Genomic DNA, 264,338 nt, shown 5'->3' with positions numbered 1-264,338 from the left:
CCCTTTGCTACCCAAATTAGAGTACTTCAGCAGCTCAGATGGGAATGGAGGCGACTACTTTCCTTATTCTCACAGGAGACCCAGGCCCTATTAGCCAAGTTATGAACCTTTTTCTTTTTTTTTTTCTTTAAAAAAATTTTTTTAACGTTTTATTTATTTTTTTTCACATTTTAACTTTATTTTTTATGTTTTAAAATCTACATCCAAATTAGTTAGTATATAGTGAAGCACTGATTTCAGTAGATTCCTTAATGCCCCTTCGCCATTTAGCCCATCCCCCCTCCCACAAACCCTCCAGCAACCCTCAGTTTGTTCTCCATATTTATGAATCTCTTTTGTTTTGTCCCCCTCCCTGTTTTTATATTATTTTTGTTTCTCTTCCCTTATGTTCATCTGTTTTGTCTCTTAAAGCCCTCATATGAATGAAGTCATATGATTTTTGTCTTTCTCTGACTAATTTCACTTAGCATAGTACCCTCCAGTTCCATCCACGTAGTTGCAAATGGCAAGATTTCATTCTTTTTGATTGCTGAGTAATACTCCATTGTGTATATATATATATATATATATATATATATATATATACCACATCTGCTTTATCCATTCATCCATCGATGGACATTTGGGCTCTTTCCATACTTTGGCTATTGTTGATAGTACTGCTATAAACATGGGGGTGCATGTGTCCCTTCGAGACAGCACACCTGTATCCCGTGGATGAATGCCTAGTAGTGCAATTGCTGGGTCATAGGGTAGTTCTATTTTTAGTTTTTTGAGGAACCTCCATACTGTTTTCCAGAGTAGCTGCACCAGCTTGCATTCCCACCAACAATGCAAAAGAGGTCCTCTTTCTCCACATCCTCGCCAACATCTGTTGTTGCCTGAGTTCTTAATGTTAGCCATTCTGACAGGTGAAAGGTGGTATCTTATTGTGGTTTTGATTTGTATTTCCCTGATGATGAGTGATGTTGAGCATTTTTTCATGTGTCGTTTGGCCATCTGGATGTCTTCTTTGGAGAAGTGTTTATTCATGTCTTTTGCCCATTTCTTCACTGGATTGTTTTTCAGGTGTTGAGTTTGATAAGTTCTTTGTAGATTTTGGATACTAACCCTTTATCTGATATGTCATTTGCAAATATCTTCTCCCATTCTGTTGGTTGCCTTTTAGTCTTGCTGATTGTTTCCTTTGCTGTGCAGAAGCTTTTTATTTTGATGAGGTCCCAGTAGTTCGTTTTTGCTTTTGTTTCCCTTGCCTCCAGAGACGTGTTGAGTAAGAAATTGCTGCAGGCAAGATCAAAGAGATTTTTGCCTGCTTTCTCCTAGAGGATTTTGATGGCTTCCTGTCTTACACTGAGGTCTTTCATCCACTTTGAGTTTGTTTTTGTGTATAGTGTAAGAAAGTGGTCCAGGTTCATTTATCTGCATGTCACTGTCCAGTTTTCCCAGCAGCACTTGTTGAAGAGACTTTGTTCCGTTGGATATTCTTTCCTGCTTTGTCAAAGATTAGTTGCCCATACATTTGTGGGTCAATTTCTGGGTTCTCTATTCTATTCCCTTGATCTGAGTGTCTGTTCTTCTGCCAGTACTATACTGTCTTGATGATTACAGCTTTGTAGTATAGCTTGAAGTCTGGGATTGTGATACCTCCTGCTTGGGTTTTCTTTTTCAAGATTGCTTTGGCTATTCGGGGTCTTTTCTGGTTCCATACAAATTTTAGGATTATTTGTTCTAGCTCTGTGAAGAATGCTGGTGTTACTTTGATAGGGATCGCGTTGAATATGTAGATTGCTTTGGATAGTATCGACATTTTAACAATATTTGTTCTTCCTATCCAGGAGCATGGAATCTTTTACCATTTCTTTGTGTCTTCTTCAATTTCTTTCATCAGCTTTCTATAGTTTTCAGTGTATAGATTTTTCACCTCTTTGGTTAGATTTATTCCTAGGTATTTTATGGTTTTTGGTGCAACTGTAAATGGGATCGATTCCTTGATTTCTCTTTCTGTCACTTCATTGTTGGTGTATAGGAATGCAACCGATTTCTGTGCATTGATTTTATATCCTGAAATTTTGTTGAATTCATGAATCAGTTCTAGCAGTTTTTTGGTGGAATCTTTTGGGTTTTCCATATAGAGTATCATGTCATCTGCAAAGAGTGAAAGTTTGACCTCCTCCTGGCCGATTTGGATGCCTTTTATTTCTTTGTGTTATCTGATTGCAGAGGCTAAGAATGAAGCTTTTTCTTATTCAATTTGTCAATAGACATCAAGCCCCTGTTGTGTTCCAGGCATTGTGTTAAGCGGGAATTCAAAATAAGTAAGAGTTGGTAGGGGTCCAACAGGTCTTTGTAGCTAAGTATAGGAGGGTGTGCCATGGGGGCAGATAACTTTACAAATAACAGCAAAGAGTTACAGAAGATATGACAGAAGTGTGGCCGGTGTACATAAAGGAGAGAGTGCCATGGGAGTGTGTCAGGAAGGCTTTTTAAAAGAAGATGACTTTCGATATCTTTCAGGGATTATCAATTCGCTGAGATGCAACCCTTCCTCCCCCCACCTATCCACCCCCAATTTCCAGGGCCCGTTACTCTCTCTCAAAGAATCAAGTGAGAAAAGACATCAGCCAACCATCGGTAGACATAACTTGGCTGAGGATAAAGTCTCTAGATGTGTCCAAAGCCAAAGTGGCTACGGTGGTAATAACTACCATCATGTAAAAGGGAACTATGAGGAACTCTGTTGCTCATATTTATAACCATCCTTAGGGAGCATATGCAAACAGAGGGAAGTGGAAAGCAAGAAGATTAGGAAGCAAAGGAGCAAATAATAGGCAAGATTTTTTTCAGTGTTTATTTATAAGGAATAAGTAGGGGGCCCAGAGCCAAGTCTACCAGTGAGGGATCCCCAGAGTCCTTCAACTGCCACCAGAACTGAAGACCTAATCTGGAAGCATCTGATTCATAGAAAAGGTCACTGTCATAGGTTTACGGGTACTTCATCAAGCTACTCCATAACCTTTCGACTCACTTATGCCCTTTTCTCTGGTTTTCTGCTCACAAACAAATTTTTTTATTTCAAATGTGGCCTCTCAGATATCTTGAACAAGCATAAGAGTGCCTTTAACAGTAGGTATAAATAGTCACTGGTATGAAATAGAATACATTTTCTAAGTTAAAGTTACAGTTGTAAATTAACATATTGGTGCCCTTACAGATTCACTGATGTCCCCTGAGTTTAATTAGTGTGTGTGATGAATAAATCAAAACCAGATCCTGGACTTGCAAAAGCCATGGTGATCTGCCACTTCCCAAGGACTCTTCATACTGGGAAGCCACATGAGGGCAGTCACATCCCTCTATCTCAGACCCTGCATTAACTGCAGCGTAACCTAGCACAAATATGTTTTTTATTTGTATGATGCTTGACCAGCGTAGGCCGTCATTAAGATCAGGAACCATGTCTTTTTTACCTCTGTATCTCCAGAACCAAATGATGCCTAGGAAATGTTCAAAATGTATTTGGTATGGGAGTGTTTGAATTAGAACTCTCATAGTCCAAGACCACACAGAACTGCAGCTAGAGCTATGATTCCCTCTTGAGTTCCTTCTTCCCTGTGCTACCAAGGTGATCTGAAAATGGAGATCAGATCATGTTACACACACACACACACACACACACACGCGCGCGCGCACACAACAGACTCTTTGATGATTTCCCATTGCTCTTAAAGACTTAAATCCTTATAATGGCAAGTTAGTTGGAGTTCTTAGTTCAAACAATAGAATTCATTCAACCAGTATAAGCAGTAAAAAAAAAAAAAAAAAAAAAAAAAAAAAAAAAAAAGATTAAAGCTGCTCTGTCCAATAGAACTCTCTGTGGTGATACAAATTTTCTGTATCTGAGTTGTCCAATAAGGTAGCCACTAGTTTGGGGCACCTGGATGGCTCAGGTGGTGAAGCATCCAACTCTTGATTTCGGCTCAGGTCCTGATCTCATACTTCGTGAGATTGAGCCCTGCGCTGGGCTCTGTGCTCACAGTATGGAGCCTGCTTGTGATTCTCTCTCTCTCTCTCTCTCTCTCTCTCTCTGTCTACTCTCTGTCTATACCCCTTTCCCGCTTGCATGCATTATGTGCTCTCTTGCTCTCTCTCTCAAAATAAATAAATAAAAATTTTTTAAAAGGTAGCCAGTAGTTTCATGTGGCTCTTGAGCACTTGAAATGCAGTTTGTACAACTAAAGAACTGAATTTTAGATTTTCTTTCATTTTATTTAATGTAAATTTAAATAGCCACGTGTGGCTAATTTTTACTCTATTGTAGAGTACAGAATTAAAGGATATTAAGTAGTGCACAGAAAATCAAGATGGACCACAGTGTGAGGCATGGGGTCTATACAGCAAGGAACAGTGTCTAAACTTCACTGAGGGACTGCTCACGGAATACCCAAATGCCTTTCAACATAGACACTGCAGCGGTCATTGCTGACGAGCACTGGACACAATAATCCCCTGCTGTTAGCCCTCCAAAGCAGATGTTTCCAGGGGCTCCTGGGTGGCTCAGTCAGTTAAGTGTCTCACTTCAGCTCAGGTCATGACCTTGTGGTTCATGGGTTCAAGCCCCATGTCAGGCTCTGTGCTGATAGCTCAGAACCTGGAACCTGCTTCGGATTCTGTGTCCACCTCTCTCCCTGCTCCTTCCCTATTCTCTATCTCTCTCAAAAATAAACATGGAAAAAATTTTTAAAGAAACAAATCAGATGTTTCCAATGCTATCTTGTCACACATGGGTTCTACACTGTGCCTGCTTCCTCTGCTGTGTGCCTCTGAGCCAAAGGCTCCGCCTGATCAGTGGAGCCCAGGTGATGAATGCCCAAGCTGCAAGGGAATTGGGAAGGCCAGTTTCTGGCTTCCACCTCTTGGAGGCTGTACTTTTTTTTTTTTTTTTAATTTTATTTAAATCTTAGTTAAACATACCATGCAATATTGGTTTCAGGAGTAGAGTTCAGTGATTCATCATTTACATACCATACCCTGTGCTCATCACAAGTGCCCTCCTTAGTACCCATCCTCCATCTAGCCCATCTCCCACCTACCGCCCTCTATCGACCCATAGTTTATTCTCTATCATTAAGAGTCTGTTGTGGTTTGTTTCCCTCTCATCTCTCCCCCCACCCCTTCCCATATGTTCTTCTGTTTCTTAAATTCCACATGTAAGTGAAATCATATGGTATTTGTCTTTTCTCTGATTGACTTACTTAGCTTAGTATAATACATTCTAGCACCAACCACATCATTGGAGATAGTACTTATGATGTGGGAAATTCCTCACATAAAAGAAGAGTGTTAAGAAGATGCTGGATATCCAAAGAATATGACAAATGTCTACTCTTCATGGTCTATACCAGTGCTTCTCAAACGTTAATATGCAGAAAAATCATCTGAGAGTCTTGTTAAAATACAGATTTTTGGGGTGCCTGGGTGGCTCAGTCAGTGGTTAAGCATCCAACTCTTCATTTTGGCTCAGGTCATGATCTCACAGTTCGTGAATTTTGAGACCCACATCAGGCTTTGCGCTGACAATGTGGAGCCTGCTTGGGATTCTCTCTGTATCTCTGCCCCTCCCCTGCTTGCACTCTCTTTCTCTCTCTCTCTCTAAAAATAAAAAATAATAATTTAAAAAATTTTAGGGGCATCTGGGTGGCTCAGTCAGTTATGCGTCCAACTCTTGATTTCAGCTCAGGTCATGATCTCATAGTAATGGGATCAAGTCCCACGTCAGGCTCTGTGCTGGGTATGGAACCTGCTTACGATTCTTTTTCTCCCTCTCCCTCTGCCACCCTCCTTAAAAAAAAATACAGGTTCTCAGGGCCCCTGGGTGGCTCAGTTGGTTAAGTGACCCACTTCGGCTCAGGTCATGATCTTGCAGTCTGTGACTTCAAGCCCTGCATCAGATTCTGTGCTGACAGCTCAGAGCCTGGAGCCTGCTTCCAACTCTCTCTCTGCCCCTCCCGCTACCCCCCACTCTCAAAAATAAATAAACATTAAAAATATACAGATTCTCATTCAGTAGGTGGGGGGGGAGAAGGAACAAGATTCTGCAGTTCCAACAAGTTGCCAGGTGTTTCCATGTTGCTCATCCAGACACCACATTTTGAGAAGCAAGGCTTTATACAATCCCACAAGGACTTCCTCTCTATAACATTCTAGTATCTCATTCCTTTTCTGTGCTTCAGACACATTCTGAAAAAGTCTTTTAAAAAAAACTACTTTATTGAAATATAGTTCACATTCCATACTATTCACCCTTATGTCGTGTGGCTGGTTTTCAGAGGACTTGTGTTCTCTTGATTTGGCTGTTTCTGAGCCTGTTCTCCAGCGCTCTTATGTACTCTATGAAGTACTAATATCCTTTCACTAATTCCCTCTCTGATGAAGTTAACCAGAGTTGGTTTCATATCTTGCATTTAAGAACTCTGACAAAGGCATCTACTGATCCACTTGCCGTTTCAATCTCAGGACAGGAGCATATGGAAGGCAAATGGGAGCTCTTTAATTCTACTGTTAGGGGGAAGGATAGATGTGAAGACATTGCTTCTGGAGTGTGTGTGTGTGTGTGTGTGTGTACGCCCATGTGCGTTTAAATACATACATAACAGCTTTATTGAGTAATAAGTCACATACTATAACATGCTTTGAAGTATACAGCACGGCGCTTCTCAGGAGAGTAAGAGTTTAGCAATCCTCATTCTCATTTGAGTAAAGCTCCTTTCGTTTTTCCAGATCCAAGGGACTTTGAGCATATCTACGTGAATCTACACTTCTGGTAAGTCATTCTCACTGCCTCTCAATTCAATTCACTCCCTTAGTCTCACCCACTGACTCTCAACTCACATTTCCACTCCTTCAACTCTCTCCCTCTCTCACGCCTTCTCTTCTCAGTCCCCGCCTCGGCACTTGGGCCTCGCTGATTGGCTGATGCCCGGTGACGTCCTCAGACCGCGACGCAGAACGTGGAGGCCGCGGGTCATGTGGCTGAGAGGCCGGCCGTGGCTGCCAGTTCTCGTACAAGGGTGCTTCAACGTCCGGCGTCTCATTGCTGCCAGTACTTGGGGTGGTTGTAGGGGTCCAATGGCGGAAACATCCTCAACTGGGGCCGAGGCAGCGGCCGGGCTGAAGACTCCGGCTCAACAAAACGGAGACGTTAGTGGCGACGCGAGTGGTGAGCTGCTCTCCGGGAGCCCGGAGCCTGTGGGCCCGGGAGTGGAGCCGGCCCGGGAGGACGGGAAGCCGACCCAAGCGAGTGAGGAGCAGGCCCCAGTTGCAGCTTCAGGCTCAGGCAAGCGTAAGAAGCGACGGGACGCCACCAGAGAGCGCGTCGTGCCACCCCCGAAGAAGCGGCGGGCAGGGGTGAGCTTCGGCGATGAGCACTTTGCAGAGACCAGCTACTACTTCGAGGGCGGCCTGCGCAAAGTGCGGCCGTATTACTTTGACTTCCGGACCTACTGCAAAGGCCGCTGGGTGGGCCACAGCTTGTTGCACGTCTTCAGCACCGAATTCCGAGCTCAGCCCTTGGCCTACTACGAGGCCGCAGTCCGGGCGGGGCGCCTGCACCTCAACGAGGAGCCGGTACAGGACCTCAACATCGTGCTCAAGGTGGAGTCCTGATGGGGCCGGCTGGAAGCAGGCGAGGAAAGGGGGCAGGGGTCTTTTCAGAGTAAATAGGGCTTAGTTACTGGATTAAAATCGAGGTAATTCTGAAGCATCTTCACTTTCACCTGGAACACTCTTTTAAGAGGCCTCTTCTCTCATCCCATCTCCGCAGAAGTAGCCTCTGTGCTTCAAAACTCAGCCCATTTATCCTTTCCATCCAGGCGGCTACCTTGTTTCCAAGGGACAGAAGTTGGAATTTTCAAAGCTCCCTTTGTGCACTGCCTTGTAGCACTGGCACTGATATCTATCTTGCATTATAGATCTCTGTACAAATAGTAATAACAGAGCCTCTCTTTTATGTGTTCTTACTGTGTGCTGGCACAAAGGTAAGCATTTTATGTACTTAACATTAAATTCTAATGACAGCCTTGTGGGATAGGTATTGCCACCTCATTTTACCTGTGAGGAAACAGAACTAAAGTGAACTTCAAAGAGGTAAGACAACAGTGTCACCTCCAAACCCTGTGTTCTTATAACTACTACTTAAATTATTTATCGTAGAAGGGCGCCTGGCTGGCTCAGTGGTTAAGGCTCTGACTCTTTTTTTTTTTTTTAATGTTTTTTTTTTTAACGTTTATTTATTGTTGAGAGACAGTGTGATCAGAGGAGATGGAGAGAGAGAGGGAGACCCAGAATCTGAAGCAGGCTCCAGGCTCTGAGCTGTCAGCACAGAGCCTGATGCTTGGGCTTGAACCCATGAACTGCAATATCGTGACCTGAGCCGAAGTCAGATGCTTAACCAACTGAGCCACCCAGGCATCCCAAGCCTCTGGCTATTGATTTTGGCTCAGGTCATGATCTCACAGTTCCTGAGTTGGAGCCCCAGTCAGGCTTTGCGCGACAGCGTGGAGCCTGTCTGGGATTCTCTCTCTCTCACTCTTCCTCTACCTCTCCCCGCACTTCAAAATAAATAAACTTAAAAAAAAATTTTTTTAATACTTATCATAGAGCCTGATAACGGTACAGTTGTGAAATGTCAGGGATAGAGTCTAGAATTGTCTACCCCAGTGCTTTGACCATTTAAAAGTCCATCACAGCTAAGAGCTACCAGACACCCCTGTCAGTAACACTGACTCACCAGGTTGTAAGGGGAGACAAGACAATGTAAGCATTTGGAGATCGAGTGGTTTGAATCCGCTCTCCTATTCCTATTTGGAGAAGTACAGGTCTGGCCTAACCCTCACATTTTACAGATCACGAAACTGAGGCCCAGAGAAGTTAAATGACATGCAGTGGGCCTGTGGCAGTTCAAGTCTAAAGGCCAGATGTCTGGACTTAGATCTTGGTGTTGTTTGTTCACGGTCACAGTAAGTGATGATTTTATGGAGGTTTTTCCCCTCCATTTTAGAAAACTTTATCTTTTTTTAAAACTTTATTTTTTAAATATAACTTTATTGTAGAGAAAATACAAATGAGCAAAACCAAAAAAAAAAATCCATAATACCAGAAATACCAAAACATTTTTGTGTATATCTTTCTAGTACTTCTTCAGTGCCTACTATCTGCCTGCGTGTCTATCTGTACTTTTGCAAAATAAGAATACACAATGCACACTGCATTTTCTGGTTAAGGATGTGCTGTGTCCATTGTGTGTCAGTAAGGAACAGGAAGCGGTGTGTGAAGTTGATTACAGGTTGCTGGCCTCTGGGCTGATGAGTTGCCTTTGTCATTGGCAGGACAATGACTTCTTGCGGAACAGAGTGCACAGGCATGAGCCACCGGTCACAGCGGAACCTGTCCGCCTGCTGGCTGAGAATGAGGATGTGGTGGTTGTAGACAAGCCTTCTTCCATTCCTGTCCACCCTTGTGGCCGCTTCCGACACAACACTGTCATCTTCATCCTGGGCAAGGAGCACCAACTCAAGGAGCTACATCCACTGCATCGGTTGGACCGCCTTACCTCAGGTGTCCTCATGTTTGCCAAGACGGCGGCTGTCTCAGAGAGAATTCATGAGCAGGTTCGGGATCGGCAGGTGAGCTGGTTTCTGTCTCCTGCATGCCACTTCCTGGGCTCATGAATGCTTTGTATCAGAATTGTGTCACTGAGTTCTGTTGAAGTGGCCCTTCATGTTATCTGGCCAATCTTCCTATCTTCAGGAAGGTCAACACTGAAAATGTCAAAGACAGGTTATTATCTCTTATGTTTCAAAAGATCTTTTGAGATGGCGCATATACTGCCTTTCTTAGTAGCTTGCCATTTTGAAGTTTTAAAGTGCTGACAGGCTGACCAAGGTGTTTTCCGGTTTTGTTTGTTTTTTGATGATTAAGATTTTTAAGGTTGTGGGGAGAGTCTACTTGGTAGAAAAATTCTGGATGAAGTTGGAAGAAACTTAAGAAGAGTTCAATGTTAGTGACTATAGTCTTGAGGCTTGTACTTTTGGATCTGATTGCAATACATTTATTGAGTGTTTACTGTGTACCAGGCTCAGTACCAAGTACATTAGAGTCTAACTCACTGAATCCTTGTTAACAGTCCTGTGAGATAAATGCTTTTTTTTAAAATAACTTATTTTAAGTATATTTATTTATTTTGAGAGAGAGAAAGAGAGAGAAAGAGAGGAGGGGGAAGGGGGAGAGAGAGAGAGAGAGAGAGAGAGAATCCCAAGCGGGCCCCCTGTCATCATCACGGAGCCTGACACAGGGTTCAAACTCATACCTTGAAATCATGACCTGAGACAATACCAAGAGGCAGACACTTAATTGACTGAGCCACCTAGGCACCCCAATAATCGTAGGTTTTCTAGACAAGTCAATTGGATTTAAAGAGGTTAAGTAATGTGCCTAGAATCCTGCAGCTGGCAAATGGTGGAGCTGGGGTTTGAATCCTCTTCTGTCTGACACTGATGCATTTCTTGTCACTGTATTGGGTCTGAACTTCATGAATTTGGGCTTTGTGCTGACTTTCTTCTTCTTCCTTCCAATGTAGCTGGAGAAGGAGTACGTGTGCCGGGTGGAGGGGGAGTTCCCCACTGAGGAAGTGACCTGCAAGGAACCCATCTTGGTGGTATCTTACAAGGTAGGGGTGTGCCGTGTAGATACTCGGGGCAAGCCCTGTGAGACAGTATTCCAGAGACTGAGCTACAATGGTCACTCCAGTGTGGTGCGGTGCCGGCCACTCACAGGCCGCACTCACCAGATCCGAGTCCACCTCCAGTTCCTGGGACACCCCATTCTCAATGACCCCATCTACAACTCAGTTGCCTGGGGTCCATCCCGCGGCCGGGGCGGCCACATTCCCAAAACGGATGAGGAACTGCTTCGGGATCTTGTGGCAGAGCACCAGGCCAAACAGAGCCTGGATGTGCTAGATCTCTGTGAGGGCGACCTGTCCCCAGGACTAATAGACTCTACAGCTCCCTCCTCAGAGTTGGGTAAGGACCACCTAGAAGAGTTGGCTGCATCTGCCCAGAAGATGGATGGAGTGGTTGATGCAGCCCCTCAGGATCTGGACACAGTGGCCTTGGCACCAGGGAAGGCAGCCGAAACTGATTTTGTGAATCAAGAGATAGACCCTCTGTGTGCAGAGTGCCGGCTGGTGCGACAGGACCCCTTGCCCCAGGACCTTGTGATGTTCCTGCACGCTCTCCGTTATAAAGGGCCTGGGTTTGAGTACTTTTCACCCATGCCTGCCTGGGCACAGGATGACTGGCAAGAAGACTGAAGGCTGTGGTCGAGGGACTGCTTCTTGAACTAGAAGACAAATGGGCCATGGAGTAGGAGCTGATCTCATGGGCTGGTACTCAGGGTTTCTACACGAGTGAGGTTGGGTTCATAAAGGATCTGCTTATACTTGCTACCTCCTTTCCTCTCCCTCTAGCTGGAGTTTGGGAGCTTGTTGGTTTGTAAATATATCCCTTTTTCTAAAACCTTGTGTGTCTTGGTTTTCTTACTTTTTTTGTGTGTAAAAATAACATATTGTACAATTAACTATCTTAAGATAGGCAGTTCAGTGACATTTGGTACATTCACAAGGTTGTGCAACCATCACCTCTCACTTAGTTTCCAAACATTTCCCCTACCCAAAAGGAAACCCATGACTATTAAACAGTCACTCCCCATTTCCCATTCCTCCCACAGCTCTGGTAACCATTAATCTCCTTTCTGTCTGTCTGGATTCGCCAATTCTGGACTTTTCATAGAAATTGAATCATACAATATGTGACCTTTTAGGTCTGTGTTCTTTTGCTTAGCATAGTGTTTTTAAGATTTGTCCAATTTATAGCATGTATCAGTACATCATTCCTTTTTTATGGCCAAATAATATTTTTCTCTTATATGGTTATACCACACTTGTGTATCCATTCATCAGTTGATGGACATTTGGGTTGTGTCCACCTTTTGGCTATTGTGAATAGTGCTGTTATGAACGTTCATATTTATTTAAGTAATCACTACACCCAACGTGGGGCTTGAACTCAGAGCCCTGAGATCCAGCCAGGCGCCCTTCTATGTTTAACTTTTTGAGGAATCACCAACTTTTTACCCCAACAGCTGAGCCATCTTACGTTCCCACTGGCAGTGCACAAAGGTTTCAGTTTCTCCCCATCTTCACCAATATTTGTTGCTTTCTGTTGTTTTGATTGTGGTCTGTTAGTGGGAGTGAAGTGTTCATGCATTGTGGTTTTGATTTTCATTTCCCTATTGAGCATCTCCAAGCATCTTTCCATGTGCTTCCTGGCCATTTATGTATCTTTGGAGAAATGTCTATTCAAGTCTTCTGCCATTTTTGAATTGGGTTGTTTGTCTTTTGTTGTTGAGTTATAAGAGTTATTCATATATTCTGGATACAAGACCCTTATCAGATAAATGATTTGCAAATATTTTCTCCCATTCTGTAGGTTGTCTATACTTAGGCACAATTTATTAAGTCATTGGCCATTGGGTTTGATTTTTTTAATGTTTATTTATTTAGAGAGGGAGTGCATGCACATGAACAAGGGAGGGGCAGAGAGGGGGAGAGACAATCCCAAGCAGGCTCTGTGTTGCCAGTGCAGAGCCCAACTCGGGGCTCAATCTCACGAACTGCGAGATCAGGACCTGAGTCGAAGTCAGCCTCTCAGATGATTGAGCCACCCAGATGCCCTTTGTAATAAGTTTTGAAATCAGGAACAGTGAGTCTTCCAACTTTTTCAAGACTGTTTTGGCTCTTCAAGTCTCTTGATTTCTTACGAATTTTAAGATAAACTTTTCCATTCCTGCAAAAAGGCTAGTGGGATTTTAAAAATCAAATTTTGGGGGGCGCCTGGGTCGCTCAGTCTGTTAAGTGTCCAATTTTGGCTCAGGTCATGATCTCATGGTTCATGAGTTCGAGCCCCACATCCAGCTCTGTGCTGTCAGCACGGAGCCTGATTAGGATCCTCTGTCTTCCTTCACTCTCTGCCCCTCCCACACTGATGTCTCTGTCTTTCTCTCTCTCTCAAAAATAAATATTTGAAAAAATTAAATCTTTATTTTGGTAAAAATTACATGACATAAAATTTACCATCCTAGCTATTTTTTAAGTGTACAGTTCAATAATGTTAATTATATTTACATTGTTGTGAAACAGATCTCCAGGACTTTTTCATCTTGCATGACTGAAACTCTATACCCTTTAAACTACAACTCCCCTCTCTTCCCTTCCTTCCAGGCTCTGGCAACCACCATTCTACTTTCTGTTTCTATGAACTTGACCATTTTACATACCTCATATAAATGGAATCATGCAGTATTTGTCTTTTTGTGATTGGCTCATTTCATTAGCTTAATGTCCTCAAGGTTCATCCATGTCGTAGCTTGTGACGGGATCTCTTCCTTTTTAAGACTGTACGTATGTACCACATTTTGTTTATCCATTCATCTGCTGATGGACGCTTGGGCTGCTTCCACCTGTTAGCCTTCATAAATAATGCTGCTGTGAACAAATATCTCTTTAAGACTCTGCTTCTGGGCGCCTGAGTGTCTCAGTTAAATGTCCGACATTTGATTTCAGCTCAGGTCATGATTTCGTGGGTTTTGGGGATCAAGCCCTGCATCAGGTTCTGGGCTGATAGTACAGAGGCTTCTTGGGATTCTCTTTCTCCCTCTCTCTGCCCCTCTCCCCCAAAAGAAGTGAATAAACTTTTAAAAAAGAAGACCCTGCATTCAATTCTTTTGAGTATATATCAAGAAATAGGATTGTTAGATTGTATGGTATTTCTATTTTTAATTTCTTGAGGAGCCACTATACTGTTTTCCATACTAGTTTCACCTTTTTTACAATGCTGTTAACAATGTACAAGTGTTCTAATTTCTCCACATCCTTGTCAACACTTGTTATTTTTTGTTGTTTGGGTTTTCTTTATGTGGGTGTGAGGTATCATTTAATTGTAGTTTTGGTTTGCATTTCCCTGATGATTAGTGACATTGAACATCGTTTCATTTTCTTGTTGGCCTTTTGTACCTCATTTAGAAAAATGTCTGTTCAAATCCTTTGTGCATTTTTCAATCAGGTTGTTTGATTTTTTTTTTGTCCCTAAATTGTAGGAGTTTTACGTATTCTGGATATTAACCCCTTATCAGATACATGGCTTATGAATATTTTCTCCCATTCCATAGGCTGCCTTTTATTTTATTGATTATGTCCTTTGATCCACAAAAGTTTCTTAAGTTTGATGTAGTACCTTTTGTCTGCTTTTTCTTTTGGGACTGTGAGGCTGATAGGAATTTGATAGGGATTGAATTGAATCTACTAATTATTTTTAATATTTTTATTTGTTTTTGAGAGAGACAGAGCACGAGCAGGGGAGGGACAGAGAGAGACACACAGAATCTGAAGCAGACTCCAGGCTCCAAGCTATCAGCACGGTGCCTGACATGGGGCTTGAACTCCTGAACTGTGAGATCATGACCTGAGCCAAAGTCAGATGCTTAACTGACTGAGCCACCCAGGTAATATTTTAGGTAATATTACCATCTTAACATTATTAAGTCTTCCAATCCATGAAAATGGAATATCTTTCCAATTTTTTGATCTTTAATTTCTTCTGGCAATGTTTTGTCATTTCTAGTGTACAAGTCTTATACCTCCTTGGTTAAATTTATTCTCAAGCATCTTATTCTTTTTTTTAAGTTTTATTTATTTAAGTAATCTCTACACTCCATGCGGGACTCGAACTCATGACCCCAAGGTCAAGAGTCACATGCTCCTCTGGGGCGCCTGGGTGGCGCAGTCGGTTAAGCATCCGACTTCAGCCAGGTCACGATCTCCCGGTCCGTGAGTTCGAGCCCCGCGTCAGGCTCTGGGCTGATGGCTCGGAGCCTGGAGTCTGTTTCCGATTCTGTGTCTCCCTCTCTCTCTGCCCCTCCCCTGTTCATGCTCTGTCTCTCTCTGTCCCAAAAATAAATAAACGTTGAAAAAAAAAATTTTTTTTTAAATAAAAAAAAAAAAAAAAAAAAAAAGAGTCACATGCTCCTCTGACTGAACCAGCCAGGCACCTGCACTCTTTTTGATACTATTTAAAATGAACTAAAAATAATAAAATGAATAATTTTCTTAATTTTGTATTTGGATAGTTCATTGCAAGAGTATAGAATTACAACTGACTTTTGTGTTGGTTTTTTATCCTGCAACTTTGCTGAATTTATTAGCTTAATAGTTTTGTGTGTGTGGATTCTTTTTTTTTTTTTTAATTTTTGATGTTTATTTATTTGACAGAGGGAGAGACGGAGACAGAGTGTGAGAGGGGGAGGGCATAGAGAGAGGGAGACACAGGATCTGAAACAGGCTCCAGGCTCTGAGCTGTCAGCACAGAGCCCAACGCAGGGCTTGAACCCACGAACCATGAGATCATGACCAGAGTCAAAGTCAGAGCTTAACTGACTGAGCCACCCAGGTGCCCAGCCCACCCCCCGCTTTTTTTTAATGTTTATTTATTTTTGAGAAATAGTACGAGCAGGGGAGGGGCAGAGAGAGAAGGAGATGGAATCTGAAGCAGGCTCCAGGCTCTGAGCTGTCAGCACAGAGCCCAACACAGGGCTTGAATTTAGGGACCACGAGATCATGACCTGAGCCGAAGTCGGACATTTAACCAACAGAGCCACCCAGGTGCTCCTGTGTGTGGATTCTTAATGTGGGGGGGGGGGGTGGTGTGTGTGTATTTTTTTCATGTCATCTGGGACTAGAGATAATTTTACTTCTTCCTTTTCCAATTGGATGCCTTTTATTTCTTTTTATGTCTAATTGCTCTGGATATCTCATTGTGATTCCAGTACAATGTTGAATAGAAGTAGCAGAGCGAAAGTGGGCATTTTTGTCTTCTCCGTGGCTTAGGGGGAAAGTTTTCAGTCTTTCACCATTGTATGATGTTAGCTCTGGGCTTTTCTTAAAGTCCCTTTACCATATTCAGGATGTTCTTACTGCTTATTTCTTGCCCTGCATTTCTACCTGGTCAGCCTTTTGACTTCTCTTCTGTTCAGGTGCATGTTTTCTGCTTTCTGTTCCTTTTATTATTTCTCTGTCGTGTATTTCCTATTTCTTTGGAGTACCCCTGAATTTTTGTTTTCAGGCTTCTTCAGTGTGAATGAGACAGACTCATTAACTAATCTGTAGACTTTGATCAGCACACACTAAGCAGTCACGGCGTGATGGGGAAAAACAAATGAGTTTATATTCTTTTTGTGATCCATACTGGTTGGCCACCTGTGATATGCCAAACATTATTTAATGCTGGGATACAAAATGAATAACTAGCCCTGCCCTGGCAGAGCACACATGATGAGATGTGCAAAATACAAAGGGAACCAGTGGAGATGTGGTATAATTCTGCCTGGAAGTGCCGGCACAGGTTTCTCAGAGAGAGAAAGCATCAAATAATGAGTCAGAATTTGCCCAGTAGAGACATAAGAGAAAGATTGCAGGAGGAGGGGCAATCTGAGAGAAGGCAGGCGAATTCCAGAGGGAGAGAAATAGAGGAGACATCCAAGGAGAAGGGCTTTGGGGACTTTTGGCTCTCTGGCCCCAGTGTATGTGTGGTTCACTGTCACTATTGAAGTCTTTCCATGGCTTGTATATCAACAACTCCAAACGATCAGGCACAGGGACAGCCTGGGTGAGACAAGATTTTCATGGATCTGAGTATCTGCTCAATTTTGTGAAAACCCTGTATCTCTCATGAGCCAGCCAATTCGTTTTATCACTAAGACCCTCCTTAACTCAGGAGCTCTGGTTTCCTAGGACTGGCAAGAATCAGATGCCTGGGAAAACTCATTCATTCAGCAGATATTTGAGTGCTAACTGTATGCTAGGTTTATACTGGGCTTTCTGTATATAATGATGAGTAAGATAGATGTTGTCCCTGCTCTTAGGGAGTATATAGTCTACAGTGTACGGTCCACTGTGGGGAAGACAAACAAACAGTTAACAAACAGTGAGGCAAATGTTCTTTGTGGTGGGAGGAGGAAAGAGGCAGAAACTATCTTCATATCTTGTCTTTTGCCTTCTGGGGTTCTGAATGGTAGCATTTTCCATCTCAGCTCTTTAGTTCTGTACTCTTTCCCTCTCTAGTCCTGTTTATCTTATTCTCATTCTTCTGGTCAGCCTCAAAGGTATTTGATGACAGGACACATGGATGGTCTTGAGAGGGTCCCTGAATCTCTTGAAATACTATGCAAAATTTTGTGTATGTGTATATTTTCCTGTTTATTTCAGCCGATCCTTCAAGTCTTCATTGTCTACTCCTAGGCATATGTGCTATTTAATTTAAATTAATTAAAATGAAATAAAATTTAATATGCAGTTATTCCATTGCACTAGCCACATACTGGGCTTTAAAGCCATTTGGTCTAGTGGCTACCATATCAGACAGCACAGATACAGAACATTTCCATCATTACACAAGTTTCTATTGAATATCATTGCTTCAAAGGCCTTTATTGCAAACAAGAGTTCCTGACGACAACAGTTCCACTGCAGATGCTTTAAAAACAGAGGTTGGGGTGCCTGGGTGGCTCAGTCGGTTTGAGGGTCCGACTTCGGCTCAGGTCATGATCTCGCAGTTTGTGAGTTCGAGCCCCGCATTGGGCTCTGTGCTGACAGCTCAGAGCCTGGAGCCTGCTTCAGATTCTGTGTCTCCCTCTCTCTCTGACCCTCCCCCATTCATGCTCTGTCTCTCTCTGTCTCAAAAATAAATAAAACATTAAAAAAAAAGATTTTTAAAAACAGAGGTGTCCATGCACACGCATGTGTTCTGCCATCTTGCACATAGTACTAATTGGTCTCTTTGTCAAGTCAAATGCTGGGCTAAGTGCTAGAATATATAGAACCTGTGAAAAAGGTATTGCCCTAAGGAAGCTCAGGTTGAATCCAGTTGATCTTTCCTATAGTATTTCCCCTTGTAAAACGATATCCTTTTAGGTGCAGCTCTTCCTGACCATGGCTCCTGTCCCCGTGCTTTAATAAAATCACCTTTTTGCATCAAAAAATATATATCCTTTTAATTTTTTTTAACATTTTTTAAAGTTTATTTATTTTTGAGAGAGAGAGAGCTGCAGAGGGGCAGAGACACTGGAAGATAGAAGATCCAAAGCAGGCTCTGCCCTGACAGCAGAGAGCCCCATGCAGGGCTCAAACTCATGAACCGTGAGATCATGACATAAGCCAAAGTCGGATGCTTAACCGACTGAGCTACCCAGGTGCCTCCTTTTAATTTTTTAAATTTTTTCATTTATGTTTTTTACTTTAGAGAGAGAGTGTGTGAACTGGGGAGAGGGGCAGAGGGAGAGAGAGGGAATCTGAAGCAGGCTCCATTATCAGTGCAGAGCCCAGTGCAGGGCTCCATCCCACGACCCTGGGATCATGACCTGAACTGAAATCAGGAGTCCACAGTTCAACTGAATAAGCCACGCAGGCACCCCATAATACCCTTTTTAGAAATTTAACTCTTAGTATAGCCTCCCTCTCTTCACCCCTACTCTCGAGGTTACCACTCTTAATAATTAAGTGGTCTCTTCCTGTTTTCTATTTATAGATGCATAAATGTTTATGTATTTTTTTAATAAAAATAGGATCATGCCATACAAATTGTTCTGCAACATGCTTTTCTGGAACATCTTTTTTAATAGCTTCATTGCATCACATTGTGTGACTACACTATAATTTCAACCATCCCCTATTGGTGGAATTTTAGGTGTTTGAAATTTTTCATTATTATAAACTGTAGTGAACATCCTTACATCTGTTTGTAGTTGTACCAGTGTTTCTGTAGAATACATTTTTAGTGTAATATGAGGTTGATAGCTTTAAATATTCATTGATAGGTAATATCAAACTGCCTCCAAAAAAGATTATACCAGTTTGCATTCCTTCCAGTAAGCAGTGTGAGAGGCAGAAACAGGTGAATGCAGTGACTAAAACAGCTGGTCTGGCAGCTGCATTTTCAAGGTTGGCTTTAGTTCCAACTGTGGATTGGAACCAAGGGTTTCCTGGAATGTCTGAATCTCTCAATGAATGACCTAGATTTTCTTGGGTCAGCCTTTTCTCCCAAAGAGAAAATGGGCTCATTTTATAGCCTCTTTGGCGTTTGGATCACTGGTACCCAAGACTGAGGATTTTGTAGAACATAGAATTATTGAAAACCAAAAGCAGAGCAGCCTAAGGAATATGACCAGGTTTTAAATGGATAAGTTTACAGTCAGAGATATCATCACCAAAGCACTCATTCTGCTTAGAACACTTGCTTTGTGGGACACCTGGGTGGCTCAGTTTGTTGAGGGTCTGACTTTGGCTCAGGTCATGATCTCCCAGTTTGTGAATTTGAGCCCCACATTGGGTTCATTGCTGTCAGTGCAGAGCCCGCTTCAGAGCCTCTTCTGCCCCTCCCCCACTTGTGCGTGCTCTCTCACTCTCTCTCCCAAAAATAAACATTAAAAAAAGAACACTTACACTGAAAAATATAGAAAGCTTATGAAAGAAATTGAAGAAGATACAAAAAAATAGAAAAATATTCCATGCTCATGGATTGAAAGAACAAATATTGTTAAAATGTTGATACTACCCAAAGCAATCTACGTATTCAATGCCATCCCTATCAAAATAACACCAGCATTCTTCACAGAGCTAGAACAAACAATCCTAAAATTTGTATGGAACCAGAAAAGACCCTGAATAGCCAAAGCAATCCTGAAAAAGAAAATCAAAGCTGGAGGCATCACAATTCCAGACTTCAAGATGTATTGCAAAGCTGTAATCATCAAGACACAAAAACAGTGGCACAAAAACAGACTAGTTTTTTGGAACAATGGAACAGAATAGAGAACCCAGAAATGGACCCACAAACATATGGCCAACTAATCTTTGACAGAGCAGGAAAGAATATCCAATGGAATAAAGACAGTCTCTTCAGGAAGTGGTGTTGGGAAAACTGGATGGCAACATATGGAAGATTGAACCTGGACCACTTTTTTACACCATACACAAAAATAAACTCAAAATGGATGAAAGACCTAAATGTAAGACAGGAAGTCCTCAAAATCCTAGAGGAGAAAGCAGGCAAAAACCTCTTTGACCTTGCCTGCAGTAACTTCTTACTCAACACGTCTCCAGAGGCAAAGGAAACAAAAGCAAAAATGAACACATCAAGAGAAAAAGCTTCTGCATGGCTAAGGAAACAATCAGCAAAACTAAAAGGCAACCAACAGAATGGGAGAAGATATTTGCAAATGACATTATCAGATAAAGGGTTAGTATCCAAAATCTATAAAGAACTTATCAAACTCAACACCCAAGAAAACAAATAATCCAGTGAAGAAATGGGCAAAACACAAATAGACACTTTTCCAAAGAAGACATCCAGATGGCTAACAGACACATGAAAAATTCTCACCATCACTCATCATCAAGGAAATACAAATGATACCACAATGATACCACCTCACACCAGTCAGAATGGCTAAAATTAACAACTCAGGTGAGAATGTGAAGAAAGAGGAACCCTTTTGCACTTCTGGTGGGAATGCAAACTGGTGCAGCCAATCTGGAAAACAGTATGGAGGTTCCTCAAAATATTAAAAATAGAACTACCCTACGACCCAGCAATTGCACTACTAGGTATTTATCCAAGGGATACAGGTGTGCTGTTTCAAAGGGGCACATGCACTATTGACAATAGTTTATAGTAGCACTATCGACAATAGCCGAAGTATGGAAAGAGCCCAAATACCCATTAACAGATGAATGGGTAAAGAAGATGTGGTATAAATATTCAATGGAGTGTTATTCAGCAATCAAAGAGAGTGAAATCTTGCCTTTTGCAACTGTGTGGATGGAACTAGAGGGTATTACACTAAGTGAAATTAGTCAGAGAAAGACAAATATCGTATGACTTCACTCGTGGAATTTAAGGTACAAAACAGATGAACATAAGGGAAGGGAAGCAAAAATAAGATAAAACAAGGAGGAGAACAAAACATAAGAGACTCTTAAATACAGAGAACAAACTGAGGGTTGCTGGAGGGATTGTGGGAGCGGGGATGGGCTAAATGGGTTAGCGGCATTAAGGAAGACCCATGTTGGGATGAGCCCTCGGTGTTACATGTAGGGGATGAATCACCGGATTCTACTCCTGAAATCATTATTGCACTGTATGCTAACTAACTTGGATGTTTAAAAATTAAAAATTAAAAAGAACGCTTGCTTTGTACATAGTAAACAATATTCTCTATGCTTATGATTATTGTTTTCTTCCCCTCCCAATCCTCTGGGTACTCTCTTCCTTTCATTTGAAGCTTGTCCAAATTTACAAAACTGCAACATTTTTATCAGCTATTAACCACACCAAACTGTTAAGAATTGCCTAGTAAAGTTGAACATGCACATAATTAATGATTCCACTTCTAGTTATGTAACCAGAGAAACATTTGCACATGTACCACAGGAGACATGTGTGGGAATATTCACAGCAGCATTCTTGTAATAGCAAAAAACTGGAGACAACCAAAATACCTATCCATAAGAGAATGGATATCTAATTGTATATTCAGACAATTGTATATTTAGGAACAGTGAAAGTGAATGAACTATATGGATAAAATAATGTTGAATGGAAGAAGTCACAGATAAATGAATATAATATTCCATTTATATAAAATTCAAAAACAAGTAAGACAAATTTTTAGGGATATATACATGTATATTTGCTTAAGAAAAGCAAGAGCATGATTAACACCAAATTTAGTAGTTATCTCTGGTGGGAGGATTCCAGCAGGGAGGGGCACACAGGAAGCTTCAAAGGCACTGTTAATGTTCTGTTTCTTAAGCTGGGTCATGTTAACATGGCATTGGTTTTATTATTGTTCCTTTAAATTGAATACACAGTATATTACGTATATATGTATTGCGTCACTGTATAATATCTTTCAAAATAAAAAATATAAAAAATGTTAGTAAAATACTTCTTTTTGTCTCTTTGTTTAACCTTTGGTTATCCCTGAAATAGTGACCCTCCTCTTTTAGTCCCCCACCACTTAACTCCTAAGGTCTATTTGACCTCTGTGTAGCTGGTGGTACCACTCCCACATGCCTAGGCCATCGGGCACTTTCACCAGGGGTAGAAAGCGAACTCTATATGTCTGGTATTTGAGAGAATATGAGAAGGAATACATAATAATTTGTGAAAGTGACCACTTTAATATGCCTTAGCAGATTCAAACACTGCTCTTTATCATAAAAGAACAGGGATCTAAAAGCAGTTTATGGCTTTTGTGTTCTAGATCTGGCATACTTTTAGACATAAAGAGAGCTCTGTGCTGCATTTCCTAACACTTCATATCATGGTATCTTAGACACAGATTCTTGAAAATACTTCACTAATTCAAGAAAATAATAAATGATACAATTTTTCTGGTTCTTTTTTCCTATAAACTTCTAACATTCTAAATGTTGAAGTTAAGGTAGGTTGAGAATTTAAAGAGAATAGCTTTGTATCTGATCCTAAGTGCTAAGTTTTCCAGAATCAAAATCAAGGCAAAATTGTAAGGATTAAGAATTTTACAAGCCAAGGAATGCCAAGAATTGCCAGCAAACCACCAGAAGCTAGGAAAATATTGTGGAACAGATTCACCCTCACAGCCCTGTTGGCACCTTGATTTCAGACTTCTAGTCTCCAGAACTACAAGACAATTCTGTTTAGCCCATGATGCTGAAATAACGGCTGCCTCTGTTACTTGTTAGGTTACACGAAAAATGACTGCTGACAGTCATTGAAGGGAGACTTTATTGGCAATGATCCTTTCAGTAAGTACACAGAAACCATTGTCAAGGATCCATTTCAACTTTTTAAAAAAGATTTTCTCATTCATTCATTCATTCATTCATTCATATTGAGAGAGACAGGGCACAAGTGTGTGAAGGGCAGACAGAGAGAGAGAGAGAGAGAGAGAGACAGAGAGAGAGAGAGAGAGAGAGACAGAGAGAGAGAGAGAGAGAAGCAGGGCTCACCTGAAGCAGGGCTCATGCTCACCCAATGCAGGGTTCAAACTCACCAACAGTGAGATCATAACCTGAGCCGAAGTCAGATGCTTAACCAACTGAGCCACCCAGGTGCCAAGATTTTATTTTTAGTCTCTACATACATTGTGGGGCTCAAAAACTCACAGCCCTGAGATCAAGAGTCTCATGCTCCACCAACTGAGCCAGCCAGGGACCCCTCAACTTTTTAAAAGTTAGAAAAAAAGTTCTTTTTTTTTTTTAAACTTTATTTATTTTTGAGACAAAGAGAGACAGAACATGAACGGGGGAGGGTCAAAGAGAGGGAAACACAGAATCTGAAACAGGCTCCAGGCTCTGAGCTGTCAGCACAGAGCCCAATGCGGGGCTCAAACTCATGGACCGGGAGATCATGACCTGAGCCAAAGTTGGTTGCTTAACTGATTGAGCCACCCAGGTGTCCCAAAAAACTTCTTTTTTCACATTCATATGTAGTTTCTCTGCCATTCAAGAATTTAAAAATCAGAATTCTAAATCCATAGCTATATTAGTTATCAACAGAAAGTTGATAATTGAGATGACTTTGTCTCTCTTAATAGTCCATTTTAATCACTCAGTATGCTGTCATAATTCAGAACAAGTGCAGCCTTCATTTGTCCATCAGTAACACTTATAAATATTTACTAAAGGAACTGATAAAGATAAATCAAAACATTTAGATAAGAATTTCAAGAAAATCAGGGCGCCTGGGTGTCTTAGTTGGTTGATAGTCTGACTGTTGGTTTCAGCTCAGGTCTTAATCTCAGAGTCGTGAGTTCAAGCCCCACATCAGGCTCTGCGCTGGGCCTGAAGCCTACTGAAAAAAAACAAAAAAACAAAAAAAGAATTCAAGAAAATCAGAATCTTTGGGGCGCCTGGGTGGCTCAGTCGGTTAAGCGTCCAACTTTGGCTCAGGTCCGATCTCACTGTTTGTGAGTTTGAGCCCCACATCCGGCTCTGTGCTGATAGCTCAGAGCCTGGAGCCTGCTTCATTCAGATTCTGTGTCTCCCTCTCTCTCTCTGTGACCCTCTCTTGCTCACACTCTGTCTCTTTCTCTCTCTCTCTCTCTCTCTCTCAATAAATAAATAAATTAATTAAAAAATTAAAATAAAAAAAAGAAAAGAAAATCAGAATCTTTGAAAAAGCCCAAGGGAAAAAAATGCTCAAAATCAGTGACCCAAAGAGAAACAAAAAACTTAATGCCCCGGGGGCATGTGCCTGGGTGATTAAGTTGGTTAAGCATCTGACTCTTGATTTTGGCTCAGATCATGATCTCTGCACTGACAGTGTGGAGCCTGCTTGGGATTCTCCCTCTTTTTCTCTCTCTCTCAAAATAAATAAACTTTTAAAAACCTTAACAAAAAAAAAAAAACAAAAAGTAACTTACTGCCCTATAGTATCACAATTAAAAAAACAATGATTGCTCCTGTTGCTAACTCCATGGAGTCATTGGTCACATTCCCAGGTCTTGCTTTCATCCACTAACTTGCACTTTTAGAGTTGGATTTGATCCAGTTTTACTACTTTCTGGAAGATTTCGTATGGAAATTTAGAAATTTAGAAATCTGGAGGTGCCTGGGTAGCCCAGTCAATTAGGCTTCCACCTTTGGCTCAGGTCATGATCTCATGGTTCCTGAGTTTGAGATCTCATGGTTCCTGAGGTCGAGCCCCAGGTTGGGCTCTCTGTTGTCAGCACAGAACCCACTTTGGATCCTCTGTCCTCCCTCTGCATCCCCCTCCCGATTCCTCCCCGGCTCACACATGCACACTCTCCCTCTCTCCCTTTCTCTCTCAAAAATAAATAAACATTAAGAAATTTTTTAGAAATCTGGGGCATTGTTCCTCCTCAATGTGATGGGAAGGAAAGGTGTAACTGGTTGTTGTTTGCTAATTATCCCTAGCTACCTCAGCAGAAGACACAAAGCAAGGGGATCTAGCAAGTGTTGTTCCCCAGTCTATTGGCATTTATTCATGTTGTCCTTCCTAAGCAAGGTTACTATAAACTGAGTTTTATCATAAGGTTACTAAAAACTTTCAGTTTTGGCTCTATTAATCTTCAATATGAAAACATTATTTAGTTTTCAACTCAGGAGGCATTCGCAGAAGCTGTTACAGCAAGAGGGATGCTTTCACATAATAGCATGCAGCTCAGGGAATTATTTGAGCAAAGAAAAATGTTTCTGGTTGGTGTTGCAGGCACAGAGAACACCTAGATTCACTCTCGAACTTCTTCAGGCCTTGTCATGACTGTTTTCCTATAACTGGTTCTCCAGTGAGACCATACTTCCTAATGGTGAGGAACAGACTAAACTCACTTCTGTCATTGCCTGGCTCTCCAAACCAATCTTTGTGAGCCCTGCAGCTCAAGGTCTGGGTTTTCCTTGCAAGAGTTAATAAAGTGGAGGCACACCAAAAAAAAAAATTTTTTTTTCATTTGGTTTCAGTTCTTCCTTCAAAGCTCTGTCCTGTCACCAACTAAACACCGGACAGTTCTTGCCAGAGCACCTCATTCTTGAAGAGAGTGGGTTTTCCTGAAACTGGATTTGGAGAATGAAGACCCACTCCCTGGCACTGAAAAGTAAAAGAGCTGAAATATCTTGGTAGTGCTTTTGACTATGCAATGATTTTTTCTCTTGTGTTCTTCCAGCGGTTGAGGAGTCCTGCAATAGTTCAGGATAGGCCTTGTGAAGAAGAACCCCGGTGTTGATAGAGAATGGTCTCCCTGACCTGTGGTGTATTGACAAATTTCTGGGAGTGATGGGGGGATCTTTCCAAAGGTAGGAGGCATTGCTGTAGAAGTCCCTTGTCCAAGTCTTGCAGTTGCAGTTGCGCCAGTAGATGGCGCCTCTAACTCTTTTACTGATGTACTACAAATTTATTTTTCCGTTGCTAACCCAAGGTCCACCCGCCCCCCTCCCCGCCCTTCTCAGCGCCCATCGTGGCCCTTTAAATAATCTGGGACGTTTTTGATTCTTTTGATTCTCTTAGAAAAAGTTAAAATAGGCACAGTTCTTACAGGTCAAGAGATTATAGAAAATGCAAAAACTGGGATTGTCATGGCGAGTATCACTGCAATTTCATATGAAAGAAACCACAATGAACTAAGCATGAAAACAGGTAAAGAACTGAAGACTGGAAAAGTGAGCCTCCACTCACATTTTTTTTTTCTCCAGACACTTTCAGTGCCTTGTATTATCAGGATTTCTACAGCTGAAGATTTTCCTTTGGGAAAGCAATCCACTTGCTTTTTATTTGTACAGACTGGACTCATGAATAGACTATCAGTTTTCCATAGGCACTGGTCACTTCCAGAAGCAGGCAGAACTCAGAGAAATGATGCAGGCTTGCCAATCTTTAGAGAGGTTGCAGTCCTAATGGGCAATTTAAAAACTGTCTGGCAAGTCCTGGGGGAAACCCAGGGAGTTACAGTAGCAACTAGTAGGAGTGCAAAGGCCCGACAGCAAGAAAGAGAGCACAGGGTCCAGTTGCAGGGAATCCAAGAAGGAGCTGCAGGTTGCAGGGCAAGGGGGAGGCTGGTTGATGTGGATGATGTCTAAGCTGAGATCTGAAGGAGGAGCAGGAGCCAGCCAGGCAGGGGTGAATTGGAAGGAGGTACAGGGGAGTAGGAACATGTTCCAGGGAGAGGAGTGGGAACAGCATCTGTGTAGAGAGAGAAAGGCCTAGTTCAGGTTAAGGTCAGTATCTTCACGGTGCTTTAGAAAAGTCTCAGAGATTCTTACCCGTTTTTGTGACATAGACCCCTTTGGCAGTCTGCTGAAGTCGTTGGGTCCCTTCTCAGAATATTGTTTTTAAATGCATAAAATTAAGTTTGTTGGAATTCAAAGGCAACAGTTCTGTTGGAATACAATTATCAAAATATTTTTAAAATCTGTGTTACAATAATATAATAATGTATGTACCTTCAGGAATGTGTAACATTACAAGATGTATTGGCAAGTGTAATAACTATTATTTTGAAATAGTTATGAGCACGTAAGGGGATATAAAAATGTATTAAAATATCTGTGATTTCTCTTGGTAACAAAATCACAGGCAACGTTAATATTACTGTAGTTTGTTGCTTACCTTTACTGAAGGCAGTGCTTTCAATGATAGATTAGTGAAAATAAAGATGCATTTTTTCCTCCAACCAAATAACCAATTGAATTCTATCCATAGACACTTTATGAGTGTGTGGAAATCAGACCGAAAACCTTTCTTAACAGCAGGGTGGTGAATGGATTGAAAGAGCAAGACTGAAGACAGTTGCTGGGGTGAGCCAAAGCCCTCAACTCAGGGAGGCATCAACATTCCCAAGGGATTTGGATTTAAGGAGGGAGGAACCAGTGGTGCCAGCAGAGCAGGGGCTTCTGCCTTCCACTCTCAGTGCTGCAAACCTTGCAGAAGCACCAGCCAGGTGCCAGGTTCTGTCGCATTATGCAGCGTGCTCAGCCTTGTGAGAGAGAGAACATGTAAATCATTTCTGCAAGGGATTAATGAGCACTAAATACTAACCTCTGTCATGGTATTGGATGCTGATTAAGACCCACCGGAGTTCGACAGACTTGGGTTATACTGCCCTTTCTTACACAGTTACAGAAGCTGTATAGCCTCCGACAAACTTATCTTTCAGTGTACTCATCTGTAAAAAGGAGTAATAAAAATGTCTATCATGATCATAGGGTTATGATGAGTTAAAGTGATGTAATTCATTGTGGCGCCTGTAGATAATAGAGGATAAACAAAGGCTCAATATGAGTTGAATAAATCTGCCTGATGACCTTTGAAGAGGAGAACCCGTCTCTATTCTTTTTCTCTCCCCTGTGCCTCCCTCTCAGGTTAAATCTGAGAGAGAGTTTAACACTTTCTTCTCTGGGAAGGTAGCCGTGTTTCAGGTCTTCACTCTCTGGCTTCTAGATACTGCCAAGGTTCCATATGTTGTCAACATCTTTTTAATGTTTCCCAGTGTATACTTTTCTTGAGCACATGCAGCCTGCTGGGAGCTGGAAGAGAATCTTCAACACTGTGCCTCCAAGTGGCTTTTGCAGTGAAACCTGGTATTTCATAGCAAGGACAGGTATTAAAAACCTTGGGGTAAGAGTTTATAGCAATTAAACTCCCTCACTCAGAAGCTAGGTTAATTAAGACGGAGCAGACCAGCATTGGAATATATAGGGATGGCAATAACGGTAGAATTCTATGCACTGTTGCTTGTTTCATATAAAAAGAAACTAAATCAAGCACACATGTGTTCTGGAATGTTTCTTTCCCTGTCTTCTTTATCTGTGAGGTTAGAGTGCTCCAAAAGACAGCTTTTGGCCAAACCTGACATTGGTGACGCCAGAATAAATTGACTAGTAAATCCGTAACTGGAATTATCAACTATTTTCACTTGCATAAATTTACGTCAGTCCGAGGCAAAAAAAAAGAAGTGCGTTCGACGAGGATGGGATTCGAACCCACGCGTGCAGAGCACAATGGATTAGCAGTCCATCGCCTTAACCACTCGGCCACCTCGTCCCAGAAGCCTAGTGCTTCCTGGTAGCTATAGGGAGTAATACTAGGGGGATATGACGCAATGTTATGGAAGCCGCCATTTTGTACGGAAACAAAGATCCGATATTGTTATAGCAAGTAATCAAAAGAAGATGGCTGCTCCCGTAATGTGAGGGATCTACAATGGGGAGGGACCAAGGAAAATTCGGTTGAAAACGAGATAACCTTGAAAGAAGTAAAACTGATACACAGGCTGGGAAAGAAGTTTGCTTAAAGGAGTCGGGTACTGGGTTGTTCCGGAGCCTAAGGGGCGGAGCCGACGCGGAGAGCAGCTTTGCGCATGTGCAATAGCTAGGCGGTTAGATTTGAATACTTCACCGAGGCAGTCGGGTCGTTGTGAGGTGAAGTTGGTGGGTGGCTGCGGGCTCTTTCTGAGGAGCGCGCGGACCCCAAAAAAGTCTGAGGAGCATTTGTCAAGCAGTTGGACTGCGGTGGGTAAAGAGAATGATTCTTTCGTTACGGGGTTCCGTGGCGGAGGCTTTAGTTTTTTTCTGGGCGCTCTGAAGGCCCGGCGGTCGGAGGTGGGGACGCTCCCTCCCTCTTCCTTCGCGGCCTCCGAAAGCGCTGGGCCGGGAGTAGAAGTTTCTGCCTGCTTGGGGGTCCTTTGCTCACCCGGGCTTGCACTTTGTGCGCCTTTCTCCTCCCTAGCACTTCTCCCTCCACACCTGGGCCCGTCGGGCCTGCTTGGATTGCGGGTCCGCGGCGCCCCGCCTTGCCATCTCTTCTGTCAGCGCTCCCGGACTCTTCCTCGCTCCCTGCGACTCCCGGCGGTTTGTATTTCCCACTCTGTGTTTTCGTAGCTATAAATGAAGTGACAGCGATGAGTGGTTTTAAGTGCTCGACTGGTCGTAGTTTATTTGTAGTGTCTGATCCGTGTGCTAGCAGCACTGAGCAGACATTCGGTTTCATGCGGTAACAAGAACATTAACAAATAAAGCCAGTATCAGTACGCCGCAGACGAGTTTTGGCAAATCTCCCTGTGTCATTTGTAGCTCGGAGTTAAACCCCCGTTTTCTTGCTGCTTATCTCAGTAATAGAGTTTAAGAAAAAATTTTCTCAAAACAGTATTGCCAATTGGATTTTTAGAGATAAAGTTGTAGAGATACGACAGAGAAAACCAGAGCAGAGCTTTTCACTTCAGTTGAATTGGATCACTCGAATTCCTCAGATATTTACTGGGTTCCTTGTCTTGTGCTAGGGCCGGGAGCGAATGATGCAGAGTCCCTAATCTGGAGGAGTTTACACACAGTCCAGAAAGGGAAATGATTAATATACACAAATATTTAGAATACAAGACAATGTAAAGGATGATAGGAAATTGTAAGGTGGTATGGGAGCACGGAAAGGGGAAAGCTTATTGGATGTTTTAGGCACTGGAGACTAAAGGAGGCTTTGTGGAGAAAGGGGCATATGAGGTGGAACTTATAGAGAAGGATGCTTTGCAGAGTTGAGTCAGCCTAAAATTTTGCTAATTAAAGGGTGGGTTCAAAGCAGTATAATTCTTTTTAACTGCGTGAATGAATGGCTGGAAATGTATACAAGATGACACAGATACAATGTTTGGAATGGTAGTATCAATGACGTGTTTGATGCTAAATAAGAGCATAGAACATGCTCTAGATATTGATAATGCTGTCCAATAAAGCTTTCAGTGATAATGGTAAGGTTTTAGATTTGTGCTGCCCAACATGGTTACCATTAGTCACAAATGACAACTGAATGCCTGAAATGTGGCCACTGTGAGTGAAGAACCGAATTTTCTATTTTATAGAAATTTAAATAGCTATTGTATTGGACAGCACAAGTCTAGAGCCTATATTAGTGGACACCATGGAATACCTTAACTCTAGATATTGGTAGTGTAAATGCAGGAGTAGGCAAAGAGCCAGATAGAAAATATTTCACGTTTTGCAGTCTACGTGGTCACCTGGTCACCAGCATGGTCTCTGTTGCATGTTCTTTGTTTTTTGTTTTGTGTTCTTTTTCTTTTGTCTTCTACAACCCATTGAAAATGTAAGAAAAAACACTCATATAAGGGCTCCTTTGGCCCAGTAGCTGTAGTTTGCACACCTCTGGATTATTTAGACTAGTAATTACCAAACTTTTTTGGCTCAAGGTGCCCGAAGGTCAAAAAACAACAAACACACACAAAAACCAAAAAACACATAATAGTTCCATTTATTAAGTCATTAGGTCCAAACAACTTAAAAAATTAAGTTGTAATAAATTTATGTCCTAACTGCTTAGTAGCCATTTAAAAAAATATGCATAAATTGAAGGAAAAGATAATATATTTTCTTCTTAAGTAATCTCAATTATTTACTAATTGGATATGTTTGCTTGTTGAACACTACACAACTTCTCAAATCTTGGAATCATACTGGACACTGCCACCCCCGTCTCCTGTACCACGTTGATAAAAAATATGTGCTTCATATCATAGTAACTGCCAAAAATCCAACTTGGCAATAATATGTTATCAAAACTAATGTAATACAAACGGGTACTGTTTTGAACAAGTAGTATTCATGGTGCCTGACAGATGTCAAGAATTGCTGTTTCTCTCAAAAATTTAAAATCCTAGGACACTTCTGTGAGTATGCTGTAGCACCCTTGGGTGCCAGGTGCACACTTTTACAACCAATCAATAATTAGTTAATGTGAGAGCAATAAAGAGTTCAACCATAACAGCATTTTATAAATGAAGCTTAACATGATCTAGGGTACCTATTTCTGTTGAAAGTGGAACTTACAGTTATATAACAATTTTTTTTTTAAAGGAGGACCTAAATAAGCTTTGAATCTCATTTAATTAAGTGCTGCAGACCAGTAGGTCTGCAGGTTAGATAGGACTATTTCAAACAGTGAAGATGTTTAGGTGATCTTGATTTTATAGTATTTAATATTTTTATCTGTGAATTTTGGTTTTTTTATTTAAACATTTTAAAAAATGTTTATATTTATTCTTGCTAGAGAGATAGAGTGTGAGTTGGGGAGGGGTAGAGAGAGAGGGAGACACAGAATCTGAAACAGGCTCCAGCCTCTGAGCTGTCAGCACAGAGCCCCATGTGGGACTTGAATTCATGAACCCATAAGATGATGACCAGAGCCAAAGGCCAACACTTAACCGACTGAGTCACCCAGGCACCCCTCTGTGAATTTTGAATGTGTCACTGAATTTAAAAATATTCTCAAAAGGAGAAAAACTATGGAAGTCAGTGATGGTAGAGGTAACTTAAAAGAATTGTTTCTTAATTACTCATTCAAATATTTATTGAGCTCCTATTATGTACAAAGCATGTGCTAGTTTCTCAGAATATAATAGTGAGGGTAAGAGACACCAGCCTTATTCTCATAGGGTTTATTAATGGGTCATAGGTAGTTTGGGGAAGTAACAGGAATAATTACTTTATGTAACAGACTTTTAAATTGTAGTGGTAATGCTACAAAAGAGACATACACAATGCTACAAAGGGTGCTTTTCGTGGCTTTTTTTTGCCAAAAGAGAATAACAAATATAAATTCAGTGGCTCGGGAAAGAGCTTTGTGTGTGCAGGAATGGAAATGCCAATGTGGCTAGCATAGTGAGGAAGACAGTAGCATCAGGTGAAGTGTGAAGTCTGAGAGGAAGGTGGAGACCAGATCTTGTAGAGCTTTGTAAATCCTGGTGAAGAGTTTATTCTCAGTACTATGGGAAGCCATTGAAGGGTTTTAAGTAGGTGAGTCTCTTAGATGTAACTTATGTTTAAGAAGATAACTGTCAGGGTACTTGGGTGGTTCAGTTGGTTAAGCCACTATCTCTTGGTTTCGGCTCAGGTCATGATCTCACGGTTCATGGGAACAAGCCCTAGGTTGGGCTGTGCACTGCTGCACTGACAACATGGAGCCTGCTTGGGATATTCTCTCTCTCTCTCTCTCTCTCCCCCCCCTCCACTTCCTCTCCCCTCCCCCCTTCACACAGCCTCTGTCTCTCTCAAGATAAATAAAGCTTAAAAAAAAAAAAGATAACTGTCTATGTAAATAAGGGACTATGGGGGATCAGAATGAAAGTAGGGAGACCATTAGGTGCATTTTGCAATAGTTTACACAGAGGTAATTGTAGCTTGAACTATGTTGGGGGCACCAAAGATAGAAGTGAATGCATTTGGATATATATAATGCATGTGGGATATATATTGGAAATAGAACTACTAAGATTTTGTGAATAACAGAATTGGAAATAGGTGTCCTACTTGTTTAATCCCAGAGGGAAATGTTCAGTTTCACCATTAAGTTGATGTATGCTGTTGGTTTTTTAAATAGATATGGCTTGTTAGATTAAGGAATTTATCCTCTCTTCCTAGTTTGTTAGGCTCTTCTTTTTTTAAACATGAAAGGATGTTAAAGTCAAACTTTTTTCATCTGAGATGATCTTATGATTTTTCCATTTGATCTGTTGGTATGGCAAATTGTAAAGTTGATTTTCTAATGTTGAGCAAGTTTTGCATTACTGGAATAAAACCAATATGACTAAGATGTATTATTTTCTTTACAAATTGTTGGCTTCTTTGTGCTATCTATTTAGGATTTTTATATTTATGGTGCTGAAATTAGCATGTGATATTTCCTTTCTGGTACTGTATTTATTTGGTGTGGGGGTGGGTGTGTATGTGAGATGGAGATGTTTGCAAGTAAGAGCTTTCATTAAATACAAAATAATTACCCTAAAATGGTAAAAGTGGTTGCTTTTAAGGAGAATAGTGAAGTGCAGGGGACTGCTATTTTTAAAAAATTATCTTGAGAAATCAACTTCTAAAAATATTGTAAGTAGGTATGGGTATTATATGTGAGCAGGAGTAAGTGAAACCAGAAGAATGGATAAACAAACTGAAAAAGTTATGGAGGATGAAAGGAGAGGGTCTGAAATCAAATTCTAATAGATGCCCATCATCTTGCTATATTGACAGCTAATTGAATAAATTGATATTAAAAAAGAAGCAGATTTTTGTTTCAGTTTGAAGTTCAGATTCATTATGAACTATTGTCCCTTAACTTGGCTTTTGTTATATATGATGAAAGCATGTAAAATATCTTTTAAGTATCTGGGTTTTTTTGGCGTTTTCTTTTGTTTTACTTCTAAAATAAGAACTTTGGTGGAATAGTTTATGTATATGGTATTAATGATGTGGTAGAAATGCTAATACTGTTGGGTAAAATATGTAGCTATTCTGTTCTCTGAAGTCTGCAGTAGAATTTTTTCTTACACAGAGGTGAAGTTCTAAAGTTAATTCATAGGGTGCCTGACTGGCTCTGTTGGTTGAGCGTCCTACTCATGATTTCGGCAGAGGTCATGATCCTGGCTCAGGTCATGATCCTGGGGTCATGGGATACAGCCCCTTGTTGGTCTCCGTGCTGAATGTGGAGCGTGGTTAGGATTCTCTCTCCCTCTCCCTCTCCCTCTCCCTCTCCCTCTCCCTCTCCCTCTCCCTCTCCCCCTCCCTCCCTCCCTCCCTCCCTCCCTCTGCCCCTCTCCTGTGCATGCACACACACTCTCTGTAAAATAAATAATAATAATAATAATAATAAAATAAAATAAAGTTAATGCATTTAGTATAGTTATGTGTAGCTAGGAACTAAGACCAGTTGAGGAAACTTTAGCTTATGTCTCTTATTTCACATTTGGAAAGAGAAATATTCATTGAGTGGAATTATAAGCATAATCAGCTACACTTTTTATTTTATTTTATTTTATTTTTTGCTATTTATATTTTAGAGAGAGAATGTGCAAATGGGGGAGGGGGCAGAGAGAGAAGGGGACAGAGGATCTGAAGCGGGCTCTGCACTGACAGCAGTGGCCCCCATGCAGGGCTCAAACTCATGAACCATTAGATCATGGCCTTAGCCGAAGTCATTGCTCAACCAACTGAGCCACCCAGGCTCCCCTCAGCTACACTTTTTAAATGTTATTTTCATGTCTTAAAGATTTTTTGCTAAGTACTCACAGTTGAATTTTCTTTTTTTTTTTTTTATTTTTTTTTGAACGTTTTTTATTTATTTTTGGGACAGACAGAGACAGAGCATGAACGGGGGAGGGGCAGAGAGAGAGGGAGACACAGAATCGGAAACAGGCTCCAGGCTCTGAGCCATCAGCCCAGAGCCCGACGCGGGGCTTGAACCCACGGACTGCGAGATCGTGACCTGGCTGAAGTCGGAGGCTTAACCGACTGCGCCACCCAGGCGCCCCTCACAGTTGAATTTTCATAACATAAATATGTATATTATGTATTTTGAAACCTAATTGATTTCATTTGGGGATTGAATTATTATATAATCCACAAATTCTTATAACTAAGGTGAATTTTTATTTGAAATATTAATACCCATCTCATCCCAATCAAAGTTAGTCCCTGATTTATCTTGAATATAAGAATTATCCAGGAGTATTAATTATAAAGGGGTAGTTTATTTTTTTTTTTAATTTTTTTTTCAACGTTTTTATTTATTTTTGGGACAGAGAGAGACAGAGCATGAACGGGGGAGGGGCAGAGAGAGAGGGAGACACAGAATCGGAAACAGGCTCCAGGCTCTGAGCCATCAGCCCAGAGCCCGACGCGGGGCTCGAACTCACAGACCGCGAGATCGTGACCTGGCTGAAGTCGGACGCTTAACCGACTGCGCCACCCAGGCGCCCCATAAAGGGGTAGTTTAAACTCAAAATTTCTCTTGTTTTATAGCCTCATTGTATAGCTTTTGCTTCCCTTTTTTTGGTCTTCCCCCAGAGAGTAATTCTGAAGTCACAACTTTGCTATTAATCTCGTCATAGTTTTTAATTTCTTTTCTTTCTTTCTCACCTTTTCTAATGTTGTATATTTGTTTCAGAAAAAGATTTTCTTCAAAAAATGGATGGGATGTCTTCAGAAGCTAATGAAGAAAAGTAAGTTCATGCAGTGTAACTAAAAATGTTAAATTCTGTCAGAGAAAGATACTTTTCCTATTAGTAAGAACAACTGATAACTTCTGAAATCTTTTTCCATTTTGCTCCAAGGAAAAGAAATAAATGTTACAAAGTCATAGCTCTCTTTGCCTTATCTTTGTGTTTACATATCTAGGGTCAAAATTAAGAGGGACTTTAGAGACCACCTCCCATCCCTTCAGTTTAAGGATGGGAAGATTAAGGCCCAAGGAAATGAAGTGATTGGTCTAAAATTGGCATCACAAATTGGTGGCGTGTTTATAGCCTACACACTTCTTTTTTTTTTCCCTTAAACAATGTTTTTACATTTTTGGATTAGTTGCTAAAATTTTCTCTTGAAAAATTGAGCGTAGCAACACTGGGCTTATATTCTTGTGGCAACCACTAACCTGATCAGAGTCATGACTGTGACCATTAGACTAAGCAGGAGCTCTCCTTTATCATCTCAACACTGCCTGTTTTTCTTGCATTTACTAAATTATCTGTTTGACCTCCATAGGCATTTTAATTTTCAAAACCGCTCTAAAAATCACATAGTAGTAAAACCAGAGCTAGAGTCTCTTGGTTTATGACCCATTTATCTTATAATTGTACCTCTGGGGGGCACCTGGGTGGCTCAGTCGGTTAAGCGTCTGAATTCAGCTCAGGTCGTGATCTCACGGTTCATGGGTTTGAGCCCCACATTGGGCTCTATGCTAACAACTCAGAGCTTCGAGCCTGCTTCGGATTGTGTCTTCCCTCACTGCCCCTCCCCTGTCTGTGCTCTCTCTGTCTCTCGAAAATAAACATTAAAAAAAATTTTAATTGTACCTCTGTACATATGGTACGTTATGTTGTACTCATGGTTATTTCAAGAGATATTCTTGTAGTACACATAAGTATTTTAAAACACTGACTTTCTAAATACTGAATTTAACGTCATATAAATTTTGCTAAGTGAAAGTGATGCCATGTGTTAATTGAAAGTGATGGCCGATTTAAGGATGCTGTGATGATGGCTTTTGAAAATTCAGTCTTTCATCAGTGTGTCTGTAAATTTTTTTTTCCTTTTTCAGTGACAATATGGAAAGACCTCTTAGAAGAAGACATTCCTCAGTAAGAAACATTTAATAATTGTTACCTTTTTTTTGAATGATGACTATATGCCACAGTAATTTTGACTATAGCATCACCATCTGGCTCCACTTTGCTCTCTGGATAAAAGACTGAAATATTTAATTGGTTACACAATTCTGTAAATATACTAAAGTTTGTATTTTATTAATTTCTTAGTAATTTTATCAATCGTATGCTATGTAAATTATACTGCACTAAAGTTAAAAAATGTATTTAAACAGTGTAGTAAGGCACAAAAAATCCAACTCAAACTGATTTTAGCACAAAATTTATCCAAACAGAAGGATGACTTTTAGCACAACTTAACAGGGGTTCCAATAATATCACCAATACTAGGATTTTTTCTCACTTTTCTACTGATTGCTTCCTCTGTATAATCTCCAATGTCAGACAGGCTCTCTCCCAATGATTACTACATATAGCTCTCCCAACTTCCAGTTTCAGGTCCTAAATGAAAAAGTGTCTGTTTCCTCAAGATAAAACAAAAACAAAACTCAGGATCGAATCATATTGGCTCAATTATCTTGTTATAGGTCAAGTCCTCATTCCTGAACTGCTCACTAATGATGAGAGAATATCATGTGCACATTGTTATAGACCAAGGCTACATGTTGTACCCTAGGGTTGGGGTGGGGCTTACCCAGACCACATGAGATGAAGGTAGGCAAAATAATTGAGGTGGGTGGGCAGGGAAAAGGGAGTAGATACCGAGTGTTTAAACCAGCCACAGAGTATAGCTCTGCACAGTATGAATTTGAGGAGTTTTAGAGGCTTTCACAGAAATTTTAACATCTCTACCTTTCTCCTTATGATATAACTTGAACTGATTATTAATGGATATGCCAGATTTTATTGAATAATTCTAATTCTTCTAGATTTTGAAACCCCCAAGGAGTCCTCTTCAGGATCTCAGAGGTGGGAATGAAACAGTTCCGGTAAGTCTCTAGTGCAAATGCTTTATATAGATGACTATTTTCAGTGATAATTTTAACAGTCAGGAATTTATTAGCTATATGAAGACAGACATCATAAATGATTTTTAGTTGAATGTGTACAAATAAGCATCCCATGACCCTCAGGTTAAAAATCCAAACTCTTGAGTAAGCTGGCACTCTTGATTTTTAACCCCCATTTACTTTTCCAACCTTCTTACTTGCCACTCTCACACATGTATCTCACCATTCAGGATTGCTTACTATTCTGCAAACATGACACAGACTGTCAAGCCTGTAAGAATTTACATGTGATATTTCCTTCATTTAGGTGGTTAGTCCTTCATTCTTCTTTGTCTTCCCAACATTCTATTAAAAACTTTTTTCAAACATTTTGAGAAGTAGCAGGAATTTTAGAGTGAATGCTCATATAGTCATCCCTTAGATTCTACAATTAATATTTTATCAAACTTTATCGTAAATCTGTAGCCCTCTTTATTTGGTAATTCCTGTTTACCCGTTAAGACTCAATTTTAGTATCACTTTTCTCAAAAAATCATCCCTCAATATCTTCTAATTGTCTGCTAATGTCTATTCTAAATGGAGAACTCTTTAAGGGTGGGTACTTTATCATGTGTTTTTTCAATTTATTTTGCCTGGTATAGGTGACTTTCAGTACATTTTGTTGACTGATGAAATGCATATAGTTTTGAAGACCATATAATTTTGAATGTTCACTCTACTTCGGCCTCTCTAATCTTTCTCAAATACATAAAGCTTTTTCCTGCCTCAGGGCCTCTGCATACATTCTACCTACAAGGCTTTCTCTCTACCCAGTGCTTTATCTGACTAATTTTAACTGATCCTTCAGGTTTCAAATATACTTCCTCAAAGTAATCTTTCCTGATTCTTAGGCTAGATTAGTTTTTTTTTTTAATACAATTTTCCTTCATAACACTCATCACACTTTGAATTTTATATTTGTGTAGATTTTTTGTTTCAGTATCTTTGTCACCATAATTCCCAGTATAGAGTAGGGGCTATATTTGTTTCCTTTACCATTATTTTTTCATCACTCAGTACAGGAGCTGGTGTGTGTGTGTGTGTGAAAAACTTAGTGAACATTGAATAAGTAAATAACAGATTCATAGACTCCTAAAGCTTTAAAACCAGTAGGACCTCACCAGTAATCTTAAATCCAATTGCTTATTTTTAAAAAAATGTTTATTTTTTATAGATGAGAAATATAAGGTCCAAAGAGGTTAAATTTTTGTCCAAGTCCACGTAGTTAGTGGCAGACTTCAAATTTGAGATCTAATCTACTAATTTCTAACTCAGTGCTCTTTCCAGTATACCACACAAATTTCAGTTTTTCTTTTTCCTTTTATTATTTTTTAAAAGCTTATTTATTTTGAGAGAGAAAGAGTGAGACAGCATGGGCTGGGGAGGGGCAGAGAGAGAGGCAGAGAAAGAGAATCCCAAGTAGGTTCCATGCTGCCAGCGCAGAGCCTGACACAGGTTTTGATCTCATGAACTGTGAGATCATGAACTAAGCCGAAATCAAGATTTGGAGGTTTAGGGGCGCCTGGGTGGCGCAGTCGGTTAAGCGTCCGACTTCAGCCAGGTCACGATCTCGCGGTCCGTGAGTTTGAGCCCCGCGTCAGGCTCTGGGCTGATGGCTCAGAGCCTGGAGCCTGTTTCGGATTCTGTGTCTCCCTCTCTCTCTGCCCCTCCCCCTTTCATGCTCTGTCTCTCTCTGTCCCAAAAATAAATAAACGTTGAAAAAAAAAAATTAAAAATAAATAAATAAATAAATAAATAAATAAATAAATAAATAAAAGAGTTGGAGGTTTAATGGACTGAGCCACTCAGGTACCCCTTCTTTTTTTTTTTTTTTTTAAAGTAAGAAGTATAGTGGCATCTGTTAGTTTCAGTATTTACTATATCATTATCATTGTCCTGGTAAGCTCAAGGCCAGTTGTAGTGTCTCAAATATTAAGAATTAACATAATAAAAGTCTCTGTGGATTTTGTTTGTTTATGTCTTTTGCTTTTTGTGTTTGGTATCTATGTGAGTAAAAATGTTTGCTCTTGTTAAGGAAAATGAGAGAAAAAAATAGCGTTTTATAATGAAAAAATGCTCAGCATCACTAATAGAGAAGTGCAAATCAAAACCACAGTGAGATATCAGCTCATATCCATTACTATGGCTACTGTAAAAAACAACAGAAGGGGTACCTGGCTGGCTCAGTTGGTAGAGCTTGTGACTTGATCTTGGAGTTGTGAGTTCAACTCCTATGTTGGGTGTAGAGATTACTTAAAATAAAATCTTTGGGATGCCTGGATGGCTAAGTCCGTTCAACTCTTGATTTGATTTGATTTGATTTGATTTCTCATGATCTTATGATCATGAGACTGAGCCTCACATCAGACTCCATGCTGGATGTGGAGCCTGCTTAAGATTAACTTTGCCTGAGGTGCCTGGGTGGCTCAGTTGGTTAAGCATCCGACTTTGGCTCAAGTCATGATCTTGCGGTCTGTTAATTTGAGCCCTGCTTCTGGCTCTGTGCTGAGCCTGGAACCTCCTTCAGATTCTGTGTCCCCCTCTTTCTCTGACCTTCCCCCACTCATACTCTGTCTCAAAAATAAATAAACATTAAAAAAATTTTCAAAAATTTAAAAAGATTAACTTTGCCTGTCTCCCCTAATCGCTCTCTCAATCTTTCTCAAAAAAAAAAAAAAAAAGAAAGAAAAAAAAGATGGAGTGCCTGAGTAGGGTAATTGGTTAAGCGTGGAACTCTTGATCTCGGCTCAGGTCATGATCTGACAGTTAGTGAGTTCAAGCCCCTGCACTGTAAGTGCAGAGCCTGCTTGGGATTCTCTCTCTCTGCCCCTCCCCCACTTGTGCTCTCTCTGTCTCAAAATAAATAAATAAACTTAAAAAAAATTTAAAAAATAAAGAAAACAACAGGTGCTGGCTAGGATGTGGAATAATTGGAAACCTTGTATACTGTTGATGGAAATGTAAAATGTTGTAGCCACTATGGAAAACAGTATGGTGGTTCCTCAAAAAATCAAAATAGAATTACCATATGATAGTAATTCCACTTCTGGGTATATACCCAAAAGAAATGAAAGCAGGGTCTTGAAGTGAGATATACCTCTGTCATAGCAGCATTATTCACAGTAGCCAAAAGTTAGAAGCAACTGACACTGTCCACTGACAGATGAATGGATAAACAAATGTGATATCAGTGGAATATTAGCCTTTAAAAAGAAGGAAGTTCTTCCGACTTCAGCCAGGTCACGATCTCGCGGTCCGTGAGTTCGAGCCCCGCGTCGGGCTCTGTGCCGACGGCTCAGAGCCTGGAGCCTGTTTCCGATTCTGTGTCTCCCTCTCTCTCTGCCCCTCCCCCGTTCATGCTCTGTCTCTCTCTGTCCCAGAAATAAATAAACGTTGAAAAAAAAAAATTAAAAAAAAAATAAAAAAAATGGTTAAGATGTAGTTCACAGGTTCGAGCCCTGCATCAGGCTCTGTGCTGACAGCTCAGAGCCTGGAGCCTGCTTTAGATTCTGTGTCTCCCTCTCCCTCTCTCTGCCTCTCCTCTGCTCATTCTCTCTCTCTCTCTGTCTCCCCCTCTCAAAAACAAATAAAAACATTTTTAAAAAATTGGTTAAGATGTATTACGCTAAGTGAAATTAACTAGTCCCTTGACAAATACTGTGTGATTCCACTTATATAAGGTATCTAAAATAGTCAAACTCATAGCAGCAGAAAGCAGAACAGTGGTTGTCAAGACCACAGAGGAGGGTAAAATGGAGAGTTGCTGACTACAGGTATGAAGTTTCAGTAAAACAAGGCAAGTTCTAGAAATCTGCTGTACAATGTTGTGCCTATAGTTAACAATATTGTATTATACACTTAAAAATTTATTGAGGGGCGCCTGGGTGGCTCAGTCGGTTGAGCGGCCGACTTCGGCTCAGGTCATGATCTCGCGGTCCGTGAGTTCGAGCCCCGCGTCGGGCTCTGTGCTGACAGCTCGGAGCCTGGAGCCTGTTTCAGATTCTATGTCTCCCTCTCTCTGACCCTCCCCCGTTCATGCTTTGTCTCTCTCTGTCTCAACAATAAATAAAAACGTTAAAAAAAAATTTATTGAGAGGGTAGATCTAAAGCTAAGGGTTCTTACCACTTTTAAAATTAAAAAATTTTTTTAATTAAAAAAAAATTTTTTTTAATGTTTATTTATTTCTGAGACAGAGATGGAGCATGAGTGGGGGAGGGGCAGAGAGAGAGGGAGACACAGAATCAGAAACAGGCTCCAGGTTCTGAGCTGTCAGCACAGAGCCCAATGTGGGGCTTGAACTCACAAACCATGAGATCATGACCCGAGCTGAAGTCGGTCACTCAACCGAATGAGCCACCCAGGCGCCCCTAAAATTAAATTTTTAAATGAAGTTAAGATGGTAAATTTTATTATGTGTATTTTACCACAGTTAAAATTTTTTCTTAAATCCTAAAAATAGGATAGTAAGGTTACTATAACAGACCACATATCACTTGCTTTGTCCCCAAGTCTTTCTTCTTCTAAATGGCAAAATAATCATTCATTTAAAAGGAGAGAGAAAAAGGAAAGAGAGCATAATCACCTTCCTTAAATATGTTGTTTGTGTCGGTATGCTTATTACCACTCACATGGAAAATCATGCTCCTGTTTAAGTGCATTAAGATATTTCAGAGAAGTAAATAATTACCACAATTGATAATATCACATTAACTCAGAATAAGACTTAGTCTCTGTCTATAGTACTGTGGAGACCTAATTCACAGTAGTTTCATTATGAATTATACCATATATTCTCTGCCCTTAGGACTCTAATGCTTTGAGAAATAAGAAAAGCTCCCGTCGAGTCAGCTTTGCAGATACTATAAAGTAAGTTGGAAAGAGAAATAATTAAAATGTTACAGGTAATAATTTTTTGTCATCAAATCAAATATGTTGGTACTAAATGACTTGATAGTCTGGGTTTTAATTACATAAGCATGTTTTTGTTACTGTTGTTATTCAGCATTATGCTTGAGAAACATTGAAAGGATCACCTCTAGAGTCGGAAACAAAACAACTATTTCTTACCACTGTTAATTTAACATTGTATTGAAGGTGCTAACCAAATATAGAGAAAGTGCAGTTATAAAAATTGGAAAGATGCGGGTAAATCTATTACCTTTTGCAGATTAAATGCTTGTATATTAGGAAAATCTAAGAATATCAATTGAAATACCTCCACAAACAATAAGCAGGATACAAAATTAATATATGAAAATTAATATATTTCTTATATATAAAAGATAACTAGATAGAAGATAAATGTCTTTTTTCCCATTGTATTATATTTTGTGGCTATGTGTTTAATAATAAAAGCATATAAAGGATAAACCGTTGTTGAAGGATACTAAAGAATTGTGCAAATGAAAATATAACAAGTTCCTGAATAAAAAGATTCAACATCATAAAGATGTTACTTCTCCCCAAAATAATTTATTAATTTAATGTAATGCTTAGATGTAATGTTTTCATGATTATTTTCATGATGTTCAGTAGTATATTTGTATTTCTTCATTGATTCAAAAGTTAATAGAGAATTTAAAAATAGCCAGGTGGTAAGAGCATTTTGTCATTACTTTTTAGTTATATTGCAAAAATGTTGATCTGTATTATTTTGATTTTTATTGAAAAATTTCTGTGACTTTATATATGATTAATTTTTATAGATGAAACGTAAGTACTTAAAAAGAAGATAGATGTATTTTGTACTTTAGAGTGTAGAGTTTAATATATATCAACCATATCCACCTTCTACCTTATGTTATTTGGAACTTGTATAATCCTGTTTTAATCACTTTAATCTGTCATGAATTATAAGAGAGAGGTAAATTAGTCTCTTGTTGATAGTGTGTCTTACTCTAGCTCTCTTTATATTTCTAATAGTTTTCCATTATGAATGTTGATTCTATATGTTCTTTGATACATAGTCATCATTGTTATATCTTCATTCAGAATTGTACTTTCCAGCATTAATGAAATCATCTTTGCTTTGTTTATTATTTTTTGACCCAAATTCTACCTGGACTGATTAATAAGATTTTTGACTCTGCTATATTTTATTTTCATTTACCTGGTTTACTTTTGTGTATAGTTTCATCATGTATGAGCAATGAATGGTATCCTGTATGTGACATCTTTTGGTTGCTGGGTAGTTCCAAATAGATACTGTCTTTTTTGTTGTTGATTGATAGTAATTTTAATTGTTTCATAACTTTTTTCTATTACTCTATTATCCATTTATCAGTTAACATCTTCCTGGATATACATGAGTTGTCAGTATTTCATATGTGTTGACTTTTGCAAAAAAGAAAAAATATAGTAAGATTTGGTATAATCAGAGAAGACTAACTGTTGGCTGGCAGTAGACTTCCCTGAGAAGTATATTCCTTGGTGAAGTTGCCACTGTCTTCCTGGATCTTGCCCATGGCTTTGCAGATTCCATGTTGTTTTTGTCTCTACCAAAAAATAGGTTGATCTCTTAGAGATGGGCTTACTAAACAGATTCACTAGAAATTTGTGTTTAAATAGAATGCTGCTACTAAAAACAATCATGAGAAACAGATGAATCAGAACAATCCTTGAGTAGTAAGTATTTTCCTTATAGCCATTCTACCTAAAAAAATAAATTGTAATGTAAATATGGCTTGCTGATTATGGAATTTGAGGTATTAGTTATTTAAATGATTCTGAATGTTTAACGGCCCCAGGCTCTGAAATGTAATTAATCCATCTCCACAGTAGACACATTGCAAATCCATTGCAATGGATCCATTGCACACATCCATTGCAAAGTGTTGGATGCTTCTGTCTGTATACTCCTTGAATAGATATGGCCAAGGTTTTCTCCCATTTATTTCACACTGACTTTGCTTTTACATGTTTTCTTTAGGTGTTTTCTTATTAATGTAAAAATAAACAGGTTCAACTTTCTGCTGGACGTTTGATTGTTCCTTGTGCTTGTTAAATTATTTTGTGTAAATTACCTTTTTGCTTTTGAATTTCTTCCCTGGGATTATATTTCCCGCAGTAGAATTGCTGGCCTTAAAGTAAGAAGCAGTTGTGTAGCCTTTATTACATTTTTGTTATTGGTTTTAATACTGCCAGGAAGTACATTTTTTTCATAATACATTGTAAACATTAGATTTTAGCACTTATTTCCAGCTGACTTGATTGGTTATAATGTTATCTCCTAGTTATTTTAATTTGTAGTTTGTTTGCTATTATTTTTTCTATATTGTCTTCATTTTTTTCTCATTTTGAAATGTTTCTTTTTTTCCCTTGTCTACTTAGGCAATATTGAAGAAAATATTTTTTTTTAAGAAAATATTTTAAAGTTTTTGTGTGATTGAACACTTTAAATTTTGTGTTTACTGAAGTTTGTGTCTTTCCTACTTCATAAGTAATTTTTTCAACCTATCTTCAGAAGCTTTCCTTATAGATATTACATAGGTTAAAAAGAGAAGGATCAAGGAACAACCATAATTAAGAAAAATTTACAGAAAAATGGAAGAAGAAAGAATTATTTTGCTATTTCATATCACATTTTGCCATTTTGCCACTTGCATATCTCCATATGTTTACTAAATATGCTTTATTAAGTATATTTCGTTGGTTTACAACTTACACTTTGTCTACCTAATATGTGACAGTCTAACATTTGGATTTCAAGATGTCTAAATATATTTTTGCATTTTCTTCTTTGTATTTCTTTGATTTTTTGCTTCTGGTATTTTTTTTCCTTTACGTGTACTTTGGATTATTCGTTGTTAGTTTTTATTATTAATTTTCCTTTTATTATATGATAGTAACCTTATTTAGTACTAATACTTTTTTGCTGTGAAACTTAATGTAATGGATAACTTCAAATTTTTCTTCTTTTCCTTTTATTTGTCCATAGATAATTTCCTAAATTGGATATTTTCCAATTTATATCTTTAGGTTGTAGATTGAATTAAAGAAAAAAAACCTTTTTTTAAGTAGGCTCCATGCCCAACATGGAGCCCATTGTGGGACTTGAGCTCATGATTCTGAGATGAAGATGCTGAGATCAAGGGTGTCTGGGTGGCTTAGTCGGTTAAGCGTCCAACTCTTGATTTTGGCTCATATCAAGGGTTGGACACTTAACCATCTGAGCCACCCAGAACCCCCAAAATCATTGGTTTTTTAAAAATATATACATTTAAAGTTATACATGATATTCGCATAATTGTTTAAAAATAGTCTCTGTATCTATAAGCTACTTTCTTATTCCAAATGTTTTTCATCATTTGCTATCTAGTTTTCTGCTGGTTCTTCAGCTAATTTTGTTCATTTTTTTTTAATCAAAAAATTTTTTTAATTTTTTTTTTTCAAAGTTTATTTGTGAGGGGGAGAGAGGCAGGGAGAGAGGAAGACAGAGGATCTGAAGCAGGCTCTGCACTGACAGAGAGCTTGATGCGGGGCTCAAACTCACCAACCATGAGATCCTGACCTGAGCCATAGTCAGACACTTAACTGACTGAGTCACTCAGGAGTGCCAATTTTGTTCATTTTTATTTTCCTAGACAATCACTGAGTTTTTTTCAAATGTGTAGGTTTAAAGTTATACATGGTATTCTCATAATTTTTAAAGTAGTCTCTGCATATACTACTTTCTTATTCCTAATGTTTATTTCCATCCTCATCTCTAAAGCATTGAATAAAGCCTTTTATTCCATAATTAGAAACAATAATTAAAATATGCAGAGACCTTTGAGAGATAGTACAAATGTCTGGGTTACATAGACATGTATAAAGGAAGTGGAGGTATAAAAAATAAGTCATTGGGAAGTTAAAAAAAAAAAGCTTCCAAGTTTTTTCCTTTTTTTCCTCCATTTTAATGATTGAAAATTTATAGCATACACAAAAGTAGAAAAAATGGTATGAAAACATAGATGTCCATTTAGCAGTTACAACAGTTGTCCACTATGGCCACTTTTCTTTCACTATACCCATACTTTCGCTTTCCCCTCCCACTGAATTATTCTCATGTGAATCCTAGATAGTTCATTAGTTATATAACTTTAAAAGGTACAGAATATTTTAAAAATATATTTGTAATACTATTATGAATAGTTAATACTATTATCACATCTTTTATTTTTATTTATTTATAATTTTTTAAAAATGTTTATTTATTTTTGAGAGAGAAACAGAGTGCAAGCAGGGAAGGATCAGAGAGAGACGGAGACACAGAATCCGAAGCAGGCTCCAGACTCTGAGCTGTCAGCACAGAGCCCTATGCGGGGCTCAAACTCATAAACCATGAGATCATGACCTGAGCTGAAGTCAGATGCTTATCCAATGGAGCCACCCAGGCACCCAAACATCTTTTTTTTTTTTTCCCCTGATGCTTATTTATTTACTTTAGAGAGTGTGAGCAAGCAGGAAAGGGGCAGAGAGAGAATCCCAAGCAGGCTCCGTGTTTTCAGTGGTGGAGTCCAATGAGGGGCTCAGTCTCACAACTGAGACCATGACCTGAGCCAGTATCAAGAGGCAGATGCTTAACTGACTGAGCCACCCAGGCACCCCTATTATCACATCTTTTAAAAGCTGTGATATCACAGCTATGATATCAGCAAACATCTGGCCAGTGTTCACACTTCTTTGTCTCAGTTTTCTTCTCCTTAGATAATGGGCATGATTCATTATCCGTACACACTTAACATATTTCATTTGGTTGATATCTGTCTTAAATCTTGTCGTCTGTAGGTTCCCTCTTCCTTTTTTTCCTTATAATTTATTTAAAACATTTTTTTAGGGGCGCCTGGGTGGCACAGTCAGTTAAGCGTCCGACTTCAGCCAGGTCATGATCTCGCGGTCCGGGAGTTCGAGCCCCGCGTCGGGCTCTGGGCTGATGGCTCAGAGCCTGGAGCCTGTTTCGGATTCTGTGTCTCCCTCTCTCTCTGCCCCTCCCCCGTTCATGCTCTGTCTCTCTCGGTCCCAAAAATAAATAAACGTTGAAAAAAAAATTAAAAAAAAAAAACAAACTTTTTTTAATGTTTATTTTTGACAGAGAGAGATTCAGAGTGCGAGTGGGGGAGGGACAGAGAGAGAGAGGGAGTCAGAGAATCCAAGGCAGGCTGTAGACTCTGAGCTGTCAGCACAGAGCCCGATGGGCGGCGGGGGAGGGGGAGCCTCGAACCCATGAACTGTGAGATCATGACCTAAGCCCATGTCGGATGCTTAACTGACTGAGCCACCCAGGCACCTCTCTTATAATTTATTTTTTAAATAGTGTGTCCCATTTGGGGCGCCTGGGTGGCCCAGTCTGACTCTTGATTTTGGCTCAGGTTGTAATGTCACTGTTGGTGAGTTCGAGCCTCATGTAGAGCTCCATGCTGGAGCCAGCTTGGGATTCTCTTTCCCTCTGTCCCTCTGCTCTACTCTCTCTCTCTCTCAAAAATGAAGGAAGGAACGAACGAACAAAGTATCCTACATTCTGGATTTTGCTGATTATATCTACATGGGATAATATTGTATAATACATTTCTCCAGAATTCTTACCAATTGGTTACTCTATCTAGAAAGTTTTAACTTAAATTTGATGTTTTGGACAAGAATTCTTGTGCTTGCATCAGACAGCACTTAATATTCAGTTATCTCTTTTTTATGATGTTAACATTTGTTGATGATCATTACCTAGATCCATTATTTCCTTAAAGTTTAACTGATAATATTCTCATTCTGTCTCTCAGTTATGGTTCGTATAGGAAAGGCAGATTAAATTCTTGGAGCAGGGGTCTATTTACTAGTTTCAGTATAATGAGTTGGTTTCCTAGTATCCTTCAAAGTTTATAATAAGAATTTTTTCCCTGATATCTTTACTTAAATAAGTTATCTAAATCATGAACTTAAAAGCATATTTAAAAATATGCTTTAAAAAAAAGCTTCTTGGGGCGCCTGGGTGGCGCAGTCGGTTAAGCGTCCGACTTCAGCCAGGTCACGATCTCGCGGTCCGGGAGTTCTAGCCCCGCGTCGGGCTCTGGGCTGATGGCTCAGAGCCTGGAGCCTGTTTCCGATTCTGTGTCTCCCTCTCTCTCTGCCCCTCCCCCGTTCATGCTCTGTCTCTCTCTGTCTCAAAAAAAAAAAAAAAAAAAAAAAAAAATACAAAAAAAAAAATAAAAAAAAAAAGCTTCTTTGCTTTATAATATACCAAGCTGTTGATGTTCATTTCATGTATTACCTGACTTAGACCTGGAATCAGCCATTTCTTCAAGGAGTGAGCCCAACTGCTTTTGGTAGGAATAGCATTTGAAGAACACAATCTGGATGCTATAAGTTCTCCTCACTATTGAATTGGTCATTGTTTCTAGGCCATTCTATTACCAAACAATCTATCACAGTTGCTAACTGAGGAAACAAATGAATGAGCCCTGGTGCACTGGTCTCCATCCCAGGTGATCCCAAGGGGACTAGACAGGTTGAAAGCATAGCTCCTGGCTAAGTTTGCCAATGGTGTTGCCCAACAAACTTGGATAAACTCATCACAACAGAAGCCAGTAACTCAAGAGACAAGGGTTTGGAAAAGAGAAAGGGAGAAATTTATTTCAAGTGCTGACAGTCAGGGAAAGTGGCAAGCTCCAGCCTTAACAACTGACCTCTCCACCCACAGGATAGACACCTAGAGTTTTACAGGGAGGGATTCAGCAGTACATGAAAGAAGACAAACAGCACGTAATCATGGATGGGGATTGGTGTGTGTTTTCAGCCTATGATCATGGGCAGAAAAGGGGACACTGGGGTGTCGTCTTCTAGGCATTCCCTTGCTATCAGGGCTTTTTTTGTTTGGTATCTTGGAAAGTTCCAGGTCATTGCAAAGCACCTTCGTCAATGTCTTAAAAAAGTGCAATAATAAATAAGCACAATGGGTTTTAGTTAGAGCCTGAGTTAAGCAGTCTTGTCTATTTCTGTTGTTTTTTTTCAAGTTTATTTTGAGGGAGAGAGAGTGCACGCGCGCATGAGCAGAGGAGGGGCAGAGAGAGGGAGAGAGAGAATCCTAAGCAGGCTGCACACTCAGATGCAGGACTCAGTCCCATGAACCATGAGGTCATGATCTGAGCCGAAATCAAGAGTTTGTCACCCATCCAACTGAGCCTCAGTATTACTCATTGAATCCTAACAATCATCTCATTTTATGAATAAGGAAACTGAGGCTTAGCTTGAGTAACTTGCTCAAGTTTCCATACCTATTATGAGGTAGGGCTCATACTCTGGAACACACTGTGGAGGTTTCTCAAAAAGTTAAAAATAGAACTACCCTATGATCCAGCAGTTGCAGGTTATTTACCCAAGGATACAAAAATACAGATTTGAAGGGCTACATGCACCTTGATGTTTATAGCAGCATTATCAACAATAGCCAAACTATGGAAAGAGCCCAAGTGTCCTTTGACTGATGAATGGATAAAGAAGATGTGGCACATATGTACAATGGAATATTAATTAGCCATCAAAAAGAATGAAATCTTGCCATTTGCAATGATCTGGATGGAGCTAGAGTGTATTATGCTAAGTAAAATAAGTCCATGAAAGACAAATACCATATATGTGGAATTTAGGAAACAAAACATGAACATATGGGAAGGGAAAAACTGGGGCAGGGAGCAGACCTTAACTGACTCTTAACAGTAGAGAACAAACTAAGGGTTGATGGAGGGAGTTGGGTTGGGGATGGGCTAAACAGGTAGTGGGTATTAAGGAGGGTACTTGTTACAATGAGTACTGGGTGTTAATATGTAAGTGATGAATCACTAAATTCTACTGAAACTGATAGTACACTATAGGTTAACTAGAATTCAAGTCAAAATTTGAAAAAAAAATGTATATATATAATAGAAAAGATATATGGAAGCATCCCAAGTGTATATCAATAGATGAATGGATAAAGAAAGTACACACATACATACACACACATACAAAGAGGTAGGGCTCAGACTCTTGACTATTTTTCATCAGACCGTTCTTAATCATATTATTATGTCTTCTTACATTTTTCACATTGCTGGTATTTTCTTTTTCCTCTAGTTACCCTTATTATTTGTGGGATTAGACTATATTTTTTAGGTCTATCTGATTGTTATAATGGTTCTCTTCCTGTTTTCCTTGTTTTTTAGATTTGTTGCTTATTCTGTTTATTTTATTCGTTTTATAGTGAGTTTGGCTAATAAAAAACATGTTCCTAGAATTAACAGGGAACTTTGGAAACAGGGGTAACTGAGATAGGATTCTTTTACTATCTGTCCAGGAGAAAATAACAGCATTTTTTACTTAAATATGTGTTAAGGATGATAGAATGTTAAAGTTAGAAGTAATCTGGAGCTCTTGACTGGCTTAGTTGGTAGGGTATGCGACTCTTAATCTTGGGGTTGTGAATTCAAACCCCACACTGGGGGGAAAGTTTACTTTAAAAAAAAAAAAGTGAAATTAGAAGTAATGTTAGAGAGACAGTAATAGTCCAAACTCTTCACGTTTTAGTGAGAAGATTGAAGCCAGAGAAGTGATATAACTTTCCTAAGGTAACATAGGTAGTGACAGAGCCAACAGCTATAATATAGGTCTCCTGATTCCTAGTCTCCTGCTTTTTCCACTGCTTCTGATTACCTTTCCCTGTTACTGTTAAACCTAGCCCACCCTTTCCTTTCCTTGGTTATAATCTACTCATTATACTTACTTTCCTGCAATGGCTCTGGTATGTTAAAAGGAATTTGAGGTTCTAAACCAAAAAACCTGGAACAAGTTCTTGCTTATTAGTACATAGTCCCTAGCAAGTCTCTTAAAGAACATCAGTTTCCTACTTTTTTAGGATGGAAATAATAGTCCTCACATATCTGTTAGTGTTATTGCATGGCCAAAATAAGGTAATGTATGTTAGCGCAGTGTCAATTTAAATACTATTAAACAATGTATAAATAGTGTTTCAAGAAAGTATTCTTTGTTAAAAGATTAATTGAAAAAGAATTACAAGATTTTAGATGTAGAAACAAGCATAGTAAAAACTCTCTTAATAACTCCCACCTCACTAAATTATTAGAATAACCTATATTCTCCATCCCCCTTGTAAAATATACTGATATCTACAGTATAGATATCACTGACCTTTCCTGTCCATAAACTTCAGTTCCTGAGACTTGATTGGTAGGCTTTCCAAGAAGTATTTGTCTTGTTCATCTGCTTGAAGTTGTTGTAATTGTATAACTTAATTTAATATTAGATAAACTGATGAAAATGAATTCAAAGACAAAGATCATTATTTCTGTGAAAGTTGTAATGAACAGCTAGGGAAAACGTTGATAAAGGTGAATTTATTTTTAAAAGTACTTTCAAATTTGGTATGGCTGAGACAACCATAGGGAAATCTTTCATGAAAATTTAGGAGGATTCTGTGTTCATATTACTTGAAAGTTTCTTTGTTTATTCCTCTTGATAAAAACACTAAAATTGAACCTATAGATCCACTCAAAGTAAAGTCCTCAGATTGACATTCGGAGATTTGCAAATTAAAATCCACTTATGTTTAAAATTTTTTAATGTGTAAGGTGTGTATGGATCAGTTATGATTCCTTATTTTTAAAGGCTTTTTTTTTTTTTTTTTTAAATTTTTTTTTTTTCAACGTTTATTTATTTTTGGGACAGAGAGAGACAGAGCATGAATGGGCGAGGGGCAGAGAGAGAGGGAGACACAGAATCGGAAACAGGCTCCAGGCTCTGAGCCATCAGCCCAGAGCCCGACGCGGGGCTCGAACTCACAGACCGCGAGATCGTGACCTGGCTGAAGTCGGACGCTTAACCGACTGCGCCACCCAGGCGCCCCAAGGCTTTTTTTTTTTTTTTAATTAATTGGCCAACTACTGATCCTGGTCATATTGAATAAAAAGGCTTCTATTTCTATTGTAAATCATTTGAAGAAAAATTGTTTCTAGGATAGCTTGGTAATTATAAGCTCAGGTTTTGAAGTCAGATTTGGGTTTGCATTTTGGCTCTGCCACTTACTAGCTCTATGACTTTGGGGGTTACTTAACTTTTATGACCTTTAGTATCTACATCTATAAAACAACATGGTAATTGTTATAATCATTAAAATGCATATAAACAACACAGCAGAGGGCTTGTCACACTGTATGCATGCAGATGTTCACTGCTTTTTGTAATTTAAACTTTTGAAATTTTAAAGAAGAGGTTCTTGGGGTACACACGCTGTCTCTCCAACAACAACAAAAAGAGCTTATCAGTAATGAATGATACTTCATATTAAAATAAAAATGAACTAGCCAGATTATTCAAGGCAGATATCAATGCTGCTTCTTCAGAAGCTTAATCCTCCCAATGAAAAGAGGTCCCTTCCTCTGGAGTCCATGCTATCTTATCGGAACTGTTAATAAAAAAAGTTTAGTAGGGGCACCTGGGTGGCTCAGTCAGTTAAGCGTCTGACTTCGGCTCAGGTCATGATCTCGCAGTTTGTGAGTTGGAGCCATGCGTCAGGCTCTGTGCTGACAGCTCGGAGCCTGGAGTCTGCTTCGGATACTGTCTCCTCCTCTCTCTGCCCCTCCCCCACTTGTGCTCTGTCTCTCTCTGTCTATCAAAAATAAATAAATGTAAAAAATATAAAATAAAATAAAAAGTTCAGTAATGTTGATAATCACTGTTCCAGCTCTCTACTTACAGTGAAAACTCCTTGAGGTCAAGGATCATCTATCAGACTCTAGTATATAGCATCAAGTATATAGTGAGTGCATAATAAATGCTCTGTTGAATAAAATGAATATTTTAGGTTATTAAAGGAATAAAATAATGATTTTTGTCAGAGTTCATTAAAAAACCATAACAGATTTTAATGTAAGTGAATTTTGACATTTGAAAAATTAATAGTATATAATATAGCAAAGAGGAAGCTGAAATCAGTTATCTTTACCTATGTCAAGACTATAAGTTAGCACCATAGGGTTCTAATCAAAAATTACAGATTTTCACTAATCTTTATTTTCTTTTCTAGAGTATTCCAGACAGAGTCTCATATGAAAATAGTAAAGTCAGAAATTACAGGTAAATATGTTATTGCAATCTCTGCTAAATCTGTTTTCTATAAAAATTTCCTGTGGCTGGGGCACGTGGGTGGCTCAGTTTTTTGAGTGTCCAACTCTTGGTTTCAGTTCAGGTCATGATCTCACAGTCATGGTATCGAGCCCCAAGTTGGGCTCTGTGCTGAACATGGAGCCTGCTTAGGATTCTCTTTCTCCCTCTCTCTGCCTCTCTCCTGCTTGTGTGCACCTGTGCATGTACGTGCTCTCTCTCAAAATAAATGAACTTTAAAATTTCACTGTTGCCATTTAACCAGGTAATTGATAAAACTTAATAAACTTACTGTCTATTTCACTGCTTAAAAGGTATAACTTGCTGGGCACCTGGGTGGCTCAGTCGGTTAAGCATCCGACTTCAGCTCAGGTCATGAACTCACAGTGAGTTTGAGCCCCGCATCGGGCTCTGTGCTGACAGCTCAGAGCCTGGAACTTGCTTTGGATTCTGTGTCTCCCTCTCTCACTGTTCCTCCCCTGCTCGTGTTCTGTCTCTCTCTCAAAAATAAATAAAAAAATAGGGGCGCCTGGGTGGCGCAGTCGGTTAAGCGTCCGACTTCAGCCAGGTCACGATCTCGCGGTCCGTGAGTTCGAGCCCCGCGTCAGGCTCTGGGCTGATGGCTCAGAGCCTGGAGCCTGTTTCCGATTCTGTGTCTCCCTCTCTCTCTGCCCCTCCCCCGTTCATGCTCTGTCTCTGTCTGTCCCAAAAATAAATAAAAAACGTTGAAAAAAAAAATTTTTTTTTAAAAATAAATAAAAAAATATTTTTTTAAATTTATTTTAAAATAAGTGCAACTTGAGCCATGAGAGGCAGAAAGTAAGGTGGGTATTTAGTAATTTCTTTTTTTTAATTGCTATTAATTTTTCTAATGTTTTATCAGTGTATCCTTGAACAAATTTAATTTTTATTTTATTTTTAGAAACAGATGCAGGAGAAAATGTTCTATTTATACAGTAAGTAAAGAAAATGTGATTCACATTATATTTTAAAAGCTCTTTATCCGTGTTAAATGCAGTGTTTTTTAAATTAAATTTTTTTTGTTTTTATTTTTGTGTCCCTTTTGTGGAATACTTAGGGTTAATTCAGAAAACAGATTCTTTGCAGAATTTAATATACTGCTTTCTCTCATAAGTGTGTGCATTGTCCAGCTTATCTTTTTAACAGAGTGATGAAACACTCTGCTTTCACATATAAATTCTTAAATACAACAGCTAATACAAGACAATACCAAGTTTTCAGATTTTTTCATTAAATTAGTCCTTCTTATCATAATATAGAGAAAAATAAATACCAATAGCTCTTGCACAAATGAAAAGATGTTTATTTTCATTCATCATAAGAGAAATACAAAGACTGTTAATGAGATACAATTTTTCATCTAATCGTCTGAGAATATAGGTAAAAAGTCACTCATTGTTAGTGGATGTAAATTGAAGAAGGCAGCTGGCAGTATCATTCAAAATTTTAAATATACATGTCCTTTGACTCAGCAATTTCATGCCTGGGAATTTATTTCATCAAGATATTTGTAAATGTTTGAAATGATAAACATGTAAGATTATTCACTGCAGCATTTATGTAATAGCAAAAGACGTGAAAGATCCTCAAGATCCATCAGTAAGGGACTGGTTAAATAAATCACAAATTTTCCGTGTAATTGACTACTGTTGAGCTGGAAAAAAAGATTCTTCTTATATACTGATGCAGAAAATACTCTAAGCTTAGGCTTTTCACAGTTAACCACTGTTGATAATTTTGGATGTCCTTGCAGAAATTTAAATGTATTTCCAAGTGATGTTTATCTTTAGTTTTTTTTTTTAAGACAAAAATGAGAACATTTAATAGTATGTCTTGTAACACTTTCCATGTTGTTATATATAGATATACCTCAATCTTTTATAATTTGTTGTATGTCTGCATCAGCATTTAGTCAGCTGCCTATTGATGGACATTTGGGTTGTTTTACCTTTTTTTTGTTTGGTTTTCAGGATTAATTTCTAGAAAATGAGTCGCTTTATAGGTTGTTTTTTTGAAAAAAACAGTGGCATATATTAAGCATATTTTTATAGTATCCTTGAAATTAACAAGGCCTTAAGACCAATCTGAAAAGGGTCCTTTAATTGCCTTGTAATTTTTTCTGTCAGAGGAGTCTTTTTAAAGGCTGTCTTTGTATTTTTCTGCCAGTCACCCTGTGAAATCCTTAGACCTTCCCTACCCTTTCTAACTGTTGTGATACTTGGTAATTGTTTGGGGTATAGATTTTGAAAATACTTTTTAATTTTTAGGAACAAGAATCCAGAAGATAACTACTGTGAGATTACTGGTGAGTATGACCACAATACTTTTCTTACCACATACCTTTCTCTTTATCCAAATTTCTGACAAAATAATGTGTAAAAGAACTGTGGGAAAAAATGTAAAGAGAACTCTGTTCTTTACACAAAATCTTCACTTTGATATTTTGCAAACTTCTGTTATTTCTGCCAGACTTGCTGTTCCTCTTGTTTTCTCTATTTTTGGATTCACACTCAGTCATTCACTCCAGTCAGGAGTTGAGTCATTTTTGAACTTTTCCTCATTCCCCATATCCACTTGGTTTCACTCTATTCTTTATCCTAAATGTCCTGCAAATCTGTTACCTGCAAATCATTATTCTTTTGTGGGGTACTATTGTACTTAGTTTCTTATCCTTATGAACCATTTTATATATTTCTAAATCTGATATTACCCACTGACTTAAAATTGTTCAATGACACTTTTTTTGCTTATAGGATAAAACCCACCTCTTTGGCATAGGCTTAGCCCTTTCTAATTTGGCTTGTCTTTTCCAATTTTTTTTTTTTTAAGTTTTTTTTTTTTTTTTTTTTTTTTTTTTTTAATTCTTGAGAGAGAGAGAGAGAAAGAGAGAAAGTGTGAGTTGGGAGGGGCAGAGAGAGAGAAGGAAAGAGAATTCCAAGCAGGTTCCACACTGTCAGCGTGGAGCCTGACGTGGGGCTCGACATGAGGCTCAAACTCATAAACCATGAGATTATGGCATGAGCTGACGTCAGACACTTAACCAACTGAGCCACCCAGGTGCCCCAACTTCTCCAGTCTTATCTCCTGCCCTTTATAGACATACTTTGTTCTAGCCCATGAAAAAGTATTTATAGTTCTCCATGTTGACTTTTTTTCTGCCTGTATCCATTTATAAATGCTGTTTCTTTTATCTGAAGTGACCTTCCTATTCCAAATTGCCTATCGGTCTTCTCATTTTTCACTTAACTTAGTTTTTCACTTAGCTTAATTTCAGTCCTATTCAAAATAGCCAGTCCAGTGTGCCTGGCTGGGTCAGTCAGTGGAGTATGCAACTCTTGATCTCAGGATTGTGAGTTTGATCCCCACAGTGGGTTTAGGGATTACTTAAAAATAAAATCTTAAAAAAAAAAAAAAAATAGCCAGTCCACAAAGTGTTATAGTCCATGACAGAAAAGGAACTTGCACTATAATGTAAATCAACTCTGGCAGTAAGCTACTGTTGAGTTAGGTGACATTTTTTTTCTTAGTAAAACTTTCTTGATGAAGGAAATATCACATGATTTACATTGGTTGCAAGCTCCTTATTTCATCATGAATTGGTAACAGGCAGTTCACAGATTGGCACCACACACTAAGTAGTACTGGGTTAAATGGAGCCTTCTCTGACAAAACCAAGGAATCACTCTGTCTTGTACTATCATACCATACCTTTTATGTCTCAGTCTTTTGTAGAATTTACACATTGTATTTCAGGTATTTACTTCTGGCTGTCTTATTAAACTAGGAACTCTGAGTCCAGAAATTTTGTTTATTCTTTGTGCCTTGGTAGGTAGTTGAGTTTTGAGGCATATAATGGGTTCTGAGTAAATATTTGTTGGATAAATGAATGAAAGCTTGATATATAAGTAAGACTTTGAACAAAAAACCTATAATGGGGCACCTGGGTGGCTCAGTCAGTTGAGCATTCAACTTCAGCTCAGGTCATGAACTCGCAGTCTGTGAGTTTGAGCCCCACGTCGGGCTCTGTGTGATAGCTCAGTCTGGAGCCTGCTTCAGATTCTGTGTCTGTCTCTCTCTGTGCCCCGACCCCAATCACACTCTGTCTTTCAAAAATGAATAAAATGTTAAAAAAAATTTTTTAAATAAAAAAGCCTATAATTACTTCATCATATTCAATCAGGGTTGCCATAAACTCTTTAAAACTTTTTTTAATGTTTATTTATTTTTGAGAGACAGAGAATGAACAGGGGAAGGGCAGAGAGAGAGGGAGACAAAGAATCTGAAGCAGGCTCCAGGCTCTGAGGTGTTATGTTATTACAGAGCCCGATGTGGGGCTCGAACTCACAAACTGTGAAATCATGACCTGAGTTGAAGTTGGATGCTTAATGTCTGATAGAGCCATCCAGGTGCCCTGCTATAAACACTTTAAAATGTTCTAAAGATTTTTGTGATGTGTACCAGTGTTGTACGGAAGTGTTGAATCACTATATTGTACACCCGAAACTAATATTACACTGTATGTTAACCACCTTGCTAACTGGAATTTAAATAAAAACTTAAAAAAATGGTCTAAAGATTTGCCTTTAAGTATTATAAAATGTATTTCCTGTTTGATATAGCGTCTTCAATCCCTTCCTATTTCGAAAGTCCATTTGTGACCTAAATCTTTATATTTCAATTCAAAAAGTCTTGAGTCTAATCTCTTATTTTCATTCTCATTTTCTCTTACCCAAACATAAATTTTCATCCTCTTTATATCTGCAATATTGTAGCAGCTCCTCATTGGTTCATCTTCTCTTAAATCTACTTTCTTCTTCTCTGGAGTTATTTTTTATAAAACGCACATCTCATCATGGAAGCATCTAGATCCTTTAACATAGAGGCACCTGGGTGGCTCAGTTGGTTAAGTGTCCGACTTCAGCTCAGGTCATGATCTCGGGGTTTGTGAGTTCGAGCCCTACGTTGGGCTGTGCTGACAGCTCAGAGCCTAGAGCCTGCTTTGGATTCTGTGTTTCTCTCTGTGCCTCTCCCCTGATCATGCTCCGTCTCTCAAAAATAAATAAACATTAAAAAAAAATTTTTAGATTCTTTAACATAAAATAAAAGATGCTTCAAAATCTTTATCTAACATTTCATTTATTTTATTTTATTTTTTTATGAGAGAGAATGCGCGTGAATCAGGGAGAGGGACAGAGAGAGAGAGAGAATCTCAGGCAGGCTCCCTGCAGTGCTTGATATGGGGCTGAATCCCATGACCCTGGGACCGTGACCTGAGCTGAAACCAAGAGTCTGACATTCAACCAACTGAGCCACCCAGTTACTCCTTACTCTAACATATCTATCTCATCAGCTGGGTATTCTTTCCCATGTAACCTCTACTTTCCAGACAATAAAAATAAAATGGAGGGAAAAAAAAAGTATTCCAAACTTTCCAACTTTACAGTTCCCCCTTTAAAATCACTACATCTGTGGGGCGCTTGGGTGGCTTAGTCGGTTGGGTGTCTGACTTCAGCTCAGGTCATGATCTCCTGGTTTGTGGGTTCGAGCCCCACGTCTGGCTCTGTGCTGACAGCTCAGAGCCTGCAGTCTGCTTCAGATTCTGTCTCTGGCTCTCTCTGCCCCTCCCCTGCTTGTGCTCTGTCTCTCTGTCTCTAAAATAAATAAACATTAAAAAAAAAATTTTTTTTTTTAAATCACTACATCCTAGGAGTGCCTGAGTGGCTCAGTTGGTTAAGTGTCTAACTCTTTTTTTTTTTTTTTAATGTTTATTTATTTCTGAGACAGAGACCGAGCATGAGTGGGGGAGGGGCAGAGAGAGAGGGAGACACAGAATCAAGCAGGCTCCAGGCTCCGAGCTGTCAGCACAGAGCCCCACACGGGGCTCGAACTCACAAACCATGAGATCATGACCTGAGCCAAAGTCGGTCACTCAACCGACTGAGCCACCCTGGCACCCCAAAGCATCTAACTCTTGATATTGGCTCAGGTCATAATCTCACAGCTGTGAGATTGGGCCCCGCATTGGGCTCCATGCTGAGTGTGGAGCCTGCTTGGGATTCTCTCCCTCTCTCTGCCTCTCCTTCACTTGCTCTCTGTCTCTCAAAATAAATAAATAAACTTTGATAAAACAAATTTACCACATTCTAAAAATATTTCAGTCACATAGAGAATATAATAATCGCTGATCTCTCTGTCCCTAAAATGGGACAATTGGAAGTCAATGAAATTTAATACCTAAGTTCTTATGAAGGGCTTAGTAACTGATAATACTAAGTAAATATTCATAAATGATAAAGAACCTAAGGAAAGAAAAATCAGGCTCTTGATAATATATTTTTTTCTTATTGACTATAGTTTTTTCTTCTTTTTCAATAGGAATGAACACATTGCTTTGTGCTCCCATTCAGTCTCAGATGCAACAGAGAGAGGTATGAGTTCATGCATGTGCCTTTATATTTTAGTCTCCCTTGATAGTTAACACACAAAAACATTAATGGTAATGGCATGATTTAGTGGTTAATTACCAAAGTGGACCAGCATAGACTGGAAAACTTCTTACCTTTTCAGTTAACTAAGGGCAGTTCAGTCACAACCAGTATTAATTATATCAGGACTTCTCAAACTGTAATGAGCATATGAACTCAAGATTTTGTTGAAATATAGATACTTTTCCAGTACATCTGGCACAGGCCCTGTGATTCTTTACTTCTAATCTCCTGATGATACTAGTGCACGGACCGTACTTTGAGTAGCAAGAAGTTAGGCTGTATCCTTACAAATAAAACCACTGCTTTAAGATTCAAAAAGAACCCAACTTCTAAGAGTAGAGCATACTATAAATTAGCTGTCATGCACTTATCCCTTTCTCAGTCTTTTTTATTTAGCATGAGAATGACCTATCTAATTAGTAATTAGAATTTTTATTATAATTGACATCGTCAGTCTTTTTCATGTTTTAGTCGTTCTAGTAGGTGTATAATTAACCTTGAACTTTCAACTTGTGCAAAAATATGCTACATACCATGTCACTGATTCAGACAAACAGTATATCATGAAACCATCGTTGAGGATTGTTTATATAGTACTCTGTATATAGTACATGTTATAAAATACCTTTCTAAAAGTTTGCATTTGATCTAATCTCCTACATTTTGCTTTCATTATAGATTTCAGTTGCAGAACACAGCCATGAAAAGAAACATGCACATGACCAGACAGTCGTCTTTTCAGATGAAAACCAGATGGATCTAACAACAAGTCACACTGTGATGATTACCAAAGGCCTTTTAGATTGTACCAAAAGTGAAAAATCCACTAAGATAGATACCACATCATTTCTGGCTAACTTAAAGCTCCATACTAAGGATTTAGGAGTGAAAAAGGAATTAAATTTTTCCATGGATCAAAGCACTTCTTCAGAAAAGAAAATAAATTTTAATGACTTCATAAAAAGATTGAAAACAGGAAAATCTAATGCTTTAACAGGACCGGATAAAGAAAATTTTGAGATATCTGTTCATCCCAAAGAATCACATAGGGCCTCTTCTGTACATCAAATGCATGTATCTCTTAGGGTAGATGAAAATAGCAATAATATGACTAGAATCTTTAGAGAACAAGATGATGAGATGAATTTCACCCAGTGTCATACTGCCAATATTCAGACTTTGGTTCCCACATCCAGTGAGACCAGCTTAAGGGAATTTAAAGGTGATGATATTACAATTTATGGCAATGACTTTATGGACTTGACAGTTAATCACACTATCCAGAATTTGCCCTCAGCAGATAATTTATCTAATACAGAAAATCAAACTCAGAATGTCATGATGGATATTCCAACAGCTTATGGAACTAAAGCTCCAGGAAAGAAGACATTCTTAAAGAATAAACTGAGTGCTGCTTTTCAAGACCCTTCTTTCAACCCTAAGGGTGAAATACATACTATCAGAAGTCCTATTACAGAGACAGAAACTCACATAGTCACACAGACTTCTAACCAAGATGCCAGAACATTGGCCATGATCCCAGAATCTCTGTGTGTGAGCCCAGCTACTCAAGATCATAAAACATTTTTCTGTTCTAGCAGTAATGATGCTATGGAACTAACCAAGTGTCTCTCAGGTATGAGAGAAGAGAAAAATTTACTGAAGAATGAGAGTAATTATTCTAAAATATATCCCAATCCAGATACCATGTCTGTTGTCACAGAGAAAACTGTTTATTTAGGAGAGGATAGCATGGACATTACCAGGAGTCATACAGTTGCAATAGATAATCAGATTTTTAAACAAGATCAGACAAACATACAGAGAGCAGACACACGAGTATCTGAAAAAGAAATGATGCTCCAAAATCTCAAAACCATGTCAGAGGATGAGGAAATAAATATAAATTGTAGCTCAGTTCCTCATGAATTTAAGGGAAGATTACAGCAGAGCCTGGCAAATTCTTCATCCTTTTCATTGACTGACAAAAAGACTGAAATATTCACAGATGAAGATATGGATTTGACTAGAAGCCACACAACTAACCTAGGAAGTCAAGTTCCTCTTGCATCTTACTATCTAACATCTGAGAATACCAGTAAATTTCACTCTCAAAGCAAAAGCTCTTCAAATGAATGGGAAGAAATGACCAAAAGTCATATGGAACCATCCCAACAGCCAGACAAAATATCTAAAAACACCCCAACTGACACCTGGGGCAAAGACAAAGATCAAGTTTTCAAGATTGCACCCTATCTTGACAAAGATTCTCCTCACTCAGCTGATGCTAATCAAGACATAGCAACAAGCCGTAATATGGTATACTCTGGTGGAAATCTTGAGAAACAAGCAACACTGGGAAATAGTGGAAATACAGTTTTATGTCAGCAACCTTTATTTCCTACCACAGAGTCATTTTCTGTATTAGAAGGACAGTCTACCATGAAAAATCATAATATTGCTGTTAACAGTTACACAGTGAAATCTGCACCAGGCCAGAATTCTAAACTGCCTGAGCCACTAAGGAAAAGTTTAGGCAATCCCACACTTGACTGTTCTCATGACAAGACAATTACTTGTTCAGAGGAAGAACAAAATATGGATCTAACCAAGAGTCATACTGTTGTCATTGGATTTGGTCCTTCTGAGGTACAAGAATTGGGTAAGACTGATTTAGAAAATACTAACAGCCAGCTGACAACAGTAAACAAACAGATAGCTGTAAAAGTCGAAAAATGTAGTAAAACTCCTGCAGGGAAAATTGGAGTATTTGTTTCTAATGATAACATAGATGTGTTGGAGGACAAAAGTATACAGAAACTTGGATTTCTGAATGAAAAGCAAGATGTCAAAATTTGTGGAAGGAAAAGTGTTGGCAGACTAAAAGTTGATAAGACTATTGTATTTTCAGAGGGTGATGAGAATGATATGGATATCACCAAGAGTTTTACAGTGGAAATAAATCATAAACCTTTATTAAATGAACAAGATTTTCATTTGGTGCCTTTGGCAGGAACTTCTAAAACTGTTTTGTATACGTGTGGGCAAGATGACATGGAGGTCACTAGAAGTCACACAACTGCTATAGAATGTAAAACTGTCTCACTGGACGAAATCACTAGGCCTGTTGACAAAACCGTAATGTTTGTAGATAATTACAATGAACTGGAAATAACAAAGTCCCACACTGTTTTCATTGACTACCAAGCAAAGGATAGGACTGTGCTTACAGACAGACCTGACTTTGAACTATGCAAAAGAAAAAGCCCAGAAAAGCCAAGAGTGACATTTCCTTCTGCAGAGGACAGTGTTTTCTTTCCAGAGAATGGTGAAAGTGACCATTCAGCAGCAAAAGTCAACAAGCTAACACCACTGACAGAATGGCCTAACATTGGTCCTATAGAGAAAGCTGTAGGATTTATAGCTGGTGATAACATGGAAGTGCCTAAATCAACCATTTGGAAAAATGACAAAGATGTACCAAAGCCTGAACTTCTGAATGATACTATATCACGCAAAAGTCAGAGAAGGAAAAGCCTTAGTCTCAAAAATGACAAAACTGCATTTTCAAAAATGATAAAATGGTATGGATATCACCCAGAGTTGTACAGTGAAAATAAGTAACAAAAGTGTCCTGGAAGATAGAGAGGATTCCCGTTTGGTGCCTTTGGCAGGAACTTCTAAAACTGTTTTGTATACATGTGGGCAGGATGACATGGAGATGACTAGAAGTCACACAACTGCCTTAGAATGTGAAACTGTCTCACCAGATAAAATAACTACTAGGCCTATGGACAAAACTGTAATGTTTGTAGATAATCACTGTGATCTGGAAGTTACCAAATCCCATACTGTTTTCATTGATTGTCAAGCCACAGAGGAAATTCTTCAAGAGTGCCCTAAATTTGGAATAGCTAAAGGAAAAACCTTGGGTGTTTCTTTTCATAATGATGGTCACTCTATTCAAGAACTCACTGAAAAACAAGCACTGGCTGTAGAAAACAAAATTGTTTACTCTGAGCAAAAGCATCATGTGATACCCTCTGTTACTATTAATACATTGTCTGGGGGTCAAAGTCAGTTAGAAATGATCAAATTCAATAGGACTGTGGATGAGCAGGTCAGGGGGAAAGTTGAAGACCAGGCCTATACATTGGAAAAAGCCAAAACTGAAAGCTGTCAGTTAAATAGTACAGATAGAAGAAACATGGATTTTACAAACAGTCATGCAACTGCTATGTGTGGATCCAGTGATAATTATTCCTGTTTACCAAATGCTATTTCCTATTTTGACAATTTGGAGGGGAATGTCATGTCCTCAGATGATAAAGATGAGAAAGCCAGTAATTGCCCAATGCAAAACGATCTTGTTTATGCAAACAATTTAGCCAATGAATATTACTTGAAATCTGAGGGACTGCCTCTCTCTGCTTCTTGTTCTTTGTTAGAGGAAGAAGTTACTCAAACCATTACCAAAGGACACTTAGACTGTGCTATAACAGTGCTCAAAGATCAAGATCTGATTAAGGAGCCCCAAAATGTGATAGCTAATCAAACTTTAATATATAGTCAAGATCTGGGGGAGGTAACTAAACCTAATTCAAAGCGAGTATCTTTTAAGCTCCCAAAGGATCAAATGGAGGGCTTTGTTGATAAGGCAGAACATAATTTAAAGATGACCTTTGTTGATGATGTCTGTGTGGCTTCTAAGCCTCATCTCTCAACCCAGCTACCTCCATTATCTCAACAAGGACAAATAATTGTGAATAAAGATGAACAGTATTGTCTAACACTGGAAATAAGGATTTAAATATTGTTATGGGAAATTCTTCTGTACCCACATGTGCAAATGAGTCCAAAATGCTCAATAATGCCCAACAGTATACTATAGCCTGTAAAAAAGAGCTGAGGAAAAATATTCAGGCAAGCTAAATACAATACAGATTTCCACAGTAACTCTGACTTGACTAAGCAAGTTATTCACACTCATTCTAATTCTAGAGAAGCATCATCTCCTGAAATTGCATCTAATACTGCAAGTTTTAGTAGTGTCAAATCAGATCTGAATAATTGAATGGAAAAACTGAAGAATTTTTAGATTTCCAAACTGCTCATATACACCTTCTCCAGAACAATTACTTGCATTGGTAATAAGGCACACAATCATATGAGTATAGAGCAAGCTACAGAAATACATAATATTAACACAGTGTCCAGCAATGTTGAAGATGATAGAGATAAAGAAAATAAAATTTCTCATATGGAACTGACAACTGTCTCTTACCACTCACAGTTGTAAAAGATAAAGTAAGGAGCGTTCTTTGGGAATATTTTGCCCAGATGCCAAATAAGAGAAACTGTAGTGTCACTGGTATGATGACCTGAAGCAGATTCAAGGAGATACAGCTGATTTAAGTCACTTAGAAACTCAACCAGTCTTCAGTAAGGAATCAAGCATTGAGTTGTTGCAACTAAGCTGAACTTAAGTCCATCTCAATATATAAATGAGGAAAAACCTTCCTATATACCCTGGTGGAGATTAATTCCTCAGACTCTATTATCGTAGAAACTGAGGAAAAGGCTTGATTGAGAATATCAAAAAGAGATTTCACCATCTGAAAATAAAATAAGAGAAACCAGTAATAGCCAAAAAAGAACCTGGACACAAGAAGAAGATGATATTCAGAATGAGACAAAATCAGAAAAAGTGAGATTAGGTTTAGTGATACTCCACAAGATCAGGAGGTAAGCTCTGTCTTGAACTAAGGAATGTTATTTATTTTTTTAAATATGTATTCATTTATTTTGAGAGAGAGAGAACACATGTGCACGAGCAGGGGAGGGGCAAAGAGAGAATCCCAACCAGCCTCCACACCAATTCAGGGCTCTAACTCATGACCCTGAGATCATGGACCTAAGCAGAAATCATTAGCAGTAACTGACCTGAGCCACACAGCGGCCCTTGAATTTAATTTTAAGGCAGAAGTTGATGAGTAGGAATTGATTATTTCCAACTATAGGGCTGGGGAAATAATCGTGTGTGGCATGTTAAATTATTTGACTAACAATTTGAAGTGACAAATCACAAAAAAATGAAATGGGAAGTAATATAAAAATTAATGCTGAAATTGTGCAATTTGTCATTGTGTGTTTGCATATGAGAATCTCCAGGCAGGGTGTATGTAGTTTGAAAAGTTATCTTTAGTGTTTTAAATATCTAGAGGGTAAAAACAAAACAACTTTTTGTTATGCAAACCTGCATAAAGAAAAGCCTGCTTGAATTTTCTTGCTAATGAAGATATGTGAAAGCTGAGAGTCCATTTCTTTAGTGTATGAGAGATGCCTAAGTCAAGCCCAGTATCTCAAGGTGAAGTAAGTGAGATTCTGAATTTATGAAAGAGGGTCATAGATTTTTTTTTTTTTGAAGTGAAGGAATACTCATTTAGATAACTTGGAGAGAATGAAACCTATCACTCAAATTGAGTTGTATAGGTGGAGAAATAAAGATTAGAAAGTATCAGAGATTGATAGAAAACAGAGTTTAAATGCTATTAAGAAATATGTGTGTGAGCTTAGAAAATTATTTTAGTACTTCTATAATATGAGGTCCTGAGGAAATGAAGCTTTGAAGTAGTATCAGTGATAGAAAATTTAAAACTAAAAAGATTCCATAAAAATTATTAATATTTTTTTAATGTTTATTTATTTTTGAAAGAGACAGAGACAATGCAGTTGGGTTAGGGGCAGAGAGAGAGGGAGACACAGAGTCCAAAGCAGGCTCCAGGCTCCGAGCTGTCAGCACAGAGCCTGATACGGGGCTCGAACCCACGAGCTGTGAGATCATGACCTGAGCTGAAGTCAGACTCTCAACTGACTGAGCCACCCAGGCGCCCCAAAAATTAGTATTATTTTGTTCAGTAGATAGTGAATATCTGCTGTGTCCTGGGTTTTGTTTAGGAGCTGGGAATGAATCAATGAGAATTTACAGAAAAGAAAATCAGTTCTCATGGAGATTACATTCTAACATTTAGACCAAGAACATGTTGTCTTCAAAACTTATGTAAGTAGTAGGTGAAAATGGCGTTTAAGGCTGTAAAGTCAATGGCTAAAATGGTAAAAGCAAGACTACATCCCTTATTGACATCAGCCAAAGGAATGTTGGTCACCTGGGGAAAGAAGTACTAAAGCCTGGAAGTAAGTTTCTTTGTGCTCTAGCCACAGCCACTATGTATAGCCAATTTTCTATGCTGGTTTATTTCAGCGTGGTAGCCCTGACCCTGGTGGCTAGTAGTTAAATAATTGGATAGGTCACCATTTGTCAGCTCATTGGATCTGTCTTTAACTTAAACACATGTGAGAAACCATTTGCTTATGCGGTATAATGCACAAGGTGATTTCTATATATTCTTAAATAAATTACTTTAAAGGTTTAATAAGTTGCTTATTATTCTAATTTGTTACTGAGGTATTTCATATAAATTATAGATAAGTTTTATGTTAAGAAGTAGTATTTGTTAGCATTTAACAAACATTTAGTTATTTATATGTATACAAAGTCCTAACTTCATGCTGATGATGTTCCTTAATTGATAATTTCAGATTTTTGATCACCATGCTGAAGGGGATATAGATAAAAATGCTAACACTGTATTAATAAAGAGCCTAAGCAGGACACCATGTAGTTGCAGCAGTTCTCTGGATTCGATCAAGGCCGATGGGACTTCTCTGGACTTCAGCAGTATAAGATCTCATGAAGGCTAAATAATAGCAAGTCATCTGCTTACTTGACTAATAATAAATGTATTTCAGTTTAGGAGATATTTAAAATTTATTTAAGCTTTTGGGAGTTATAGCTAATTGATAAGTAAAATATTTAGTCTCATTTTAATTCTTAGTAATTTTAATAAATTGAGAAGTGATAGACTATAAACGGTAAGAGAAACATTGAATGGGGCCTTAAAATTGTGATATACTTTGCACTATAAATGACTCTCTTCCCCAAAAGATCCTAGTGGATATCTTCAATAGAATGAACCACACATATAAACCTGAATGATGGTTAAAATTAAGCTTACAATTCAGTTTTGACCTGTTCATCTCCTGAATTTGCTTTACCTCTAGCACACCACAATAGTCAAATGGAATCACAGTTCCTCAGAGACACTATTTGTGAAGAGAGCTTGAAGGAGGTATGTTAAAATACTTATGTTTCTGTTGCAACTGTTTTCCTCTTTTTGTTTTTAAATTTTTTTAGGGGAGCTTGGGTGGCTCAATCGGTTAAGTGTCCAAGTCTTTGATTTCGGCTCAGGTCATGATCTCACAGTTCAAGAGATCAAGCCCCAGGCTGATTAGCTCTCTCTCTCTCTCTCTCTCTCTCTCTCTCTCTCTGTCTCTCTGCCCCTCCCCTGCTCACTCTTTCTCTCTCAAAAAAAAGAAACTTAAAAAAATGTTTTTTTAATTATGAAATATTTCAACTATACAGAAAACAAGTGTTTTTTATTAAGGACCCAGCATGTTCATTAGTCATATGGAGTAGAAATCACAATTAGAAGACCTGTGTTTTATAATTTGTTCTTAATTCTATTGTTACTGAATAACATTAAGAAATACTATTAGATAAAATCTTTTCATGTATAGCTTTACAGATATTTAGATATTTCCACAAATATACTGTAAGCTATTTAGAAACAAAGTAGGGTGTTATAGTCAAAAAGAACTCACTTTGAATAGTTGTGCAAACTTTTTTTCTTTCCTCAGAAACTCAAAGATGGGAAAATTACAATAAAGGAGTTCTTTATACTTCTTCAGGTCCACATTTTGATACAGAAACCCCGACAGAGCAATCTCCCAACCAGAGTAAGTGCAATTTCTTGACAAAATAGTTATCTCAGTCAAAATGTATTGTACTTATTTATTAGACTGCATCAAAACGTGTGTTTATACAAAAACAGAAAAAGAATCTAAGGAAGCATATTTTCCTGCAGAAAGTTTTTCTATAGTAGGTATATTGTGCTTAGCATAAAAATTGATTTTTTGTAGTGTCATAGATTTTGATAAGGTGAAATTTTATTTTTTTTCATTCCTTGCTATGTATTTTGTCTTTGATCCTTTTTCTTGAACATATACTTTTTCACACTATTATAAAAATCCAAGTATAAAAAATTTTTAATAAACATTTTTCAAAATCAAAATTATGTAAGATTATACAATGTTTGAATTATATAATCAACAAACTCAATTTAAAAGATTAATAGAAAAATTTAATAGGAATTTTTTTCTCTTAAGTCTGTCGAACATTTATAAAAATTAGTTATGCCCTTGACCACAAAGAAAGTATTAACAGACTGAAAAAAAAAATGGAGATTTTACGGACAATATCACCTGATCTTAATCCAATAAAATTAGAACTAATAAAAGGACTAAAACATTCTAACCTTCTTGGAAATTGAGAAATACACTTGTAGATAACTGTGAGATCAGAGAGGGAATCAAGACCATTAAGAAAGCACAGTAAAGGAGAATATTTAATACAAATCTATGTGAAATACAGCAAAAATTATACTTAACAGAAAATTAAAAGTATTAGATATCATTGTTATTATAGAAGAGAACCTAAAAATAAAGGAATTTTTAATGCTCACTTTAAGAAATTGGAAAATGAGGGGCATCTGGGTGGCCCATTTGGTTAAGCGTCTGACTCTTGATTTCAGCTCAGGTCATGATCTAATGGTTCATGAGTTCAAGCCCGGCATCAGGATCTGTGCTGTCAGCATGGAGCCTGTTTTGGATCCTCTGTCCTCCTCTCTGCCTCTGCCCCACTCATGCATGCGTATACACCATGCACTCACAAACTCTCTCAAAAATAAATATTGAAAAAAAAAGAGGGGCGCCTGGGTGGCTCAGTCGGTTAAGCGTCCGACTTTAGCTCAGGTCGTGATCTCACGGTCTGTGAGTTCGAGCCCCGCGTCGGGCTCTGTGCTGACAGCTCAGAGCCTGGAGCCTGCTTCAGATTCTGTGTCTCTCTCTCTGTCTCTCTTTCTCTGACCCTCCCCTGTTCATGCTCTGTCTCTCTCTGTCTCAAAAATAAATAAACATTAAAAAAAAAAAAAAAAAAAAGAAATCGGAAAATGAACCATAAAATAATATCCATAAAAAAGACATGAAGACAGAATTAATGCAGATAAATGGTAAAGCTAATGAGACAGGAAACAAAAATTAGTAGAAAGAATAGCAAATCCAAAAACTGGTACTTTGAAAAAACAATAAAATAAGAAAACCCTTGAAGAGCCTAATTAAGAAAAAAAGACATGAGCACCTGGGTGGTTTGGTCAGTTAAGCATCCAACTCTTGATTTCAGCTCAGGTCATCAGGTCATGATCTCACAGTTCATGCGATAGAGTCCCACAATTGGGCTCTGTGCCGACAGCCAAAGTCCGCTTGGGATTCTCTCTCTCTCTCTCTCTCTCTCTCTCTCTCTCTCTCTATCTGACCCTCCCCTGCTTGTGTGTGCATGAGTGCATGCACTCTCTCAAAATAAGTAAATAAACATTTAAAAAAAGAAAGAAAGAAAAAGAGAAAGCTAAAATATAGATGGTTGAGAAAGAAGACCTGTCCAGAGATTAAAATAATTTTTTTAAATCCATCAACTCTGACAACAAATTTTAAGACCCAGATGATTTTTTTTAATGTTTATTTATTTTTGAGAGACAGAGATAGAGCGTGAGTTGGGGAGGGTCAGAGAGAGAGGGAGACACAGAATCCAAAGCAGGCTCCAGGCCCTGAGCTGTCAGCACAGAGCCTGATGCAGGGCTCAAACTCACAAGTGGTGACATCATGACCTGAGCCGAAGTTGGACGCTCAACCGACTGAGCCACCCAGGTGCCCCCAGATGATTTTTTAGCAAGATATAAATTACCGAAATTAACCTAAGACATGGAAAACTTTTATTCTCATCGAAAATTTTATTTTATAACTTACCACTAAAATTGTCACTAGAACCAGGTGAGTTCTATCTAGCTTTTAAAGAATGAACCTACACAGGGGCACCTGGCTGATTTAGTCAGTAGAGGATATGACTCTTGAAGCCCCACACTGGGCATAGAGCTTTTAAAAAAGTTTTTGTTGGGGCACCTAGGTGGCTCAGTCGGTTGAACATCTGACTTGATTTTAGCTAAAGTCATGATCTCATGGCTCGTGAGTTTGAGCCCCTCATCGGGCTGTATGCTGACAGCATGGAGCCTGATTGGGATTCCCTCTCTCTGCCCCTCCCCTGCTCATGCTCTGTCTCTCTCTCAAAATAAATAAACTTTTAAATAAATAAAAATAAATAAAGTTTTTGTTTTAAATAATGAAGGGAGAAAGGGAAGGAAGAAGAAAGGAGGGACGGAAGGATGAATGAACCTACACATCTATGGACATTTGGTTTATGAGAAAGATGCCAAAATCAAGTCTAAAAGGTGCCTGGGTGGCTCAGTCGGGTAAGAGACTGACTCTTGGTTTTGGCTTGTGTCATGATCTCGCGGCTTTGTGCATTCCAGCCACACATCAGGCTCTGCGCTGGCAGCACAAAGCCTGCTTGGGATTCTCTCTCCCTCTCTGCCCCTCCCCCACTTGCACTATCTCTGTCTCTCTCAAAATAAGTAAACTTAAAAAAAAAAAACGTTTGTGCCACAAGTGATACCATCAAGAAAGTGAAAAGACAACCCACAGAATGGGAGAAAACATTGGCAAATCCTACATTTATAAAGGACTTGTATCTAGAATATATAAAGAACTTTTTCAACTCAATAATAAAAAGACAACCTAATTAAAAAACAGTCAAGAGAATCTAGGGGTGCCTGGGTGGCTCAGTCGGTTGAGCGTCTGACTCTTGATGCTGGCTCAGGTCATGACTTCATGGTTCCTGAGTTCAAGCCCTGTGTTGGGTTCTATGCTGACAGCACAGAGCCTGCTTGGGATTTTGTCTCTTCTTCTCTCCGCCCCTTTCCTGCTTGCACTTTCACTGTCTCAAAAATAAACAAATAAGTAAAAACTTAAAAAAAAGAAAGTAGTCAAAGGGATCTGAATAAACATTTGTCTGAAGAACATATACAAAAGGCCCACGAGTAGAAGAAAACATGTTCAGCATCATTAGTCATTAAGGAAATGCAAGTTAAAACAGAAATGAGTTACCACTTCACAACTACTATGATGGCTGTAATCAAAAAGAAAATAAAGTATTGGCAAGGATGTAGAGAAATTAGAATTTTCTTTCATACATTGCTGTTGGGAATGTAAAATGGTACAGCCACTTTGGAAAACAGTTTGGCATTTTCTCAAAAAGTTAAACATAGAACTATTATAAGATTCAGCAATTGCACTTCTAAGTATATTCCCAAGAGAACTGGATATATACATCCACACAAAACTTGTACATGAGCACTATTCATAATAGCCAAAATGTGAACTTAGTGGTTTTTTGGGGCTGGAATGGAGGTGGAAGAGAATGCAGAGTGACACCTAATGGGTACAGGGTTTCTTACAGGGGGATGAAAATGCTCTAAATTAGATTGTGGTTGATGATTGCACAACCCTGTGAATATACATTAAAAAATTATTTAATTGTATACTTAAATGTATGAATTATATGGTATGTGAATTAAACTTTAATAAAGCTGTTTAGAAAGAAATCAATTCCAGGAGAATTGTATATCTAAATGTGAAGTGTGAATCAAAGATGGAAAGTGAGAAAATGGGCACACATCTTTTGTGTCCCCAACCTCATTATTCTTATCACTATAGCTATCCACTAGATTCCCACTAGAATCCTCTTGTTTCACCTGTAGATGTGGAGTAGAAAGCTGCCTAGATGTGGATCCAGAGTCTACAACTTCTTAGGAAAAGCAGAAAGAGTACCAGGGGACTAGGAGAAAGCAGAGGGGAACTATACGAGCAGAGACGCTGCTGGCAGAAGAGGTGAAGAAGAGGACACTTAAGGAGCTAATAACCCTTAGGTTAGCTACCCTTAGGGTCTGAATCTTCCCCTTTCCTCTCAGGCCTTGCAGAGGTCAGGAGGATCAGTGTTAGGGAAATAGATCTGGTAACAAACCAGAGATGGAAAGAGAGTTTATGCTATCCAGGAAAGAAATTTAAAATTCCAAAGTAGGGACAAGCCAAAGAGGTACATATGGACCATTGAAAATGAAGTTCACAGCTATGGGCGTCTGATCCAGGACTTGGATAACTATGAGTCTATTTTAGGGTGGAACCGGGGAAAGTGGTTTTTTTTTTTCCTTCCTTTTTCTTTTCTTTCTCTTTTTTTGTTTTTTTAAAGTAAGCTCTACACCCAACATGGGGCTTGAACTCACAGTCCCAAGATCAAGAGTCACATGCTCAGGATGCCTGGCTGGCTCAGTCAGAGCATCCAACTCTTGATCTTGGAGCCATGAGTTCAAGCCTAACATTGGGTGTAGAGATTACATTTTAAAAAGTCACATGATCTACCAACGGAGCCAGCCAGGCACCCCTGAGGAGAATGTTCTTGAGGCAAGTGAGGAAGTGTGTGCTACCCCTTATAGACACATATACAGCTCCCATATGTGTTTGCAGTTACAGGAGCTCAGAAGGCATCACCAGCAAATGGTGCTTTTGTAGTGTCCCATGATGCTCATTATGTGCAGGGAGTGCCTCAGGCAGAAGTACTATAATTTACACCCTCCTCAGGGATATCAAGGAACTATTGCAGGTACCCCTGCCAGGCCTGAAATAGCCAAGAGCTGATTGTGCATAAATTGGGTACTTAATCAAAATAGATAAGTCAGGGGAGGAGGGTCACTGGTGTACATAGGCCTGGGTTCACGGTGCAGCAAATTAACCCAACTGTGCATATGGCATGGACAGTTGCAGCCCATATGTACCCACAGTGCATGAGCCTGGTACCCATTGACACTTGGACTCCTGATGAATCTCTAGGAACATGGCCCTGTGTTTCACTGGTGGTTATGAAGGTTCAGGAAGAACCCTACCCTTTGTAAAGAGACTTTTATTATTATAGGAAATGTCAAACATAGACAAAAATAGAGAATAGTTCAATGACCTCCCCATGTATACATCACCAAACTTCAAAATTTATCAACTCTTGTTTTGTCTCTGCATTTCCCTGCCTCCTCTCTGTTATTTTGAAGCAAATCCCAGGCATCATCAATTTATCTGGTTTTCAATACATATCCCTAAAAAGATGAAGATTCATATTTTAAAAACATATCCAAATATAATTATCATACCTTAAAATGATTATTCAATCAGTATTTTTCTTTTCCTCATTGTCTTCAGCATTATCTTCCTTCCAGTTTACTAAATTGAGACCCAGATGAGGTCAAAATATTGTAATTGGTTGATATCTTTAGTCATCTCCTAAACTGTAAGGTCCCATTCCATCTCTGTCTCCTTTTTTTTTTCTTTTTAGTGAAGAAACCAGGTTTGTTTGTTTGTTTGTTTGTTTGTTTGTTTTTGTAGAGTTTACCACTAAATGGATTTAGCCAGTTGTGCACACCCAACTTTTATCTATCCTTTGTATTTTTTGTAAAGTGTCAGAAGCTTTATCAGATTCAGAGTTTTTTTCAAGTTCACTTTATAGTCCTACTTCCATCAGGAAATAATGTGTGATGATGATGAATAGGCAGCCATTAATGATCATTATCTAGATCTAGTAATTAGGAGTTGTAAAGTAGTAGTTGTAAACTAATTCTATCATTTATTTTTCATTTATTGTCCAAATACTTCTATAAAAAGAAATATTCCTTTACCCAAGCATTTGACTCCTATATGAAGGCATTTAGCCATTTTCCCAAGGAGGCCTGATTTCTTTGAGTGAAAAATCCTTGCTTTAAAACCACAGTCTGGGTATGCCTCAGTTGCTTAAGCATCTGACTCTTGATTTCAGCTCAGGTCATGATCTCACAGTTTTGTGAGGTGGAGCCCCTCATTGGCTCTGCACTTGCAGCTCAGAACCTGCTTGGGATTCTTTCTGTCTCCTCTCATTCTTCCCCTCCCCTACTCATGCTCTGTCTTTCACTCTCAAAACAAAAATGTAAATTAAAAAAAGCACAATCTGGGGGGCACCTGGGTGGTTCAGTCAGGTGAGCATATGACTCTTAATTTCAGTTCAGGTCAAGATCCTGGGGCTGTGGGGTGAAGCTTTGTGTCCATCAAGCTCTGTGCTGAGCATGGAGCCTGCTTCGGATTCTCTTTCTCTCCCTCTGCCCCCTCCCCCTACCTCTCTCTCTCTCTTCCAAATTATAAAAAAAAAAAAACAAAACCATAATCTGTGTTCTAGTGTTGCCATTTCTTTTTGAGCCAGTGCATGGAGCTTTGATTTTTATCTATAAATCTAGCCTTAAATATACCTTTAAGAAAGAGAATCTACTTCAGTTATAATTGATCTTAGCATTTTTTATACTTTATAAGTACTTTACTTAGTACTTTTATATTTTATTTTATACTTTCTAGTAGATACTTCTAGTATCTGCTAGAAGATGTGTTAGAGACAGAGAAGGGAGATTAAAACCTCATTCAGTTCTTTTTAATTTATCAAATAAAAGTAGAAAGTGAGAAGAAGCTAACATTTTGTTAGATCACTTTATCAGGCTCTGGACTTGAGTAACCTTTAAAAAAAAAACCTTTTACCATAATCTTGAGAGTCTGGTCAATATTGTGCCCATTTTATAGATGAGGAGACCAACTCTTAGAGTGGTAAAATGACTTATTCTGTGCCATACTGCCTATGAATAATGGGCAGTTGTGGGATTTTGTTTGGTTTGGTTTTTATATGTAATGTGATGTAAGGAGCTGACTTGGTTTTTCCATTACTGCATCAAGGACATCAAAAAGTCATTGGATTTGGGATGCCTGGCTGGCTCTGTTGGAAGGTCAAATGACTCTTGATATCAGGGTTCTGAGTTTGAGCCCCATGTTCAGTGTAGAGATTAAAAGTAAAATTGAGGGGCGCCTGGGTGGCGCAGTCGGTTGAGCGTCTGACTTCAGCCAGGTCACGATCTCGCGGTCCGTGAGTTCGAGCCCCGCATCGGGCTCTGGGCTGATGGCTCAGAGCCTGGAGCCTGTTTCTGATTCTGTGTCTCCCTCTCTCTCTGCCCCTCCCCTGTTCATGCTCTGTCTCTCTGTCCCAAAAAAATAAAAAACGTTGAAAAAAATTAAAAAAAAAGACTACAAGAATGTAAAGCAAAAGTGTCTGTTTGTTTACCTTCTTTAAAAAAAAAAGAAAAAAAAAAAGAAAAAAAATTTAAAAAAAAAAGTAAAATTGAGGCACCTGGGTGGCTTAGTCAGTTGAGCATCCGACTTCAGCTCAGATCATGAACTCATGGTTTGTGAGTTCAAGCTCCACATCAGTCTCACAGCTGTCAGTGCAGAGTGCGCTTCAGCTCCTCTGTCCCCCTCTCTTTCTGCACCTCCCCCGTTCATGCCCTCCTTCTCTCTCAAAATAAATAAACATTTAAAAAATAAAGATATGGGTGCTTGGGTGGCTTAGTCAGTTAAGCATCCAACTTCAGCTCAGGTCATGATCTCAAGGTATATGAGTTCAAGCCCTGCATCAGGCTCTGTGCTGACACCTCAGAGCCTGGAGCCTGCTTTGGATTCTGTGTCTCCCTCTTTCTCTGCCCCATCCCCACTCAAACTCTGTCTCTCTGACTCTCAAAAAAAAAAAAATTTTTTTTAAATAAAAATAAAATCTTTTTTATTTTTTATTTATTTATTCTGAGAGAGAGAGAGAACAGGAAGGCAGAGAGAGAGAGAGGAAGAGAGAATTACAAGCAAGCTCCACACTGCTAGCACAAAGCCTGACGCGGGGCTTGAACCCACAAACTGCAAGATCATGACCTGAGCTAAAAGCCAGAGTCAGATGCTTAACTGACTGAGCCACCCGGGTGCCCCAAAAATAAAATCTTAAAAAAAAAAAACCAATCATTGGATTAGAGCTATAAAACGTTTTTAAAAATAACCATATTTTTACTACCTTATTTTATATATGCCAGAAAATTTTGAATCTAAACTGAGACACAAGTATGGATTAGAGCTAGAGAATGGGAGTTGAAAAGAAAAATCTGGGAAACTGGCATCTTTTTTCTTTCTTTTAATGAAAGAGTTCCTGATAAGTTTGAACTTTTAGGTATTGATTTTCTTAAAACAACACATAACCATTTTCAAACCACTTTGACTCGCATGTGAATGGAACATCCACTAAACAAATGTAGGAAATGGACTTTGACGTCAGAGACTTGAATTCAAATTCCAACTACTAGATTATTGGGTATATCAATTTCATAGGGTAATCAAATTTTTATTTTATGACTTTTTAAAATAAGCACTCTGAAACGTGAAACAGTTTTTAAACATGGTTTTGTCTTCAAACTACCAGTTTTGAGGGACTGATTTTCTTTTTTTTCCAGTTTACTGTAAACACACCACCTACTCCAGAAGACGTGATGTTAAGTCAATATGTTTACCGACCCAAGATACAGATTTATAGAGAAGATTGTGAGGCTCTTCGCCAAAAGATTGAAGAGTATGAAAGTTTGCGTTTTTGTGTGTGTTTCATTGGATGGGTGAATAATCTGTGTGATAAGGTTTTGATTAGAATAACACTGGCACAGGAAAAAGTTCATGGCATTAACTGGCAGTGTGATATGGTATATAGGAAAGAGTCAGCTTTGTAGTCAGACAGATTAAAGCTCAATCCTGGCTACAGCACTAGCTGTGTAACTTTATGTGTTATTTAACCATCATTTCCACATCCATAAATTAGGGATAACGATACATACGCAGCAGGCAGAAATGAGCAGAGGAAATAATGTATATAAAATGTCTTGATGCCATTCTTAGCAAAAAGTACATCCTCAATAAACATTATTAGATTATGATATCATAAATTGATTGCAAAAGAACATCTTCAAAAAAGAAGATAGATAATACCCTTTAGAGATTTATATATAGTGCCTGAAATCAAGATTGACTTTGGGTTTATAATTTTATCTCATTTGCCCTTGATTTGCATTATGAAAGAACATGGTATTAGACTGTAGCTCAGTGCTTTGGTGTATGTAGATGCAGCACAATAATTTATAAATTAGGTATATCTAGATTCCCTCAGGTAAATTAGGACTTACAATCCAAAATATATTTATATCCTAGTTATCTAGAACTATCCAATTAAATTTGAACCAATCTGGGGCGCCTGGGTGGCTCAGTCGGTTGGGCAACTGACTTCGGCTCAGGTCATGATCTCATGGTTCGTGGGTTCAAGCCCTGCGTCGGGCCCTGTGCTGACAGCTCGGAGCCTGGAGCCTGCTTCAGATTCTGTGTCTCCCCTCTCTCTACCCCTCCCCTGCTCATGCTCTGTGTCTCTCTGTCTCTCAACAATGAATAAACGTTTAAAAAAAATTAAAAAAAAATTTTTTTTGACCAATTTAACAAGCAGAAAAGAAAATAATTTTTAGGGGCACCTGGGTGGCTCAGTTGGTTAAGCGTCCAACTTGTCCAGCTTCAGCTCAGATGATGATCTCGCAGTTTGTGAGTTCAAGCCCCACATTGGGCCATCGGGCTCTGCTGACAGCTTGGAGCCCGGAGCCTGCTTCAGATTTTGTGTCTCCCTCTCTCTCTGCCCCTCCCCCATTCGTGCTCTGTCTCTCTCAAAAATAAATATTTATTTAAAAAAAATTTTTAGGGGCGCCTGGGTGGCGCAGTCGGTTAAGCGTCCGACTTCAGCCAGGTCACGATCTCGCGGTCCGTGAGTTCGAGCCCCGCGTCAGGCTCCGGGCTGATGGCTCAGAGCCTGGAGCCTTTTTCCGATTCTGTGTCTCCCTCTCTCTCTGCCCCTTCCCCGTTCATGCTCTGTCTCTCTCTGTCCCAAAAATAAATAAACATTGAAAAAAAAATTTTTTTTTAAATTTTTAATCATTTTAAAAAAATTATGTAGTTTTAAAACTAGAAACTTAAGATGCTATTAAATTATAACACCACAGATTTGCCTGATCCTGTTTTTTCATTCAACTATATATTGAACACCTACTGTCTGCCAGGCACTATACTAAGTACTAAGGTTCGGGGCACTTGTGTAGCTCAGTCAGGTAGTATCCGACCAACTCTTGGTCTCAGCTCAGGTCTTGATCTCAGGGTGATGAGTTCAAGCCCCACATTGGGCTCCACACTAGGTGTGAAACCTCCTTAAAATTTAAAAAAAGAATAAGTATTGGTGTTCATCACTGAACAAGACAGAAAAGTTTCTTATCTTCATGTTTTTTAAAAGAGTTGAGTGCCTCAGATTTGTCTGAGAATGTTTTATTTTGAATAAAATAAGATCTTGTATACAATGTGCAGTATGTTTAGATGTGCTCTACTATCTGATTTTACACCTATACTCCTGTATATAATATCTTCTAACTCTGATAGAAATGTATTCTACTTACTAACAAGAGACTAATATGTAACTTTGCTACTTTTACAAATGCTGTACTATAAAGGTGGAAAGACTGAGCTGAATGGGAACTTTTACTTAAAATAATAGCTACAACTTGACAATAATTACGCATTGATAGGCCTTAAAGATTCTTTAAAAGCAACATGTTTTCATGTTAGACCAAGTTGCTTGAGAATAATGTTTGTGAGAAGTTTTTATGATTCATAGCATTCTTGAACTGTTCTACAAGTGTTGAAATAATGAAGCTGACCACTGTTCTTGAGTAAATGCCCCCTTTTTTTTAAGGTAGAAAAGAATTAGGAAGAATCAAATTAATTATGCCTGTAAATCTGTGTTGATTCATTCTAGCTGACTTCTGAACCCTGAGCTAATTAATTAACTTTTCTATATTTTAGATTAAAGCTATCTGCACTGAACCAGGATAAACTGTTGACTGATGTAAATAGGAACCTGTGGGAAAAAATGAGACACTGCTCTGATGAGGAGGTATTTTTGTCTCATATTCTGAATGGGAATCAGTATACACATTTTGAACACAGTTTATTGTGAAATAAGTAACTGTTACGTGGTAATTAGTGATGAGTTCTTTAACTTCTCAGGTATAATATGTTATCAAGGTTTTAATTTAATTATGTATGAGTAATTGTTAATATATAATTTTTCAAACCTGAAATGACTAATTTAAAATAGGAAATATATTTGAAGTTTATTTAGAATTTCCTCCTACTTGTTTTCCTTTCACTTAGATTTAGATGAGGAAAAGATTTACTTTAATTGGTTAAATAATAAGCAACACATTTTATATGTGCTCTAATATATTAAAAGAGTTTTTTAAATTAACTAAGAACCTGTTATTTTCTAACTTGTAATATGAATAAATGAATGAAAAACAGGAATTAGGGGTGCCTGGGTGGCTCAGTCGGTTGAGCATCCGACTCCGGCTCAGGTCATGATCTCACTGCTTGTGAGTTCAAGACCGTGTCAGCCTCTGTGCTGACTACTTGCATCTCAGAGCCTGGAGCCTGTTTCAGATTCTGTCTCTGGCTCCCTGCCCCTCCCCCACTTGTGCTCTGTCTCTCTCTCTCTCAAATATAAATAAACATAAAAAAAATTTTTTTAAGCAGGAATTAAAACTGAAATCTTGTTCTGTTCTTAAACTATTAAATATGATTAAATTTGCAAATGAGGGGACATCTGGCTGGCTCTCAACCTCTTGGAGCACATACTTCTTGATCTTGGGTCAGGAGTTTGAGTCCCACATTAGGCACAGAGATTAACTTAATTTAAATGAATGACTGAGTTTTTGTTTTTTGTTTTTTTTAAGCTTTGCAAATGAGAAATGCCCTGCCTTAGGAATCAGTATAGGATGGGCAAAGCTTAGCACATAGCAGCTGATCCAGCCTTTCCAGACCATTTGCCTTTTCTACTCACTTGTTTTAAGGGCATTATAACCTTGACTTTCTCTTGCAGCTGAAGGCCTTTGGAATTACCTGAACAAAATAAAGTCACGTTTTACCAAGATGACTAAAGTCTTCACTCACCAAGGAAAAGTGGCTCTCTACAGCAAGCTGGTACAGTCAGCTCAGGTAATTTGATACAGCTAACAGCATAGAAAGAAAGGTCTATTAAAGTTACTTTATAGTGGTTGTAGGATATGAAGAATGTTTCTTCGGAGAGACATGTGAATGAGACCTGGGCATAAATTTACAATGGTTCATAAGAGGTGGAGTTCAATTTATCAAAAGTGGGAAATCCAGAGGCACCTGGTTGGCTCAGTCAGTGGAGCATGCAGCTCTCAATCTCAGAGTCATGAGTTCAAGCCCCACGTTAGGCATGGAGCCTACTTAAAAAAAAAAAAAAAGGGAAATCTGAGTAATTCTAGAATATATTTACTAATATGGGCCTATGTCTCATCTCAAATGTTGAGGTAAAACAATGTAGGATTCTGATCTTCTATTGCTAAGGACTGTACTGTAGTATTATCTTCCTCATAGTCCATACCCATCTATGAATGTATGTGCATGTTTATTTTTAGGTATGTATGTATGTAAGTAAGCAAGCAAGCTCTATGCCCAATGTGGGATCAAGAGTTGCATACTCTACTGACTGAGCCAACCAGTGCTCCTGTGTGTGCATGTTTAAAGTAGCATTTCCCAAAATGATGATACTTTAAGAAAGGCTCTTCATAAAAAAATTTTCATTTGGCAAATAACTCTGAGAAATGTCACATGCCATATCCTTCCTTTGGAGAAAAAATAGCATATTAAAGTCTAAACTCAGAATTTTTTTTTTAAGTCTAAAAAGAACAAAAAATGCTTTAATTCTATTCAATGTTTTCCATGTTTATTTGACCATGGAACATTTTTTTAAGAATTCTTTTTTTGGGGGAGCGCCTGGGTGGCTCAGTCAGTTGAGCTTTGGACTTCGGCTCAGGTCATGATCTCACGGTCTGTGAGTTCGAGCCCCGTGTCAGGCTCTGTGCTGACAGCTCAGAGCCTGGAGCCTGCCTTGGATTCTGTGTCTCCCTCTCTCTCTGACCCTCCCCCATTCATGCTCTGTCTCTCTCTGTCTCAAATAAACATTAAAACAAATTTTTTTTTAATTTAAAAAAATTCTTTTTTTTTTTTAAGTAATATATATTAACATGGAAATGCTGGAATAAAGGAAAGTACAAAAAATGGGTTTATATGAATCTGTTATGTATGCCTTTTTTTTTTTTTAATGTTTATTATTTTTGAGAGAGTGCATGTAAGAGCTGGGGAGGGGCCGAGAGAGAGGGTGACAGAAGATCTAAAGTGGGCTCTGTGCTGTCAGCAGAGAGCCCGATATGGGGCTCAGACTTATGAACCATGAGATCATTGAGCCAAAGTTGAATGCTTAACCGACCAAGTCACCTTGACACGCCTGTTATGTATGCTTTTTAAAAACATCTTAAGTCCAGACTTGAAGCTTTGACCTTCGTTTCAAGATTTGCCTGTTCATGGTATAGACAAAGCAGTAGGTCAGTAAGTTTAACCATTTATAATGTTAAAGTGTTTTGTTTAGAGGTTTAACTTAACGGTGTAATAATTGTATTTTTAGAATGAGAGGGAGAGACTTCAGACAAGGATAGATGAAATGAACAACATACTTAAGAAGATTGAGAACTGTCTCACTGAGGTGGAAATAGGTAAAGTATTTTGAACACTTTCCCAAAGGTAGTTTAATTTTACCTAAAAGCTTCCCTACGGTACAGATTGCTGGTATCACTATGCTGAAGCCTTGTATTAGCAATTTGAGACATTAGAGCAAAATAAAGCTCTTTACCTGTGGTCATCCATAACACAATCAACAAGAGATGCCCAAGATAATAAACCTCTTTAGAAAGTTCTTCATAACCTAGATTATAATCTTATTTTTTTAATAGATGAACTTATTATCTCCATTTGGAAAATAGCTGTCCTTTTAGTTTGACCTCTCATATTCCCGATTTGTTAGTATTGTTGTCCTGCAGTGCTTTCTCATAAATCACAGAATTCCACATAATCTTCAAATTTAGAAGCTCTTAGTCCTTAACTATCTTGACCTCCTTCATCATTTGACACTGATGATTATTCTCTTCCTTCTGAATCTTTCATCTCCCTAAACCTCTATGATATTGTACTACCGTGACTCTTTTTTTTCTGACTATTCCTTTTAGCTTCTCTGTTGCTCTCTCTCTAAATTCTTTTGTAGGCCTTTAGATTTTATCATCTACTCATTTCTATATTCTCTCCTTCATGCTTTCATCTGCCTTAACATTTGTGTTTGTATGATTTCCAAATTCAGTTAAATTCTTCATTTGTTGAACACCTGCTGCATGCCCGATACTATGCTTAGCCTCAGAAAAAAAGATATTATAAACACAGATTTTTGCCCTTAAATAGCTTATAATTATTCTGAGTGAGGTCATCTTTAGCCTCTCTCTTGAGTTCCAAACTTAACATTTCTAGTTTCTTGCTGAACCTTTATGCAAATATGTCTTTAAGCACCTTAAGGACATTGTTATTTCCAAAATAAAATCTGAAAATCTGCTCTCCCTATGATGTTTCTCATCTCTCTTAATGGCATCACTATTGTTACATACTGTAAACAGCTAAAAACTTTCATTGTCTTTGAGTCTCTCTAATCAGGTCCTGTCATATCTGCTTCTTCAGCATCTCGTATTCTTTCCCATCCCCATTAAAGCTATCATCAATTCTGACATGCTATTCCAAGTCTTCTAACTAATCTTTCTATACTTTTTTTTAAGTTTATTTACTTATTTTTTTGAGAGAGATGGTGAGCAGGGGAAGGGCAGAGAGAGAGAGAGGAAGACAGAGAATCCCAAGCAGGCTCCACACTGTTAGCACAGAGCCCCTCACGGGACTTGAACTCACAAACCATGAGATCATGACCCGAGATGAAACCAAGAGTCAGACGCTTAACCAACCAAGCCACCTAGGCACCCTGCAATTTTTCTACACTCTTAATTTCATCCTACCTCCTTCTAGTCCAACCTGCACATTGCTGCCAGATTAAATAATTATGAAGAACAGTTTTCATTATGTTACTCCCTTCACAAACTTCTTTCCATTTATAACAATAAAGTCCAAACACCTGAGCTTGACATTTACATTCTCCACAATAATTTTTAGGTCTTCCTTTCTTACATGATTTACTATTATTCTTCTATTATGCATCCCAGATTCCAACCAAATCTTGTCATCTCTATGCAGTCCTGCTATTTTGTCTTTGCTAACGCATTTTCCTTCTGTTTTCTACCAAAGGAAGCAGTCCTTATCTCCCTTGAGCTCCTGTAGCTGTTTTATTAGTCCTTCTTGTAGTATACATCTACTTGTAATTATAGTTATTTTTATATAGCTATCTCCCTAATGTGTAATCTCCATGGAAGCAAAGATCAGCTTTTATTTTTCTCCATATCCTTCAGAGTTCTTAGTACTATGCTTTGCATTGAGCAAGTGCCTAGTACATGTTTTCTACATTGCATTGATAGTGAGTGTATGAATTCCATAATCTTAGACTCCTACTACTCATGCCCTACTCCTTTGTTCATTACCTTTCTTTCTACTTCACATACGAAAAACAAGCTATTAGGTCAGAACTTTTGAACTTCCTACTTCCAAACAAATCAAACTTTTATATATCTATATCCATTCTTTCATCATTCCTTTCTTTTCCCTAAGACCAATCTTTCCACCTAAACTTCAGTTCCATCCCCTCTTCTCAGGAATTTCGTATCACTGATTTTCCCTTATCTCTTACATGTTCAACCTTTCTGCCTCCTCTCTGAAGGATATATTCACCTCTCTCTTATCTTTAAAATACCAAAAACCACACTTCTTTCTCTAGATACCACTGACAAATAGCTATTTCTTTCTCATTCCTTCATTATGCCTTGAGCAAATGTACTGAATACCTATGTTGTGCCATGTGCAGTGCTCAATGCTTAGAATACTATGGTGATTAAACACAAAAACTTTATGGCCCTGTGGAGCTTCTCATCTAGAAAAGAATATAAGAATTAAATAATTTAGGGCACGTGAATGGCTCAGTCAGTTAAGTATCTGACTCTTGGTTTCAGCTCAGGTCTTGATCTCATGGCTTTGAACCTTGTGGTTTCAAACCCCCTTCTGGGCTCTGAGCTGCCTGTGTGGAGCCTGCTTGGGATTCTCTCTCTCTCCCTCTCACTGTCTCTCTCTGCCTCTCCCCAACTTGCTCTGTCTCTCCCAAAATAAATAAATAAGCTTAAAAATAATAATTTTATGTTAAGTGCTGTGAGAGAGGTTACACGGTGCTGTAAGGTCCTGAAACAAATCTAACCTAGTCAGGTCCGGAGGAGCTTCTCTCTGTGGAAATGGCTTTTAAGTTAAGATCTGAAAAATGAGGAGGATTTAAAGTGAGGAAGGGAAAGCAGACTATTTAATATGAATAACACACACAGAAGTTCTTCTATGGGAAAGAATGTCACAAGTATAAGGATCTGAAATAAGGCCAATGTTGGCTAGAATAGAGAAAGCGCAAGAGAGAACATGATTCAGATAAAGCTGGAGATGTCAGCTTTGTGGGCCTGGGCAAGGAGGGCCCCTTAAGGAGGTTTGACTTTTTCTGAGAACAGTGAGCAACCTTGAAGAGTATTAAGCATTGGCTGCAATGTAGAAATGGAATTTGAATAGATGAAGAGTAAATGTAAGAAGTTAAGTACTTATTGGAAATGTGCACACATGCTTTTGTGTATGTGTATCTGTTCCTGTTTCTTGTCCATGGGGTTGCCTAACAATAACTTCAACATATGCAATTATATGTAAACAATTTCTACCTCAGAGTGGCCTATGAGAAGCTGCTGTTGGAGATCATTGCATGTGGCTCAGAGTTCACTTGTCTGCCGCTAGAAGCAAGTCTTTGTATGAAATTATAAGTATAGCTCAGTGCTTTATTGGCAAGGAAAGGTGGGGAATGATGACTATTTGTGAAATACTGTTAACACTTCATTTTGGGACCATCTTTTTTTCTCATCTCTGGTTATTTTTGACTGAGTTATTCTAATGCACATTGCCTACTTAGAAACTAAGAATTTGGAGGATGAAGAGAAAGACAATCCTATGGAAGAATGGAATTCAGAAATGAGAGCTGCAGAGAAAGGTAACTGAATTTATTAAGGAGATAAATGGGGAAAAAAACAAGCTATTTTCTGTTTATTTAGGTGAGATAAAGTGATAACAGAATTTTCAATAGAACAGATGATTTTTTTGTAGCAACATTTTAATGTGTCCATTCTGACAGATTTTTTTTTTTTCCCTAAAGAACTGGAACAGTTGAAAACTGAAGAAGAAGAGCTCCAAAGGTCAGCTTCAACTGGAGTGTTAGAAAATAGGCTAAACTTTGCAAGGCTAAATGGCTTCCTACCTCTAAAAACTGACAAGATTAGGCACATGAATATTGAATTAAGACTGACTCAGGGCTTCTGTTCCACCTTGAACTTGACCTGTCTTAGTTGGCAGTGTTTTCTAAGCACTTACGGGGCATTAATCCAAGGTAGTATTTCTCAAGCTTGAATAATATCGGGATCCTTTTAAAGAAAATAAACCTAGCATTAAACTGTTTTTATATTGTACTTTTTTTTTTTTTAAGTTTATTTACTTACTTTGAGAGAAAGAAGACAGAGAATCCCAAGTAGGCTCCATACTGTCACTGCAGAGCCCAACACGGGGCTCACTCCCACAAACCATGAGATCAAGACCTGAGTGGAAATCAAGAGTCGGATCCTTAACTGACTGAGCCACCCAGGCGCCCCAAAATGAAAAGTAAATTTTAATAATAATATTAAAGAATATGCAAACCGTCAAAGATGCAAACCTTCATGGATCCTAATTTTGAGAACCATTAGTTTAAGCCTTTCCTAATTAGACCCTCACTTCTAGATTAATGCTTATTAAAAAAAAAAAAAAACTAAGAAAACAAAAATGGATGCCATTCACTTCACTGGGGAGCCATCTAGCATGTGACTTCTTCTCATAAACCTTTTATTTTTATGGAGTCCAAATTCTCTGACAACAGCCTTATCTCTCTGATTACCTGCTATGATTTGCAGAAATCTCTTAGAACTGGAAGTACAGAAAGAGCAGACCCTTGCTCAAATAGACTTCGTGCAAAAACAAACAAATAGAACTGAAGAGCTACTGGATCAGTTGAGGTAAGGAAAAGCAGGTGTCATTAGTTTGTGTTTTACCCTGTGCCTTTGTAGTTGGCTAACCTATTACAGCAGTTGACATGTGTTTTTAACATGTATCACTGTTGTTTTTTTTTTTTTTAAGTTATTGATTTTGAGAGCCCGCATACAGTGGGAGAGGGGCAGAGAGAGAGGGAGAGAGAGATTCCCAAGCAGGCTCTGCACTGCCAGCACGGAGCCTGACATGGGGTTTAAAACCACAAACCAGGACTCAAACCCGGGGCTTGAACCGTTGAACCTTGAAATCATGACCCGAGCCAAAATCAAGAGTTGGACACTTAACTGACTGAGCCACCCAGATGCCCCTGTGTATCACTATCTTTAACCCGTAATACAATACAACCTCAAAAAGAGTCAATGTACTCAACACCAAGCTGAAAGTATACAAGGTGGGAAAGCTATGAAATTATCATTTTAAAATATTTAACACTTTATATTGCCCAAACTTGGGTTTTCTCTGATGCAGAACTCAAAATTGGGTCAATTCTTTCAAAAGCATATTTGTACATTCACTGTATTTGAATCAAAATATTTGATTATCTCCCAAGCCAGCAAAAAACTTCAGCAAATATTGCTGGCACTCTTTGTGTGGTATCAAAAGTTAACTCTCCTCTTCTTTTACTTCAGAAAAAAATTTTTGTCTTTGTTTATTTCTCTCCAGCGTGTCTGAGTGGGAAGTCATCGAGTGGAGTGATGATCAAGCTGTGTTCACCTTTCTTTATGACACAATAGAACTTACCATCACCTTTGGAGAGCCAGCAGGTGAGTAGCAAAAGTAATTCCTCTGCAGAAAAATGTATGGATAAACTCACTAAGGAGTCCAGTCTTTATTTTACTACAATAATAACTATTGACATAATGAAATGAAAGCACACTAGAAGAAGCGATTATTTTAATTTACAATAATAGGATTTTATTTTATTAGATAGAGAATAAAATAAAAATTCAACTAATGAAAGTTGACCTTTGTTGAATGACATTAGATGAAAGAAATTTTACATATCCAAATAATGGATCAATATGCTATTTGCATCTATTTATTCTGGCTTCCTTTTTTCCATCTGTCTTTTTTGATAGACTTACTCTAATGGCTGGTGACACTTGTTTTGTTTTGTTTTGTTTTGTTTTGTTTTGTTTTGAGAGAGAACATGAGCAGGGGAGGGGCAGAGAGAGAGGAGGACAGAAGGTCCAAAGCAGGCTGTCTGCTGACAGTAGCCAGCCTATTGTGAGGCTTGAACTCACGAACCGAAGCTTGAGTTCATGACTTGAACTGAAGTTGGATGTTCACCCAACTGAGCCACCCAGGCACCCCTTGATATATTTTTTTTTTTTTGTACTTAAATTAACCTAAAAAGTTCATTGGAAGTTCTGTATATATTGGTAGGCTTAACAGAGTCTTTGGAATCACTATATGGTAACTGGACAGAGTCCTAGCTATTTTGTTAAGAGGCTCCTGTCGGTGTCTTTAGGTCTTTTCTCTGAAACAATTTCAGCATAGCAAACCAAACTTCACATTTTTCCAGCCTCTACACATGATTCTCCTTAAAATTTCCTTTTCTCAAAGAATATCCACAACTTCAGTCCAGGTCCAAAATTAAATGTTTATTTGTTTGTTTGTTTGCTTGTTTATTTTGAAAGAGAGAGAGGGTGGGGGAGGAGTGGGTAGAGTGAGAGGGAGAGAGAGAATGCCAAACAGACTCTGCGCTCAAGCCACCCACATGCTCTAGTCCAGGTCCAAAATTAAAACAGGAATCACTCTTTACCTCTTTATTTTATCCCTTGCCAGTCATATCTAATCATCAATAAGACTTACTGATTTTAATTTCTTAATACTGATCCACTTTTCTTCATTTCCTATCAATAGTCATTTCTAACCAAATGACTACAATAACATTCAAACTGGCCTTTCTGGATCTTCTCCTTTTCCCCTCCAATTCATCTTCCTTCCTGCAGCTATGGGGATTGTTAAAAATCTGATTATGCACCAAATACTCTTAGACTAATGATCAAAATATTTACTATGCACTGTAACATCTTGCAAGAATTTAATTTTTCCTCCTTTTCCTGCCTCATCTTAAACTATTCTCTGCACTTTGGCACATGGATTTCTTTCATTTCCCTTTTTTTTTTTTTTTTTTTTAAGTAGGCTCCACACACAGTGTGGGCCGTGAACTCACAACCCTGAGAATCAAGGGTCTCATGCTCTGATGACTGGCCAGCCAGGCACCCTTCTTTCATTTCTTTAAAAGATCATTGTCTTTTTATGGTCAGTCATATTCCATCCTTCTGCAGGACCTTCCTAATGATCTTTTTTATGCCTGGAAGCCCTTTCCCTTGCCTTTGTCCATTTGGACTACTATAACAAAAATGCCATAAACTGGGTAGCTTATGAACAACCAAAATTTATTTTCTACATTTCTGGAAGCTGGAGATCCAAGACTGGGATGCCAGCATGCTCAGGTGAGAGCCCTCTTCCAGGGCGCATACTTTTTATTGTATCCTTATATGCTGAAAGTCCAAGCTAGCTCTTTAGGGTCTCTTCTGAGACCCTAATTAATCTCGTTCATAAGGGGTCTACCCTCATGTCCGAAATACCTCCCCAAAAATCTGTCACCTAATACCATCACCTTGGGCATTAAGATTTCAACATACAAATTTGAGGGGAGGACACAATCATTCATACCATAGTACTCCCTCTCCACTAAATAAATTTCTGCCAGTAATCCTTAAGAGCTCAGCTCAATTATCACTTTCTCAGGAAAGTTTTCCCTGACTCTCCTTTTACCCATTCCTTCTACTAGTTACCTTCCTCTTATATATTTTCTCATTGCTTCCCGCAGTTTTCCTTAATAGTGCCTATTCCCAGTTGTAGTTTTTGGTATGTTTATTTGTGCAATTATCTGTGTATCCCCCTGAGCTATTAGCTTTTTGAGAATATAAATTGATCGTGTCTTTTTGTCTCATTATTGTATCCCCAGTGCCTAACACATAGAAAATATTCAATAACATGAAAAGAATCAGAATTCGAGAAACATGAGAGAACTCTAGAGTTTGGAGGAGGAAGCAGCTCTCCTGGCTACCTAAAACTCATTACTGTAATCCTAAGAGCATAAATCATTTGCACTGTATTTATAAAAAGAAAGTAGGTGTGAAGAGATCATAGTCATTTTTTTGTATGGTGTCTGAAAATAGTATCTTTGCACAAAATTTAGGAGTTAAAGGAGGAGGCCTTGATAAATTTAAAATAAAGGTACTACACCTTAAATTTCCTTCAAAGGCCTGTCAGTAAGTGTAGTTCAGCAGTCTCAGGGGGAGTCTTTACCATTCACAAAAAATAATATGATTCAAGGATATACCTTTAGCTGCTTATATTAAAAAAACACTCTGCTTGGGCACCTGGGTGGCTCAGTCACTTGAGCATCTGACCCTTGATTTCAGCTCATGTCATGATCCCAAGGTGGTGGGATCAAGCCCCATGTCAAACTCTGCACTGAGTGTGGACCCTTCTTAAGATTCTCTTTCTTCTGTCTTTCTCTCTTCACATGCTCTCTCTCTCTCTAAAGAAAAAACAAAAACAAAAAACCCTGCTACCCAGAAAGAGTAGGCTTGTAAAGTACTGAGTTGTATGTGGCTTAAAATCAGATAATAAAAAGAAATACTACTCTTACTCTGGTTCTTCCTAGTTGGTCTCCCTTTCCTGGACAAGGCTTTCAGGAAGATTGTTGACCTGAATTTTCAGTCTCTGTTAGATGGTAAGTCCAGTTATCCACTAAAAACTTGTTGAATATTTACAAGTGTAAATTGCTCCTTGAGAGCTCTTTCACATACAAAGTTAAATATAAACAATAATAATAATAATAATAATAATTTGTCCTTTGAAATGTTTATTAGACATAAAATTGCTTGGATAATGTTCCAAATATTAGGTAGGATTTAATTTTTTTAATTATTACTAGATTTTAAGCAATGATTGATGATTAATAATAGCTGTTTCCATAATTGAAAAATTACCATTTTGAGTACTTAATCTGTATCAGGCATTAGTGTTACTTATGTTAACACTTGGAGGTAAGGTTCCTCATTTTACAAATTAGAGAACTGCAGCTCAAAAGAAGTAAGTGTTATGCTTAGGATCACTCAGGTTGTAAGGAAAGGCAGGATTTAAACTTAGGTTTATGTTACATTTAAACCCATGTTTTTAACCAGCTTCTATTCTGTACATGATAAAGGCTTGAGTTTTTATAAGAATGTCTGTGTTTACTATATATGTTGATTTATGTGTTTGAAAGTAAAACGGAGAGGATACTTAGATACCTAGTAGTTTGAAGGTATTTCTAGTTTATATAATATTTCTAACTTATGTGTAGAAGATAAATGAAAGTAAGTAATACCCTGTTGTTGTTGTTTTTCCTTCCTCAGAGGATAAAGCTCCTCCTTCCTCCCTTTTAGTTCATAAGCTTATCTTCCAGTACATTGAGGAACAAGAATCCTGGAAGAAGAAATGTAAAACGCAGCATGAGGTTCCCAAGGTAAATCTGATTAAAGTATTTTGAAAGAAAATTTTGTTTTCTGTCACAAAAAGAAGAGCTCTGAGGGGCTCCTGGGTGACTCATTTGGTTAGATGTCCAACTCTTGGTTTCGGCTCAGGTCATGATCTCACAGTTTCATGAGTTGGATCCCTGCATCAGGCTCTCCTGGTGGCATGAAGCCTGCTTGGGACACTCTGTCTCTTCCTCTCTCTCTGCCCCTATCCCACTCACACTTTCTCTGTCTCTCTCAAAAATAAGTAAACTTAAAAAAAAAATTTTTTTTAATAATAAATTAAAGGGGCGCCTGGGTGGCTCAATCAGTTGAGCATCCAACCTTGGCTTAGGTCATGATCTCACATTTTGTGCATTCGAGCCCCGCATCGGGCTCTGTGCTGACAGCTCAGCACCTGGAGCCTGCTTTGGATTCTGTGTCTCATTCTCTCTCTGCCCCTCCCCGACTTGTGCTCTTTCTCTGTCTCTCAAAAATAAATAAATGTAAAAAGAATTTTTTTTTTAAATAATAAATTTTAAAAAAAGAAGAGCTGAAATTTTATAATATGTAATAGTGGATCCTGAAATTATAAAAATATTGGGGTGCCTGGGTGGCTCAGTTGGTTAAGCAATCAACTTCAGCTCAGGTCATAATCTCACAGTTCATGAATTCAAGTACCATATCGGGCTCTGTGCTGACAGCTCAGAGCCTGGAGCCTGCTTTGGATTCTGTGTCTCCCTCTCTCTCTGCCCCTCCCCCATTCATGTGCTCTCTCTCGAAAATAAACATTTTTAAAAAATGAAAGCATAGGGGCGTTTGTGTGGCTCAGTCTTTTGGGCGTCTGACTTCGACTCAGGTCATGATCTCACAGCTCATGGGTTCGAGCCCCACATCAGGCTCTGTGCTGACAACTCAGAGCCTGGAGCCTGCTTTCAATTCTGTGTCTTCCTCTCTCTCTGCCCCTCCTCAGCTCAAACTCTGTCTCTGTCTCTCTCTCAAAAATAAACATTACAAAAAAAATTTTATATGAAAGTTTAAATATATAAATTATTTAACTTTGGGGATTTCTTTATAACAAAGCCACTAAAAACTGAAATGTTTTCATAATTTCTTTTTTTTTCCCCCTATTTTTCCCAGATGCTTCAAGAAATTTCACTTGTAGTGAGCCATTGTAGACTCCTTGGAGAAGAAATTGAGTTTTTAAAGAGATGGGGACCAAATTATAACCTAATGAACATAGATGTGACTAATACCGAGTAAGTGTATTACTTTCCCAGGGCTGCCTTAACAAAGTGCTACAAACTCAGTGGCTTTAAACAACAGCAATTTATTGTTTCACAGTTCTGGAGGCTAGAAGTCATCAAGATGTTAGCAGGGTTTGTTCTTTCAGAGGGGCTAAGAGAATCTGTTTCATGCCTCTCTCTTAAATTCTAGTGATTTGCTGGCAGTCATTGACATACCTTGGCTTATAAATATATAACTCCAGTATCTGCTTTCATCTTCACATCATGTTCTTCCTGTATGCATGTTTGTGTCCAAGTGCCCCCTTTTTATAAGGACACCAATCATTTTGGATTAGGAGACCATCCCACTCCAGTAGGACTCCATCTTAACTAATTAAATCTGCAATGATCTTACATTCTGAGATACTGGGGGCTAGGGCTTCAACATATGAATGGCAGTAGGGACATAGTTCAATCTGTAACAGTAAGTAAGTAATCAAAAACTTACTAAAATGATTTATTTCAGTGAATTTTATGACTAACAATGGAAATGAACAACCATAATAATACTTTGTTCCAGATGTTTTACCCTCTGTCCATTTGATAAGGACAAGAAATAATGTACCACCTAAGTTTCACCTACCAGTGTAAAAAGAAAATATATTTGTTTTATTCTATTTTTGTTTTTTATTTTTAATTGAGGATCTTGTCTTTTACAGATTGAGGCTTTTATTCTCCAGCTCTGCAGCATTTGTAAAGTTTGAGATAACTTTACCTCTCTCAGTTCATTTTCCAACTGTCCGCTTACCTTTTTCCATTCAAAATCACCTTGGAAACATTGGGTAAGTAAAGGGCCAGCAGGATAGGGCTCCTAATGACTTTTCTACCTCTCCTCTATTATTTGAAAAATCTCTCAAAGTGGCCAGAAATAATGGATATATACCATTATTGGATATGCCAGTTATGGATAATCCATACTGAGTGCCAAATGTTACTCCTGACTTCCTTTTGAAGGATTTGTTCTTATAATTTAGTGACCTTCATTGCTAGCACCAGTGGATACTGGAGACCACTGGTATATTCTTTTATACTTGCTCCACTTTTTGAATAATCTTACCTAAAACAGGAGCCCAAAAAGGAAAAAAATGGGTATAAGCTTAGCCCAGATCATATATAAACAACCTTTATGCCCTTAAAAACAGAATATCACTTAATCACTTAGTAATCACTTAAAAAAGCTGTGCAGTCATAATGCTTTTCTCAATTAGCCTTTGTAACCAGACATAACAATATTTCATTCCTATTTGTGATTTTTTAGACATACAGTTGACAGTTTGTAAGATGGTAGAGTTTAGAATGCACCCACCTCAAATCCATCAGCAAACACCAGCAGTTTAGATTTTTAGCTAAGTCAAGATACCCCCCCAGTTCATACAGAATTGCTCTTAGGCCTTGTTTTTGGAATCCCAGTTCAAACTTGGCAGTCTATTTTTAGAAATGTCTATTTATGCTTCCTAAAAGACTCAGAGACCATACCCAAAAACATGAATTCCACTGAAATGCTATCGATAAGTAAGTTTCCAGAAAAATTAATGAACCTTTTGTTCTTTCTAGCCAAGATGAAATCACTGCAATTCTATCTAAAGTGCCACTGGAGGACAACTACCTAAAGAATGTAGTCAAGCAAATTTACCAAGATCTACTTCAGGACTGCCATTTCTACCACTAGACCTATGGACTACAGCTATAATAACCAAGCATAGCGCACATCATAATGATATTACGTCGGAGTATCCATTGCTATTTAATCTTTGTCTTTAGGTCATAGAAAGAAGCCTCATAAAATTCCTCCTGATGATGTTATAGTTAATTTGTATGGCTAGTTTTTAAATCTCTACAGTCAGGAATGATGAAAGTCCTCAAATAGCCTTTTATCAACTTGCTCATCTTTTTATGAAAGGTTCAAATAGTAGAACACTTAGGGAAAATTTCTTCTAATTAAAGTTGTGCTCTTTGCTTTAGTACAAGCCCTACAGAGTAACTTTAAGTGGAGCTGTCACCGCTGACAAAAACATTAGCCATTTCCTCATATGTACAGCTCTAATTTTTTGGTTGCCGGCCTTCTGTCTAGTAGGTATTTTTCTGGGATAGAGATTTATCTGTCTACACACTACTCATCCTCCTTTTTCTTCATTTTAAAAATTTTATTAAGAAAAAGCAATAGCACTCAGCCATTCAAATGGTTGCCATCTTTTCTAGAGGGCCTTGCCTTTTATTATGTAATATGTGTTAATATTTTCTCAGTATAATTTTATAGAGAAAGTTAATTCATTTTGGGCTAGTACATATATGTAAATATATTGATTTTTTTTGTTTTTGTGACGTAGTAAGGAGATATATATATATACATATGGAAATACATAGTCGTGTATAGAGAGATACTCTTCTGCCTCGGCAATTTCCATCTTTCTGAAGGATGCTTTACAGCAAGATTCTCAGTCTCTTTCTATCAAATAATTGTACTTCAAACAATATCAAATTTAAAACCACCAGTTCTGTCAAGTTCTGGCAGTAGTAATTAATTTAATGTGAGAATTGGTTTCTGAAGCCACACCCTTCTCATAAACAAAAATAAGCCATATCCATTGATATTGAATGACCAGTATTATCTGTGAGATAAATATGAGAAAATTTTTACCCAAACTTTAATTGAATCCTAATCATGATAATTTTTTCATTTCTTTTATATTTAATTATAAACTAAAGTATATTTGCATTTCAAACTAATTCATATTAAAATTTTGCTTTATACTTTACGATCAGGTTAAAGTCCTCTGGGTCCCATGAATGTTATCTTCGCTCTTAAATTGGCTTTTACTTCTGAGCTATTGGTCAGAAAGATCACATGGTCTTTTAAACCTCAAATTCAACATAAAATTTATTTTCCATAAAAATCAAGATGTAAATATTCTTGAAAAACTTTTAAAGTCACCAATGTGGCCTGTTTTCCATGAAACTTAAATTAGTTTTCTTACTGGAGTTGTTTTATTTATTTTCTGTAAACCTAAAAAATAGAAATTTTCTTTTATTCATTTTGGTAAACTGGAATGACCAGCTTCAAGAATGATTTGGCTTGTAATTATGGACTCTGCTTTCTTGGGTTTAGATACAAAATTGTAATATATACCTAGTTATTTGCATTTGTATTTGTTCAAAGGATTGGCTATTTTTATAAAAATTTTTTGGAAATTGTTCCTTCACTAATTAGAAGCAGACTGGTTTTTGCACTATTAAAATAAGTTTATTATATGAAATCTTTTTTTTGTGTGTTTGTTTATTTTTGAGAGAGACAGAGCATAAGCAGAGGAAGGGCAAAGAGAGAGGAAGACACATAATCAGCAGCAGGCTCCAGGCTCCATGATGTTAGCACAGAGCCTGATGTGGGGCTCAAACTGACGAACCCTGAGATCATGACCCTAGCCAAAGTTGTATGTCTCGCCGACTGAGCCACCCAGGCACCCCTATTATATGAAATCTTTTTAAGCAGTGTCTGTTTATGAAGTGAAGAGGTTTGTTGTTGTTTTTTACCATGTATTCAATAGACCTGTGAAGATAGAAAAAGGAAGCTCTCTCTAGAAATACACACTCGAAAATTCAGATAAGATTAAAATATGTCAGGACCTGTGTGTAAGAACGAGATACAAACTATAGTTATCCCTATGTCTCTGAAAGACAGTAAAAGAAAATTATTTGAAGTTCCTTAGGAAACTATGATTTCTAAGGGCTAATGGAGTGGTTCTCCAAGTATAGTCCCTAGACTAGTAGCAACAGTTTCTCCCCAAACCTGCTGTATCAGAAACACTAGGGGTGGGGACCAGTACTCTGTGTGTGTTTATTTTTTTTTACTTTCTTTTTCTTTTTTGTTTATTTATTTATTTTGAGAGAGATTGCGAGCAAGGGAGGGGCAGAGAGAGACAAGAGAGAGAATTCCAAGCCAGGCTCTCGATGTCAGCACAGGGCCCCATAGGGCCCCTTGCAGGGCTTAAACTCATATGACTTGAGCTGGAATTAAGAGCCAGATATTTAACCACTCAGCCACCCAGGCACCCCTTAACTTTTTTTTTTTCAATAACTTCACTAAAATATAATTGACATCATACAATTCACCTTTTATTTTTTAATTTAAAAAAATTGTTTTCAAAGTTTATTTATTTTTGAGAGGCAGAGTGTGAGCAGGGGAGGGACAGAGAGAGAGAGAGGGAGACACAGAAACCAAAACAGGCCCCAGGCTCCAAGCTGTCAGCATAGAGCCTGACACAGGGCTCGAACCCACGAACCATGAGATTATGACCGGAGTCAAATTCAGCACTCAACCTACTGAGCCACCCAGACACCCCACACCTTTAGAGAGAGTGCACACATGTGAGTGCAGGAAGAGCAGAGAGAGAGAGGGAGAGAGAGAATCCCATGCAAGATCTGTTGTGTCAGCGCAGAGCCCAACATGGATCTGAGTCCCATGAACTGCAAGAACATGACCTGAGTCAAGATCAAGTCCGACACTCAACTGACTGAGCCACCCAGGTACCCCTGGACCCTTATCTTACATCACATACAAAAATTAACTCAAAATGGATCAAAGAACTAAATGTTAAGAGCTAAAACTATGAAGTATAAAGCTCTTAGAAAAAAAGCATAGGGGAAAAGCTTTGCAGTGTTGGATTTGGTGATAAATTTTTAGATATGATGCCAAAAGTACAGGCAACAAAAGTAAAAATAGATAAATTAGACTGTATCAAAATTTGAAATTTGTGCAACAAAATAGGACATAAACTGGGGCACAGTGCTGGAAGAAATTAAAAGCCTAAATAAATGGAAGACATTCCATATGTATGGGTTGAAAGACAAGCTGTTAAGATGGCAATACTACCTAAAGTAATGTGCAGATTGAAAGCAGCCCCTATCAAAATCCCATCAACCTTTTTAGGATGGAAAATGGAAAAGTTGATCCTAAAAATTTATATGGAGTTGCAAAGGACACTGATGGTATATGTGATAAGGGTCTAGTATCCAGAATATATAAAGAATTCTTGAAACTTAACAAGTAGACAATCCAATTTTTTAAATGGACAAAGGAATTGAATAGACGTTTTTCCAAAGAAGATATACAAATGGCATATACAACAAGTATATGAAAAAAAAATACTTGACATCATTAGTCATTAGGAAAATGCAAATTCAAACCATGATGAGATACCACCCTAAACCTATTAGAATGAGTAAATTTTTAAATTTTTTTTTTAGATGTTTATTTTTGAGACCGAGTGAACAGGGAAGAGGCAGAGAGGGAAACAGAGTATTTGAAGCAGTCACCACACTGATAGCAGCAAGCCCAGTGCAGGGCTCGAACTCACAAACTGCGAGATCATGACCTGAGTAAAGTCAGTGACTCAATCAACTAAGCCACCCAGGCACTCCTAGAATGGGTAATTTTTAAAATGAAAAATAAGGAGGCCCCTGAGTCTCAGTCTGTTGAGCATCCAACTTTGGCTCAGGTCAAAGTTTGGCTCGTGAGCTCACTTTGGCTCATGAGCTCTATGCGAACAGTTCAGAGCTTGGAGCTTGCTTCAGATTCTCTCTCTCTCTCTCTCTCTCTCTCTCTCTCTCTCTTTGCCCCTTTCCCTCCCCCCAAGAAAAAAAAGACTTAAAAAAATGGAAAATAAGGGGCCCCTGGCTGGCTCAGTCAGTGGAGCATGCAATTCTTGATCTCAAGGTTGTGAGTTTGAGCCCCATGTTGGGCATAGAGATTACTCAATAAATAAATAGGGTCGCCTGGTAGCTCAGCATCCCAACTCTTGATTTCAGCTCAGGTCATGATCTCACAGATTTGTGAGATGGAGCCCCAGGTCAGGCTCTGCGATGACAGCACAGAGCCTGCTTGGGGTTCTTTCTCTCCGTCTCTCTCTGCCCCTCCCCTGCTTGCACTCATGCATGTACCCTCTCTCTCTCTCAAAATAAGTAAGGAAATAAACTGGAAAGTAAGTGTTGGAGGAGATATGGAGAAATCAAAACCTTGTGATTTCTGGTGAGAATGTAAAATTAAGAAGCACCTACAATTCTTTAAACACTTTTATACAACTTTAAGTCCAAAAGGCTGTCATTCTAGTTTTTCTTTATTTTTAAAGTAGGCTTCAGGCCCAGCACAGAGCCCAACATGGGGCTTGAACTCATGACCCTGACTGAGATCAAGACCTAAGCTGAGCTTGTATCAGACGCTTAACCAACTGAACCATCCAGGTGCCCCAAAATGCTGTCATTTTAAACATTACTTGTAGAAATTCTAAAAATAATGTCATGTTTAATAAGGAACCTCTAAAGCACAAATTCTCAGAAGCAGTCACTGTCAACCTGTCAATTGTCAATATCAGTATTTATAATTAACTAGTATGGTTTTCATGTCACCTGAGGATGCTGGTAGAGTGATCATGAGATAACCTCATCCAACTGAATGTGCAAGGAAACACTCATCAATATTTTATGTATTTTGGGTTTTCACTCTTTATTTATGACAAATATTCTGCATCTGTGATTCTCTCCAGTCAACAGTTCTTTGAAATGTGGCATCGGCCAGTCAGAGAATGGAGTCATCTGACTCACCCTTCCTGTGAATGGGCTCATCGATAGTGAAGGTTTTAAACTGGCTGTTGAACCTGTCTGTCACCTTGTCAACTTCAGCCTTATTCATCTAGAGGGATCCATGGTCCTTGGCACTGATGACATGGTTGCTGGCTGAGCATTTCTGCAGCACATATAAGTCCATGAACTGGCTGGAGTCATTCTGCATGTGGAGGGCGCACCTGGTTCTGCCAGGAGGGAGCCCTGGCAGAACCTGTGCCTGGCCACAGGACCTACCTGGTGCCAGCCACCACAACCAGTGGGAGCAAGGAAAGTCATCAGTATTTTATATAAAGAGAAGACTGCCTGCTAGGGGCTTGGGTTCTAACATTCCCATTCCTATACTCCACAAATGAGCGGAATGACTGAAAAGCTCCCAGTTTCCTAGAGGTAGGGTAAGTCTTTCTAACCCAAGATGTTTAGCTGGGGACTTTCATTGTTTGGGACGATTGGAGTGTCCAGTTGCTCCCAGTAATAATATGTCTAGGGTGGTCAGCTTCTAGATAATTAGTCTGAGCTGATTGTATGCCAGGCTATCTGGTTCATACGGTTTGTTTATTGAATCCAATCAAGTTTTTCAGCTGTTCCTCTGAATTTCTCCTGTATTGGATAAAAATTGTTTTGGGAGTGTGTCTAAGGCTAGCTCTTGCTGAGATAGGGGTGAAGATTTTCACCATCTTCTGATAGAACCTAGATTCCATTGCCTCTGCAATGTCTCTGCCCTGATGAGGGTGGAGAGCAGGCTCTCACCCCCTTTCCTTCTTTCCTCTGGAGGGCTCTTCTGAGTTAAGACTGATATGAAGCAGTGTAGCTAAGTCTGACCCAAGTTTCTGCTATAAACATACTGGATTAGCATCTTTTCTGTGGCAACAGCTGGCAGCAGTTAACCTCTCTGAGTTTCATTTTCCTCACTTGTAAAACAATAGTAGTACTTTCTCACATATTAGTTTCTTTTTTTATGTTTATTTTTGAGAGAGAGAGACACACACACACAGCGTGAGTGGGGAAGGGGCAGAGAGAGGGAGATACAGAAACTGAAACAGGCTCCAGGCTCTTTCTCACAGTGTTAGTATTAAATGAGTTCATGTATATAAAGCGTTGCACAAAGTAAGTACTCAAAAAATGGTAAACATATAGCATATTTTTAATACATACAGAGTACTCGGAAAATTTAATTACTAAAAAGCAGATTGGGGGCACCTGGGTGGCTCAGTCGGTTAAGCGTCCAACTTCAGCTGAGGTCATGATCTCATGGTTTGTGAGTTCGAGCCCCGTGTCGGGCTCTGTGCTGACAGCTCAGAGCCTGGAGCCTGCTTTGGATTCTGTGTCTCACTTTCTCTCTGCCCCTCCCCTGCTCATGCTCTGTCTCTCTCTGTCTCAAAAATAAATAAAACATTAAAAACATTTTTTAAATAAAAATTTTAAAAAGCAGATTTGATTGTTTGATACACAGAACCTATGTAATATTATTATTTTAAAACATGTTTACCCTAAATCTAATCATTAGAAGTAAGTAGCCAAATCCAGATTACTGGACATTTTCTAGACAACTGGCTTGGCATCTTCAAAAATGTCAATGTCATGAAATCAAAACAAAACAAAAAGACAGGGGTTCTCTCCTAGATTACAAGAGACTAAAGATACTTTTGAAAGGCAATGCTTGATCCTTGATTAAATCCTTTATTAAAAAACACAAGGGGTGCCAGTTGGTTAAGCGTCTGACTTCAGCTCAGTTTACGATCTCCTGGTTTGTGAGTCTGAGCCCCACATTGGGCTCTGTGCTGACAGCTTAGAGCCTGGAGCCTGTTTCAAAATCTGTGTCTCACTCTCTTTGCCCCTCTCCCACTTGCTCGCATGCTCTCTCTCTTTCTCTCTCTCTCTCAAAAATAAACATTAAAGGGGTGCCTGGTGGCTCAGTCTGTTGAACGTCCGACTTCAGCTCTGGTCATGATCTCTCAGTTTGTGAGTTTGAGCCCCATGTTGGGGCTCTGTGCTGCCAGCTCAGAGCCTGGAGCCTGCTTCAGATTGTGTGTCCCCCTCTGTCTCCGCCCCACCCCTGATTGTGCTCTGTCTCAGTCTTTCAAAAATGAATAAACATAAAAAAATTTTTTTAATAAATAAAAATACACATTAATAAATAAATAAATACATAATAAATAAATAAAAACCCCACAACCCAGGGGCACCTGGCTGGCTCAGTCAGAGGAGCTTGTGACAACTCTTGAGCCTGAGGTCATGAGTTCAAGCCCCACATTGGGTGTAAAGATTACTTAAATAAATAAAACTTTAAAAAAATTAAGAAAAATTGAATTTTAAAATTTAAATTTACACTTAAAATAATTTATTCAACAATTCATGAATGAAGCAGCATCCTATCTAGCAATAGAAAGGAACTCGGAAGGACTGTACAAAGTGGAAGGTTTTTGAAATGCCAAAACGGGGCAGGAAAAAGAAATTATTAGTAAAGAATGCATTGTTTCATGCAAGGTTGCCCTTCTGAAGGGAAGGGAAGGGATCTGTGGATTATCTCACTAGTGCTGAGTAGGTAATTCCATGTCAACCAGTTAAAGGTTACATTCCAGAAAAGCTAAAACTGAAATTAGGTTAGGTATTAAGTTTTGGTTTGCTGACATGTAGCTTAGCACAAATGACTCCATTTTTGGTCTGTTGCTCCTTTTTTAACACCTATTAAGGATATTTTGAGAACAGTTGGAAATCTGAATATAAACCATATATTAGATAATATTCTCGTATCAGTGTTACATTTCTCAGGTGTGATAACAGTATTGTAGTTATATAGGAGAATGTCCTTATTAGAAAATACGTGTCTGCAACTTATTTTCAAATGGCTTTTTAAAAGTGTCCGTTTATACATGTACGTGTGTGAGAGAAACAAGAACATTACTGTAGGCTTTTTTTCAAAATAAAAAATTGGAAATAAAAAGAGTTTTGCTTGATGACTAAGTAACTAAAGGCAGTATAGTTCTGAGACTGATTTCATCCAGGTTGTAACGAAGTTTGATTAATCTGTTTTGTTCCATAAGGTAGATATATCTTCCTTCAACTTTTTAAAAAATAACTCTAGGACTAACATGGGGCTCAAACTCACAACCCCGAGATCAAGAATGGCATGCTCTACCAACTGAGCCAGACACACACCCCTTCTTTCAACTATTTTTTTTATGTTTATTTATTTTTGAAAGAGAGAGACAGAGTGTGAGCAGGGGAGAGGCAGAGAGAGAGAGAGAGGGAGACACACAATCTGAAGCAGGGTCCAGGCTCTGCCCTGGCAGCACAGAGCCCCAGGAGGTCCAAACCCACAAACCCAGAGAGAGAGAGATCAGGACCTGAACTGAAGTCGGAAGCTTAGCCAACTGAGCCACCCAGGCACCACTTCAACTATTTTTTGATGCCAAATTTGATTTCTTCCTTCCCTAGACTATGGCAAATTCTTGCTTTTTTTTTTTTTTTTTTTTTTTTTTTTTTTTTTTTTTTTTTAGACTAGGAACAAGGCAGAGATAGAGAATGAGAATCCCAAGCAGGCTCTGCCCTGGCAGCGCAGAGCCAGGCAGAGATGGATCCCAACCCTGGGATCATGACCCAAGCCAAATCAAGAGTTAGTAGTTCAACTAACTGAGCCACCCAGACATCCTGCAAATTCTTGCTCTCCTTTTCTTTTTTCTTTCTTTCTTTCTTTTTTTTCTTTCTTTTTTTTTTTTTTTCTTTTTAAGAAACATCAACTGGTTAATTCCAGGCCCAACCTTTCTACCCCCATAACACACATGGCCCCTGGATGGGCACTTCAGAGGCCTTGTGCTGTGCTGTGGCCTGACCTGGTACCAGTCCCTCTCTGGTGATGGCCCAGTTGTAGCTCTTCCGGGAGGTGAACACTTCTTCTACCCACGCCTGCAGATTCTCTCAGGTGATGAAATGTTTTGCCTCCTTCTGCAGCTGCCGCACCTCCCTGATCCTTTGGCTGCTCCCAGGCCTGCGCCTCTCGGCCCACGGGGCCTTCTCCTCCACTTGCCACTGCTCCTGCTCCCGCACCTCCGCCTCCTGCCGCAGTCCCCCTAACCATAGCTCGTGCAGTTGCTGGTTCTCCGCCCGGTTCCAAGCCAGCAGGTTACTGTAGTCAGCTGCATCCTGCAGCACCTTACCCTCTGCCAGGTTCCCTGCCCAGGCCTCGTGCACCTTCTTCCATACCTTGGACACGAACTCCAGCCTGAGGGCGCGCATCGACTGGCGGTACTGCCGGTAATTCTCCGTCTGCATGAAGAGTTCTACAGAACCCACCTCAGGCGGGGTCGCCACGCCCCCGACCTTGGACTTGGCCGGGCGGGGGCGGAGGGGGGGGGAGGGATGGGGGGCAGTATCCTGGCAGGTCTTGCAGCCACGAACGGGCAGCAGCAGTAGAGCCCTCAAATTCTTGCTCTTAATGTTCCCCAATCCTTTAAAATTTTTCCAAAAAGGCAAGTTTTATCAAGTGTTCTTTTTTAAAAATCGGATCTAAGTCTGCATTATTTTTTAGTTTTTGTGTGGGTATACATTCGCATGGTCCTAAATTCATAAAGTACAAAAAGGAAAGGAAAAAGTTTCCCTTTTATTCTGTCCTCAGACACAGTTTCCCTTCTTGGAGAAAACCAATGTTACCAGTTTCTTGTCCACCTTACCAAAGCTTTCCTGTGTACAAAAGCGAACATGTGTGCAAGTTGATATGAGTGTGTAAATATATATTTCTTCTCTCCCTTTTTTACACAGATAATAGCTCCTCAATACACACTGTCCTTCATTTTGTCTTTTTCACTTAACTAAATATCTTGATAGGTTCAGAGCAGTACATAAAGAACTTCCAACAGATACTTTTTTTCCTTTTAATTAAACAGTCCACAGGATGAATGTATTATACCGCTATTGATAAACACGTAAGTTGCTTACCACCTACGGCAAACAATGACGAAATGTTGCACAATTGTAAGTTTATCTAGGACAGCTTCCTAGAAAGGGAGCTGTTGAGTCAAAGCCTAGTTACATTTGTAATTTTAATAGATACCACCAAACTGTCCTTTAAAATACTCTATAGTTGTATTAATCCTACTAGCAATAAACACCTGGTTCCCTAAATTTACTAATCCAGTACATTCCAAACTTTTTGATGGTGTCTCAGGTTTTAATTTGCATTTTCGTAGTATGTGTGAGGTTGAGTTTCTTTATATATACTTTAGAGCAATTTTTATCTCCTTTTCTGTGTATTAGGTATTGATAAACTTTGCCCATTTTTTTTGAGTTATTTCTCTTTCTCATTGACTTGCAAGACATTTTTAAGTATAAGAGAAAAGAAACTCTTTGTGATAGTGGTGTGCTAAATTTCCCCCTAGTTTGTGGTTTTATTTAACTTTATTTATGATGGGTTTTGCCATTTAGAATTTTAAAGGTATGTAGTCACATGTATTAATATTTTCTTTTATAGCTTTTGAGTTTGTGTTATACTTAGATTTTCACCACTCTAAGATCTATGGTTTCTCTTAGACTTTTATGACTTAATACTTTATATCTTTGAGCCAACTGGAAATTTATCCTGACAAAAAGTATGAGATAAGGATACAAATTAATTTTTTTCCAGATGTCTATGGGTTATTCCGGCACCATTTAATAAACAGGGTGTTTCCCCCACTGATTTGGAATGCCTTTTTTATCATATACTAGATTTCTCTATGTATTCCTATCTGAGTGTGGTAGGCAGAATGATAGCCACCACGACCACCACCCCTCCCACAACCAAGATGTCCACATCCTAAATCAGGTGAATGTTGCCTTAAATGGCCATAGGGACTTTGCAGAGGTTTTGAAGGATCTTGACATGGGGAGACTATTCTGGATCAGCTGGGTAGGCCCAATGTCATCACAAGGATTTTCTGTAAGAGGAAAGCAGAATGTCAAGAGTCAAAGAAGGAGATGCGATCATGGAAGTAGAGATCAGAATGATTGGTGACTTTAGTGCACACACTGTCTGACAGTACTGCTGGTAAGGTGACTCAAAATGCAGATGCCCCATGTGGTCCCTGGGTGGCTCAGTCAGTTAAGCCTCTGACTTTGGCTCAGGTCATGATCTTATGGCTTGTGAGTTCAAACCCTGCATTGGACCCTGTGCTGACAGCTTAGTGTCTGGAGCTGCTTTGGATGCTGTGCCTCCCTCTTTCTCTATCCCTCCCCTGTTAACGCTCTGTCTCTCAAAATTAAATGTTGAAAAAAAAAAAGAATGCAGATGCCTCTAGAACCTGGAGAAGGTAAGGTTTTGTCCTAGGACCTCCAGAAGAGACACAATTCTGCCAAGACCTCAATTTTAGCCTAGTGAAACCCATTTAGGAATTCTGACCTCCATAACTGTAAGATAATACATTTTCATTATTTTAAGCCACTAAATTTGTGGTAATTTGTTACAGCAGCAATAGGAAACTAAGGCACTGATAAAACTATTCCATTGACCCATCTTGTTGTACAAGTACTTTGTAATTATAGTAGTTTTATAGTATGTTTTAATATCTGGTCAATTCAGGATTTATTATTTCAGGGTTTTCCTGGCTCTTAATGGTTTTTAATTTTATCATATAAACATAAGAACTAGCTTGTTCCGTTCCCCAAAAAATCTTGCTGTCATTTTTACTGAGATCATGTTATATTAAAGATCAACTAATGGAAAAGCAACATCTTTAAGATATTGAGTCTTCCAATAGTATGCTTTTCTGTTTTGCATCCTTCTTTGATATCTTAAAGTTTCCTTTATATAGGATTTGCACTTTTGTTAAACTGATTCCAAGGCATTTTATATTTTTGTTACAATTTTTAAATTACCATCATAAAGTCAAAATAAATTCAAACCGAAAGTTCAAATAACATACAAAAGAATACAGAGGAAGGCGAAGTCATCCAAAATCTTAGTATTGGGCATCCTTCCACATACTAGGTACTCTTAGCCATAAAGAAGAGCAATGGCTATTGGTAAGGCAACCAAAGGTGACTGTCACGAATCTCATTGGGATTTCTATTGGGAATTTGTTGATGTTGGACAATTTTCAACTTTATAATTTCGAGACCTCTCCTCTGAGATCGTTTTAGAGATTTCTCCATATAAGTCCTGAACATTTCTAAAAGTTTATTCGTAGACATTTATGGGTTTTGTTGCTACTGTGAATGGGATCTTTTTCTTCTATTATATTGTCTAATTAGTTATTAAGACTTATTAAAGGGCTGATCTTTTTATATTTTGTCATTGGTTACACTAATGTACTTTCTTTTGTTTTTTAATATTTAAAAATTTATTTATTTATTTTGAGCAGGGGCGGGGAGAGGGGGAGAGGGGAGAGAGAATCCCAAGAAGGCTCCACACGGTGAGCACAGAGCCCAAAGGGAGCTCAAACTCACAAGCTGTGAGATCCTGACATGAGCCAAAATCAAGAGTCAATTAACCGACTAAGCCACCCAGGCGCCCCTATTATCTTTAATTATTACACCCACTGACACTTCCTGAACAGTAGTAAATAATCGTAGCAATACACAATTTTGTTCTTGATTGATTGATTGATTGATTTTTTTTTTTTTTTTGAGACCTAGAGATAGAGAGCACACCAGCAGGGGAGGGGCAGATGGAGAGGGAGAGAAGAAATCCCAAGCACGTTCTACACCCTGCATGGAGCATAATGAGGGGCTCAATCTCACTATGGTGAGATCATGATCTGAGCCAAAATCAAGAGTTGGACACTTAACCAACTGAGCCATCCAGATGCCCCAGATATTTAAGTAATCTTTACACCCAAAGTGGGACTTGAACTCACAAGATCAAGAGTCACATCCTCCTCCTACTGAGCCATCAAAGGTATCCCTGTTCTTGATTTTAATCAAAGTATTTCTAACAATTTACCAGTAAGCAGACAATGGTAGCTTGCTTGGGATATCCATGTTTTTTTCCTGATCATGCTAAGAAAACATTTAATTCCTTTTTATTCATTTTTTTAAATGTTTTATTTTTGAGAGAGAGTGGAAGTGGGGGAGGGCAGAAACAGAGGGAGACACAGAATCCAAAGCAGGTTTCAGGCTCTGAGCTGTCAGCACAGAACCTGACGCAGGGCTGGAACCCAAATCCACGAACTGTGAGATCATGACCTGAGCTGAAGTCAGTCGCTTAATTGACGGAGTCACCCCAGTGCCCCTCTAATTCCTTTTTACCTTTTCCTCCTCTTAATCAGGAATTTATGTTGAATTTTGAATGCTTTTTCAAAATGATGAAATTAACAAAATAAGTTTTCTCCTTGACCTATTAATATGGTCAATTATAATAGATTTCCTAATATTGGATCATCCTTGTACTACTCAATTGGATCATTTGGACATGACAGTGGATTTCCCTTTCTATGCTCCAGGCTGCCTATGCCATGAGATTATTTTCCTTGAGACAAAAGATTATGTTTCTGATGATTAAATTTTGGTTTTACTAGAGGTTACTTCCTTGAGATTTCAGATAGGTCATTCAGATTGTAATTTAGGATATATCCAAAATTTTTCTTTTCTTTAATTTTTTTTAAAGTTTATTCATTATTGAGAGACAGAGGGAGACAGAGCATGAGCATGGGAGGGACAGAGAGAGGGGGAGACAGAATCTGAAGCAGGCTCCAGGCTCTGAACTGTCAGTACAGAGAACAACATGGGGCTTGAACTCATGAACTGTGAGATCATGATCTGAGCTGAAGTTGGACACTTAACCGACCAAGCCACCCAGGCACCCCTACATCCAAAACTTTTTTTTTTAATGTTTATTTATTTCTGAGACAGAGAGAGACAGAGCACGAGTGGGGGAGGGGCAGAGAGAGAGGAAGAATCAGAAGCAGGCTCCAGGCTCTGAGCTGTCAGCACAGACCCCGACGCGGGACTCGAACTTACAAACCATGAGATCATGACCTGAGCCAAAGTTGGTTACTCAACCGACTGAGCCACCCAGGCGCCCCTACCCAAAACTTTTCAATCACACATTTATAAATATTCACAGTGATTGCTTAAACCGTTAGCAATAAATCTAGCTTTCTTATTTCTAAGTGTGTAGTGGGTTGTCTTGGAAGAAAGAAACAGAAAACTACTCAAACTGGTTTAAGCAGAAGAAATGGAAGGGACATTTATTGGAACATAGAAGTATCTCATAGTGCTTCTGGGACCCTGAGAAGTTGGAAATATCTGGAAAGCGGTCAGATTTCAGAATTGTTTCTGTCTTACTTTCTCAGTCTCTCAATTTCTTAATCTTTCTACAGATGGGGTTTCTCTGGTTTGATATCCACACAACCACAGGAATTGGATTTTAATGAAAGGTCAAAGTCACATTATTTCATTCAGCCAAGAGGGGCTGTGGGTTTGCAGATCTTCTAAGGAAGATGTGTGAAGAATGAGAGGTAAAGGTGGGTATCTCTGGTATGGAAGGCACTTCAGTACTATCTCCAGGTACTATCTGCAATCACATAGTTAGGTTGATTCTATCTCCAGAATGCTTCTTGAGTCTGTCATTGCTCCAACTCAAGCAAGACTTCATCACTTGTCTGAAATATTGCAAGAGCTAACAGTTTTTGCTGTCCTTACTTCCCTAAAATCTCTCCTTCACTGCCACAATGATGAGAGGATTAAATAAACATTTTATGAACTTTAAAGCACTCCACAAATATAAACTAGTAGTGGGGGGGGGACAGATATAAATAAAGTAGTAGTGGGGGGGGGCAGGAAGAAAAACAACAACATAGGACTCGTCTGCTCAAAAACTTTAAATGACTTCCTCATCAACTATAGAATAAAGACCAAAAAGTTCCAGACATGTCCTTAAGTTCCCTCATAACCCGAACTAAACGTTAACTTTCCAGTATCAGCGACTCCACGATACTTTTCTTCCCTCACCAGACAATACTATTCCTTGACCATGTCGTTAATTTCCACGCCCAAATTGATATCCTTGCTTCTTTCATCTCCTCTTCTTGGTCCAGGAAACTCCATTCACTCTTTAAAACCAGATTCAGGTCAATCTTTCCAGTAAACCATGATAAAGTTTATCTTCTCAAAATCAATGCCTCCTTCCTCTGGAGTCTTGCAAATCTCCAGTAAAATACCAAGGCTTGACTAATATTTCAGCCATTTTTCTTCCCTTCGCTAGCTTAGTTTTCCACTTCCACCTGTCCACTCGAGCATCCTCAGCCGCACCACCTCCACGGGCCTGGAAAACGCCAGGCTCCGGGAATTTGAGTCAGAAGTTCAGAGCAATCTCAAGTGCCTAACGCTCAGGTTTAGATACTTCACAAGCAAATCAAGAATAGCTCTCTGGGGCCAGGCTTCTCCCTAGAGGGGCTGAGGCACTAAAACAGGCGTGCGCCGGCGGTGCATACTGGGAGATGGAGTCTCCGGACAGCCCCACTACCTCCTGGGAGTTGTAGTCCTCGGTCTGGTAAAAGAAAAGAAGGGGGCGACTCCCAAACTTTGAGTTAGTTTTCAGAGGTAAATGGAAGAGGGAAGTTCATAACATCATGCAAGGTTAAGTTCTCTAGGCTCATCTCTAGGATCGGGAGCAGCGTCTGAAGGGGCTGGAAGGCCGAGCCGAGGAGGGCGGGGAGACGTTACGTTGACGCTGGCGTGACCCAGCCCGAGAATTTGGCGGGATCTCCGAAAGTTGCAGTGCTCCGCGCGCGCCGTGGCCTGAAACCGAGGTCTGAGGAGAGCGGAGACGCACCCGGAGGGACGCAGTTGGGAGCTGAGTTTCGCCTGGGTTGTGTGCAGAAGGCCGGAACAAGGGAGTAGAGAAGTGGGCAGGAAGCGAAGGGGTCTGGAGTCCGTCCCGGCCGGGCGCGGACCGAGCCAGCGGACAGAAGTCGGGGCGCGCAGCCAGTGGGAGCGAGGAGCGCTGCGTACCAGGGTGAGGGTGTTAGGCGCGGACTCGGTTCCTTTTTGCCTCAGGGTAAGTCCCGGCAGTAGCCGGCCCCGGGCCTGGCGGGCTCGTGAGGCCAAGTGAGAAAGCGGAGTTGGCGGGGTGGAGCAGGGGCATGCCCGGGCCCAACCCACCGTCAGAGCTTGTGGCGAAAATGGTGGCGGACCCCAGGCTCCAGACCTGGGAGCGGGGGACTTTTTAGAGGCCGAGAAAGCCGAGATCCAGAGAGGTGTAGTGATTAAATGTCACAGCTGTTTCTGTCCGGGCCAGCGATTCCGGATCTCTGGTCAGTCCTCTTTCCATGATACCGTATTTTACTTACAAAGTACCAGCCTCCAGTTTCCAAAAAGGTGTTTTCATTACCTAATGGAAGGCCGTTCACGCGATGCCTAGGGAATGGTCTGTAGTGAGGTTTTTTACCTTGTAAAGTGAAGTGTAACATGCTTATCGAAGAATGCACAAATGCGAAGTGTACACAGCTCTGTGAATTATTTCAAAAAGAATGTACGTGTGTAGTCACCACTCAGGTCAATAGCTAGAATGTTGTCAGCACCCCCAGAGCCTTTCCTGTTACCCCTCTAGTATGTCTCCTTTTCTCTTCAAAGGTAACCACTATATTGACTTTTAATACCATTAACGAAATTTGCCTGTTTGAATTTTTTTATGAGTAATGCTCTTTATATTTTTGTGTGTCTGGTTTTCCTCAACATTCTATCGGTTTATATATATGTTTGCATAAGGCAATAGTTCTTTCCTGTTGCTATATTGAATTCCTTATTCATTCTGCCCATGGTGTACATTTGGGTTGTTTCCAGTTTTTGGCTTTTTATTTTTCTTTTCTTTGTCTTTTTATAATTAAAAAAAATAATATTTATTTTAGACAGAGAGAGAGACACACACACACACAGAATCTGAAGCAGGCTCCAGGCTTCTGCTGACAACAGAGAGCCGTAGTAGGGGCTCCAACTCAGGAGCTTTGAGATCATGACCTGAGCCGAAGTCGGATGCCTAACCGATTGAGCCACCCAGGTGCCCCAGTTTTGGGCTGTTTTATTTAAAAAAAAATTTTTTTTTTCAATGTTTATTTTCATTTTTGGGACAGAGAGAGACAGAGCATGAATGGGGGAGGGGCAGAGAGAGAGGGAGACACAGAATCGGAAACAGGCTCCAGGCTCTGAGCCATCAGCCCAGAGCCCGACGCGGGGCTCGAACTCACGGACCGCGAGATCGTGACCTGGCTGAAGTCGGACGCTTAACCGACTGCGCCACCCAGGCGCCCCAATTTTGGGCTGTTTTAATGAGAAAGGCTGCTGAGAACATTTCCTGTGTACATTTTGGTGCACGCATGTATGCTTTTCAGTTGATTAGTACAGAGTATTGAAATTCCTGGTTCATAGCATTTTCTATATTCAGCTTTCACATTTAATGTTAGTTTTCTAAAGTTGTACCAATTTACATTCAAACCAGTAGTGTAGGAGTGTTTAGTTGTTTCACATGCTTGCCAACTCTTGATATTTTCAGTCTATTTAATCTTACCTATTCTGGTGTCATATACTAATATCTCATGGTTTGGATTTTAATTTTCCTGATTATTAATAAGATTAAGTGTTAGTTCCTGTGTTTATTGGCCATTTGGATATCTTCTTTCGTGAAGTGCTTGTTCAGATATCTTGTCTTTTTCTATTGGGTTGTCTGTCTTGCTGATTTGAAGTTCTTTATGTATTCTAACAATCAGTTCTTGGTTGTATAGGTGGTAAATATCTTGTCCCCTAACTATAGTTTGACTTTACATTTTCTTTTTCTTTTCTTTTTTAGTTTATTTTATTTGAGAGAGAAGACATGCATATATGCATGTGAGCGAGGGAGGGGGAGAGAGAAAGAGAGAGAATCCTAAACAGGTTCCGTGCTTGATCTCATGGAAGCATGAGATCATGACCTGAGCTGAGATCAAGAGTCCAAAGCTTAACTGACTGAACCACACAGGCACCCCTGACTTTTTTTTTTTTTAAGACGTTTATTTATATTGAGACAGAGAGAGTAGGAATGGGGCAGAGAGAGGATTCCAAGAGAATCCCGACGTGGGCTTGATCCCCCAAACTGTGAGATTGTGACCTGAGCTGAAATCAAGAGTCTGAAACTTAACTGACTCAGCCACCAGGGGCCCACGACTTTTCATTTCTTTCTTTCTTTCTTTCTTTCTTTCTTTCTTTCTTTCTTTCTTTCTTTCTTTCGACTTTTCATTTTCTTAATATAGTATCTTTTGATAGAGTCTTAAGATTAAATGTCCAGTTTTTCAGCCTTTTCTTTTTTGGTTATTGCTTTATATATCCGGTTTAAGAAATCTTAGTCCTGGGGCACCTGGGTAGCTCAATCTTTGAGCAACGGACTTAGGATCAGGTCATGATCTCACAGTTTGTGAGTTCAAGCCCCACATCCGGCTCGCTGCTGTCAGCACAAAGCCCACTTCAACGTTTATTTATTTTTGGGACAGAGAGAGACAGAGCATGAACGGGCGAGGGGCAGAGAGAGAGGGAGACACAGAATCGGAAACAGGCTCCAGGCTCTGAGCCATCAGCCCAGAGCCCGACGCGGGGCTCGAACTCACGGACCGCGAGATCGTGACCTGGCTGAAGTCGGACGCCCAACCGACTGCGCCACCCAGGCGCCCCCAAAGCCCACTTCAGATCCTCTGTCCCCCTCCCTTTGCCCCTCCCTCACTTTTGCTCTTTCAAAAATAAAAATAAATTTTAAGAAATCCTTATCCCAAAGTCATGAAGATACCTGCCTGTATTCCAAAAGCTTTGTTTTACCTCTTACATGAAGATCTATAATCAAATTGGAAATTGAGTATGTGTTTTTCTTATTCTGTAAGGCTCTCCCATTAACCCAGCACTGTTTATTGAAAAGTCCATCCTGGGGCACTTGTGTGGCTCAGTCAGTTAAGCATCCCACTCTTTTTTTGTTGGTTGGTTTTTAATTTTTTTTAATGTTTATTTTTGAGAGTGAGAGAGAGTGCAAACAGGGGAGGTGCAGAAAGGGAGGGAGACACAGAATCTGAGCTGTCAGCACAGAGCCTGACGTGGGGTTTGAACCCACGAACCATGAGATCATGACCTGAGCTGAAGTCGGATGCTTAACCAACTGAGCCACCCAAGTGCCCCATAAGCATCCCACTCTTGATTTCAGCTCAGGTCCTGATCTCACAGTTGTAAGTCCCACTTTGAGCTCCATGTTGGGCATAGGCCTGCTTGGGTTTCTCTCTGTCCCTCCCTCTCTTCCCCTCCCCTACTTGTGAGCTCTCTTTCAAAATAAATGAATAAACCTAAGAAAAGGAAAAGAAAAGACCATCCTTTATTACTCTGCAGTTTCATCTTTTTCATAAATTATGAATGTTTGCATTCAGGTCATTCTGATATTTAGCATTATCATAGACACGCATTATGCTGAACCTGCCATCTAAGAGATCTGCACCTGACATAATCAAGAACAAATGGTCATCTCCGCTGGGGCACCTGGGTGGCTCAGTGGGTTAAGCTTCTGACTTTAGCCCAGGTCATGATCTCATGGTTTGTGTGCTATCAGCACAGAGCCAGGAGCCTGCTTCAGGTTCTGTGTCTCCTCTCTCTGCCCCTCCCCTGCTTGCTCGCTCGCTCTCTCTCTCTCTCTCTCTCTCTCTGTCTCTTCCTCTCAAAAATAAACATCAAAAAGAATAAATGGTCATCTCAAAAGAAGACATACATATGGCAAACACACATGAAAATGTGCTCAAATGACTAATCAGGGAAATGCAAATCAAAACCACAATGATACAGCATCTCCCACTTGTCAGAATGGCTAAAATTAAAAACATAAGAGGGACTCATCTGACTCTTGATTTTGGCTTAGGGTATGATCTCACTGTTGGTGGGATTGAGCCCCACTTCTAGCTCTGCACTGACAGTGCAGAGGCTGCTTAGTATTCTCTCTTTCTCTGCCCCCCTCTGCTTGCACTTGCTCTGTCTCTCCCTCTCAAAATAAACTTAAAAAGGAAGAAAAGAAATAGGGGAGCCTGGCAGGCTCAGTCAGGGGAGCATGTAACTTTTGTTCTCACAGTTGTTAATTCGAGCCCCACGTTAGGTGTAGAGATTGCTTAAAAATAAAATCTTAAAAAATAATAGTAACAAGTGTTGGTGAGGATGTGGAGAAAAAGGAACCCTCCTGCCCTGTTGGTAGGAATGTAAATTAGTGCAGATGCTGTGGAAAACAGTATAGAGGTTCATCAAAAATTGAAAATAGAAATGCCATATGATTCAGTAATTCCACTACTGGGTATTTACCCACAGAAAACAAAACAAAAAAACCCTACTAACTTGAAAAAATATATGCACCCCAATGTTTATTGCAGCATTATTTGCAATAGCCAAGATATGGAAGCAACCCAGGTGTCCATCCATACATGAATGGATAAAGTGGTTGTAGTATGTAGTATGTATATGTGTGTGTGTGTGTGTGTGTGTGTGTGTGTGTATTTATACACACACACACGCACACACACAGTGGAATATTACTCAGACTTTAAGAAGATCTTCCCATTTGCAGCAATATGGGGGGACCTAAAGGGTACTATGCTGAATGAAATAAGTCCTACAGAGAAAGACAAGTATGCTATGATTTCATTTATATGTGGGATCTAAAAAACAAAAGTAAACAAAAAGCAGAAACAGACCCATAAATACAGAGAACAAATTGATGGCTCCCAGAAGGGAGGAGCAGGGATAGGCAAAATGGATGAAGGTGAATGGGAGGTTCAGGCTTCCAGTTATGGAATAAATCACAGGAATAAAAGGTACAGCGTAGGGAATATAGTCAGTGGTATTATAATAGTGTTGTATGGTGTCAGATGGTAGCTATACCTGTGGTGAGCTTAGCATAGTATAGAGTTGTCAGATCACTACGTTGTATACTTGAAACTAATGTGACACTGTATGTTAACTATATTTCAATTTAAAAAAAGGAAAAAGAGGGGCACCCAGGTGGCTCAGTCGGTTAAGCGTCCAACTTCAGCTCAGGTCATGATCTCCCACTCCGTGAGTTTGGGCCCCACGTCGGGCTCTGCTGGCAGCTCAGAGCCTGGAGCCTGCTTTGGATTCTGTGTCTCCCTCTCTTTCTGCCCCTCCCCTGTTCATGCTCTGTCTCTCTCTGTCTCAAAAATAAATAAAAACAATAAGTAAATAAATAAATACATAAATAAATAAAGGAAAAGGAACAAATGGTCATCTTTTGTCCATTCTTGAAGAATGGAGATTTCATATGTGTTATCCTTTGAGTTAAATTAATCCTGATTTAAATTGTCCAGATTGTTTTGGTGTGATTTAAGTTCATTTATTCTTGTGAACATTAAGACTTTTCACTCTTACTAACACCTCTGAAGATCATGAAAAATTTTTGTTCTCAGTTCTTTTCAACCTGAGCAATCTCAACTCTTTTATCATAATAACCTGACTAGGTATAGGCCTATTGCTCATATGGAAGATTTCAGACTGAGCAGGGTACTTGAATGTTATTTATTCACTTAGGCATTCACTGAAGTCTGGAATGATTAAAATGGTGATATTTAAATTTCAAATTTCATACATTACTATTAGAAGCAGAATATGTGACTACAAGTTATCCTTGGCTAAGATGGGAAGTATGTCTCTCATTTCAGCCCACTGTCTTATCGCTGGCTTATGGATAGTCATTCTGTACCTTCGTTTCACTCCTGTCCCACCACCCCCAATCCCTACTTGCTGGAAGGGAACAATGGAATAAGATTCGGCCCCTACCTTCCTACCTATGAAGCAGGGGAGCTGGGGATATAGTTGGTCTAGTTAAGCTGTGCATCATTATGAAGCAGACTAGTTCTGGCTCCTCCTAAACTCTTTTTGATACAACTAGCTAGGTGGAAGGGAAAGGGTGATGAAATATATGTTCGTTTTCCTGCCGTGGGTAGGTCAGTGATTAGACCAAAAGCCTAACAAATAATTCTTCAGAGATTTATTGCAAAACTAAGTTTACAGTTCTGTACTCTGGCCGTCTGTATTTTTCAGTATTGAATGCTGAGTAATGGCTATGCAAATGCAGCTTGAAGCAAATGCAGATACTTCAGTGGAAGAAGAGAGCTTTGGCCCACAACCTATATCTCGATTAGAGGTATGTGCTTTGTTGCTAATTTTGAGATTATAATGCAGGATTAGTGTCTTCTACCTGTTGGGAGAAATCACAGGTTTTACATAAACCATTGGTTTATTGCCTAAGGCCAAGACCTAAATTGGAGTTTTTAGAAATACTGTCAAGGATCCTGTGGAAAGCTTAACATGGTTGCTAAGCATGTCTGGCCAGATCTTTTTTGTTAAGAATTCTTCTACTTTATCATTTTTCTTTCTCAGAGTTGGGTTGTCAAAACCTAAGGAGTCTATGGGTCCCATGATGGAGTCTCTGTGATGTTTATACTACATATGAAATTGCTATCCAGGGAATTACAGTGGCCTGGGCCACTTTTCTCTGCAGGGAAAAGAGAGGACCATTGTCTCTCCATTGACCCGTATCTGCTGAAGTTACTAGCAAGACAGCTGTCATGATCAGAGAGAAGCACTTGTGGTTATTAAGGTATAAGAGCCAAGCTCCAATTCAGGACTGCACAAGAGCATCAAGTACCAGAGCTGCGGCCTTGTAGTATTTCTTCCCGTTGTGCAGAGGCCCCGGTGTGAGTGCAGCTGACATAGGCTGAAAGAAGTAGGAGGGAAAGCAGAGAAAGCCTTCATTCTTCTCTTTACACATATTCCTATCATCCCCAGCTAAGCTTCAAGACTCCAGAAGTTAATTTAAATAGGTTTGTGTTAAACATTACAGGGTTCAGAGTCAACTTTTGTTACCATGAGCATCCTTATACCCACACATGGGTTTTGCTTATTGCTTAAATATTAGTAGAGCTTGTTTCTATGGACAGATAATATTCTCTCCCCTCTCTCAAACCTTCCCTGACCTGCAAATACATGCATATTCTGCCATTAACCGATATTGTCTCAGAAGTCATGGTTTTGGTGACTAATAAAACCAAAGCTAACCTAGTAATATAGGGAGGAACAGGTGTCTTTGGGTGGTTTGTTTTGAGAAGTGGTATAGGAGTCCCCAACCAAAAGTAATCCCCCCCCCCCTTTTTAATGAATAGAATTTATTGTCAAATTGGCTTACATACTGTTTTTCCCATTTTTAAGGTCAGTTGTTAGATCAGAGCTTTCCTGTCAATCATTTTTTATGTGTGCTTGATGTAGAAAACATTGGAAAACACTGATTTTAAGGTGGCCTTTTAGGACCCAGGGTCTTAGGGTTCATTTAGAGTCCCAGTCATAAAAATTTGAGAGTTGCAGGCTTATTCCCAGTGCCTGGGAGTTACTGGTTTGGTCCCGTTTCATGATGGATACATAGGATACATAGGATAGTGCTAGTTTAAAAATTTCTTTTCAGAATGAAAAGGTTGATAATTTGTTATTAAATACCTGATATGTAGAGCATACTTTTCACAGCTTTTGCATATAATATCACAGTTCTTCAAAATAGCTCTGAAATGGGTAGGGCCAATATCCATATTAGACAGATGAGAGAACTGAAGCTCAAATTTATCCATGGTTTTCACTTGCAGCAATGTGGCATAAATGCCAATGATGTGAAGAAATTGGAAGAAGCTGGATTCCATACTGTGGAGGCTGTTGCCTATGCACCAAAAAAGGAACTAATAAATATTAAGGGGATTAGTGAAGCCAAAGCTGATAAAATTCTGGTGAGTACTGCTTATGTGAGGCATTAGTGGGAATAGTACAAAAGGATATACAGTGAAAGGTGGCAGTGTTCCTCCTTTCATCCCTCATTGTGTCACCCTGGCCCCCTTTCCAGAGGTGACTGCATTAGTTAACTATATATATGCCTCCTTGCATAAATTGGGATTTTCTGTCAAGGAAATCGCAATTTCATGGTATGATATAAGTACTGCCAAATTGATAAGTTTGCGTTCCCACCAGCAGTCAGTGGTATGTACCTTATCTTTCTAGAAATTATGATCTCATGCCTTAGAAATATATTCATTAGTTTGTAACCACAAAAAGAGTTTCAAAAAATATTCATTGACATGTTCATGATATAAGAAAGCAGGCTGATAAAATGTCTAAGTGTATATATACATGGTTGATTTGTGTTTTTAAAAATGAGTGTATTTATGTATAACACATGCACAGAATAACTACACTAAAATATGTTATTTCTGGATGGTAAGAATGTGAGCAATTTTTATTTTTGCCTCAATTTTCTGAAGTTTCTGCATTTTCCATAATACGCTTGTTTTACTTTCAGATAAAAAACTTTATTTCTCGGGGCGCCTGGGTGGCGCAGTCGGTTAAGCGTCCGACTTCAGCCAGGTCACGATCTCGCGGTCCGTGAGTTCGAGCCCCGCGTCAGGCTCCGGGCTGATGGCTCGGAGCCTGGAGCCTGTTTCCGATTCTGTGTCTCCCTCTCACTCTGCCCCTCCCCCGTTCATGCTCTGTCTCTCTCTGTCCCAAAAATAAATAAACATTGAAAAAAAAAATTTAAAAAAAAAAAAAAAAAAAAAAAAAAAAAACTTTATTTCTCAAATATTAAAGCCATGTTAATTAGGCTCTAAGCGTGTATAATCTGTTAGTTGACTAATCACAGGCAAGATTCTTTTTTTTTTTTTTTTTTTTTTTAAGTTTGTTTTGAGAGAGACAGAGACCGCATGAATGGGAGAGGGGCATCAAGAGAGGGAGATCGAGAATCCCAAGCAGGCTCTGGGCTGCCAGCACAGAACACAGACAAGATTCTTCTATAATGACAAGAGAGTGTGATTTCAAATCATGCTTTTAGTTTTGTTTTGTTTTTTAACCTTAATGACATAAAGGTGATTTTACTGGCTTAACAGAAATGAGGTAGTAACCTAATAATCCCTTATAAAGCACTTTAACTTTGAAATCCCATCCCTTTCATATATATTCTCATCTGGCCTTCATAACAACACTGAAAAAGATAGGGCAAGTATTATCTCTGTTTTACAGATGAGGAAACTTAGGCACAGTGGTTCAATTATTTACCCAAGGTCATGCAGGCAATAGCAGAACTAAGACTGGAATCCAGTTATTTTCATCCTATCCTATTCTGATATTTTCTCATCTCTGTTCAGTGTCTTATAGCTCCTATTAATTTTTCTTCATAATTCTCCATGATTGCATTTTATTTTATGCATTTATCCTTTGGTATTTATATACATAGTTTGATTAGCTTTACCGTTGAATTTTTTGTTTTGTTTTTTAATGTTTATTCATTTTTGAGAGAGAGAGACAGACAGAACATGAGCAGATGAGGGGCAGAGTGAAACAAGGACAGAAGATTCAAAGCAGGTTCTGCATTGATAGCACAGAGCTGGATGTGGGGCTCAAACTCATGAACTCTTAGATCATGACCTGAGCTGAAGTCAGACACTTAACTGATTGAGCCACCCAGGCACCCCCTACCCTTGAAGTTTTTATAGCATAAAGTAAATATCTATAAAATTGTATTTTCATATTTATTTTGATTACTATTATAGTTTCACAGAAATTTTTCACTGAAAAGATCTTCAAAGGCTAAAGAATCTTCAAGAAAAACTGCATCTTTTGTTATGGGGTAGCTTCAGTGTATGTACTGCTATGTAACTTAGTCAAATGGACAATATCTGAGATTTGTGAGTACTTATCTCATACATTAATATGTACACAACCTGATGAATTCTGTTTTACTGGGTATTCTACTAAGAGCTTTGAATTTTTTTTTTTTTAACATTTATTTTTGAGACAGAGAGCATGAACGGGGGAGGGTCAGAGAGAGAAGGAGACACAGAATTTGAAACAGGCTCCAGGCTCTGAGCGGTCAGCACAGAGCCTGACGCGGGGCTCGAACTCACAGACCGTGAGATCATGACCTGAGCCGAAGTTGGACGCTTAACCGACTGAGCCACTGAGCTTAACTGACTGAGCTCAGGTGCCCTGAGCTTTGAATTTTTAAGCACTGGGAGGAGTGTTAACTTCATTTCTTTAGACCATTCTGTAATAGTAATTCAGTCTGGGCTCAAAAATTATAATCCTTGGGGTGTTTGGGTGGCTCAGTCATTTGCGTTTCCGACTCTTGTTTTCAGTTTAGGTCACAATCTCATGGTTCCTAGGATCAAGCCCCCACATTGGGCTCTGCGCCGATATCTCAGAGCCTGCTTGGGATTCATTCATTCATTCATTCATTCATCCATCCATCCATCCATCCATCCATTCATCCTCTCTCTCTCTCTCTCTCTCTCTCTCTCTCCCTCCCTCCCTCCCTCCCTCCCTCCCTCCCTCCTGCGTGCACGTGTAGTTTTTCAAAGCAAACGTTAAAAAAAATTTGTAATTCTTAATTTAAATCTTTAGAGGAATGATATTGCTATCTATGGAAGTATGAAGTTGTCATTTATTGTATTACTTAAATATGTTTGTTGAATTGGTAACTTAATTGGGAATAATAGTTCTGAGCCCCTAATACCTTAAAGAGTGTTTATCATACTAAGCCAGTAAGTGTCTCTAAAGTCTATTTGTTGTTTTTTTTCTGGGCATTAATATTTGTGACAGAAAAAATCCTGACAGAATCTTTGATTATGCCTGTCTGACCTTAGTTTTAGAAATCAAATTAATGTTTTGCTTTTGTGAAAACACAAATATAGAACTGTAATAAAGTGAAATAAGATATGCAGAATGATATAGAGATGAGTCTATTTTTCCATCCTCTCTGATTTCAGACATTTTATATTGTGAGCTTCTAGTGGGTAAAGATTAGTTGTGTTATTTGCTTTTAAAGGTTAAAGAAGGGGCACCTGGGTGGCTTAGTCGGTTAAGCGGCCGACTTCGGCTCAGGTCATGATCTCGCGGTCCGTGAGTTCAAGCCCTGCGTCGGGCTCTGTGCTGACCGCTCAGAACCTGGAGCCTGTTTTGGATTTTGTGTCTCCCTCTCTCTGACCCTCCCCCGTTCATGCTCTCTCTCTGTCTCAAAAATAAATAAACGTTAAAAAAAAAAATTTAAAGGTTAAAGAAGATTTCTTCAGTCACTGTAACTCTTCCCTCCCATTTCTATTCCCCCAAAGTCTTTGAAATTCAGATTTTCACCAAGAATACCTACTATCATAGTGGAGAAAGGAAAATAAAATCCATTTTCAGTATATCTGTCAAAATGGTTGAGAGAGAAAGATTTTGTGAGTGAAATAATTGATTCAGAAGGTGCAAAATTCTTCGGTGGTCTTTTCCACATTTCAAAGTTTATTTGTAATTGGCTTTTGTTGAACTATGTTCTCTTGGTGTACTATGAACAGTGACAGATTCAGCACAGATATTTTTTGTTACATGTTTTAAAAAAATTCTTAATGTTTATTTTTGAGAGAGTGTGAGCGGGGAGGGGGCAGAGAGAGAATGGGAGGCACAGAATCCTTAGCAGGCTACAGGCTCTGAGCTTTTAGCACAGAGCCTGATGTGGGGCTCAAACTCGTGAACCACAATATCATGACCTGAGCTGAAGTCGGATGCTCAACTGACTGAGCCACCCAGTCGTTCCTATATATTTTTATTTGCTATTCTATGTCTCATGTTCAAGAGTTTGGTAGTTCTTGGCTGTAGATTTAAGAGGGTACCTGGGTGGCTCAGTTGGTTAAGTGTCCAACTCTTGATATCAGTTCAGGTCATGATCTCATGGTTCTTGGGATCAAGCCTCAAGTCACACTGTGAGCTGACAGCGTGGAACCTGCTTGGGGTTCTCTGTCTGCCTCTCCCCTGTTCGTGCATGTGTGCTCTTGTGCTCTCGCACTCTCTCAAAATAAATAAGCTGCTGAAACATTGCAAAAAAAAAAAAAAAAGCCTATAGATTTAAGATTTCACCTAGCACATACGAAAGTAAACTTATTATGTAAGTGTGAGAGTAAAAGTAAAGTTCTCCAGATTAAGCATTTGCATGGTTTTTACTTAACATTTCACTGTTTACCATTCCGTTCCTGTAGGAGCTCAGTGACTAGAAAATGTAGGAGTTAAAATGACAAACAGGGAAAGCATCTCCTGTGTTTTTTCCTTAGTATTTTGTTCTTAAAATTTTTAAGCTTACTGTAATACTGAAATAATTTATAATGAAAATTCATATACCCACCACCTAGACTCTACCATTAACATTTTAATATATTTGACTTATCACCTGTCTGTTCATTGATCTATCCAGCAGTCTGTCCATTTAATAGAAGTTACAGAAAGATCATAGAAAAAAGGAAAGAAGTTATCACAGACATAATTTAAGAAAATTTCCGGGGCACCTGGGTGGCTCAGTTGGTTAATTGCCCAACTTTAGCTCAGGTCATGATTTCATGGCTCACAAGTTCAAGCCCCGTGTCGGGCTCTGTGCTGACAGCTCAGAGCCTGGAGCCTGCTTCAAATTCTGTGTCTCCCTCTCTTTCTACCCCTCCCCTTCCCCTGCTCATACTCTGTCTCTCTCAAAAATAAACAAACATTAAAAAAATTTCCAGAGCTAAAGGGAAGCAGAAGTCTTATATAGTATGACCTCATGGAGTGTCAAGGACCCACACCTAGACATGTGAGTGTGAAATTTCAATATACCAATCATGAAGAGAAGATTCTGAAAGATTTCAGAGGGGAAAAAAAGCAACTCTAAAGGAACAGAAAATCAGAAAGACCACATTTCTTTTCAGAAATCTAGCAGGTAGAAGCTAGTAGAGCAGTGTCTTCAAAGTTCTAAGGGCACATAATTTTAACCTAGAATTCTGTTTGTAGCAGTTTTATTAATTATTCAGGCAGAATAAAACATTTTCAGCAATACAAGAATTCACTTTTTTTTTTAAGTTTATCTATTTTGAGAGAGAGAGAGAGAGCATACATGCAAACAGGAGAGGGGCAGAGAGAGAGAGGGAGCAAGAGAGAATCCCAAGCAGGCTCTGCACTGTCAGTGCAAAGTGGGATATAGGGCTTGGATCCACCAACCGTGAGTGAGATCATGACCTGAGCCGAAATCAAGAGTTAGATGCTTAACCAACTGAGCCAGCCAGGCACCCCAGGAATACAAGAATTCAGAACATTTTTCTCGTATCCACTTTCTTAGGAAGGTACTTGATGATATTCTTTTAACAAAATGAAGGTGGAAAACCAAAGATCTAGGTTAGACTCCAACCTAAGAACTCAGTGAAGGAGTGTCTTTAGACAGTAGTTAGTCTAGAGAGCGAAGACCCCAGTTTGGAAAAGAAAAGGAACTTCAGGCAGAAGGGTTTCAGTAGAACACATGGTAAGATTGAGAGGTCAGAAAATTTGAGAAATGATAAAATCAGAAAATACTAGAGAAAGACATGATTCAGATATAAAAGCAAGGTAAATGGAGCATGATTTTGAAACTGCTGGCGTATAAAACAATTCATTTGAATTTGACAGCAGAAGGCTTTGAGGGACATTGAGTTATTGACACTGAAACTTTAGTATTTCTAGTCCACCGTTTGATTCTGCAGTGAATAAAATTCACAAAGCTGTAATACAGACATTGTAATGAGTTTTCAGGTGAAATAGTATTAGACTTTTTCTTTGCGGAAAGTTTTTAAATTACAAGTTTAATGTCAGTACTTGCTATAAATGTATTCAGATATTTCTTTTTTTTGTAGTTAGACTCACACAGTTTATTTTATTGAATTTAGATTCAAGTTCAACTAATCACTTGTACCTTGACTTGGATTATTTTTCTAGTTGAGTGAGTTTTAATATTTAATAGTTTTTTAAATAGGAATTAGCCTATTTCATTAGTCACGTAATTTGTTGGCATAGAGTTATGATTTTGTAAGCTTGAGAGTAATGTTGTCTCTTTCATTCCTGATTTGTGATGAGTTTTTTTATTTATTTCTTTTTTTAATGTTTATTTTTGAGAGAGAAAGAGCACAAGCAGGGAAGGGGCAGAGACACACACACACACACACACACACACACACACACATTCTGAATCAGGCTCCAGCACAGAGACTGACTCAGGGCTCAAATCCATGAACCGTTGTCTCTTTCATTCCTGATTTGTGACGAGTCTTTTTATTTCTTTTTTATTTATTTTTTTAATGTTTATTTTTGAGAGAGAAAGAGCACAAGCAGGGAAGGGGCAGACACACACACACACACACACACACACACACAATCTGAATCAGGCTCCAGCACAGAGACTGACTCAGGGCTTGAACCCATGAACTGTGAGATCATGACCTGAGCTGAAGTCAGATTCTCAACCAACCGAGCCACCCCTAGTCTTTTTATTTTTTTTCTTGATCTAACTAAAGGTTTATCAGTTTTGCTGATCTTCTCAAAGAACCAAATCCTGGTTTCATTGATTTTCTTTATTGTATTTCTATTCTCTATTTTATTAGTTTCTACTCTAATCTTCCTTTCTCAACGTTTATTTATTTTTGGGACAGAGAGAGACAGAGCATGAACGGGGGAGGGGCAGAGAGAGAGGGAGACACAGAGTCGGAAACAGGCTCCAGGCTCTGAGCCATCAGCCCAGAGCCCGACGCGGGGCTCGAACTCACGGACCGTGAGATCGTGACCTGGCTGAAGTCGGACGCTTAACCGACTGCGCCACCCAGGCGCCCCTCTAATCTTCCTTTCTTCTGCTTGCTTTGTTTAGTGTACTCTTTTTCTGGTATCTTTAAGTGGAAGTTAGGTTATTGATTTAAGATCTTTCTTATAATACTGGCATTGATAGCTATAAACTTCCTTTAAGCTCTGCTTTTACTGCATTCCATAAGTTGTGGTATGCTGTGTCTTCATTTTCATTCACCTGAAAGTATTTTCCGATTTCCCTTGTCATTTCTTCTTTGACTCATTCGTTATTTAGGAGTGTATCATTTAATTTCCATTATTTGTGAATGCATTTATTTTTAAATTTTGGAATTAATTGATAGATGGTTGAAGACTTACCAGTGACTGCAAAATAGGATTTAAATGTTTTCAACCTCGACAGTATAAGAGAAAAGGTACAGGTGACAGAGATGGTAAAGTAGATATGGAGGGAGAAGAGACTGAAGGGCAAATGTCCTCATTTAACAAAGTAGAAAGTTAAGAGAGAAAGTCTTTGGTTGATGGAACAGGAAACAAGGACTTAAATATATTGTTGGACTTTGTGCCATATTGTCACATTTGTCATTAAGTCAGGTGAAGTACATATATGTTGGTCTGTAATAGTTTTTTGTTTTTTTTATTTATGTGGATGTATTATTTGAATTAGTAATTTCAAAATTAATCTTCTTGGAGTCCCTAAAGTACTTTACCCTTTAGTTGCCAGAAAGATAAAATAATCCTAGAACTAGAACTATTAGTATTTTGATAACTTTTTAAAGAGAAATCATTCTAGAAATGTTATTAGATGTTGTTTCATCCCACTCTATGTCTGGTTCTTGTTTTATTAATAATAAACATATTTTGTTGATTTGACATTACTTAATTTTCCCAGACTGAGGCAGCCAAGTTAGTTCCAATGGGTTTCACTACTGCAACTGAGTTCCACCAAAGGCGATCAGAGATCATACAGATTACTACCGGCTCCAAAGAACTTGACAAACTACTTCAAGGTATGGTAATCCCTTATCCTCTGTTGTAAACTACAGTTAGCAAAGCATCCAGGTCACAGAACAAAACTAAAGTATTTGGGTAGAATTCGTGTGTTAGATATGATTAAAAGATAAGAGAACTATCCACATTGAAGAAGTAAGACTGCTGTAGGGTGGGACCTGAGTTACACAAAATTGTCTGCCAATTAATTAATTCAGTTTCCATTTAATACCACATTCAGAGGGTAAGCTCCCCCTGCCTAAAGAATTAATTATAACCTACTTTAACACAAGGTTGAAAATCTGATAACTAAAACACTCCATGTTTGAAGAGTAGGTTATAGTATCAATCCATGGTAGTACACACTAATATTTAGGACTTTATGGAAAGCTGTAAAGTTTTTTTGAACTTTTGAAAACACTGCTGCCCTAAAAGATTTGTTTCTTAGTGCTTCACCAAATATTTCAACATTTAAAGTTTTCATTTTGGGGGGAGACAAAATAGTATGCAATCAGCAGTCACACTCAAATTTGAGTGTTAGCCCTCCCATCTGTACCTCCTCCCAGCATTTACTGGAGGTATTACATGTGCAAATTACTTATTATCTCTATGCCTCAGTTTTACTATCTTCATAATAAGGATAAAAAGACTTCCTACCTTATAGGTTATTGGAATTAAGTGAAATGGTACATATATATGTGTAGCACAATGCTAGATACACAATTAACGATTAGAAAGTACTAGGTGATATTATATCTGTATTTTTTAAGTGACTGCTTATTGACTTGTGATGGTATAGTTCTATATCTCTAGTTATAGCCACATGTGTGATACAGTTACATAGAGCTGTACACATATACACAAATGAGATGAGTATACCTACAGTTGGAGAAATATGACTGTATCACTGACAGCTTTCTGATATTGATACTGTACTGTATATAAAATGTTACACTGGAGGAGGCTGGGTGAGAATTCATGGGATCTTCCTGTACATTTCTTGGCAATTAAAAAGAAAAAAATTTGTTAATGTTTATTTACCTTTGAGAGAGAGAGAAAGAGACAGAGGCATGAGGGGGTAGGGGCAGAGAGAGAGGGAGACACAGAATCTGAAGCAGGTTCCAGGCTCCAAGTTGTCAGCACAGAGCCTGACACAGGGCTCGAACCCGAAACCACACGATCATGACCTGAGCTGAAGTTGGACGCTTAACCGACTGAGCCACCCAGGCGCCCCGGCAATTTTCTATAGATCTAGAAATATTTCAAAATAAAAAATATTTTAAGAGTTACTGATTGTTGAAAATGGATTTCCAAATTATGTATACATCTTTTTGATGAGCTCCAAGGGCATTTCTATGATTATTGTTTCTGAATGTCTGTATTTTGCTAAAGGATATTTCTTACTTTAGGAGGAATTGAGACTGGATCAATTACAGAGATGTTTGGAGAATTCCGAACTGGGAAGACTCAGATCTGTCATACATTGGCTGTAACATGCCAGGTAAGCTTTTGGGCTCTAACCGAATCAGCAAAAAAAAAGTTGATTCTTGTTATTTTCAAGCATCTTTTGGGATGGAAATAAAAGGCACTTTCTCTATCCCTAAGACTAATTAGAAGGTAGACTTCCTATTGCAGAATTCTTCATTGTGCTAATACTTTCAGATTTTTAATTTCAGATACTTTCTTACCATCCATTAGGCCTCCCCAGGCTTCACCTGCCTTCTTCACTAGTCTAGATTTTATGATTGATCATTAAAGCCATTCCTTTACAAATACCCTCAGATTTACATTCCCCATCAGAACAGATGCCAATTTTGGATGAACTCTTCTCAGTCTTCTCTGAGAGCTGTCTTCTGAGTGCTTGTTCCCTAATAGCTAATCATACTGGAGAAAAATCATACCGTACAGCTGATTGTCTGCATTTTATTCTTTTTTTTTTAGTGTTTTATTTATTTTTGAGAGCGAGTGAGCAAGCACACAAGCAGGGGAGGGGCAAAAGGAGAGAGGGAATCACAGAATCCAAAGCAGGCCTCAGGCTCTGAGCTATCAGCACAGAGCCCAACATGGGGCTCAAACTCACAAACCGTGAGATCATGACCTGATCAAGTCGGACGTTTAACCAACTGAGCCACCCAGGCACCCCAACTCCTCCTGTTTTCTGCTCTACCTCGTACTCAGTATCTTCTCCATTTCTACTTATGCTCTCATTCATAGGAGGATTTGGAAATAGACAGAGATAATTAATTGCCTGAGATCATATTGTATTGAAAAGGTAGATACAAAAATCAAACCCGACTTTACAAGCCCATGCTCTTAAAACCTTTATAAGAGTAAAACCTGTACCTGGCTTGTTTTCTGCTGTATTGCTAATGCCTAGTCAGTGCTTTGCACTCAGTAAATACTTGAAGCAATGGAGACAATAGAATAGATGCCCTAAGACATACTCCTTTGTTTGTTTTAAGATTTTATTTTTTTAAGAAATCTGTACACCCAACGTGGGGCTCAAACGTACAACCTGAGATCAAGAGTCATCTGCTTTACTGACCAAACCAGTCAGGCACCCCAGCACATACTTACTATAACAGAAATTGTATGGAGGAAGTAGCATAACTTTTTTAGGAAGAGAGAGGGATTACTTCACCCTAAAGTAATCATGGAACACTTTAGAGAGATAAGGGATTGGACCATACTCCTGAAAAATGCTAAATTTCAGTAGGTAAAGAAATTAAAAAGCATTTAACTAGGGAATGGTATGTGCAGAAGTGCAGGAGCACAGGGGCATGATATATGGAGAAGACAATAAATAAACCCGTTTATCTAGCTCAGAGGTCTTACTTGGAAAAGTCGTAGGAGATAAACCTTAAAAGGACACATCAAGGTACACCTGGCTGGCTCAGTTCGTGTAGCATGTGACTCTTGATCTTGGGGTTGTGAGTTTGAGCCCCACGTTAGGTATGGAGATTACTTAAAAATAAAATCTCTAAGAGAAAAAAGGACAGCTCAAGAACACGTTTTAGAAGGTCTTCGCTATAATGTAAGGAGTTTACATTCGATTCTGTAAAGAGCGGAGATCATAAACTCTTCCTCAACCGAAAAGAAATAAGTAGGGGGGCTTGGGTGGCTTAGTCCAACTTCAGCTCAGGTCATGATGTCACAGTTCGTGGGTTCAAGTCCCATGTTGGGGTTTGCGCTGTCAGCTTCAGAGGGAGAGTGTTCGCATTCTCTCTCCCAAAATGAAACATTAAAAAAGTTTTTTTTGAATAACAAGTAATATTTTCAGAAATACTCTGGTAGCAACCTGTTGAGAATTGGAAGAAGAGGCAAAAGCTGAGGATATTTAATGGATGATTATTATAAACATTAGCTGATTGGGTATAAACTAAAATAGTCACATTGAAGAGATACAGGCAGAAGATGTAAAAGGCGGCATTTAATGACTGATGATAAAAAATATATATATCCCTCAGCCCAACAATGTATTAATTTGGTAAACTCTAGAAAGGATTTGGGGGGAGAGAGGTAGTTTTTATGGAAAGATTAGTTCAAATTTAGAGAATTGGGTTTGAGGTAATGAGACAACCAAGTAAAATTGTCTAGCAGTATTTAGAGATGGTGTAACTAAGTCCTATGTAGAGAAGTAACATTGGAATCTCTGAAAATGAAAGATCTGAGAAGAGATAAGAAGGATATAGAAGGGACAGTGAACAAATTTGTCACTGTTTTGCAACTTTTTTTTTTTTTTAATTTTTTTTTTTTTCAACATTTTTATTTATTTTTGGGACAGAGAGAGACAGAGCATGAACAGGGGAGGGGCAGAGAGAGAGGGAGACACAGAATCTGAAACAGGCTCCAGGCTCCGAGCCATCAGCCCAGAGCCTGACGCGGGGCTCGAACTCACGGACCGCGAGATCGTGACCTGGCTGAAGTCGGACGCTTAACCGACTGCGCCACCCAGGCGCCCCTGTTTTGCAACTTTAAGTAGTGTTTTGAGGAGCCCTTTTTTCTTCTTTGGCGTCCTAACATTCCTTGGTTTAAGGGTATGTTGCTGTGAGTAGCTGGCCCAGTGAGTACCCTGGAACCTGGCCCATTACTATGGGTCAACTCTATTAGAATTTTTGAGGCTAGGAGTGCCTGGGTGGCTCAGTCAGTTAAGTGTCTGACTTCAGCTCAGGTCATGATCTCATGGTTCGGGAGTTGGAGCCCCATGTTGGGCTCTGTGCTAACAGCTCAGAGCCTGGAGCCTGCTTCGCATTCTGTGTCCCCTTCTCTCTCTGCTCCTCTCCCCACTTGCGTTCTCTCTCTCTGTCTCTCTCTCTCTCTCTCTCTCTCTCTCTCTCAAAAACAAACATTAAAAAAAAAATGTTAGGGTCGCCTGGGTGGCTCAGTCATTTGAGCGTCCGACTTTGGCTCAGGTCATGATCTTAACGTTTGTGGATTCAAGCCCCGCATTGAGCTCTGTGCTGACAGTTTGGAACCTGGAGCCTGCTTCAGATTCTGTCTCCCTCTCTCTGCCCCTCCCCCACTCATGCTCTGTCTCACTCTCCCTCAAAAATAAATATTAAGAAAATTTTTTTTTTAATTTTTAAGAATTTTTTTAGGCTTTATTACAGTTTTAGGTATTTTGAAGGAAATGGCATTATTTTAATCTAGATAGATTATACTCACTTCTCCCATGGACACAGCTTATTGATGAAGTTCAGGAACAACTCACATGAAATTTGCCTCTTTATAGCAGTATGACAGAGGAGGGTTACTGGTATCTTTCTATTCTAGTGTGAATTCTTACCCTCTCAACAACAGTAGTTCTTGGAACTCATTTATAAATTGTTCTCTTTTGTGTTTTTTTTTTTCCTCTTGTAAAAAGAGTTTTGAACTGTCCCTCATAATTTATTCAGTATTTAAATAGTTTATCAAAAATGTTAATTATTTCAATGTAATGTGCTATGGTTTCAGATGGTATTACAAGCCGTAAAAAAAACAAAACTGATTTTGTGGGGCACCTGGGTGACTCAGTTAAGCATCTGACTTCAGCTTAGGTCGTGATCTCACCGTTTCCCGAGTTTGAGCCCGTGTCAGGCTCTGTGCTGACAGCTCGAAACCTAGAGCCTATTTCAGATTCTGTATCTCCTTCTCTCTGCCCCTCCCTCCCTCTCTTTCTCTCTCTCACTCTCAAAAATAAATATTAAAAAAAAAGAAATACTTATTTTGTTAGCACCCTGTGTCTTACATAAGTTCACATTTTAGTAAGACACATATATCTGCAGAGACTAATATTTTCTCAAGTCACCCAACAAATATTTTTTTTCATGTTATAGATATGTACTTCATTAGTCACAGCTTCTGCGTTGAAATGGTGAATGTCATTTCTTGAGATAGGAAAATACTCTGGTTCTTTGTGAATAAAGGTGTTTGGAACAGTAAGAAGCCCAGCATGATAGTTTCCTGGTTTTTTTTCATCATTTACCTTTTTCCTTTTAATTTTAATTATTTAATTCTCATTTTAATTGCTTCTTTTCCTGATTGCTCTACTGATCTTTTTGCTGCAGACCAAATGTCACTGTATGTCTTATGAGAGAGCCAAGTTAGAATTCCACTGTCAGGTATACCTGAGCCATTGTTGTTGCTCCTCATAAAGAATTCTGAGGAGGAGAGATAGGGGGTAGAGGAGAACTTTGAGACTGAGACTTATAAAGGGGGGAGCATTGAGAAGAAGAGTGGTAGTGAGCTATAGAAGCTGTAGCTTATTGCCTGGGCACCATTAGAAAACTGTTAGCAAAAGGGAAATATAGCACCATGATGTGGGTCGTTTGACAGGATATGTTACCTTTTTAAGTAGAAATAGTTTCTGCATGTTGTTTTGACGGAGATTCATGTGGAATAAATATTTACAGTATATCTGTAGTGGCTAGGGCAACTACGTACACTTGATCTTAGCCAAAAGGCCGAGAAGCAATTAGGGCAACTACGTATATCACGCTTATGCTCTTCAACTGTGCAATCCTATCCTGGGACTATTTATTAAGTAGATTATGCCTGTCAACAATAAACTGAAGCCAAATTCTCAAACATATCCTTTCTATAAAAGTAACTGAACATTCACAGGTGACTGAACACCTATAGAGCTTTTTTTGTTTTGTTTTAAGAGACAAACATGCTAATTCATTAATAACAGAAAGGATTACATTTCACCATCCTGAGACCTGGAACTAGAGGTATAGAGAGGATGTTAGATTACTGCTTGAATCTAAACATTTTCTGCTCTCATTTGTTGAGATTTTCTTAACTTAATTTTACTTCTTAATGAAATAAAATTCCAGTACATTAGATCTCTATCTAATAATGAAGTTATGTAAAGCTGAGAGCCACAGTTAGATTACAAAAATAAAGAATCCATGTTTGTTCAAAGTACTAGAGATATTTTCAAATTCAGAGAATACAGTTTATCAAAAATTGCAGTTTTGAATGCATATATGCCCTTTGACAGAAAATGTGGCTTCCATGGGGCATCTGGGTGGGTCAGTTGGTGAAGGGTCCAACTTTGGCTCAGGTCATGATTTCACGGTTTGTGAGTTTGAGCCTTACATCGGGCTCTGTGCTGACTGCTCAGAGCCTGGAGCCTGCTTCAGATTTTCTGTCTCCCTCTTTCTCTGCCCCTCTACTGCTCATGCTCTATCTCTTTCTCTGTCTCAAAAAGAAACATTTAAAAAAAGTTTTTTTAAATATGGCTTCCACAATTTTCACATAAAGTCAAGAATAAATGTACAAAGAGTTTATACCATAGCATTATAAAATGGTGAAAGTTCAGAACAACCTGCATCACTAAATTAGGAAGAAGGGTGAAATTATGTTCCTAAGCAGTTATTAAAAATAGCTAACTTGGTGGTGGTGTCCCAGTCCAGTAACACAAGATAACTGCAGTGGCACTGGAGGGCAAGATGGAGGGGACAGAATGGGCTGGAGTACAGAGCATGCAGTCCATCCCCTTGAAATTGGCTCAATAAACACACTGGGACCTTGTCCACATTTCTTGTCAGTCTGCCTACCTATACCCAGCCACCTGTGGTCTCCCTTCTTCCAAAGAGGTCACATAGCTGAAAAAGAACCTCTTCTCATGCTAGCACTAAAGATAACAAACAGTGAGAAAAATGGGGATCCTCATTCATCTTAATTCCTTAATTTCTTCAGCCCTGAGTCTCAAGATTTTTTCCTCCCCAAAAAACTAAGTCAGCCTTTGCTGTCCTTTTGGCCAGTGATTCCAAACATTTCCTCTGTCGAGACCCTCTTTTGTTGTATACATACCCTTTTCTCCTCCCGTGGATTCTTAGGATTTAAAAGATAACAATCTTTTCCCCCTTTCCAAATTAGCAAAGCCTCTGTAACTGAGTGCTAAGGTCAATGCCGTAGGGGTAGACATATCATCAGATTTCAAAGTGCTTTCTGTATGTCAAGCACTGTGCTAAACACTTTATGTGAGTTATTTAATCTTCAGAACAATCCTATAAGGTGGGTTTTATCTACATTTTACAGAAAAGGAAACAGATTAATATTCTCAAGGTCACATGGTAATGGCAGAACCACATATGAAAAGCCTTTGTATGAAACTGCATAGATTATGATCTGAAAGATTACTTCTGGGAGATGGGAGGGATAAAGAAGAGCTTTTAGTTTTTACTCTACTTATTTCTATATTGTGTGAATTTTTAAATCAAGCATATAGTACTTTCATAATTTTGAAAAGGATTTTCTCAGAAATAGGAAAAAGAAATTTTGATGATACTAGGCCCTTAATGTAAAATGTCCTAAAGGATTTTCCTTAGAATTTAAAGGTGAATTATGGCTCCAAAGTAGATTTCTAGGGTGGAAACTACCCTTTAGCATAATTCACTTAAAATTTGTAAAACTCACAGGTGTCTGGCATGGGATGGATAGCCCAAAACTGAGATTTCCCTAAGTGGTTCATAAGACTGTTTTCGTTGCTTTCCTTTTTCTTTAAACTCTACCTTCCGGGGCACCTGGGTGGCTCAGTCGGTCAAGTGTCCGACTTCAGCTCAGGTCATGACCATCTCATGGGTCATGAGTTCAAGCCCCACATTGGGCTCTGTGCTGACAGTTCACAGCCTGGAGCCTGCTTCAGATTCTGTGTCCCTCTCTCTGCCCCTTTCCTGTTCACGCTCTCTCTCAAAAATAAATAAATGTTAAAAAAAATTTTTTTTTATTTAAAAAACTCTCCTTTTTTTTCTTTTGTTCATTTTTAACGCCTGTAGGTACTATTGGAATGAGCACCTTTTTTCTTTTTTTCTTTAAACTTACAAGCTAACGTAGTAAATAATCTTTCAAATGTTTGTACTCCGGGCTCCTAAGTGGCTCAGTCATTTAAGCATCCAACTTCGGCTCAGGTCATGATCTCACAGTTCGTGCATCTGAGCCCCACATCAGGCTCTCTGCTAACAACGCAGAGCCTGCTTCAGATCCTATGTCTCCCTCAATCTTTGTCCCTACCCCATGCTCACTCGCGCGCGCTCTCTCTCTCTCTGTCAAAAATTTTAAAAAAAACATTAAAAACAACTTACCTGGGATCTGAAAAAAAATTTTTTTAATGTTTGTATTCTTGAGAGAATTGTTCAGTCTTATATTGGTATGCAGACTTAGAATTTTATCATCTACTTTGAACTGTATTTCCAAGCAATCCAACTCTGGTAGGACTCTGGATTCACTTGGTGTGGGTCACCATGAGCTTCATAATTCCTTGTTTCTACTATTTGTATTTCTCTTAGAAGGGAATGCTTCCTCCCTACTTCTGAGTGTCTCTTTAATGTATTTTTTTCCCTTTGCCTAATTGGGGTGAATGGGGAAGTTGATTAGTTATAGCAGAAGAAGTACAGTGTTCATTTCCACATTGTTATTTTTGTTCTCTCTAGCTTCCCATTGACCGAGGTGGAGGAGAAGGAAAGGCCATGTACATTGACACTGAAGGTACTTTTAGGCCAGAAAGGCTGCTAGCAGTGGCTGAGAGGTAGGTTACTCGATTAAATAAATCTGGCCTCACCTGTCACTGTAGTGATTGCCAGGGTTATTAGTATGTCTGAAGAATGTCTCTTCTCTTACTTCTGTGTATTCCAATGTTATGTGTAGTTCAGAAGAATGACCTTCCATAGTAGAGGAAAGTGCTCTTCTTTAAAATCTATGAGTTATTGTCAGACTGGATAAAAAACTACAACTGTATGCTGTCTCCTAGAGAAACACTTTAGATTCAGAGACACACAGGTTGAAAGAAAAAGGATGGTAACATATTGCATACAAACAGTAACCATAAGAGAGCTGGAGTGGCTATACTAATATCAGACAATATAGACTTTAAGACAAAAAATATGTATTACTAGAGACAAAGAAGAACATTGGGAAAATAGAACATTATAAACATATCCATACCTATCCTCAGGCCCCAAAATATGTGAAACAAAAACTGCCGTAATTGAAGAACAAAATAGACAATTTAACCATATTTTGTTGGGGACCAGTATCTTACTTCAAAAGACCTGTAGCTAGTGTCATATTTCATGGTGAAAGTCTGAATGCTTTCTCCTTAAGATTGGAAACAAGGTGAGGATGTCTACTCTCACTACTTATATTCTACTGAAGTGGAATATGCTGAATGTACTGAAGGTCCTAGTCAGTGAAGTCAGGTGAGAAAATGAAATGAAAGGCATCCAGATTGGAATGGAAGATGTAGAACTATCTTTATTCACCAATGACATGCTCCTGTGTGTAGAAAATCCTAAGGAATCTACATAGACACAAAACTGCTAGAACTAGATTAGTTCAGCAAGGTTGTAGGATATAGTGTCAGTATGCAGAAATCCATTGTATTTTCATATACAAGCAATGAACAGTTCAAAAATTAAGAACCCAATTTCATCATTCACAACAGTAGCACTGAATTCCATTCACCGTCAAAAAGATCAAAATAGTAATAATTTCAACAGAAGATTATAAAACATCGATGAAAGAAATTGAAGATCTACATAATTAGAGAAACAGTCCATCTTCATGGATTGGAAGACACAGTATTACTAAAGTCTTAATTTTTCCTCCAACTAATCTATGGATTCAGCACAATCCCTACAGAAGTTTTAGGAAACTCTTTTGTAGAAATCAACAAGCTGATTATAAAATTTATATAGAAATGTCTAGGATCCAGAATAGCCAAACCATTCTTAGGGTGGGGGAGGTGAAGAGAAAGAACAAAATTGGAGGTCTTGGTCTTCTTTATTTTAAAATTTACTGTAAGGCAACAAAAATTAAGACAGTGTGGTACTGGCATAGGACAGACATGTGAATCAGTGAGACAGAACTGAGAATTCAGAAATGAGCTCTTTAATTTATAGTCACTTGATTTTTGATAAAGATGCCAAGGCAATTTAATGGTTCCCAAATAAGAGTCTTTTCAGTAAATGGTGCTAATGTTGTTAGGTATCAACATGCAAAAAAGATAAATTTAGACCCTTACACCATACATAAAATTGACAAAAATGGATAATAGTCTGATAACTCTTCAAAAAATTAAACAGAATTATAGTATAATTCAGCAGTTCCACTTGTGAGTATATGCTCTAAAGAATTGAAATACGGACTTCGGTACTTGTACACCAGTGTTCATACCACTAATCACAATAGCCGAAAAGTGGAAACAACCCATTTATTCATCACTAGATGAATGGATAAACAAAATGTCATAAACACACAATGGAATATTTTTTAATCTTAAAAAGGAAGGAAATTCCCATACATGATATAACATGGATGAATATTGAAAATATGCTAAGTGAAATAAGCCAGTTACCCAAGGACAAATTATATGATTCCTCCTCTTATATGAGGTACTTAAAGTAGTCAAATTCATAAAGGTAGTAGAACAGTGGTCCCCAGGAGCAGGAGGTGAGGGGAATTAGGAGTTATTATTTAAGGGATACAGTTTTAGTTTGGGATGATAAAAAGTTGTGGAGATGGATGGTGGTGATGGTTGTACACCGTGGAAATGTACTTACTGCCACTGGACTGTACATTTTTAAAAAGGTTGAAATGGTCAATTATATGTCATGTATATGTACTTTATTATTACTGTTTTAAGGATGATGGTCCTAAATAAAACTAATACTATAAAACTTAGGACAAAAGGGCAGGCAAAATTATTTGTGATCTTGAGGTAGGCAAAGATTTCAAAACACAATCCATGAAAGAAAAAAATTGATGTTTTTATTTTCATCAAAATTTGAAACTTGTGTGTTTCAAAGAACATTAGTAAGAAAGTACAAAGACAACCCAGAGAATGTCAGAAAATATTTGCAAATCATGTATCTGAAGGGTCTAGTATCCACACTATACAAAGATCTCTTAAAATCCAACAATAAAAAGACAACCCAATTAAAAATGAGCAAACTATTTGTATAGCTGTTTCTCCAAACAAGATAAATGGCCAAGCAGCACATGAAAAGATGCTCAATGTCATTAGTCAAGGGGAAAAAACAAAACCACAATGAGATACCACCACCAGGGTAGCTGTAATAAAAAAGGTAGTAACAAGTGTTAGGGAGGATGTAAAGAAACTAGAATCCTAATTGCTGGTAAGAATGTAAAATGGTCCAGTCACTTTGGAAAACAGTGTGGCAGTTAAATATAAATTACCACATAACCTAGCAGTTTCACTCTGGTTATGTATGTACCCAAGAGATACGAAAACATCCATATACAGACTTGTATATGGATGTTTATAGTATTGTTACAATAGCCCCAAACTGAAAATAACCCAATTGGCAATCAACTCATGAATGAATAAACAAAATTTGGTTTATGTATACAGTGGAGTACTATTCAACAATAGAAAGGAATGAAGTACCGATGCATGTTATAACATAGATGAACCTCAGAAGACATACTAAATGATAAAAGCTAGGCACATAATACCACATATTATATAATTTTATTTATATGAAATTTCCAGAAGGAGAAAATCTGTAGAGACCATAGATAAGTGGTTGCCTGGGCAGGGAGAAGGAACAGGAATAACTGCATATATACTTGATAGATCTTTTCAGGAAAACGGAAATGTTTTTAAAATTAGATAGTGATAATGGTTGTACAACTCTGCAAATTTTATTACTAAAAAGTCATTCAGTTGTACACTTAAAAGCAGGTCAGTTTTATGGCTTGTAAATTATACCTCACTAAGTTAGTAACAAATGTCCAAGTTTCTCTGTCCCCTAATACATCTTTCAAATAAACTGTCGAAAGTTTACTTAATTTCTCTTGTCTAGAGTCAAATGTGATAATTTGGTCCCTACCACACATTTTAATGAAACCTAGTCATTAAATGTAATTTAATTGCATGTTTAGACATCAGACTCAAGTTGAAACTTGACTGGCTAAGTTGAAAATAATTTTTTTTTTTAGCTTTAGGATTATAACCGAATTCTTTTTCACAGTTTACAATTTGAGGGATCCAGGGTATCAAACATAAACCATTGAGGCAAAAAAATCAGTTGGAACCATAATTGCAGCTCTTTGTGTCTGCTTATAAATCTTTGAAAGAAGATTCACTCATTTGCAACCTGATCTTAGTTTTATTTTCTTTTCTTTTTTTTTTTAATGTTTATTTTTGAGAGAGCATCAGTGGGGGAAGGGCAGAGAGAGGGGGACAGAGGATCCAAAGCTTGACAGCAGCAAGCCCAATGTGGGGCTCAAACTCCCTAACCACGAGATCATGACCTGAGCCAGAGTCACTCAACCAACTGAGCCACCCAGGCTCCCTGATCTTCATTTTCTAAAGATGGGTGTACTACACTGTATCTTCCCTCCCAAAGTTATTTTGTTCTTGTACAGAAGTCACACTTTTAATTTTTTTTTTTTTTTTTTTTAATTTTTTTTTCCAACGTTTTTTATTTATTTTGGGACAGAGAGAGACAGAGCATGAACGGGGGAGGGGCAGAGAGAGAGGGAGACACAGAATCGGAAACAGGCTCCAGGCTCCGAGCCATCAGCCCAGAGCCTGACGCGGGGCTCGAACTCCCGGACTGCGAGATCGTGACCTGGCTGAAGTCGGACGCCTAACCGACTGCGCCACCCAGGCGCCCCACACTTTTAATTTTAAGTACACTGTTTCAGTAGCTGAGTTTTTTGAGTTAGAATTTTTGCCCAGTAACATAAATGAGTGCTCAGATAGGATAGAGGAGATAGTAAAATGTTGGCTATGAGGACAGGGCTTTGTTTTGGTCACTCACTGTCTACCTAAGCCTAGAAAAGGGCATTTGGCATTTATTAATGAATGAATTAGTATTTATTAATTAGGGCCATGTTTATGGCTGTTTTGTCAACTAAAGGAAAAATGTTTATTGTACTTTTTTAAAGGTTTTCTTTTTAAGTAATCTCTACACCCAACATGGGCTCAAACCCACAACCCCAAGATCAAGAGTTGCAAGCAAGGAAAAAATATGTTTAAATAAAAATGTCAGTCTATTTATCACTTCTACCTATCAGAAAACTTTTTGTAATTGAATTTCTGTTTATGTATATTGCGTTTATATTATAGTTCTGAGAAAGTAACAGCACTTCCTTAAGCTAGTACCTAATTTCCCTTTACAACAGAACAACCCTCCATTTTAGTTGTTGAGAATACTGACTCACATCCAGGTTACTATAACTCAGGGCTTCTCCAGAATACAGTCTTCAGTATAGCTGCATTAGCATCACTTGGGCACAGTTCACAGTACAAATCCTCTGACTCCACTCACATTCTACTGAATCAGAAATTGTTAGGGAATCAAAATAGGGTCCAGCAATGTTTTAACAACCTCTCTAGGTGATCTGGATGCTTGCTAAAGTTTAAAAGCCATGACCATAATTGGCTACAGTGTCACCCACCTTTTTTGAAAGTTCTTTTAAATACTCTTAAAGAATGCCAGAACCCCCTTGAAGCCCATATAGCTGTTTTTCATACTTACGTGTTAAGAATCACCAGAGGTATTTGTTAAATATATAATTACTGTACCTCTTCCCCCCAAATTGTGATTATTAAGTCTTGGTTAGGCCCAGGAAATTTTTTTGTAAGTGTTCCAGGTTATTCTTGAGGAAGTTCTGGAAACACTATGAGAGAGGATACTTATTTTTAGCCAACTTTTTCCATGTTATGGGAATTGAAAATTCCATGTACTGCTTCAGGAATGTAAGCATCGAGATCCCTATAGTGTTTCTTGTGAATGCTGCTGACAGGCCAGAGTAACTCTTTGTTTTTCTGGTGAACCATCCTTATTCTTATAGCAAAAGATACTTTCCTGATAGATGATATTAATGCTTCTTCAGCAAATCTAGACTTGTGTAGTGCAGTACTTAGGCCTCTTGAATCTTTTTTTCTTACAGCCATGATTTAAATATGGAAAATTTTATCTCCAGTTTAACTGGTCAGGATTCCAAGATAAAACTCTATCCTTATTGCATCTCATCTTCATGCTCAGACTTAATAATTCATTATCATCAATCCACTTAATGCCAAAGCTGAACAAGTACTTGTGTTGATAATGACAAAGAATAGCAGGTGAAATGTCCATAAAGTACAAAGATGATGTGGAAAATTCAGTTGGTTAGAGTGAGATGTCCTGATATTGAGGTTTACCTCATTGCAATGCTCTATCCCAGTGCTAGAATATTCCTTTGTTTTTCTGTTTTGTTGGGGAGGAAAAGCCAGAGGAAAACTTTTAAGCTAAATCTCAGAAGAATAGGTTTAATGCAGTGTATGCTTTTGTAAAGATCAGAGTCTCCACATAGACTGCTTCTATAAAAGACTGACAGGATCATAAACATAGAAATTTATGGTTCTCAAAGAATTACAGTGCCTTGATTTTGTTTAAACAGATTCTCTTTTAAACTATGACATAAGCGAGTTGGTGTACTTTTGAACTGTAATGATTTTAGGTGACGTTAATATGAAAATATTACTTGGGTATAGTGGTATGGTTCTCTTTGGGTTATAGATAAAAGCTTTATTCAGTAACATTCAGAATTTACTAGGTATAAAAAATGTGCTAGGTAAGAGAGGCCAAGTTTTTCCCTCAAAAAATTTGTAGTCTAGTAAAAGAATGGTAGGGTGGCTCCTCAAAAGTGCCATATAAAGTCCTAAACCAAATTTTCTAGAAGTGCACAAGAGGGAGAATCACATCTATTTGAGAGGTGCAGGGGGAACCTTTGTAAAAATGCAGGCATTTAGTTGTGTCTTGATAGATGGATAAAATCAAAATATCTTTGAAGAAATGGGTCTCCATTATGGTATATTTAATGAAAATAAAAGTTGTCCTACTCATACCACTTTGAGCATTCAAATCTTAGGGTAGCAGTTAGAGAGGTATAAGAAAAAAAAAGATTATTCTAAGAAAATAGAAGATATCTTACTTGCCTTTTTTTTTTTTTAAGTTTGAGAAAGTAAGAGAAAAAGGTCCTCTTATATGCTAATGCAAAAGGAATGGCACCTGGGTGGCTCAGTCAGTTGAGTGTCTGACTCTTGGTTTCAGCTCAGGTCATGATTTCATGATCATAGGATTGAGCCCCAAGTCCAGCTCTGAGCTGTCAGTGAGCCTGCTTGGGATTCTCTCTCCACCACTCTCCTGCCCCTTCCCACTCTCATGTGCGCGCGTGTGCGCGCGCTCTCTCTCTCTCTCTGGAAATAATAAACTTTAAAAAATGCAAAGGAAAAAATCATTATTGAAGCACATGATGAACTAAGGTATCACTTATTAACCATACTGGATACATGTCTTATAATCTATCTTAACTATAACTGGAAGAAATGAAATACAGGAGTACCTGGGTGATTTGGTCAGTTAAGTGTCCGACTCTTGATTTTGGCTCAGGTCATGCTCTCACAGTTTGTGAGACAGAGCCCCGGGTCAGGCTCCATGCTGACAGTGTGGAGCCTGCTTGGGATTCTCTCTCTCCCCCTTTCTTTGTGCCTCCCCTACTCGCTCGCTTACTCTCTCTCAAACTTTAAAAAGTGAAAACCTTTATTTAAAAAACGAAATACGCTTCTCTTGAACTTCTTCGAGTCTGTTCAGCAGGTTTTATTCCTGTATAACAATAGTTTACATGAATTTAATTGACTTGAATGATGATTTGTTTCAGTTCCAATTCTGTCATGTTGCTTTGGTTTTTTCCGGGAAACATTTGGAACATTACATTTAGAAATTCTTATTTTGGCTCAGGAGTCCTCAAAGACTAAATTTGATTTAGTCTGAAGTCCTGCCTGGTAGATCTACTCCTTCTACTTTTAGTAGAAAAGGAATTAATATTCTTTGGTCATAACATTTCTTGCTTAATCATCCAGGTAATTTCTTTGTTAATTTCAAGTCTGCCTGAGTTTTGTGTGCAGTCTAAAATGTTCTCTATTCTCTTCTAGATATGGTCTCTCCGGCAGTGATGTCCTGGATAATGTAGCATATGCTCGAGGGTTCAACACAGACCACCAGACCCAGCTCCTTTATCAAGCATCAGCCATGATGGTAGAATCTAGGTCTGTGCTCAGTAGAAGACATGGAATATGTTCCAGAGCCCTTACCCTGAATTTTATGTAGGCTATGTGACAGAATTGATAGTAACTTGAATTAGAAAGGGGAGGTGTAAGTTTTAGTTCCACATTCTTGCATTGTGGGTTTAGGTCAAGTCGGTGTTAAAAAAATGAAACCACTGGGCACCTGACTGGCTCAGAGGAGCATGCAACTTTTGATCTCGGGGTCGTGAGTTTGAGCCCCACCTGGAGTGTAGAGATTATTTCCAAAAAAAAAAAAAAAGAAAGATGAAGCCATAGTCCACTTGAACTTACTGGAAATTATACTTATTACATAGTGCCTCAGATGTGAATACTGTACAAATATTTTAACACATTTATGTACGAATATAACTATGAATATGAAAGTTTAGGGTAGTAAGGAAGGGAGCAGAATCTGACACAGGCTAGAAGTAGGCTTCATAGAGTCCTTGTTTCCTATAGGTATGCACTGTTAATGTAGACAGTGCCACTGCCCTCTACAGAACCGACTATTCGGGTCGAGGGGAACTTTCAGCCAGGCAGATGCACCTGGCCAGGTTTCTGCGGATGCTTCTGCGACTTGCTGATGAGGTAAGTTGTGGGATAGGGACAGACCATGCCTAAGTTTCAGGGTCCTTGCTGGGAGATCAGAACATCAGTACCTGGTGTCATGAAGATAACAGGAAGAGATATGTATATTAATCATTCTTTACTTGTGGGGAAAGGGGTGGCAACAGTAGGGTTCTTTGAATATCTGGCCGCAAAAAATGACATTTATTGTTTCCCCCATCAGTTTGGTGTAGCAGTGGTGATCACCAACCAGGTGGTAGCCCAGGTGGATGGAGCAGCCATGTTTGCTGCAGATCCTAAAAAACCTATTGGAGGAAATATCATTGCTCATGCCTCAACAACCAGGTAAAGTGATGGGATAAGCGATTTTGTCTTGGGTGTCATATTAACTGAAGTAAACATGAAGATAAAACATTTCCATTAAACCTGGTTAAAGCTTTTGTTGTATAATTAGACACAGGAGCCCTTGCTAAATCTAATTGTCACGCCCTGGTTAGTACAGATGTTTGCTTTAGTTTACAAAAGAATGAAAGCCCCCAAATATGAAAGAATGAATATGAAAGATAGGCCTCTTCCTCGTTAGTAAAAAGTAATTATTTCAAAATGTTAAATTCACTAAGGTAGGGGCAGGATAGAAATTGATTCCTCCAGGTTGTAAATGTCCCTAAGGAACACAGAAAGATCCCTAAAGTCCTAGGAAGATATATATCTTGAAAAAAATTCATATCTACCATAAATAGGAAAAAGATTTTAAAATTATAATAACTTTGGTCTGTTTCTTTGGGTCAGACTGTATCTGAGGAAAGGAAGAGGGGAAACCAGAATCTGCAAAATCTACGATTCTCCCTGTCTTCCTGAAGCTGAAGCTATGTTTGCCATCAATGCAGATGGAGTGGGAGATGCCAAAAGACTGATTCATTGGGGCTTTTCCTGTGATAAAGCTTAAGTGCTACATACAGCCTAATGGAGAGGACTGCTCCCTGGGTCTTCTTCACAGGCCTCTTCCTGTTTTCCTGCCAGAAAAAGGCTTCTGGAAAAACACCTATTCTATCAGCTTTTCTGATGGTGTAAACAGGAGACAGGTCAGTAGTCACAAACTGATCTGAAATGTTTATTCTGTCTGGAGTTATTAATGTCTATGTGAATTATTTGGGGGGAAGTAAGGAAGATGTTTGACATCGTGCCTTAGGGTTGACTCAGAACAGATGTTCCCCTGGCCAATCTTTAGTTCCCTTGAAGACAAAAGCTGGTGAGACTGGACTCTTCTCTATCTAACAATGTTGAAATGCCTGGGTGGCAAAGGAAGTAGGTCTCCTCACTGCTGTGGTTTTTTTTTTGTTTGTTTGTTGTTTTGTCAGTAAAACTGTCAGAAGTAGGTTTTTAAGTTAGTTTGCCTGAATTATAGGAGAATTTGTTTTTATTTAAGGGCTACTGAGCAGGCCTACTGGGCTACCAGCCCTTCAACATCTATGTGCTTGTTTTTTTAACTGCTAAGAGTAACTCAAGATAATTCTGGAATCTTAATCATTTCAGAAGCTCTAAGTAGATTTAGTGTGGGGCTACTAATAAAGTAGTTATTTGTGCGGGTTTATAGGAGTTATTTTGGTATAAGCTGAATATTTTAAGAGAGGGCCTTCAAAATAATTATTGGCACTAACTGATCAGTTTCTATTGCTTTAAAATTAAGAATTTTAAAGGGAAGTCATACATTCAGATGATTTAGCTTACTAGCCTTCAATGTAATAGATATTACAAGATGAATATCCAATGACTTTCCCATGGCCTTTGTATTAAGCTTTTGTTATAGAGTCCTGATACTTGTCCATACTATTCTACTTGAGGGGTTTGAGATACTTCTCTTCTTCCCCTTCAGACTTCTACTCAGGATGAATTTTAAACCAGCTCTTCAAATTTCAAAGGGCCTCTCGGCTAGTATTGGAAGGAGAGGCCTAGAAAATCTCTGCTGTTGCCTGTGTTGATCCTACTGTATGTAGGGAAATAGGAAGACACAGTCAATTTAATGCAGCTTTGTTTAAAGAATGGAGTATCTCTCAGGTCTTGTCCTTCATTTCTTTACCACAAAACAAACCTGGGATGGTACATATATATATAGTAAGCCAGAGTGGCAGATTCTGGAATGGAAGTAAAAGGATTTCAATCCTTTAGTCCTGTAAATTTGTCTGAATTATCACAGGTGAGATTAGGCTTTGTGCTGTTGGCCATAAGAGTCAACTAGTTAGAATAGACCTTGGCCAGCCTTTTTTACTTGTAACTAAATTTCCACTGAAAAGAGCTTAAACTATTAGGTGCTATTTGTCTGCAATAGCTTCTGTAGTAGGAAGTAGTTATGGAAATGTCAAGCAAGAAAGGGGAATATAGTCACTTCTAATCAAATTTGGTTTATTCAAGTTTGTACCAAAATATATTCCAGGCAAGTCCTCAGATCATCATTTCACAGTCTCCTGTCTTATGCACTGTGCCCTTCTAAAAGCTGCTGGGATTCTATTCCGGAAGTCAAGTATTCCAGCCCCTCAGCCCAGGAATATAGTTAGAATTCACATGATAGGGGAGAAGAGGGCAATATTCTTGGGCTGCTATGACCTTTCCTTTTACCATGATAGGGTATGGTTTTCGGACTATATACTTTGGTGTTGAATATTAATCAGTAGAAAAGATTAGAGAGTACAAGTTCTGTTTTGTTCCCATAGCTCTTTGAAGTTCATCCACTCACAGGCTAAAGGCAGCCTTCAGTGCTAGTCTTGGTTTTTCCAAGAATTCACTTAAGAGAACTACAGAAATCCAGGCCTCAAGTACCTTACCCAATTTCAGATTAGATAAGGGATTAGAATAAATTAACCAGTGGGCAAGGAAAGAAATTGGGGAATGGTATAGATACCAGCCAGGCTCGGGAGTCAGGACCCTCACTTAAGCAGTCTTAGATCTGATCTAAAAGCAGGGCAGTCTCCTCAAGTCATGAAGGCACTGAAATATGATTATTCTCTTAAAATTACCTTCCAATTCTTCCAAGTCTTTCTGGAAAGCTGAATCCTACGGAGACAAGAGATAAAACCAAAACTAGACCAGAACTCGAAAATCTAACATTTCCCCCAACCACTGATACCTGAGAAGGGCCCTTGCTTCCTTTTTACCTACTTTCGCAGGACAGCCTATGAAATCTGCCTCCCTCCCCTAGGTGAGATATATATAAAAGAACCTATATACAATTTTCTAGGGAAGATTCTTTCCTGGAAAAAAGGTCACATGATTCAAGAGCTCTTCAAAGTATACCTCATTGGTGACATCTGGCAGCTCCAGGGCTTAACTTCATCCACTGTCTAGCTTCAGAGTTTTTTCCTAGTTCTCTGTAGCACTGAAAAGATACAACAGTGAAAATCTGGGAGAAATACCACCAGAACCTGGACTTTTAGGACTTCCCCACAAATAACATATTTTCATCGATGTTGAAAAAAGGCAGGTGAGTTTACCTTGGAATATATACACTCCCTGCTTTGGAAAATCCTGGCTGTAGTTCTTCAGCCTAGAAAAGGGAGGAACGTGGTTCAGTAAGGGAATTACATGTTCAAGTCAGGCTGAGGTTTATTAAATAGAGCTTTCAGTTCCCAACCCAAAGACTGATCCAGCTCCCTCCAGGGAACTCTATAAGCTATCCAAGTGGTTCTGATTCTTCCCACTAGAAAATTTGCCTACCCTACACAGAAATCTGTCCCTTCCTTCCCGATCTCCTTTAGGAAAGCTCTCGCGAGGGCCTCCTGCACCGTGGCACTTAGAGAGGGCTTTCGAACAGGCTGTAGCAGTTTTTTTCTCTAGCCAGCTCAGGTGAGAGACCTGCCACCAAAAGAGCAAGGTGTAAATAAAAAGTTTTAAGTATCTTTTTTTTTTTAATTTTTTTTTTCAAACGTTTTTTATTTATTTTTGGGACAGAGACAGAGCATGAACGGGGGAGGGCAAGGAGAGAGGGAGACACAGAATCGGAAACAGGCTCAGGCTCTGAGCCATCAGCCCAGAGCCTGACGCATGGGCTCGAACTCACCGGACCGCGAGATCGGGACCTGGCTGAAGTCGGACGCTTAACCGATCTGCGCCACCCAGGCGCCCCTTAAGTATCTTTAAGAACATCAAATATTCTGTACTTAAAACATGGTCAGATAGGGCTGGGTCCAGTCACCCATACACAACCATTCAGAGAAATGGGTACTTGAGCCAGACCAGGCTACGGCCCCTGCTTGCAGGTTTTCACTGCAAGGATAGCAGTGTCACGGGACACTTAGGGCCTTGATACCAGGCCCAGAATTTAGCTTACCTGGTAGGCACCACCTGCCAAGAAGAAGTGAGCCATAGGGTTTTTCTGGCTGGAGAGCAATGGCTTTGTCCACATGCTCCTGAGGGGAAAAATGTAAATCTAAACTACCATCAGAGTTGCTAAGGGAAGAGCAAGTCGTAGACACTGCAGGAGCACCCTTTGCAAGGAGCTGGGATAGAGCAGGCAATCTGGAATAGAGCAGTTACAAGGGAAGGAAGAGAAGCCTTTCCTCACCTTGAAGCTGAAGCCACTCTGGATGCGCCTCTGGATGCTCTCATGCTCAGCCAGCTGACCACAAAGCACTGCATACCTAAGGGGGAAAGTGCAGCGGCTCAAGGACAAGGAGTGGGTTTCTCATCAACTGCCCACTACCCCCCTCAAGTAGAGCTGAAAATAGCATTTTATATGTATAAAATTCTCTTCATAAATCTGCAGTCCCAATTCATATTCTTTAACAAACACGGTAGGCTCACATTCTCCAAAGTATGCTAGGTACAAAAAAGTGGAGGGGTCCCAACACCAGTAAGCTTCTCCTACTTAACATTTAGGCAATGTCTCAGTCCAAATCTCCACTAATTTCTCCATGTAAGGAATATAGCCATGGCGGGGGCATAAAAACTTAAAAAGTGGATCTAATAATCATCAAAACTAAGGGACCTAAATACATTGCTTATCATCTCCTGAGCAGACACTAAAAGAAGGTCTACGTTAGCTTAGAAGTATTTAAGTATGTCCCTGGGAAGCTGTACTCATGGACAAATTGGGATGGGATACTCTAGGAAATTCTAATGTTAATTTGGGAACCAACAGAAGCTGATGAAGACAGGCTTCAGATTATATCCTCCCACCCAATCAGGGAACAAAGCCAGCCAGCTTTCCATCTTCAAAACAAACATCTTACTACCCTATCTCCCCAGCATTGTTTCTAGAAGCACAATTGACATTAAATGTGTAGAGACCCAAGTTGCCTTTCATTTATTCCTTAAATATCGGGGGCATCTGTATCAGATACTTCCAGAGGCTCATTTCCATATTTCCTCCCAAACAGCTGTTCTCCAAGAATAAAGTGTAAGGCTATTTCTATCCTTGGGAGTCCAGGAGCCCCAAGGAAGAACACAGGAAAGTGGCACCAAGGACCTGATCCCTGAGAGGAGCTCTTGCAGAGACAATCTGAGGCAGAAATATGGAAAGCAAGGGAGAGGTGGGAAGAGAATTTTCACTAAAAACTCTTGAGGTGCTGGAAACAGTCCCTAGGACACCAGTTGGATTTGACCCGTGGAAGTTGGCAGAACCTTGCCTGACAAAGACCACAAACAGAGTTGAGGTTTTGTAAGCTGATAAACTAACTCATGCAGCCAAGCAAAGTAAGCCAAAGTCACCACCAGCCAGGGACTGCAGCTGGGGAAGGAAAGAGCTTGTGCAGACAAACTACAAACTGTGCCGCTTCCTTGAAGAGCCAAGAACCCACAATTTGTAGCTAGGATAACTCTTAAAAGCTATGCGTTTCTCTAAGTCCCAACAACAAATCCTATTTCCCCTTGCCTCACTCCCAAGGCACCTTCCAAAAAACGACCCCCCCCCCCCCCTCCCCCAGGCCCCTGCTCCCTCTCCTGTCTCCTTTGGCAAGCGCCTTTGTGGTCAGGGCAGAGAAATGGCTCTCTTCCACTCTAACTCATGCTAACTCTTCCCACGACCCGGTAGATTATTACACTGGTGACATTCAGCATTCTCATCCCCCTTCTCCAGAGCAGCCTCTGCCTCTTCTTTTCCTATAAGACAAAGGTAATCCAGAGTTGACAAGGGTTCCCATGCACACTTCCACAGCAGGGGCTCTGGCACCAATAACTGCTCTAGCTCTTACTAATCACTACCCTGGCTAGATTTTCTTTGAAATAATTTGAGTTTGAACGAATGAAAAGCTATAAATAGAGCGAGGTGAAGCAGAAATTATCCCTGAGAACAGCTTTCTGTCTCTGTCATCAGCGGCCCAGCTACCTTTTGTTTTAATTTGTTTTTACAGCATCCACCTGATGTACTCAAAGCATTTTAAACTTTTTTTTTTTTTTTTTTATTGAGAGAGGAGAGAGAGAGCACAAGCTGGGGAGAAGCAGAAAGGGAGACACAGTCCAAGTAGGCTCCAGGCTCTAAGCTGTCAGCACAGAGCCCAACTCAGGGCTAGAATCCACACTGTGAGAGCCAAAGTCAGCCAGCCTGAGCCAAAGTCCAGACACTTAACCAACTGAGCCACCCAGGTGCCCCTCAAGCATTTTAAATATAAAAAAACCCAATGGCATCAAACTATTCCCAACGACCTTATCTTAGAGGGTTGGTGGACAGGCTTCAAGGTGTCCATGTTTCTCTGGAGTTGTTAAAATTTACCTACAGGTAACATTTTATGAGGAGAGGGCCTATAGCTTTAATCAAATTCTCTAATGGATCTGTGTCCAAGATAAACACAGCTCTATATCAAACTCCTCATCAGAGCCAAATGGACCAACGTCTGACCAGAGATGACATTCACTTAGTTTTCTAGGCACTAAGACTGATAAAGAAATCAAGGCCTAACACATGAAGGCTCTTGAACAAGGACTTCCTAGGCTAACAAGGAGCCTGGAGCCCTCTAGCTGGAGAACATCATGCCTACAACACTGGAGAAAAGAGCACACTGCAAAATAGAACTTCTTTGATTAAAGCCCGAGAGGGCTTCAAAGGGAACATGGAGAAAATGGAACCAAAAGTAATGGGTTAAGTGATAGGCTAGCTGATGTGAAATGTTTCTTCATGCTGAAATTATAATTATGGTATAGAAGTTGCATATGCAACAAATACATTTTTAAGATGGCTGATGAGAAATAACACCCCTCCCCAATAACCTTTCCTCCACCCCTTTTTAAGACCACTCTTTTTTATTTTGAGAGAGAGGGCTGTATGGAGCAGGGGAGGGGCAGAGGGAGGGAGAAAATCCCAAGCAGCCTCCACCACCTTCAGTGCAGAACCTGACATGGGGTTTGAGCCCACGAAACTGAGATCATGATGTGAGCCAAAATCAAGAGTAGGAACACCTGACTTAGCCACCCAGGCCCCCTATAACCTCCCCTTTCTAAACAATGACCCACTGTGGCCCCATCAGTGGGAGGACATGTCTCTTAGTGGATTTTTCCCTGCCCACTTCAAAGCAACTCTCTTAATAGAAAAACAAATATCCCGTCAGAGGTGAGAGTTTCTTCCTGCCAAGTTAGACATGAGGGTGAAAGATATCACCTAGATCCCACACAATGGCCTCCTCCTGGTGGTCCTACTTTTAGAGATAGAACAAAATGAGAACTTTAGACACATCAAGGATGGTCCTAAAAAAAGCCACTATTCTAGAAGCAGGCCTCCAGAGATGCTCAATCTGTCCTCTAGCAGGAGTAGACTTGTACAGAATTGCTAAGCTCTGCAGACCAACCAGAGCACTGGCTATGGCTGCTCTAATCACCACTCTGCCTTCACCTTCAGGTTTCATCCTGGCTACTGGTACTAATAAGAGATGATCAATGATCAAAAAGAAAGGTTCTTGTTGATACCAAGAGTCCAGATATTAGCCCAAAAGCTGATCAGAATCCTCACCTGAAATTTAGGAGGGAAAGCAAAAGCTTTTGAGAAGAAGCAAACAGTAATTAAGCACCTTCTGTTAAAACTTGGAGATTTTTCTGAAAATATCAATAAACATTCAACTCAACTGGCCTAGTCTTTCTATATTGACAGAATTCTACAAATGCTTAGAACAATGACCTTGAGGTATGTCAGATTCTACATTAGCAAAGACTCAATGTTTGTAAGTGAAGAAGTAGACATGTCCACTTTGGATAGTTCAACTGACTTTAGATAACTGAGTAAGACCTAGAAGTCTATTGATGGTGCCTGACTTGGGCTATGTGGCTAGGCAGGACCCATCTTCCCCACAAAGCCAGTCATTTCTCAAAGTCCCAGAATTCTCAGTGATATGACAGGGAAGAGCCCTGAACTTGGCATAATTCAGATGCACCCTACCTCCCAGGATACACACTTTGGTAACAGAGTTGCTAAATTGATCTCAAAGACTCCTAAGCTAGCAGTAGTCTTCCAAACTACTCCTTACAGGCCCTCACCAAACATTCCACTCTGTTCTTAGAACACATGCTCCACAGGCTCCATAACAAACCAGATTCCTAAGCAACAGCAAAAAACCCTCTTCAGATTAATAAAGTAGGCTTTGCCCTCTCTTGCAGCTGGGGAGTGAGAACAAAGAATTGCACTAGTTTGATACAACTATCCCTAAAAACATTTGCACCTGTACTAATCATGGTGTGCAGAGAAACAGACTGTGCTGTCTCAAGAAGGAAGAAGCCCATGGGAACCAGAGTTTGTGCTGAGTGAAAGAGGGAGCCACAACTGCCCTGACAGCCTACATCTTCTCTTAGTAGATCCCCTGAGCCCCAGATGAGCCAGCTATACCCCTAGAATCAGTCAACTTCCCACCAGGAATCTGTCAGCACTTACCATTTAGGGCATATGACTTTTTCTCGCTCACCTCCTCAGTGAGCTCACACATGTCACTGTAGGCCCGGGCCAGACGCCAGAGAAAGTCCTGCCGATTTCCATACTGCAGACCAAACAGAGGGATGGATAAGGCCCCTTTTCAGCTGCAGAGAACTGGGGCTCTGGCCTTCTCCCCACGCCCCTTTCAGTTTCCAAGCTAGTGTGTTATAAACTGACATTAGGCCAGCCTTATGCACAGTGTTTCATCCCCATGACCTCCCACCTGCACTTAGCTAACTAAGGACGCATTATCTCTAGACAGTAGATTGCACAACCCCTCAGAGTGAGGGCATTCTGGCCTGACACCATGAGGAATAAAGGTCAACTCCAAGATGAAGTGAGGCACAATGAAAGTCTTGCTGACACAATGAAAAAGTGAAAATGCCCAAGAAAAGGAAAAATTCTAACTGGGGTATTTATACCTGGGTGAGCATAAATTCTAGCAGTGAACCAGAGAAAGGAACTGTGGTTGAATGACCTATACACTTGTTACAGAAATTTCAAGTAGGGCAGGCAGCTTGGGCTCTGCCTCAAGGGAAATAAAAAGAAAAACTACTCTGGTTCTTTCCACATTTCTCTCTACTGTAAGAGGTAGAGCTCTTTAGCAGTAGTTCTACAGTAGGCAGAGGACTGGGGAGGAAGCTCTAGGGCAGGCGGCACACCTAGGCCCCTGGGGGCAGTGCATGGCCTACTTGAATAGCACATGCAGCCCTGGGGGTACATGCAGAACCAGCCATCTCACCCTCCCTTCCCTTCCCAGGTCACCTTTCAGGCTTATCAACTACAGGGGCCTGCTTTCATTCTCGGAGGGTTGGGGGTTAGTAAGGGCGGACGGAGCTGGAGCCTCACCGCCAGCTTGTTGTTGAGCAGCAGCTGGAAACCCTCCCGCTTGCCCTGCTCATTGCCCTGGTGTAACTCATCGGCCTGCTGCAGGAGGGGCAGCACATCCTCCAGGCCAGGGGAGCCTCCAGCCTCCAGGACTCTGGCCGCTGGGCCTGAAGCCACCTCCACCTCCACCTCCAGGTCCAGAGAATCCTTTCTTCCCATCTTCACAGTCTCACAGCTCACTTCGTCTTCCCCGTCATCACTTTCCCTGTCAGAGTCATGCTCGTAGTCTGACTCAGCGTTGGCCGTTGTATACCTGTGGCAGAGAAATGTAAGTGACAGGGTCAAGGGAGATTTTTTAGCCTCAGAGCCCTAGGGTCTATCCCCCCCCACAAACAAGGGCTCTTCATGGCACTGCTGTCCAAAGCCCCAAGTGAAAACCATTTCTATCACTTAAGGGCAGAAATTAGTCCTTGAGAGAAAACTTCCCAGGGGGAACTATGGGCTGGGAAAATGATGTCCCCTGCAGGGAAAGAGTGACCAGCAGGGGACACTGTGGCAGCCAGGGGCTGATGCTGAGCTACCGCCAGGTCAGGCAGATAATCAGAAAAAGCCTAGAAGAGAAGCTGCCTAAAAAGTAATGTACCAAAATACTGCTAGTAGATCTCAGGGTAGAAGAATTAAAGGTAATCTTTTTTGTATTTTTTAATATACAGGACTGCTTTAGTGAGCATATATTCTTATAAGTAAAAAAAAAAGACATACTTAAGATAAAAACTATAATGTAGGTGGAACTGATCTCCTGAGCTAGATTCTCACCAGGCTAAGGGCCTGTCAATCATTTTTGTTTTATCAGCCAAAAGCACCTGCCACAAACAATGTGGGTGGGTGCCAGCCTCTGAGGCCACGGGCAGGCCAAATAGCAACGTTTTCTTTCTCAATTCAAGGTACACCTCTCTCCTAAGTCAGCAGCCAAACCCAAACCACAATAGGAGTAGCCCTTGGAAACCTTAGGAACTTGCCAGGGATGGGGAAAGGCCACTTTGCAGGTGGAATCAGGAGAGGAGGAAGATGCAAACAGACCCCCCTGGGAAGGTATCTCTGGGGCCACCGTAAGAAATGCCTCCTAGGAGCCCCCAACCTTGATGCACTCACTGAAGAGGAGGCCAAGTTACTCTTGGCTTCATTAGCAGCTGATTGGGATGTTCTCCCTAACCACCAGCTGATTCAGACAAAAACTGAGAAGGTACGACTTTCAAGGGCTAGAACCGGACACCAGAGCAACCTCCAGACTTGAGTGAAGGCAAAGCAGGTTCTGTCAGAACCAAAAGGTTCCTAAGCACAAGGAGGATCTTGGGCCATTTAGGGATAAGACTTCTCCATCCCGAAATGAAAGATAGGGACAGGATACCTGTGGCTGAAGAAGAGATGAGAGGGAGACCTACAAATAAAGACAATACAGACCACTTAAAGTTGGGCTGAGAGCTGTAGGTCAGAAAGCCAGACAGCAAGGAGTGAAGCTCCATCCAGAAGTACCAAATGAGCAACCAGGACCTAGTGCCCCATCCATGCTGCTTTATCAAGGAGCTTCCAGACTCATCTAATGAAGCGTCCCAGGATCAGCTACTACGGGAAACTTGTAAGGTACTGAAAACCTACTTCACCTTGCTGAGTAAATGTGACCCAAGTTCTTTCCCCTCTAGCAATGTGCAGTAAAAACTTCAGAAATTAAAGGGACAAGGAAAAGTGGCATTGGATTTTACAAACCAACCTGGCTGTGATGAACAAGACCACACACAGGCAGGCCTAGAGAAACTCCCCACCAATTCTTACAGCTTGGCCAATAGCCTGCCCCAAATGAGAAAATCAAATCAGAGTCTACTAGTGCCTCTACTCATGCCAGCCAGGCCCAAAGGCAAGATGGGTAAATGGGTTACCTGGGACAAAGAGCTGGAGTCTCATGTTTCCTGTTGCTAGAAGGGAGGACACCATTGCCTGCTGCTGAACCCCCTCTAATTAGGAGTTCTAATAAGGAGTTCTCCCAGGGAGGGACCCCTACCCTTACCCCTTTTAGAGCAGAGGCATCTGCATAGTCCTCTCCAGAGAGCTCACATGGCTGAAGAAAAGGAGTGGTCAGGAGGGACTTTCGTTGCCACCCACGGAGTGAGAGCTGGTGGGGTCCTTGTGAGGCCAGTGAGGCTGAACAGTTGAGGGGCCTTTTACTGCCAACCTCAGCCTCGCTTCAGGGAGCTCTGCTCTGCCTCACTAATTTGCAACCTGGCTGGCTGGCAGCAGTGGGTGGGCAGACACTATTGCTCAAGCACAGACATCAGCCTTGTGAGCTGCCAGGGCTCAGCTACAGGGGCTACGTCTCTACACTGCTACCATTTTCTCACACTTAGACCACCCGTCCAGGCCTTGAGCAATGAGACAGGAGAGGAGGAGAGAGAGAGAGAGAGAGAGAGAGAGAGAGAGAGAGCGAGACGAGAGAGAGCGAGAGAGAGATGTGCCTTTTGTTTAACATGCCCTGAGGCTTTTGAGGTCTACCAGGGACTGGCAGGTACCTTTGAAAAGTCTCTTTGGAGCTGTGCCTGGGTGGAACCACTGTTCCCATACAAGGTAGAGGATCCATGGCTCCCTCGAAGCAAGGAGGCTAGAGCTACCCTACTCCAGCCCTTGAGGAGAGCCCCCAAGTCAGTGATCAAGGACTCAGTTACACGCATATCCCCTTCTTCTGACAATTAAGTTTCTTTGACTCCTCCTAAACCCCATTAGAAGGGCTGAGCTAAAACATTCAAAGACCAACCAGGCATGGGAGACTAACTGGTGAGGGAGATAGGACCAACCTAAATGAGGTGATTAATGCCCAAGGAGGGGTGGCAATGGGGTTGTAGGTAATCCTTCTTGGCTGGGATGCCTGGGAAGGCTTGCTGGAGGAGCTGGTGTTTAGGGGAAGCTGCGTTTTGACCAGGAAAGAACTAAAGCTGTGTTTGTACAATGCTCAGGGAACAGCTCACGAACCCACATGGCGATTCTGCCTCTGCCACATTCAGGTCGATCCCGGGAGTTCAAAGTTGCTCCTTTATTTAGAAGAAAAAGGCAATACAGCTTTTAGGGAGTAGGGCATCAATAGTCTAGCATTTCATCCCTCAAAGAAGCACTCCTTCCCTGTCCCACATGTTCAAAGCTATTGCAGGGTTTATGGTCTCCTCCCAAAACCCCCCCTTGGCCTATCTGGCATGACCATGGCAAAAAGAATTATCCACCACGGCCACTGCCCCAGATAGCAGCAAGCTAAACTAGAGTCTTGCACCACAAGCCACCATCAGCTTCTACGTGCCACACGATCGGTCATGGGCTGAAGCTTGCTGGAGCTATAATAAGAAGCCACCCTTCCTCTGTCCCATCACACGATGGCTGATGGGCCTGTCCTTCCCTTTATGGCCTTGGGAGCCCCAATGAGCACTCCAAGCAGTGAAGCACCCACAGGCCTCCCTGGTTAAACACCCTGGCTCTCACTCTTCCCAGAAGTTTGTACAACTTCTTAAAATCATCATTAAGAGTCTTGAGTTCTACATCCTGATCTTGGGGAGAGCTGTGACCTCTCCTGTTCTACCCTCTTACAAACATCAGTTTCCCACCTCCAGTGACCTGCTAAAAATGGGTTGCACAGAGATGCTCCTTAAGTCTCAGGGTCCACTTTGTCCTTCTTTCTTTTCAGGTCCAGATGTGTCAAACATGAATTCCATTTTTGCCCCCTCCTCTAACACAGCCTCTGGAAACAGGCAGGAAGTATTAGGTAAATGGAAAGGGGCCATGTCCATGAGCCCTTGACAATACAGATAACAAGGATCAGACAACACCCAACAACAGTAGTCAGAAGTGAGGACTAAAGCTTGTAGTGAGAGGTGCCCGAGCAATAATCAAATCCAGCACAGATACCCAATGGCAGTAATATCGAAAAAGAGAGTAATAATATCATTCTTATTTTCTTAGAAAACCAATGAGGACAGGCAGGAGAATATAATGGCCCAAACAAGAAAATGAGGCTGAAATTTTCTGAGTAAGATGTACTGAACAGATCTATAGCTGTGGATAGTATGGGTAGGTCTTTCCTGGGCAGTGAGCTGTGGCAGCTCGTTAGTCCATGGGAAGAACTCCCAAGGGCTGCATGGAACATTTCTTCCTGAAAAAGCTTTTCTATGCCCAACCACCAAGCCAGGCCTTAAATCACAGACCCTCCTGATCAACAGACCCTCTAACCCCTGCAGACGAGCCCAGCTGAGCCTGCACTCAGTAGCTGTATAACCGTGGGAAAGGCATCATCAAACCTCACTAAGCCCTCAAGTCTCCATGTGTGAAACAGGGAGAAGAGCAGCATCTACTTCATAGGATCCCTGTGAGAATTAGGTGAGGAAATGCCTCTAAAGTACTTGGCATGCTGTCACAGGAAAAATGAACAGTAGTTACTATCATAAGTGTTTCAGCTAAAGAAACACTGCTGAATGGCTGTGTGCATGTTATAACTAAATCAGCCCTTCTGTCCCCACATTAAGGCTGGGCTATTCTCTGTGCCACTCTTTTCCTTGAGGAGGAAGAAAGGTTAGCCTTGAGATCTCAGGCCACCTAGATGACTGGAGCAGCAATAGACAAAGGGCAGAAGCTGCCAGTGACAGCATCAGGCACAACAAAAATGTTCATTCAGACTCCATCCTTGAGACAGAAGTTTCAAAATGGCACTATTGGCTTAAAATCGAAAAGCCCTTAGCCTGACCATGTTTGGAGGCTGTCCACCCAGACTCCTGCCTGCTGCCCATATCACAGTAAGGCCTACGGTCAGAAGTGCTAAGCTACCAAGTACTTGGGACAGTCAGCTCCCACCTGTGAAGATGCCAATGGAGCATGAGCAAGCCTCCCGTGTGGGAAACACAGGAGCTCCCAGGAGAGGGGAGCACCATTGGTGCTTGGAGGGCTCTGTAAACCTGGCCAGCCACTGAATGCAGGAAATAAAGTCATACACAATGCTTATAAAGTCCTTGTAATAGGGGCGCCTGGTTGGCTCAATCAGTAGAGCGTGTGACTCTTGATCTCAGGGTCGGGAGTTCAGGCCCTACATTGGGCATGGAGCCTACTTAATTAAAATATATAGGGGTGCCTGGGTGGCTCAGTTGGTTAAGCATCCACTCTTGATTTCAGTGCAGGTCATGATCCTGTGGTTCCTGAGTTCAAGCCCCATGTTGGGCTCTACATTGGGAGCGTGGAGCCTGCTTGATATTCTCTCTCTCCCTCTCTCTCTCTGCCCCTCCCTTGCTCTCAAAATAAACTTAAAAAAAATTATAAAGCCTTATGATAACACAGGAAAATGCCCAACTAATGTTACAGGAAAAATAAAAATAAAAAAATAGTATGGTAACTGTAAAAAAACCTGCTCAGAGGAAAATAACAGATGCAAGCATCAAGCATTGTTAACATTCCACTTGGCTGGGTGACATAAGGTAGATGGTTTTTCTTGTTTAACCTATTCTGTGCTTTATTCATTTATACCCTTACCTTGTTCCAAAAATTATTCACGCAGCTCAGTGTGAATTTTCTATATAAATAATATTTTCACAAAACGTAATCCAGCTGAAGCCACAACTGCCTCCAGGAGAAAAAACTCACCCGCCTTCGCTCTCAGCATCTGTGAACGTGGCTCCTGAGGTGGCCGTGAAGTAGACAGAGCTGGAGCCAGTAGAGTCACTCCTCTCTCGGGCAAAAGGGAATCTCCGCCGCCGAGCCATTCTCTGGCTCTCTTCCATGTGGGATCTGAAAAGCAGGCCCCTTTAGAGGGTGCCATCAGGCCCCAGCCTGCCTGTTTTTCCCTTCCCCATGAGGGAGGCTCTTAACTACTGCTGCTCATTAAATGGCCAAGAGTGGACAAAATCCTGGGTCTCTACCCTTAGAACAAGAAGGGCAGCTCCCTGGCCCAGCCCCATTGGGCACACCAGGTAAGTCAGAACAAAGCATTTCAGCTGCTCCCACAGACCACGAGGCCCCAAAAGCAGCAAGGAACTTACGGAAGGCAAGGTACCAAGCATACAGCTTCCCTGCCATTTATGGGAGAAGCTGTAAAACTGGCTTCTTCCTTAGGGACAGGCAGCAAAGGCCAGGACATGGCTCAGCTGAAAAGCTATAGGGGCTGGGAAAAGTTGAGGGGCGGGGGCGAGGCGGGACAGAAGGCCGCATCACTCACCGGACCTCCCCAACAATCTGCCCGGCAAGCCCCTGCAGGCTGCTCCTCAGCTCCTCCACCTCCCGCCGCAGGGCCGCCAGGCTGCTGAGCACAAAGTCCAGGCGGTCCAGCACCTCCTCCTGCCCTTCACGTGGAAGGCTGGCAGCACTGCACCATCTCCAGCCTCGCCTGGGACTGCCCGCAAAGGCCTCACTGAAGGAATGACAGCAGACAATGACGCTCATGAGATAGAGTGAGGAAAAGATCTTGGACCTGGAATTCAAGAACACTTGCTTCTCACTGGAGCTCATTTTACAAAAACCCTTGAGGCTCAGACAGTATAGGTTCACAGGTGTCCTGGTAACAAGTCTCAAGTGACTATTCAAAGAAAAAAAATTCCAAGATCTCAATCTATAAACAGAGCCCACTCTGTTCCAGGAACCTTCCACAGCAAGGCAGGTAACGTAAAATGCTTGCAAGACTTTAGTACCCAAAAGGCAGGACACCTGCCCTGCCAAAGGAAAACAAAACCCCTTACATGCCTAGCTCTCAAATACCAGGCAGTCGATACTCAACACACAGCAAAACTAAAATTGAACTCAAATTCTGATCTTTCATTTCACAAAGAATAGCAAAGACAACTCTGAGCTCCTCTTCATTTAACACCATCATAGAAGGGCAAAGAAAGGGGCAGTTACTAAGAGCAAAGGTATACTGGGAATACCCCATCCACACCCCATGGGAAAACACCATTACCAAGCCCTCAATTGAGTTCGGGTAAATTCCAACAATAATGCTAACATCTGGTAGCTACCTAAGGCAATTGGCCTGGAAACGTAAAATAGGGAGAAACTAGGAGGCAGGACCCACAGTCCAGGCAAGCATAAATGGGTTTCAAGGACATCTAGTGACCAGTGTAGGTCCCCATTAACAATACATACCCAAACAGCATTCAAGAGCAAGAGGGGCACCTGGGTGGCTCAGTAGGTTAAGCAACCAACTTCAGCTCAGGTCATGATCTCGCAGTTCATGGGTTCAAGCCCCGCATCAGGCTCTGTGCTGACAGCCTGGAGCCTGTTTCGGATTTCTCTCTCTTCCCCTCCCCCACTTGTGTGCACGTGCTTGCTTGCTCTCTTTCTCTCTCTCAAAATTAAACATTAAAAAAATTTTTTAAAAAGCATAGAGCAAGAAAGATTGGGGGGGAGGCGTGAACACACTGGCTTGATAGGAAGAGCACGCGACCTTGATCTCAGGGTGGAGTTTGAGCCCCACCTCAGATGTAGAGATTAAATAAAATTTTAAAAAAGAAAGGTCTCTGGGAACATGCCACTTTCTCCAAACAGCAGAAGAAAAACTGCTAAGAAGTTACAAACAAACCACAAGGGAAAAAAAGGAAAGACTAGCACACTCACAATACTAGGTTAGCAGCAGCTTATAAAATGCTGGCCAACAGGTGCAATCTAAATTGATAACTCTAGGGGTGCCTGGGAGGCTCAGTTAAGTGTCTGACTCTCAATTTCTGCTCAGGTCATGATCTCACAGTTAGTGAGTTCCAGCCCTCATTGGTCTCGGCAAGGATGGTGTGGAGCCTACTTGTAATTCTCTCTCCCTCCCTCACTCTGCCCTTCAACCCTCTCTCAAAATAAATAAACTTTAAACTAAATAAGTTGATAACTCTTTGAAGACTCTTCTAAAACTAACTTTTCCAATCCATCTGGCATTTGGTAATCAGAAAACACCCATTCCCAACTAACATGGGGTGAGAGGATATGAATGTGCATCTATTACACACACATGAGGGAGTGGCTTGAACCAGCCCTAGATGCTTTGGTCAAATGACTTAAGGTCAAAGTTTTGCAAAACGAAAGCACTACCCATTTCAGCTGTGGCTGGAAGCCAGCCACATTCAGCTTCAATTGCAGTAAATGCACTCCCAGTTCCATGCTGTGGAAGTCCACAGGACCAGGTGACCAGGCCCAGCCCTGCCACTTAATTGCTCTGTGACAACCTCAGTAAAGTTACATAATCTTTTTGAGTCTCAATTTCTCCTAAGAAGGATTAAAAAAACCCTGAATAGTCTCTAAGGTCCCTTCAAATTCTAATACATAATTTAATACAGAAGTCTCAAGACTCAATCCCCATAAGATTAGTTTTCCCTTTTGCCTTCTTTTGGACTTTTTCTCTACTTATTAAACACTTCACCCACCACTAAGCAAGTGCCTTTTATACACCATAGCACGTTGTGGCCTGAACTAAGCCTGAAAGCTAAACAATTTCACAATATACTTTCCTGGAATTATATGAAGAAGAAGAGAAGAGGAAGACTGCTTTCCTTTTCAATAAACTGCAAAAAGGTGAAACTCTCATGCACCCCCACTCCGTTGTCCTGCTAAACGCAGCCCGGACCGTAGGCCCATTCGTCAACCATGACTGTGGCCTCAGGGGACCGGCTCCTACCTACCCTGGCGTCCGGGCTCTGAAGTCTGTGTGTAGTCCAGGGAGTTAGGTAGGCTCTGGCCGTGGCCGTGGCGCTGGGTCCGTTTCCACCGCTGGCTGTAAAGGGCACACAGGAATCCAAGGCCCGCGGCGGTGCCCAGCAACAGTCCCAACCCGGCCTGGGTGCCTCCCAAGACCCCCAGTCTAGACATGCTTCATCTGCAGCCCACGTGAGCCACTGGAAGCAGGCGGGCAGGGGGAGAGAGATTCGTGAGCGTGGTCCACCCACCCCGAAGGCCGAACCCCTGGAGATATCTCCTTGCCCAGAACCTGAGCTCCCCGACTACCCTCATCCCCGTCTGGACCCTAAGGTTTCCGCCAGACTCCTGTGCGGGACTGACGCGCCTCTCACTCAACCTGGACGCAGCCTCCTGTCCAACACACCCGCAGCCCCGATCTCAGAGTCAGGTTTCTGGGCCTCCAACTCCCCCCACGACACTGCAGACAACAAACCCGCCGCCCGGCTGCAAGCTCCGGGCCTCCCCCGCGCCCTCGGAAGGCACCCTGGCTGGCAGCAGATCGACTCAGACCCTTACCCGACCGCTCGAAACCACTGGGACAGCAGCCACGCCGCCGGCCTCTCGCTGTCAATGGCCGTGACGTCATCAAGCGGCGCCAGCAGCCCCACGCGCCTTTAGGAAGGGGCGGAGAGATGACCGCTTGAGGCTCTGCCTCCGCCTTTGCTTTTTCCAGGGGGCGGTGCCAGCTGGGAGCGGGAAAGGGGAACCAAAGAGGGAGGTGGAGAGGGAAAGAGCAGAGAGACTTCTGGGTCGGATACTCCAGCAGTACCACATTCTGGCCAGTTGAGGTTCCATTTCCCTCCAGTCACACCAGTTTTCCTGTTGTTCCCGAATGTCTTTCTCTTTGCGTCTATTGTTGCTTCTGCCTGACCCATCATATATCTGGAAAACACCACCCCCTTCCCGCCTTTCCTTGACGCTCTGTCATAACTCAGACTTTATTTGATTTTGGCTTAATTTGTTCATGCATTCTTAAAAATGTTTATTTATTTTTGCCTGGGGGGTGGGCAGGGAGAGCGGGAGGAGCAGAAAGAGTGAGCAAGAATTCGGGGCAGGCTGGCCCTGTCAGCGCACAGCCCCATGAAGGGTTCGAACACACAAACCAGACCATGACCTGAGCCAAAATCAAGATTCCCAAATTTAACCGACTGAGCTAGCCAATCTCCTCTGTTCATACATTTTTTACTCGAACCATTTACTAAGTACTAGATAGCACCTTTGGCAGTTCAAATTAGACCAGATAAATTGTTGGTTACTCACAAGAGGTCCCTGAGTCATCAGGGGCAGCTTCTCCCTGCTGACACTTAACAATAGATGCAAACCCCAGCACTAAAAAAAAATCTTAAACCTTGCATTGTCTGTAGTACCTTAATCAACAGGGTTATAAACTGTTTTTCCATTTCCAGAATGTAAATGACATTCATTCCTCTAATGATAACATTTTTTAAATCTTTGGGTGAGGCTGAAACTTGAGTTGATCTCTAATTGCTTATATTCGTTCAGATACCATTTCATTTTTAAAAAAATCTGTATTCATCAGGATTTCTGTGCCCACTGTGAAAATTAATAAAGGGAAACCTCTCCAGTAGACAGAGGATATTAGAAGGGAAGGCTGGAAGGGGGAACCATTCCACTTTATGTCAATTACAGGCAGAATTGTCAATTATAGACGCATTAACAGAAGAATAGCAACAGAAGAGAATCATCAAATACAGGCTCCAACAGAGAAGGATGTACGATGATTGCATCTCCTACAATAAATCAACTACCACTGCAACTCAGCCAAAGAGAAACCGTCATCACCTAAACTCTTGTTTCTTTCCAGTGGATTCATGTTCAGAACAACTCCTCCCAACTTCCTCTTTCTTCTCCATAAAATAACATTCCTTTCCTTTGTTGAACTTGCGTATGGTTTTGCTGTAGCTTGCTTGTCATGGATTACAATTCTCTGCTATTCCTGAATAAACCTGTTTTTGCTGGTGAAATAACTGGCAGTTTTGTTTTTTCAGTTTAACACCACCATGGCCTATTGATTTTTATAATCCACTTATATAGGGGCGCCTGGGTGGCTCAGTCGGTTGAGCTTCCAACTTCAGCTCGGGTCATGATCTCAGTCTGTGAGTTCAAGCCCCGCGTCGGGCTCTGTGCTGACAGCTCAGAGCCTGGAGACTGCTTCAGATTCTATGTCTCCCTCTCTCTCTGCCCCTCCCCTGCTCATGCTCTGTCTCAAAAATAAATAAAAACATTAAAAAAATTTTATAATCCACTTTTGTGATTTTATGCAACTTCTTGCAACTTAAAACACTAAAAATACATAGGTCACTGGGGTGGCTCAGTTGGTTAAGCGACCAACTCTTGATTTCAGTTCAGGTCATGATCTCACAATTCGTGAGTACGAGCCCTGCATTGGACTCGGTGCTGTCCATGCGAGGTTCTCTCTCTCTGACCCTCCCCTGCTTGTGCTTGAACTCTCTCTCTCAAAATAGACGCTAAAAATTTTTTTTCAAAACAAAACTAGAGGACTATGATTCCAGTTTTATCATCAGCATTTCTTGCAAGTTAAAATTTAGTGACAACTGAAATATCTACACCAGCCCTCCTCAAATCCTTGACTAGATATTATATACATATATTTTTGAAGATTTTATTTGTAAGTACACCCAACTTGGGGCTCAAACTCACAACCCCAAGATCTAGAGCCACATGCTCCTTCAACTGAGCCAGGCAGGCGCCCCTTGACTAGTTTATTTACCTTTTAATTGTGAGATAGTTTACAAATAAGAGAGTACATTTAATGTATATATACATTATAAAGAACAATTTAAAGGCAACAAGGTTCCCACCCACAGCTTAAGGAGTAGAAATTTACCAATACCTCCTACTCATTTTTTTTTTTAATTTTTTTTTAACATTTATTTATTTTTGAGACAGGGAGAGACAGAGCATGAACGGGGGAGGGTCAGAGAGAGGGAGACACAGAATCTGAAACAGGCTCCAGGCTCTGAGCTGTCAGCACAGAGCCCGACGCGGGGCTCGAACTCACAGAGTGCAAGATCGTGACCTGAGCCGAAGTCGGCCGCTTAACCGACTGAGCCACCCAGGCGCCCCACCTCCTACTCATTTTTAAGGATTCAGTTCAAATAGTATCTCCTGAAATACACTAACTATAATTGTCTTGGTAGTGAGAAGAGTGTTTTTAATATAATTTTTCTATTATTTTTTCTCACTTTTCTGAGATATGCATGTGTTTCTTTTTTTTTTTATGTTTTTATATATTTTTGAGACAGAGAGAGACAGAGCATGAGCAGGGGAGGGGCAGAGAGAGAGGGAGACACAGAATCCAAAGCAGGCTCCAGGCTCTGAGCTGTCAGCACAAGAGCCCGAGGTGGGGCTCGAACTCACGGACTGTGAGATCATGACCTGAGCTGAAGTCGGACGTTCAACCGACTGAGCCACCCAGGCGCCCCTGCATGTGTTTCTTCAGTCATTAAAAAAAGTTAACTTTTGGAGAGAATAAAATTCATTTCCTTTGGGGAATCTTTCCAGCCCACCACCTTGGTGGACTTCATTTTTATTTTTCTTTGCTCCTGAGGTTTTGTTACCTCTATTACACTTGGTTCCATGATTATTTGCTTTCTAGCCTGGCTACCCAACTGGAGTGTTCACTCCTCCAGGATAGGGTTCATGCTCAGTTTATCTCCACATGCCCTGAGCCTAGCACAGCTCCAAAGCAGAAGCCACCCACAGAAGCTGAATGTGGAGGAAGGAAGGAAAGAAGGAATAACCAATATCCAGGCCCTGCCACTTAGACAATGCTTTCATGATGAAAAGCTGAGTTGTGGAAGAACAATTTCTCCTCTTTCTGCAGGAGAGGAAGATCTGCCAGATAAACCGATTGTGGCAAGAGGCGAGGCCAGATGGGCAGACCAAGCAGAGGAATTCATTTCCCCCTGGATATTAAAGATGTTATCGTACGGGCATGTGGCTGCCCGAGCAATCAGCAGTGGGGTGGGTGATTCTGGATGGAGCTCTCTATCTTATGTGGCATCTGCAGACCAGTTTTTCAAATGTAATAAAGCCCTGGCAGCCTGAGATTTGCACTGCCTTCCTGTCTTCTCCCAGGCCCAGTCCAGCCTGAGAGAGGACAGCAGAGCAGACCCCAGATTCCTGTCCTCCTCTCTGACCAGAATAGGCAAGCCTCATCTACCTGGCTCTCCCAAGAGAGGCAACATAGCCAAGTGTCTTGGGACTATGGCTCTACTCTCTGTGTCTAACCATTAACATACTTAACACTTACTTACTTAACAAATTCTTCTTCCTAGGGGCACCTGGGTGGCTCAGTTGGTCAAGCATCCTAGTTTCGGTTTTGGCTCAGGTCATGATCTCACCGTTTGTGAGTGTGAGCCCCCTGTCAGGCTCTGTGCTGATGGTACAGAAACTGCCTGTGATATTCTCTCTCTCTTTCTCTCTCCCTTCCCCCACCCCAGTTGTGTGCTCTCTCTCCAAAATAAATAAATAAACTTAAAAAAATTTAATATTTCAAATTAAATATTTAATGGCTATAAAAGAATAAATATTGAGGACATATATAACCCTTAGCACCCGGGTCCTAGTGTGAGAAAGAGAACATCACTTCTGCCTTATAAGACTCCTACATGGCTGTCCCCACCCGATTCCTTTCACTTCTCTCAGAGGTAAACACTGCTCTGAATATTATATTTATCATTCCCTTGTCTTTGCAATTTAATCACATATTTTTAATAGAAGTATAATTTAACCCTAATATTTTTCATCCCCAAACAATATAGTGTTTAGTTCTGCAAGTTTAGAGCTTTAAGTAGAATTAGCATATGTTTTCCCACAATTTACTTTTTCACTTAGCATTTTTCATTGCTATGCAGTCTCCATTGTATTAATCAACCAGATACTCTACTCTTGATGGGCATAAAAACTGTTGCCATTTTTTTGCTAATTACAAACAGTGCTGTTATAAATATTCTTGCACATGTATCCTGATGAGTAAGTTTTCTTGAGGTTTATCCAGAAACGGTTTGGCTGGGTCATACAAATGCACAACTTCAACTTTGATAGATGATGCCAAATTGTTTTCCAGGGTGATTGTATCAATCATAACACTTTGCCATCCCATCAGTAGTGTTTCTGTTGTTAGACCTTTTCGCCCATACTCAGTGTTTACAGATTTATTTACTTAGTAAATCATTATAGTCTTATTGGGGCATCTGGGTGGCTCAGTTGGTTGAGCAAAAGCCCGGAGGCTGCTTGGGATTCTGTATCTCCCTCTCTGCCCCTCCCGCACTCGCGCTCTTTCAAAAAATAAATAAACATTAAAAAAATAAAGTTATCTTATTGTGGTTTAAAATGTAGCTTGAAGGGCACCTGGGTGGCTCACTCAGTTAAGCATCTGACTTTTTTTTTTTTTATGTTTTATTTATTTTTGAGAGATAGAAGGCGAGAGACAGAGAGAGAGAGCAAGAACAGGGAAGAGGCAGAGAGAAAGGGAGACAGAGAATCTGACGTGGGCTCCGTGCTGACAGCAGAAAGCCTCAACGGGCTCTTACCCACGAACCAGAAGATCATGACCTGAGCCGAATTCAGTTGATCTTGCTCTCAAGTCTTGCTCTCAGGGTTGTGAGTTGAAGCTCTGAGCGGGGTGTGAAGCTTCCTTTAAACAGAAAATAAATAAATAAAATGTAGCTGGGATTTCTAATGACATTGAACAACAGGTTATCGGTTTATTAACCACTTCCATTCCTTCTTTTGAAAAGTGCCTATTCAAGTCATTTGCCCAAGTTTTTTTCTACTGATTTATCCTTGATTTGCAGGAGTTCTTTATATATCCTGAGTATTAATCCTTTGTCAGTTTAACAAATCCTTTGTCAGGCATGAGTATCTTATCTCTCCAGCTAAGTTGTTAAGTCTTGGAGGTGTAGAATAGTGGGTAGAGAGTACGGAATAATAAATTAGACCAGTAAGTATCCTGTAAGATTACAACTGCCTATTTCCCTTACAGCGAGCTCCACATCTATCAAAGCGCTGGGAGGCACAGAGCACGCCCTCTAAGTGCCCTTTATAGAGGTGACGATTGTTCAAAGGCCAGGAAAGGTCACAGGCTGTGTCTGTTTGCTTTGTTTTTTAGAGAACCAATCACAAGACAGATAAAGAATCATGAGTTTTCATATTTTGAAACATCTAGATGAGGTCGTGGACACACCGAGGTGCACTTGCTGCTCCCACATTGGTGGCTTGGTGCCAAGGATGTACTTTGTTTTGCCGCAGGTGTTGCCTTGTGATTTTCTGCGCGTGCGCTACATCTTTCCAGCTTCGCGGGAAGCTCTCCAAAGCATGGGCCAGATTCCGTCGGTTTAAATCCCTCCGGGACTGGCACACAGCCAAGCGCTCAGTTCCTTTACACATTTACCAATGGGGCCACAGAAACGCAAGATTCCGCTGCTGTACTAGGAATTACAGTCAGGGAGGCGGAAATGCGCAGTACACACGAGTATTTTAGCTGCTGCCACAAGCCTCCCACTGCTTTCTCCTGGGCGCGGACGGAGAACGTGTACTGGGGACAGAAAGTGGGGATCCGCTAAAGCCTTTAGAGGTGTGCCTGGGTGGGATGGGCTGGAGCTTGGGAGGCTTCAACAGGATAGCCAACTGCTCCCGGCTCCGCTTCACAGGGACGGGGGTTGGGGACCAGCAGGACTTTGGAACCTACTATTGGAGGTGTTGCAAGAAAGAGGGCGCACACTCTACACGCACGCTTGGCACCACGGCTCGCTGCAGCCAGCCGAGCCCCGCGGGTCACCCCCTACTCCAGGCCGCGGGTGCGGGAGCGTCCTCCGCAACCCGCACCCCTCCGTCTGCCTGGACCACCCGCAGAAGCAACTTGGCCCTGAGTGCAGGAGGCGGGCCCCGAATCGCCCCGAGTCGGGGCGCGTCACGAGCGCCCGCTCCTGATTGGCCGGCCGCGGCTGTCACGGGCCGGGCGCACTGGGATTGGTGTCGCCCGAGGCCAGAGCTGGAGTAACTGGACTCCGGGCGGCCGCTTGCAGTCCCGGAGCCTGAGGGGCTGGCGTCGGCGCCGAGCCCAAAGCCCTGGGTGGGAGCCTGGCAGGGACGCGCGCACCATGCCCTACCTGCTCATCAGCACCCAGATCCGCATGGTAAGTACCCGCCGCCCGGAGACTTGGACAGAGTTGGGGCCGGGCCCGGGCCGAGGGGGCTGCGACTGCACCTTGGCGCCTCCCTCTGAGGCAGCGCCTGCCAGTGACTGGATCCGGAAGCCGCCCGGGACACGCCCCCTCGGGCGGAGGAGCCGAGGCTGCGGAACCAAGTCAACCCGGAGCGCCGGACTCGGGGAGTCCTGGCCGGCCCGGTGCTTCCAGGGCCGCGAAGGGGGCGGGGTGCGTGCATCCCCGCGGCGGAGGGAACTCCGGGGGCTTGCGGCTCCTGACCTACCTGTCCGCCCGAGAAAGCCAGGAACCCCTGGTCTCATGGCGCAGCAACCACGGCCCTACACAGAGCCGCTCCGCAGGGGTTGGAGTTGGGGGTGGTGGGAGTGCAAATACATGGGGGAAAGAGGTTTGAAAAAGAAAAGGACGTGCTGAGGCGCCAAAACACCTCCTGTCAAGTGCCTGGCCCTCAGGCACTTCCAGAAAGAGCTATCCCTGAGCCCTTAGGAAAGACAGAAGGAGACAGGCCCTGTGGTTAGAGGTGGGAAGACCATTCCGGAGTCAGAGTGATGCCCCTTTTTCTGGGTGCAATTTCGTCGTCCAAGGCAGAGTTGGTGCCTCCAGGAATCCCTTTTTAACTTCAGAATAGTTTGACTGGGCACCTCCGCCTCTTCCCACTCCCCAGTGCTTTGGTGATCCATCAGCGGGTGCACAACTCTCTGGAGGTGAAGACAACAGGAGAGCTCACCGCGTGACAGGAGGGGTCTTGGCCGTGTCCTAGGGAAGTGGCTTGAGAATCAGTTACTTGTGCAGTTGTTAAAATGTGGACTCCTGGGCCCTCCCCAGAACTCCCCAAATACTAAGCCTGGGGCTTAGGAATTCGGTGCTCTTCAGGTGATTTTTTTTTTAATAGAACAGCTTTACTGATGTATAGCATACATATACCACAGAACTCACGAATTTAAAGTGTACAATTCATGTTTTTTATTTTTAATTTTTTATTATTTAAAAAAAATTTTTTTAACGTTTATTTATTTTTGAGACAGAGGAGAGCATGAACGGGGGAGGGTCAGAGAGAGGGAGACACAGAACCTGAAACAGGCTCCAGGCTCTGAGCAGTCAGCACAGAGCCCAACGCGGGGCCTGAACTCACAGACCGTGAGATCATGACCTGAGCCGAAGTCGGCCACCTAACCGACTGAGCCACCCAGGTGCCCCCAATTCAATGTTTTTTAAAGCATCCTCAAGAGTTGTGCAGCCATCACCATAATCAATTTTAGAACATTTCCATCACCTTCAAAAAACCTAATATACCATGCATGTTAGCCGTCATTCCTCATTTTCCCCCAAATCCCCCAGCCCTAGATAACCATAGGTTACCATTTCTATGGCAATATGTTGTCTTTTTGTGTCTGGTTTCTGAAAACTCACATGTTTTCAAGGTTCTTCCATATTGTAGCATGTATTTGTCTTTATTCTTTTTTTTTTTCCAAATAAGATCCAGTGCATGTGTAGCTGTATCATTTTATTTATGCATTCATCTGTTGACAAACATTTAGATTGTTTCCACATTTTAGTTTTTGCAAATAATGCTATGAACATTCCTGTACAAGTTGTATGGACATGTTTTCATTTCTGTTTTCCAGGTGATTCTGATACACACAGACACGGGTAGTGATGCTTGGCAGGAAGTTGCCAGTAGTTGGGCAATGACCAGATCAGCTTGGAGGGACTGGGGAGGCCTCACATGGCCTGGCCTGATCACTGAGGGCCAGTGAGTTTCCTCACCACACTCTCCAGCCTTGACCTGAAACTGGCTCAGGGCCAGCAGGCAAGGGAGGAAGGAGACCTTCCACCTCTCCCAGGCCGCCAGCCAAGCAGCCACTGTGGCTTACCTTGCAGGAGGTGGGCCCTACCATGGTGGGCGATGAGCACTCAGATCCAGAGCTGATGAGGTATCTGGGGGCCTCAAAGAGAAGCGTCTTGGGAAACAACTTGTAAGTAGTGGCATTCTTCAGGATCTCCCTGCCAGCCCCTAAACCTGTCCGTTTCCTTTAACAAAACGAAGCCCAGGGACGATGCCACCGCCCAGCCTCAGAGGCCGTGTCTGCATCCTGGGGTTCTGTCTTCTATAGGGTCGGTCCGTCTGCGGCTTCACCGCAGCCCCCAGGCTTGCTCTGAAAGCATTCTCACTGGGCCTCCCTTCACAAGGGAGCCCCAGGACCCAGTCCAGCGGGGTGTAGGACTCCATAAGTGGACTGTTCTTCACTCTGCCCTCTCATCTTGGAGCTGGACCCCATCAAGCCAAAGATAGGCACAGAAAAGTTTCTCTCTTGAAGAGCTGGCTGAGTTAAGAAAGCTGAACTCTAGAAACAGGCAGCAGGCAGCCTGGGTCCTACTTTCAGCTCAGCTGCTGCCTTGCAGCTCGTGAGAAGGGTTGGCAGAATGAGCCTCAGTTCAAAGAGGGGAAAGGGAGGCAGGCTGGATCCGGGCCCTTGGGTCAGGGTTGGAGGGCTGAAGCCAGCCCATTCCTTTACCATGAGCCATTTGTCTCGAGATGCCCAGCTTGGGGCTTGAGCCCTTTATCTGATCGACAATCCTGAAAGAAGGGACAGCAAGCATTCTCCGTGCTGGAGAGCAGCACCCGGAGCCACTATTAGGGGCCAACCTGTTGCTCCAAGACTGCAGGACAGACAGGGCAACAAGAGGGGGCAGAGCCCTGGGGGAGGACCCTGGAGAGAACAGGCCATTCCTCCAGAATAGTGCAGCGGCCCAGGGCACTTGGGGCTGTCATCAGACTAACACGGGTTCTATGATCTCAATAACATTTGGAAAGCTACTTAGCCCTCCAAGTTTTATATTTATAATTATAAAATGGGAATAATAATGGTACCTTCCTTAGGGTATCGGGAAGAAGAAAGAAGATATGCAAGCCAAGTGCTTAGCTGGGAGGGGGTGGGGAATGTGCACTTAGCCTGGCACCTGGAAGGCACCCAGCAAATGTCAGTCACTACTCGGATTCCTGACAAGGCCTAGTCATCAGCAGATACTAGTTTTACTTGGGGAACCTGTGCTGTATATCCCCTCATGCTGTCCCCTCTTCCCCTTCTCTTCACAGTTGTGAGTACTTTGTTAATGACCCTCCTCGCATAGTCCTGGACAAACTGGAACGCAAGGGCTTCCGTGTGCTGAGCATGACAGGCGGGCCAGACGCTGGTGTGGTGCCTGCACAAGGAGTGACACTCTCACACTGAGGAGCAGACGGCACACCCTCTTTTGAGCGGTTGCCATGGCCCCCGATCCTGAGTACCCGTTCACTCACTGCCCGGCCCCTCTCTTCCCAAATTGTTATTTTCCTTAGCCCAGCACCACTGGGCAATGAATGGCCTTTTCTGAAACTTGCCTCAGCCAGTGGGAGAGGGCAGGGCCCCTGCCCTGGTGCTCCCAGCAGCCCCTCCAGCTTCTGGGCCTGAGAGCCCTGGAGGAGGCCATGTTCTGTGGGAGCCACGAGAGCCAGGTTGTCCCCGGCCAGAAACTGGGAGCCCGTGAGGAGCATGGCCCCAGGACTGGGCGGGAGGGTCCTGCGTAGCTAGTCCAAGCCAATAAAGGACTGTGATGAGTGGTTGCTCCTCTGTGCTGCTGGCCCACTGACTCTGTGTGGAGCACCTCCCTGGGGGTCTGCCCACTCCTGGGAGGGGAGCCAGGCCTGGGTGGAACCCTCCCAGGCAGAGCCCAGAAACCAGGGCCATGCTTGGGCAAGCCAGCACCCTACGTCCACACAGGCAATAGAGGTAGACTCTTGGAAAAAACAAAAAACAAAAAAACCCAAACTTTATTGGTGCCGTGGAAGACGAGGGCTTTGGAGGGGAGTGGGCTGGAGGCAGGAGGCTATGTGGGCTGCCCCACCTCGTCCTCCTGCTGCATCTGGGCGATCAGCTGTTGCCGCTCAGCGGCCTGGCGCATGCGCATCATGACGAGGCTCTCATAGTCCCTCTCGGACAGCACTGAGCCCTGGCGGACAGAGGGGGACAGGAGATGGTCAGGGCAGCAGGGCACAGCCACAGAGAATCTAGACTTGGAGGACTGGGTCTACACAGAGCTAAGGTCTTGAGGCAAGGAGTGAAGATGCCGGGACTTCTCGGCTGGCTCCCCTCTAAGCCATCTCAAGCAGCTCTCAACCCCCCTCCCCGCAGGCCTTCCATCAACAGTCAGCCCTGCTTCAGCTTCTTGGGCTGAATCACTTCTTCATGTTCCAGCCAGGCCCTGTCTCCCTCCATTTCCTCTCCGGCCTTCGTGTGACACTCCTTTCCTCTACCGGTGGCTCCTGCTTCTCACAGGTTTGCAGTGAAGGGGTTGTCCCGAGGTGCAGAAATCCACTCCGCTTTGCCAGGTGGAGGCGACAGCACCGCCCCCTCCCAGCTGCCCACCTCCCTGTGGTCTGGCTCCTGTGGGACATGAGAGAAGGGAGCCCTACCCTGGACCCAGCCTCTGTCAGCCCGCCCTAGAAGGAGAGAGAAACAAGCATGAAGCTGTTTGCCTCTTAAAAATACACAGGGCTGCTGGAGGGCAGGGCCTGTGCCTTTTTCTTTTATGATCTTGCCAGCACAGTGTGGGGGATTAAAGAGTGCTATGTATCAATAATCAAAAGAATAATAAACAAGCAATCCAATGGGCCAAGGCTGTGGGGTGGGGAGGCAGCTCTACAGGAGACTTGATCCACCAAGCCCACACCCTGATAAGTTCTGCAGTGGGAATTAAATCACTTCTTCCATCAGTACAGCTGGAGTGGCGTGAAGCGGAAGCCCACCCCAGTTGGCCAGGAAGTGAGCCGGGCCGGGGGGTTGCAAGGCAGAGCACACTGCTAAGCCCTGTCTTTGGTACACCACTCGAGTTTGCACTCATGGAATTATCCAGGGGGAGAGTTCAGTGGTCAGTGACCTGGGGGATAAGAAGGGAGTGGCTGGGGTTAAAATGCCAGGCCTTGGCCAAGTGGTATGAAGTAAAGGGTGTACAGAACCAGGAAGTGTTACTCAGCCCTGATCCCCCTGCTTCTCGGAATAGTGCCAGCCTTGCTGTTTCCAGCCACAGCAGCTTCCAGGAGAGTTGTCCTCCCAGCCAGGCCCACCCACCTAAGGCTGGCCCAGGGTACTGCTGACACTTCAGGGCAGCCCTATGTGGCCATTCCGCAGAGGAGGGACCACGAATAAGGCCCAAGAGGCCTGAGGGGAAGGCCTGGAGCATGGCGGGAGAGGAGACAGCAGGACCCTGGCCCTCAACTGCTCTCTCTGGCCCTGAGGCTACCGGAGGAAATTGAGGAAGATGAGGAACCGCCAGAATGGGTGTTAGGCCCTGGAGAGGGCAGTTCTCCCTCCCCAAGGTAATGCTGCACTGCTGAGAAAACTTAAGAGTCACCCCGGCATGCCCTGAGCCCAGCCCTGGGAGGAGCCAGCCCTTTATAGACATGGGGCTGCTTCCCGTTAACACACCCTCTGCCCCACCCCCACCCCCCCATACCTGCAGGCTTGGCTAATGAGGGCCTGTCACCAGGCCGCAGGACTGAGTCACCCACACCAGTGACAGGTCTCTCTTCTTCCCCAACAACTGTTCCACATGCCTGCCTTTCAATTAACTCCCACCCTCCCTGAGCTCCTCCCTCCCAGACACACGAAGGGGCAGCTGGGGAGCAGGCCCACCAGCTAGGGCCCAGGGCAGTGGGGCTGTGGGGCAAAAGGAGGCAACGTGGTGACACACAAAGTAGGGCTGCCCCCCAAAAGTCCCCAGGGGAATCCTAAGCTTCCCTGTGCCTTGGGGTGTTGGCCACGGCTGGCCCAATCCCTGCATGCGGATGCCGCAATTACCTAAGAGCACGAAACCCAGCTTCCCACCTGACTGAGTCACCTGAAAACAATAACACGTTCCCCACTGCCACACACCGGCTCAAACAGCCAAGCTACTAATCAGAGCCCAGGAGCAGCCGTGGAGAGGCCTGGCCCTGTGCTGCCCTAGAGCCAGGCACAGGGCCAGGGAGGGAAGGTGAACTCAGGACCACCAGAAGCCAGGTGCTGGGGAAGCAGCACAGGCCACTCTCGCACCACAGAGATCCATCTCTGACACCACAGGCGATGCCCTCACTCCGGCTCCAGTAAGTGCTGCTTCTTCCTCTTGGGATTTTTTTTTTTTTTTCCATTACCCTATCAAGTAACCAGGCCACTCCTGTCCCTCTGGGAAACTCCTGTCACCAGGAACTCCCGGTTCTCTACTCTCCTGGACAAAAGTGCCCTCTTCCCAGGACCCTTCCCACCATCCAAGATGCTTCTAGACCACTAGGGCTGTCTCCCTGATTCTTGCCATTCACTGCTCCAGTGGGGACCTAATGCTCCCTGGCAACTCTTGAACTGGGCTGCTGAGGTACGGAGCTTGTCTGTTGGCTCCCCTGGGTGCCATGGAGACCTGGCGGAAAGGCTCCTTCCGCAACGCCTCCTTCTTCAAGAGGCTGAGCCTGGGGCGGCCGAGACGACTCCAGCGACAGGGCAGCGTGCTCAGCCAGGCCAGCACGGCTGGCGGGGATCACGAGGAGTACAGCAACCGAGAGGTCATCCGGGAGCTTCGAGGGAGGCCAGATGGACGGCGCCTGCCTCTTTGGGGGGACGAGCAGCCCCGGGCCACCCTGCTGGCCCCACCCAAGCCTCCTCGCCTGTACCGAGAGAGCTCCAGCTGCCCCAACATCCTGGAGCCCCCACCTGCCTACACTGCTGCCTACACGGCTACCCTGCCCTCGGCGCTCTCCCTGGCGGGCACCCTCCACCACTACTCTGAAGAGGACCTTTTGGACACTCCCCCTTCCAGAAGACACCTGCCCCAGACCTGAGTGATCCCTTCTTCTCCTTCAAAGTGGACCTGGGGATTTCACTTCTTGAGGAAGTTCTACAGATGCTGAGGGAGCAATTTCCCAATGAACTTAGCTTCTGAATGGAGTGCATGGAAGGCAGAGGTGGGGTAACTGGAAGAGCTGGAAGCCTGGAGGCCCAGGGAAGGAGGATACAGTTGCAGATTAAGAAAAGGTAGGGACAGAAATCCAGGATCCTGCCTTCCTTCCGGGTCCTGAACAGTCTTCCAGGTTATCCTGGAGCAGAGGGACAGAGGCAAGCCGTAGGAAATGTCTTGAGGGGGTACTTGCTGGCGGGAGCCCTGAAGGCAGCTGGCTAAGCTGGGGAAGGGAGGCCATGCCTGTAACCACGGGGACAAGGCAGAGGCCAGCAGAGGGGGAGGGGAGCACCAGGGGTGAGTCAGGGAGTGGAGGACTCACACTGAGCAGATCAGATGGGTGCCCTGCAGCAGCTCCTCTGAAGCCACTGTTTATAGAGAGACGTTACAGGGCAGGTCTAGGCAAAAGTGGTCTGACCCAGGCCAAAGAGGAAAGTGGGGAGACCTGAGGGAAGAGCCACTAAGGACATGTGGTTGTTCAGACTGAAATGAGGTAAAATTAAAAATTTAGTTCCCTGGTTACACTGGCCACATTTCAAATATCCAGCAGCCACACGTGATTAGCGGCTACCACATTGGACAGCGCCAGTTGCATGTAAACATCACTGGAGAAAGTCCTGTTGGACAGCACTGGCAGAGACCAGGGCCCGGAGCCACCAGTGCCATGGTGGGGTCGGGGGGAAACATCTGGGGGAGGAAAGGGCTGGCAGAGCAGGAAGAGTGAGGCATACAGAGGTGCAGAGTAGACTCAGGAAAAAGGCCACACAAATCATTTCCAGAAAAGAGACACGAGAGACACACTGCCAACAGAGCTGCCCAGAGCATGCCCTGGTGCCCGAGGAAGGTGTCTGTAGGGAATGCCAGCCAAAGGCACAGACACGGCTTGCAAACGGGTGCTCGGAGAGTTCCCAGAATTACTAGTGATGGGAGCCCTTGAGAAATGTAGCAGAAAGAGTGGCAGATTTCCCTCCTTCTTGCCCTGGGAGCACCGGACTGGATCAGAGGATGGACACGAAACTCGTAGCTGTTACCATAAAGAGGCTCAGCTGGTCTCCAGAACTGTCCACAGGATTGGGGAGCCCTGCCTTGCCCAAATCCCCCGATGATGGGGACTGCCGTGCAGGGCTGAGCCCCCTGGGTCAAGGCCATAGGCTCTGCTACTGCCCTGCCCTGTGGCCTGGCCAGAAGACTTGAAACCAGAGCCCAAATTGGCTGGGCCATGTGGTTTTGACACTCCAGGCCTTATCAAGCGTGGCAGAGGGGGAGAGGAAGCTTCAACGCACACTGCTTCCATACCCAAACCTGCGGCCCCTCTCTCCCGTCCTCTGTGTGGATGCGCTGAGCTGAAAGGCTCCCCTCCGGACGCAAGATATATGAATAAAGTTCTTTACAACATGGCCTATGGAGTGTCATCTGGGGCTGTGAAATGCTGGGACTTAACAGTGGGGAATGAGGTCTCTACAGAAGGGTTCCGCGTTGGGCTCACACCAGTTCATCTTCCTCCTCTGCCCAGGATCTGGGACGCACTCCTAGGGAGCTTCCCATCCTCACAGCCAGGTGAGGAGCACATAGGAGAGCTGAGGTGGCATGACTGAGGCATTAAGAGCAAAGCCCTTGCGAATCCCTGGGGGCCCTCCCCCCAACCCCCAGAGTGGCCGTGCACACAGCAGCCTGCGGCTCCCGCATAGACCCAAAGGCCATTTCAGAGATGGGAGAGCTCTGGGCCTGAGAGTTTTCTGTCCCATCAAACTGGGGCGGTGTAAACAGGGCTGGTGTCTGGGTGTCCTCGTGCTGAACAAAAGCCCTCATGGAGCTGTGAGGACGACTAAGCCAGACCCCAGGTGCACATCAGCTGAAATCTGCACTTCACCATGAGGCACGCCCCCAGGGGAAGCCCCAGGGCCAGCAGGGTAGCCAGTGTTATTTCTAAGGAGATACTGCCTCTTGACGGTAGGCAGGCGCCTGTGTGCGGCAGCCACAGACACACCTGGAGACCTAGAGCTGGGGAGGAAGCAGCTGCTCGCCTTGCCTGCCCCTTCCTTCCCTTCAGTAGCTGGTAATCTAAGCGCCAAACGCTTCACGCCACAACCAAGCAACCCATGGGCCAGGAAAGCCCCTCTGGGTGATGGTGAGAGCCCCGGCAGGAGACCGGGACGTGGAGAGAATCTAAGAATTCTGTGTGGGGTGGGGCCCTGGCACTCAGAGACAGAAAAGAGTCAGAACAGAACCACAGTCCTGCTTAGGTTGGCAAAGCTGCCAATCTCACTGTGCTCCTCAGGAGGAAAGGGCCCTGAGATGAACCCACACGGGAAAAGGTCCCGCAGACCCAGCTAGGGAGGTTTGGTTCCTTACCTGTGACAGTCCTGGGTGGCTGGGGCCCCCTGCGCCCTGGGGCCGTCCCTCCAACCAGGAAATCTTCAGGGGGTTATCGATCAGGCCCACTTCGTTTTGGACAGCCAGCTCCTGTCAGACAGAGCACCTGGTCCTGGTACCATGGCTCTAATCAGCCATAGAGTGGCTCTCTCTACACCCATACAAAGAACCCACACCAGCACTCTCATCTTCCAGGCCAAACCAAGCAACCTTCACACAATGATGTGCTGAGGTTTTGACCCTCCTCATGGGTGAGTCAGGGGTATGAGCCTTCTAACCGGGGAGTGGGGAAGAGGCAAAGCCTGCCAGGAGGCGTGCCAGCTTCCGCAGGAGGACAGAAGGTAGAGGGTGTGGAGCCAGGCAGCAGGAAATGAAGTCGGTGTATGCTCTCCTTCATCCCCAGAGCATTCTCCTGTCTTACCTTCACTCCCTGTGCCTCTACCCAGGAATAGGGGGGCCTCTGGGGAGTCTTGGCTCTGAGCTGGCCCAGAGGTCCCTTGGGAGTATGGACATCTAAGCTCAGAGGGCCCACAGTACGGGTCCGTACTCTGGAATGGCGGGGCCACCAGTGGCCCCCCAAAGCCTCACATGGCACTCACCGCAGCCTTGACGGTCGCAAACTCCACCACGGCGGTGCCAGCCTTCTTGCTGGAAAGCACCAGGTTGAGCACCTCTCCGTACTGTGAGGACAAAGGGGGCTCGGTAAGCATGGCAAGGAGCAAGACAAGCCTGGGTTGCCCTGAGGCCTGCTGGGGCATTTTTGGCTGGGGGATAATGCTTTGTCGCTAAGTTCCCAGAGAGGGATGAGAGATGGGAAAGAAAGGATATTTTTGCCAGGATGAAGAAGGATAGCAAAGGAACCCTTAGCAAAGGGCTGAGAACTCAGACCGGCAGAGCTGCAAAGCAGCCTCAGGGACCAAAGGTGGAGAAGCGGACGGGGCTTCTGTGCAACCTGCCCACCTCATCTCTCCCCACACACTCAAGACGGCAAGGGCTAGAACTAGGTAGGGAAGGTGAGACCTAGGAGGGCATATGGCAACACAGGTGGCTGGGGAAAGCCTCTAGGCTGCTACATGGTCTGTGAGACAGAAAAAAAGGCTGCTAGAGATGTTAAGGGAGTTTTGGCCTGGAGATCCAGGGTTTGGGCTGAGATACAGATGGAGATGATGAGAAAGATGGAAGGCGGCAGGGCAGACCTTCTGGAAAAGCTGTAGGAGGACATCTCTGGAGTAGCTGCCTCTCGACTCATCTTCCTTCTTGCACTTCCATTTTAGCTGAAAGGATGGCAGTGGGCATCACCATTAAACTCTGACCTTGGCCTGAACAGTCCCAGCCCCACACCTGAGCTTTACAGTCTGAGCGACACCCTCATGGTCTTCCAGGCACTTGTAATCTAGGGAGCCCCCCATAAAGATGTGTTCCTCTTGAAAACGGACCTGCAGGGTGGCCTGCTCACCCACACAGCCACACGTCCAGACCTATAAGATGCTCTCCTTCCAAGGCTTCTGAGAAGGGCTGCCTGGCAACTGCCAGGGCTAAGAGCGGCCTTGTGTGGCAAGCTCGGAGAGGCCATTCAGATCCCCAGGTAGTGACAGGATGGAAGGAATGGGTAGTTGCGCTGGCTCCCAGAAACCCAGTGTCCCTGCTAGAACCCCCTGAGCCACTGGAAACATCTGTTCTTGCTGACAAGAGGTGGTATGAGGTGGCCCGTGGATCCCGCAGGGCTCACCTTTAGCTTGGGGGTTCCTCTGCCTTCAGGATTTTCTGCCTTTCCTAGAAAATTTGGGAAAATTAGCAAGGTAGAATAGGAGGGAACACAAAGTTCTCTAAAGGAGACACAGCCCAGAGTTTGAAGGGCTTGGGAAAGGGCACTCCTGACCAAGGCATAGCTGGCCCGCCCTGGGGATGAGCCTGGTGGGGAAGGGAGAGGCAATCCCACCCCATCCTGAGGAGCTGCCCCTCCAGGGTGGTGCGCCCAGCTGCCTGCTATAGGCCATGATTAGCACTCTGCTAACGAAGGGCTCTCATCGCCTTGCAGAAGCATGAGGCAGAGGTAAAACCCCACAGTTCTACTGAAACAAAGTATCCAGAGCCTTTCCCCTACTGATCTCCTCCACAGTAGAGCCAGCCCTGCTTAGGACTAAGATAAACAAGGACAGGAGATCTCAGGGTGAGTGAAAAACAAATAGGCCCCAAAGAAGTGGTAGGAAGAAGGAACAGGTGGCGTATGTCTGAGTCAGGTGCCCCTAGGGTTCTGAGCAGCTGGAAGCCTCCACAGCAACTCCACCAAGCAGCCAGCGTGGCCGCTCTGGGCATTTGGAGCTGCCTCAGAGGAGAGGCGGGTGGGGGTGATGGATGCCTACCTCTCAACCTCTGCTCCCGTTCCTGGCGTATCTGCTCCTGGATCAGCCTCTGTTGTTCCTCCAGCTGCCGGGAACCCTCTTCTCGAAGGCGTTCGATCTGCAGAGCGGGGTTGGGGGGAGTGACATTTCTGTGCAGATCCAATTCCAGTTTGGCTCACCTTGTGAAGGTCCCTGGGAGGCTCCACCTGCAAGCTAGGGCTCAGCAACCTGCGGGTTGGACAGATTACCCAGATCCACAGAAGAAGACAGCCACGACAGCCACCTAGGCTCACCCTCCTCCTTCTCCTGCAAATGGCTTTAGGCCAGCATGCCCGGAGGCTCACCTCCTGCTCTAGCGTCCTGGTGCTCCGGTTCTCCTCTCCTCACTGCCGTGGGCCTGGGCCTGCCGTTCCCGGGCCTCCAGGTCTAGGCACAAGAGTTGAGTGACCCAATGTCTGGTCTAAGCAGTTCTACATGGCCTCAGCCAACCCAAAGTCTCACACAGAATGAAACCATATAGTACCTCTGCCCCCTCCCTCCAAGCCCGTGTGCTCTCAAGTTAATCTTCATTGACAAAAGTCATAGTGTGGAAGAAGTATAGGTTCCAGCTGAGTGGCCGGGGTCTGGAAGAGTTAAATCAGCAGCTCGTGCTGACCAAGCTAGTTCTCTGATCAGTGAACGGGGTGTGGGTGAGTGCTTATGTCAGCAGCCCAGGGCCATGTGGCAGGGATGCCAAGGGTGGAGCTGCTGGCCTGTCCCTGTGGTTTGGCACAACAGCCTGACCTCGACCTTGGCGTTGATGCTTTTTCCACCACAGAGCTCGAGTCCCCACTGCCTCCTACACCTCCTTCTTAGTTCACATTTACCAAGCCTCACTTTGGACCAGACTATGGCAGTTCTACAGGGATGGCAGATTCTGTGTGAGGACATCACCCATGTCCTGGAGCCCTTCCTGCCTTCCAAGAGAAACCTGCTTGTGGCCCTATGCCAGGCTAGCTGCTGTGACAAACCCTCCTCTCAGGCCTGGGACCCACTGCTTTCTTCTCTGGGTACTATACTTACCTAGAATCTCCAGGGTTTTTTGTTTTTTTTTTTTTTTTTTTAATTTTTTTTTTTTTCAACGTTTTTTATTTATTTTTGGGACAGAGAGAGACAGAGCATGAACGGGGGGAGGGGCAGAGAGAGAGGGAGACACAGAATCGGAAACAGGCTCCAGGCTCCGAGCCATCAGCCCAGAGCCTGACGCGGGGCTCGAACTCACGGACCGCGAGATCGTGACCTGGCTGAAGTCGGACGCTTAACCGACTGCGCCACCCAGGTGCCCCTGTTTGTTTTTGATAAAAAGATGGATGTACTGAGATGGTATATTGAATATTAAATGTATGGATATCAAATAGGCAAGAAGAAGGGGGAAAAATCAGGTAAAGACTGCCTACAACAATTTTTTTTAATTAAAAAATTTTTTTTGATGTTTATTTATTTTGAGAGAGAGAAAGAGAGCATAAGTGTGGGAGGGGCAGAGAGAGAGAGTGGGAGACACAGAATCCAAAGCAGGCTCCAGGCTCTGAGCTGTCAGCACAGAGCCCAACATGGGGCTTGAACTCACGAACTGTGAGATCATGACGTGAGGCCAAAGTCAGACACTTAACTGACTTAGCCATCCAGGTGCCCCAGGACTGCCTGGAACAATCTTACTGCAGTGATGAAAATGTTCTAAAATTGATTTACAGGCACAGATGCGCCATTTGGTAAATTTCCTAAAAATCATTGAATCACACACTTGAAAGGGGTAGATGGGGGGCACCTGGGTGGCTCAGTGGGTTGGGTGTCTGACTTCAGTTCAGGTCATGATCTCACTGCTCGTGAGTTCGAGCTCGGTGTGGGGCTCTGTGCTGACAGCTGGGAGCCTAGAGCCTGCTTCGGATTCTGTGTCTCCCTCTCTCTCTATCCTTTCCCTGCTCTCTCTCTGCCTCTCAAAAATAAATAAATGCTAAAAAAAAAATTTAAAAAAATGGGTAGATGGTATGATATTCAAAACACACCATAATAAAGCTATTAAAAAAAATGCCTGGACCTATTTGGATCCTTCTGAGAGGACTCCTCAGAGTGAAAGCTCTGTGCAGAAGTGAGGCTGGGATGAATCAAAAGATCCAGGACAGCATCCTGAATAAGAACAAGACTTTACTCATACTGCGTGGGTTTAAATCTCAGATCCAGCAAGTTCTCATCCTTTTGGTGCCTTAGCTTCTTTGTCTATTAAAAAAATGGGTTTAGTAATACCCACTTCCTTAGATAATTAAAGGAGGCTGTAAAGCATTGGTCACAATGCTAGCTAGTAGTAAATCTAGTCACTGTTGTCATTCCTAAGAGTATCCTTCAGGACCCACCCTGGCAGCAGGGTTCTGCCTAGAGCTGGAGCCAAAAAGCTCTGAGGTACAGCTCCAGGAAGAAAAGTGAGGGGGCTGCATGAAAATGGCCCAGGGAAACCACAGGCCACCCAGTACCACAAAGTCACCTACCAAGCTTCACTTTCTTTCTTCTCTCATCAAGTTTCTGGGTTCTCTCTGCTGCCTGCTTCTTGGCTTTCCTGACCTTGTCATACGCAGCCTGGCAGGAGAAAGGAACACCGAGGAGCAGTCAGCTGAAGGACACAGCACAGAGTATAGCCATCTTCCCGGACCTGCTATGTAGCCCCGGAGCCGTCGGGAGGCAGCCTGGTGACCAGACCTCCAGGCTGGGGCGGCAGGGCCCGTGCTGCATGGCGGAGTATAGGCGACTGAGGCTCAAGTGCCACAGTGGTCTCTAACCACGGGAGACAGTTCAAATAGAGGAGGATGAGCTTACCCTGGCTGCAGCATCGGTCAGTACCTCCAAGGCCTGAGAAAGCTGGTGGAAGAGCTCAGCTACAAATATGGGTCAAAAAAGAGAGGAGAAAAAGGAAGTCAGGCTTGATATGGTGTGCTCTCTCGAAAAAGCACCTCAAAGAAGCCACACGCTGGCAGGAAGGCCGACATCCACAGATGACGGACCAACCGGGAAGGGTGAGTGTACAGACAACTGACCAGACTCCCTCCCCTTGCATGCAAAGTGCAGGCCTGGGGCTGTGCACGTCACACTCCACAGCAGTCACTCGGGAGTGGAGACCGGGAGGACGCCATGCCCAGGTGAGCGGGTCTCACCTCCCCACGTGTAGGACAGTCTCACCTGCTCTGGGATTATCTGGATTTTTGTCTGGGTGGCAGGAGAGGGCCTTCTGCCTATATGCCTTCTTCACCTGGAAGAGTCAGAAGACGTGGTTATTCACTCTCTCACCCAGGTGGGCAAGAAAATCTCACCAAAGCAATAAAGAAATCCAGGGAGTATTCCCCATGGCTAAAAGAAAGGCTGCTGGCCCCCACACTGCTTCTCCTCCACCCGAGGAGATTTGCACTGGATGAGGCGAAGGCCATGGAGGGAGCCAGCTGCAGCCTTGCAGCAGAGAAGCTGGGCCTACTTTCTGCTGAGCACCAGTCTCACCACACAGGATGTAAAAGGGCTCCTGACAGGGGCAGGTTTCTCTACAGCCACCTGGAAATAGGCACTCACATATTCTTCGTAGGCATGTAAACTGGGGCGCCCTTTCTGAAAGAAAATTTAGCCATCAAGTTTTAAAATGTATTTGCCCATGGGGTGCCTGGGTGGCTCAGTCAGTTAAGCTTCCAACTCTTGGTTTCTGCTCAGGTCATGATGTCATGGTTCATGGGTTCAAGCCTTGCAGTGGGTTCCATGCTGGCAGCGCAAAACCTACTTGAGATTCTCTGTTTCCCTCTCTCTCTGCCCCTTCCCTGCTTGAGTGCTCTCTCTCACACACACAAAAATAAATAAACATTTAAAAAATAAATAGAGGTGCCTGGGTGGCTCAGTTGGTTGAGTGACTGAGCATCTGACTTTGGCTCAGGTCATGATTTCACAGTTTGTGAGTTCAAGCCCCACATCAGGTTCTGTGCAAACTGCGTGGAGGCTGCTTGGGATTCTCTCTCCCCAGCCCCTCTCTGCCCCTCCCCTGCTCGCACTTTCTGTCTCTCTCAAAATAACTAAATAAACTTAAAAAAAAAAGGGGAATAAAAAATAAACTTAAAAAAATAAAATGTATTTGCCCTTTGATCACTCTTAGGAATTTGGACTTATACAGGTATGCCAAAGCAAATATACAAAGATGTCCACTGCAGCAATGTTTATATTAGCAACCACTGGAACCAACCAAAACCTCCATCAACAGGGAGACCCATTTAAAAAATTATGATAGACAGAAGTCTATACATGCCAACTAGAAAGATCTTCAAGTCCACATCTCAAGAAGAAAAACTGTAACTATGTATGGTGACAGATGTTAACTAGATTTTTTGTGGTGATTGTTTTGCAATATATACAAATATCAAATCATTATTTTGTACCCCTGAAACTAAGACAATGTTATATGTCAATATATCTCAAGAAAAAAAAAAGATCTTCAAGGTATAGTGTATGAAAAAACAAGACTTAGAGCAGTATATAATATGATCACTTTGGTATTCAAAATAAACAAATAATGGAGTACATGGGTGGCTCAGTTGGTTAAGTGTCCAACTCTTGATTTCGGCTCAAGTCATGATCTCATGGTTCATGGGTTCAAACACTGCATTGGGCTCTGCACTGACAGTGGGGAGTCCGCTTTGGATTCTCTTTCTCTCCCCCTCACTCTGCCCTACCCTTTCCCCAACTCACATGCGTGTGCACTCTCTCTCTCAAAATAAATAAACTCTAAAAATTAACAGATGAAAGAACTATAAATAGAGATATTTGGACATGTGCATAGCCTTTGAAACTTATGAGGAAAAAAAGTTTCTTATCATATAAAACCTAACAGGGGTTTCCTTTGGAGAGAGGTTAAAGATGGAGGGGGAAGAAACATTTACTTCTTTTTTTTTTTTAAGTTATTTATTTATTTTTGAGGGAGAGAGAGAATCAGCGTAGAGCCTGACACAGGGCTCAATCTCACAAACTAAGACCATGACCCGAGCCGAAATCAAGAGTAGGATGCTTAACCAACTAAGCCACCCAGGTGCCCCAACCTCTTTTTTTTTTCTAAGTAATCTCTATGCCCAACTGGGGCTTGAACTCACAACTTCGAGACCAAGAGTCCCACGCTCTTCCGACAGAGCCTGCCAGGTGCCCCCATTTACTTCTCATACTTTTCTGTAGTTCAAATTTTCAAACCTTAAACTGGTCTTATTTTATTATCATTTTTTTATTGTCAGCTTTGTGCAGTGGCGGTATCGTAGCCAATGAGGTTTATCCGAGGCACAATTATTGCTAATTGGAAACTTTTATTGTCAACAGGGGTTATCTTGGTGGGGAGGTTATGGTCTATCTTTATTTTTATCTTGTAGCTCTCTGAATTAAAAAGAAAAAAAAGTATTACTTCTAATGTAAGTAAAAAAAACACAGCTACCAAGATTCTCTATCATATATTACCCACTCAGCTATTTTAAGGAAAACAGAGCACAAATCCCAGAATCAGCCTCTGCTTCCTGAGGCCCTGTGCTCACTTGTGCTTGCACACCTTACCTGCCATTCAAACCTGCAAGGAGGAGCCTCTGGACCCAGAACTTCTGCAAGCAGCTAAGCAGACTGGCTTTCTAGGCTTCTCAGAGGAAACCATAAATACTTCTACCCAAAGTTGCTAAAGAAGGACCTTGAGAGGCACGCAGCCAGCACCACCAAGGGAGGGCATATGGCCAGGTGCCTCACTCTACTACCACCTCTAGGGCCAAGGAGGGCGGGCAGCCGCCTAGCCCAGGACCTCTGGGATGTGCTGCCATCTCCTGGACTAGGGCCGGCACTACACCTTCACCGCCAGGGCGACCAAGCCCATCAGGCTCTCGCAGGGCTCTCCTGGTTCAGCCCAGCAAACAGAATCCACTCCCACCCAGGACAGGCCTGGAGCAGCGAGGGTGTAGATGTGCCTCCCTACATCCCCACCTTCCTAATCGTCCATCCGTGCTCACCTGGCACACCTGCTTTCCTCAACAACCCAATCGAGCCTTTCACCATTAAAATTTACAGCAGGGGCGCCTGGGTGGCTTAGTTAAGCATCTGACGGGCTCAGGTCATGATCTTTCGGTTTATGAGTTCGAGCCCCGCGTAGGGCTCTGTGCTCACCGCTCAGACCCTGGAGCCTGCTTTGGATTCTGTGTCTCCCTCTCTCTTGCCCCTCCCTTGCTCACACTCGTCTCTCTCTCTCTCTTTCTCTCTCTCAAAAATAATAAACATTTAAAAAAATTTTTTAATTACAACAAAATCTAGCTGTTTCCACTATTAAAAATTATAATAAGAGGGTGATCGTTTTATATACATTTTACATTTGAAACAGCATCTTACTCTTCAGTCCCTTATCATTAGTCTTTTCTCCCTTTCTTTGCCTCTTCTATTGTGCCCCAGCCTCATTTCTTATTTAAAACTAAGCCTTATTATGTATTCTTTATGTTTTAGGGTCCTCTATGTGTTGTTTTCCTTCAATAAGTAAAACAATACAAAAATATATAAAGAGAAAGCCAAAAATCTAATGTTCTTTCCCCACCTCACCTGCCCTCTCTTCACAGTTCCGATGTTAACTGGGATGGTGGGTAGGCTTTTAAAGCTTCCTCCTTGATTATGCCAACAAATATGAGTCTTCTGGGTTTGGTTTCTGTCTCTCTACCCCTCCTCTCTCTGTCTGAGATGGGTGAAAGGCAGAGGCAGGGAGAAGAGGGTGTCTGTCACCTCAATGTGAAAGCTGTCTGCTCTCAGAATGCACTTCTTCAGGACCAGGATTAGGGGTGTGGCTTACCAATGTCTGGGCATTCTGTCGAAGATGTTCTTTATATTGTGGGGGCTCTTTAAAAGTATTATATGTTCATTTTTGTAAATCTGGAAGAGACAGTAAAAAGGAGAGGCAAGAAGGATCAGTAAGAAAGAAAGATAAAAGAGCATGGGGAAGCCTGGGTGGTAGTGTATTCTTCATTTTCTTTCTTCTTTTTTTTTTTTTTTTGAGAGAATGCTTTATGGATTTTATTATAAAGGAATGATATTAAGTACTGCTTTGTGTTTTAGAATTCATTTTGGATGTTCTACATCAGAAAACCGGGGGTTTTTACCAAACTGACTTTATAGTCCACGTGCTTGTGAGACCTGAATTGTGTTTAAGTGTTTATTTTAAGTGAATCATGTCTCCATTTGTACTTAAGCACTATTCGTTTTTTCACAGCTGATATTTGCAGTTATGTTTCATGTGGGGCATTCTACTGCAAAACCATAAAAAACAGGACACATAAACAAACAAAAAAACAAAACTTATTTTTTACTTAAATAGGGAAACAAATTGTTCAAACAAAAATTTAATTATATAATAACAGGAAATTAATCTAATACATTAATTTGCTTCTTCATCAATTCTCTTTCCAGAATGTGTCCCTTTGACAAATATCAACAAGAGTCTCATCAGATTTTTTTGAAGTAACAGTATAACTAGACCTAGTATAACAGTATAACAGTATAACTAGACCAGTATAACTAGGAGGTTACCTCTCCCCTCATCTGCATGGAGCCCATCTTACCCCCACCCTTCCAGCTCCATATTCCTAACATCTACAACTAAACACAACTGCCTTAATCAAACTGATATATCCTGGACATCTCACTCTCTCAAGGCCTGGACTGCCCTCAATTTCCAAAACAACCTTTAAAGGTATAAGGGGCTGACCATTCTATATTTTACGATCCTATAGGAAAAAGTTAACAGTCTCATGCACTGGCTAGATATTAGCATTATATCAGGCTGGTTATTCATTCCAAGGAGGGATATCTAATGGTAGGAGGAGAGCTCTCTGAGAGCCCTTCAGTACAGCACTGAATCTATCCCACCTCCTGGGTCCACTGATAGAATATCTAGGAATAAACAGGCTGAGCTGGAGTTGGGGATATAGAGAAAAATCAGGTATGTCTTGGACACTGAAGAGGAAGGACAGTATTTAGCAAGGATGATGGCTGTGAAAACAATGAGCTACATTATTGTGTGTGATGCCGTTAAAAGTGGTCCATGAGAATGGAAACCCAGAAATAAATCCACAATTACATGGTCAATTAATCTTTGACAAAGGAGGAATGAATATGCAATGGAAAAAAGACAATCTCTTCAACAAATGGATAGCCACATGTAAAAGAATGAAATTGGACCACTTTCTTTCACTATACCCAAAAATGACTCAAAATGGATTAAAGACCCAAATGTGAGACCTGAAATCATAAATATCCTTGAAGAGAAAATCCTTGAAGGCAATAATTTCTCGGACACTGGCCATAGGAACATTTTTCTAGATATGTCTCTTGAGGCAATGGAAATAAAGCAAAATAAACTATGGCAACTACATCAAAATAAAAAGCTTCTACACAGTGAAGGAAACAATAAAACTAAAAGGCAAACTATTGAATGGAGAAGATATTTGCAAATGACATATCCAGTAAAGGGTTAGTATCCAAAATACATAAAGAGCTTCTAAAACTCAACACTCAACAAACAAATATTCCAATTAAAAATGGGCAGAAGATGGGGTGCCTGTGTGGCTCAGTCAGTTGAGGGTCCAACTTTGGCTCAGGTCACGATCTCAAGGTTTGTGAGTTTGAGCACCCCCCTTCCCCCCCCCCCCCCCGCTCCCCCTGTCAGGCTCTGTGCTGACAGCTCAGAGCCTGGAGCCTGCTTCAGATTCTGGCTCCCTCTCTCTCTCTGACCCTCCCCTGCTTGTGCTCTGCCTCTCTCTCTCTCAAAAATAAACACTAAAAAAAAAAAAAAAAGGAGCAGAAGACACGAACAGACATTCTCCAAAGAAGACATCCAGATGGTCCAACAGACACATGAAAAGATACTCAACATCACGCACCATCAGGGAAATTCAAATCAAAACGACAATGAGCTATCACCTCACACCTGTCAGAATGGCTAAAAGTCAAAACACAAAAAACAGGAGCACCTGGCTGGCTCAGTCCTGTACAGCCTGCAACTCTTGATCTCGGCGTCATGAGTCCAAGCCCACCTTGGCAGGGAACGCACTTAAAAAACAAAACGAAAACAAACAAACAAAACCCCAAGAAACAACAAGTGTTGATGAGGATGTGGATAAAAATGTGGAATGCAAATTGGTGCAGCCATTGGAGTGTCTTCAAAAAAATTAAAAATAGAACAACCCTACAGTCTAGGAATCCCACTACTGGGTATTTACCCCCAAAATACAAAAACACTAATTCAAAGGGATACATGCATTGCTATGTTTATTGCAGCATTAGCTACACTAGCCAAACTATGGAAGCAGCTCAAGTATCCATCAACTGATGAAAGGATAAAGATGTCATATATAATATATAATGGAATATTTTTCCAGCTGTAAAGAAGAATGAAATCTTGCCATTTGCAACAACAAGGATAGAGCTAGTGAGTATAATGTTGAGTGAAATAAGTCAGTCAGAGAAGACAAATACCATATGATTTCATTCATACATGGGATTTAAGAAACAAAACAACAAAGAAAAAAATGAGCAAAGGAAAAGAGGAAGACAAAACAAGAAACAAACTCTTAACTATAGAGAACAAACTGATGGTTACCAGAGGGGAGGTAGGTGGGGGGGGTGGGGGGGATGGGGAAAATAGGGGAGGGGGATTAAAGAGTACATTTATCATGATGAAATAAAATAAAATAATTTTAAAAAGGGGTGCCTGGGTGGCTCAGTTGATTGAGCATCTGACTCTTGATTTCAGCTCAGGTCATGATCCCAGGGTCATGGGACCAAGCCCCACATCGGGCTCTGCCCTGAGCATGCAGCCTACTTGGGATTCTCTCTCTCTCTCTCTCTCTCTCTCTCTCTCTCTCTCTCTCCTCTCCCTCCACCCCTCTCCCCCCACCCCACACACACTCTCTCTCTCTAAAATAAAGAAAAAAAAACTGAAAAAAAATGGAAAATGGAAACACAGAGAAGGGAGTGACTAATTTTAGCTCTGCAAGCTTCTTAGAGAAGGCAATATCTGGCTGGGTCTGAAAGGTGAGTAGTTCTGTGAGCAGAGAGCTGGAAAGGACATTCAAGACAGAGGTGTGAAAGAATTGACTTCTCTTAGAGCCTCAGGACAGCTTACAGGAGAAATATAAGGGTTCTGCTGTGTGGGCACCTGGCTCAGTCAGTAAAGCATGCAACTCTTGATCTTGGAGTTGTGAGTTTGAGCCCCACGTTGGGTGTGGAGATTACTGAAAAATAAAATTTAGCCCTGGTGGCTCAGTTGGTTGAGTGTACGACTTCAGCTCAGGTCATGATCTCACGCTTCATGAGTTCAAAGTTCCACATTAGGCTCTGTGCTGACAGCTCAGAGCCTGGAGCCTGCTTCAGATTCTGTTCTCCCTCTCTCTTGCCCCCTCCCCTGCTCACACTCTGTCTCTCAAAAATGAATAAATGTTAAAATAAACAAACAAACAAAATTTTTAAAAATTGCTTTAATGAGGTAAGGTCCTGAGAACAGAAAAGGACATGAAAAAGAGACATGGTTGCAATAAAGCACAGAAATAAAAATAACTGTTTTTGTCAAAGGATATTTTGGGTTTTAAAAAACTTAACCGGGTGCCTGGCTGGCTCAGTCATTGGAATATGCAACTCTTGACCTCCAGGTTGTGGGTTCAGCCCCACATTAGGTGTAGATTGTTCAAAAATGAAATCTTAAAAGAAAAAAAAACAAAAACAAAAACTTCACCAAAGAAAAGTAATGAAAGAAGAGTAGGAAAAGAAACAAATTCATACAAACAGGTTTTTTTTTTTTTTAATTTTTTTTTTTTTTTCAACGTTTATTTTATTTTTGGGACAGAGAGAGACAGAGCATGAACGGGGAGGGGCAGAGAGAGAGGAGACACAGAATCGGAAACAGGCTCCAGCTCTGAGCCATCAGCCCAGAGCCCGACGCGGGGCTCGAACCTCACGGACCGCGAGATCGTGACCTGGCTGAAGTCGGACGCTTAACCGACTGCGCCACCCAGGCGCCCCAATACAAACAGGTTTTAATGCACAGACCTGGGATGAAGAAATGTTGGGGAATGAGAACACACATATAGGCAAAGAAATGCCCACTGGGCCAAGAAACAAAGTTTGAAGAATGATAAAGTTACTCAGTTACTGAAAATATAAGAAAGTTATGTGATTCATAGAACAGAGAGTAGAAGGGAAAACTCCACTGTGTGTCTGAGCAGAGCCAGATGTGTTGAGTCTGCTGAGTTCAAGGGTAGTGAACCTCTATCAAGGATGAATGACTGAGGAGGTTTTGCGGATCTCCAAGCCCAAAGATTTAAACCTCGACATTCTCTAACAGCTATGGAAGTATATCATAAAAAGCACAAAAGCAGATTAATGGAACATATAAGACTGGCCATGAAACAAACACTAATAAATGTAAAAATTCAACATATAGTAAAAAGTATTATTAAGACATATAATACTGAGTGAAGAAAAAGTTAAATCTTCATCTCAACCATATACCAAAATAACTCCAAATAGATCAAAGCACTAAATAAACAAAACACTAAATAAAAAAAACAAAAAACAAAACTAAAAGAACCTAAAAGAAAGGAAATGATGACTATTAATCTGCCTGTGGGACTGGGAAGAAATTCCTAAGCATTAAAGCAAGGGAAGAAAACACATGCGTGCATGCACAGAATGAATAAATTTACAATGACAAAAATTTAAATGACTCTCAGTTAAAAATCAGAGACAAAATTGATACGGAAATGAAAACTAAGGGAAGTATTTGCATGAAATATGACAGATAACACAATGCTTACTACCTAAAGAACTCGTACGAAAAAAAAAAAACAGAATAAACCACAATAGAGAAAAAAACATGAAGAGATAATGCATAGAATAGAAACAGTTAATAACATGAAAAATATTCATCCTCACACACAAGATTAAGTCCTTTTCAAAATTCAAAAATTTAAGTCCTATCAATTGACAACAAGCAAAAAAGGATGGCATTTAATAATGTTGGTGGCTTTGTGGTGAATATGTAAATCGACCTGATGACTCTGGAAAGCAATCTGGCCCTGTATATCAGGAGGCTATAAAAAGTGCAGACCTTTTGATCCAGCAAGCCCTCTACTAAGAGTCTGTCTACAGAAATATTTAGAAATTCATTCAATATTTATAAAAAGTGGTATTCACTTATAGCATTTATATTACAGAAAGTCAGAAATTGTTTACATTCCAAAACAACAACAGCAGTAGCTGGCACTTATATAATGCTTACTGCGTGGCAAGCTGTGTCTGAAGTGCTTTACATATAATAACTTATTTAGCCCTTAAAACACCCCTATGAAGTAGAAATTATTATAAGCCACATTTTACACACGAGAAAACTATGACATAATGAGGGATAATTATGATACTGAAAATCCATTCAATGAAAAAGCATGCAATTATTATTACAGAGAGTAACCAAACACCATAGGAAAAATGTGGCCCCCAGCCCACCTCTGCCACCAAGGACCATAGAGGAAGTCTAGACTTCTCCCCTTGCCACCTGTACAAACCACCTCAAACCTTCACGAGGTTGATGTCAGAAAAGGCCAAGTGGGGAGCTCACCCTCAGCAGATGAAATATAAAAAATATTCCTGGGGTGCGTGGGTGGCTCAGTTGGTTGAGCATCTGACTTCAGGTCAGGTCATAATCTCACTGCTCATGGGTTCGAGCCCCGTGTTGGGCTCTATGCTGACAGCTCAGAGCCTGGAGCCTGTTTCGGATTCTGTCTCCCTCTCTCTCTGCCCTTCCCCCCATTCACGCTCTGTCTGTCTCTCTCTCTCAAAAATAATAAAATTTAAAAAGTTTTTGAAGAAAAAGAAAAACAAAATATTCCTGAAGGGGCACCTGGGTGGCTCAGTCAGGTGAGCATCCGACTCTTGATTTTGGCTTAAGTCATGATCCCACAGTGCTGGGAATGAGCCCCATGCTGGGCTCTGCACTGGGCATGGAGCCTGCTTGAGATTCTCTCTCCCCCTCTGCCCCTCTCCCTTGCTCACCTGCATACTCTAACTAAAAAACCAAAAATAAAATAAAATGTTAGGGGCTACTGGGTGCCTCAGTCAGTTAAGCTTCTGACTCTTGGGTCTCAGCTCAGGTCAAGATCTCACGGTTCATGGGTTCAAGCCGCATGTCAGGCTCTGCACTGGTGGTGTGGAGCCTGCTTGTGATTCTCTCTCTCCCTGTCTCTGTACCTCCCCTGCTCACTCCCACTCTCCCTAAATAAATAAATAAACATCAAAAAAATAAAAATAAATGTTAAAAATATATATATATGAGAGAGATTATAGCTGATATTTACTTTTTATAATGAGCCTGTATTACTTGTCAAATCAAGAAAAACACTGTTTAAAAAACCAGACAGGTCTAAACACTCCAGTCAAAAAATAGAGTGGCCGAATGGATAAAAAACAAGACCCATCTATATGCTACCTGCAAGAGACTCATTTCAGAGGTAAGGACACGCACACACACACTGGAAGTAAAAGGATGGAAAAAGATATTCCCTACAAATAGCCAAAAAAAAGCTGAGGTGGCTATACTTATGACAAAATAGACTTAAGATAAAGATTGTAATAAGAGGCAATGGTCTTCATACAATGCTAAAGGAGTCAATCATCAAGAGGATATAATATTTGTAAATATACTATACCCAACATAGGAGCATATATATATATATACACACACACATACCTAAAGGGAGAAATAGACAACAATATAATAATAGTAGGGGACTTTAATACTCCACTTTCATCAATGGTCAAAATAGATCATCCAGACAGAAAATCAATACGGAAATATTAGCCTTAAACTGCACATTAGACCAGAGGAACTTAACAGACATATGTAGAACATTCCTCCAAAAGCAAGAGAATGTACACTCTTCCAAGCACACACAGAACATTCTCCAAGACAGATCATATATTAGGTCAAAATAAGGTTTTTTTTTCCAATTTATTTATTTATTTTCACACAGAGAAAGAGAGAAAGAGAAAGAGGGCAAGTGGGAGAAGGGCAGAGAGAGAGGGAGACAGAAGGAGAGAGAGAATCCTCCTCACTCAAAGCTCAGAGCCCGACTGCGAGCTTGAACTCCTGAACCATGAGATCATGACCTGAACCAAAATCAGAGTTGGACGCTTAGTCAACTGAGCTAACCAGGTGCCCCCAAAATAAGTCTTAATACATTTCAAAAGACTGAAATCATATCAAGTATCTTTTCTGACCACAGCAGTATAAACTAGAAATCAATTACAGGAAGAAAACTGGAAAACTCACAAATATGAGGAGATTAATCAACCACACTATTGAACAACCAATGGGTAATGGAGAAATCTAGGAGAAATTAAAAAAACTACCTTGAGATAAATGACAGTAGAAAATATAATATATCAAAACTAATGGAACACAGCAAAAGCAGTTCTAAGAAGGAACCTCATAGTGATAAGCACCTACTTTAAGAAACAAGAAACTCTAAAGATTCCACCAAAACTGCTAGACCTAATAAATGAATTCAGTAAAGCTGCAGGACACAAAATCAATATACAAAAATTTGTTGTATTTCTATACTCTAATAATGAACTACCAGAAAGAGAAATTAAGAAAACAATTCCATTTACAATTACATCAAAAGAATAAAATGCCTAGGAATAAATTTAACCAAAGAGGTGAAAGACCTGTACACTAAAATATAAGACACTGATAAAAGAAAACTGAAGACAACACAAATAAATGGAAAGATATTCTGTGCTTATGGATTAGAAGAATTAATATTATTAAATGTCTTTACTACCCAAAGCAATCTACAGATTCAGTGCTATCCCTATCAAAATTCCAAAGGCATTTTTCATGGAAATAGAAAAAATAAACCTAAAATTTGTATAGAATCACAAAAGACCCCAAATAGCCAAAGCAATATTTATTTATTTTTTTTCCATTTCATTTCATTTTTTTTATTTTTTCCAATATATGAAATTTATTGTCAATTGGTTTCCATACAACACCCAGTGCTCATCCCAAAAGGTGCCCTCCTCAATACCCATCACCCACCCTCCCCTCCCTCCCACCCCCCATCAACCCTCAGTTTGTTCTCAGTTTTTAACAGTCTCTTATGCTTTGGCTCTCTCCCACTCTAACCTCTTTTTTTTTTTTTCCCTTCCCCTCCCCCATGGGTTTCTGTTAAGTTTCTCAGGATCCACATAAGAGTGAAACCATATGGTATCTGTCTTTCTCTGTATGGCTTATTTCACTTAGCATCACACTCTCCAGTTCCATCCACGTGCCAAAGCAACATTTAAAAGGAAGAACAAAGCTGGAGGCATCACACTTCCTGATTTCAAACTATATTACAAAGGTATAGTAATCAAAACAGTATGGTATTAGCATAAAAACAGACACATAAATCAATGAAATGGAAGATGGGAGAGCCCACAAATTAACCCAGGCATATATGGTAAATGAATTTACAACAGAGGAGCTAAGAATAAATAGTGGGGGAAAAAGGCAGTCTCTTCAATAAATGGTGTTGGAAAACCGTACAGCAACATACAAAAGAATGAAACTGGACTCCTACCTTACACCATACACAAAATACCAACTCAAAATGGATTAAAGACTTAATGTAAGACCTGAAACCATAAAACGCCTAGAAGAAAACATAGGCAGTAAATTCCTTGACATCAGTCTTGGTCATGATTTTTGGATTTGTCACCAAAAGCAAAATAATAAGTGGTACTATATCAAACTAAAAATCTTCTGCACAGCAAGGAGACCATCCACAAAATGGAAAGGCAACCTACAGAATGGAAGAAAGTACTGGTAAATCATATATCTGATAAGGGATTAATATTCAAAATATGAAAAAAAAACTCATATAAGTCAATAGCAAAAAACCCCAAGCAATCTGATTTTTCTCATGGCAGAGGATGTGAAGAGACATTTTTCCAAAGAAGACATACAGATGGCCAAAGGTAAATAAAAGGTGCTCAACATCACCAATCAGGGGAATGCAAATCAAAACCACAATGATAGTACCACAAGATAGCACCTCACACCTGTTAGAATGGCCTGTTCTCAAAAAGACTAGAATAACAAATGTTGGCAAGGGTGTGGAGAAAAGGGAACCCTCAGCACTGTTGGTAGGAATGTAAATTGGTGCAGCTACTGTGGAATGGCGATTCCTCACAAAATTAAAAATAGAACTATCATATGATATAGCGATCCTGCTTCTAGGTATTTATTCAAAGGAAACAAAACACTAACTGGATAAGATATCTGCACCCCCATGTTCACTGCAGCATTATTTACAATAGCCAAGACATGGAAGCAACCTGATAGATGGACAAAGACGTGCTGGACACACACACACACACAGGAATATTATTTAGCCATTAAAAAAAGGAAAGTTTGCCATTTGTGACACATGCATTGACCTTGAGGGCATCGTGCTAAGTGAGATGAGTCAGACAGAAAGACAAATACCATATGATCTCATTTATATGTGGAATCTAAAAAAAAATTAAAAAACAAAACAAAAACAAAACTCATAGATAAAGAGAACAGACTGGTGGTTGCCAGAAGTGGGGGGGGGGGGGGGGGGGCGGTGAAATGTGCGAAGGGGGTCAAAAGGTGCAAACTCCCAGTTATAAAATAAGTCATGGGAATGTAATGTATAGTGTGCTGCTAGATTAATAATACTATATTGTATATTTGAAAGTTACTAAGTAGATCTGAAAAGTTCTTATCACAAGAAAAAAATGTGTAACTATGTGTAGTGACAGACTTATGTTAACTAGACTTATTGTGGTGTGCATTTACAATGTACACAATGTATTGAGTCATTATGTTAATAATACAATGTTATGGGGCACTTGAGTGGTTCAGCTGACTGAGTATCCCCACTCTTGATTCAGCATAGGTCATGATTCCAGGGTTGTGGAATGGAGTCCTGCATTGGTGGTCTTGGCACTGAGCATGGAGCCTGCATGGGATTCTCTCTCTCTCTCTCTCTCGCTCTCTCTCTCTCTCTCTCCCCCCCCCCCCTCCCGGCCTCTGCCCCTCTCCCCCTCTGACATACTCTCTCTCTCTAATAATGATTATACTAAAATCTTATGTCAATTAATCTCAATCTTGAAAAACAGGGATGGTGACCCCTGGGTGGCTCAGTCGGTTAAGTGTCTGACTCTTAGTCTGTGCTGGCAGCGCAGAACCTACTTGGGACCTCTCTCTCCACCTCCGTCTCTGCCCTCCCCTGCTCAGGTGTGCACTCTCTCTCTCTCTCAAATCAAGGTGCGCCTGGGTGGCACAGTTGGTTAAAGGTCCCACTTCAGCTCAGGTCATGATCTCACTGTCTGCAGGTTCAAGCCCCAAGTTGGGCTCTGTGTTGACAGCTCACAGCCTAGAGCCTGTTAGGAATTCTGTGTCTCCCTCTCTGTCTGCCCCTCCCCCACTCACACTCTGTTTTTCAAAAATAAATAAACATTAAAAAAAATTTAAATTCCAAAATTAATAAACTTAAAAAAAAGAATTGTTAAAAAAAAAAAACCCAGAGATATTCAGTTTCCCTCTACTATTCTAAGCTGGAAGACAGCATGGTTCACTGAAAGAGAGAAAGTTCTGGAATCTAACAGATGTATTTTATTTATTTTAATTTTTATTTTTTATTAAACAAATTTTTTTAACATTTATTTATTATTGAGAGACAGAGCGTGAGCATGGGAGGGGCCAAGAGAGGGGGAGACACAGAATCTGAAGCAGGCTCCAGGCTCTGAGCTGTCAGCAAAGAGCCAGAAGCAGGACTTGAACTCAGAAACCAAGAGATCAAGATGTGAGCCGAAGCTGGATGCTTAACTGACTGAGCTACCCAGGTGCCCCTATTTATTTTAATTTTTTTAATATTTATTTTGAGAGATAGAGCATGCACGCATGTGCCGAGAGGGAGAGAGAGAATCCCAAGCAGGCTCCAGGCTTTCACGGTAGAGCCTGATGCAGGGCTTGATCTTACAACCCTGGGATCATGACCTGAGCCGAAATCAAGAGTTGGACATTCAACCAACTGAGCAATCCAGGCACCCCTATTTTTTTTTATTTTAGAGAGAGAGAGAGAGTGCTCGAGTGGGAGAGAGGGGCAAAGGGGGAGAGAGAGAGAGAGAGAGAGAGAGAGAGAGAGAGAGAGAGAAAGAAAGAAAGAAAGAAAGGGAAAGAAAGAGAGAATCTCAAGCAGGCTGTCAGGGTAGAGCCCTAGGTGGGGCCCGATCCCACGACCCTGGGATCATAACCTGTGCTGAAATCAAGAGATGGACATTCAAACGACTAAGCCACCTTGGCACCCCTAACAGATGTGTTTTTTAAATTTTGAATCTTCCTGCATACTACCAGCATGACTTTGGACAAATTACTGAATCTCAACTCAGCCTTATCTTCTTCAACTACAATGTGAGGAAAGAATCCCCTACACACAGGATAGTTGTGAGGATTAAAGAAAATAATCCATGTGAAGTCCCTGACAAAAACTAGGCACTCAATATAAGTCCCAAACCTCTTGCCTATCCACTTCCAGGAGGGAGGTAAACTGTGTGACACCAGCTGAGGATGATGCCAACCTGACAGCAACTCCAGGATGGGCATGGGTTCACACTGGGCCCAGGTCAGCCCAATTAGAATTCTTGAGACAGAGAGGGCTGATTTCAAGTCTGCTGGGGCTGTAGTTCTAAAATGTAATCCTTGGTTAGCTCCCACGGGCTCTGAAATACTCTCATTCAAAGAGCAGAGGGAATGGGGTGCCTGGGTGGTGCAGTCGGTTAAGCGTCCGACTTCAGCCAGGTCACGATCTCGCGGTCCGTGAGTTCGAGCCCCGCGTCAGGCTCTGGGCTGATGGCTCAGAGCCTGGAGCCTGTTTCCGATTCTGTGTCTCCCTCTCTCTACCCCTCCCCCGTTCATGCTCTGTCTCTCTCTGTCCCCCCAAGAATAAATAAACGTTGAAAAAAAATTAAAAAAACAAACAAACAAAAAAAAACCAAAGAGCAGAGGGAAGGGTAGGGAGCTTGAGATCTTCTAAGAGTGGCCATGAACTAAAACTCAGGTGGCCTAAGAATGCTGGTGAAGTGTGTCTGTCTTGATTAACTAGTTATTACTATTTTTAGCTGTTACACCTGCCGTGGGCAGGGCCCATTCCTGGGTTTTAGCTTGGAAGGCCAGTTTTGTCTTTGAACTAGTTGGCCTGGAGTTTGGTGTTTTGTGCTACAAACTGGATCGCCAGCTTTGTCCAGCCCTCCTGAAGTGACTGCTGCCTAAAGAATTTCTCATCATGTAAACACAACTCTCTTGAAGCAGGCCTTTGAAAAAGCTTCTGGTATCAATATTGTTTACTATGAAATAATGCTGCCTTATTAGCAGCTCAAGAGGCTGGATTCGGGGCAAAAAGATGCAAAATATGTTCTATAACTATGATAAAATTGGGAAGGAACAGGGACTTTCAGAATAGAGAAGTAGAGACCCTATTTGTAATGGTATGGGATAAAGCTAAGGACTGTCTAATCCCAGGCACCGGGGAAGGCAGCTCCTCCATGAAACTGAGTCTGCAGGCTTGAAGTTGCCTCAAGAAGTTGCCAAAGGCTACTAGATTGTCTTAACACTTGCAGCTTTCTTTCTTTACCTGTGGATTTCCCCTAATCCTCTGGTCTCCCTAGCACTTGGCAACATTCATTTGCATTCCTGAGACTTCACAGAGAGGAGGAGCCGGGTGACAGTAGAGTAGCTTCCCACCCAATGTCCCCTGCACAGACCATGGTTTTTCAGAGGACCAGGCTGTCTCCAAAGCCCAGCCCCGGAAAGACAAAGATCTCAGATGAATAGAAGCTCCATAAGGACTTAAAATTCCAATTTGCCGAGGTGTGGTCTTTCTAACTTGTTGCTGCCTCCCCTTCCCCTTCTCCATCCTAGGACACTACTGGAATTTAGTCTGACTTCCACATCTCAGGATTGTCATCCAGAACATAAACTACTGAACAGCGTAACACCTTCAGGCACTACTGAAGGCAAAGAGTCAGGCTTTTCCTAAGCTTCCCTAGGTGGCGAAGATCTTTTTAAAAAAAAAAAAAAATTTTTTTTTAATGTTTTATTTATTCTTGAGGGAGAGAGAGACAGAGCATGAGCGGGGACGGGGCACAGAGAGAGGGAGACACAGAATCCGAAGCAGGCTCCAGGCTCTGAGCCATCAGCCCAGAGCCCGATGCAGGGCTCGAACTCATGAACCATGAGATCATGACCTGAGCCGAAGTCGGATGCTCAACCGACTGAGGCGAAGATCTTAAATCTTACTCTTTCTATACTTTTTCTGTCTCTTCCCTAGTCACTCTCTACTAGTCTGTGCCATATGCCAGCACTTGCTTGGAAGTGCTTCTAATCTGCTGTTTCTTTTCTGGTATGGTCTGGAAAAACAGATAAACTGTTTTGGTTCTTTTAAAATAACTTTACAATTTTTAAAATTAATATTTAAAAATGAATTTAAACGAATTAATTAAATTTTAATTAAATTAAAAAAATTTAAATCTTATAACTGTTATAATTGTGCCTCAATGAGAGCCCACAGGTATAGGAAAGTATGGGGGTTCCCCTTACAAATAAAGGGAATGTGCTTTATGGGGCAGGGAGTTTTGCTTATGCCCAGGGCCCAGAACAGTGCTCTGAACAGTGCCTGGCACTTAATCTTAGTAGGTACACAATAAGTACCTACTGAATGAAAGGGGCTCACGTTCACTTGTTCTCAACCAAAACACATTCAGAAAGTCTCAACTATGTCTACTTCAGGCCCAGTGAAGAGTAGAAGTGAGCACTGTCCTGACCCTAGGAGACCTTACCACTATTTCGCAATCTTCCCTTCTACTTGCTAATGCCGTCTCTTGAGAAACCAAGTCTGGAAAAGAGAAAAAATCACTAGGGCAGACCGTCAGAAGAACCATGATGGGAACTAAATGTTATCCCCCAGATCCCACATCACAGAGGAGAAGGATGAATCATGAATTAGCAGCCACCCAGCCCTTCCTGGAGGCCACATAACTGGTTCTGCCACTTGTAGCAACCTAAGTCCAGAGCAGGGGAGTGGGTTGGGAAGTGGGTCTCCAACCATCTCCACTGGGCTTTGTGCCAGCCACGAAGCAGGGCCTCTGACAATTCACCTGCCTCCAATTTCACCTCTTGAGGGAAACGGCATCCTGACTCACTCAAAAAAGGCAAGGTGCTAAGGGGTCCCATAAATATAAAACAGTCATCATTAACTTAAAAGAAAGGTGCCCTACAAAGAAGAGATCATTATTTTTTTAAAGGCTGCTGTCCTTATGATAAAACTTGGAACCAAGTAAGTAAGTGGTACAGGTAATTAAGCCCAGTTCTCAAAAGCCAGACTCATAGGTCAGACTCAGATAGAGGACAGATAAGGAGACCACTCTGTGTGACAACAGGTACTAAACCTTGCCAGTGAATCAGCTAGAAAACCATTATCAGGCCTGGTTCCAGGAATGGGAACAGTCCATAATCACAGCCCAGGCACTCATTTAATTTCTCCCCAAGCCTCGGGGAGGCAGATATCTCATCCCCACACCAGCTAGAACATGAGAGGTTATGTGACTGCCTCATGTCACAGGCAGAAAGTAAACCACAGAGCTCAGGGTACTTATGCAGAAGCTCCTCTTGCCTGACATATTGGTCATTTTCATTCCCGACAGCCTCTGGCCCACACTGCAACAGCACTGCAGAGAAATCCCTAAATGCCTGGTCATTACAAAAACCACACAGCTCCTAAGACTCAGTACAAGCAGGTGCCAGCCAGCCCCCAGACCGGTCCCCTCAGCTCAATGTTTCCAGATGTGGGCCTGCTGTTGGTACTGAGACGATACTGGGAGAACTTGGACCTCACACCAACATCTTTCTCAGGTTGCTTGCTAACCATGGCCCAAGGCCCCAGACTTGGTGACCTATACAGCCTGGAACAACTGGGACTGTACACAGAGCTTGACCTGCTTCTCCCCAAATGTTGCCCGTATGCACCCTTTGGATCTGGGTCCTTGGACCATCCTTCAGGTCACTCCTATCCCTCAGGCTCTCACCTCTGGGTCCCCCTCCTTCCTTTACCCCTCTCAGCACCACCTCCTAGGCCTAACCCCAGCGCTACCATTCTTAGCCTACTTTCCCAAACCACCTACCCCAAGGAGCCCTGTCTACAGCCCCACTCCCTCCCTCCCATCCTTACCCTAAGTATCCCTGTATCAGGCTCAGACTCCAAAATCTTTGCCCATCTTCTTGCCTCAGGCAGTAGATTCCCACCCCTCACATCTACCAGATATTTTGAGTCTGACTGCCCCTCACTTCTCCCCACTGCCTACTGCCACCCTCAACCCCTGCAGACTTGGGTCCCCAGACCCAAAGCATTCTCTCTGCCATCTCTCAGGGTACAGAACTTCTCTCTGGGCCTTGGTACTTCCTGCATCTTACTTATTTCCTTTTTTCCTGTAACACAGTGGTTTCCTGTAAAAACAAGTTTATATTAGTAAAAAGAAGTGAGTCCATTTAAAGAAAAATAATAATAACTAGATAACAGCAGTCAGGAACAGCAAACATTGGGAAAGCAACTATTCAAATGGAGAATACTTGCTTTTTTGCTTTTTTTGTTATTTTAAGATTTTATTAAAAAAAATTTTTTTTACATGTATTTATTTTTGAGAAACAGAGTGAGACAAAGCATGCGTGGGGGAGGGACAGAGAGAGAAGGAGACACAGAATCTGAAACAGGCTCCAGGCTCTGAGCAAGCAGTCAGCACAGAGCCTGATGCAGGGCTCGAACCCATGAACTGTGAGATCATGACCTGAGCCGAAGTTGGACGTTCAACCGACTGAGCCACCCAGGCGCCCCTTAAGATTTTATATTTAACTAATCTCTACACCCAAAGTGGGGCTAGAACTTACAACCCTGAGATCAAGAGTCACATGCTCTTCTGACTGAGCCAGCCAGGCACCCCTGGATGGAGAACAGTTTGAATGTTGCTTTAGCTGAAATGGAAACTGCACTGTGATAGTTTCAACATACATTTTAATGCACTTCCTCAAGCTGTCTAGATCAGCTTAATACCTGTCGGGTTCACCCAGGTCTGGCAGCTTTACTCAGAGTCAAAGCTCTGTCTGTGTCACAGTTGGAGTCATGAGGCTCTCTGGGGCCCACAGACCTGTCTCTTGTTGCCCTAATTGCGCCTGCAGTGTGGGTCATGGAAAAAGCTCTGAAATAAAAGTAGAAAATTCGGGTTTGGGCAAGCACTCTGCATTTATTAGCCACCTTATGTTGGGCAAATCAATTAAACTCTTGAGTCTTAAGTCTTCTCATCTATAAATTGGACCTAATATTCCTTGCCTATCTCATAGGCCTGTCTTGAAGATCACATCAAATGAGATAATTTATGTGAAAGCACTTTGGTGTCATATAAATGTAAGGTATTATCTTAAACGCTAATGAATAACCTGCAGCTTACAAACACAAATGAATCATTGCTTTTGACTTAACAGGCAGCCAAGTAACTTCAAAAATCCAGAGCTCCAGACAATAAAACCCAGGAATGAGTTAACCATCAGAGGGATGCAGATAGGGCTGAGGCCTGGCTCCCAGAGCCACCCAGTGCTAGTCAGGCCCTTGGTGAATGAAGGACAGTCGTCTAGAGAAACCAGACTTGTGCCCAACCTTGAGTCTTCAAGTAAGACACTCTGGGAAAGGCTCCTGTGACAGTGAATTGAATCAGGCACGCCTCACATTCAGAAATGGCTCCCAGATGTCCATAAAATCAAGTCCAACCACTATAGCACCTAGAGGTCCAAAGATACCACATTTTTCAGATTCATCTCCTGTCATATCTTCAACATACCCAAGGTAATGTCCCATTCCTTGTCATGCCTGGCACTTTTACTTCTATACCTACATACTCATGCTGTTCCTTGAAGCCCTTCTCTATTTTCTGTCCTCAAAGACGTATTCTTCTTAATTCTGGAAGAATGTTGGTGTGTCACCTTCTAGAATATAATAGAAATATGGAGGGTTTTTTTTTAAATGTTTATTTATTTATTTTGAGAGAGAGAGAGAGAGAGAGAGCGTGAGCAGAGAATCCCAAGCAGACTCCACACTGACAGTGCAGAATCTGATGTGTGGCTTGATCCCACAACCCTGGGATCATGACCTGAGCCAAAATCAAGAGTCAGATGCTTAACTGACCGAGCTACCCAGGCTCCAGAAATATGGAGTTTAAATAAAGGTATTAGCTAGCATATAGGTAAAACAGGCTTTTCCTTAAAGTAACTTATATGCTATAATATAACCTTCCTTCCTGAAAATGTCAATGTTAAGTGTCTTTGGTGGTTTTCCTGGTAAACAGACGTAAAATTTGAGTCTTGAAAGAGTTAATCAAAATGGATTTTCAAGTACCTGGCTTCATCAAGTAATGCTTGCCAAGATACAATGAGTTACATACCCTACAAAGGGCTTCAAATGAAAGGTGAGGCTGCAATAGACAACAGAGACCTGTGCCAACTGTATAGGAGTGGAAAGAATATTATACTGGGGCTCCAGTCTGGGTCTGATGCTCATTATCTGGGTGGTCTGGAGCAAGTTCCATAAGCTCTCTGGACCTCTATCCTCCTGTCTACAAAATGAAGAGAATCAACAACCGTGAAGATCCCTCCTGTGATATATTCTTTTCTCCCCTCAAGTTCTTGCACAAAAACACCTCCTCAGAGAAGTCTTCCCTAATCCTGCCACTCTATGAATCATGCCTTCTTTTTTGTTATTGTTTTGTTTTTGAGAGATGGGGGAGAGGGGCAGAGTAGAGGGAGGCAGAGGATCTGAAGTGGGCCCTGCACTGATAGCAGTGAGACGGCTGTGGGGCTCGAACTCACAAACTGTGAGATCATGACCTGAGCCAAAGTCAGACACTCAACTGACAGAGCCACCCATGTGGCCCCAAATCATGCCTTCTTTATTCCTATAGCATTTTCCTTAAATACTATAAGGAATTTCCTTAAATACTATAAGTATTTTCCTTAAATACTATATATGGAACCTCTTTCATTTTACCTCAAAATTCATTGTTCACTATACTGTGTGAGCTGGCCGAAAGCAGACTGATGTCTTATTCAGCTCTAAAATCCCACCATGCCCATATGGTACCTTGTCCTTGGTGATGTACTCCGCTCATCTGTAGATCTGAACTGAACAGTGAACTCTGCTGATCCTCAATTTTGCTCTACCTAATTCCCCACCTCCTTTCTACCTTGACTGCTATGACAATCACTGAGTCAGCACTGGGCCTGTCAGGGCTGGAATGAGTGAGAAGGGCTAAGGAGTAGAGGGCAACCTTAGACGCGAGGTGTGGGAGATGTGTATTTGACATTAGTGCTTACAATGTAAGGAAGGTGGAAGGACAATATTAACAGCAAGAGCTAACATGTAGTCTGCATTTGCTCTGTACCAGGCACCATGCTAAATGCTTTACTTGTATCGAGCTTTACTACAATGCTGGCAGGAAGGGACTGCCATCATTCCCATTTTGCAGACAGGGAAGCCAAGGCACACAGAGGTTAAACGTTTGCTCAAGGTCACAAACTAGTTAAGTTATGGAGTCAATGACTTAACAATTACTTTCGAGTCAAAGTCCACTTTCTTAACTATCACTGCTAATAAGTCAAAGGTGATGATAAAAGCGCATTGACAATTCCCAACATTGCTCAATGCTCTGTATTATAATTTTCATCCACTTTTGACATATGGTAGATGCAATAAACAATAATTCTTGGCCTTATTTGTTAAAGATTAGTTATAAAAACTGTTCTTTTCTCTTTCATTTATTGTGACAGACAGAGAGAATGTTCACGTGGATGCATGAGTTGGGGAGAAGCAGAGAAATCCACAGTCAGTGCAGAGCCCAACATAGGACTCGAACTCACAAATGGAGATCATGACCTGAGCCAAAAGCAAGAGTCAGATGCTTAACCAACTGAGCCACCCAGGTGCCCCTGAAACTGTTATTTTTTATACAAAGCTACACTCTATAGGAAGTGATGATCTGATTAAAAAAGCATTAACTTCTAGGGGTGCCTGGGTGGCTCAGTCAGTTGAGCACTCACTCTTGATTGCATCCGACTTGATTTCGGCTCAGGTCATGATCTCTCAGTTCATGAGTTCGAGCCCCCAGTAGGGCTCTACACTGACAGTGTTGAGCCTGCTTGGAATTCCTCTCTGCTCTTCCCCTGCTCTTTTTTTTTTCTCTCTCTCTCTCTCAACAAATAAACATTTTTAAAAAAAGCATCAACTTCTAGAATTATAAACTTTAACCTCTGCATTCCATAATGATGGGACACACACACAAAGATGGGCCACAGGAGCAAGAGATGGAAAAGGTGGAAAAAGGAAACAGGCAAGATGGGGCAACTCTATAGGGACCACTTTTTTCACATTTGTATCCCTAGCACCAACTCTGAGGCTGACACATGCTAGGCACTTAATAAAAGTTTGTGGAATCAGGGCTGCCTGGGTGACGTAGTTGGTTAAGCATCTGACTTTGGCTCAGGTCATGATCTCACAGTTCCTGAGTTTGAGTCTCTCATTGGGTGAGCTCAAGCCCCGCTTCCAGTGACCTGCTTCCCACCCCACCCCACCCCCACCCCCGTGTGTGTGTGTGTGTGTGTGTGTGTGTGTGTGTGTGTGTGTGTCTGTCTCCCCCTTGTGGGATTTTCTCTCTCTCTTTCTGTTCTCATTCACTTGCATCCTCTCTCTTTCAATTAAAGAAAAAAGTTTGTGGAATCAAATGTTTGTGGGAAATAGTTCTACTCTCCTCTGAAACACACACGGAGAATGGGAAAGGAAACCGAAATGAAACAGGAAGAACACTGTAAAGTTTGATTTAATAAAGGTCCAGTGTGTGCCTGTTCTGGGCAGGGCACTGGGCACACAGTGTGCTGCTTTCAAGAGTCAGGGTGGGGGCTGTGAGCAGAGACATGGGCAATCCTGCCTACTTGGCAAGAGTATAAGTTGGTACTACTTCTCTGAGAGAAAACTTTGAAAAAGCTTTTAGTGGGGGGCCTGGCTGGTTCAGTTGGTAGAGCATGGAACTCTTGACCTTGGGGTTGTGAGTTCAAGCCCAATGTTGGGTGTACAGATTACTTTTAAAAATTCTGTTAAAAAGCTTTTAGATATATTTACTTTTGGTCTAGTAATTTTACTTTGTCACAAAGTACTACTGTCTAAGAAAATAATAGTGCATATTCATCCAATCACTCAACAAGGATTCACTGAGCACCTATCAAGGGCTAGGCACTATTCTAGGTGCTAGAGACAGCAATAAACAGAGGAAGTCCCTTCCTTCCTGGATTTTTTACATTCTAATGGGGGATAAGCAGATGGGTATAGTAATATAAAATGGCAGTGAGCGTTAGTAGTGAGAAGCACTACTTAGAAATATATGTAGCAGTGTCAGGGTGTGGGGGTAGCTAATATAAATTGGTGGTCAGGGAAACCCTCCCTGAGGAGGTTATACATGAATATAAATCTGAATAAGGGGTGGGAATGAGATATAAAATACACAACTGCCAGAGAAGAATGTTCTAAGCAGAAGGATTAGCAGATATAAAGGCCATGAAGCAAGAATGTGTTTAGGTGAGTTTGAAAAAAATCACCTGAGGCCCATTTCACACCCAGAAGGAAGGTTATTATCCAAAAAAAGAGGAAATAACAAGTGTTGCAAAGGATGTGGAGAAATTGGAACCCTTGTACATTGCTGGTGGGAATGTACAATGGTGTAGCTGCTGCATAAGGCAGTATAACCAAAATATTAAACATAGAGTTATCATATGGTCCAGCAATTCCATTTATGGGTATATATCCAAAAGAACTGAAAGCAGGACTTTAACAGATATATATACACTTGTGTTCATAGTAGCATTATTCACAATAGTCAAAAGGTGGCAATGATCCAAACGTCTGTCAACAGATGAATGGATAAACAAAATATGGTAATGTGGCATATACATTCAACGAAATATTATTCAAACTTAAAAAGGGGGGGCACCTGGCTGGCTCACTTTGACCTTGGGGTTGTGAATTCAAGTCCTGCACTGGGTATACAAATTACTTTTAAAAAATAACATCTTAGGGGCACCTGGGTGGCTCAGTAGGTTAAGTGTTCAACTTTGGCTCAGGTCATGATCTTGCAGTCTGTGGGCCCAAGCCCTACATTGGTCTCTCTGCTGTCAGTTCGGAGCCGGCTTTGGATCCTTGGTCTCCCTCTTTCTCTGCCCCTCCCCCGCTTGCTCTCACTCTTTCTCTTTCAAAAATAAATAGAAAACATTTTTTAAAAAAGGGTTAGGGTTAGGGGCGCCTGGGTGGCTCAGTCGGTTGGACGTCCGACTTTGGCTCAGGTCATGATCTCACAGTTTGTGAGTTCGAGCCCCGTGTTGGGCTCTGTGCTGACAGCTGGGAGCCTGGAGCCTGCTTCGGATTCTGTGTCTCCCTCTCTCTCTGTTCCTCCCCTGCTTGCACCCTCTCTTAAAAATAAATAAAGATTAAAAAAAAAATTTTTTTAAGGGTTAAAATGGGGCACCTAGGTGGCTCAGTCAGTTAAGCGTCCAACTTCGGTTCAGGTCATGATCTCACAGTTCATGAGTTCAAGCCCTGCATTGGGCTCTGCTGACAGCTCAGAGCCTGGAGCCTGCTTTGGATTCTGTATCTCCCTGTCTCTCTGCCCCTCCCTGGCTTGTGCTCTCTCTCTCTCAAAAATAAATAAATAAACATTTTCTTTTTTTTAATTTTTTTTTTTCAACGTTTATTTATTTTTGGGACAGAGAGAGACAGAGCATGAACGGGGGAGGGGCAGAGAGAGAGGGAGACACAGAATCGGAAACAGGCTCCAGGCTCCGAGCCATCAGCCCAGAGCCCGACGCGGGGCTCGAACTCACGGACCGCGAGATCGTGACCTGGCTGAAGTCGGACGCTTAACCGACTGCGCCACCCAGGCGCCCCAATAAACATTTTTTAAAAAGGGTTAAAATGGTAAATTTTATGCTATGCAAAACATAACATAACATAACATAACATAACATAACATAACATAACATAACATAACATAACATAGGATTGAGATGGCAGGAGCTTAGTGAGCAAGGGAAGAATGGCAGGGAACATGAAGGAAAGGCAACAAGAGCCCCAAGGGCCAGGAAAGGCCTTCAGGTATTACTCTAAGACTGATGAGAAGCCACTGGGAAGTTGGAGCAGAAGTGACACAATCTGATCCACATTCTAAAGGCTTACTCTGGCTGCTGTGTGAAGAGGCTCAAGAGGGCAAGAGCAGAACTAGGAAAAGGGCCATAACGCCACCGTAGTCGCCCAGGTTAATTCCTGAGATTATTTCAGATTCTCTCGAGGGCTTGCAAACAGCATGAATTCATGACCTAGTCTTCATTTTGGCAGGCCTTGGGGACTTGCTCCAGCAGAGAGTGAGTGAGTGAGTGGGAGATGGGGGGTGTACGCATGAGCACACATAGGCATGTGCACATGAGCACGTAAGCATCAGGGGCTCAGGGGACTGAGCTTGGGTTCTAGCAGGGGACTGAATTTCCAGGGCATGATCCTCTTCCCAGGAACACTTCCACACCAAATCCAGGTCCTTGACTCAAGGGTTTTCTACAAGAAGATTACATCGTGCCCAGCCTATCTCCTCTGAGGCTAGAATGGGAACAAAAATGTCTACCTGGGAATTGCCGAGTCTCTAAATTTCCACCAAAGGCGTTGTTTAGCCCATTTCTGAACCTGTGAGGCTCGCTGCACTAGGAGGTTGACAGAAGGGGTAAGTTCCATGAATAGAAAGGTAGAGCTGAACTTGCCCCTAATTCTAGTATGGGTAGGCAAACTTTTTCTGTAAAAGGCCAAAAATTTTAGGAGGCCACATGTGGTCTTTGTCAAACATTCTTTTTTGTTCTGATTTGGTTTGGCTTGGTTAGTTGGTTGTTTTCATTATAAAATATATATAACTTACAGGGCGCCTGGGTGTCTTAGTTGGTTGAGTGACCAACTCTTGATTTTGCCTCAGGTTGTGCTCCCAGGGTCCTGGGATTGAGCCCCAAGTCAGGCTCTGAGCTACATGCTCTCTCTCTTTTGGGCACCTGAGTGGCTCAGTCAGTTGAGCATCCAACTCTTGATTTCAGCTCAGCTCATGATTTCATAGTTCCTGAGATCCAGCCCCACACTGGGCTCTGTGCTGACAGCGTGGAGCCTGCTTGGGATTCTCTCTCTCCCTGCCCCTCTACCCTGCTTGTTCTCTCTCTCCCTCTCTCAAAATAAAAATAAATAAACTTAAAATAATAATAATAGTTACAGCCATCATAATGGGTGTAAAGTAGTATCTCATTGTGTTTTTGACTTATATTTATCTAATGATTAGTGGTATTGGACATCTTTTTTTTTTTGCTTTTAATGTTTATTTATTTTTGAAGGAGAGAGACACAGAGAGTGAGCGAGGGAGGAGCAGAGAGAGGGAGACACAGAGTAGGAGCTGTCAGCACAGAGCCCAATGTGGGACTCGAACTCACAAACCATGAGATCATGACCTGAGCTGAAGTTGGATGCTCAGTCAACTGAGCCATCCAGGTGCCCCTGGACAACGTTTCATGTACTTGTTGGCCATTTATATATTTCTTTGGAGAAATATCTATTCAAGTCCTTTGCCCATTTTTTAACGTTTGATTTTTTGCTGTTGAGTTGTTTGTTTTTTTTACAATCCTTTAAATATGTAAAAACCATTCTTAGCTCATGGCCTATTACAAAATTTGTAGTTGAGGCCATTTGACCCCTGAAGCCACAGTTTGCCCAGCTCCCTCATTTTACATTTGAGGAAAGTCAGCCCCGAAGAGAGACAGTGACTGCCTCAAGGTTCATGATTCTCAAGTCAAGTTGTAGTGGTCTCTATAGCCACTACCTCATTCATTCAACAAATATTTATTGAGAGAGCCTCTTCTGTGTCAGTCACAGAAGGGGCTGCTACAGAAGTGAATGAACCAGATCCACTCCTCAGAGCTAGAAGTACAGAGGGGATTAAGGCACCAAACAAATAATCACACAAATAAATATGTAATTACGAACTGAAATAAGTGCTAGAAAGGAGGAAAGCCAACTGTTATGAAAGAGAATAATAGACAAGGCCTCTCTAAGGATATGCCATTTAAGTTGAGCTCTGGAGGATAAATAAAAGTAACCTAGGTTAGGGGCACCTGGGTGGCTCAGTCGGTTAAGCGTCCAACTCGATTTAGGCTCAGCTCATGGTCTCGTGTTTCATGGGTTCAGGCCCTGTGTGGGGCTCTGCACTGATGTGCGGAGACTGCTTGGGATTCTTTCCCTCCCTCTCTCTGCCCTTCCCCTGCTCACACTCTGTCTCTCTCCAAAACAAACAAACAAACAAACAAACAAACAAACAAACATTTAAAAAATCTAAAAAAAAATTTTATAATATGCAATCAGGGGAGGGAAAGAGAGAGAGGGAGACACAGAATCCGAAGCAGGCTCCAGGCTCTGAGCTGTCAGCACATAGGCCAACCCGGGGCTCGAACCCACAAACCATGAGATCATGACCTGAGCCAAAGTCAGACATTTAACCCCCAAAAATGTTTTTTAAGTAACCCAGGTTAACAGAAGCGGCAGAGGAGTATTCCTGGCAGAAGGAAATACACGCATGAAGGGTTAAGAAATTATATTGAGTATATTATTAAAAGTGCAATAGGGCTCTTATCAAGATCATTCCATTTTCTGTGAAAAGAATAGAATGTCAGTGTACAACAGGTCAAAATGCAATAGATTGAAAGTAAAAAGACAAATTGGAAGACTACTATAATTGTTCAGATGGAAGTTGATAGGGTTTGGGCTGGACTGGCAGCAGTGGAAACAAAGATAAGTGAACAGTTTTGAGAATTATTTGGGAGGGTAACTCATTAGCACCCGGTGATGGACTAGATGGCAGAAGTGAGAAGATGAGGTATCAACAACAACTCCAGGGGCACCTGACTGGCTCATTCAGTGGAGAATGCGACTCTTGACCTCAGGGTCATGAGTTTGAGCCCCACGTTGGGCAAAGAATGACTCCAGGTTCCTAGTTCAAGTGGATGGATGGTAGTGCCATTTACCATGAGAGAGAAGTGCAAGGAAGGAGAAGGTTTGGAGACAGAAGGTCCAGAATTCAATTTTAGATGTAGTAAGATTTAGACCCCCGTGAAGCATCCAAATGGAGAACTCAAACCAGCAGATGGATATACAGATATACACAGAAAAGTGGTCTGAAGGAAAGTTAAAATTGGTGTTGGTATGAGCTGAGCTGTATGGTGCTGGACAAGGGCCAAAGTGACACAGTGGAAGGAACACTGACCTGGTCCAGGCGTCAGGGAATCTAGGTTCCAGTTCCAATTCTGTCACTAACCACCCTCTCTGAGCTTCAGTTTCACCATCATTAATACAAGGAGATTGGCCTAGATCATGGCTTCTTTAGTCTTTTTTGGGGTAAGAATTAACTCCTCTCCTCAAAAATGAATACACCGTATTATACATGATTTCAGGGTTTACTCCATTCGTGTCACCTTTCTATGGACACCAAAGGAACAACTCCTAGACTATATGACCAGACAACCAAAGTTTAGAAGGCCTTTTTTTCTACATGCTTTATATATATCTATATATATATCTATATATATGTATATATATCTATATATCTATATCTATATCTATATCTATATCTATATCTATATCTATTTTCCCCACCCCTTCTCCCAAACGAGAAACCACCTCAGCCTACTAAGAAAATCCACAGTACTTTGTCTGTATCCCTCTTAAGGAATTTACCATGTTCTTCCTTATATTATAGTTGTGCCTCCCCTATTAAAAGATAGGAACAGCATCTTTTATCCTGTATAAAGAGCCTTCTCACATATCCCTTATCTCATCTGAGTGGAAAATGGATCCTATCCATACTGACCCAATCAGACATTGGTCTCTTGCTAGACAATAGCCTCACCTGACCCCTTTAAATGGCATCTCATCCATCCACATCCAGCTCTGAGCAATACACACATCAGAGGCTACCCAAATGCCTTCCTCAGAAGTTCTCAACTTCAGGGTTCCAACATACTGGCTGGGTTTGGTGTAAAATGTCCAAAGTAATTTCTCACTATTAATGAAGTACCAATTAAATAATTTACAAATGTAGAGCACTCAGAATAGAGTCCAGCCCACAGTAAGCACTATATAGGTGTTGGGCATTATTAACACTGAAATTTTAGGATTTATGAGATGGGTGTAGCGGATGCTTTTGGTGCTCTGTACACACCCACGGCCCACTTCTGATTTCAGTGGCAGCTGCGGGAGACAGTGATGTGCAGGCTGATAGCATCTCTCCTCCAGAACCCTGTAGGTCTCCTTGCTTTTCTGCCCCAGAGCCTCCTCTTGTCACAAGCTCGCTCAAGCCATGAGCTAGACAGCCAGGAAGTACAGGCACATTCGCGGGCATTAACTTTCATCTGATGAATTATCTGCTTCCCCTTCCTACATTGTTACAACCTCTACCATTATCCAGGGGAAGATAACAAAACTCCTAATTACAGTTTGATCGGTTAACATCCCACTCCCTGGCACCTTTATCAACACTTTCCCGTGGAACTTAATTTAAGGCCATCTGCCTTTACTCTTCTGATCTTCCGTCTCTGAGCCCATTAGCACGTTTTCAGAGGGCAACAATGGGCTGGGGTGGAAAAAAGAAATGACAAAGTCATAGGTCACACTGCCAAGAAAAATGAAAAGGGAGTGGAGAAACCTTGAGACTCGGCCTTTTTTTCCCGCCCTAGGCTCTAAGCGGAGTTAAATCGGCCTTCATAGTTGACTATGTAGTACCTCAAGCCACCGACACTGCAGAAGCGGACTCAGGGGCTGACACTGCGCAGGCGCAGGGCGGGGGCTAGGGTTTCCTCTCAGTTCACTCAACTGCTTCTCTTCTACACAAGGGCCATAGGGAGAGCACAGTACCCTGCGCAAGGAGCCTTCCTTCTGTGCACCCCAATTCCTCGTGAGGCCCTCAGACCGGCCAGGAAACGTCTGGGAAACCACCTTCTAAGGTCGTCGGGCCGCCCCTCACTCCGCGCCCAGGGCCCGGCCGAACCTGGAAAGCGGGTGCCAGCTGCTGGCGAGGCGCCAAGACAGGAAGGGCCGCCAGGCCTGGTCGGATTCGGCCCTTCTCACCACCGTTCTCACCTCTTTGTCCGCTGCTTTCTCCTCGATACCTAGCAGGGCGTACAGGTCCATCTGTAAGAGCTCCTTGGTCACCGCCATGGTTCCAATCCTGACTGGATTCGTACTACAACTCCCAAGAGTCTAAGCGTGCGTAGGGATTCCGAGGGACTGTTGTCGCCAGCGAGCTGAATGGCGCTTAGCCCCCTGGGAAATGTCGTGTTCTGGATCAGGCTTGACTGTGAGGGAAGCGAGCAAGTGAATGAACTACGCCTCCCAGCAGCCCCCGCGTCTTCCGCTACCGCTCTCCGGTTGATGTAGGCGATCGCGATTCTCCCGCCGGAGGCCGCAGCTAGCCAGCGCGGGAGGGTGTAGGGGTGGGGGGCGGGGGCGGGGCTTAGTGAAGGTCCGAGGGTGTCCGGGACCCGGCAAACGTGATCTCAGCTCTGTGGAACTTGCGGCGCTGCGCCGGCCACCAGAATGGAGAGTAGGTGCTACGGCTGCGCTGTCAAGTTTACCCTCTTCAAAAAGGAGGCGAGTCTTCTCCCCGCGGGCTAGAAGGTCAGGGAGGACGCGGAGTGGAGGAAAAGCCCTGGACTTGAAGTCCGTAGACTTGGTTTTACGGCCCCTTTCCAGCTGTGTTGGTTTTGTTGAAGTCACTGAACTTCAGTTTCCATTTCTGTGAAATGGGGCTAACTCTCCCTCGCTTTCGGGGTTAGCATGAGGGTCCAGAGAGGTGCTGGAGGTGAAAGTCCCTGTAACTATACAGCACGCTCCTATCTTTTCTAGAAAGGTAGGCTTTTCTGTCCACTAAGTGAAGGATACAGCTGGTTCCTTCCCTCCACTTTGCTCCTCCGCAACGCAGTCTTGGTTAATGCCCTGTGACCACTCTCTATCACACCATGTCCTTTGCTCTGAAACCTTCACCATCATGCAGCCTGCCCTTCCCAGGTTTCTTGAGTTAGATTACCGCCCTTCCTCCTGCTCCCAAGGCACCGTGGCAAAGTCTTTTGTCCTCTGCACAAGGCCCCAAATTCTTCTGGTAAACTGTAGGCTTCCTCTGATCAGTTGTGACCAGGAGATAGGAACCAGATTGGATGAATGAATAGCTATGGAGGCAGATCCGTGTAGCACTTAGAAACCTGGGTTTTGGAACCCGGGTGGTCAGGGTTCAAATTTGACCTCTGCAGTCTTATTCATGGAATTACCTTGGTTTGGGCAAGTCATGTAACCTCTCTGACCCCATCTAAGATAGGAATAATAACGGTGGTCATCAGGATTAAGTAGAGTAGTGTGTATAAATTGTGAGGATTAAATCACATGACGAATGTTAAATGCTGAGCTTAGTGCCTGGCACACAGTAAGTGCTTAATAAATGGAGGCTATTGTTATCCCTGAAGCCAAGCCACCCTCCATCTCTACTAGAGCACAGAAGACAGGGGCTCTGCACTCTCTCTGGTTCTCCTTTGTTGAAGAGCCCGTGACCTGCAGCATGAGGTTTTGCCTATTTGTTTTCTATACCCCAGTGCCATTGAATTGAAGTCAGGATAGAAAGCATGGGAATTTTACGTAAAGCTCTACTTGATTTGAATAAAAGACTGGAGACTGAGGAATCGCTTTACCCTCCACCCCTCTCTCTCCCCAGGCCCTAGGGGCCCCATTTCTCATCCTCCTCCCCGCAGCTGGTCAAAACTTCAGTGTCTTCTCTGTGTGTGTGCTTGGAGAGTCCCAGGGAGGAGACTGCAGGGGCGGGTGAGAGATGGATCCCCCTACTTCATGTTTCTTGTAGTACGGCTGTAAGAATTGTGGCCGGGCCTTCTGTTCTGGCTGCCTTAGCTTCAGGGCAGTGGTGCCCCGGACTGGGAATACCCAACAGAAGGTCTGCAAGGAGTGCCACGAAGTCCTGACCAGGTGAGAAGCTGACATGGGCAAGGGTTTAGCCAAGCATGGTACCAGGTAGCTGGCCAGCCCACACAGCTTTGTGCTCTGTGGCTAGAGGTCAGCTAAGGAAGTGTTTGGGGGAGAGGTACTGACTGGCAGATAAGGGGACTTCTGATGCCAGATTTCTTCTCTATAGAGGATCGTCTCCTGTCAATGCCTCCAAGTGGTCACCACCTCAGAACTATAAGAAGTAAGTGCTAAAGGGACAGAGACAAATAGGGGTGGGGAAAAGACAAAGGAGCCATTGAGTAGGATTCTCTTCCCAGCCTCTAGATCAAATGAGCACAGGGTCAGGAGAATATCTCTCAGCCTCCTGACTGCCTTCTTGGGCTCAGAAAGCAGCTCATCAGCCTCTCCCCAGAAACGGTTCTTGGTAGATCTTGCCCTCTAAGCCAGACCCTCTGTTTGGTCAGCTGGATTGGGCTACAGAGGGATATGAATGATAACCATAGACTATTGTCTATTGGAGGCCTCCCTGGATGCCTAGAAATGATTTGAATGGGAAACGGTGAGTGGGTGCCTTCACCCCTCCCTTCTACATTCTTCAAGAACCTTATCTCATACCCTGCCAGGCGTGTGGCAGCCTTGGAAGCCAAGCAGAAGCCCAGCACTCCCCAGAGCCGGGGACTGACCCAACAAGACCAAGTCATCGCTGAGCGCCTAGCACGGCTCCGCCAGCAGAACAAGCCCAGTGAGTGGGGGCACACAGGGTGATCTAAAACATACCATCCAGACTTCCTGGGACTAGGATTCCTCTGGATCTTACAAGGCTTTCCCATACCAATTTCAGAATCAGTGGCCTCACAGGCAGAGATAGAAGCCAGGCTAGCTGCACTGAGGAAGGAAACCCAGGGTTCCATCCCTTCCACCCAAGAGATGGAGGCACGGCTTGCTGCACTGCAGGGCAGAGTTCTGCCGTCTCAGACCTCCCAGGTGGTGAGTGCTCAGGGGTCGGGGGTCCTAGGACAAGGACCTAGATACATGTATGCCTATGTACTTTGCAGGAGTTGGCAAAACCTCCCACCCTCACCTCTTGATTCTCAGGCCTGCTGCCAGGCCAAGGATCCAGGGACAAGCAGCAGGATGGGGTGGGGCAGGAAAGAGTGGCCAGATCTACTCGATTATGTGAGCCCTGGATTAGTCAGTCTCCTTTCCAAGAGCTTTGGAAACTCTTTAGCATCCACCCTTAATCTAGACGTCGCTGAGCCTTACGGTGTTGCTTCCCCTCTACCCTACTCCTCACTGAAGTTCCCTCCTGTGAACAGGGACATCAGCCACCAGACACAAGGACCCAGGCTCAGCAGGCGCAGGATCTGCTGACACAGCTGGCAGCAGAGGTGGCTATTGATGAGAACTTGGAACGAGGAGACCCAGGTAACTTCTCCACCTGGATCCCCCAGGGACCTGCCCCCCCCACCCCGGCTCTTTACCCAAGTAGGAAGGTCTCTGCTGCCCACCCTCTGGGATGCAAATATGAATCAGAGAACAATTAACATTATAAGCTTTAGATGGGTTTACCCCAACAGGAGCCAGTGTATTACTAGTGGATAAGTGTGTAGGCTTTAGAATCAGACAGCGATTTCTAATTTTTTTTTTTAATTTGAGAGAGAGAGAGAGCACGTGAGTTGGGGAGAGCAGCTGAGGGGGAGAGAGAGAGAGAGAAAGAGAATCTTAAGCAGGCTCCACACTCAGCCTGGAGCCCAACACAGGGCTCAATCCCATGACCCTGGGATCATGATCTGAATAGAAATCAAGAGTTGGATGTTCAAGGGACTGAGCCACCCAGGTGCTCCCAGACAGCAATTTCTTATTCTACCACTTAAACTAGCTATGTGACCCTGGGAAAGTTACTTAACCGAAGTCTCACTTTCCTCATCTATAAAATGGAGGTATGATAGAACCCACCTCACGGGGAAGTTACGAGAAGTAAATGAGATTAATAAACAATTAAGACCCTGCCGGGTTCATAGTAAGTGTTCAGTGAATGTTCATTGCAATGATGATGATGATGATGATAAGGATGAGGAAGTGGCTGTTTAGATTTAATTAAAATGAAATTTAAAATTCAGTTCCTCAGTGGTACCAGTCACATTTCAAGTGCTATTAAACTATAGTCTTACACAAATACAGACCATGATATGGAGCGCTTCCATTATCATAAAAAATTCTATTGGACAGTGCTGTTCAAATGCTTCAGAGCAATGGTTCTCAATTGGGGATGATTTTTCCATCCGGGGCCCATATGGCAACGTCTGGAGACTCTCAGACTCAGATTCTCACAACGTAGAAGGTACCACTGGCATCTAGTGAGCAGAGGCTAGGGATGCTGCTAAACGTCATACAGTGCACAGGGCAGCCCCTACCACAAAGAATTATCCTGTCCAAAATATCAAAATACCAAAATATCAAAAGAACCAAGACTGAGAAGCCCTGCTTCAGAGACATAATCTCATTGAATACCCTCCGTAATCTTATACATACTATTATTATCCATATTTTAGAAATGAGGAAACTGAGGCCTGGTGAGCTTAAGGAAATTGACCAAGGTCACACGTATTAAGTGACAGAGCTGGGACTTGAACCCAAAGCTGTCTCATTTTGAACCTCTTGGTCTGAAATGCTTATCTAAAGGGGACCATGTCAGAGCCACAGCTACTCTGGTAGAATTCTTCCTGCCTAGTGCCTTACAAGATCTCAGCTTCTCTCGTGTCCTCTCTGTGCTGCTCCCTGGAAGTATTAATTCCAGCCTGTAAAGCAGAGAGACTGGCTGAGGCTTAGCTTCCCTATACCCTCACCTTTTGGGGCAGTGATGGTCATACCATGGGACACCTACCCTAAGGGCAACATGTAAAAATATCAGGAGTGGGGATAGATGTAATTGAAAAAAGCATGTCTAAGATTACTAGTATTTTACATTTGGAAAAATGTAGGAAAGACTCATTTTATTTGTAATATAAACCACAGGAGCTAATACTGAACAAAAAGCTGATAATTTATGTTTTTTAAAGAAAGTTGAGAAAGAGGCACAGAGATCTTGGAATGTCTCTGCCTCCCTAACTGCATCACTCCTTCCAGCTGTCCCTATCCAGAATGACCTCAACCAAGGTGGCCCAGGGGGCCAGAGCACTAATTCCAAGGGACAGACCACCTGGTCCCTGGAAGAGGAGAAGAGCAGGCTGCTGGCTGAGGCAGCAGTCGAGCTGCGGGAGGAGAACACGAGGCAGGAGAGGATCCTGGCCCTCGCCAAGCGCCTGGCCATGCTGCGGGGACAGGACCCTGATAAAGGTAGAGGCTGGGAAACAGCAGCTCACTTCTGTCCATTGGGAAGGCCCTCCACTCCCAACCCCAGGCCAAGCTCTACAAAACGGCTGTATTCCCTGGCACACTGAGTCAGCTGCTGGGATTGCTATGTCCAGAGGTCTATTGAGCTCTGCCCAGAGCCATGAGGAAGGTACTGGGCCAAAGGAATAGATAGGGAATAAATAGCAGCCGTCAGGGGCCCAGGGACCCTCAGTCCCTTCAGGGACTGCAAATCCTTCTGTTCCTGTCCCCCAGGGTGGGGGAGGGAGGGGCAGGATCTGATGTGATTGTTGACAACAGAGGCTGCCTAGCTCTGGAAGATGTGCCCGTGGAAAGCAAACCAGCTCCTGTGGGCAAAATTACAGCTACTCAAGAGAACTCTCTCAACCTCACTCCTCCTCCTCTGCTCCTGTCATTCCCTTTCAAGTGACCCTCCAGGACTATCACCTCCCAGACAGTGATGATGATGAGGATGAGGAGACAGCCATCCAGAGAGTCCTGCAGCAGGTGGGCCCTGCCTTACCCACCTGACCACCACCTGTCCTGTCTCTGCCTCACTGCCCCACCACCCACTTGGCCCAGTTCACCCTGCCTCTACTCTCTCACTGAATGGCCACTCTGCAGCTCCTGTTCTACCTGGCATTCCATTGTCCCTATGACCCAGACCTGCCTACTGGCCCCTTGAGATGGGGTATCAGCAGCCATAGGCAATAGATCAAGGGAGATGGGTTGAGAAGCTAGGGCCACAGAACACAGAAATACTCGTGGGGCAGGGGGGCAGAGTCTAGGCTTGGAACAGGAAGCTGAACCTCTTCGCCCTGTCCACAGCTCACTGAAGAAGCTGCCTTGGATGAGGCAAGTGGCTTGAACATCCCCGTGGAGCCAGCTCTCAGAGCCCGGGCCCAGCCCTGTAGGGCAGAGTCCCAGGTGAGGAAAACCCCAGGCCACTGCCACGCCTTCCTCCCTCCCTGGCCAATTGCTCCTGCGGCAGTGTTCCTACACACCTCCCTTCCCCCACTCCTCTCTGCTCCTAGAAGGCGCAGGCCAAGGCCCCCAGGCAGGAGGCAGAGGAAGAGGAGCTCCCCTGGTGCTGCATCTGCAATGAGGATGCCACCCTGCGCTGCGCCGGCTGCGATGGAGACCTCTACTGTGCCCGCTGCTTCCGGTGAGTGCAGATAGAATGTTCTGTGTGGCTGGGAGAAATTGCGGGTCCTCTCTGATCCCTGACTTGTCTCTCTTTGCTCCACAGGGAAGGCCACGATGCCTTTGAACTTAAAGAGCACCAGACGTCTGCCTACTGCCCCCGGCACATAGGCCGAGAACACTGAGGAAACCAGGGAGGCAATCCCATGGGCAGTCGTGCAGGCTGGTGCACAAGTCAGGCTAGATTGCTCATGGACATGCCCCTTCCTGAGCCTCAGTGTCCCTGGAAGGAGGAAAGATTCTCCATTCAGGATGATAACTGGGGGAGCCAGAGGAAAGGCAGAAGTCAGAGCCCTCCAACAGCCAAGCGTGGACTGGGAGTAAGACACGGTGGGGAAAAGACAAGACTGAACCTAAGGGTGATGAGCCTTGGAACTTGCTCAAGGGCCCAAGGCCCTCCCCTGGCACTTAATGGATCTAATAAAGAATGCTGATTCCTTGAGCCCAGCATGTCTTACCTCTAGAACCCTGTGGGCTCTGAGCCTGGGCCCCTGGAGAGATGGCAAGAGCAAGACCTCCACTAGAAGTCCAGTCCTGTGGAGTGAGGAAAAAGGTCAGGCTATCCTACAGGCTTCTCCAAGGAGGAACAGTCCCATCCACCCTGGAACCTCATATGCAGTAGGCATGGATATTCACTCAACTGATCTGAACTATGTGTCCTGCCCTGGGCAACCCATTGTAGCCTGCAGGCCCCACCATCTTAGATTCCTCAGCCTCCCTAGCACTCAGACAGTGCTTGCACAAACAGTGCTTCCTGTCTTACTCCCAAAGGATGCCACCTCTCCAGGCTCCTGTCCCAACCTGCCTGCCATTCAGACCTAGTGTCTGTTTCCAGCCACACCTTCCTGAGCTGACTCCTGGAGTCTCCACCTGTACCCTTTACACGCCTCTACTTAGCTCCTGCCTTTTCTCTTTCTGCTGCTGGCTGGAGCCAGCTCATGTTAGTTCTCAGCCTGATGCCTCCCGAATCATTTAGGGAGAGAGGAGGGTTAGCTATCCCTGATTTCTGCAGACCCAACTAGGTTTTCCCTATTACCTCCCCTATGGGATTCAGAACTAGTCTTTGCCACTTGGGCTCCTGTTGGTGATGCAGGATGCTGTGTGTCCTAGTCTGGTGCCCTCTGCTTGGCCTCTGGGCCTTGCTATATCATGAGCTCTAAAGTAGAACTGTGACCTTCACCTTTGAATTCTCAAGGCCTATCTTGATGGATGGATGGATAGATGGATGGGTGAATGAAGTATGGATCTGGTGACTCAGGATGCTAGCCTTCTGGTATATCACTTGACCGTCCCCTCCCCTATCCCTCAGGACAGATATGCTCCACACTCCATTCAGCTGGGGCTCCCAAAGGTTTTATCCACTTGGCTGCCAAGGAAAGTACCGGGCAACAGCCATGAATGGCTTCCAGAAAGCCTAGCTAACAGGAACCAGCTGTGGCTACACATACACAAGAGGTATCCAAATGTCCCTTCTCATCTTCCACATTCCTTGTCTTTGTCCCAGGGGACCATCTCCCTCTCAGCCCAGGATTCTGAGGTTCAGGGCAGGCCTGGCAGTGCTAAGGCTGCTGAAGGTAGTCTCCCAAGGCTTATTTCTGAGGCCGACTGAGTCTCCGGAGTTTCTTGAGTTGACTGAGCAGCTCAGAGATAAAAGACTGAAAGAGAAACAGGGATGAGATCAAGGAAAGGGGTCACGCCCACCCACCACAATGCCCTTCTTAATCTCCCCTGACCCCATGTCTCCAGAGCTGGGGAAGGTGAGAAGGACCTAGCGCTAAGCCTTCCTCTCAAATACTCCTCTTCATTAGCTGCCTCCCCTCTAGGTCCCGCTTACCCCCAGAGCAGCAGAGCATCCCTTACCTCTGTGGGGCGGGGGCAGTTTTGGAGAAGAGCCTGGTGGAAAAGAGCAAAGAGTGAGTCCCTGAGCCACAGAACTTTCCCACAAGCCTCCACTCAGCTTCCCAGGAATCCTCTCCTCTGAACTGGTTCTCCCCATGCCACTCAAGGAGGCAAAACCTGAGTTCCTGGGCTCCTCCCTCTCTAAGCTCAGCTTCCATTCCCCAACCCCAGGCCCACATTCTACCTCCAAGTGAGTCTTCTGTTCCTCTGTGGATAGTTCCATGAGAGCTTCCAGGTCAATCTCAGGCTCAGGAGGAGTTGGTTGACCCTGTTTGGGAATCACATGGGGCTCAGAGGGGCCTGGCTAGCTGGTGCTGGAGTGAAAGTTACTGTCGGGCTCACCCATCTCCTACCCTACTTCCATGTTCAGTCTGTCTCCTCACCTTACTCAGACCACATGTTCATTCTGCCATTCAACACTTACTGAATACCTACTATCTTCTATCTGAAACAGGGCTAGGGTTCTTTAAAAAGAGTGCCTGTTCGGGACACCTGGGTAGCTCAGTCGGTTGAGCATCCAACTTCGGCTCAGGTCATGATCTCACGGCTCATGAGTTTGAGCCCCACATCGGGCTCTGTGCCGACAGCTCAGAGCCTAGAGCCTGCTTCAGATTCTGTCTCCCCCCATCTCCCTCTGCCCCTACCGTGCTCACGTGCTGTCTCTCTCAAATATAAGTATTTTTAAAAATTAAAAAAAAAAAATAAAAAGAGTGCCTGTTTAATTTCAAAGGTGTATGCATGTTGTTGGTAAGGATCTAAAATGGTACAGCTGCTTTGGAAAACAGTTTTGCAGTTCTTTTTTATTTGTTTGTTTTGAGAGAAAGAGGCAGGGGCAGAGGGAGAGGAGCTAGAAAATCTTTTTTTTTTAATTAAAAAATTATTTTTTTAATTTTTGAGAGAGAGACAGAGCGTGAGCTGGGAAGGGTCAGAGAGAAAGGGAGACACAGAATCTGAAGCAAGCTCCAGCCTCCAAGCTGTCAGCACAGAGCCCGACATGGGGCTCGAACCCATGGACCGCAAAATCATAACCTGAGCTGAAGTCGGATGCTCAACCAACTGAGCCACCCAGGTGCCCCAAGGAGCTAGAAAATCAAGCAGGGTTCACACCCACAACTGTGAGATCATGACCTGAGTCGAAATCAAGAGTCGGATATTTAACCAACTGAGCCACCCAGGCTCCCCAGCAGTTCTTTAAAATGTTAAATACAGGGGCGCCTGGGTGGCGCAGTCGGTTAAGCGTCCGACTTCAGCCAGGTCACGATCTCGCGGTCCGTGAGTTCGAGCCCCGCGTCGGGCTCTGGGCTGATGGCTCAGAGCCTGGAGCCTGTTTCCGATTCTGTGTCTCCCTCTCTCTCTGCCCCTCCCCCGTTCATGCTCTGTCTCTCTCTGTCCCAAAAATAAATAAACGTTCAAAAAAAAGAAAATTAAAAAAAAAATGTTAAATACAGAGTTGTCACCTGACCCAGCAATCCTACTCCTAGGTCTACTCCCAAGAGAAATGAAAACATGTCGACACAAAAGTGTGCATGAATGTTCATAGCAGTATTATTCATAATAGCCAAAAGGTAAAATAATACATATCTCCATCAACTGATGAATGGATAAATAAAATATAATGTAGCTATACAATATTGCTCAACAATAAAAGGAACACATCATTGATTCAGACTACAACATGGATGAACCTTGAAAACATTATGCTAGTGAAAGAAACCAGTTACAAAAGGCCACATATTATGATTCAACTTGTATGAAATGTCCAGAATAGATAAATCCATAGAGACACAAAGTAGATTAGTGGTTGCCTAGGGCTGGGAGTGGTGGTGGTAAGGAATGAGGTGTGACTGCTAATTGGCACAGGGTTTCTATCTGGGGTGATAAAATGTCCTAAAATTAAGTTGTGGTTGTATAACCCCAAGATACTTAAAACTATTGGAAGTATACACTGCAAGTGAGTGATTGTATGGTATGTGAATCATATCTTAATAAAGCTGTCTTTAAAAGTTATCACAGGGGCACCTGGGTGGCTCAGTCGATTGAGTGTGTGACACTTGATTTCAGCTCAGGTCATGGTCTCATGGTTCATGGGTTCGAGCCCTACTTGGCATTCTCTCTCCCTCTCTCTCTCTGCCCCTCCCCTGCTGACACATGCATGTGTGCTCTCTCTCTCAAAATAAACTAAAAAAAAACAAAAGTTATTATAGTCAGTGAAATAATTCAAACAATACAGAGTTTATAAAATTGAAAATGAAAGAAGCTCAAGGGAATGAGAAGACAAGCTACAGACTGGGAGAAAATATTTGCAAAGGGTGTATCTGATAAAGGACTATTGTCCAAAATAGACAAAGAACTCTTGAAACTCAAAAGTAAGAAAGGAACAACCCAACTGAAAAATCGGAAAAGATATGAACAGATACCTCATCAAAGAATATATGCAAATGGCAAATAGGATATGAGATGTTCAACATAATATGTGAGTAGGAAACTGCAAATTAAGACAACAGTAAGATACACTACATACCTATCAAATTGGCAAAAAATCCAAAATGCTGACAACACAATGCTGATGAGGATGTGGAACAAGGGGAACCTTCATTCATTGCTGGTAAGAATGCTAAATAGTACAGCCACTTGGGAAGACATTTTGGCAGTTTCTTACGAAACTAAACACACTTTTACCATATGATCCAGTGATCAAGCTCCTTAGTGTTTACCCAAGTGAGCTGGAAACATATCCATATAAAAACCTGCATAAAGATGTTTATAGCAACTTTATTCATAACTGCCAAAATTTGAAAGCAACCAATACATCCTTCAATAGGTAAATGGATAAATCAACAGCACACCCAGCCGATGGAATTATTATTCAGCACTAAAAGAAATGAGCTTCAAGCCATGAAAAGACTAGATGAACTGCAAACACACGGAATAAGTGAAAGAAGCCAATCTGAATTTGGCCAAACATATCGTATGATTCCAACTATACAACATTCTGGGAAATGCAAAACTATGGAGACAGTAAAAAGATCAGTTGGAATAATGGGGAAAGTGGGATATATAGGTGGAGCACAGAAGACTTTTAGGACAGAGAAAATACTCTGTATGATACTATAATAGTGGGTACATGTCATTACACATTTGTCCAAACCCTTAGAATGTACAATACCAAGAATGAACCCTAATACAAGCTATGGACTTTGGGTCATTATAATGTGTCAATGTAGGCTCATCAACCATAACATTGCACTGCTCTAGTTGGGGAATGATAATGGGGGAGGCTATGCATGCGTGGGGACAGGGGGAACATGAGAACTCTCTGCTCAGTCTTCCTGTGAACCTAAAACTGCTCTAAAAATTAAGTCTAGGGGCACCTGGGTGGTTCAGTCAATTAAGCGTCTTGACTTCAGCTCAGGTCATGATCCCGCAGTTCATGAGTTCTAGCCCTGCATTGGGCTCTGTGCTGACAGCTCAGAGCCTGGAGCCTGCTTCAGATTCTATGTTTCCCTCTCTCCCCCTTCATACTCTGTCTCTCTCTCTCTCAAAAATAAATAAACATATTTATTTTATAAGTCTATTTTAATAAGTCTATAAAAAAAAAAGAGATGTGGGGCGCCTGGGTGGCTCAGTTGGTTAGGTGTCTGAGTTCAGCTAAGGTCATGATCTTACGGCTTGTGAGTTAGAGCACCGTGTCAGGCTCTGTGATGACAGCTCAGACAGAGCCTGGATCCTACTTTGGATTCAGTTTCTCCATCTCTCTCTGCCCCTTCCCTGCTCATGGTCTGTCTCTGTCCCTCAAAAATAAATAAATATTAAAGAGAGAGAGAGACTGGGGCGCCTGGGTGGCGCAGTCGGTTAAGCGTCCGACTTCAGCCAGGTCACGATCTCGCGGTCCGTGAGTTCGAGCCCCGCGTCGGGCTCTGGGCTGGCGGCTCAGAGCCTGAAGCCTGTTTCGGATTCTGTGTCTCCCTCTCTCTCTGCCCCTCCCTCGTTCATGCTCTGTCTCTCTCTGTCCCAAAAATAAATAAACGTTGAAAAAAAAAATTTTTTTAAAGAGAGAGAGAGAGAGAGATGTGAACTCAATGGCCAAGGTTTAATAAACTTGTGATTTTTTACTGCTTTATCAAGGACTTTTTTTTTAATATGAAATTTATTGTCAAATTGGTTTCCATACAACACCCACTGCTCATCCCAACAGGACTTTCTTAAGTGAAAGTGTTATGGTGATAAAGAACATGACTCCTAGCACAGGTTGGTGCCACTTTTTTTTTAAAGTCTGTTTGTTTGTTTGTTTGTTTATTACTCTCTACACCCAACATGGGGCTCGAATTCATGACCCCAAGATCAAGAGTTGCATGCTCCACCAACTGAGCCATCCAGGTGCCCGTGGTGCCACTTTCTTGATTCACACTGAGAGTCACCATTGTTTTTGCATTATCAGTACAAACGTCAACATAGTGAAAAAGGCAAATGACATCTCAATATTACTATGAACATAACCAGGAACCCTCTGAAAGGGTCTTGGAAACCCCCAGGGTCACCAGAATACACTTCAACTGCTGCCTCATTCATTTTTTTACTGGGTTCAGTTTTTTCTTACTGATTTAAGAAGTCTTTTTTTTTTTTTTTTAACTAGATTAGCCCTGACGTTCATTCTACATATGATGGAAATTTGTGTGTGAGGAAGGGGTTGGGGAAATATATGTGTTTACATATAGCTAAATGTTTATATATAGCTAAATGTAACTAATCGTCTTTTCCAGTTTGGGGGTTTAATTTTTTTTTAATTTTATTTTAGAGAGAATGCAAGCAGGGAAGAGGGGCAGAGCGAGAGAGAGAATCTCAAGCAGGCTCCACACTTAGCATGGAGTCCAAGGTGGAGCTTGATCCCACGACCCTGGGATCATGACCTTACCTGAAGTCAAGAGTGGGACACTTAACCAACTGAGCCACCCAGGCACCCCTTCAGTTTGGGTTTTGCCATTTCTTCTCCTTCTCCTTCTTCTAATGCTTAGCAAGTTCTTCTCATATGGATTTGAATAAATATTTGATATTCACCTTTACATTTTCTAGAGGTTTGATAATTTCACCTTTTCCTTTTGATTATTTAATCCTTTTTGACGTTGTTTTTTAATTGATTTTTGAGAAAGAGAGAGACAGAGACAGAGAGAGAGAGACAGAAAGAGAGCAAGCAGGGAAAAGACAGAGACAGGAGAAGAGAGACAGAATTCCAAGCAGGCTCCATGCTGTTAGTGCAGAGCCTGATGCAGGGCTCAAGCCCACAAGCTGTGAGATCATGATGTAAGCCAAAAATGAGAGTTGAACACTCAACCGATTGAGCCACCCAGGCGCCCCTGATTATTTAATACTTCAAGATCTATTTACTCAACAAATACATGTTCAGTGACTACTGTTATTAACCTGGCACTATGAACTTGGGAGCTTCAGTGAACAAAACAAAAATCTTGTCCTCAAAGAGCCCACATATTAGAGGTAGTCAAGAAGACAAATAGATACATATATAATAAGTACTTAAGCTGTATAATTTGTTTAACATTATTTGCGGGACTTTTTTTTATTAAAAAAATTTTTTTTAATGTTTATTTTTTATTTTTTTGAGAGAGACAGAGACAGAATGCGAACGGGTTAGGGGCAGAGAGAGAGGGAGACACGGAATCTGAAGCAGGCTCCAGGCTGTCAGCACAGGGCCCGACGTGGGGCTCGAACTCACGAGCTGTGAGATCATGACCTGAGCTGAAGTCGGACGCTCAACCGACTGAGCCACCCAGGCGCCCCATTTGTGGGACTTTTTAGATGATGGAAGTGTTCCATATCTTGATTGGGGTAGTAGTGGTTACATATGAAAAAGTGCATCCCAATGTACACTTCGAATTTTATTCTCTGTTAGTTATACCTCAATAAAGTTGATATATATATATTTTTTAGGTTAAGAAAAAGGAAAAAGAAGCCTCACCTGCCCTCTCCTTCCTCCAACTGCCAACAGGTAACCACTGTTAACAGTTTTAGTCCTCCCATGCCTTTTTATTTATTTATTTATTTATTTATTTATTTATTTATTAAAAAAAATTTTTTTTAACGTTTTATTTTCTTATTTTTGAGACAGGGAGAGACAGAGCATGAACAGGGGAGGGTCAGAGAGAGGGAGACACAGAATCCGAAACAGGCTCCAGGCTCTGAGCTGTCAGCACAGAGCCCGACGCGGGGCTCAAACTCATGGACCACGAGATCATGACCTGAGCCGAAGTCGGCCGCTTAACCGACTGAGCCACCCAGGTGCCCCTATTATTTATTTTTTTAATGTTTATTTATTTATTTCGAGAGACAGAGAGAGAGAGAGACCATGAATGGGGAAGGGGCAGAGAGAGAGAGAGAGAAAGAACTCAAAGTAGGCCCGGTGCTCAGTGCAGAGCCCAATGTGGGGCTCCATCTCACAAACCATGAGATCATGACCTGAGCCGAAATCAAGAGTCGGATGCTCAACTGACTGAGCCACCCAGGTACCCCTCCATGCCTTTTAAAAAATAAATAATGCTAGGGTTCTAAGTTAGCTCTTTCACCCTAAGCTCTAGGCTTTCCTTTTTGCTTGCTTGGTTTCTAGCTCATCTGGTTCATCCTTCATTCATTTAATGCATATTTGTTGAGGGCATGCTATGCACCAAGTATTGTGATAGTGCTGGGGCCATAACAGCAAGACAGACAGACATAACCCTGCCCTTGAAAAGCTTATAGTCTCCTGAAGGATATAGACAAGTGAAATGGCAGTTATAATACAGAGCGATAAGCACTCTGATGAGATACTTTGAGAACACAATGGAAAGGGAACATAACCAAGCCTGGGATTTAAGAAGGCTTCCTGGAGGAAGTGACCTCTAATCTGAGAACTGAAGGCTGAGTGGGAGTTAACCAGATATTTATTCTTAGTAACAGGGACTGAATTTATTCTCCCAAAATAAGTAACCAGAAAACTAGGGGTGCCTGGGTGGCTCAGTTGTTAAGCGTCTGGCTCTTGGTTTCCGCTCAGGTTGTGATCTCATAGTTGTGGGTTCAAGTCCCACAATGGGCTCTGTGCTGACAGCACTGAGCCTACTTGGGATTCTGTCTTCCTCTCTCTGCCCCTCCCCGACTCGTGTTGTCTCTCTGTGTCAAGAATAAACATTTTTTTTTAAAGTAACTAGAAAACTAGAATATATATGAACAATGTTTTCAATCATTGGACAAAGGTTGCTCAGGACTACCTAAGAGAGAAGGGAAACAGATGAGACAGACTCTGTAATTGCCCTGTATTTCTTCCTAGAGGCAATTTCCAGACCACAGAGCAGAGAGGGAGGTCCCAAGGAGAGCACAGTGGTCTTGCGAAATTGATAGGACAGAGATCAGAGTTCAGGGTTGAGGTGGCTGGGAGTTGCTAGACAAAGTTCTGGAGAGGAGGATGTTATGAAAAGAGACCTCCAGAAATCTGCATAAAGGTTCTCTTGAGTCTTTGCTGTACACAAGATGCACATTCATAGGATAAAGCCTCACAAGCCCAGGTACTATGAGGCACCAAAGGCACAGAGATGAACAGTTCCCAGACCTCACACAGGACTGGGAGACAAATTAAGTTCCATCCAGTCAGAGTGGACAGTCATCACTGATCATTTAGGCATTCAGTAGAGACCTCAGAAGGGCCATACTTGACTAGGGGTTAAATTATTCTCTAGATTAAAGGATACTTTAGACTCAATGTAGCTTAAAAATAAGCTTCAGAAGGATCAAACTGAGCCACAAGTAACTAAACTGCCTATTAAAACAAGGCCCAATGCTTTAAAGGAAGAAAAAAAAATCCAGTCAGTCAGTAACATGAAACTCATAAAATGTCCAGTATCCAGTCAAAAAAATCACTAGTCATACCAGAAGCAGGAAATATGACCTATAACCAGGAGAAATATCAGTTAATAGAAGTAGACACACACACATGACAGAATTAGCAGATGAAGAAACCATGAACATACTAATGAGAAAAATGAAATCTATGAGAAAAAAAACAAATGTGGAGCATCCAAAGATGAAAAATACAGTATTTTAAATGAAAAACTTACTGGATGAATGGAGGTAATGGCATATTTGACGTTGCCAAAGTAAAGACCAGTTGAACTTGAAGATTCAGAGACAGAAACTAGCCAAAATGAAACACAGAAAGAAAAAAAACCTGGGGGGGGGGGAGGAAGAAGACAAAAGAGTCTTGGTGATCTTGGTATGATATCAAGTGGTCTAACACATGTGCATTTGGAATTCCAGAAGGTGGAGAGTGGGGCAGAATAGTAAAGCTGCACTCCAACTATTAGAATTCTACCTCTAAAAAAAGTATTAGTCTGACTCCCAAAAACCTTTTCATATCAATTATGATATTAACTACACGTATTTTGGATATAAGGTACATATATATTACTGAGAGTCAGATTACCATTGCAGTCCGGAGCTGAGAATATGGGCTGATATCATAATCCAAATATTCTTTCCTTAAAGTATTTTTTGAATTCTCAGAAATGAGTGGATATATCAAACAACCCCTGCTGAGATGAACAAATATGGTAAAACTGTGAGTTGATATTGCATGAAGTGGTTTCCTGCCAGATGCTGCCTGATCTGACTCCTTTCTCACTTTCACTCCATGTTCCATGCCCGTACTCCTGATCTCTCTGCCATGGGAACCAGCAATGAAGTAAGTCTCAGGGATGAGCTAACAAGTGTTTGTTTCACGTATTTGTTAGCAATACTTTTTTAAAGTTGGAAATCTAATAGATTGTTTCTTAAAATGTCACCAAATCAGAAGGGCTGCCTGCATCAAAATGCCAGTTGCCACCAGGAAAAGATAGTGTCATAGAAGCTATAGGGAAGGAATGTTTCTTTTTTGGAGGGGGCGTGGGGAAGAATGTTTCAAAACTCTAGAGTGGTCAACAGTATCCCCTGCTGATGTGTACATTAGATTTGGCCCCAAGGCAGTGATTGGTGACCTTGGCAAAAGCTCCCAATAGAATGGTGGGAACAGAAGCCAGGTTTCAATGGTTTGAATAGTGAAAGGAAGGGGAAAGGTAAGTAAAGGATGTGAGTGTGGGGGCACATGGGTGGCTCAGTTAGTTAGGCATCTGACTCTTGATCTCGGCTCAGGCCATGATCTCACAGTTTCTGAGTCCAAGCCCCAAGTCTGGCTCTGTGCTGACAGCACGAAGCCCACTTGGGATTCTCTCTCTCTCCCTTTCTGCCCCTTCCAGGCTTGTGTGCTCACTTTCTCTCCCTCTCTCTCAAAATAAATAAATAAACATTTTAAAGAAAGGATGTGAGTGTGGACAAACTTTTAAGAAGTCTTGTCATAAAAGAGACATGGAATCCTGGGTGGGATCTGGGGGGGGCATATTGTTGGGCAAGTCTCCTTAAATTTTTTTAATGTTTATTTATTTTTCAGAGAAAGCGGGGGGGGGGGGGAGAGCAGAGAAAGAGGACGACACAGAATTTGAAGCAGGGTCTAGGCCCCTAGATGTCAGCACAGAGCCCAACATGGGGCTTGAACCCACAAACTGCAAGATCATGACCTGAGCCAAAGTCCGTAACCAACTGAGCCACCCAGGTGCCCCAAGAGTCTCCTTAAAATAGAACAAACTCATGAGTGTTTACATCCTTCCTTAGAAGCCAAATCCACACTCCACCTCTGGACAATAGGAGCTCTAGGGCCCCAAGTCTGTTTGTTTTGTTGAACCCAGACTTGGTTCCTCTGATGACAACAGAGCTGGTGCATACCCAGTGAGATGAGACAGGGCCCTCCAACAAGGTAAGGTTGGAACCCATTAAACCAAACTAAACAAGTAGTGATGCATCCCTGAAATAATTCCCAGCAGTTCTATCCAAGGTGGGCATGTCAAGGAGAGCCTGGTGGGTGGAGACAGACTCTATATGGGTAGAAGTCAGGCAAGGTAAGCCTGAACACTGTTGCCTCCATCTCTGCCTAAGATGACCAGCCACCTGGGGCTTCCCCAGGCACTTGGATGCTTCCTGCTGAAAAGTGCTGGGATGGTGAGAGGAACTGCTACCTGGCACCTTTGGACAATTGTCATGGCAACTGCAGGCCAGGTATTTTATTTCGGTCATTGCCTGGGAGTGGTCCTCCCTCCCACGTATCCTGCTTTCAAATGTGATGAGCTCATTGTTGTACAGCTTTCCCCCCTGCACTGATCTTACAAAAGCAGGTTCTTTTTCTAGTGTCTCTCCAGTGCCTGGAAAAATTTGCTCTGAGGTGTCTGAAATATGAGACTTTTTGTGCAAGTGTACCACAATCTGAAAGTGAAACTGTTCCAGAGAGGGAGGGTGCCAGCAGGATAGAAGGGCAGTAGAGGTGTTCTCCAAGGGCAGAGCAGGCCAAGAACATGTGCCTCTCCTGCTCACAGTTCCAGGGCATCTCCCTACACTGAACAAGTGAGCCCAGAATGCCGCAGGGGACATGGTCGACACCTGGGCCACACTCATACATGACCCAGTGAGCTTCACAAGACAGCCTGGGCCACATGCATCATTCTCCTCCACCCCCAATCACAGGGCCACTGACACAGCCCTTACCCGGAAGAATGACAAGCCCCTTGCCGCCCCAGAAACAAAAGATAGGAGCTGAGTCAAGAAGCAGAAGAAGAAAGGACCATGGTATGTGGACAAGACTCCTGGTCTCTGGCTTGGTGCAGTGGTTCTCAGCCAGCCACATGCTAGAATTAACTGTGGGGCTTATTAAAAGACCAGTGCCTGGAGCCCACCCTAGATTTAAAGTCAGTTGAGGCACAGTCAGGTCATCCAGTTTTTTCTGAAGTACTTCAGGGCTGGAGAACCACTAAGCTGCCCGAGTAAGCGCCCAGGCTCTGCAGGCAGAGCTCCAGCTGCAGCTCCTGGTCTCCTGGTTTCCTAGTTGTATGACCTTGGACTTGTTACTCAACATCTTTAGGCTTCCATTTCCTTCGAGGTAAAAACATAGCTACCGAAGGGGGTTGTGCGGAGGGCCGAATGGAGTAACGCATGCCAAGTGCTGGTGCAGTGCCTAACACAGAGTTAAGTGTTCAGAATGCTACCCTTGTTGCTGAAGCAGCAGTTGTGACTACTCTAGGATCCCGATTTTTAGTTATCTCAGAAGGAAGGTGCCACTTCTCATGACAAGGGGCAGAAAGCCATCCTTTTCACAGGGTGGAGTTGAGGGGAGTCCATCAGAGCCAGGGCCAAGGACTTATTCTAGTCCATTGCTGTCTGTTCTGAGAGGATGGAAATGTTCTATATGTGTGCTGACAGTGTGGTGACCATGAGCCACGTGGGACTACTGGGCACTTGAAATGTGGCTAGTGTGACTGAGGAAATGAACCTTTAATTTTATTTAATTTTTATTAATTGAAAGGCAAATAGCTACACATAGCTATAGTCCTGGACAATGTAGCCCTTGACACGTATGTGTGTTCAGGATGAGAGTAAGTCAAGACATGAAGTAAATAAAAATCGCTCTTGTATCTCATTTGAGCTTCACAAAAGTCCTACAAAGGAGCTATGACAGGCGTTGATAGGCTCATCTTGTGGATTAGGAAACTAAGTCTCAGGGATGTGAAAAGACCTGGCTCAGATTTTGAAGAGAGTTAGAGGTAGAGCCCAGACCAGAGGCAGGCAGGTTTCTGGACTGAAATCCACATTCACTTGTTGGGAGCAGCTTTCTCTCACATTGGCCCTCCGGCTCCTCCTGAGGTCTCCCAGCAGGCTCTCTCCCAGGCCCCTGGTGGCCTCCCACCCTGCTGGTAGCACTCACCTGGAAGAGCTCCTGAATCTGCGCGTCCACCCACAGCTCCATCTCCAGCCAGCGCTGGAGCTGCCCCCGGTCATACTTCACCGTCAGCCGGCTGGGTCTCCGGGACCTGGGTACTTTGGAGAAGTCGGGGTGGGACTTTGACTCTGAGTCCGTGGATGACGTCCTCCTCCTCCCAGAAGTCCACTGGACCTTCTTACTTGGGTTCTCCCCATCAGGGCTGGGAGATGTGCAGGAAGTAGGGCTTGAAGACAGCATGGAAGGATTGGCGTGAGCAACAACCTGGGGAAAAACGGCCAGTCAGAGCAAGGGTGTCAGGGAAGTGAGGAGACGGAGAACAGAGGGAGAGGCCAGCAGGGAAGAAAGGAAGAAAGAGGAGGGAGGGCCAAGTCTCCGGGAGGGGCGGAGGGTCAAAGATCAACAGGACTTTCTCTGGTGCTGGGAATGCCAATCTTCTGGCTCTTAGCTGCCAGTGAGTGGCACTCCAGAGCTGTGCCCCAGCCCTCCTCTTGTGCAGCTGCCGTAGCCCAAAGTGATATAAATTTCAGATAAGCAAAGGTCAAGAGGGTGCCAATCCTCAGGAGGAAGAAGGGATCCTTGGGTTCTGAGGGGTGCAGGGCTCTGATTCAGTGCTCTATGGCCAGTTCTGGAACAGGACCCGAATCACACTCACCAGAGAGCACTCAGCATCTCATCTTCCTGGGACTAGATCCACCTGGGCCCTGAGGAGCTGGAGTCAGATGGATCCTGCAGGAGCAGGGTCCCAGGCAGGTAGGAGGTCCTGCTCAGAGTGTGGCACTGGTAGGGGCAGAGTCTCACCGCAGATAGTTATGAGGGATGGTTATTTCTGGCCCTCTTAGGGTCAGTACCCTCTTGTGTCTGGGTGTGTCTGAATGCGAGCTGCATTATGAAATATGTGGGAGAAGAGGTGCTCCTCTGTCAGCCTGGCCCTGTGCTTGCAAAGGTAAATTTATCAAGCTTCTCTCCCATGCCTGTTCCCCAGAGGCAACTGCTTAGGAAGCCATATTTTCATCACATGACCCTCCCCTGACTCAAGTCCTTCCTGACACAGAGGAAACCCAAAGACCTACCTCCTCCAGGTGTCAAGACTAACAGTTTTAAACACACAGTACCTGCATTCTAAAGGAAGGGTATGTTTGTTTGTTTAGTCTTTTGCAACAAAAATATTCTAAACTTTTTAGAAAAGTTACAGAAGAACACTGTAATTTTTTTTAAAAGATGAACAGCTCAGAAGGACAAACAAATGAAAAATGAAAGTTTCTCTCCTCTCCCCAGCTCTACTCCCCAGAAGCAACCCCATCAACAGCTTCTGTTTTTAATTCTCCTGTAATCACCATTATCCCTTTGTGTAATGTCATATATTTGTCCATTTTAGATAGCATCTCTTGTCTCCTCAATATGAATGATGGGTGATTCATCATCCCCGTTTACTTTCCACATTCCAATTTTTGTTATATGTATATTTTTCTTTCTTTTTAATTTTGAGATTTTTTTCATTTGAAGGTAAATCTTAATACTATTAAATTTACAAATATGCTAATTTAAATGCCCAAGTATTTATCAAAAACACACATTGCAAACATACAAATATCTATTCTCTCCACATGTCAGAGTCCACTCATTTCATGGTTTGGAAATGTGGAGAATAGATTCCCTTAAACTGCAAGTCAGCAGGTGTTTCTTCACAGTTAACGTTAGCAAAATTCATTCAAAATAGTAATTAACAATGACCTTCTTCTTTACTTATTAACTCTCAACTAAACACCTTCAAAACTGTATTTTGTTAAAATTTCTGTACTAAAAAGTAGAAAAACTGAACTACACAAATATTGAAAAGTTAAAAATTCCTTAATTTTTATTCCTGGGATTACTACCCAATTTACAGGGCAATATACCTCAGGTAACGAAAAGAAAAAGAAAAAGCTACAACAGATAGAAGACCTCAGAAATGTACACGTAATTGACACTACATTGCATTCATCAATAGCTGCACTTTTTGCCAACTGTGGCTATGACAGTCCTGAACAAGAACGGGTTCCTGTTTAAGCTGCAGGAACTTTTCTGACTATGGAGCATTGTTCCTTCTGTGGCAAATTTTTACAGTTCCTCTAATGCACTTGGGACGACTGTCTCAAAGTAACCTGTCAGCTTTCCTGACAACACCTTGCTCGCTCTCCTGCTAAGAACTGTAGCCCTTTTCTTCTGAAAATTTTTAGAACCTTCTGCTACCATATCCACCACTTCCACCACCAGATCCATAACCACCACCATAGGGACTGCCCGAGCTTCTTCCACCAAAACTGCCCCCTTTCATGGGTGCTCAGCTTGGTTGCTGTTGTCCACTATAATTTCCAAAATCATTATAGTTCCCACGGCCACCATAGTTACCACCTCCAAAATTTCCTCCTTCATTGTAACCATCATATCCTCCACCACCACCACCGTACCCACCGCCTTGGTTTCCATATCCTGGTCCACCACCACCATAGCCTCCTCTGCTACTATAACCAGCACCACCACCACAGTTGCCACCATCACCTCCAAATCCATTGTATCCATCATCACCTCCTCCATATCTACCTCTGCTGCCACCACCTCCACCGTAGCCTCCTCTTCCACCAAAGTTTCCTCCACGACCCATAAAGTTGCCAGATCCACCTCCATGACCTCTTTGTGATCCAGCAGACTGCATTTCTTGTTTGGAAAGGGCCTTTTCCACTTCACAATTACGCCCATTAATAGTGATGGTATTTCTGAACAATTTTATCAACCGTATCATGATCATCAAAAGTTACAAAAGCAAATCCTCTCTTTTTTCCACTCTGCCTGTCCTCCATAACTTCTATGGTTTCCATCTTGCCATATGTTTCAAAGCAGTCTCTCAAATTGTATTCTTCTGTATCTTCTTTAATACCACCAACGAAATTTTTCTTCATAGTTAGATGGGCTTTGCAGAATCCTCTCCAGAAACAGTTCTCTTTGGTTCCACTACACGTCCATCACCCTTGTGTGGTCGAGCACACATGGCTGCATCCACCTCTTCCACGCAAGAGTAAGTCACAAAACCAAAACCCCTGGAATGTTTTGTTTGGGGGTCTCTCATCACCACACAATCTGTAAGTGTGTCCCATTTTTCAAAACGTTCTCATAAACTATCATTTGTAGTTTCAAAGCTCAAACCACCAATAAACAGTTTTCTCAACTCCTCTTGTTCCTTTAGATCATGGCCCTCCTCCTGCCGGTGGCAGCGACAGCCGGAGTCGGGCTGGGGGCAACCGGGTGGCAGTTTTACCTCCATCCTGAGGCCAGACTCGTCTCTTCCAACTCGAGTTCAACACAGGATCTTGTTTATATATTTCTTTTTAGGTCTCACAGTAGTTGCCTTTACAATGTTGAGTTTCTGTTTCCAGGGTATCGATTTCAACCACCATACACTGCGTAAAGAGAGCTATAGCTAAAGGCCAATAGATGAGTCTTTAATGATGAAAAACTTTGGGGCTCTAAGATGACAGAGTGGGGGAGGTATGTGAGGGCTGGAGCCCAGGAAAATAGCCTGAAAAAACCCAGACTTTAGAGGAAGACTGCCAGATGTGAGTTCAAACTCAGTTTTTTGCCCTGCATTGGTTTTATAACCCTCACACTTCACAACCTCTTTGAGTCTATTTTCTCATCTGCAACATGGGGCTTTGGGGGAGGAATAAATGAGTTGATAGATGTAAACATGATGTCCAAAACAGAGTCCCTTCTTAGTAAACATCCATTCCCTTCCTTTGCCTTGTCACTCTCCCTGCCTTCCTGGTGAGGCTCCAGGCTTCACGTCTGCCAAAGGGTGGCCCAGGGATTTCTCCACAGTGGCTTCCCTCCTGAGCCTCTTTGGAAGAGGGTGGAAATGAGTGGTAGGGAGGCCTCTAATATGCAGCCTGTAGACTCAGCTGTTACTTTGATGACCTGTTACACATAACAGTGGCAAGCATTATTATGATAGTTCCTCCATCCTATCTTCTTGAAGAGTTTGGGAGCCCTTTCAGGAAAAGGAACCAGATCAGAAGACTCAATGAGTTTTGTTCATTAACCTAGTCACTTAATAACAAAGATTTTATGAGCTCATCTAGCAGGCCAAGTGTTATGCTCAGTACTGGAGATTGGTGATCCAAAGAAACACAGTCCCTGCCTTCATGGAACTTAACAGTTTAGTGTAAAAATAAACAAATATTCATCAACTAATCAAATGTAAAGTTGCAACTGTATTTAGTTATCTGGAAAAGAAGGTAAAAGGTGCTATATTGAGGGTGTGACCTAGCAAGTGGTAGCATTTTGAACTGAGTTCTTAAGGATGAATAGGAGTTAACTAGGCACAGGGACCAGCAGGAATGGAACTGGAAGAAGGTAGGGCAAATGCAAAGGTTCTGTGGCAGGAGAGAGATGTTGAGTACAAGGACTAAAAGGCCAGTGGGGCTAGAACAGAGAGAGGAGGGAGGAAATCGTGAGTCATGAGGCAGTGGGTAGAGGTATCTACAAAGGGCTCTGTAATCCACATTAAGGAATTTTGTCTCTATCCTAAGAGTACTGGAAGTCACAACAAAATCTTATGTAATAGTGGTGGGGTAGGCTGACATGTTCAAATTTAAATTTCCAAAAGACGGAGAATCAGAGAGTGCAAAAAGCCTGAAGGAGATCAGTTAGGAGGCCACTGCTGTAGGGCTTAACTGGAGGAGGTAGTGTTGTTGGTAGTGAAAAGGGTATAAAGGGACAGATTGGAAAGCTATTTAGGGGATCCTAGTTAATAGAACTTGGTGATGGATTGGGGACACAAAATATGCAAACTTCATAGACACCTACACTGCGACACAGACAGGTTCATGCATGGAGCCTCTGTGAGCCTATTTCCTCATCTGTAAACTGGAGGTTGTGGAGATTTTGCAAGAGCATGCGGCATGACTCCTGCGAGGCTCAATGGCACACAAATGAGTTATGCCCATTATTTATGTGTAAGGCTCCTTACTGACATTCTTCCATTTTTGCATTCACACACAGCTCACTGCCCTATGAGCATCACCATGCATCAATTAGTTTGCCTGAGATAAGGGAATCATGCCCCAAGATAACATGGAAAGAAAAAACCACAAGGACAGCAGGGCCACATCAGGGTGGGTAAACAAAGAGGGTGCTGCCCTGGGCAGAGGTGAGGGTGTCTGCCTTGTTCCCCTGGCCTGCCCTAAATCCAGTGGGGGGTATAAAATGGGCAACAGGAAGATATCATCAGAACTGTGCTCTTCTTGGGGCTCCTGGGTGGCTCAGTCAGTTAAGCAGCTGACTCCGTTTTGGCTCAGGTCACGATTTCATGGTTCCTAGGATTGAGCCCTATGTTGGGCTATGTGTTGAGAGAACGGAGAGTGCTTGGGATTCTGTCTCTCCCCCCTCTCTGCCTCTCCCCCACAATCACTCTCCGCCTCCTCAAAATAAATAAACTTAAAAAACAAAAAGAACTAGGCTGTTTTTAAATGTCTCTTCTCTTCCTCCTCTTATTAAACATTTTTATTTATAGGGGGACCTGGCTGCTTAGTCAGTATAACACATGACTCGATCTCGGGGTCATGAATTTGAGTCCCATGCTGAGTGTAGAGATTACTTAACTAAAAAAAAAAAAAATTATTATGGAAGAAAAACATGTTCATTTTAGAAAAGTTTCTAAATTCTCTTTTCTTTTCCTTTTTTTTAGATTTTATTTTTAAATAATCTCTACACCTAACATGGGGCTCGAACTCACAACCCTGAGATTGAGAGTCGCATGGTCCTCTGACTGAGCCAGCCAAGTGCCCCAACATTTCCAAATTTTCTAAAACATTAAAAATTCCTCACAATCCTACCACATAAAACCATGACTGCTAACTTCTGGCAAACTTTGAAAGTATGACATTCTGGCAAACTTCTTCTAGTCTTTTTTCTGTGCATATGTAACAGTTAAGAAAATGCTAATATACAATATATAATTATTTGGGAAACTTTAAAAACTATTATTATTATTCAAGAAATATGTTTAAAGATGACATGTTCATTGTAGAAAATTTTTAAATATAGATAAAGAAGAAAAGTATAAATGATGTTTGGTATGTTTATTTTTCCTTTTTCATAGAGGTTTGCTTGTTTTGGATTTCCATGAAATTAGATCATTTTGTAACATATGTAAGCCATTTTATAATTTTATATCTTTTGAATACTTTTATTAAGTAGTTTTGTACATATCTTTTTTTAAATCTGCAGAGTTTTTCAAAATTTGGGCCATAAAAAAAATTGTAGACAACGACTCAAAGTAAGAAATTCATTTAATATCATAATGCATACATATATAAACATGAAATGAAAATTTTCTTTTTATTATTATTATTTTTTAAATTTACATCCAAGTTAGTTAACATATAGTGTAATAATGATTTCAGGAATAGAATTTAGTGATTCATTACTTACAAATAACACTCAATGCTCATCCCCACAAGTGTCCTCCTTAATGCTACTTGCCTATTTAGCCCATCCCCCCACTCACAACCCCTCCAGCAATCCTCTGTTCATTCTCTGTATTTAAGAGTCTCTTATGGTTTGTCCCCCTCCTTGTTTTTATATTATTGCTTCCCTTCCCTTTATGTTCATCTGTTTTGTATCTTAAGTTCCACATGAGTGAAGTCATATGATATTTGTCTTTCTCTGACTGATTTATTTCACTTAGCGTAATACCCACTAGTTCCATCCACATAGTTGTAAATGGCAAAATTTCATTCTTTTTGATTGCCGAGTAATACTCCCTTGTATATATATGCCACATCTTCTTTATCCATTCATCCATCAATGGACATTTGGGCTCTTTCCATACTTTGGCTACCACTGATTGTGCTGCTATAAACATTGGGGTGCATGTGCCCCATCAAAACAGCATTCCTGTATTCTTTGGATAAGTACCTAGTAGTGCAATTGCTGGGTCATAGGGTAGTTTTATTTTAAATTTTTGAGGAACTGCCATACTGTTTTCCAGAGCGGCTGAACCAGTTTGCATTCCCACCAACGATGCAAAAGAGATCCTCTTTCTCCACATCCTCGCCAACATCTGTTGTTGCCTGAGTTGTTAGTGTTAGCCATTCTGACAGGCGTAAGGTGGTATCTCCTTGTGGTTCTGATTTGTATTTCCCTGATGGTGAGCGATGTTGAGCATTTTTTCATGTGTCTGTTAGCCATCTGGATGTCTTCTTTGGAGAAGTGTCTATTCATGTCTTCTGCCCATTTCTTCACTGGACGATTTGTTTTTAGGGTGTTGAGTTTGATAAGTTCTTGATAGATTTTGGATACTAACCCTTTATCTGATATTTCATGTGCAAATATCTTCTCCCATTCTGTAGGTTGTCTTTTAGTTTTGTTGATTGTTTCCTTCACTGTGAAGAAAATTTTTATGTTGATTAGGTCCCAATAGTTCATTTTTGCTTTTGTTTCCCTTCCCTCTGGAGACATGTCAAGTAAGAAGTTGCTGCAGCTGAGGTCAGGGAGGTTGTTGCCTGTTTTCTCCTCTAGGATTTTTGATGGCTTCCTGTCTTCAGTTTAGGTCTTTTGTCCATTTGAGTTTATTTTTGTGTATGTTGTAAGAAAATGGTCCAGGTTCATTCTTCTGCAGGACACTGTCCAGTTTTCCCAACACCATTTGCTGAAGAGACTGTCTTTTTTCCATTGGATATTCTTTCCTGTTTTGTCAAAGATTAGTTGGCCATACATTTGTGGGTCCATTTCTGGGTTTTCTATTCTGTTCTATTGAACTATGTGTCTGTTTTTGTGCCAGTACAATACTGTCTTGATGATTACAGCTTTGTAATAGAGCTTGAAGTTCGGAATTATGATGCCTCCAGCTTTGGTTTTCTTTTTCAGGATTGCTTTGACTATTCACGGTCTTTTCCAGTTCCATGCAAATTTTAGGATTCTTTGTTCTAGCTCTGTGAAGAATTCTTGTGTTATTTTGATAGGGATTGCTGAAATGAAAATTTTCTTATGAAGAGAAACTTACCTTTATTTTGATATTTTTAACTCTATTTCATTTTATTTTTTCAAATGCTAACAGCAAGTCAGTTTGTTTTCAAGACTCACTAATGGATTCCAACCTCTTCCATTAGCAACAATTCCATGATACAGTTACTCAATCCCCTATCATTAGATTTATGGATTGCTACCAGTTTTTTGCCATTATAAATAGTACTGTTCTGAACATTCCTGTAACTATTCCTTTGTTAGCATTCCATGATTTTTCTTTTCCCTTAAGAGAAATTTCTAGAGGTGGGGCTACAAGGGTGTGTAAAATTTTAGGGGAGTTTGACATTTATGGTCATATTAGCTCTCTAAAAAGTTGTACCAAAGAAACTTTATAGTTTGATATCCTATTTTTTTCAGTTAACGAATTCGTTAGTCATATAAAGCTGCATAACAAATTATCCCAAAATTTTACAGCTTAAAACATTAAGTATTTATTTATTTTATTTTATTTTTTAATTTTTTTTAATGTTTTTTTAATTTATTTTTGAGACAGAGAGAGACAGAGCATGAACGGGGGAGGGTCAGAGGGAGAGGGAGCCACAGAATCTGAAACAGGCTCCAGGCTCTGAGCTGTCAGCACAGAGCCCGACATGGGGCTCGAACTCACGGACCGTGAGATCATGACCTGAGCTGAAGTCGGACGCTCAACCGACTGAGCCACCCAGGCACCCCAAAACATTAAGTATTTATTATATCACTGTTTCAGCAGGCGGCTTGGCTGGCTCCTCTGGGTAAGGGATTCTCAGAAGGCTGCAAGTCAGGTGCTGGCAAGGGCTGTTGCTCAGAGACATTAATCCCTTGCCACAAGGACCTCTCTAGAGGACTCCTCGCCACATGGCAGCTACCTTCCGCTAGAGCCAGGGCATGAGAGGAAGGTGGTAGGCAAGCAAGGTAGAAGTCACAGTCTTTTTGTACCCTAATTTAGGAAGTGACATGCCATGACTTTTGCTGTTTTCTATTCATCAGAAGTCAGTTACTAGGCCCAGCCACCCTCAAGGGGAAAAGATGACACAGGACATGAAAATCAGAAGGGCTAGACAACTGGTGGCAATTTAGAAGTCACCTACCACACTGGAATACCGTGTGGGCATTTTTGCATTAGTATAATTCTTTTTAAATGCCCCTTTAAGAGGTGCCTGGGTGGCTCAGTCAGTTAAGCGTCTAATTCCGGCTCAGGTCATGATCTCACGGTTCGTGAGTTTGAGCCCCGCATCAGGCTCTGTGCTGACAGCTCAGAGTCTGGAGCCTGCTTTGGATTCTGTGTCTACCTCTCTCTCTGCACACCCACCCCACCAGCTTGCGCTCTGTCTCTATCTCTCAGAAATGAATAAACATTAAAAAAAATTAAAATGCCTCTTTAAGGCTGTAGTAATATCCAAGAAGATCTGTCTCCCTTAAATAAAGATTGAACCAATCACAGTGGCCTCACCCTGAAAAGTATTGCATTACTTTCCCCAAAATTCCTTACCAAAAATTATTGGTTCTACATTATCAAGAGAATTCATGGGCTTTGACTTAGATAATTAAAATGGAAATTTATTTCTAAAATTTATTGTTTATTCGTTCCTGGGTTTTGTCACCAAAAATAAATACAATACAATACAATACAATACAATACAATAAAATGTACTGTTTATGATCACTAAATAATTAAAACTAAAATTTAATCTGTAAATACATTATCCTTCCATTTCAGTTATTATTGCCACATAACAAACCACCCCAAAATACAAAGACGTAAAACAAATACAGCCATTTATTTACTCCCAGTTCTGCATCTTGGGCAGGGCTTGGCAGGTGCAGCCAGTCTCTGAGGGGCAGCTGGACTGAGGTTAAGGACAGAAGATGGCTTCACACAGCTACTCACCTGGGGTGGCTTCAAGATAGCTGTACTCCTCTCTCTCTTCCTTCATTGTCTCACATCCTCCAGGGGCTTGCTCTCTTCAGGTGACCTCTCGCTCCTGCAGGGGAGTCAAGCTTCTTTGTGTCACAACTGGTTCTAAGAGGGAAAAATGCAAGCCATGTGGCTACAGCCCAGAAGTCACAGGGTACCACTTCTGCATGTCCTGTTGGTCAAAGCAAGTTACAGATTCAAAGGGAAGGGAACACAGATGCCACCTCTTGGTGGGAGGAGCAGTGTGCATATACGGGAAGGTGAAGTAGGGTCTACCACCTTTGCTGGCCATCATTGTAGACGACCCACCACACCTACTGATAGAAACCACCAGATCACCATCTGAGACAAGGTAGTCAGCGTTCCTTTTCTAGCAGTGGTGTTAAGGACTGAATATTCTCACCAAAGCACCCAATCCTAAGAGTAATGGTTGGTACCGGTGATATGGCACATAAGAATGAAGTCAGTAGCATAAACCCAGGCCTACTCTTCTCCAAGCTCACAGATGGAGGGTGAGCCACATGGTCTAACAAAAGAGCTAACTTACCCAGACAGCTCCTCTTGGGCCTGCAATAAACAATTAGAAAACCATATCATCTGGAAATGCTTTGCAGGAAGGCATGGCAGAATCATGGAAAGGGCACAAGGTTGGCAGTCAGGAGACCTTAAGTCTGCATGTGGCCCTCTGCTACACATTAGCTCTGTGTCTCTGAACAAATCAAGGACAAGTCTCTGAGCTCAGTTTCCTATATGTAAGGGGAATACCTTTAGCTAAGCCCCTCAACAGGTTTAACACTCTTTGCTTCTCTACAAAGTGTACTTTATGAATCCATCCAGGGGACAGCTGGCTCTGTGCACACTGCCAGAGAGGCTATGGGGAGGGGGGGGGCGGTCACTAAGGGTCTAAACAGGTAAAGGGCAGATGAAGGCAAGGCTGGAGGAGGCAACCTCACGCAGAGTGCAAGGTGGCCTGGAGTTCATCTGGAAGCTGGCACAGAGCTCACAGCAAGGACAGCAATGGCAGTAGACAGAAGGGATAGGTGTGACCCAATACCAGAGAGACTGTCAGTACCCAGGAGCCAGCTAGATGTTTGCAGGGAAAGCCCAAGGAAAGGCAGAGGGCAAAGATAACTCCAAAGTGGCAGGGAAAATGAGACCAGGAGAGAAAGGGGAGAGAAGAGCAATTTGGCTCTAAATATGACGAATGTGGAGACTGTCAGGATATATTTCTGGTCCTCATTGTGGAAACTCACTAAAGGGAACTTGGAAGATAACTTAAAAACTAGAAAGAAGAAAATGTTACCCCATATTCCCGCCATTCAAATGCCATTGCTTTCACCACTTGGGTGGACTATCTTAGTCTTTTTTCCTCTCATGTGTAGTTTTTCTTCTCAGTATGTAGGAAGCAGTATAAAGTAGTAGGAAAAGTGTAGTTTTTGATGGCAGAGAGACTTGGAATAAAATTTTAGCTCTGTTACTTTTGAGCACTCATGGTATCAAATGTTTTATCTGCATTAACTCATTTAATCTTCATAATAACCTCTGAGGCCCCACTTCATACACAAGGAGACCAAGGCACAGACAGGCTAAATAACTTGCCAAAGGCCACACAGATAGTAAGTGGCAGGTGAGAGTTAAACCCAGAAGCCTGAGTCTAAAGTCCACATACTCAAGCCCTATCCAGCCCTGCCTCCCACTCTTCACTGTGAGCTCAAGGGAGTTAGTGAACTTCTCTGCAAACTGGAAACTATTCTCAGAGTAGCTGTGAGCATTAGCAATTATGTCAAGTTGTGCCAGCATCTTAACTAAAGGGGGCTGCCCACCACTTGAAAATGAGTTTTTATTTCTGGCAAGCTAAATCTGTGGGCAGGGTGGAAGGTCCAGCTGAAGTCAGAGTTGCAAGTGTAGTAAAGCCCAGGGTTTAGGTGCTAAAGCAATGGAATTGGTCTGCCTAGACTCTGATCCTCCCTCTGCTACCTGCTACATTACCTGTCTGAGCCTGTCTGTTCACCTGTAAAATGGGGATAAAAATAGTACCTACTTTCTTGGTTTGTTTTCAGTATATAGGGCAACGTGTGGGAAGTACTTAAAAACAGCATTCGGGCATTGTCAGCGCTTGATAAATACAGGTTTTTGTAATGGTGTAGATGGATGTAATGATAAATCTATGGTTATGTCACGTCACTATAAGGTCATAGTCTCCTGTGTTAGGATTCTTGTATGTATAAGGTATTGGGGGAGGCAGAAATCTGCTCACAACAAAACCCTTTCTCCCCAGTAAGTGCACAATCTTTTGCTGCATTCTCATCATAACATCATTGTCCCGTGTCCACCAGTGTGTGAGGGGCAATGAGAAAAAAAGCAGAAAATCCAGAGGAGGGGGACAGACCCCAGATTCCCACCCCTAACACTCATAATGTAGGCAGTTGAGGAGTGTTGCAGGTCATCCAGGAAAATGAACAAAGGGTGGCTACAGGACCTAGTAGGTAAAGCTGCTCTAGATGAGAAATTAGGAAGAACGTTCTCACCGGGCGGGATTTGTTAGATCATCGTGAAAAGGTGTGGAATCTCTTTTTGGGGAGAGCATTAACAAGGCCAATCTTGCTCTGTAAGAATGGTCTTTAAGAGGAGTTCTTCACTCATGGTTTCAAGGAACCCACAGATCTGTGAAGGTCATTATCTCAATTACTTTGGTGAGCTGGAGCTTCTAGCTTCCAAGGATGGCATTCTGCTGGAAGAGGACGACCAGCTCTTGACCAGGAGCACCCTCTTAGTGGGAGAGAAGAGGGAACCTGTACTCCAGGGAAGGAGGCGGCAGACCAATGAGAGCTAACAGGGACTCAGCTCTGACAGAGACCTGAATGTAAACCTCAGTACAAGGAAGGGCCTCAAACAAAATGGAACCACTGCAGGTCTAGCAGGGAAACCTGGAAGGAGGAAATCGCCTCAACTGCTCACTCTGGCAGAAAGGAGGGCTTCCCGGAGCTGGCAAGGGCGGTGACGCTGGAGCAGGCATCCGGGATTCCAGTTACCAAAGGTGCAGCCCCACAGCTTCTGGGATCTCTTCCCGCCACGAGATGAAAATGATTTCCCGAGGGCTGACGACGGCAGCAAGATCGTTTGCCGTTGGCGTCGGGCTTTACCCCATTTCTCCTCCCCCAGCTCCTTCTCAAGCGCCTCAGGCCACGAGCTGGGAATGCTGGCCCCGACCGGAAAGGGAGGCAGGAGTGCTGGACCCCCGAATGGACGACTCTGCTGCGGCGTCCAGGCCAGAGAACCGGCTGCACTTCTGGGGTGCGGGGCCCTGCCGTGAGGCTGGCCTCGGCGGAGCCTACGTAGAGCAGCGTCGAGGGGCGCCGCCCGGGGCCGGGACCCAGAGACGGTGCCGGGAGCAGTCCGCGGGGAAGGGGTCCGGAGACATGGGGTGGCGGTGGCGGAGCGCGGCGGGGCAGGGCGGACAGGTGGCGGCGCAACGGCAGTAGGCGGGGCCGGCGGCGCTGGGGTTAATGTCCGCCCCGCCCCGGCCGCACTGACTCAGTTTCACCAGAAACCCGGGGAGGAAGTGGCCGAGCCTCAGCGCACCCGGCACCGGGGCGGAAGCGGGGGCCCGAGCCGCGCAGGAAGCCGGGACCGGAACCTCGGCAGGGGCAGCCCCACCCCACTCACCTGCGCAGGTAACCCGGGCCCCGGAGCGCGAGGCGGGGACCGAGCGGGCTCGGAGCATGTGTGGCCCTTTGTTCTGCGCTGCTGCGTGTGCCCGGGTACGTGAGCTCCTTAGCCGTCCATCTGGGGGTCCGAGAACGGCCGGGTCACCAGAGTGGGAGTGGGAGGGCTGGCCCCGCGTACCCTTCCTCACTCCCGGGGCCTGGGGTGCTCCCCAGCCCTCTTCTCGACTTCCTCCTGGCCTGCCCGCCTCCCTGGAAGTCTCCGGCTGATCCGGTGTGTCTCCTCCTCCGTCTCCTCCCCTCTTTCAGGTCTCAAGCACCCTCGGAGCCCAGAGGGCCGCACAGTGAAGGTGACCCCCGTGGGGAGGAGGGCAACGGCCCCGGGAAGGATGATGGCCCGTGCCCGCCTCTCCCAGGCCAGCGTCCCAGCAGTCACCGTGTGGCTCCTGTGCGCCCTCGGTCTCTTGGGCACCGAGGCCGGGCCGCCGCCCGCGCCCCCCGGCCTGCCCGCGGGAGGCGCCTGCCTGGACCGCTTTACCGCCGGGGTGCCTGCCTTCGTGCTCGACACCGAGGCCTCGGTCGGCAACGGGGCCACCTTCCTGGGCTCCCCGACTGTGCGCCGCGGCTGGGACTGCGTGCGCGCCTGCTGCACCACCCAGAACTGCAACCTGGCGCTGGTGGAGCTGCAGCCCGACGGCGGGGAGGACGCCATTGCCGCTTGCTTCCTAATGAACTGCCTCTACGAGCAGAACTTCGTGTGCAAGTTCGCACCCAGGGAGGGCTTCATCAACTACCTCACGCGGGAGGTTTACCGCTCCTACCGCGAGCTTCGGACCCAGGGCTTTGGAGGTAAGTACGAGGGGACCCGGTTGGATGGATGTGGGGAGACTCAGAAAAGGGACTGGTAATGGAGTCCTGGAGGAGGCGAGCATCAGAAAGGAGTGAGGAGGACAGTCCCATTCAGCCCTGACTCCTCCTTAGAAGTGGGCAGTATAAACAGTAAACACAGGACAGGCTACTAGAGTGGGGAGGGGTGACATCCTAAAATCCAGACTCTGGCTCCCTAATTCAGGATGTTGAGTGGGCTGGTGCTCTGGGATATGTGTTTGGGAGAGAGGAGGCAGCTCCTCCAGATTCCCGGATTCCCGATTGCTGGCCCTCATATGCTAAGTCAGGGAGTGAGTCGTCTGGAGGCCACCTGGTGACTAGCTAGACACCCCTGGCCAAGCACTGTGCTAGGTGCCTTGAGGCCCTGTCAAGTGAGCCCGGGGAAGGATAGTCTGCTTCTCTGCTGCTGGGCTTGGGACTGGTTAGCATCTCTCTGCGCCCCCTCTTCCCACCTATTGGCCTTTTGGTGGTATGGGGACAACTCCAAGACCCCAGATGCTAAAGAACAAGCCCAGTCTGAGGTTGACCCAAAAGAGGAAGGGGTGGTGTTGTGGGCACAGTAGCCAGAGGCTCTGGGTGGGGGTGAGCAGGGTTGCTGAGTGAGTCAGACCACTGGTATGTATACCTGGTAGGGGAGGGATGTCAGCTGTCCAGGCAGGTGTGTGTGTACGCGGGTGAGCCAGGCAGGGCTCTCCCAGCTTAGGATGTGATAGCCAAGCTACAAGGTCTGCTCACCTTGTTTACTTCCAGGGATAAGGGCAAAGTGGGGGCTCCTCCTCCTCCTTGCTGGGACTGAGCAGTCAGCTGGGGTTGGGGCCCCTCCAGAGACCTTCGTTCCCCATTTTCTCTGTCTGATGTTCTGGCCAGGTGGGGCTCCAGGGCAGGGATGGGTCACAACTGATAACCTCTGTTAGCACTTTATAGTTTACTGATTGCTGTGCCACTTAGACTCTGACTTAGGCCTCATGATAACCACTTCTGAAAAGGGTGCTATTAGTTGTCATCCCACTTTTTAGATTAGGAGACCGACTCCCATGTTAAATAATTTGCCCAGCATTGAGGAGGGCACCTGTTGGGATGAGCACTGGGTGTTGTATGGAAACCAATTTGACAATAAATTAATAATAATAATAATAATAATAATAATAATAATAATTTGCCCAGGATAGCACTGCCCGTAAATCGGAGACGTGGGACTTAATCCAGGCAGGATCTCCAAAAGTTCTATGCTGGTTTTCACACAAGGCCACGTTTTTGGTAGAAACCTAGCTCTCTGACCCATGATAGCCCAGCAGATAATAGAACCAGAGACTGGGAGCTCAGGGGCCAGGACTGGGCTGGTACTCAATCTGGGGGTGGTCTCAGTTCTGGAAAGAGGAAAAAGGACTTTCCAGCTTTTTCCTGGGCCAAACTCTCTCTCACGTTAGGGACCCACTCTTCTCCCCATCCTTCTTCCAGTAGCTCTCTTGGGTCTCTGAGGAGAGGTGGGATGGGGATTCTGGGTGGGGGAGGGGGGAGAGTAGGCACCATCTCTGGGGCAGGCTGGGCCACCTGAGTCCCACCGGGCCAGGGCCTGAGCCTGTTCCACAAGGAAGTAGCAGAGAGTGTAGGTGGTGATGACTCTAATTGACCTGAGCTTCTTGTGCCTTCCTGATCTGACAGAGAGTCCATGGGAGTTCTGCTCCAGGGCCAGCACCTGAAACTCTGGGGTCTGGTCGGGGAGATGAGGTGGATGGGGCCACAGGGTCTTGCGACCAGCCTTCCTCATTTGGAAAAGCCCCTACCCTGGGTGGCTTGTTTGGCACAACACAGGGTGGAGTGGGGATTTCCTGGGTTATTTAGGGAGCTGGGTAGGGCGTGAACTGAGTGCGAGCTCCAGGCCATTTTAAGGGTGCTGCAGTGCTTTGGGGGTTGGGGGGAGCTGTTTGGTATCAAGGAGTCTGTTCTCAGCTGAGCCTGGCTAGAGGTTGGAGATGGGAAAGAGCAGGATAAAGTCATCTTGGAGGCTAGGGTGGACCAAGGCAGGCAAGGTGGGCACCTAGGTGTTCAGGGCATTTAAACCTTTGATTCATTTGATTCATTCATTGGGTATAGAAATCAGGGTGGGTTGGCTTGTTCCCCTTTCCCTGTTTGTGGCCAATCTAGTCTAGATTCTTGTGGCCTCCCGAATACCCTGCTCCTTCCTTCTCTCCCCTTACTTGCCCTCCCCCTCTTTCTGTTGGAAGAGTGGCTTAGGAGGTGGAGTCTGTTTCCTGGCGATGTCCTGAGGCCTGGCAGCTGGGGAAGGGCTTCCTTTATTGCCACTCTGGCCCTTTGCTCTCTTGAGGGTGGGAAGTAGGGAGTGGTAGGGTGGGGCATCTGCCCCTTGCTCCTGGGGCCTGGGGCTGGGTGGATGTTGCTGGTTTGGCCCAAGGTGCATCACTCTGCTGTCCACTTCCACCCTGGGGGCTGGTGGGGCTAGCCTATCTGCCAGGTAGGTAGACTCCCAAGTAGTCTTGTCTTCGGCTGATTACTTTCTGAAAAATACAAGGAGAGAGGCATGGGCGCCCCCCAGTTCACTGCCCCCATGGCTTTGTCTCTCAGAGGTCACCTCAGGACCTGCCCCTATTGGACCCTCTACTGAATGCCAGCCAAGCCCCCTGGGTACAGTTCGTCCCAGACAGGCACTTTTCTTTCCTGCTCTTCTGGTTTTATTTCCTCTCAACCCCTGCAACCTAGGTGCTCCTTTTCTCGTCCTTCTAGGCCTCTGCACCTGCATCTGACATGTTTGTGGACGCTCTCTCCTCCCATCCCTTTGCTGTCACTGTGTGTCCTGGTCTTCGCCCCGTTGGGTCTCCCCTCCCCTCTGCGAGTCCCCCAGTGGCTCGCTTTCTCTGCCTCATCAAAGAGGAATCTCTGTGACTCAGCCTCCTACCAGCTGCTCTTATCTCTTACCTTCTCTTCTTCCTTTCAACTCACTTACGCTTGACATAACCTTCTGTAGAGCCTCAGTGGAGGACAGTTTGGCAATGTCCATCAAAACTGTAAATGGGGGCGCCTGGCTGGCTCAGTCGGGGGATCATGCAACTCTTGATATCGGTGTTGAGTTCAGGCTCCACATTGGGTGAAGAGATTACTTAAACAAACAAACAAATAAATAAATACTAAAAAAAAAATACAAACTTGTAAATGCACATAATCCTCAACACAGTTCCACTTGAAGAAATTCATCTTGTGGCTATACTTATATGTGTGTAAACCCACTTACCAGCCAGTTACTCGTTGTAGCATTGTTTATAATAGCAAAGAATTGGAAACAATCTCAATGTCTGTCAACACATCCTATAATTGTATGTGGCAGTGCTGTTTTAATAATAATAGTAATAATAATAATAAGCCCTGAGGCAATATGGTTTGGTTTTTAGTAGGGAAGGAAGAAGAAAAGAAAGAATCTAAGTCAAGAGGAGACTGGTGTACTGGTTAAATAAGTTGTAAGTTATGATGCATTCACATGAGTACTGTGCAACCAAGAAAGGGGGAAACTCCATGTTGCTATGGAAGGATTTCCAAAATACATTGTGAGAAAAACAGGAAGAAGAACTTGCATTCTTATAAATTCAGTACTGTCTCTTGATAGTCACACACGCACATATAAAATAGAATGGTTGCCTCTAGTGAGAGGACCCTGGGAGGTTAAGGGGAAAAGGTTAAGAAAGGACAAGACTTAATACTACTCTTTTGTACTTGTTTCGGGGGGGGGAGGGCAGTAGTAAGGTTTTTGGTTTTATTTATTTTTAACTTTTTTTTTTCTTTTTTTAATTTTCAGAGAGAGATAGAGAGTGGGGAGGGGCAGAGAGAGAGAGGGAGACAGAGAATCCCAAGCAGGCTCCACGCCATCAGCATGGAGCCCAACGTGGAGCCCAAACTCATGAGCCATGAGATCATGGCCTGAGCTGAGGTCAGACACTTAACCAGTTGAGCCACCTAGGTGCCTCAAGATTTTATTTAAAGAAAAAATTTAAAAAAAATAAAAATAAAAAAATAAAGAAAAAAAAAATTTTAATGTCTATTTATTTTTGAGAGAGACAGAGTATGAGCAGGAGAGGGGCAGAGAGAGGGAGACACAGAATGGGAAGCAGGCTCCAGGCTCCGAGCTGTCAGCACAGAGCCCGACGCGGGGCTTGAACTCACGGAACGCGGGATCATGACCTGAGCCGAAGTCGGCTGCTTAACCGACTGAGCCACCCAGGTGCCCCTCAAGATTTTATTTTTTTTATTTTATTTTTTTTTTTGGGGGGGGACAGAGAGAGACAGAGCATGAACGGGCGAGGGGCAGAGAGAGAGGGAGACACAGAATCGGAAACAGGCTCCAGGCTCTGAGCCATCAGCCCAGAGCCCGACGCGGGGCTCGAACTCACGGACCGCGAGATCGTGACCTGGCTGAAGTCGGACGCTTAACCCACTGCGCCACCCAGGCGCCCCAAGATTTTATTTTTTAAGTAATCTCTACACCCAACCAAACTTACAACCCTGAAATCAAGTCTCATGCTCCACCAACTGAGCCGTACAGGTGCCCCAACTCTTTTGTACTTTTTGAATTTTATATAATATATATGTATTACCTAAGTCAAAAACAACCCTAAGATAATGAAAAGCAATCAAAATCACTCCTCTAAGTAGGTGAGTGGACTGCAGCATGGTGTTTTATAAAGACCGTGAGCTATGGAGTCAGACGAGAGTTCAGATCCCTGCTCTGCTGTTCAGAAAATGAGTGACCCTGGGCAGGTTATTTAACCTCTCTAATGTCAATTTTTTCATCTGGAGAGGGGCAAGAATGCAGCTGTGGTAGGATGGTTAGGAAGGTAGGTGATGGAGATTCATGGTCAGTAAACTTTCTGTAAAGGTTCAAATAGGAAATATTTTACACTTTGTGGCCCATATAGTCTCTGTTCCAGCTGCTCAGCTCTCCTGTTGTAAGGTGAAAGCAGCTGTCAACAATATGTAAATGAGTAGATAAAGCTGTATTCCAATTTATGAACACAAAAATTTGAATTTTAGGTACTTTGCTGTGTCACAAAATAAACTATTGGCAGCTTTGTTAATAAAGACAACTCCATACCTGTCTCCAGCTCTGGCCTGTCAGAAGTCCCCGTACACACTTCCACTGCCTGCTGGTTACTTCCTCAGTGGTCTTCCCTGCTCAAGTTCAACTTCTCTATAATTGAACTCTAGGTTCCCTCTAGATCTGGTTTCCCTTTTCTCTGTGCCTACTCTTCTCAGTTCCCAATGCCTGTCAGACACGGAAAGCTTCTCACATCCTCCCTTCCATTCCTTTAGCTACCCCTTTAATTCAGACGACTCCCTTCACATATTCTGAACTGTGGCTCTGATCCACTCACCGGCCTCCTCTCTCCTTAGACGTTATTCCAAACAGAGGGATAGAGAGCTGCTGCCCTGTGCTCAGGAGTGTCCCTGCTGCCTGGGCCCTTGGCCCCTCCCTATAGACTCCTGGACCTCGATCATACATCTAGGAGGTCAATGTCTGGTGCAGCTGTGGTCTCTAGAACTCTGTGCCACTGCTCATGGCCATGTCTGTCCCCTTCCTGTACCACTAGTTGTTAAATATTTAAATATATTTCTGCTGTGTCCACATGTTCTGGCCCTGCATTGAGGGCCCTTTATGGTCTGTCTCACCCAGGCTGGTCTCTTCAATGTCTGCCAGACTGGCCTTGCAAATTCCCAACTCCTTGCTTTGGCTCGTGTTTCCTGCTGTTATCAACAACACCGCATACTTCTCTACAACCAACCAAATAAAAACAAAAACAAAAGAATTAAAAAATCCTTTCTCGCAGTGCCGGGATGGCTCAGTCAGTTAAGTATCTGACTTCAGCTAAGGTCATGATCTCGTGGTTCATGAGTTCGAGCCCTGCGTCAGGCTCTCTGCTGTCAGCACAGAGCCTGCTTCGGATCCTCTGTCCCCCCTTCTCCCCCCTCACTGCTCACCCTATCTCTGTCTCTCTCAAAACTAAATAAACATTAAAAAATAATAAAATTGGGGCACCTGGGTGGCTCAGTCAGTTAAGCATCTGACTTCGGCTCAGGTCATGATCTCACAGTTCATGAGTTCGAGCCCCATGTTGGGCTGTCCACTCTCAGCGCAGAGCCTGCTTCAGATCCTCTGCCTCACTCTCTCTTTCTCAAAAATAAACTTTTAAAATAATAATAATAATAAAATTATATATAAAAATTATATATAAAAAATAATATTAAAATTTTTAAAAAGGTTAAAAAAAAAAGTCCTTTCTCCCTTCTCAAGAAAGCCTTCCCTATTCCTCTGACTTGCTGTGACCTCTCCCTTCTCTGTATGCCCACTTCCTTGTCTTGTACACGCACCACATATTGCTTCATCTTGTTGGGTCTCTTCTCCCAAGTTGCTTCCTGGTGTTGGGTCTTATCTGCCTGGAATCCCCTCCAACGCAGTGTGTAATTTCCTATGGCTGCTGAAACAAATTACTACAAACTGGGTGATTCAAAACAACAGAAATTTACTGTCTTACAGTTCTGGAGGCCAAAAGTCCAAAATCCAGGTGTTGCCAGGGCCATACTCCCTCTGAAGACCCTCAGGGAGAATTCTTCCTTGCCCTTTCCAGCTCCTGGTGGTGCCAGGCAGTCCTTGGCTCGTGGCTACATCACACTCCAGTTTCTGCCTGTCTTCACTTGGCCTTCCTTCTTTCTGTTTTCTCCTCTTCTGTCTTTTATAAAGACAATATATCATTGGATGGGGCCTACCCAACTAATCCAGAATGATCTCATATGAAGATGCTTAGCTTCATTACTTCTGCTAACACTTTTTTCAGTTAAGGTCACATTCAAAAATTCTGGAGATTAGACACAACCCTATTTTCTGGGTCTACCCATTCAACCTACCACAGACAGGAATTCTGCTTTGTGCTTACTTCTTTCCAGTCCCTAACTTGAGACCGGAGGAAGCCTCAGGCACAGGCATTGTCAGGTTGAGGGAGGGTGTGATTCCCTCAAGACCCCTTATAATGGGAGGCAGAGTCTGTCTGAGGTGGCAGAGGCACCCTCCTCCTGTGGCTACATACTCTAGGACACCAAGTCTTGCCACGTTGCTGCCCAGGGACTCTGTGCTTACGGTTCTACCAGGATGGGCTTCTCAGCAGCAATCCAGAAGAGCAGAATGAGGGGTAATAGTGTTAATTACACATTTACTTATTTGGCTTTTCAAAAATATTGTTACTTTAATTTTTTTAAAGCAATTAGCACAAGTACTTGCGTGTTATAGAAAATGGGGGAGGGGACACCTGGGTGGCTCAGCCAATTAAGTGTCTGACTCTTGATCTCAGCATCCTGAGTCCAAGCCCCATGTTGGGCTCTGCACTGGGTATGAAGCCTACTTAAAATAAAATAAAATAAAATAAAATAAAATAAATAGGGGCACCAGGGTGGCTCAGTCAGTTAAGAGTCCGACTCTTGATTTCGACTCAGGTCATGAGCCCGAGTCATGGTTCATGGGATGAAGCCCCACTTCAGGCTCTTGCACTGACAGCAAGGAGTCTGCTTGGGATGCTCTCTGCCCCTCCCCCACGCGTGTGCGTGCACTCTCACTGTCTCTCCAAATAAGTAAACTTAAATAAATAAAGAAAAAGAAAATGAGAATAAGCTCCTCTCCTATATATATTTTTCCCCTAAATGGGATCAAATGACACAGGCTGTTCAGTACTTTTCTTCAGAAAGTAGGTTTTACAACATTAAACATATCTTCAGTGTAACAAAGACTATCTAAATAGAGAGCAAGATGATGATTTAGTTGTGAGCTATTGCCTGTACCCCATGCAGGCTGCTGAGTCCTAGGTTGGTTTAGGTGTGGCCCGTATTGCTCCCCACTTCAGGAGAGCTCTGGCCCATTCAGTGAGAATTGATCTTACCTTACCTTCCCCTTCAGGGTCCCGGATCCCCAAGACCTGGGCAGGCATAGACTTGAAGGTGCAGCCCCAGGAACCGCTGGTGCTGAAGGGTGTGGAGAACACAGATTGGTCCCTACTGCAGGGTGACACAGATGTCAGAATAGAGGTGAGACACGAGGCTGGCTCCCTGACCCCCACCTCAGCTCTCCAGGGTTCCCTTTCCAGGACCATTGGCCAGCCTGAGGTTCCAGATGGTTGGGGTGGATAGAAGCTGAGGATACATTTAATACCAAGTTCCTCTGCTCTCCCTATGGAGGTGGGGGTGTGGCTGGGAGGACTGGGACAGCTGAGGGACATCGGGGGGGTCCCAGCTTGATGGCTACTCCTGTGTATAGAAGAATGAGATGGACCAGGTGAAGCTGTGGGGACTCAAGGAAGGCACCTACCTGTTCCAGCTGACAGTGGCCGACTCAGACCAGCCAGAGAGCACGGCCAATGTCACAGTTACTGTGTTGTCTGCCAAGCAGACAGAAGGTAAGGGAGGGGACAGGGAGGCAGTACCTGGAGTTGGCCCCCTCTGATGATGGGGCCCCACAGGGCCCCCTCACAAGCTTTCCTCCCCTCCCCCAGAATATTGCCTTGCATCCAACAAGGTGGGCCGCTGCCGCGGTTCCTTCCCCCGCTGGTACTACGACCCCACGGAACAGATTTGCAAGAGTTTCATTTATGGAGGTTGCTTGGGCAATAAGAACAACTACCTTCGGGAAGAAGAGTGCAAGCTAGCCTGCCGGGATGTGCAAGGTGGGCCTTTACCAGGTAGCTTGGGGACCCTGACTTTCCCCCAGGGTATGTGGTCTCTCCATTGTCAGGACAGTGGGCTTGGGAGTCCTGCATTCCCAGCCCCCACCCCCCTACCCCCAAACAGCTCATCTCTGCTGGGACCTGGCCCTGACTCCTCTCACTTGTCTGTTTTCTCTCTCCCAGGCCCCTCAATGGACAGGCACCGTCCAGGTGGGCTTTGCTGCTTTCTCTCTTCCCCTCACCCCTGCCAGGTCATGTCTTTGCCCCTGTCTGAGCGCCTTTGCCCAACCCATTCCTGCCCTCGTAGGATATGGAAGGACCACAGGCACCCCACCCACTGCAACCCAGCACCCTATCAGGAACTCCCCAGTTTGTGCGTAGGAGGGTTCGGGTGGGGGGTGCTAGAAGGGGAGCAGGGGACATGTCATAATGCTCTGCTGGGGGAGAGAAGGCCAGGTAGATGATGGATTCTGGTACTTGGTGACCTCTGCTGGAGCCTGACCTCACCCTCAACACCATCCCACCCCACCCAGTGTGCTCTGGCACCTGTCACCCCACCGAGTTCCGCTGCAGCAATGGCTGCTGCATCGACCGCTTCCTGGAGTGTGACGACACTCCCGACTGCCCCGACGCCTCTGATGAGGCCACCTGTGAAAAATGTGAGGCCTGGGAGAGGAAGGGGCGGTGGGCAACGGAGGGGGAGGTCCTGGCCATTCATCCTGCACCCCTGCAAGACCCTTGTTTGGCCTGGGCCTCTGATCTTTCATCTTTGCAGACACCAGTGGCTTCGAGGAGCTCCAGAACATCCATTTCCCCAGTGACAAAGGTGAGGTCCTCCTCAGGCACCCTGGGTCAGGAGAGAGGCTGGCACTGCCATCCTTATTCACTCCTCCAGGATGCCAAAGGGGCCTGCTGTGTGTGCCAGGTTGCGGGTAGAAACCTGGCGGGCTCCTAGGCTCTCTTCGGCCTCATGCTTCCCATGCATTGGTCCTCCTCTTACCACCATGCCCGCATATCACTGAGGTGTTATTTACTTACCACTTTTCCTATAAATCAAATACATTTCTACCTTAATGTGTTAAAGGAAGTTTCACATCAGTAGCGTACATGGGAAGCCACTGTTACGTGCTACAGATTGATATTAACTATTACCATAACTATAATAAAACAACATTAATTAATTTCCACTAGACATTTGCCTGCCAGGGTCAGACCCTGAGCCTTCTTTGTTAAAAAGATAGACCATCCAGTGCAGGAGAGAAAACCGAGATCTTGACACAATCGGAAAAGCTGAAAGAAAATTGAAAAAAACGGTTACATGAGTCCATGTGGGGTATTTCTGTGCCTAAGACTGTTGTCCAGGATATGTGTGTTTCTGGGGCCCTGGAGGCCCTCACTGACTCTCAGCCTTCCTCAGCCTGAGGTTGGTCAGGAGGTAGAGCCTGGTGGATGGTGGCAGGGTGGCCCCCCATGGACTCACTCATCCTCTGGCCCATTCCTTACCCCCCAGGGCATTGCGTGGACCTGCCAGACACAGGCCTCTGCCTGGAGAACATCCCACGCTGGTACTACAACCCCTTAAGTGAACGCTGTGCCCGCTTCACCTATGGTGGTTGTTATGGCAACAAGAACAATTTTGAGGAGGAGCAGCAATGTCTCGAGTCCTGTCGTGGCATCTCCAGTGAGCTGGGCAGTGGGGGAGGGGACGGAAGATGGGGAGGGGAAAGGCTGAGCTAGAGCACTCAGCGCATCAGCAGAGTGCTGCAGTGGGGGTGGAGGAGGATGGCAGTGGGCCATCTGGGGCACCGAGGAGCAACTGAGTCTCAGAGCCTTTAGTACTGATTTGTCTCTCTCCTCATTATTTTGTAGAGAAGGATGTTTTTGATCTGCAGCGGGAAAACCCCATTCCTAATGTAGGTAAGCCCCATCTGCCCTCTCACCAATGAGTAGGTATCATCTCAAGGATCAACTCCATGTGATCGCCTAAACCTGTGTTCACAAGGATCCTGAGGTTGGCTCAAGGGACCGAGAGCTACAGTCAGTAGTGATACCTGCCATGGGCAGAGGAGGGAGGCACCGGAAAGCGCGTGTCCTGTGTTTGCCGTCAGAGTCCCAGGCCTTTCCTTGAGCTCCTAATGGAGCCCAGCTGCTTGTACGCTGGAGGTCTTTCCACACCTGGCATCCATTTGACTTGGTCCCCTCTGCACAGAGTGGGAGGTTGGGCATCAGAGCTGAGCAGGCCCCAGGAGCTCCTCCATTAGGCCTCTTTTTCCCCCCAGGCTCCGTGGAGGTGGCCATTGCAGTATTCCTGGCCACCTGCATCGTGGTGGTGGTCACCATACTGGGTTACTGCTTCTTCAAGAACCAGAGAAAGGACTTCCACAGACACCACCACCACCACCACCACCACTGCCACCCCCAACCCCCTACCCCTGCCAGCTCCACAGTCTCGACCACAGAGGACACGGAGCACCTGGTCTATAACCACACAACCCGGCCCCTCTGAGCCTGGGGCTACCTTGGCCTTTCACTCTAGAACTCTCGCAGACGCTTTCCAGCTCTCACCTGGCCCTGCTTCCTTTTTGCCAAGATGGAAGCCTGAGCTGGGGAAGACTTTGGGGCCAGACCGCTCTAGCCTGTTTCCCAGGCCCACTCCTGAGGCCAGGCTCCAGCCCCTCTGGGATATGTCTCAGCTAAGCTTAGGCCTCTGGTTCCTGAGAAAGCTCCAGGGCCTGGGAGGAGCAGAAAACCTTTGAACCCAGAGTCCCACACACAGATGGACCTGTCTGCCTGGGATCTCAAAGAAGTTGGAGTTTTGTTTCCTGTTCAAAGCTGCAATGTCAGAAGCTGGAGGTCCCAGCCCTGCCCTTCAGACCTGGCCCTGTCACTATGCACAGTTGAGGGCTGGGGGGTAGGACCTCCCTGTATATTTTGTGCTGTATAGAGTTCCTTTTTGTTTATTTAATGCCATGGGGATGGGTGAGAGGAGTGGGAAGGGGCTGCCTCTTCCCTGCCCCCAAGAGTGCACCCTGCAGAGCCTGATGCTCTGTATCCTCCCCACATGCCCCAGGGCTCTCAGGCATCACACCCCACCCATCCCCCTGCCCTCCACAGGCCCCAGTCCACCCACAGTATAATAAAATAGTTGGTTCTGTGAGGCTGCTACCTCTGCTCTGTGGGCCAGAAGGACAGGGCTGCTGGGGGGAGATGGGACTGCCCCGTACAACCGGTTCAGGCTTTGGCCACCCTGTTCAGCAGGTTTCCCCACCCTTCCCGAAACTGCCCCAGCCCCCGAGGGTGGAAAGAACTGCCAAGTTTGACCACCAGAGGGGAGGGGTGAGAGGCTGTGCAAGAAGGGGGCCTAGGGAAGCTGCGGTGCTGCTGTGTAGCATTATTTCTTCCTGGTTTGAGCCTGTCAACAAGCCTGCTCAGTGGCTGGGGCAGATCCTAACTGCGGTGTATAGTGGAGGACCCAGGGGAGGGAGGGAGCAAAGGTTTGAACCCTGGTTCTTCTCCCTGTTCCCTCTGGTGTGGGGGCCCAGGTCACCCATCTCTCCTCACCCACGGGAGCTTTGGCTTCTTCGCAGGAGTATAGCTGCTCCCCAAGCTCTGAGTTCCTGCCCAGGAGCCTTTAGTTGAGGTATCCCACTCCAGCCCACACCCCTCCACTTGTGTCAGCCAACTTTTGTTCGGTGCAAAAAAAAAAAAAAAAAAAATCCTTTAATTCATCTTTTTTAAGTTTATTTGAAAGAAAGAGAACTTGTGCACGTGAGTAGGGGAGGGGCAGAGAACGAGGAAGAGAAAGAATCCCAAGCAGGCTCTGTGCTGTCAGTGCAGAGCCAGAGAGGGGGTTCAATCTCATGAACTTTGAGATCACGACCTGAGCCAAAACCACAAGTCAGATGCTCAACCAACTGGGCCACCCAGGCACCCCCTTTAATTCATTTCTTCAACAAATTACATACCGAGCTTCTGTGTGCCAGGTACCGCCAATCTGATATTTGTCAAGATAAGCACATAGGAAGCACCTATGTATCTCAAGTCATTGCCTCAGCACACAGCCCTGTGATGAAGGTTCTATTATCCCCGGTTTACAGGAAGCTGATTCAGCAAAGCTGAGTTCCCAGGGTCCTGGAGCTGGTACTGGAGGGCCAGATTCAAACCCTAACATGAGTCTAGTGTTACCAAAGAGATACTTTTAGATTGTAATAATTACTACACAGGAAAATAACACAGGAATGTGAGAGGTTGTAGGCTACCTTTAAATGATTGAGGGTGAATGTACATACTTGACTCATACAAGTGTCCAGCTCAATTGATTTCCATCACTGCACACACCCAGAAGGCAAGACCCAGATCAAGAAGCAGAACCTTTCTAGCACCCTTTTGATGGCTAACTCTCACACTTCTGTGTTTTTGTACCTGTTGTGCTCAGCCTGGACCACATCCTCCTTTCTCATCTTTCAGCCTAATCCTTACTCCCCAAATGCTCCCGCACACATCCAGGGAGGGGAGAAAACACCCTGGCATCTGCTAACAGAACCCTGAGCATGGAGTGCCCCTTTCGCCTTTCTGTTTACTTAGCTGTCTTCCCTCTGGGTTGTGAGCTCCTGGAGACAACAGATGGTAACGTAATCTTCTCTGGGTCTCCATCACCCCACATCCCCTCCATGACCTTAGTAAGTGGTAATGGATAGATGACAGGGGCGGGGCTTGCTACTGTGCTTTGGCTGATCCCATTTCATAGGCCATTCATCCATCCTTCGAGCCTCTAAATGGATTTGGTCCTTCTAGTCCCCCTAGCACTGGGGACAACCCTCATTATCTCTTGGATCTCCGAAGCACTTCCAAAGCTGAGGTGATTAATGACTCATTAAATGCTGTATCCCAATGCCTAGAACAGTGATCAACCCTTATAAATGCTTATAAGTGTTGGACAGAAAGGAACGTCCTCCTCTGAGGGAGGGATGGAGATGAAGTGAGAAAATGCTAAGCAAAGCGCCATCCCCAGTAAGATCTGGGATGGAGGGAGGAGTCAGCCAGGTCAGCTACGGTGCTGGGAGGAAGGATTGCACAGGGGCCGCTAGGGGGCACTTTCACCACCCAGCTGGTACTGTGTTTCACTGCAAAGGTTTGAGAAAAGGGTACTCAGTCCCAGGCAGGTGGCAGGTGTGAAGCAATGAAAGCGGAGACGCAGTCCCTGCTCTTTTGGAGCTAACACTGTAGAGTGCCGGCAGAAGGAATGCAAATACTGTTAAAAAATTGGTCCCTAAGCTGCTTGTTTCTATGAATTTCCCGGCCATCCTCACCCAAGTGACTCCCTTTCTTAGAACTTTCACAACTCCATTCCTTTGTACAGGCAGTAGTATCTACCTCAAATGCCTCTTTGCCCCAGGAAACCTCTACACACCCTGTGATGAAGCTCAAAAAGCCTTCCTTGTTTCTTCAGCC

The 264,338-nt window shown here is 42.5% G+C and overlaps 10 protein-coding genes, 1 non-coding gene and 2 pseudogenes across 12 annotated transcripts; 8 read left to right on the top strand and 5 right to left on the bottom strand.

Annotated features, from left to right (window-relative positions):
- Positions 1–7,013: 7,013 nt before the first annotated feature.
- RPUSD2 (RNA pseudouridine synthase domain containing 2) lies at positions 7,014–11,573 on the top strand. Its single transcript, XM_030318476.1, has 3 exons — positions 7,014–7,650; positions 9,384–9,680; positions 10,634–11,573. Exons 1-3 carry the CDS (start codon positions 7,024–7,026, stop codon positions 11,366–11,368), a joined length of 1,659 nt encoding a protein of 552 aa, XP_030174336.1. The 5' UTR covers positions 7,014–7,023; the 3' UTR covers positions 11,369–11,573.
- Positions 11,574–28,624: 17,051 nt separating this feature from the next.
- TRNAS-GCU lies at positions 28,625–28,706 on the bottom strand. Its single transcript has one exon. It is a non-coding gene; the product is annotated as a tRNA-Ser (tRNA).
- A 6,903-nt stretch (positions 28,707–35,609) lies between these two features.
- Positions 35,610–96,713, top strand: KNL1 (kinetochore scaffold 1). The gene is given in 38 exon segments (XM_032593666.1): positions 35,610–35,655; positions 36,750–36,789; positions 37,686–37,745; positions 42,611–42,672; positions 53,855–53,904; positions 54,854–54,887; positions 56,220–56,257; positions 60,328–60,380; positions 61,119–64,018; positions 64,020–65,215; positions 65,218–65,369; positions 65,371–65,509; positions 65,512–65,581; positions 65,583–65,719; positions 65,722–65,811; positions 65,814–65,897; positions 65,900–65,952; positions 65,954–65,974; positions 65,976–66,031; positions 66,033–66,130; positions 66,133–66,185; positions 68,040–68,178; positions 68,562–68,629; positions 69,198–69,296; positions 77,882–77,997; positions 80,304–80,394; positions 81,379–81,391; positions 81,394–81,494; positions 82,990–83,077; positions 86,491–86,568; positions 86,731–86,770; positions 87,518–87,619; positions 88,317–88,417; positions 91,339–91,407; positions 92,075–92,184; positions 93,314–93,432; positions 94,119–94,241; positions 95,014–96,713. Coding segments are annotated over 38 exon segments (6,993 nt in total). The 5' UTR covers positions 35,610–35,620; the 3' UTR covers positions 95,129–96,713.
- Positions 96,714–110,593: 13,880 nt separating this feature from the next.
- Positions 110,594–145,099, top strand: RAD51 (RAD51 recombinase). The gene is given in 11 exon segments (XM_032593664.1): positions 110,594–111,001; positions 117,082–117,184; positions 118,674–118,811; positions 126,563–126,680; positions 128,070–128,161; positions 135,579–135,673; positions 143,096–143,209; positions 143,687–143,697; positions 143,700–143,815; positions 144,018–144,139; positions 144,584–145,099. Coding segments are annotated over 10 exon segments (1,050 nt in total). The 5' UTR covers positions 110,594–111,001; positions 117,082–117,097; the 3' UTR covers positions 144,741–145,099.
- Positions 145,100–146,173: 1,074 nt separating this feature from the next.
- RMDN3 (regulator of microtubule dynamics 3) lies at positions 146,174–167,835 on the bottom strand. The gene is given in 17 exon segments (XM_032593665.1): positions 146,174–146,842; positions 147,083–147,112; positions 147,114–147,166; positions 147,281–147,334; positions 147,540–147,597; positions 147,599–147,646; positions 148,123–148,194; positions 148,350–148,426; positions 149,825–149,884; positions 152,637–152,739; positions 153,525–153,816; positions 159,162–159,305; positions 159,733–159,871; positions 159,874–159,924; positions 162,173–162,385; positions 162,744–162,913; positions 167,807–167,835. Coding segments are annotated over 15 exon segments (1,470 nt in total). The 5' UTR covers positions 162,360–162,385; positions 162,744–162,913; positions 167,807–167,835; the 3' UTR covers positions 146,174–146,740.
- A 1,493-nt stretch (positions 167,836–169,328) lies between these two features.
- GCHFR (GTP cyclohydrolase I feedback regulator) lies at positions 169,329–173,047 on the top strand. Its single transcript, XM_030318472.1, is given in 4 exon segments — positions 169,329–169,411; positions 171,323–171,417; positions 172,539–172,622; positions 172,624–173,047. Coding segments are annotated over 4 exon segments (252 nt in total). The 5' UTR covers positions 169,329–169,375; the 3' UTR covers positions 172,661–173,047.
- Positions 173,048–173,233: 186 nt separating this feature from the next.
- DNAJC17 (DnaJ heat shock protein family (Hsp40) member C17) lies at positions 173,234–215,677 on the bottom strand. The gene is given in 12 exon segments (XM_030318466.1): positions 173,234–173,431; positions 178,757–178,867; positions 179,377–179,457; positions 179,974–180,051; positions 180,507–180,550; positions 181,141–181,237; positions 181,464–181,501; positions 181,504–181,545; positions 183,639–183,726; positions 183,964–184,022; positions 184,324–184,393; positions 215,517–215,677. Coding segments are annotated over 12 exon segments (909 nt in total). The 5' UTR covers positions 215,595–215,677; the 3' UTR covers positions 173,234–173,308.
- Positions 175,840–177,701, top strand: CB3H15orf62 (chromosome B3 C15orf62 homolog). The gene is given in 2 exon segments (XM_032593663.1): positions 175,840–176,256; positions 176,259–177,701. Coding segments are annotated over 2 exon segments (525 nt in total). The 5' UTR covers positions 175,840–175,862; the 3' UTR covers positions 176,390–177,701.
- On the top strand, positions 186,394–186,566 carry LOC115517296 (annotated as a pseudogene).
- Positions 215,678–215,889: 212 nt separating the features above from the next.
- Positions 215,890–222,382, top strand: ZFYVE19 (zinc finger FYVE-type containing 19). Its single transcript, XM_030318463.1, has 11 exons — positions 215,890–216,026; positions 217,282–217,403; positions 217,570–217,623; positions 218,006–218,124; positions 218,224–218,369; positions 218,699–218,807; positions 220,509–220,718; positions 221,161–221,240; positions 221,562–221,660; positions 221,768–221,898; positions 221,983–222,382. Exons 1-11 carry the CDS (start codon positions 215,973–215,975, stop codon positions 222,059–222,061), a joined length of 1,203 nt encoding a protein of 400 aa, XP_030174323.1. The 5' UTR covers positions 215,890–215,972; the 3' UTR covers positions 222,062–222,382.
- Positions 222,383–223,279: 897 nt separating this feature from the next.
- PPP1R14D (protein phosphatase 1 regulatory inhibitor subunit 14D) lies at positions 223,280–249,357 on the bottom strand. 2 transcript variants are annotated; one of them, XM_030318469.1, is made up of 6 exons: positions 249,293–249,357; positions 245,600–245,731; positions 235,654–235,932; positions 224,020–224,103; positions 223,797–223,829; positions 223,280–223,591 (listed from the first exon to the last, which is right to left on the bottom strand). In XM_030318469.1, exons 3-6 carry the CDS (start codon positions 235,906–235,908, stop codon positions 223,526–223,528), a joined length of 438 nt encoding a protein of 145 aa, XP_030174329.1. In that variant the 5' UTR covers positions 235,909–235,932; positions 245,600–245,731; positions 249,293–249,357; the 3' UTR covers positions 223,280–223,525. The 2 variants fall into 2 exon arrangements, with proteins under 2 accessions (XP_030174329.1, XP_030174328.1); XM_030318468.1 differs by lacking the exon at positions 249,293–249,357 and adding an exon at positions 248,585–248,944.
- LOC115516083 lies at positions 237,812–238,969 on the bottom strand (annotated as a pseudogene).
- Positions 248,869–262,044, top strand: SPINT1 (serine peptidase inhibitor, Kunitz type 1). Its single transcript, XM_030320183.1, has 12 exons — positions 248,869–248,920; positions 249,004–249,387; positions 249,601–250,140; positions 258,125–258,252; positions 258,482–258,620; positions 258,717–258,887; positions 259,071–259,097; positions 259,421–259,546; positions 259,663–259,713; positions 260,398–260,568; positions 260,757–260,804; positions 261,167–262,044. The coding sequence occupies exons 1-12, from the start codon at positions 248,869–248,871 to the stop codon at positions 261,391–261,393; spliced, it is 2,064 nt and encodes a 687-aa protein (XP_030176043.1). The 3' UTR covers positions 261,394–262,044.
- The last annotated feature ends 2,294 nt before the right edge of the window (positions 262,045–264,338 follow it).

Source organism: Lynx canadensis, chromosome B3 (assembly GCF_007474595.2).
Source record: "Lynx canadensis isolate LIC74 chromosome B3, mLynCan4.pri.v2, whole genome shotgun sequence".
Taxonomy (NCBI): domain Eukaryota; kingdom Metazoa; phylum Chordata; class Mammalia; order Carnivora; family Felidae; genus Lynx; species Lynx canadensis.
This window is presented reverse-complemented; position numbering and strand designations above follow the sequence as displayed.

Excerpts from the sequence above, each read along its gene's own strand:
- RPUSD2 (XM_030318476.1), top strand. The coding sequence starts at position 7,024 with ATGTGGCTGAGAGGCCGGCCGTGGCTGCCAGTTCTCGTACAAGGGTGC. Across the intron at positions 7,651-9,383 it reads ACCTCAACATCGTGCTCAAG|GACAATGACTTCTTGCGGAA; the intron begins GTGGAGTCCTGA and ends TGTCATTGGCAG. Across the intron at positions 9,681-10,633 it reads AGCAGGTTCGGGATCGGCAG|CTGGAGAAGGAGTACGTGTG; the intron begins GTGAGCTGGTTT and ends CTTCCAATGTAG.
- ZFYVE19 (XM_030318463.1), top strand. The coding sequence starts at position 215,973 with ATGGAGAGTAGGTGCTACGGCTGCGCTGTCAAGTTTACCCTCTTCAAA. Across the intron at positions 216,027-217,281 it reads TTACCCTCTTCAAAAAGGAG|TACGGCTGTAAGAATTGTGG; the intron begins GCGAGTCTTCTC and ends TGTTTCTTGTAG. Across the intron at positions 217,624-218,005 it reads CCACCTCAGAACTATAAGAA|GCGTGTGGCAGCCTTGGAAG; the intron begins GTAAGTGCTAAA and ends ATACCCTGCCAG.
- PPP1R14D (XM_030318469.1), bottom strand. The coding sequence starts at position 235,908 with ATGCTGTCTTCAAGCCCTACTTCCTGCACATCTCCCAGCCCTGATGGG. Across the intron at positions 223,830-224,019 it reads AACAGAAGACTCACTTGGAG|GCTCTTCTCCAAAACTGCCC; the intron begins GTAGAATGTGGG and ends CTTTTCCACCAG. Across the intron at positions 223,592-223,796 it reads ACTGCCCCCGCCCCACAGAG|TCTTTTATCTCTGAGCTGCT; the intron begins GTAAGGGATGCT and ends TTTCTCTTTCAG.
- SPINT1 (XM_030320183.1), top strand. The coding sequence starts at position 248,869 with ATGGACGACTCTGCTGCGGCGTCCAGGCCAGAGAACCGGCTGCACTTC. Across the intron at positions 258,253-258,481 it reads ACACAGATGTCAGAATAGAG|AAGAATGAGATGGACCAGGT; the intron begins GTGAGACACGAG and ends TCCTGTGTATAG. Across the intron at positions 258,888-259,070 it reads AGCCTGCCGGGATGTGCAAG|GCCCCTCAATGGACAGGCAC; the intron begins GTGGGCCTTTAC and ends TCTCTCTCCCAG.